Source organism: Helicoverpa zea, chromosome 8, assembly GCF_022581195.2.
Source record: "Helicoverpa zea isolate HzStark_Cry1AcR chromosome 8, ilHelZeax1.1, whole genome shotgun sequence".
Taxonomy (NCBI): domain Eukaryota; kingdom Metazoa; phylum Arthropoda; class Insecta; order Lepidoptera; family Noctuidae; genus Helicoverpa; species Helicoverpa zea.
In genome coordinates, this window is record NC_061459.1 from 1,399,378 (window position 1) to 1,651,274 (window position 251,897).

Consider the following 251,897-nt stretch of genomic DNA (forward strand, 5'->3'; position numbering starts at 1 on the left):
TTCTAGGAAGGTGAAACACAGCCTACTTTTATTAATATTTTACACAAAACTTTAGCCAAAACACACGGCGTAATTTTTTTCAGAAAACTAATCGGACAATTTAGTTTTGGCCTAGATTCAAATTAGCATCTTAAATTAATTTCAAGTCGTTAAATGGGCTTTGTTTTTGTGACAAATACGATTCATAGTAACGCCTCATGAAACAATAATCGTATTTTTATGGTATTAGCAAGCTTTTTTGTTGTGCACTTATTTACATAACATGTAATTGCTTAATTTCGATAAAATTATAGAATGGACTTACGTTCCTTTTTTTTAAATTACAGACCTTACCTAATGCACTAAGTGTGCATAACAAACAATATATTCCTCCTAAAAATGCAACTCTTTCAAAACATTTTCAAATTCCTAAACGATTTCCTCTGCAACTCAACGTGTAAGTTTTCCTCAAAGAATATCTGTTAAACTGTCTCCAAACAATCAAAATACCACGTCATCTGATTCCATAGAGCTTTGCTTCACCTCAAATTGTAGCCAAACTCAAATATTTGGACAAACATTCGCTATTGGACAATGCTAAGTAAGCGCTAAGAATTTTCGCTGCACGGGTTGGGCCACATTTGTAGCGAAGTTAGAAGAAAGCGAAGAAACTACGTAACAATTTTTAAGTTAGTTATATACGAAATAAGTTTATTTTACGAGATGAAAATATGACTGTTTTCCGGGAGCTAAAATTAGGTATACCTAAGCCATCGTGGTCCTGTGTTTGAAACTAGGATAGGCGATAACAACAGAGAACAAACTTAATTTGTACCCTAATTACTATGACGCGTCGGGCTGTTTAATGAAGTAAATAAAGCAGTACTTAGCATCTCATTTTTAAATTATACCATTTTTCCTACAACCTAGTATAGTTATAAATATGAAATTTAAAGACAAAAACTAATCAGAAAAAAACCTATGACATCACATGAACCCGTCCGCCATTTTAAAGTCCTTACACGAGATGTTCAAACAGACACTAGCTTCTCCCGAATCGCATAGAAGCGTTTGAGCGTGTGCCAACCTTTACTAAACTAAATCTGATTTAAGCCTTTGAACACTAACGAAATTTAAATATGGGTAGTTAGCTACCTGATTTGCTAAAGAGGATTTCGATAGATCATTGATTTATGCTAGCCGTGGACCAACTTTTTGGTAATCGGCAGAAAGGACGATGGGCGTTTTGGTACCCTGTCCAACAGTGTTGAATCTAGTACCACTGCGTAGGTCTTGGCAAGGCAAAAAATGTTTACTATGACGACTAGTCCGAAATCCTTGTCCATTTCCCGTGACATCGACTAATAGAATGTGTAATGTTCATAAATCATCAACGTAGATGTAGTTCTTAAATCGAACTGTATTTAATAAAAACTGGTAAAGTAACAAAAAACAGGAATTTGGCCTTCTTAAAATGTTTGCCTGCCCACTGCTTTAAAAAAAGACTGTGCAAACCTTTGCAGTTCACGCAGAACTAGGTTATGTATTTGATGAAAGTCTTTCAGTATTTACAATCAATTAAGGTTGAAAAGTTAGGAGACGATGTTAACATAGTACATATTACGACTTAATCTTGCTCCTCAAGAGTTGCTGAGATAATGATGAATTTCTTCTTAAAAAAAGATGAATAGAAATGTTTTGAACTTTTGTCAAATCAGATGACGATTGTGTTTCCGTAGTATGACTCCATAGACTATTACAACCTTTAGATTATAATAGAGTGTATCTCAAACAATGTAAGATGTCTATTAACTGAGTTTAAAATTATAACACTGACGACATAATATGCCTCTTAATGAATTTGCATATATGGATGACATACTTGTTTCTATGTCGATTCAATTTTTATCGTTACTCGGATCGGACAGCTAATTGAGGCAGGCCCCATAGTTTTCATTATTCTTCACGCAAATACCTTTCTAATGATATATCATACGTTACTGTTGGAGCGGGTACCAAATCCCATACAAAGTGCCCATTGTCCTTTTAGTCTTTGGGGAAAAGGGGACCCATTTTGTTTGTTTGTTTGAGGAGTGAATGTTACTAATGCTTTGTGCTTTGATTATGGAAGTCGCATGTGTCGAATATAATGAACTAGTTCGTAGGAAAAACTTCGCGCGATAAAAAGTAGGCTATAACCTAACTCGATAAGTGAGCGGACTTGCAATTCCAGATATTAGCTTTTCCAAGCAAATAAACACATCCTCTAGCTCTATAATATTAAGGTATAGAAATAAAATGTAAAACATGCAGAAAACATGCTGATTTTTCCTCCAGTCTCGATCCAAAAATACTGCGTCATCTGCAACAAAAAATCGTTGGGGATAAAAAGATACAGAATTTAATATAAGATAAAGACAATAAAATACTGTGAACTAAAAAAAAACAAATATCAGAAGTACAATATCAGAATGATATCGTTTAGAATAATCGAATTTGGCGAAAAAAGTTTGAGGTTCGACTGGGGTTCGAAAAAATATGTAAATACGGGACCCGATAACAGACAATGTCTGACCCCGAAATCTAAGGTCTGTACCGACATAGAAAACTTACTATATGCGATAGTTATACCAAAGAATTTATTAAGATATGTAGATAGGATTGTTTTCTTTTTGTTTTGGAGATGGCCTGACATGGATGAACAAGTTTTATTATAAAAACTTTCGCAAAACTTGAAATTTATGTGTCTAAGTTAGTATTACATTGACCTAGTGAAAAAATCTTTTCACATCTCGATAAAAACCGTCTCTTTGAACCTCTAACTAGATAACTCGAGAAAACTAAATTGAATTCTAAAACGTGATTTTTTGTCGACTGTAGGTACCTATAGAACATAAAAATTAGATCTTAGAAGAAATATTGGGCTATGTATTGAATTTAAGATACATTGGTGCGTACAATAAAAAAAATAAGCGATTGAATTTATTTGTTGGCCTTTTTATATAAAGTTTTCGGACCTCTTGAAGACTTAATTTGATTTTGTCCTATAGCGAAGAACAGCTTTAAAAAATCGTATAATCCCAAGCTGCAAGTAATTAAATCATTACCATTGCTGTTTTTTTACAATCAATATGAGGACTGTTATTGGTAACTATAGGGTTTCTCGGTGCGTGTTCTTCCTTAGTTGGGTGTGACCCAACAGTACCTAACTAAAAAAATCGCTGAAAATACGTATGCTCAACAAACTCACTCTAAGTTCTATGATGACCAGACACTTCACCCAATAATTATATATTACGTAGGACTAAAATATAAACAGCAAAATACCTGTTTACCAACATTCACCACTCAAGTCAAAAAGTTCAGAACATGTTTACATCTCAGAAAATGGGTGTAAAAAAACGTCATTCACTTGAAACATTTGGACACTAACGATGTTTTCGCCGAGACAATATTTATAGTGTGGGTCTAACGTGCAGTCCAATTCATTAATAGTGCCCTAGGGGTCTGAAGGACTATATCTCTTCACACCTTCAGAGTGAATGTCTTATTTACAGGGCCGCGGGGTGAAATTCTATTCCACATTGTCACAGTGTATGAATTTGCAGTTAGACAATTGCGTGAAATGTTTGGATCTTAGGTTAGATGTTAGAAATGTTTTCCAAATATGCTGCAATATTGTGATAAATTAGTTATACAGGGTTACTGGTAAGTAGACCGCATCCTTTCAGGAGGTGATAGTATAGGTCAATACGGACAAATTTGACCCTGGGATACACTGGGCAAAAGTTAACCCGTTTCAAGATAATCAAGTTTCAAGATCAGTCGTCTAGGTACACGTATAAATTTTCATTATTAGTCAAAAGTCTCGTTTTTGTGGATTTTTGTGTGTTTTTGGATAGAAGATGAATCATTACATAATAACAAACCATAAAACTGCACAAATCACAGAGGAAATTATAGCGAACAGCAATTACTTTTTTAGTAGATATTTTCTCAAAAATATTACTCTTCATTTTTTTGTGCAGAATACTTAAAAAACATCTACATTTATCTAGCTATCCAAACAGCCACAAAACACACAAAAATCTGCAAAAACAAGACTTTTAACTAGTAATAAAAATGTATACATGTACCTAGACGACTTGTAAAGAAAAGATCTTAAAATTCGATTATCTTGAAATGGGTTAACTTTTGCCCAGTGTATCCCAGGGTCAAATTTGTCCGTATTGACCTATACTATCACCTCCTGAAAGGATGCGGTCTACTTACCAGTAACCCTGTATACTTTATAGTTCAATGAATGTTAATTATAAGTTCTTTATATTTTAATTCCTGGGTTTATCACTTATTACGATTACGTCGCTGTCAAGGTATTAAAAAGAACCATACTGAACACGAAGTATTGATTTTGTACGTAGCTAAAATATAATCATTCAATATTATTTTCAGAATGCAGTCATATCAAATATTAACACCAATTTAATATATTCCCGTATCTACCAGTCACCTAGTGCTATAAGCTATAATAGGCTATACCACAGCCATACCCATAACTCATAAAAGCTAAACAAAAGACTGCCGAGGACTCTCGAGACCGAAATTGCAATGGAACGGCAATCAATTTATGACGTCACACACTAGGTACAAACTGCGATCAAATTCGTGACGTCACACATTATCACGCATTTTCCCACTTGTGCTTCGTTTCATCACTTGCTCAGAATCCACAGATTAAGCCTAATGTCTGATGTAGCCATCGATTTCAGCTCAGGCAATATTCGATGTAATTGAAATGAAAGCGAGATTTGGGAAGAAGGATTTTAAATTGTGTTTTGTGATGGATAAGGTTTAGAATTGTTTGACGGATTGTGGTAGTCAAGTCTTGTAACTTCTCTTTTGATACTTGGTTTGTTGTACATGCAAACGCCACATTGAAACGTAACGAAACCTTTGTTTGTTTCAAATTTACTTTACTCTTTGGTTTCAATTTAATTACCTACTCGTCTCGGGTTTTTTGGACAGGATTCTGGAAAACATTTTGTAATCGCCGTAAAACTTATGAACACCATCAAACATTAGAAAAATCATTCAAGTATACTAAGTAACTAAAAGTCAGACTAATAAGTTGATCGTAAAAATACTTAGTTCTACCTCACCGTCATCAAAAATGTTAATAAGTGAGAAAGGTGTGTGCACTCAATTTCATACTCTTGAAAGTGACACCAAGTTTAATTAATAACATTCATCAATCATTGCTTCATCATTACATTATGACAGTACCCCATAAACACTTTGGGGTCTGTTAACAGTCCAGATAAGAGGGTGACCCTCTATGTGGGTCCTAAACAACCCCAAAGTATGATTTAACTTGGACTTCAGAGATGTTTGCGTAACCCGGAACACAGATTACAAGAACTTTATTAAAACTGTAACACTTGGTGGGAAACAAGCCGAAACGAAATATTAACTGGGAGCAGGAAGTTTTGATATAAAGCATTTTTTTTTTCAATTAATTTCTTATATGAACATATATAAGTTGCAGTTTGCAAATAAGTTGAAATCAACACCTTTTCATAAGAAATTCTCTTTAAAAGCGAGATGAAGTCAGTATTTCTTATCTACCTTAAGAGGAGAAACTAAAAAAAGCTGAAGGTTATTCAAAATCAAAATTATTTAATGAAACACGGCTAAACATCGGCACTTTTTGAACGTCAAAAAATACACAAAGACAGCCCCCAAAACGCCTACCCTCCACCGCTTCTTATGTGTTATTGCTCAGAAAAAGAAGTGGTTACTCAATGTCAAAGGTTTTTATTTCATGAGACTTATTAAATAGCTAGGTGTATTTTACAGGTAAACGTAAACCAAATTTTTTCGTTGACCTACTGTATCCACTACACTGTGGCAAGTGTTGTAGCGAAGCCTATTTATCTGGATAACGTAGCAATGATACTGTATATTTACTTGAGCACATTTCAAGCCACATCGTCTTTAGTTGTTATAAAAATGTTACGTGAGAGTTATTTAGAAAATTGCTGTAGAAAAACTAGGAGGTTATTGAACTTAAACATAGATATATAACATGGTTTTTAAAATTGACGATTTGTCGATTGGTTATTGAAATGCAATAGTAAAAAAATGGTTAAAATTATCAAACTTAAAAATATTGAGATTACATATTTAAAAAACCGGCGAAGTGCGAGTCGGACTCGCGCATTAAGGGTTCCGTACGATTATTTATAAAACGGACAAAAAAATCACGTTTGTTGTATGGGAGCCCCCAAAAATATTTATTTAATTCTAGTTTTCATTTTTGTATTTGTTGTTATAGCGGCAACATAAATACATCATCTGTGAAAATTTCAGCTCTCTAACTATCACGGTTCATGAGATACTTCCTGGTGACAGACGGACGGACGGACAGAGAAGCGAAAACAATAGGGTCCCGTTTTACCCTTTGGGTAAGGAACCCTAAAAATGGCGGATATATATTGAAAAGCAAACTTAGGACGTCGGCGTAGCATCTATTAAGGTAAACTGGGTGTGGTAGCATGTCCTCTTCCTCATGTCCGAATCATTTTTTTCTTCCAGCCATCTTTTCTATCATCTCTCATATTCATGTCAAATCACCATGTTCTTAAGGATATTCTAGATAATTTAATAATACCTACACCCATCAGTTCCTGTTTAACCTATTGTTATAGAGATAAATCAAGATGCTCCCGCCATTACTTTCAAACCGTTTCATTACTAACTGAACTCCAAAGTGAATTTTAATGCATCTTCTCTGTTCAGAAAAACTGCCGACTTGTTGTTAGAAAAAGTTTTCCCTCCTTTTTGTTGCTGGCCTTACTTTGCAATCAGGAAGATGTATAGGAATATAATGTTCAATACTGTCATGGAAATATGTCGCAAAAGCCGTGTAGTCATATTATATAGCTAAAGATATACTGTATGTACTTACTTACTTTTATTCTTAGGGTCCGTTCCAACAGACCGGCTCGGAGAGCATCGGCGCGCATTTTTCTTTTCACACAGACCGGGACCGATCGGCTGCGCGAGCATTAAAGAGCATGCAATCGGAGCCAAACGTCAAGAAAAAGTACGCGATCGGAGCCGGTTGGTTCCTCTTATTATTTCACACCGAGCGCCTTCGAGCATTCTTAATGACAAAAGCAGTGCACATCCAAAAATAAACCTAACTACAAATATTAAGTACTTTTCAACGTGTTAAGAATTTGATCTTCTCTCCGAGCATGTCTGTCTGAACAGACCCTTATTCGTCACCCACTCTTGATAAGCACCCATCCCAACTTTCCTATAGACAACGAATAACTTCTTCAATTTAATGAAAATCAGAATTAGAAGTGAAACCACGGAATTAAGTTGTTTTGGTGGTTAAGTTACTGTTAGTTTTTCCGGGTCCCTGGAGCGGGGTTAGGGTGTGCGAGTAATGAAAGCAATGCTATGAGAGAAACAACTATGTTATTGATTACATACTTTACTCGCACATATTTAGATTTTAGCAAAAAGTGCTATGTCAACACCTGGGTAAAAAGCGCTGACTTATTTTTATACAGTCATTTTTGTAAATAAGGGTGCGTCCACATCTGGCGAATGCGCCGCGAATGCGCAGCACGCGAGCCGATCGCGAGCTGTCCGCGAGCTGCGCGCGTGCATTTTTGTTCGTGCGCCGCTTCTGCGCCGCCCGCGCGCAGCTCGCGCGCGACCTAAGCGCCGCACGCGAGCGGCGCGCAGGCGGCGCGCGACGTCTGCCATCTTCGATAGTACTGAGCCAATATACGGAACTGTAAGGGCGAGAACTGATTGCGCGCAGATCGCGCGCCGCTCGCGCGCTCTATACGAGCCTTGCGTGAGTTGCGCTAAAGAGGCGCACCGAACTATTGCAGTGACTGCACGCGCGCAGCTCGCGGACAGCTCGCGATCGGCTCGCGTGCTGCGCATTCGCGGCGCATTCGCCAGATGTGGACGCACCCTTACATTTAGGTTACCTTGAGATAGATAGATATTCAGTCAGAGCAATAATAATTTAATAAGAGTCCCATAATTAAATGTATCCACAAGTACTACAAACTACGGAAAAGCGACTTCAAACCATTTGGTAACATCAAAGTTTAACCCAATGATTGTTCAAACAGTTATTCGCCGCACACACATATACAACATAGCTTTAGCTGGATTGTTAACCTAATGTCTAGCTTGTTCCTTTATGATGTAAGTAATGGAGAAGTTGTAAGATGTATCGATCACCAGTTTATCACCTTCGGGTTTTAAGAAAGCCCAACACGATAGTTCATAGTAGAATTCTCAGTAATACAGCGTTCAATTGTTAATTATATGTCTAACTGGCTTTTCCCTGCAGTTCCACCCGCGTCCCGAACGAAATTTTCCCGCACTAGGAAGTAAAGTAGCGTGTCCTTTCTCAGGCTCAAGCCCTCTCTTGTGTTACTTACATCGGCTCAGTAGTTTTGGCCTGAAACCGCGACAAAGTTACATCGATACCTAATTTCGCATTTATAATACTTTTTAGAATTGATGAAGAAGCACTTTACAAGAATTAGCTAAGTTTGCATTTTGGATACCAGATACCTCATAGAATTTTGAGCTTGCGAAATTATGCTTCGTGTTACCACGGACGAGTAGTAGATAGTAGATACTAAGACGAGTGAAAAGTACATTTTTACAGCGCTTGGGGGTCATATAACGAGTTAACAAGTAACTCGATGCGATGCATCGCAGTCATTCCTTTAGATCAGTGGTTCTTAACCGGTGGTCCGCGGACCACTGGTGGTCCCTGGAGGCATTCCAAGTGGTCCGTTGTGCGACGTTGCTATACGTTATCTAACTTTATTTTTATCGACTTATCTATGCGAGCTTTAGGTTTTAAAAATAATTAAAATTTCGCGCTCGCTTCGCTCGCGTATTCAGAAACTGTATACCCTCATTTTTGCATTTATCAACAAACAAAAAATTAAGTACGTTTGGGCTAAATTTTACGTAATATTTGGTTTAAGTCCGATAAAAATGTCGCGCTCGCTTCGCTCGCGTATTTGGAAACTACATAGGCATGTTTTTCTTTCTTTGCATTTGAGTAGTATTGAACCAAAAATTCTGAAATTAGTGAAGAGAATGCAGTCACAAAAATCTCATTAAATTAAAATCTGTAACTTTTAGTTTTTTGCTAAATAATTAAGAAATCAGTGCTAATTATAAAGTACTCAGTAGCGGCTTTAGGGTAGGGCGCGGTTGGGCGACGGCCCAGGGCGCCGGACATAAGGGGCGCCGCAGGCGCCCCCTACCAATCCTTGATCAGAATTTTACTCCTATTTTTGTTTTAAATTTCATCAAAGATCGCAGCTTACAAGAACTGTATCCAAATGTATGGATAGCATCAGGGCCGCCTTAACCTATAGTGCAGGGTGTGCGAATAACCCGGGCGCCGCGGGCTCAGGGGCGCCGCGGTACGCTCCTGGACCAAGAAATTTCAATTAAATTAATGTATTGTCATACAATGCCGGGCGCGTAAGATACATTACTTTTATGTCCCAAAAATTTTCGCGCTCGTTTCGCTCGCGGTTTCTTTACTTTGCACTTACGTTTTTTTCACATACAGCTACTTTTAATTTAATGTCACAATACTCAAAAAAATTCGCGCTCCCTTCGCTCGCGGCTTCTTCACTTCACAGTCGCCTTTTATTATATATGTTTAGGACTTTTAGTGATCCAAATCTCAAAAAAGTTTTTTCGGGCTTGCTTCACTTTATAGTTGTTTTTATTTTTCAAAATTTTTTTGTCTACTCTAGCAAAAAGGTGGCGTCGTTTTTAAGTCCTTTTATTAATAAGAAAGTAAGTTTTAGTTTCTATTTATGGTACTACTTTAAGTCCCAAAATTTTAATTCATAGGCGCCAACACCAACAAAGAGTTATCTACGTTTGGGCTACATTTTAAGTAATTTTTGTTTTGAGTTAAAAAATTTCAAAAATTTCAAAAATTTTAAAAAATTTCGCGCTCGCTTCGCTCGCGCAATCAGAACCTGTGTTCCCTTGTTTTTGCATTCACCAACCAGCAATAACTTATGTACGATTGGGCTACATTTTAGGTAATTTTTGCTTTGACTTGTTAACTATAAAAATAAAATTCGCGCTTGCTTCGCTCGCGCAATCGGTAACTACATATGAATTGAATTGCAGTTGGGGGCGCCGTAGAAATTTCGCCCAGGGCGCTAGTAGAGTTAAAGCCGGCACTGAAAGTACTCTTGTATTCTTTGTCAAAGTACTCTCAATTTAGGTAAACCAATGAGGTGGTCCCCGGCAAGACAAACTTTTGGTAAAGTGGTCCCTCATGTCTAAAAGGTTAAGAACCACTGCTTTAGATATTACTTATTGATTAGGTATATTAGACTAAGACATGGCCGTGGTAGTTTATGTCTATGTTTTGCTATTTATAATATAGGTTAAAAATGATTTCTACATCTGGTGTACTAAAAAAAAAACATCCAAATTCGTTCGGTCTTTTGAGAGCTAAGGAGCCACAGACATACACAGCAGTCATACTTATAACACCCCTCTTTTTGCATAATAATTTTCACGTATACAATAACAGCAGATAATTCTGTCATTGGCTAGTATTTTGTGTTGACCTGGATTTAATGCATTCAAGTGTAATATCGTATTACATTGTTATGACGTGTATCTGATTACAATGATACTATTCGATATTTGATAGGTAATGTGACATGCTAATTAGTAATAATTGGCTGTTATATACTTAGGTACTTAAAGTCGACCTATGTATAGAAATAAACTATACAATAGCTCCAGTGGTTTCAGCTGTGTACACATTAATTCGCTACAAAAGCAGAACTTAAGTACTTTTTGAAAATAATAAACTTATGCATATGTAGTTACGATAGAATGTACCTAACTATGTAAAAAAATGAATAACGCATATATGCCACTTAAACATTTTACGTTTAAAGTTATTTCAATTTAACAGCCTCCGATAACGATATGCACAATTTTATGGCAACATTACGCTCGCTATGATCGATGTGTGGAGTATCGATATACTAAATCGATTTCCAACTCGATTTATTTAAACTGATTAGGTATTTATAGGATAGATATGATTTTTTTTGGTAGGCACCTTGGTGCTAATTGTAAGAAAGTCTGCCCCTTTGTAACCCAAGTTTCTTAAAGATTCATAATTCATCATTTGCCTAGCCTTTTCGAAATTATTTGGGGTCAGTTTTAGTCTAACTGGATGCAGCTGAGTACCTCTGTCTGAGTATCTGAACTCCTCATTCCACTTACCAGGGTGGGCAACCCGATACCCCTTGTTAAGACTCAAAGGTTAATAATAGGCTGTCAATATGAATAGCTACTAAGATTATCAACGAACATTATTCACGATATTTGTTTCTAATTTAAATAAGTGCCTGCGAACTTATCTGGAATTAATCAAACTCTGAGTTACGTTCATTCGAGATTAATTTCGTAACTTCACTACCAAAGATAATTATAATCGTTTAATCAGTTAAAACAAAAATGTTTTCATCATAATAAAAGATTCTGAAAAATTTGGAATTGGAATGAATATAGAGATGTTACCGTACCCACACCCAGCCGACCTTAAACAATTCGATTTCAATAACGCATTGTAATCGACTCAAACCACGACCGAACAGTCAATTTGCATGAATGAAATCGATTGGGAAGTCCTATCCGATTGATAGCAGGGTTAAAATGGCGCGAAAAAGAAACTGCTACTTACGCAGCGCACTACTGCACTTGCAATGTTGCTAGTTTATTATACTAAATTCCGAAGATTTGGGGAGTTTTAATCGACCAATAGAAGGAAATCCTTTGAATGTTTTCATTACAATTTATCGGTGCTTTCTATTTGTGGAATAAAACTGAAATATCCGTAAAATATTATTGCCTACGTAAGATATAAAATAACGGAAAAAACTTAAATAGGACAAATCATAAGAAGCTTACTATGATTACCTAATTTGAGAGATCGAAATACGACGCTCCCTACATCAAGCTGAAACGATAGACATCGAAAAACGCCTATTAAGAGTCCATCAAAAATAGCATCGTACGTAATTCACAATTTGTTTCAATCCGAAGAAAATGGTACGTCCATTTTAGGGATATTTCAAAATTCGTTGCGTTAACCCTCACCCGTCCGATCGTCGGACATTTAGACAGATCCCTGATTGGGTTCTCTGTATTTTCTGCTTTGTACAGACGGACAAAAGCGGCACGAAGAAAACTGGAACTGCCAGGTATCGGCGTGAAGCGTTTCAATGGAAATTGTGTTCCTATTCTCTCGGGAGTCGCGTACTAATTTCAATGGTTCGTTCCATGTCGTGCTTACATTTGCAGTTACGTTTGATATACATTAGACAGGGCATTCGTGGCAGTATTCTTATTTCAAAGTTTCTGTACAAAATAGGGTCGTGGAAACTGTCGATATTTTTGTAGAATTGCATTCTTTTGTCTGGGAAGGTGAATTTATTCTACGATAGAACACTAAGTAGGGATATTTTGGCTAAGGTTGGCTAATTTAAAAAAAAGGTAAATCGCCTACGTGAGCTGGTCTGTTAGTTTTTATAATATATTAAACAAATTAATCATAAGCCTGTTTTCTCATTCACAACAAGGCTCTAATTATACCTATTTTCTCAGCTGACCCAATTCTTCAACAAAACACAATAAATATTGTAACTTCCCTGTTAAAATAAAAAATCATTATTTTCTTTTGCATTGTGTCTTTCCATACCTTTATCTTTCTGTCATATCTCAAGAAACTCGTCATCCCTAACCATTTTTAAAGATTTGGTACTCCTATTGTCTTAAACAAAACAGTAGCATCTCCCATACATCACAATGGACCGTAACATTAAAGAAATGAAACTCGTTAATTAAAGGATAATGGAGTGGCCCTTAATTATTAATTAATTATCGGTACACGTCGTTTGCAGAGCTGGGACACAATGGCCCAGTCATTTGTGATGAGTGTTCATTGTTGTTCGTGAAAAGATTTCCGCGGCCGAAAGAGAGGGAAATGATTAATAGTACCCGATAATTGAACTATTCGAGTGGTATCGATTAGGAAGGATCGATTAGCGATTGTTTCCCCGCACTATGGGGACAATTGTAACGAACAATGGTCTTTTTATTCTTTTCTGTTGTAAATGTCGTGAACTTTGCGGACAATAGTTTTTTTGTGTTCGTTGTGTATGTCGTACCGATACTAATGAAATTGTCATTAAGAAATTTTCGGACTGTGAAACTGAGATATATGTGAATTTGTGTACTCACAACTTATTTAAGGGCACACTGTTAAAATGTACACATGATATAAACTAGACTAGTACATAGTGACTTCCTCATTATTCAAACATCAAAACCTATTTAACTTATAAATCTACACAATACATTTTCAAATAAACGAGGGAAATACCATTCCATTTCAGAGCATCCAAAATTCAAAATGGAAAACTTCCAAATTCAAATAGTATAATAAGCCAGCCAGCCATCATTATAACCGAGTTAGTCACATACGCCCGCCGAGTATTATCCTGGGCCGAAATATTTCACGGACCACCACACACGGTGATGTAAACCTCAAAACTTATTGAATAGGAAATCAGGGATCCAATAAAATGCTGTCAACCCCAACGTATGTGATGAGACAGGTGTTGTACTATCCTAATCTTTACTTTTCTGCTCGTATGACAAGGGTACGGGATTATTATACTTGTGTTAGTAGGTACTTGATAATGGTGGGCGGACTGTTTTGTTTTTGGTTAGGGACAGTCTTTGCTGTATTCCCAATGGATTTACCTACATAGTCTTTTTAATGTAATTCTCTCAATCCATTTTGTAAACGGTGGAATTTAATTATGATTTTTTGGTAGCTTATGGTGAACACACTCAATTAAGTTACATTATGTAGTTGTCTGTTCACCTGCCTAGGCATAAAAAATTATGTTAATCCAATAATCATTGACAGTCTATGAACTAAGTGTAGGTACCTAAAGCAGCGACCTTCATTATTTTAATTAAATGGTTTAATTACATTGGTATCATTCATAATCTTCATATTTTTAATCATAAGTAATATGACTAACCGTAAGGATACGTTATCAGATGATGAGAAATATTCATTTCATTAGATGTTCGTCATTCACTACAAGTTTGTTGAGTATATGTAATTTAATGTACTTTTTAATAACAATAAAAAATATCTGTCTAAAAAGCCCTCGGTTCACATAAGAAAAAACCAAACATCTCACAAATATCCCCATGTTTTAAAAACGAGTGTTGCAATATGAATAGTTTCTTCCAAAATATAAAAAGTAAATTACCAAACATTTTCAATTTTTGAGAATCAGTGTAATAAATTGAAAGTCAAAAATTTGAAATATATAACAAAAAATATGGTTATTATAACGAAAACTGTTTGATCTCTCAACACATGCATAGACAAAAATATTAGCAGATATTTTGGTCTTTAAAATAGCAACATCTAAAATGTCAAAGTCAGCTGCTATTACACCTGTCACACGCCCCATGTCACTGTCAAAAGCACGTTCAAATCGCTGATTTCGCTGAGTGGTCAGAGCTCAAGAATGTAGAACAACGAAAGTTAAAATGAATTGGTGTCCCGTTAGATCTCGTATTCGCGTCTCAGAAGTGTTTAGATACACAACACGTACTGTGCACTGCCTTTTATAATAACCAATAAACATGGACGACTATATCAACGTTATAGATTTCATATTTTTAAACTTGGCTTTCGCAGTCACATTTACCGGTGTTATCATTAATAATTTTGAGAAATATGTTCCTGCTTTTATTATAAAGGGTTATCGATATGGGAGCTTCGCCTACCAAGGCTCTGACGCCAATTTCCTGCAAGTTATTGAGATCCCAAAAGCGTATTATAGACATTTTTATTTATTTTCAACTCTATTCAGTGCTTCGATGTTGTCCTATATGATCGTAGTATACTTCTTTGGGGCAACCGTTAGTTTTCCTGTCCACTTCGTGTTGAAGGTGCTGCTACAGGAAAATGAGCCTTCTGGTGAGTTGACTTAAGATTTATAATTCAATGTGGTGTGAAAAACTAAATTACCAAATCTAGTACTAGTAAATCATTAGAGTAATAACTGTATAGATGGAAAACTACTTTAGTGCTTAGATTCCTTTCACTTGTAAATCATGTCAAGACCACTCAAAGTATATTAGTGTACAAACATTGCCTAGACGTCTAATCTAGTTTCAATCTGATCATTAGATCCCTACAGCATCATTAAAATGCAATTTACTTTATTTATATACAACTTCTTTTTCATTGTTGGTTTGCAACACTCCTATTCTTTTTGTATATTATAAACATGTCTTGTGTACAATATTTCATAAAATAATTTAGCAAATTATTTGCAGAAAATTACCCATAAATTTTAAATATACATTTGTTGGAACTTTGAATCCTTTTCAACAAGTGATTCCCTTGATTCATTGTGCTATTGTTGATAGAATCATTATTTCAAATTCATCATAACCACAACAAAGCTATTGAAAGAGTCCTTAAAACTATTGTGACATACTTATTAGTATGTATAGCTTATAGCTGCTGCTATTTGTATTCAATGTATTGGCTGTCTAGCCCCTTGGGTCATAAACCTTGCTGTTAAGAAACTATGCCAGTTACAACATTATTTTCAAAAGGATAATTTATATAAGTTACTGAATCAAATTCATAAACGATCTGCTGCCAGCACTTTTACCCATGTCCAGTGGTATCAAAAGTAGCCTACCCCAATAAAAGGGCTATCACTGATTTTTTTTAAATCAGACTGGTAGTTCCTGCAATTAGCATGTTCAAGCAAACAATTTAAACAGTTTTGTGGGGTTTAGGTTAATCTAGACCTACTTTCTTTGTAATCTATCCATATATATAAAAGCAAGTCGTGTTAGTTACACCACTTATAACTCAAGAACGGCTGAACCGATTTAGCTGAAAATTGGCAGAGAGGTAGTTTAGAGCCAGGAGAAGGACATAAGATAGTTTTTATTACAAAAAAAATACAATTTATTCCGGACATATAGCGCCATCTATTGTTCAAACCAAAAATCTGCCGGATGCCACTATTCCACGCGAACGAAGTCGCGGGCAAAAGCTAGTTAATAATAAATAAAGTAAACAAAGTCTTCAGCTTTCATGAATTTTCCTCATAGTCTTTCGGTCATTAATGCTAAGGCAACCTACCTCTCAAAATAATTCACCTTGAAGGCTAATCAACTTGCATTAGGTACTTATTTTTATGTACTTTTTTCTCATTCTTTTTCTCTAGTCATGTAATTATGGCTGCTAGAGTAACTAAAATTATTACAAGTAAACATTATGTCAGATCATCATTATCATTCCAAAATCTTCATGCTGCATTATATTGAAACTCTCATAACATTGAATCATACTCCATGTCCTAATTATAATTTGGGTTTGATTATACCTATGTCATCTTACACTAACATTCTTAAAAATCTAAATGTTATGTTATTTTTATTTTCAGTGTCCGTCACAGCAGCCCTATTAGCGTTGACACTGCTGACAATACAATGCATCAGGCGTTTATATGAAACTTACTACATGCAAGTGTTTGCCAAGTCCAGTAAGATGAACCTGAGTCACTACCTTGCGGGGATCATACATTACTTTGCTTGCATCATAGCTGTGGTTGGGCAAGCTCCGATGTTTTGTGGTAAGTAGCACTTTAACATAATCTAGATTTTGTATAGACCCAATAGAACTACAATAGATACAGATCTATGTCCCAATAATGTCTCCAAAGTACCCTATGCCAAATGTCATCTTAATCTGTATTGTCAATTTGGCTTGAAATCGTAACACAAACAAATTCTCTATTGAATTCATAAGAATTCATTAGGCACCTGTTAAAATATTTTATAACTAAAGATTAGACTAGTCTATCTGCAAGTTAAAATGCAGCTAAGTACTTTCTGAATGACCTTAAACCATTCTCTTCAGCTGAATATAAGAGTTCAGTAAATTGTGCATCACTGACGCCGCTAGAGATCTGAAAGTAATACGATGTCTTTCACCTTGGAATACCGACTTTTTTTGTGTAAGCTAGATAATCAGGCATCTTAAATTATTGCTGCACGATTCAGCAAAACCAGATGCATAAAAATAATACCCTATATATAGTTTCCATCCTCACTTGTTCTTAATTTATTCTAATACTTTTTTTTCTATTTTCAGGCAACCAATCTCGAGACACCATCAAATGGAACGACCTCCGTACTACGATCCTCTCTGTACCTTGCACAGTCATATTTCTTATGTCTTGGTATGAGCAGTTCAAAACGAACCAAATCTTCGCGAACTTGCGCAAAGACAAGAAATCTGGTGAAGTGGTGACTGAGGAACATAAGATACCTCATGGGAGAATGTTTGAATATGTTTCGAGCCCGCATAGAATGTGCGAGATCATTTTATATACGGTTCTGTTGTTGCTAGTCCCAACGAAGACTTTCTTCTGCATTTATTTGTGGGTTTTGGGTAACCAGGTGAGTTTAAAAGAGCGACTGTCTTCGTATCTTGTCCATTGTCTAATCACACTTAATCACAGATGCGCGATACCGATTCATCCATCCCAGAAAATCCTTAATTTTTAAATGAATTGTTTACTCCTAATTTATCAGTTCTTTTTTATGTTTTGCGTTTTGATATTATAGCTAATAAATCCTGTATGTTTTAATTTCAGATTCAAACTGCCATCCAAGCCCACGATTGGTACAAAAAGACATTCGACAAATACCCCGCAAACAGGCTCGCGGTTTTCCCGCGCTTATTGTAGTTTGCCGCGCGATATTAAATTAAGAAGACTGAGCATTTATTTTTTAAAATATTTATTGGAGTAGAATATAAGGGAAAAGAAACACAAATACAAAATCTTATTCCTCTGAAAGAAGTAATTGATCATGAAAGCAACATGGAGAATGTTGGCTTAATATATTTTATGGGTGCAAAAAGTAAGAGTAAAATGTATCTGATTAAGGTGATAATAATCATCGGCAAGGATGTTGAGCCCTGACCTTCACCTGCGCAGGAGTGATTTATTGGTTTATTGCCTTAAGTGAACAGTGCGCAAAGCGATCCCCACTCTTCCGCCGAGAGCTCATTATCCGTGCCGATAACTATACTGTGGCCTTATTAATTTTATTCTCGATTATTATTTGTAGGTAAAACTCAAAACAGGGATAATTAACTGTCTGAATTAGAACAGTTAATATTTTCGGCCATTTAGCCAGTGAGCCAGAGAGGCATATAAAATATTGTAGAATTTTAAGACAAATATATTTTTAGTTATCATTCATTTGGCATTTTTATTTTCCCCCTCTAATAACCAAAATAGTTTATTAAAGATGGAAAAACATAGTTACTTACATGACCTAATTTTTTAAATAACTGATCAGTATTATAATTAAAAACGATTTAATAAATAGAAACAAATTTATTGACCAATTGTAGAACGAATACGGACTCCCTATGTAAATACATACAATTGCACACACACTTCGACTTACATCGTCGATCTTACAAACTATTATTCGAACTTCTCACTTGAACAGGAAGCTGTAAAGAAAATAAACATTTAATTAGTACTATAAGCCTCTAATATTACGAATGCTGATTAAATGCATTTGAATCATATTGTTGTAAAATCTACATAAGACTTCTGATAATGAGGCAACATGCTTAAAAACTCAGTAAGTAGGTAGGTAATCATTGAGTTCATAAATATTTTTTCCCAATGACTTGTGCCGGGTACAGTCGGCAACAAAAGTCCATTAACACAATCAAAATTACAAAATACCTAAAAAATCCAATCTCCCATAAGTTATCCCTCTCAAAAACTGAGTTTTTGGGCACAATTTTCCAGTAATAAACAATAAATAAAGATTAATACAAACCTGTAAGGATAACCCTGTGTCTTAGCCCTGAAGACAGACAGAAGCAGAGAGAAGAAAACACAGACTAACACCAGTCCTACAATAGACTGGAAGCGTCTGCGCTTGCCGTCCGCTTGAGAGCGCACTATGTCTTGGTTCTTCACTCCGCCTGCCGCTTCAATCATTAGGATCATGCCTACAACTACTGCTGCATCTGTGGTTGATGGTTAAGGAAAATATTTCAGATAAATGTGTAATGTAAATCTTAGGCGGTCCATCCACTAGCTACTAGTTTGGTCGCCTCAGCAATGTGTTGTCCTAGGCGTGTTTCAATATTACCTAATTGAGTACCTTGCATGCTACGATACTGTTAATCCTCTTCAAAATAATAAGAATTGTTCGACAAAGCCGCTTTTAAACATTCAGCTACGCTAGAAGCGGAGATTTTAATTTTTTAATACACAACGCGGCATGCCATAGAAACAAACAGTCTGAAGTACATATATGGTTTAAACCGATTTTATTGCTAGGCATGCTTAAGTTCTTAATGAATGCCCCATAACAACTGCGTTTTTTTTTCAAGCCACATCTAAAAATCTCTGTACCTACCTTTTATTTCACCAATTTCAGACTAATCAATTTTCAACAACATAAATTTGTTTAATAAGAACTTTAGTGATACTCGTAAAATCAGCTCACTGCATTTGAAGACTTTTTTTAAAAAGGATACTCAAAATGGCCACAATATAGCTCTCCAACACAAATTGTCCATGTGATCCTCCATTAATGTACACCGGTCCATTCTTAGTCCTATGGAAGAACGGTGGGCCTCTGATATGGTTCCACATTTGTCCAGAAACCAGGGCAAAGCAGAAGAACACTGCACCAACAGCCCACATCTGTTTATTGTAGAGGAACTCAAGGTTGTTTCTACGGAGGTAGAGGAAGCCAGCCACTAGGATGAATAGCATTGCGAATGCTACTGCACCAGAGTAGTTGGGCGGACGGAATATCCTGATCTGAAAATATTAAACCTTTGTTAGTAGTTTTTTAAACATACATATCTTTTGATTGTCACATCGCAAATTCGAATTTATAGAGGACCCTTGGTAATTCAGCCAGCCCCTTGCAATCTTAGATAAAGTACTCGTGTAGGTACACATAATCAGATTGTAACTTTGAGCTATGCAATTTTATATGTACCTATTTGTCAAGTTACAAGTTCTCCTTTGTAAAAAATATATGTATATAGACTAACTTTCTTATTTTTAGCCATCTTCAATGAAGTTTTAAAATTTTATATACACTTTACAACTCTTATGTAACTGAGAAAAATATAGTACTTAACCCATAGACTGTGAAGAATTGACCTCATTTTAAACACTTGTAAAACTATAGCCTATCAATGTACAACTGGCATAACATTTATTGAAAATAGTTGTTAACATGCAACAGCGATAACAATGCAATTATTTCATAGCTTGATAGGTTGTTAATTTGAAAATACATACTTTGCTATTTAGTATGTTTGGCAATAAAGATCTATGCGGCTGTTAGCTCAACTTGCATTTCTAGGTAAGTGATTTGTTCATTATTATGGTGTTTCTGTTCTAATCGATTTATGAAGTTTTTCAAAAAGTGTAAAGAAGCTTCAAAAGTTAAGAATGTTTAAAGAGGAATTATTATCATCGCCATGCTGCTAGGCAATTGACTGCTATGCCAATAGATAGGTCCAGCTTTGAGTACTTTGATTATTTATTTTCCTTCTTTAAATTTTCCAGTACCTACTGAGGACTAGAAATCAAGAGTGAACTAAATACCATACCTGAACATCAGTCCTATCTTGGATCCATTTGGAAATAGCTTCAGCATGGATTCCAGACCTCTCGAAGTCCATGGAATCAGCTGGTTTTGGCTTGCCTTTGGCGGGGAAGTGCATTATAACAGGTGCTGTGTTTAAACGTAGCTGAAAAATATCAATATGGATCAATGAATTTGTGTACCTACCTATAAAGTATAGGAGAATTTAAAAAAGAAAATATAAAGTGGTGTAATTTACGTGAAACAGGTAAGTTTGGTAGCATTTTGTTTTCGAAAATTAAGGTATCAAAAAAAGTGAGGTATGAAGCTAAAATAAATTATAATATTTATTCTTGTGTATGAAACTTAATATGAAACCAGTACATAATTTTCTTGTTGTAATCATGTATAAAGTCTTATAAATTACTTTTCTTGTTAACAAATTGTTTTCCAGCAGATTAATACACAATATCATATAAATTCAGTGAAGAATTGACTTACCATTTGGAAGATATCAGAACCCTCATCAAAATCAACCATACCGAAGAACAGCTTATTATTGTAAGCCGGTGAGAACCTGAACGAGTTAGCTACAATCAGGTACTCATCGTACACATGCTGACAGATGGCACAGCGCCTCGACGGTGCCATCGCTGTGAACATGATGATGAAGGAGTAGTCTCTAGGCGGAGATTTCACATATTCCTTGAATTTGTTCAAGTTAAGAGAAATTATTGACTTTTTGGCTGTGAAGTCTGTTAACTGCTGGACTTTTTCTTCAAGCTGGAATAAAAATGTACGTAATTATATCTAATAGCTCATATTAAGTGTGTTTACAGTCTACTATTCTTTGTATATTGGTTGTGTTAAAAATATGATAGAATTTTTGTAATTGTCACTTGCAACATATACCTAAATGTTTCAACTTTATAATCAATAAGGAAATTTTACGTTTATAATATTATGGAACTAATAAGAGGATAAAGATAGACTACTTTTTCTACTGCCAAGGCTTGGCTTAGAATCTAAATAGGTTGTTATAATTATTGTAATATTATGGTTACAAAAAGCAGTAATTACTTAGATGGTTACCGAATGTTTAGAAACAATTTAGATGGCATTAATCGCCTCATTTACGCTAAAACTTAACTAGAAAATGCCGGTAGGCAGAATCGAAAAATGGTCATAGCTTACCCCCTTCGTACGGGTTTGAGCTTCTCCTTCATAGTAGGTTAAAATTATAGTTAGGAATAATAGGAGTTTAAACTTCATTTCTGTAACTTAATTACTATAATTCACCACAAACTCCTCCAATTTCAGGAATAGTGAAAAGGTGATTTGACATTTGCCACCTCAAAACAAACGTCAAATTTCAGAAACGAATGACGTGTACTCATAGATATAATATTACTAAACAAGATTGCGCACGCTCAAAATATATATTTACGAAAATGAACTCTATTCTAACGCAATAAGGTACTAAATTGGTTGCATAATACACAGAGGCAAATCCGAGCCGAGAGGGATAGTTCGAACGGAGGCTGTTTGTCTCTTTCTAACACCTTGCCAGCATAAAAAAATGTTGTGATCAAAAGTTTTGTCTTCCCAAAAACAATTGAATCACTTATATTTTTATCTTATTTTAACAATTGTAAGTCAACAAATTAATAACAATCGCATTAATTTATTCGTATTTATTATTAAAACATAAACAACATAAATTTTTATTTTGCTTTTTTTATTTTCTAGCGGTAACCCTGAACATTCTTGGCGCGTAATCAGCATTTAAAATTTTGTTTATTTTTTTTTTGTATTAAATCAATTTAAACTATTAAAATGGTGAAAAAGTGTTGCGTTTCTACTTGCAAAAGTGAATCCTATGGTGGTTGCAATATATCGTTCCACAGGTTAGCTAATAATAACATTTTCGTAAACCAAACAACTAGGGTGCCCATGAATTCTTGTAACGAGTCAAAATATGGGTGATGGATTTTAAAACTGTTGTACTATTGTTATAGCTTCCCAAAAAAAGAAGAAAGGCGACATAAATGGCTCAGCAGTCTATATATGAAGTAGAAATACAAAAAAAACAGTCTTCACTTCGAATCTTCCTGCTTTTATACTGCTAATTTCCGCTAATTATTAAAAGCCTTTATTAGTATCTTAAGGTCACAAACTGCGTAAGTTAAAACTTCAATACTAATCTGTGTTTAATAATCTTAGCAAATTCGGATTTGTCTCACATAGCTTAATCTCATAGTCACCCTATTAGAAAGGGACAGACAGCCTCCGTACTAACTGTTTCACTCGGCTCGTTTTTTGGGTTTATATGCGCAGTCCTGTTTACTAATATTATGTCTATGCGTGTACTCAACTCTGCGTTTATGAAGATTGTTTTGCTTTATTTTTTAAAGTGTTTGAGAAGTGGTCACTGACCTCTGAAGTGGTAGTCAAAAATCAATATTTTTATAAATACATACTAGCCGTTTTCCTCGTGTCCGTTACCCAGGCCAGATGTTGTCGACAATGGTCATTTGAACCTTAGGGTGCGTCCACATCTGGCGAATGCGCCGCGAATGCGCAGCACGCGAGCCGATCGCGAGCTGTCCGCGAGCTGCGCGCGTGCAGTCACTGCAATAGTTCGGTGCGCCTCTTTAGCGCAACTCACGCAAGGCTCGTATAGAGCGCGCGAGCGGCGCGCGATCTGCGCGCAATCAGTTCTCGCCCTTACAGTTCCGTATATTGGCTCAGTACTATCGAAGATGGCAGACGTCGCGCGCCGCCTGCGCGCCGCTCGCGTGCGGCGCTTAGGTCGCGCGCGAGCTGCGCGCGGGCGGCGCAGAAGCGGCGCACGAACAAAAATGCACGCGCGCAGCTCGCGATCGGCTCGCGTGCTGCGCATTCGCGGCGCATTCGCCAGATGTGGACGCACCCTTAAAGATAATTAGTTTTGCGGCTTTTGTAATTGTTGCGCACATTTATAAAGAAGACGGATCAAAATTGCCCCACGTCCTATAACAATGTGACGTATCTCAAAAAAAAGATAAAAATGTTAAAAAAAATATGCCATACTCTCCAATTCATTTTTTTTACACGTTCGTACGAAAAAAATGCTTTAAAAATTGTTCAGGCGCTGTTATGAAAACATCGTTCATGGGACTACTTTATTAAATTATTTTTTGTTTTGATAGGGTATACCTCACAGATGGTCCCATAATCATCAGGTCAGGATCTGATGATGGAAACCATAAGCTTGTAACTGCCTTCAAATATATATGAAGTTTCATAAGCATCCTGTAAGTATTTAACAAGTTATGATGATATTCAGTTTTTCACGAGCACGGTCTTGATGCGCGCGGTGTTATTTGGCCACAGGATTGGATATATGAACTGGGCCCCGATTCTCCTAAGTTAATAATGTCAAAATCGAATAGAAATCGAATCGCAATATGATCGTAATAGCAGTTTTAACCATATCGGCCATTCTGCTACTAATAAAAGACCAATCGTATTCGATTGTCATTTGATTGGTCTGCTATTTTGATGATTTTGGTCTATACGGTAGTTTGCTGTACAATCATTTTGCAATCGTAAATCATTTGCAGACAAAATGATTCATTATTGAATGACAGAAAAGGATAAAAACGTTTATTTCAAAGAAAAAATAGCGGAATGCCACATACGCTTCAATCGTAATCGAGTCGGGATCGGATCTCAGTCGAATCGAGTCGAACGTGAATCGTATGACGCTTAAGTAAAATTAGGAGAATCGGGGCCCTGAATGTTATCTCAATAATTAGTTATATAGATCAGGTGTATGTCAGTAAAATTTCAGCTCAGTACATTAGATAATTAATGAGATAATACGATTAAAGTCATTAGGAAGTGAATGACCGTGGTAACCCGACCAAGTTTAGGTGGTTACGAAAAAGCGAAAACTACTAACTATATTCCAAATTATCTGCTCCCTAAGTCAAATCACGTTTTTGGAGTATTTTTAGTTTGATAGGCATTTTGATAATATATCTGGTATTTTTTATATTTGATTGTTCTCATTATTAAAGTTTAATATTTTGACAATAATTTAATGTATTTTTTATTGAGCTATCCCGTTTCTCCTTCAATTTATTTTCAAAGAACAAACTGGTATTCCAAATATGCTTCACTTCCTCTACTGAATTTAATGACATGAGAAATTTTGCAAGTGAATAGTTGAATGATTAAACAAATTATTGGCATACATTTTACCATGCAATACCTTTAGAACGTCGTGATATTCGACTGCTTTGTAAACAGTGATCTATTCATGGTAAATTATCCTATAACTTTTTAATTACTAACGGAACATCATTGATATAGTTACCGGCACGGATATTGAGCTCTCGGCGGAAGAGTGGGGATCGCTTTGCGCACTGTACACATAAGGCAATAAACCAATAAATCGCTTCTGCGCAGGTGAAGGTCATGGCTCGATATCCGTGCCGATAACTTTACTTGGCAACATGTTGCAGACACAAGGTTTGTGTAAACGTGAAAATCTAGACCCTCAACTGCTTACTTTAAGAACTAAGACCTAATAAGTGTATTTTACGTTTATATTTTTATCTTTTGAACCCTACGACTTTTTCTAAATCTGTTTTTTAAACAAATTCAAAACAATGTATGTAAAAATCTACAGCTCTCTATGTAAGCGCTATAAATGAAAACTAGCTAGTGGCCAAACGTTCGCGTAGCGGAAAATTGAATTTCTCCGAAGTTTGTGCATGCACTGATTTCATTCATACATAAATAATTATACACAAATACACACTAATTTTTGGACACCTCTTTTTCTCTAAAGTCTATGGATTAAAAAAAGTTCCGCCAGGACAACGGTGGCCCAGCGGAATCAGTTTTTGGTCAATTTCTCCACAATGGCTGCATTATGTCTATGGGCTGCATACACAATTTTTTTTTTTACCATACACAATTATAGGACGTCATACACTAATTATCTGCATCATTAAAATCTTTAAATTCAACAACATTCCGCTGCGCGAACGCACACGCGATTTTGTTTCCTATTGATGCTGCGCTACTGCATCTAAACTACTGAAACTTAGCAGCAGGAATTGGGTTGGCGGAAGTACCGAGAAGCTTTCAGCAGTTGTTGGGGCCGGTCTCAGCAGATGTTGGTGCCGGTCTCAGCATATGCTGGGGACGGAAGGTTTCACCCGAATACATTATCATGTGTGTGGTAAGGACATGGACACCTATTTTGCCAGTACACAAAAAATGGGGCGCCAACTTAAAGTAAACCCCCGCCATCCTGACCCACCAGTGGCCTGTGGCATAGATCGCCGAAGGGAAAACCGTGTGCGTTCGCGCAGCGGAATGTTGTTGAATTTAAAGATTTTAATTATGCAGATAATTAGTGTAAGACGTCCTATAATTGTGTATGGTAAATAAAAATTTGTGTATGCAGCCATTGTGGAGAAATTCACCAAAAACAGATTCCGCTGGGCGAACGTTGGCGAACGTTGTCCTGGCGGAACTTTTTTTAATCCATAGACTTTAGAAGAAAAGAGATGTGTCCGAAAATTAGTGTGTATTTGTGTATAATTGATTATGTATGAATGAAATCAGTGCATGCATAAACTTCGGAGAAATTCAAGTTTCCGCTACGCGATCGTTTGGCCATTAGCTAGTTTTCATATAAAGCGCTTACATAGAGAGCTGTAGATTTTTACATACGTTGTTTTGAATTTGTTTATATTTGTTTAAAAAACAGATTTAGAAAAAGTCGTAGGGTTTAAAAGATAAAAATATAAACGTAAAATACACTTATTAGGTCTTAGTTCTTAAAGTATGCAGTTTGGGGTCTAGATTTTCACGTTTACACAAACCTTGTAAGTGTCTCCAACATGTTGCCAAGTATCAATGATGTTCCGTTAGTAATTAAAAAGTTATAGGATATTTTACCATGAATAGATCACTGTTTACAAAGCAGTCGAATATCACGACGTTCTAAAGGAATTGCATGGTAAAATGTATGCCAATAATTAGTTTAATCATTCAACTATTCACTTGCAAAATTTCATGTCATTAAATTCAGTAATTAAAGAAAGACAATTATAATACTGACGGAGCATCGAAAACCTACATAATCCGACCAAGTTAGGATAGCTACAAAAAAGCGGCCGTGCCATATGTCTAAAGCTTGGGTTTCCTAGGAAAGCGGTGCCGACATATAGCGGCCGTAATATTACGGGCGCAAATAGACGGTCGTCTTTACGGTGATGACATGTGGAAAGTTCCACGGCCGTTTTAACACACCGTCATAAACTTTTTTTTAGTTGTATTATACTTACTAACCTGTTTTATTTAATATTTCTCAAATTACACGACACCAATTTTGTTTTAATTGACTTTTTCTATAATTTTTACTTTTTATATTATTTATTGCTTCGTGGTTACGAACGAAATCTATTAAAATTTCGTCGTCCTCGCTGCTCCAAGAGTTGGAACTCATTTTTTACGTTGTTCCGAAAAAAAAAAACACAAATACGGATTAAAAAGGCTTCACCGCTTTCAATAAAACGTTCACCAAACAATCTGACACCGTCAAGTCGGCCGTCATGCAAATGGCGGCACCGCTTTTTGAAGTTACGGTGTACGTTACCGCTCTCTATGAAACCGCCCCATTTCGTTTACATAGACAACGTTCTAGTGACGTCATTCACCGTTGTATTACGGCCGCTATATGACGGCACCGCTTTCCTAGGAAACCAAAGCTTAAGAAACGTTCTTAACTTGGAAGGTTAGTATATTTATTAATATGGTACAGTTGCGTACACAAGCGTTAGGAAAAAATAAAACAATTGCATTTCTTGAATGAAAAATATTTTTTTAATAATAACGCCACTATCTACGACATTTTAGTTAAAATACGTAACGTTTATTAACGTTATTTTTAATCACGTAGTTAAGTAATTTATGTAAGTAATAATAATAAAAATATTTTTTTACACAGATATTTAAATAGAGAAGTACTTGTTAATTGAAGATTTATTTTTATCGTAGATAGTGGCATTTTGGTATTTATTTATTTTCAAGCATATAATTTACATTTTTAAATATTAAATATAAAAATAAAAAACATTTAAAAATATAAAAAATAGGTTGCCACCGATATCGGGCACAGGGTCCAAGGTACCGGTGGTTAGGGTCCCAGAGACAGAAACCTCCTCACAATACGTGCCGTATCAAGGAGTACTGCCTTCTGAATCAGTCCCTTGATCCAGCCGCCCAACGAGAGCCTCCTGAGGTGTTCGTCGAGGCTCTTGGCTATTAAACCATTGGCCGTAACGACAATCGGCACAACAACAGCCGTGTCGACACTCCACATGGCGACAACCTCGTGCGCTAAGTCGAGATACTTTATTTGTTTCTCTTTCTCAGCTTTCACAAGGTTCTCGTCATGCGGAACGGCGACATCGACTATCATCGCGCGGCGCGCTGATCGATCTATCACCACAATATCAGGCTTATTGGCTACAATAGTCCTGTCAGTGATGATAGATCGATCCCAGTACAACGTGATATGGTCCTTTTCGAGAACTGGGTCGGGCGCATACTTGTAGTACGGTACCTCAAGGTCTACAAGGTTGTATTGCAGAGCAAGCTGCTGGTGGATAATCTTGGCCACTTGGTTATGTCTGTGCAAATATTCACCATTAGCCAAACGAGAACAACCAGATATAATATGTCTGATAGACTCACCCGGATGGTGACATTCCCGACATATGTCAACCGTCCCGTCTTTCACGATATATCTCCGGTAGTTATTCGTAAGGATAACTTCGTCCATAATTGCACATACAAACCCTTCGGTTTCTCCAAACAAGTCACCGAAGCGTAGCCAAGATACGGACGCATTGAAGTCTACATCGGGGCCATGAAGAGCCCCGAAGAAGCGTCCGTGTAGCTGTTTGCTCTGCCATACCTCCTTGCGATCATGGGTAGTTAGTACCACAGGTCTGCGCCAGTTCTCATTTGCCAACGATAGCGGGGTGAGTCCTTTGTCCACTGCTACCATATCACGATGCATACCCACGTCGCTTTTGAGAAGATATTCTCTGAGACTGCACACCTCACGGTTGTGGAGCGTCTTTGCATTTAAAAAGCCTCGGCCTCCACATTTCCGTGGGATGTACAGTCTCATCACCGACGATCGTGGGTGATGCATTCGTTCTGCGGTCAGCAGTGTGCGGACTCTCCTATCCAAGGCATCCAATTCAGTTTGAGTCCATTTGAGTATGCCGAAGGAGTACATCAGGACTGGCATGACCCAACCATTATAGGCGCGAACCTTGTTGCCGCCTGATAAGGAACTTTTTAGGACCTTATTCAGGCGGCCAAAGAAACGCTCCCGTAATGACTGTTTCATGACAGCCACATTGATGCCTAACCCCTCCGCCATACCCAAGTATTTATATGTATCGTTTGCGGAGAGTGATCTCAGGTTTATGGAATCTGAGAGTTGTACTCCCTCAGATTCCACAATTCCCCCTCGCTTTACATGCATGACTGCACATTTGTCCACACCGAACTCCATCCTGATGCAACTACTGAAATTTTCAGTGATCTTCAGTAGCTTCATCAGCTGCAGTTCTGTAGTGGCAAACAGGTTCAGATCATCCATATAAAGCAAATGGGATATAACCTGACCCCCTCTCCGCAAAGGATAGCCCAGCCCCGAACCCTCTAGCAATGTGCTCAAAGGGTTCAAGGCCAGGCAAAACCAAAGTGGACTCAAACTGTCACCCTGGAATATTCCCCGCTCGATCTTAATAGGATCGCCGGTCCCTTCAATTTGTCTACATCCTGGATAGTGAAGAACCGTTCTCCATTGCTCCATACATGACGCAAGAAAGGCGCGTAGAGTTGTATTTATTTTATACAACTCCAGTACCCTCCTAAGCCATGCATGGGGGACCGAGTCGTAGGCCTTCTTATAGTCTATCCAACATGTCGACAAATTCTTTCGGGATCGTCGAACCTGTTGGCTGATGACCATATCAGTGAGGAGCAGCTCCTTAGTAGCACGGGACCCCTTCTTACATCCATTTTGAGAAACTGACATAATTGAATATTTTTCAATATGTTGGTTTATTTTTAATCTCAAAATAGATGTAAGAAGTTTATAGACCGTCGGTAAACAAGTGATCGGTCTATAATTTTTGGGTTCCGCGGTACTGCCTGATTTATGGAGCAGATGGGTAACTCCTGTTGTTAGAAACTGTGGGAGCGACCCGGCTTCTAAGGATGACTGAAACTGTGATGCTAAACAGGGGTGTGAACTTTGCAGCCACTTTAACCAGAAATTGTGCAGTCCATCCGGTCCTGGTGATTTCCAGTTTTGCATCGGACGAACTGCACAGGCTACGTCGGAGGAGGTAATATTGACCTCCTCCATTTCTGGTATTTGTTCACACTTCCGTTCAACATCACGTGTCCAGTCACCCTCCTCGTGAAATACGGGCGTCGACCAGAGGTTGCGCCAAAACGTGTTTGTGGCACCATCATCCGGCCGGCTCCCGTCCATCACGTATTGCTCAGGTCGCTCCCAAGTTCTATATACCCATCTTTGATCACTCTGGAACATACGATTCTGGGTGTAACGTTCTACCCGTCGTTTATACCTTCGAATACGGCTAGCCCATGCACAGACTTTTTGCTTCAGGAAGTCGATGCGCTCCGCGATACGCGGCATATATTCATGAGGACTGAGTCCAGTCCCCATGAATGCACGTCTCACAAAGCGCATCACCCGTGGTCGGGTATTACCCTCCCTGAAGCAATATAGTTTGCCGATGAGTACTCTGGCCCCCTCGATACGACGCTCAATCCTGCACTGCCAAGCTGGTACCGCTGATTTTGGTCGTGTAGCTCTGTTACTGTCAGGGAATTTGACATTAGCTACACGACATGCCGCAACAGCCGCGCAATACATAATTGAGTGTGTATCAAGGAGGTCTTCGCTGTTTTCAAAATATTTTTCCAACAGCGAATCCAGAGCACACACCAACGCCCTATTCTGTCTGTGCATAGGCAAGCGAGGTAGTCGCGGTCGGTTTTCGACGGGTGAGTACCTAAATTCCTGAATCGCATCCTCCAGAGCACTCCTCACACGTTCGTTGCACTGAGTACTTACCGTTACAACCCTATTGTCCTCATCCCGTTCAACGAGATTGGACCGCGGCGTGACTCCGCCTGAAGGTGGCGGTGGCACCGCGGCCTGTGACGAGGTGGTGACCATAGGGCTGCTCAGCATCTCTAAGCGCAGCCGATCAAGTGCGGCGTCGTCCAGTCTGTGATTGCGCTGGATAACCCGCACCTGATCCGACAGTCGTTGGGCCGATACGTTGACGGCTGGCTCAAGCACCTGGAACAGAGACAGCATCCTATCACGGTACGCAGTGAGGTTAGTTCCTCCCTCTGTGGACCCGTAGTATGCGCGCATGACGTTCTCATTCATTTTCTGAGTCCATCTCATGCGCTGCACACAACCACCGGTAGCGGGGACCCTGCTAGGGACCTGATGGTCCCCCGATCCCAAGCCCGTCGGTGGCCGGCGTCTCCCCTGCCGACGTACAGGTGGTGGCGACGTCGGCGGAGAGAAGTACTCGTCGCTCGAGCTCGACGCAGCTGCAGCCGCCGGTATCACTGGTGGTCCGGGGTCCGGCGGCGGCGAGGCGGAGCTGAGCGACGATCCCGGAGGTGGTAGTCGTGCGCGTAGGCGGGCCGCTCTCGTCAACATTATTAGTTTTCTCTCACATAGCCGATGCACATTGCTGATTTTTTAAAGAGTTTCTTGTCGTCTTTCTCGTTTCTCATTTTAGTCGTGTTACTAATTTCCTTTTTTTTTTGGGTATTTCAATACATTATGTATAAAATATACAGGGTTACTGGTAAGTAGACCGCATCCTTTCAGGAGCTGATAGTATAGGTCAATACGGACAAATTTGACCCTGGGATACACTGGGCAAAAGTTAACCCATTTCAAGATAATCGAATTTCAAGATCAGTCGTCTAGGTACATGTATAAATTTTCATTATTAGTCAAAAGTCTCGTTTTTGTGGATTTTTGTGTGTTTTTGGATAGAAGATGAATCACTTCATAATAACAAACCATAAAACTGTACAAATCACAGAGGAAATTATAGCGAACAGCAATTACTTTTTTAGTAGTTATTTTCTCAAAAATGTTACTCTTCATTTTTTTGTGCAGAATACTTAAAAAACATCTACATCTATCTGGCTATCCAAAAAGGCACAAAACACACAAAAATCCGCAGAAACGAGACTTTTAACTAATAATAAAAATGTATTCGTGTACCTAGACGACTTGTAAAGAAAAGATCTTGAAATTCGATTATCTCGAAACGGGTCAACTTTTGCCCAGTGTATCCCAGGGTCAAATTTGTCCGTATTGACCTATACTATCACCTCCTGAAAGGATGCGGTCTACTTACCAGTAACCCTGTATATGTAAATTATTAATTTTTATTGAAAAGATTTGGAGAGCAAAAAAATGTGACAGTGACGTTGACGTTGCATTATTATTAAAAAAATATTTTTCAATCAAGAAATACAATTGTTTTATTTTTTCCTAACGCTTGTGTACGCAACTATACCATATTAATAAATACTAACCTACCAAGTTAAGAACGTTGCTTAGACATATGGCACGGCCGCTTTTTTGTAGCTATCCGAACTTGGTCGGATTATGTAGGGTTTCGATGCTCCGTCAGTATTATAATTGTCTTTCTTTAATTACTGAATTTAATGACATGAAATTTTGCAAGTGAATAGTTGAATGATTAAACTAATTATTGGCATACATTTTACCATGCAATTCCTTTAGAACGTCGTGATATTCGACTGCTTTGTAAACAGTGATCTATTCATGGTAAAATATCCTATAACTTTTTAATTACTAACGGAACATCATTGATACTTGGCAACATGTTGGAGACACTTACAAGGTTTGTGTAAACGTGAAAATCTAGACCCCAAACTGCATACTTTAAGAACTAAGACCTAATAAGTGTATTTTACGTTTATATTTTTATTTTTTAAACCCTACGACTTTTTCTAAATCTGTTTTTTAAACAAATATAAACAAATTCAAGACAACGTATGTAAAAATCTACAGCTCTCTATGTAAGCGCTTTATATGAAAACTAGCTAATGGCCAAACGTTCGCGTAGCGGAAACTTGAATTTCTCCGAAGTTTATGCATGCACTGATTTCATTCATACATAGTCAATTATACACAAATACACACTAATTTTCGGACACATCTCTTTTCTTCTAAAGTCTATGGATTAAAAAAAGTTCCGCCAGGACAACGTTCGCCCAGCGGAATCTGTTTTTGGTGAATTTCTCCACAATGGCTGCATACACAAATTTTTATTTACCATACACAATTATAGGACGTCTTACACTAATTATCTGCATAATTAAAATCTTTAAATTCAACAACATTCCGCTGCGCGAACGCACACGGGAAAACCTTGTTTAACCCTAATCACGGGTTAGAATGGTTAGAATAGGGCTGGCGTTTACTGCACCAAAAATCTGCGTTTGATTTCCTGGATCCATTTTACCTTACTTTCATAGTTTACCGATTGTAATAGTTTAGATCATAAGTGTGGTGGTGGTAATGATAAAAATAATTGTGTAGGTATGTAAAACAAAGAATTAATCTACTCGTCATGTATGTCTTAAGTATAGTAGTGTATGAATTTAATTTCCTCTTTGATAACTACTATTTCATTAGCTTTGCTTACAAGCAAGAACATTATGTATCTAAGTTTCGTGACGGTCCCTCGTAATTCCCCCCCTCCCACCCCTTGTAATGACCACAATCAGAATCTGGAGGTACCATTTGAATTGACCCTTATGAAGTAGGTTATTAGGTCAATTTCACCCTTGGATACTTTGAAATCATAAGTAATAATTTAAAAATATTGTTTCTAAAATAGCTTTTCTGACACAGACTAGTTGGATTTGATAGCATCAGTGTTATTATTTTATTGATGTTTGGGAGTAATAATTTCAAAGTATCATTGTATTAATCCACTGGGACAAATACATTTCAAAACAAAAGAATGGACTAGAGTGAAACAATGGATTCATAATTTACATTAGTTGTTTTCAAAATATTTTATTAACACAATTCATTCAATAACACCAAAGATTATAACATTCTCTAACATGAAACCTAAAATAAAATACAATTTTACCTAAATGTATTTTACTTACCAATTTATAATCATTCAAACATCATTTCGACTATGAGGTATACAGAATAAATATATTTTGAAATACTTTTTTTTCACATTATAAGTCGTCAGAAATGTAATAATACTATTTTATATTATATATTTAATGTTATTATTAATTTGAATGCGATAATTGCTATATAATGTCATGAAAGCATCCGCCTTCCGAATACTTTATTTTTAATCGCTCGCATGAAGATCGAAAAGGAAAATAAAACACACAGTATAATCAAGTAGAAACAAAATAATATGGAATGTACAAACCATGTTTATTTACTGATTCCTGGCAATACAATGTTTGTGACTCGCTTTTGAATTTATCAACAGCCACTCGAAAAAGGATAACATTTACAGGCCCATTACAGTACGATAAGGATACATACATCCACTATAACACTGAAAGCTATATAGCATGGTACACAAGCCAGGTTTAACCTTAACATTCTCAGCGATAGACATCGGTACACAGTACCCTGGGGGTTTAAATGTTTCATAAATTATTAAGATAACTTGTTTGGACTTAAATTTCTACTCTAACTGTACATTAGTTTCGCCTTAACGCTAAAATAATCTAAAAGTGATATCGTCGGATGGTACGAAGATACGTTCGCGAGGGGTAGTAAACGCGCAAATAAACTTCTGATATGTCGATAGGTGAACTTAAATCATCTCCTGTCACCGAAAATCAAAATAAAAATGCGGTAATAAATTAAGAAATAAATTACGCCGTCATCGCGCGGTAGCGTTTAAATTGTAAAACCATGATTGGGATTCGAAAATAGTGATCGTTATATTTATAAAATTGAAATAGAAAAATTATTTATACAATTCGCGTCTCTGGGCGCGGTGCGGCCGCAGCATCTAGGCTGCACCGGGCCGGAGATATGCGAAAACATATAAATGATTAACGTTCAAGTAATCAACAAGTACTATACAAGATGGCTTGAGGTGCTCCGAGGCCCTATGCGGGTCGTTTCGCTACCGGCGACGACTTCCCTGTGCGCGACTGAGTGACTGAGCAGATTCTGTGGCATAGAAACTCGGAGCACGGGCGACGGGAGTAAGAGTGTGCTTAATGCGTTTACTGTTTCGTGTAAAGGTAGATGGCGACGATGAGACCGTATAGACCCAATACTTCAGCGAAAATGAGGATAAGGATCATTCCGACGAATAACCTGGGCTGTTGCGCGGTACCACGTACGCCTGCATCACCAACGATGCCTATGGCGAAGCCGGCCGCTAGACCAGAGAAACCTACGGCGAGACCAGCGCCAAGGTGGATGAACCCTCTGAAAACAAACAACAAGAAACTCATTAGAACTTATTCATATGCATAACCAAAATAGAATCGTAACCGAAACATGTTTCGATAGAGAAGTGTACAAAATAAATTCGCACATTAATTTATACCTATATCCTATTTCGATAAACACGTAGAACGCAACTATAATAAATCTGCCATGAACTACATTGCTACATATCAGCGGAGCGCTAAACCATTTAATTTCTACGAGTGACAAGTAATGTTACACAAAAAACTAGTCTCGAGGTCAATACCATGAAACGTGCTCGCACGAATTATATGTCGACGGTAATTATGAATTGAAAAATGTTATAAGTAATGTCACTGGTGTACACTCCCCCATGGGTGTAATTATACTCAATCAGTCCCAACAATGAGTGTGAACTACTTTTGAAAATGGAATACACTCTATTCAATAGAGGATTTATTCTGTATCTAAGTCATGTGAAAGATTTATGTAGGCAAGCTGAATATATTACTGGTGACGTCACTTTTGCGAAGTAGGTCAGTAAGTAATGAATAAATACATATTCCCGTCAGGAAGATTAAACTTCTCTGTTAGGAATCTGGAGCATGGAAAATGCCTTGTTGGCGAGTAGAAGCCTTATGTAAAAATCCCGTACATATTGTGCAATCTTCGTTTCAGTAATAGGATAAGTTTTGTCTTATCAATTTCATTGATTATGTCTTATCTCAACATTTTTGAATAAATACTTTCATAATGCGGGTTTTGAAATGAGATTTTTTTTAGAATTTCAAGAAAGTTATTATTCACGACTTTCTCTTTTCATGGGCGAAAAAGCCAATCAAGTTAATAACGCCTTTTTCATAGTCTGGCAATTCTTTGTGTTATTTTATACTTGCATTTACTTATTTACTCAACTGCACATATAGGGGATTCTCTTTGAATTAACATCTACTGAATACAGAATACAGCTGTGTAGCCAGTGTAGCTGGCAAATACCAGACAAGGATGCCATTCATTTTGCCCATTGAGGACATAATATTCTTAGGAAAATATTATACTGTCGGGAAGTAGATCCTGGCGTAAAGCCAAGATATGTAATACCAAAAAGTAGGCTACGCATATCGACCGATAAAAACTAGTCATAATACTTGGTTATGAAGGTCTTAAGAATAATGTTTGGTAATTTTTATCCTGATTTATAAGTAATCTTATAATTTTCGCGTCATTGAACCATGCCTGAGTATTTCTAATCATAAGAATAAACTTTTACATCAGTGAGAAACAGTATTCTCATCTGATTAAAATTTTAATACAAAATTGTATACAATTCCAATAGTCCTAGTGCTTATAAGAGAACAATAGTGAGCTATCAATAGCCTTACTTATGTAACCTTGTCTAGCTAGCAGGAAACCAGCGAAGCATTGATGCGTAATTGGGGCACTGACATAAAAAGTGAGTGTTCATAAAAACTTAAAGAATGAAGTTTTTTCAGTAGTGACTATACTGAGGACTGTTGAAATGGTTTTTACGTAGCTTCTTGATAAGGAGTGTGTAAACAAGATTACTGTTTTGAAGAGGTGATAATGTGGGTTGTACCATGCATTTGACATTACTTAAAACATTTTAATGTTATTTGATTTCATGGAATTACTGTGGCTTTTATGTAGAAACTTCTTTACTAAGAACTGTTCATTTGTTATGCTATTTAGCAGTATTCTAGTAGCAATTCGGTGAAAAGTGGCACATTATTGAAGCTACTAAGTACTTAACAAAATATTTAACTGATTATCACATATGAGGGTGTATTAGCATATATTTAAATGTGCTAATCACATGAAACTTGATATCCCAGAGATCATGAGGATAATAATCATAAGACATGCCTATTAGAAAACTAGATTCCGAATGTCTTAATCTTGACATTGCTAGCAGATGTTAGCAATAAATATTAAGTCTATAATGAATGATGCTAATGTCAAGCAAAACTTACTTGTAAAGGGTGTAGTTGTTGGAGGGGGCGTCCAACGAACCCGCAATCAGGACAGCCACTACCAGACCGTAGATGGCAATGATACCCGCCATGACGACGGGAATGATGGACTTCATGATGAGCTCGGGCCGCATCACTGACATGGCGGCGATACCGGTGCCTGACTTGGCAGTTCCATAGGCAGCTCCCAGCGCTGGAATCATATGAATTAACTTATTTAGTATGATAAAGAATAAGAAAGGTTGTATAGGTTTGTTCGATGTTATAAACACATTAGTGCCTTATCCAAGTAATACCTTAGCATAATGGATTGAAGGATCATTGTTGAGCATTGATGGGGAAGTCATGTGATTATCTCTTTAGCTATTGCCATCCTATTGGACTTTATGGTTGAAACAACACGGAGTGCCTACGCATTGTAGCAAATGCTCGTGCACTATAATATGACCTGCGCAGCTGGCTGATGACTTTATACGAAAACTGCTGTTGACCGGCAATCAGGTGGGATGCTATTACCTGTTTTAGATTTAGTTATACAAACTTCTAGCCGACTAATGTTACCATCCAATCATGAATGGGAAATAACATAGAAACCACTAGTTCTTAGTCTATTTGCAGGGTCATGTGCCAAGCCTTTTCCCCAAGAGTGTTAATATACAAATACTGCTATATTTGATGAGAGTGAATAGTATGTTTTCATTAGATAATGAGGCTTTAAAAGATTTGACATTTTTATATGCGGGTAGTATAAAATTTTTACTCAATGTTAAATGTTACAAGATACTATGCAATCATTGAGATAAAGCTAGAACTAAGTTTATTTACCCCTAAATTGGCATTGAACTAAGGGTTCTAGAAATAGTAGACTTGCCACACCTTTTTCATGGTAAAGCAAGACTTCTTTGCAAAGGGGTAGATAGAAGCAAGAAGAATCATGTGAATGGTTAATATTCTTTGTTGTATTCAGGCTATGAAATATAAATTCATTTTTCCTGTTACATTGCCTTTAAGGATGTTAAAAAGATGTGTCAATTTGATATCTGCAAGTAAAGTTTGGGGGTAGGTTTTAAACCCTGACCCAATAGCAGGATTCTAAACATTTAAAGTAGCTATTTGTGAATGAATTGAAGCTGTAGTGCAGCTAAAGCCTTTTTGGTATCAAAGCCTCAAGATGACATAACCTTAATCTCTATAACAGCATCATGTGATTCAAGTCATTCATGATTTTATAATGAATGAGGTTCTACTATTGTTATACAAATTCCCATTATTAATGAATTGCAAGGTTGATTGAATCCTTAGTACATAGTTATTATCAAAGATCTTATCCAGTATAATTAGTTTTGTATGAATAAGTCATGTGACTTAAAAGTTAGTCATTTAAGTTATGATAAAATAGATAGTGGAAGTTTCTGCATAATGAGGATCATTCTTGTGTAATAACTGTTATTAGTAGTAGTAGTAAGTAGTGGTACTAGTAGTAGTTTAACTTGAACAGCTGATTCATCACATGATCAAGTTGGTCATGTGATGATCAAACAAACCACAGATTTTCCATTCATATCCTTAAAGTGCTAGAATTTTCCAATACATTCGTGATACGCCTGTTTGGCTAGTAAAGTTACAGGTGACCACATGTCATACTATAAATTCTATGTTGAGTTTCATTCAAGTAACTGAATGCTAAATGTGGAATAGGGAATTCCTCATTACAGATTCCATACATATTTTATCAATCAGAACGGTATTTTCCCGTGAATAAACGATTTCCCTAAACATAGAAAACAATCACAAAAGGCAAATTACTAGGGAAGCAGGCCTCCAAAGTAGCTCATTACAAACTCTTTTGTTGCTGATTCGGCATTTGAACAGTGCTACCAACCGAAAGTACCACCCATCAATCACATGACAAATGATTCACATTTTTGATACCGAAAACAACGCCCTAAAAACCACCCCCATTTCCCGCAAAATACTGCTTTACCCGAATCATTATCAAATTGGCTCATTCCGTCATGCATATCTATATATTTATATAGGGACAACGTAAAGCACAAGGTGCGGCTACTACTATAATTAGTGGTCCTAAAATAACCAGATATGAACTGATTTGCTAAAGCAATATCATAAAATATTTACGACATGCATTCTTAACATTCAATCACTTGACTCATAAATCCTGCAACCCGTTTTGGGAGATCGATAATTATTCGAAGACAGCCATTTGTACGATAATGGATCACAAAATACATACCGCTAAAGATGATAGCAGACGCCGCCCCCATAACTCCAAAGAAGGGTCCGTAGATTGGATTTTCGGCCATTTTGTAGGTTTATTGAGGGAGTATTTACAGGTCCCAAAAACTGTGATGACTATCTGCACACACTCACTCCACGGAACTACTTTTGCACAGACAAATATGGCCCAAGCTTTGCAGACTCGATAGAATGGGTCATATGACGATTGATGTTCAAGGCAGTGCTCGATATGACCTAAGTTCTGATTGGTTTTGCTACGTAACTTCCGAAATGCGCGGCCAATCCTGAGCTAAAGATTTCGCTGCGTTATGACGTAGAACATTGATGTGGATCGCTGGCCAGCACGTTTGTAGTGCGCATGTACTGTTTAATTTTTTCAATACTTTTAAATTATAAAATTTCACACTTGGGGGATATAAATTTAATATTACATGCGGATAAATTCAAAAAATAATAATTATAATGGTTGAAACTGTTACTTTGGGTCACACAAAGTAAAAAATAGAAGTTAGAATAAATAATTAATTCTGTATTGATTAATTTATAATGTTGTCAGTTTTTTAAATCTTCTAAATAGTAGTTTAACAAAAACAGGAAAAACTAAATTAAAACTCATCTTTCTTGTAAACCCACAGCTAAGTATCTATACCAAGAAATGATAGAAAAAGTAAAAGTCCATAAATCGGTAAGGTACAGAGAGGCCATCTTGACAATATGTTTGATAGCAATTAGAAATAAGAAAAATTGGCAACTATATAACGGTCTCTCCATGAAATGCTATTTTTACTCAGTAACGGCCAGTTTCTTCATCAAAAGTTAAAGTTATGGCTAAAGTAATGTCTAAAGTAAAAGTAACGGTTAAATTCAATTTTTCTATTAGTTTTGCTGTCACTTTAGCCTTGAAAAAACGAATTTGACCGTTACTTTTACTTTAGACATTACTTTAACTTTAACTTTTGATGAAGAAACTGGCCGTAAGTCGTTATGGACAAATTATAAGCTGCATAAACAGTTACTGATACATTTTGCCGTATAGATAGACTAAAAGCGTAGGTACCTATTTTGGTATATGTAACATATATTCAGTCTTGATGGGCAATGTATCAACAAACACTTTTTGTGCGATTAGAATTTCTAAATGGCCCAGTGTGCATTACATTTGCCCTAAGTTCACTGCAATCTTTAAGCCATTTAATATTAGATTTAGTACCCCTATCATCTTTAAAAAAGCCTCTATGGACACGGAGGTTTGTCATTTTCTGCAAATAATGCCCTGCCCTGTGATCTATGCACTCTCTTGTGCGCATTATGAGCAAGTAGAAAATGATTAAAGAGTTGGTGATTTATACAGCCGTGCATCAGAGAGCAAAAGCGAAAAGGACCATGCCCATCTGTGCCCCAGTAACGCCCAGAGAAAGTATATTACAAGATAGCCCTATTAAATAAAAACTAGAATTATGATGATAATTTGAAGTCTTAAAAAGCACCGGTTAAAAAATAAGACATTCTTGTTGATATTGCAGTACATGACATCGTTTCAATCATGCTTTATTTATTACGGTCTGGAATCTCGTCCTTTGGCCCATGTATATATTCATTTAATGTATACAATATATTCAAACGACTAACATGTTTATCTAATAACATACAATTAAATCATGAATTCATGATGATCATGAAGTTCCTAGTGAAAAACTAATAGCAATGCTGTCCATAAACGATAAAATGTATAAAAACCCAGTGGGAAGTTATCATGTTTAATGTCCAATATCTTTTGAATCGGTGCTTTATATAATATTAAATCTAAATATCTTACAAATATGGCTATAAAGCTATCGTATGACATAAAACTGGAATTTGGGCATTGCATTGCGTTGCTGACTTTTGACTCCATACTAATATGGGCATGATCCTTTCTGCCCTGCGCCTGATCTTTATCCGGTTGTTCCACATTGCCGTACCCTTGAGCTATGAGACTGAACCTGCGTTTGCGCAAATGTTTGTGAACTATAACGTGCCCTTCGTTGGCCTACGCGGAATATAGCTTATCTTCTTAGAAGGGAACTACCGCCAAGGCCGAAAACCAGCTAGGAGGGCATTTTTATTATTTTAACATCTTAAAATTATATATTACCTTAAAATTGAATAAAGTTTGTTGAGAATTAATATGCAATCATCTGCTGTACTTAGTACATTTGCAACATAAAGTATTCTTAGAAATTCAACTAAAATCATAAGAGATGATTATAAATTTTTAAATGCTTTTAGTTTCGCGCAAAATTTAATTGTGGTGGAAGAAACAGCGTTTTAAACATGAGGTATCATTTCGCTGTCACAAAAGCAGAGCGGACGGAAAATGAAAGACAAGTTTGGATACACGTCCAAAGGTTGTGAGTGTCTACGTTTTGAAATAACGCCGTTAAACATGAAAGCTTTGAAATGTATCCGAATGGACACGTAAACTTGAAATATCACGTGATTTGATTTATGTTGTCTTTTGTTAGCCTGTACGACTTCGTATAGAGCTATCTTGCTCTGATGCTAATGAACTAAACATTTTTAGAAATATGTTTTCAAAGTTTTGACAGTTCCTTTTATTATTGTTGTGCTGTCAAATTTCTGCCAAAGTCAGATTTCCTCACGTTGCGCGCTGCCCATGCTTTTTCAAAGTTTGGGTCGAAGTAACAAATATTTTGAATTAAAAGTGATACAAATAGTGATAATAGCTTCTATGAGAAAAAATTGAACATTGTTATTGCATTCTTAAATTCTTCACAATGAAGTTTCATTACAAGGTATAAAGAAAAAATAAATACTAAAGTTTATTTTGTTGCGGTGTTTATTTATAACAATTAAACAAAAACACTCTATTATTTTCAATAAAACGTACTGTGATCTATCAAATTATGTTGTTGGGTGTATATATTGGACTCGGTAATAAGCAGCCTTAAAAATAACATGTAATGTTTTGATACATAACCTTTTTATTTCAGTTTCAAAATTTACTGGGAACCGTATACCGGAGAGGAGATATTTTGTTCACGGCTGATGGAAACTGCGTCATAAGTCCCGTAGGAAATAAGATAACAGTCTATAACTTAAAACAGTAAGTCTAAATGATACATTAATTATTTCATTATAAATAGTACAATACTCCACAGATTTTGATGTAACTTGGCACACTTGTAGATTATGTCTTGTAGTTCTACTTAAGAACAGTTACTTATGTAAAATCAATGTGCTAAATATTTATGTACATATCTTAGGTTTTGAAGCCAAGTCAGGCTTAAGCCATGTCTTTAGAAAAATACTCTCAAATCTAATCTTTTATTTTTCCAGAAACAAAAGCAACACATTATCATTTGAAAGCTACTATAATTACACAGCTATAGATGTGTCCCCCAATGGATCTACATTGTTGGCAGTTAATGAAAGTATGTATCATAGTACACATGCTTATTGTTGAGTATTTTCAGATTATTCTCAATCCGATCAAGTCACCTCAGATGCACAAATTCGTGAAATTAAAGAATAAACAGACGATACCAGCATGTGAGACACAAATTTTAGTCTTAAAGTCAAATTAACATCCTCATCATTTCTGAAGACAATAAAACTTAGATATATAAAAATATTTATTCAGTATTGATTCATGTACTCTGATTGTAATAGAATAGAGTCTGATGGTAAGTAAAGAATTATCATCAGACTCTATGAGTTATACAGGCTCACCTCAAATAATATTGGTATAAGGACAAGAGGATAAATGGTGAGTCTTACAGATATAACTTACATTATATTATAACATTCAAAATCAATTCTTTCAGAGGGTGAAGCCCAGATGATCAGCTTACTCACTTGTACAGTAATACACCGGTATAAGTTTAAACAGCAAGTCAACTCGGTCAAGTTCAGTCCTGATGGAAAATATTTTGCAGCTTGCTGTGATGATATAGGTAATTACTGGTTTCACTCTCGGATTTTAATTATTGGTCTTCCAATAAAAATAAATCACATAGGAGAAAGAGAAGAAACGGCATGGTAGAGCAATACATAGTTTCCATAAGAATTACAATAAAAATGCAGTCAGGGGTAAAATTTTAGGGTTGGAATTCAGATATTTCATTTTACTGTGCCAATATAAATAAATAATTTTCATAACTATTTTCGTCATAAACAACAATAATTTTCCATTCCAGTATTCATAATGACAGCACCATGCACATTCACGGGAGAATTCCGTTCATTCGTTATGAAGCGTGTCTTCAAGAAGTCGAGGGACGAAGTCACTTGTCTCGACTGGTCTCCATGCTCCAAACTCCTGGCCGTGGGCTCCAAAGACACAACAACTAAGATTTATACTGTTGATTACTTAGACAACTTAAGCATGTACTCTTTAAGTGGTCATACGGATAAAGTAGTTGGGGTTTTCTTTGAAAGGAAGAGTTTGGATTTAATAACTGTCAGTAGGAACGGGCAAGTTTGTTTGTGGGAAGCCAGTATTGATATGGATGATCTAGTGGTCTCCGATGTTCAGATTTCTCATCGTAAGAAACGTAAGATGGCTAAGGATGAGGAGAGTGAGGACGAGATTGATGAGAAAGCTGTTGTGGAAAAGGATAAGGAATATGTAAGTATTTTTAACATGCATTAAATATTAGGAGTAGTACAAAAAAGAGCAAGCTGTCCCGATAGATCTACTGTAATCTATGTCAAAATCAAAATGACGATTTAAAAAAATACTTTTGTGCGATAGTGCCAATTAATAATAATTCAACACAGGAAATAATTTACTTTTTACTTGCCTTTGTTTGTCCGAAATCAGATTTGACATAATTAAGTCTCATTCTCAAATGAATTTCAGGAAAGCGAAGAAGAGGAAGATCCCACAGAAAAAGAGATTAAAACAGAAGATATTAAGAAACTCTTATACAAGAAGTTAGGCCGATATTACATAGGAGATGACATAAGGATGGCTCATCATAAGGTTAAACTGACTGCTGCTCAGTATCATAGGGAGACCAAGATGTTGGTAACAGGTATGTATTATATATATAATTTTTTTTACATCATCTGCCTATTGGAGTTTTAAATGTAGTGACTACTTATTTGACCTTCTCACTCTGGTTACACAAGCAAGTTAATACCACTTTGTAAGACTGGTTGTCAAACAGACTTCCCAGCTTCTGATTACCTGTAATAAATACCAGATATATTCAAATGACAGCCCAACAATTTAACGTGCTCTCCGAAACCTTAACAAACTCGTCATGAAATGATGGTCATCAATAATACACAGATTGACCACGCCAAACTTTGCTTGACCTTACAATCGATCGACTCTTGCGACTGATAGTTATTTACATCATCCTCATTGAGCATCATATTTACTTTCTTGCAACCTAAAAAACAAATCTACCTTATATTCTAACATTAACACTGAAATGTCAATATTCCAGGTTTCTCCACGGGTATATTCTTCCTCCACGAGATGCCGGACGTGAATCTGATACATACGCTCAGTATATCAGAACACAGGATCAGCAGTATAGCAATATCATCCCCTGGTGATTGGATAGCTTTCGGATGCCCTAATATCGGGCAGCTGCTGGTTTGGGAGTGGCAGAGTAAGTATTTTATACTTTTTAATACTAATATTTACTTTTTAAGTACTTTTCAAAACTGAAACGATAAGCCTAAAAAAATAACATACAAGGAAATCCTTTACAGTAATGTGAAATAATTAATTATTGCATATTCAAATTGCTGTTTCTCACGCGTCCAGGTACACTTCTTCCCGCGTGTGGGTAAAATGTATGGCTAGTCCAGCTTTTCAACAGTTTTTTTATAAATTGGCCCAATAGATGGTTGTTCTCTCCTATCGCACATTAAGTATCAATCTAAACTCAACTCTAAACCCTTTACCACCATATTCCATTTCCCCAAACAGCCTCAATTCAACCCTAAAACCTACACCTTAAAACAAATTTCCAGGTGAACAATACGTAATGAAGCAGCAAGGCCACTCCCTCGACATGACCTGCCTCTCCTACTCCCCGGACGGACTGTACATAGTCACCGGAGGGTACGATGGGAAAGTCAAAGTGTGGAACACGACCAATGGTTTCTGTTTTGTGACGTTCAGTGAACATAAGTCTACTGTCACCAGTATAACGTTCAGTGCTAATAAGAAGTTCTTTGTGTCTGCTAGTCTGGATGGGACGGTTAGGTGCTATGATTTGACTAGGTAAGTGATTTTGGTTACTTAATATTTTTATTGAAAAAAAAATCATTTATAAAAACTTTATAAACATAAAAACTTTGAAAATTGTTGGAAGTCCATTTCGAGGGGTTAGATACGATTAGAAATTAATTTGTGTTTCCATCATTTATTATATAAAAATCACCCATAAAATCTCGTTTCAAAGTATGCACAACAAAATTACTGCAATACTCTAACGATATTGCCAACCTTACTACCCCACAAATCAAACACAAATTACATATCGTATCTTTGACTACCTCACCAAGAACATAAGTACCATTCCTACCTTAAAGCCCTATAGATAAGGTCTAAATTCAAAAATACCGCATTTCCCCATTACATTCACATGTTTTCCTATATGCAACCTTACGTCTCTAACAATAAGGTTGAATTCCCCAGGTACCGTAACTTCCGCACGCTAACATCCCCGAGCCTGGTGCAGTTCAGCTGCGTAGCCCTGGATGCTAGTAGCGAGCTGTGTGCGGCGGGCGGACAGGATGTCTTCGAGATATTCCTGTGGTCCATCAAGTTTGGCAAGTTATTAGATGTGAGTATTATATGTATTGTTGCATTTAAAAAAATATTTATTTATGGAAAGATTGAATTGCGACAGTTTAGCGATGCTTTTTTCAGAATTTTTATATGTAACAAAAATACATAAAAATAAAAGGGTCAGCCTCCTGCGGTATTGGTTTAACAAAAAAAAGTCTCAATCAAAATTTGCTTAGGTGTTAGAAATAGAATTATACACCCCTTCTTACCAAAACAAATATGTATGAAATAGTGCAGGGCGGGAGTTTTTTAATTCAAAGAGTGCTTACCATCTCTTTTTAGTCAAGTGAGTTTTTTTGAAAATAAAGTACATAGTTTATTATTCCCCACATGACCCGAAACACCAACCAAATTCCACCAAAAACCCCTACAATTCTATCTTCCCACTTCCAGGTACTAGGCGGTCACGAAGCCCCAGTATCCAGCATTACCTTCAGCCCCACATTAGCCAGTTCCCGCCTAGTATCAGCTAGTTGGGACAAAACCATCAGGATATGGAACTGCATAGAGACCAGCGCTGACTGCGAGACTGTACAACTGACGTCTGACGCCCTGCAAGTTGTGTTCAGACCTGATGGGGAAGAGGTAACATATATTAAGATAAATGAATAATTCACCTATGTTTTGTGCATGCTTATGTACAAAACGTAATGTTATGCAGTATAAAGAATTAAGGCTTTACCCTACAACATAAGTATGACAGTTTTCTTTAAATAACTGTTTACTATGAATCTTTTCAATTTTCCACAAACAATATAAACGTCTGTTTTTTTAACAATTTTGTTTATTTTGAAAATTTCAAGTCAAAATTATTAAACAGTTGTTTTAAGAACACCTTTTGATTTTAGTGATTTTGAGCCTTAACTGTAATCAGACATATTAAAACGAAATAATTATTATTATTCGAGAAATCATTCCACTTTTAACACATATTTTTGTCTTTACCCATCAGATTGCAGTATCAACGTTAGACGGCAATATAACATTCTTCAACACGAAGACCGGCGACCAGACGGGCAGCATCGAAGGCAGGAACGACCTCGGCTCCGGGAGAGCGGAAACCGATCTTATTACTCCTGAGAAAATGATTAAGACTAAGTAAGGGATAGGTTCTTTATTATCTTCGTATAAAACTTAGTAGGTACAAAGCTTAGTAAATTAAAGTATGTGAACAAATGTTGTACCTACGTACCTGAAACATCCTCATGAATCGGTAGTCCTTTCAAGAAAATAAAAATAATGTATGAAGAAAGGGTTTGTTAACTTGAATGTGGACCGATTGAAACCACTGACCGATTTGAAAAATTATTTTAGTGTTAGATAACCTTTGTTCTGAGGAAGGCTATATACCACTTTTTATCCGGGTGGGGACATTAGTTATGTACCTGGAGACACGGGTAAATCCGCAGGAGAAAGCTATCTAAATAAAAGAACAGCAGGATTTGATTTAAAAAAATTTTATGTAAACCAGTCTCTTTTTTAATAAAACTCCTTTATTTCCAGAGCATTCACAACAATATGCTACTCAGCGGATGGCACGTGCATATTAGGAGGCGGTAACTCCAAACACGTGTGTTTATACAGTGTTAGAGAAGCTATACTTATCAAGAAGTTCGTTATCACGCAGAATAGATCGCTCGATGCTGTTAATGTGAGTTTCGACCTTATTGTATTGTATTTAAGTGTTAAAATTGTGAAAAGTCGAATATTTCTGTACTTTTAGACAGACTGATCCAGGTTTTTACCCCAGGTATTCTACTTATGTAGTCCGACGATCAGATAAGAATGTGAATAATAATGAAAAAATAGAGAGCAAATCTATGATATTAGACAAGAATAATGCGATCAGTTTTTTTTATATAAAATATCGATGACGTCATTATAAGCGTTTATTTTTATTTCATCCATCATATTAAATAGAAGGTGACCAGAGTACATTTAACGTGACGATTTCCATACCATTGCATTTCTACCAAACAGCGCTAAAAATCTTTGTTAAGTTTCTATTATTTTCACTTATTTTTCATAACTTCTTGTATCTGTTACCAGGACTTCATAAACCGTCGTCTGATGACGGAGTTCGGCAACATGGCGCTGATCGAGGAGAGAGGGGACTTGGAGGGAGGCGACGTCAGCGTGAGGCTGCCCGGGGTCAAGGCGGGGGATATGGCCGACAGGAAGGTTAAACCTGAGGTATGGAATATTTAATAAGCAATCAACTATTAATTTATTTTATCATCATCCTCCTGCCCTTATCCCAATTTTATTTGGGGTCGGATTACCTATTTTACTTACACCTTTCTGGACGCTTTTGTTCTTCCTTATAAAAACTTGATAATACAGTAAGTATGGTATTTCTAGTACGTTTTTTCCGACTTTCGCCATAACTTTTTGCTATTATGAATTAAAAATATAGTTTTTCAAAATAGTGTCAGTAGCAGTTAATATAATTTAAATGTTTTTTTTTTTTATCAATAAAACATGATTCTGTTTAATTTATTTAAACTATTTCATTATTAATAAAGGTCCGAGTCCACTGCGTGCGGTTTTCACCGACGGGTGACAGTTTTGCTGTCGCTGCTACAGAAGGTCTGCTCATATACAGTCAGAATGCTGGCATCGATGGCACATTCAGGTATTTAATCTATACTTAAACACTAATATTTTAAAGATCAAGCAAGATAAGTTTTCTTTGTTTGCGCCTTAAAAAAATTAAAACCAAGAAAATTACAGTCAACATTTATTTTACTGTTTGGAAGCTACACTATCCCCCCGGGGAAAACAGGATGTATTTTATTCCGGTCGCTAAAAACAGTCAGCTAATAATATTAAAATATTATATTAGTGAATATTAAAAAAGGTCCCAGGTCAGGCAAGTACCAATGCAACTTTTCTAAGTTTGTATGTACTTTCTAAGTATATCTTAGACACCATTGACTGTGTTTCGGATGGCACGTTAAACTGTAGGTCCCGGCTGTCATTGAACATCCTTGACAGTCGTTACGGGTAGTCAGAAGCCAGTAAGTCTGACACCAGTCTAACCAAGGGGTATCGGGTTGCCCGGGTTACTGGGTTGAGGAGGTCAGATAGGCAGTCGCTTCTTGTAAAGCACTGGTACTCAGCTGAATCCGGTTAGACTGGAAGCTGACCCCAACATGATTGGGAAAAGGCTCGGAGGATGAGTGAATATTAAAAAAGAAGAGTATGGAAATAAAAAACATGCTGCTCTGATCCCAAATAAATGATGATGATTAAAATTTATTTAATCTAATACAATACTTTCTTCCTCAGGCCATATCGTCTAGAAGCCGGTTCAACCCCCTACGCAGTGAAACAGCAACTGTCGCAGGCGGCGTGGGGCTCCGCGCTCGTCATCGCGCTACAACTCAACGAGCATACCGTCATACAACAGTGCTTGGAAGCTGTGCCTGCTAATGATAGTGAGTAATGTTGAAAGTACATCTAACCCACAAACAGACATGTGTTGCTGGGGAGTTTGTTGCGCCACTTCTTCTTCCCGGCAAAAACACATAGGAAGTGGTAAAAAGGGGGCGTTTTGGGGGTGCTGTCATTTTTGTAATTTTGACGTTAAAAAGTTCTAATCTTATTAGGTTGCTTTAATAAGACTTTGACTTTGACATCTGCCTATCCTTTTCTCTACTATATGATGGCGATAGTTTTTAGGGCTATATGGAAAGACTGCCAATCTAATGGCCACGACCCAATTATCTTGGCAAACTGATATCCCTTGCAAAAATTGGTTGTCAGACTTGCTGGTTTCTGACTACCCGTAACATGTTCAATGACAACCGTGACCAACAATTTAACTTACCTTTCGAAGAAACTTCCATCCATGTAGCGACCGGGCCAAGCATTTTGACCCGATTCCCGATCCATGTGGGTTTTACTTAGCCACTTACAATGAATTAAACAATGTCATAAATTAATTGTTTTTTTCCCACAGTAAACTTAACAGTAGCGAATCTCGACGATGACTACGCAGATCGTCTCCTAAGTTCCATAGCCCGACTGCTGGAAGATAGTCGGCATCTAGAACACTTGTTACTATGGGTAAAAGCCATCGTTTCCGTGAAGAAACGCAAGTTCCCGCCCAGTGTGTTACTGGCTTTAGAAAAGGTTCTGACTGTGAAGTACTCGCAGATTAGTAAGATGTAAGTAGATTTTTTATTATATGTTCAATTTATTTTTAAGTAGGTATAAGGGATTATAATCGTTACATACAAAATTAATTGGATGAGACGAAGTGTATCGTTAATTACTACGCTACCTACTCGTTCTATCGTACAAAACTCTCATCAAAATGGCTGCTTTACATATATAGAGCAAATAGCCTTCAATCGCGGTTCCACCCGCGTCTCGAATGCATTTCTTCTTCCCCTGAAAAGTGGTATTCTGATAGGCATGTTTCTTGCTAAGTTTCATTAAAACTCATCCCATAATTTTTGCCTGAAAGAGGAACAAACTTTGTATGTATGTACAACATACAATTTTTGGCGTTTATAAAACATCATTAGGATGAACTACTTTAACGCCAGCTATTGACTTTTAGCGACGTAAAAACCTAAAAACCAGTTACTGACAATCTTTCTGAAAACAAATGAAAGACAAATAGTCACTTAAGTCGGTTAAAAAAGTAAACAAAACATTATTAATAATCATTTACAACCCACAAAAGGGATGTTCAAACAACACTAATTATTGGTTAAAATAACAGGGTTAAATTAATTAATTATGCTACCAAAACCGAGGTGTGACAAAATGTGGTTGTAAATCACGTTTCGTGTGACCGCGAGTTATTTTAAACCTCATTTATAGTGTCATTACGGTTTTGTTAATTAAGTCGTGGTGAGTTTACATTGCCTATGTCCAGCAGTGGACTGCGATAGGCTGATGATGATGATGATGATGATGAGTTTACATTTTGTATTTACCAATTGAATCGATTCTACAGTATTTGTTGTTGATGTCATTTCCGGATTTTTTGGAGTTTACGTACCCGGATAGAAAAGATTCATCATCCTTCCTTGAATCTAAGCAATCCTGCAAGTGACAGAAGCACGTACTTAATTTAGCATTAGCATTTAGTATAGTATCAATAAATAAGTTCTTAAGACAACAAAATAGTTTGAGATGTTTTATCCATACTTGCAGTGTAAATATATGTACATGTAAGTTCTTTGTATGTCTATGTATGAGTCGGCGACTCGGCCACTACCTACTGAGCGTTCCCGAACTTACGCATGCAATATTCATTTATTTACACTCACAAAAGTATGGCTCAACCGCTTTCTTGAGATAAAACATCTACATATAGGTACTCATTTCGCTAAAGACACATATTAAAAGATTTTTTTGCCCACCTTTCTTTACATAACTTAACACATGTGCGATCACATTGTAAGACCAATAAATCATTCGTGAGCAATCGTGACGGTTTCCAGGTCAAGAGTACGATAGCGCACGATAACGTCTCAAGGTTACTGCTAAATATTTGGTAGCCGACTATGATGTTGATGCTGCGGAAATGATTTTTCCTATGGGCATGTAAAGTTAAAAAAGTCTAAAGTTAAATCTTTAGTTGATTGGCTTGAAAAGTTCCTTTAAAAGACGTCATCTTTGTTAATTGGATAACGTATGTAAAAATAATGTGTACCTTACATTATATGGTCATTGAAATTCAATCGATATCAGAGATGAGATGAGCTACGAATACTTACCATCATCTGCCATTTGCCTACCCTTTCTCCAACTACGTTGGGGTCGGCTTCCAGCCTTACGAGATGCAGCTGAGTAACAGTGTTTTACATAGAGCGATTGCCTATCTGACCTCCACTCTGCATAAACTATTACCAAAAATACAAATGACCATTTTGTAGAAATACAATTATGAATTTTCCGATATATCTCTCGAGACTCACACACAACCCACAGCCAATTTTATACTTTTATTCTAGACTAGCTGTTGCCCGCAACTTCGTCTGCGTGGGCAATATAGAATCGTCAAAATACTACTTATCCCGTAGGTGCATTCTTTCACGTGACAGTATAATTAGGATTAGCACTTAGCAGTCGCATAGATTCATTGATCAAGGTTGTGTTGTGGATGTGACCATTTATCTAAACAAAAGAAGTAAAGTTTGTGACGTTGTTCAGCCAATTTGGAAAATTATTACGTATATGGTGCGTAAGTAATTTTCACAGGAAACAGCTATAATCAAATAAATATATTTCTACATGCTTTGAGTCTGACAAAGCTGTCATTTGTACATTTTCTGCAGCTGCTGCGACTAATCAGAAGCCAGAAAGTCTGTCAGTCTTACCATGGATATCGTCTTGTGTAGTTGACTGGATTAAAGATAGGTAGATAGGTAGTCGCTCCAAGCAAAATATTGGTACTCAAACAGATTCGGTGACTGGAAGCCAACACCAACATAGTTGGGGAATAGCTGGATGGATGATAAAATGAGTCATCATCATCAGCAGGCGCATAGGGTAGGATAGTTTCACTTACTCATGGTAAGGCTGACCACACATTAGGCGTGCGCGATCTTCGGGCGTGTGAGTAGCGCGGACGTCGCGAGCGCGCTGCGTGAACGTCGCGTTTTGCTGCCCTGCGGCATGTGTGAAGAGTGCAAGCGACGCGCTCGCGGCGAGCACGCGGCGCTCGAGTTGCGTTCTTACCCCTTCGCCTGCTATCCCCGCCGCCCGCTAAACGCCTTAGCAGTTAAACGTCAAGGAGAGCGGCGCGTGCGCGCCGCGAGCGCGCTGCAAATGCCGCAGGGCAGCAAAACGCGACGCTCACGCAACGCGCTCGCGACACACGCGCGGCGCCCGCGCTACTCACACGCCCGAGGATCGCGCACGCCTAATGTGGGGGAGGCCTAAGCCGGGACTCCACCGAAATGTTTGCATTAGTTCACGAATAGGCAAAATGTACGTATCTGTGAGAGTCCACTTCATGTGTTCGTACTTGAAACCTGTAGTTTTGCCAAGATTTTCAGAATGTACGCTCGCAATTTGTCATTTCTTGGTAGAGCCAGCAAATCAAAAGAAACATAAGTGTTGTATACTGTGCGTCACTACCGCACACCGGGAAAATTTCGCTCTAGCGGAGGACGTTTATATACCATATTTTGTGTCACACGTAAACAGCACGACAGTAATTATCCACCCAAACACTTTTAAAGATCTGATGAACGAACAAATCAGACCTGACTTGGTCACCTGGGGCCAATCAGAGCTCTATGAAGCGATAATACGCTTTGGCTACTACTGTTATTGTGGTTTCTGAAAATTTATTCACCTCATTCAACGATGAATGTAATTCTGATGGTACTATTAAGAACACTTGCTTAGCGCAGAAGCTGACGTTGGCAGGTCAACTCTTTTGACTTCTCGAATAGGATACCATTGGTTTTTGTGCAATGCACACCTGCAATGCATTCTGGATTAGGATAGGATATAGGTGGATAGGATTTGCAACAGAGAACAATTCTGTCTTTGTGATTAAATGACATCAAACGTAGTTTTATATAAAAGGTGTTTTTTAGGGTTTTTAGACTTGGCTCGGGTCTTACTGAGACTGTTCGTAATCGTGAACAGTGTATTTGCGATCAGAAGTTGAAAGTAAGCATGTCTCTGGTATGCGGCGCGTAATTTGTACGTTTTCAGACGCATAAAGCATTTTACGTGTGTATGGTATTAAATAGAGAGAGCTCCCATTTCTTATCTGCACTTTGTATCTGGGCTTGTTTTTAAAGCTACAGAATCCTACATTACCTTCCTCACGCTTAGCAGCGCTTGCGAGAGATAGATCCTCATTTCTTCTAGGATTAAGTTTACATATTTTGCACCAGAAAAAATAATTGAGGTCTACTTAATACTACTCACTCAAAGTAATTTGTTTTAAGGCCACCACATTAGTGGAAGATAAGCTAAACTATGTTTATGAAAAAATCCTGATATGAACTCCATCTGTAACTTTAAATGATAATTAATTGTTCCACTAAAGTCATCATTTTTGACATAATGTTCAAAAAATAATTTAGATGGCACCGTTTTAAATTTGGCTGAGAACTATTAATTTTCTTTTCATCAAGGTAATAATTATAGTTGGATTTTGATGTGGCACGGCAAACTGACAAACACTATTGAAATGTCTATCGAAAAATTACACTACGTGTTAAAATATGGTGAAATACGGAAAATACACAACTCCATCTGTTGAAATAATAGTCCTCTATAAAGAATGTATGGTGATATTGTCATTTACCACCTCGCTCCTTTGACAAATTTGATGTATTTTATTTACCACAGATTTAGCACAGATGGAGCTACTTTAACCTTGGCTAAACAAAATTTTCATTTTTTTTTTTTCTTCCGAAGTTACTTATAAAGGTGTGATTTTCTGTGTAAAGATTAATAATAGGCCGATCAACTAATATAAGTACAACATTCAAATGTACAGTTTTGACAAATAGATTGCGTGTCGTAGTATTTTACATCTTGAATTCACAAAATTAATCATATCTTTTGATAGAGTGAATCGATTTCGATGAAACAAAAACTAAGTAATACCCCAAGTTACGTAGAATTTTTGTATATAAGCATTGTCTGCATTTAATTCGTAGATTTTACGTGAATCCCGAACAAACAAACAGATAAACAGACAAACAGACAAACAGACAAACAGACAAACAGACAAAAATGACAAAAATGATGGAAATGGGTTCTGTTAGTTATCCTTTAACATGCTGGCTATTTTTTTTGTCAATTTCTTCAATGTACAAAAATTACTTTTCTACAGATTTATTATATGTATAGAAAAGAAATCCAAAGGATTGCCCAAGTCATTCACCTTTCAAAAAACCGATCTCCATGCAATATAACATGTCGTTGCACAGCTGTTTCGTCAAAGAAAGACAATTTCTAGTTGTAATACGAAAGTTCCCGTGGGACGTCAAACAATGGGATTTAATACTGGGGTCTTTGCCGACCGTCTGTATTTACCCTTATGTAAGGCTACTTTAGAAAGCTAAGCCTGGGTGCATACTGAATACAAAAGATAGGCAAGCTAGTGGACAATCCTTAGCTTGATTGTATGAACGGTTGTGATATTGAATGAAACGGATTTTTTAATAGTTTTTTCAATATTATGCTTGATAAGTTTTTTCTCAGTATGTAGTTTTATGTTGAAGATATGATAATACAATTTAAGAATTAATAACTCCTAAATTATCAACATACTTTTACACATAAATAATCTTTCCTTAATCGATTTATCATAAATCAGATTGATAAATGTCTAGTCTAGATTGAAAGCTTACCTACCTAGGTTTTGCAAATACTAAAATTTACGAGGTGTCATAACATAACGTGAATATTTTTCTCTGTCTGCGTCAGATAAAAAAATATTAGATTTTTTACCATTGGAAAATATTGAAAGGTTTTTATTAAAGGGCTTTAAAGTGTTCAATAATATCAATTTTGTTTAAGTCATGCATATTTTCAAAATAGCTTCACTAACGGTATTACTCGCTTCCCAAAGAAACTACGTCAATATTCATCCAGCGGTTCGTATAATTAAATGAAATATGCGAATCTTTTAAGAACTTTGTCAAATTCTTCCGTTGTTACCAACTTATTATATCGGCCAAAAATCGCGTGTAGCATAATCGTGTGTAACCAATTCGCACGTGATATAAATCAGCTGATTTCTTACCTCGCGTGAACTATCAAAACTCAACAGATTTTTATATTTTTACTCTACAGTGCATTTTTTATTAATTACATTTTTAAAGTAGTATGAAAGAAGTGTCATCCGTTTTTCGCATGCAAATCCGGATTTAAAATTAAACCTAGGATTAAAAGACTTAATAATGTCGCTAGCATCCACTGTGAATCTCGTTTATAAGTAGTCTTAGTAAGAGCTGTCTGAGAACGTCAAAATGGAAAAAAATATATCTGAATGGAGAAGTGGCTTAAATTAATAATTCATTCTAGAGTTTTAAAAGTGGCGTTTTATTATTTATCACTTTTATTTATACTGCACTAAATGAAAACCTGCCTAATTTCTACATGATAACTATAGTTCGGCCATTCAGAGAATGCGTTCCTGACACGTCGCGATTGAACTGACGACGTAACTTTGCAATGGCGTTGCAGTTACGATAAAAATATTTTTGCTGGTTGTTTACCGTTTTAACAATTGAGGAGCATTAAAACAACATTATTATATCAATAATCAATGAATGTTATTACGTCGTCAGTTCAATCGCGACGTGTCAGGAACGCATTCTCTGAATGGCCGAACTATAGTCGGTTCGAAACATGAAACTTTTAGAAGTATCAATAAGACAGAAGGAAGTAGAGGTTTTGATTTCGCAGAATACCAACTCTTATGATAAAAGCCCTAATTATTTTGTCCAAATTATGCGGTCATATCTTAGACAAAAAATATATTTATGTATGTAGTTCTGAAAGTCGTGTTCCTAAAGACAAAAATAAAAAATCTGATACACTGATAAGCACATCAGCTGTTTATCATTTGTACGTAAGTACTAAATCTAAGTACCTACATAATACTCATGTAGACACCGTATCTTGCAATCAGTCATCTGGACCTACCTTTGTTGATAAGAACGTTTTGTAGTTGGTTACTTAAAATTCTCGTCATTTTACACTTTGAGAAAAAACTAATAGGTACACATCCAATTGTAACTATGCCATCGAGTTTCTTGCCCGTTTTTCTACAAGGGCAACTAATTATATTTTTTTGGAATGGGCAATTATAATCAACTTTATTTACTTTTTTTATTCCTTGCTATTTATAAAGCAAATTCTGAAAAGTCGCAATGACAGGACGGTATTGACTAATCTGAACCCCTCACTCAAGTCCATTTTTAACAAATCCAATTCTTTCAAACCTCCAGCTATTTATAGGAAGCCATCACCTATACATATTATTCTATTCAATAGTACATTATTGAAAAGAATAATAAATTGCTGCATTCCTGTCCGTGCATTCAGTAGAATAGAAGGTTTCCATTTATTTCGTACGATTTATGTCATTATAAATCATGAATGAATAGAGTGCAGTTTTGCTATTTCCAGTCTTTGTATGTTCTTAGATATTCTCTGTTCAGATCTGGTTTTTGTGAATTGTTTTCCAAGATCACATATTTAAAGAGTCGATAGCTTTTCTTACATTTTTATGTTTTTTCTGCAAATGAACTTATTCGAAATCGTTCCATATAATAAAAAAACCATTTGGGTTCACGCAATATTCAGGTGCTCAAAATAAGACAAAAATTTTAGACGAAAATTTTTCCGATAGGTCCCTTCAAGGGTCTCGTTAAAAAATAACACCAGTTTTGTAAAAAAGATATTTTCTTTATTTTAGGTGGTTTTTCTAACCTTGATTACATTTAACTATACTAGGTCCTAATTGCAATTCGCACGACCGTATTCTCACGCAACTAGCACAGATTACGTCATCCTACTAATATTATAAACGTGAAAGTTTGTATGTATGGATGTTTGTTACTCTTTCACGCAAAAACTACTGAATTTTAATGAAACTTTACAATAATATAGCTTATACATCAGAATAACACATAGGCTACAATTTGTAAACATATTGTTCGAAATACTAAACCTACGCAGACGAAGTCGCGGGCACCAGCTAGTGTTTAATATTTTCGCGTCCTCTAATAAAAACGTTGAACAATTTAATGCTCATGACAATGACACTGGCATAGTAAGGTCATGGGTTTGAACTCATGCTCACTCACTCATAGAATTGAGTGTACTGAGTGTAAGTTTTATATGCTCTAAAATGGAAAAAATGCGACAATAATAGCATAATCATAGAACCAGAAAGTCAAGGTTCTTAAGTCAAGGTAGATATCTAACAAAAATTTGGATACATAACAAGATCTTAGTAGATTAGGAGACCAAAATATCAGTTGTTTTTCACCCACTCTACTTGTTACATCCTATTTCTTCGTAATGCATTGTTCATACCAGTTTATAGTTCAGAGGTAAGAAACAGAATTCAACAGCGAAGTCTAAAGGTGCCTACACCGATTTATAGTTAATATCATAAACTGGTGTATGGATGGATGAATACATGGATGTTTGTTTCTCTTTTGCGCAATAACTGCTTGATGGACTTTAAAGAGTCTTTGCAGTAATATACCTTATACACCAGTCTTTTTATTCACGTGTTGTGGAAGGTAGTTCAAAATATAATTAATGCTATTTTCTTTGCCAACAGTTGCGACTTCAACAAGTACACAATCCGTTGTATCAAGACAGTCGGCAGTATGGCGCCTAAGATGGAAGTCGATGAAGCAATGGACAGCGACAACGAGTCCAGCGGGCGGGGGACGGGGGATTCAGACTCTGATTGATAGAGAATAAATTGTTTAGTTTTTATATTATCGCGTTTTATTTTAAAGCTTTTTAGGTATGACACTGCTTCTAATAAATCAATCCCCTAAAGGGCACTGATTTTCACTTAGGTCCTCCTTAAACTTACCTGTAAATAACTATGATACCATTTTCGAGATGGGGCAATATCATTATAGAACTAGAAATTTAAGGTTTTGTAGTTAAGTTAGTTGTAGTTGCTACTTCAACAAATACACAATCCGTTGTATCAAGACAGTCGGCAGTATGGCGCCTAAGATGGAAGTCGATGAAGCAATGGATAGTGATAATGAATCAAGCGGGAGGGGGACGGGGGATTCAGACTCTGATTAATGACGAATAAATTGTTTAGTTTTTATATTATCGTGTTTTTATTTTAAAGCTAATTATTTTTTAATTGATTCATGTAAGTATTATTAATCAATCGGCCCCTGAATTTCATTTAGGTGCTCCGTATGTCTATTTGTATTTTCCTGTAAATATTACACCGATTCTGAGTTATAATGGTGATTTCAAAATCATTTCACACATCTTTCGGTAGGTTGTAGGAAAAGTTAATGCATACTCGTAAAAAAAACCAACGTTAAGCTCTTAAGGCTTCTCATTCTACATCCTTGCAATGGGCGTAGCCAGCTTTGGGCTCAGGGTGGGGCAGCAGTCAACCTATCCCCGGGGGAGGGCGGGGGGCCTCCGATTTTTTGTATCTTGAGCCGTTAATCTCTTTATTTGAGAGGTTTATATTTTCAGGTACAGAAAATAAACAATCACACACAGGACAAAAGCCAAAAGTAAGGGCATGTAGTTTCTGAATACGCGAGCGAAGCGAGCGCGAAATTTTTATCGGACTCAAACCAAATATTACGTAAAATTTAGCCCAAACGTACTTAACTTTTTGTTTGTTGAGAAATGCAAAAATAAGGACATAGTTTTTGAATACGCGAGCGAAGCGAGCGCGAAATTTTTATCGGACTTAAACCAAATATTACGTAAAGTTTAGCCCAAACGTACTTAACTTTTTGTTTGTTGGCAAATGTAAAAATAAGGGCATATAGTTTCTGAATACGCGAGCGAAGCGAGCGCGAAATTTTTATTGGACTTAAACCAAAAACTACGTAAAATGTCGCCCAAATATACATTTTCATGAATGGGGAGACTAGGTACGACACACCCAATTTACGTCCATACGAAAACCCCCTCGCTCGAGTTAGTAAAAAAAACATTGTTTAATCAGACACCATAGAGGTCAGAGCCAGGGCCCAGGGTGGAGCAAGTGCCCCAGCTTGCCCCAGTGTGGCTACGCCCATGATCCTTGCTTTATTAAGAACGTACTTAATCCTAAAAATAAATATTACACACACGATTAAAAAAAATCTTGACCTTTACGCCTAAGATGCCTGAATCTTCTCAGAAATACCTTTTTATGCAATCCTACTTTCTTATCTACATACCAAGTTTACACCCAAACGGAACACTCCTCTCCAAAAACTCATAAAACGACAACAAAGACAAAACTGTCCAATCTTAAAGATTGCAATAAAACAAAATGTTCCATCAATTTCCTTTATTAACCTGAGTAACACTGGGCCCTAATATAAAGCTGACGGAGTTACTATTGCGTGGCCACGAGAGAAGCGCGTTGGCTCTCGCGACAGCTACCGCTGAAGCAATCACGGCGATTATAGCTATTGTTAAAAGGAACCATTTGGCTACTTCGACGTAGCTTAGGAGTTTGTGAGCGTCCCGGAGTTCTTGCTGTATTGATTCGGGGATTGTTGCGCCCTGAAAGAAATGGGCGGTGTTAGAAAATTGATGATTTGATTTGTTAATATTAGTAATAGGTACCAGCTGCTACCAGCGATTTCACCCATCGCTTCTGCGAAAGTTTACCCACGCCACGTCCCCAGAGAAAAAGCCTTTTACGACGTAAGGGCTATTTCACAGGAAGCTACTTTTTATCTGGTTGGGAGTGTAGTTTCCACGGGTCGCGGGTGAAACTGCTGGTGGAAAATAGTAGGTAGGTGTTGATTAAAGTATTCCAAAAACCTAAATAACTGACGTGTGTCTGACGCATATCAGAGATAATAATGACACTGAATGTTTAAATTACACAATATTGTGTTACGTAGTTATATAAACACCACAGTACCTACGTAATAGTATCTGGTACCTATAGCAGTTCGGTAATTTTCACACCTTATGAATCTAATTATCAGTATAGAAGATCGGTTAAGTCTATATTTTACGACCAGTTGGGATGGTGAAGCTCCTCCCATTGCATGGGACTTTAGTCCTACGTAATAACATTTTTGGGAAAATAATCGTGACCTCATTTTATGACGATTTTAATACACAACTGAATCCTCAAAATTGAAAACGTTCATTTATTTCCCGCTTATTTTTGATCGAACACGCTTAGCTAACAAAACATGAGAAATGAAATCCTATTTAGAATAAACCGAAGCCGGGTTTCCCAAATGCACCCGACTCCTGTTTTATAAATGGAAGCAATATTTTACTTTAAAAACATCTGCTATCCGTCTGATTTCAAAGAATGGGATGCTTTCGATCTTGGCAATACGCCACGATCTGGGGCAAATCATTTATGTTAATGAAAAGTTCGTTTGTTTGAACGTGTTAAACTCTAGAACTATCTCTAGAAGTCCGATTTGAATGATTCTTTTTACCTTTGATAGTTTGAGTACTTTCGACTAAACTTGAGCTACGCCTTTTCGGAATCGAATGAAAGTAAAATGCATGAGGGCCATTCGATCTAAGTTTCGAAAGAAACCGGTGGGCTTAACCATAGTAGGTAATTCCAGACTAATATATAAAAATTGCGCGAATACTGTTAGTATGTTTTATGTAAAGCATATGGTTTAGATAAGATTAAAATAAACCAGAGATAAATCTGATTATTTATGACAACAGACAACAGATAACAGTTCTCTGTGAATGAATATAGGTAACTTTCCATGGTTATATTTTTTATGTAAAGTCCACACTATGTACCTATATATTTCTGGTATTAGTTAAAGAGTTAGGTATGTCTTGAACTAAAGATCGGTCGAAAACATATCTCTAACTGGCTTCCTGATCTTGGAATTTCAAATTGGAAAACCCAGGAGTGTTTTGCCTCACCAGATAATTTAACTCTAGATACTCCAGACCTAATGATGATAAAGTACCAATTAAGGATGTAGGTCTGTACCTACTGTAACGAAAACTGTTTTATATGATTTTCCAAAAACCCTCTTTCGTACAGTTCGTAAACATGTTATAAAACAACTTACCTCTTCAAGCCACAGCATAGGGAACAAGCCAGTGGGTACGCTCTTCAACTGAGGTATGGTGTCTATCTGACGCAGTTCTATGTTGAACTGCAGTCGCTTTACTCCACTTAGAACAACTCCGGTCACCTAGAAGGAAGGGAAAACTGGTTCATGTGCGATTTTAATACAAATCATCTTAAATCTTGCTCTGTTTGTACCTTGTATATCGCAATTGTGTAAATTACCAAAAACCTCTGTCGCCTGTTGCTTTTACACAATCTTTATTGTAATTTTAGAAAAAAATATAAAACCATCTGACTGAGCTTTTTTACTACTTTTTATGAAAGACTGATTAAAAATGATGAGTAGTAAACATTTGTTCTCCAGAACTGAGGCACTAATTTTAGAGGCGTAGGGGCTGCTTAGAACACTACCAACGCCATCTACCGATACACGACCAAACCCCACTAACCCCCGAACAATTATTCAATTTTACGGTTATTTTAAACTCACAGGATCCATATAAACGTAAGTATTATGCTTCTCCTTGTCAGGCTGGACTCCTGACTGGAAGTAGTCCAGCAGTTCTTCGGAGCCGAGGTAGAAGTGAGGTAGTGAGGCGATGGCGGGAGCTCCTTGACACGGCATGAGGTTCAGCAGACCCATGAGGAGGCAGCCGTCGTGGTTTGCACTCCAGTTCCTAGAAAGATGGAATCAATAATATGAAACGATCCTCGATACATTGCTCATTCATTTGCAGTAATATGATTTTGACTTAAAAAAACGGTGTTTCCTCTTAAGGTATCTAGCAGTTGGAAAATACAACACATATTTTGCTTGTTGGTTTTTACCATAAATGTTGCAAAACGAATGAACCAATTTTTATAATTATTTTACAGTCTGGAAAATAGACTTTCCGTCTAGACGTCGACGATTCCCCTAGTGACATAGGCATATTTGGTCCGGTTACGGGAAGAATTTATTCCAGAAGCAAGGGGGAAGTTACCAGAGGCGATGGTGAAACCGCTGGAAAGATATAGGTAATGGTGCAGATACTTACTTTTTACAAAAACACCTATTATTAGGATTAGCGCTTTTCGCTGCAAACGCAGACTCAGAGATCTCATAGTAATACGTGCTAATGTTGAACAACTCCCGTTTGTCCACCAGATCGGCGTAAACGGACCTGTAAAGTTAAAGATATGGTTATGTCGCGCAAACTATTTGAGGTTCGCTAATTGTGTGCAATTATTTTTGAATTGGAAGGAACGGTTTGGGTGAGGGTTATGTTTTTCTGTTGTGAAGTTCCCAAAAGATTGGTTGCCTTCTGTTCGAAAAACTTGAACAAGTCGCTTAGATTTTTCATCGTCAAGCCAAACAACTAAGAATCGACGACTATTCCGGTCCATTTAAAAGAAGTGACATCAAAATCACGATATCTTTCCAAGATACTTCTTTGATTTCAACCGTAGGTATCTATAAATCATTTTGAAGATTCATAAAGGATCGGAAGTCCTAAACAATTCATCTACATACTGTCTCAATAGTAGGTAGGTAATCTAATACGACTATTGTAATATTGGGGTCCTTTGATATAGACAGCTAAAAGAGAAAGGTTTCCACTTATATTCACATAATAATAATATGTTTTGTACAAAAGGATCCTTCGTGAACTCTGTGGAAATATGGCGACCCGCAGAAACCGGATATCCTCATTTCTAGTTACAGCGTACTTATACAGACCTACAATAATATACCGACGAGGTCTTGTTAGGAAAAGCTGAGCATTGTTACTTAGAGCTTTCTGTATTACCCTAGGGTGCTGTGTAATTCGGGATTTTAGTACAGAGATTGGTGCACAAAGAAGTAGACGATTATTTTAAATTGAAGTAGAAAAACTTGCCATTTAATGACAAGAAATATCATAACATATGCGCTATTTCCTTTGAGATAGAGCAATTTTATATGTGGAAACGAAATGGCTTCGGCAAATTCCTTACACCTTTCATAAAAAAAAACAATGCTAAAATAAACTTTAAGGTTATGGGAAGCCATATTAGCAAGCCACGTTTTTCTATTTACCTGCATATATCAGGCTCAAAAGTATAAATTTTCTTGGGCACATTGTTCTCATTGATCGGAGGGAATATAGAGGAGTCGGAGCCGTTGATCTGCCCGCAGTACTTGTCTCCCCACATGGGCATGTTCTCCTGACCCTTGTAGGAGACGATGTTACCGAGCTCGTAGACGTTGTCTCTGCCGCGAATCATCTCGTAGGGACCGCTTTCTGATCGGTTCATCTGGAATTTGGTGAGAAAAGGGTTTAATTATGGGGTATTGCCATTTGTGGAAAAGTAATAAGTGTCTAAAATCGTTAAGCGAAAAAAATATCGTGACCTACAAAATCCTATTAAAGATCAACTAGCTTTATGATACACAAGAGCCTGTAAAAGTCTGTTAATATTTTTACATTTCTGAAAAAAAATTGGTCTTTAAGATCCAGTTTCTGGAAAACTTTTATTAATTAGACAATATAAACGTGATATATGTACATACATGAGAAAACATGGAGAAATAAAATCCATTTGATCCTTCAGCTTGTCGCATAGTCGGAGGCATCTCTGACCTAATTTTCCCACAAACAAGTCCTGTAAAGAAATGGCAAGTTTCAATAATGTATAGAAAACTAAAAAGATTTTCAGGCTTGAGGTCTACCTTTTTCAATAGCGCGTTCGATTTGAAAAGCTTTCGACGTTAGCTAAGGTACCTACCTACATATTGTTTTGTGTAACCCAATTGGCCAAGACGCTTTTCACAGGTTTCTTTGGACATTCTCAATTGAAATGTTAATTTGGACCTCAAAAAGTATCTTTTGAATTCAGTTTGTTCTATACATTTTTGAGACAAAACTACTTTCTTAACATTTTATCTAGATATGAAAAGTTTTGAAGATCTTGATATTCTGAATCTGATTCTATTCGCAGACGTTTGTATGATAAGAACTTCGGTTAGAAACGATACTGAATCCGAATCAGCTTACTTTACCTATAAATAGTGTCTCTATCGAAGAGAAAGCTCTTGCAAAGGAAACTACTAGCTTTTGATAAAAACGTCGTAAGCATCTGTCAGAGTCATTGTGAGTCTATTGGCGAGATTTCACAAAAATGCTACAAAAAAAATGACAGCAAGAGTCCACTGCTTATAAGTACTTCTTCGAGCACAAAGATTTTTAGAAATGTTCGCATAGTTACAAGTACCTCTACCAAGAGGTACATCTATTTGGGAATGCCGCACACCAGTGGAGTCATACCATAAAACTTGCAGATCAGATGATTCCTTCAAACCCCAGCAAAAACCATTTCAGGGATCTTATCCTTACCTAAAGCAGAATTATCACCATCACAGCTGAGGTAGATGCCGTCGAAGAACAGGTCCCTCACTTTGACCCTCAGGAAGGCGTCGTCCAGGCTCGGGAACAGCTGCTCCAACGCTTTGTTCACTATCGCCACTAAACTGGGCATCATGTCGTGGACTGTTAATAAGGCTGCCTGAAAGAGGAAAAAGCTAATAAGTTTTTGAACTAAGTACATGGTATCAAAAAGTTTATTAGATTTTAAGTTCATATAAGTTTGTCCTTTTGATTTCTAGCTTTCTCTAACGGAGAGACAAAACACGATTGGTAACGAGCACTAATAAAATAAAATAAAATTGTTGCTTCGAGTCTTCACACATTTAACATATTGTGTTATTTTTCGTTAATGAACATTTTTTTTGCTTGGTTTGTTATCTATTGGACAGCAATTTTTATTTAGTAATATAAACTATTAAGTAATCTGTGATAGTAGGTAGGTACCTCCCTATCTTCCCCAAGGGACAGAAGAAGTATAAGTAACATAACGTACATATTGGCAGTTAAAGTTTATCTTACAAAGTAGAGAGTGAGCTAATAGCCTCTGGGCATAAATACAGACTCCAGACAGACTGCTATTAAGAAGTTTGAATAAAACTCCCTTTGCTCAAATCGCAGAGTACTTTTAGTCACGTGTGTGTGTCTTTTAAACAAGCAGGTATTATAAACCAAAGAAGTTTTTTTGAGGACAACAAAACTTCAATTCACACGTGCAAAGAACAAGTTTTGTCTTCATACATTTTTATTTCTTTGTTTTTGATCTGCAGTGCCCTGCCATGCGTATCGACGACCTAAGATTAATTTGACCTTATGAATAAAATTAGGTAATAAAACTCAACGAACTTGTCATGTTTTTGAAGTTGATCGAATATAGGTACTATTCATTTCGCTCTCATTATATTAGTTTAGCTGAACATATTTAGGACAGATATTTCTAAAGGACTTGTCGTGGAGAGGGACTTTCACCCCTAGAAAGAAAATCCGGGTCATTGTCCTTCCCTTTCTTTAAGAAACTACCCACGAAATAGGGGCTTCTCAAACAATCAGTTATTTGATACCCTTGTAATAACAAGGTAGTTTCAGTGAAGCGTAGTAAGTAACAGATTTTAATGGACCAAAATAAATATTTTTTTGGCTTTATATGTGAAGTAGGTAAGCTATACCATCACATAAGGTTTTTCTTTGACTATGAAGATGAGTAAACTAAGAGATATAATGGTTGAACAGAGCATTCTTTTGAACAAAATGTTCTTGTATATTACCTATTTGTTGTACCTAGTTAACTGACTGACGTTCAAATGTTTTGTTAAATAATTTTGTACCTTTGGTTTCTTGCTTGACTTATTTTTTACATCACGATAATTGATGCATTAGCTGACTATATTAAAAAGTTTTGCATGCGCGGCAGCTATAAATTAGCGCAAAGTTATATTGTATAGCCTATTGTTCATTGTTTAAGAATTGCAATGTGTTACGAAATTAGTCTACACTTCAATATTTACGAGAAAACTGGAAAAAAGCATCAAGTTATTAATTATAAAATACTAGTGTAAATTATTGTGTGGTTAAAGTTACTTTAAGTTTAGAGCCTAAAAATATTACGAAGCAAGAAGTTTCAATAATGGAATGCTCGCTGTTTTTAAGAAGGCCAAACTTTTTGCTCTCTTTTGTTTTTATTAAAAAGAAGTTATAGTTTATGAATCTCCGTGAGTTGCTAATTTTGTAAATTGCCTGCAATATTAAAAGATAGGCACGTTACTTGTGATATAATATCAAATATCGAGTTATGGAAAAAGAAGACAATTTGCTCAGATTGGAGACGATGATAAGTATTCAAGACGAAATCATTCCACAAAGGTCTTGTTTTGCCGCCCGCACGGATAAAATATTACCCTATTAATGACGTACAGTTACCGCCACGGATATTGGGCTCTCGGAGGAAGAGTGGGGATCGCTTTGCGCACCCGTACGCATAAGGCAATAGCAGTAAATCGCTTCTGCGCAGGTGAAGGTCATGGCTCGATATCCGTGCCGATAACTATAGATCCTTACCAAGTAAGAGAAGTGTACAACAGTAAGTTCATCATCTTCCGTCAGGCTTCCTGAAGCTTCGGGGTCAAACTCGAAGTGTTTCTTCAGCATGTACTTAATTGTGTCGTTGGGTCCGTAACCTAGGATTGTTTTTTCTCGGTACTGCCTGAAAAGATGGGAGAAAAATTGTATTATTGGTAAGTTATTTTGTAAGTAAAAGGAAATAGAGAAGGTCTTATTACAACAGTGGAAGACGATGACGATGAAAAGTAAAAAGTAGACCTAGGATGATAGGTATCGCCGGTGATTGGTCTAATATTGTAGAATAATAGTGGGAAAAATATCGATTTGAAATTTTGAAGATGAAGTCATCCTTAAATCGAATTAGGCTAGTATTTGAACACCTGGCATCATCATCATTATTAGTATACCTAAATATAATCCTGCTATCGTGTTTCTTGCCTGCGTAGATAATTTTCCTTGAGGAGTAGGTAAACTATAGTCGTATTCAAGCTGATCTTGAATCAGCTTGAATACGACTATAGTTTACACCAAGATTCTCTCACCATTAGGTGCAAAGTTAAGATATCCTTGTAAGGCATATTCTAAATGGATATTCTTGAAAATATGGCCGTTAACATTTTGTTTTTTTTTTAATGGATTAGTTTGCAAACATCTTCTTCAAAAGGTTGAGCCTTTTCAAGTATTTTCAAGGGTAGGTATTATGTTGTGGTATTAAATTTAAGTAGAATGTTCATTGAAATTGCCTACAATGAACATAAAAACGATTCAAATAAAGGTCAGGCGGTGTTTTGTAATCTTTTAACATAGAGAATTAGATAAAAATTATTTGTCAATATTATGGATTGCTTTGCGTGTCAATTTCTTTGCAAAACTTTGTGTCATGGTGAATAAGCAAATATTCTTTACTAGCTGTTGCCCGCAACTTCGTCTGCGTGGGCAATATAGAATAGTCAAAATACTACTTATCCCGTAGGCGCATTCTTTCACGTGACAGTATAAGTAGGATTAGCACTTAGCAGTCGCATAGATTCATTGATCAAGGTTGTGTTGTGGATGTGACCATTTATCTAAACAAAAGAAGTAAAGTTTGTGACGTTGTGAATATCACTGGATCTAGTCAGCCAATTTGGAAAATTATTACGTATGGTGCGTAAGTAATTTTCACAGGAAACAGCTATAATCTATGTATATATGCTTTGAGTCTGACAAAGCTGTCATTTGTACATTTTCTGCAGCTGCTGCGACTAATCAGAAGCCAGAAAGTCTTGTGTAGTTGACTGGATTGAAGATAGGTAGATAGGTAGTCGCTCCAAGCAAAATATTGGTACTCAAACAGATTCGGTGACTGGAAGCCAACACCAACATAGTTGGGGAATAGCTGGATGGATGATAAAAGGAGTCATCATCATCAGCAGGCGCATAGGGTAGGATAGTTTCACTACTGGGGAGAAACACTTGTATGACGGGGATTTTCTGTGCACTTACCTACTCACTATGGTGAGGCTGACCCCACATTAGGCGTGCGTGATCCTCAGGCGTGTGAGTAGCGCGGGCGTCGCGAGCGCGCTGCGTGAACGTCGCGTTTTGCTGCCCTGCTGCATGTGTAAAGAGTGCAAGCGACGCGCTCGCGGCGAGTACGCGGCGCTCGAGTTGCGTTCTTACCCCTTCGCCCGCTATCCCCGCCGCCCGCTAAACGCCTTAGCAGTTAAACGTCAAGGAGAGCGGCGCGTGCGCGCCGCGAGCGCGCTGCAAATGCCGCAGGGCAGCAAAACGCGACGCTCACGCAGCGCGCTCGCGACGCACGCGCGGCGCCCGCGCTACTCACACGCCCAAGGATCGCGCACGCCTAATGTGGTGGCCTAAGCCGGGACTCCACCGAAATGTTTGCATTAGTTCACGAATGGGCAAAATATACGTATCTGTGAGAGTCCACTTCATGTGTTCGTACTTGAAACCTGCAATTTTGCCAAGATTCTCAAAATGTACGCTCGCAATTTGCCATTTCTTGGTGGAGCCAGCAAATTAAAAGAAACATAAGTGTTGTATACTGTGCGTCACTACCGCACACCGGGAAAATTTCGCTCTTGCGGAGGACGTTTATATACCATATTTTGTGTCACACGTAAACAGGACGACAGTAAGTATCCACCGAAACACTTTCAAAGATCTGATGAACAAACAAATCAGACCTGACTTGGTCACCTGGGGCCAATCAGAGCTCTATGAAGCGATCATACGCTTTGGCTCCTACTGTTATTGTGGTTTCTGAAAATTTAATCACCTCATTCAACGATGAATGTAATTCTGATGGTACTATTAAGAACACTTGCTTAGCGCAGAAGCTGACGTTGGCAGGTCAAGTCTTTTGACTTCTCGAATAGGATACCATTCGTTTTTGTGCAATGCACACCTGCTATGCATTCTGGATTAAGATAGGATATAGGTGGATAGGATTTGCAACAGAGAACAATTCTGTCTTTGTGATTAAATGACAACAAACGTAGTTTTATATAAAAGGTGTTTTTTTAGACTTGGCTCGGGTCTTACCGAGACTGTTCGTAATCGTGAACAGTGTATTTGCGATCAGAAGTTGAAAGTAAGCATGTCTCTGGTATGCGGCGCGTAATTTGTACGTTTTCAGACGCATAAAGCATTTTACGTGTGTATGGTATTAAATCGAGAAAGCTCCCATTTCTTATCTGCACTTTGTATCTGGGCTTGTTTTTAAAGCTACAAAATCCTACATTACCTACCTCACGCTTAGCAGCGCTTGCGAGAGATAGATCCTCATTTCTTCTAGGTTAATCCTAGAAGAAGTTTACATATTTTGCATCAAAAAAAATAATTGAGGTCTACTTAATACTACTCACTCAAAGTAATTTGTTTTAAGGCCACCACATTAGTGGAAGATAAGCTTAACTATGTTTATGAAAAAATCCTGATATGAACTCCATCTGTAACTTTAAATGATAATTAATTGTTCTGCTAAAGTCATCATTTTTGACATAATGTTCAAAAAATAATTGAGATGGCACCGTTATAAATTTGGCTGAGAACTATTATTAATTTTATTACTAATTTTCCTTCATCAAAGTAATAATTATAGTTGGATTTTGATGTGGCACGGCAAACTGACTAACACTATTAAAATGTCTATCGAAAAATTACACTACGTGTATATGGTGAATTACGGAAAATACACAACTCCATCTGTTGAAATAATAATCCTCTATAAAGAATGTATTGTATATATGTATTGTCATTTACCACCTCTCTCCTCGCTGTATTTTATTTACCACAGATGGAGCTACTTTAACCTTGGCTAAACAAAATTTTCTTTTTTTTTTCTTCCGTAGTTACTTATAAAGGTGGTATTTTCTGTGTAAAGATTAATAATAGGCCGATCAACTAATATAAGTACAACATTCAAATGTACAGTTTTGACAAATAGATTGCGTGTCGTAATATTTTACATCTTGAATTCACAAAATTAATCATATCTTTTGATAGAGTGAATCGATTTCGATGAAACAAAAACTAAGTAATACCCCAAGATACGTAGAATTTTTCTATATAAGCATTGTCTGCATTTAATTCGTAGATTTTACGTGAATCCCGAACGAACAAACAGACAAACAGACAAACAGACAAAAATGACAAAAATGATGGAAATGGGTTCTGTTAGTTATCTTTTAACATGCTGGCTATTTTTTTTGTAAATTTCTTCAATGTACAAAAATTACTTTTCTACAGATTTATTATATGTATAGATAACTTAACCTGTCTGTTGTTTTGGTAAACAAATGACGTGAAAGTAGTATTTCTACTATAATTAAAGATAATTGTGAGATAAAATCTCAACATTACAATAAGAAAACATATAATTTACTTCTTTATAACAATCAGGTGGAGAAAGTTTCGTTCAAATTTTTCTTCATTTCATTTTTCAGTAGAAAACAAAAAATAGAGTTTCTTTCTACGATGTAATAAATTATGATTCATGTGTATCTAAACAACGAAATCGCGTCACAAAGAATTCTAAGACAGAAATCTGACCTAAAATAACTGTAGAAAACCAAATCAATATTTATCAATAGTCGCAAAGGGCACCTCTATAATAGTGCATTTAAAAGAACATTAAGTACTTTTTTTATAAAAATAGGAATGCATTAGTATAAAAGATGTGAATTAACTATTTTGCAGGCAAGTTTTGGAACGTTTTGTGATTTTGAGCTAAATGTTTTATGAATCACAAATAGAAAGGCTAGAAAAAATGAACTTAGTTATAGACTTATAAAAGCTTTAGGTACACGTCTAATCTTAATCTATAGCTACTCATTAGGAATATCCTTGTCTAAAGACTTGCAAATAAACTTCTCCCTCTACCATATTCTTGAAATTAATAAAAGGAAATAAATGAGGTATACATATATTTTTTGCATAAGGTGCAATGTGTGATCTGCCTGAAAAGGCCGCAAGTTCCAATGGACTCTTAAATCTTTTTACACTAAACAAGCTCTTACTTATAAACATAAGGTCCAATCTCCTTAAGTATAGGCTTCTCCCCTCTGTTCACCTCCTCCACGTTGGTCACGTTGAACACATAGACTTTGAAGTCCAACGGTATGGGTAGCTTCACCCATCTGTCGAACATCTTCGAATCGTTCGATAACTGAACATTCTGGAAGAAAAACATATAGAAAGTTAATATATTTTATGTAAAATAATACGTTTTTTAAAGTTAACTTTCTTTACCAAATCTATTCTAGATGTTATAAGGCTAATCTCAAGAACCAATAGTGCGATTTGAAAAATTCTTTCAGTATTAAACAGTAGGTTTGAAGCGGGCTTGAAGCTGGCTATATGCTACTTTTTATTAGAGTACGCGGCGTAATTATTACGACGTATCGCGGTGGAAGCTAGAATTAAATAAAAATAAATAAAAACCTCTTGGAAAACACTTAAAAGCATGAAAAAAATGTGCAGTTAGCCCCAATAGTTAAAGGGATGTATGAGCAAGCTTTGGATATGTGTGCAGTATATTCTCGTGTAACCAGAGTATGTCTTATTTTATACTAGCTGTTGCCCGCAACTTCGTCTGCGTAGGCAATATAGAATAGTCAAAATACTACTTATCCCGTAGGTGCATTCTTTCACGTGACAGTATAATTAGTAATATCTCTGGATCTAGTCAGCCAATTTGGAAAATTATTACGTATGGTGCGTAAGTAATTTTCACAGGAAACAGTTATAATCTATGTCTATATGCTTTGAGTTTGACAAAGCTGTCATTTGTACATTTTCTGCAGCTGCTGCGACTAATCAGAAGCCAGAAAGTCTGTCAGTTTCACCATGGATATCGTCTTGTGTAGTGAGACTGGATTGAAGATAGGTAGATAGGTAGTCGCTCCAAGCAAAATATTGGTACTCAAACAGATTCGGTGACTGGAAGGCAACACCAACATAGTTGGGGAATAGCTGGATGGATGATAAAATGAGTCATCATCATCAGCAGGCGCATAGGGTAGGATAGTTTCACTACTGCGGAGAAACACTTTTATGACGGGAATTTTCTGTGCACTTACTCACTATGGTAAGGCTGACCCCACATTAGGCGTGCGCGATCCTCGGGCGTGTGAGTAGCGCGGGCGTCGCGAGCACGCTGCATGAACGTCGCGTTTTGCTGCCCTGCGGCATGTGTGAAGAGTGCAAGCGACGCGCTCGCGGCGAGCACGCGGCGCTCGAGTTGCGTTCTTACCCCTTCGCCCGCTATCCCCGCCGCCCGCTAAACGCCTTAGCAGTTAAACGCTGTAGGTAAATGCCGCAGGGCAGCAAAACGCGACGCTCACGCAGCGCGCTCGCGACGCACGCGCGGCGCCCGCGCTACTCACACGCCCGAGGATCGCGCACGCCTAATGTGGGGGAGGCCTAAGCCGGGACTCCACCGCAATGTTTGCATTAGTTCACGAATAGGCAAAATGTACGTATCTGTGAGAGTCCACTTCATGTGTTCGTACTTGAAACCTGCAGTTTTGGCAAGATTTTCAAAATGTACGCTTGCAATTTGTCATTTCTTGGTGGAGCCAGCAAATCGAAAGAAACATAAGTGTTGTATACTGTGCGTCACTACCGCACACCGGGAAAATTTCGCTCTTGCGGAGGACGTTTATATACCATATTTTGTGTCACACAGGACGACAGTAAGTATCCACCGCAACACTTTCAAAGATCTGATGAACGAACAAATCAGACCTGACTTGGTCACCTGGGGCCAATCAGAGCTCTATGAAGCGATCATATGCTTTGGCTCCTACTGTTATTGTGGTTTCTGAAAATTTATTCACCTCATTCAACGATGAATGTAATTCTGATGGTACTATTAAGAACACTTGCTTAGCGCAGAAGCTGACGTTGGCAGGTCGACTCTTTTGACTTATCGAATAGGATACCATTGGTTTTTGTGCAATGCACACCTGCAATGCATGCTGGATTAGGATAGGATACAGGTGGATAGGATTTGCAACAGAAAACAATTCTGTCTTTGTGATTGAATGACATCAAACGTAGTTTTATATAAAAGGTGTTTTTTTAGACTTGGCTCGGGTCCTACTGAGACTGTTCGTAATCGTGACCAGTGTATTTGCGATCAGAAGTTGAAAGTAAGCATGTCTCTGGTATGCGACGCGTAATTTGTACGTTTTCAGACGCATAAAGCATTTTACGTGAGTATGGTATTAAATCGAGAAAGCTCCCATTTCTTATCTGCACTTTGTATCTGGGCTTGTTCTTAAAGCTACAGAATCCTACATAAACCTACCTACCTCACGCTTAGCAGGGCTTGCGAGAGACAGATCCTCATTTCTTCTAGGATTAAGTTTACATATTTTGCATCAGAAAAAATAATTAAGGTCTACTTAATACTACTCACTCAAAGTAATTTGTTTTAGGTGATCTTCACACTGCCCCGCATCACGCTGCATCTTGCGTGTCGACGCACTTACGCGCGTTCCTGCGGGAGTGCAGATCTGCATCATCGTGCGGGTTTTTCACGCACTCACGCGCGTAGGTGCGTTTTGTAAATTCACGCACAGCGAGTTCCATTTTCAAATATACACGTCACGCCCATTCAAAATCACGCGCGGCATTGCGGGATTCAGTGTGCCATACCTTGCGTCTCGCCCCGCACCTACGCGCGGGGGTGCGTGTTTCTCCGCATGTATGTGCGTGATCCGCATGAACGCGCGTGGATGCATTTTCAGTGTGTTGGACTATGCGTGTTTTCCATACAAACGGAGATATTTCCATACAACGGAAAAAAACGCATCCACGCACTACGCTGCATCATGCGGGGCAGTGTGATAATCGCCTTAAGGCCACCACATTAGTGGAAGATAAGCTAAACTATGTTTATGAAAAAATCCTGATATGAACTCCATCTGGAACTTTAAATGATAATTAATTGTTATACTAAAGTCGTCATTTTTGACATAATGTTCAAAAAATAATTTAGATGGCACCGTTTTAAATTTGGCTGAGAACTATTAATTTTCCTTTCATCAAGGTAATAATTATAATTGGATTTTAATGTGGCACGGCAAACTGACAAACACTATTGAAATGTCTATCAAAAAATTACACTACGTATTAAAATATGGTGAATTACGGAAAATACACAACTCCATCTGTTGAAATAATAATCCTCTATAAAAAATGTATGGTAATTTATTGTCATTTACCACCTCGCTCCTTTGACAAATTTTATGTATTTTATTTAACACAGATTACCACAGATGGAGCTACTTTAACCTTGGCTAAACAAAATTTTCATATTTTTTTTTCTTCCGAAGTTACTTATAAAGATGTGATTTTCTGTGTAAAGATTAATAATAGGCCGATCAACTAATATAAGTACAACATTCAAATGTACAGTTTTGACAAACAGATTGCGTGTCGTAATATTTTACATCTTGAATTCACAAAATTAATCATATCTTTTGATAGAGTGAATCGATTTCGATGAAACAAAAACTAAGTAATACCCCAAGTTACGTAGAATTTTTGTATATAAGCATTGTCTGCATTGAATTCGCAGATTTTACGTGAATCCCGAACGAACAAACAGATAAACAGATAAACAGACAAACAGACAAACAGACAAAAATGACAAAAATGATGGAAATGGGTTCTGTTAGTTATCCTTTAACATGCTGGCTATTTTTTTTGTCAATTTCTTCAATGTACAAAAATTACTTTTCTACAGATTTATTATATGTATAGATATAGATGTATACCTATGCATAAATATCCATCCTGTATTGAAAATTAAAAATATCGTTTTGCGAAGTCTATATAGCTTTAGGTGTTGTACTTCGATTTAAAGGGCAAGGTCGTATCCTCTTAAGAAACTTGATCGGTGATCTTGACTATGCATGATAAGATCAGTAGGTATCTATCTAAGTATTGTTCTAGAATACCAGCTATAAAATGCCTGCGTAATAAGAAGTAGTGGAGTACCTATTGCGGCATATCGATTGCAATGTAGGTATATCTTTGATGCCGATTCTGTGTTGCAATTATAGCAGACACGATTTTCATCACCAACTAGCGTATACCAAAGTCATGTTAGATAAAACAACATATAAGTAACTTAAGTGTCCTTTTGAATAGACTTTGTTCACCTTATTTAGCATTAAATAATACAAGAAAAGCTATAAAAAACTGAAGGTCTAATAGTGCAATGATATCTAAATAAACTTCATTGAATAAAGTCAATAAAAGTTGGCAGCAATAAAATCATTGTCAAGAAAAGGATCGATGTATTGAACGTCTTACAAAACAAACATAAAACGACGACAATTTGTTAATTAAATCATAATATAAACGCAGATGAATAAGCAGTGTATGTTGTTAAACTTTATGCTTCCAAACACAACAAAAGTATTTTTGTCAACCATTGAATTTATTTTGATTGCTAAGTGTCAAAATATTTACATAAAATTAGTACTTTTGTCGATAGACATGCCATTTTCCGTTACGGTTCAATGAACTTAATATGTCTTCATGAAGTTGAGAAGCTATAAGTAAATTATTGAATATGCATAATTTTCTTAAACAATGACTTAGTTAAAACTGTTAATTGATTAACAATTAACAAAGACAATATTTATTTTTGACAATCTACTGCTAAAAGGTCGTTGAGTCAGGTTATTTGCCTTTGTTAATAGATCACACAGTATTTATTATTATTTATTTGTGTTATATAGATAAAAACTGTTTTTTTTTTTTACGTTTTGTAACAAAAAGGTACCTTCAGTTGACCTCTTAATATAAAGTTCGGTAACATTCGACATTTGTTTTAGATTGGACTATTATTATGAATATATTGAGATACATATGTCATGTATATGTAGAAAAGCCTTTAATGTTATGAAGTCTAAAGGAAACTTTAAATATTTCTTTTAACATGGCATATATTTTTACTTGCGACTGCGTATATAATACCATTCCGAGCATATTTTCCTATATGTCGCTTGATCCCGTTAGAAAACTTCCCACCGCCTACGTAGAGCATTTACTATAAGTACTCTATTGATTCCCTAAGACTTTGCAGAAGTAAAGTTAGTATTTATTATGCTCCATCAATCTTCTCTATTGAAAACTAGCTATCGCCCGCGACTTCGTCTACGTGGGCGATATGGAACTGCTATAAAATACTATACGAAAATACTATAGGTATGCATGCATTAGGTACCTTAGTATAACAGAATAATTTTTCAACAACCGGGGAGCTAGCGGATTACTTACAGCCTTATTGAGAATCTCTACTTAATATTATAGAGCTGAAAATTTGTTTATTTGTTTGAACGCGCTAATCTCAGGAATTATTGGTCCGATTTGAAAAACATAATTTTGGGTTAGAAAGCCCGTTTATCGAGGAAAGCTACAGGATACTTTTTATCCGGGTTCTTGCAGAGGTTCCCACGGGATGCGCGTGAAACCGCTGGTAGAAGCTAGTGATATTATATATCAGTCACTATATCATGTTAAACTAGATCTTATGGCAGTTATTGAACTTGTTCAAAAAATAAATAGAGCAAAAACCTCTAGGTTATGTAGGGCATAAAGCCTGGCAAGTTATCAAGGGAATATCGAACAGTTGTGTTTAATAAGTACTTGCCAAGTCTGCTGTATAAACTTGGCATGATTCTGCAATTCAGTTATTGCCACGCTTATTGCTTTTTCAGGCACTTTAAGAAGCAGTTCGTACTGAAAGGATTAAAATAGTGATTGCATTTTTCATAATATATTTAATACAGAATAATACATTTTACGTAGGAAAGTATGTTCAATCGTGGACGGTAATGGTTGACCCACTTTCAAACCTCCACAATTTAATTTTAAAATTTTAGACATCATCATCATCCTCCGAGCCTTTTTCCCGACTATGTTGGGGTCGGCTTTCAATCTAACAAATCTCAAATGATTTCCACTTATTAGTTGCAAGATATAACTAGGATATAACTCTAAGAGAAACCATAATCAGCTGTATACTTCATATACTTGACACCAATTGACCAAATCGCCGATTTGACTACTGAAAATGGTTCTGTTATCGTACCATACTTACAGTAAAAGAATTGAAGAAGATAAATGTTCATGATCCAGCGGACCACTTATTACATTACCACTATTTATTCCAAGTATACATAACACAAGTAATCATAATAAAACGGCCATTTATGTAATGTCAATCATAATAATATTGATAGATTGTCGTAATATACCTATGTATGTATTGGGCGACAACTATAATTTAATGATTCGTAGTACAATTTGCCATGTTTAATTTATATGTTGTGTTATTGGAAAAGTCCTATGAAGGCCATGAATTTATGATTATAGTACTTGAAAAATAAATCGGATGTGGCTTCGATAAATTCTTGTAACCAAATCAGTGTAAGTTTAAGGTTATCTATTATTTATGAAACTGGCTTTTCCCCGAGGGTTTCCTAATACATAATACACATTTTCTACCAAATTACACTGATGCAGTTGTTTCATTGAAATCGATTATTTTATGAGTATTTGAACATGACATTAGGTATAAATAAGTCTGGATTTTGCATAATAGTGGTATAACATAAAGGCTTATTGAAGAGATTAAATAAAATGGATGGCAATAATATTGTATTTTAATTCATTAATAGTAAGAGGGAGGTTTTAATAGAAAAGGTAGCTAGTTAGCAACGTACCTAGCTTACTTACGTACTTAAGTTGTCTTTAAAAGAGATTTATTACGCAGTGTAACTTAACAATGGATAATATTTATGTTCGTGTTCTTTGTTATTATTGTGGGTGAGATTTTATAATAAACTAGCTGTTCATCCCTATTCCAAGAGATCTGCTTTTCACAATAAAAATAATAAATATAAAAAGTAAAAAGATAAAAAGTAGCCTGCATATGTTCTCAGGTTCTAGACTGTGTAGCAGACAAATATAAGACAGAAAAGATAGACAGACAAAGTTATTATACGGAGTTCTTGATTTAGCCAATATCGTGAAGTTTTTTTAGATGAATCTGATAGTAACCCAAGAAATAATTTTATTTAAGCAGGCACTCAACCATTTTTATGAGTTCCTCTCTTGTGATTCCATGGCATTATGAAATCAATTTCACGACCGTACTTATATACATGTGAAAAACAATTGAATAGGTATACTTTACTTACGTATTTGATTTCGTATTTCTAAAGCCATACCTATATACAGTATGGCGATGATCAAGCCAAAAAAATGTATGGTAATTAATCTTGCTTTCTTTTTCAGACAGCTGGCCTTTTCCTTGTTTAATGAATTTAATTAAAGTCTCTGACTAAGCCTATAAATAAAGGCACATTCACTAATGAAAGCCTCTTTATAAGTAGCATTACTAGCATTAATATACAAAAATCCTTGTTTATCAGTAGTTACTAGATTATAAAAAAAAATAAAAAAAATCGTTTATTTTCAGACAAAAACAGTCCATGAATTAGATTACAAAATTAATAACATTCTTATTTAATAAGTAATTATAATGGCCAACTTTATTAGGTCCTGCATATCATTTGACTTACACCTACTAATATTACAAATTCGAAGAGTTTATTTGTTTTATTTGATTGTTTGGACGCGAAAATCATTGCAGTGTTAGATAGCATGGAAACTAGTTAAATATACGATATTGATGTCATGATAATGTGACAATGCATACAGCAACGATAAGAAAATGTGCCATTACTCATTTTCAGAATAACAATAGACCGTTAGCTGTCAACCGAAGGGTCGTGGGTTCAAACATGTCTATTGACAAGACTGCTTGGAACAACGGTTAATGTTGTTCAAAATAATTGTTTAATCCTTTACTTGGCTATCATTTTCAGAAGTAAAAAATATGGGAAATTGTTTACGTTAGATTTGTGACATATTGGAGTTTATTTACCTTCATTGTTTAATTTTGATGAGTTTGACATATATACTTGTTTTTTTTGTTTAACTGTTGTTCATTTTGTTCAAACAATATTCGGTACAGGTAGTTTGACTAATTTATTTTAGTAAAACTTAATAACACCCAGATCTAAACTTTATGAAAACTTTATGAAGAGTGGCAAACATTTTATGAAAGTAATACTTTTTCATTTATTAAACGTAACATACCCGAACATTACATTGAAACACTTAGTTCTAATCGAAATGTAAATGACAGACGTAAAGAACTGTTACGTATTATTTTTATACGAATATATCGTAATTGATTTTACGCCTAATAATTGACAGCCCTTTTAGGCAAATTCTGCTAACAAATATCCTTCAGGCGCTTGCGTATGTGCGGATAACATAATTGAAAGTATGCTAGCTAATAAAAGTAAGCTGACAGTTCTTTGTAATCAGAGTAACAGTGCGGGTCTCTGAATACACTGCAGACCAAAGAGTTGGCTGACAGTTGACGGCCGATAGTAGGTTTTTTTGGGAAATCTTGATTTCAATCAAACCTTCTAAATACTTGTTCTTTGAAATGTGCTTACTACATCATCATTCATCTTCATACTGATTAAGGAGCCCAAACAAAATAGTCATAATTTGATTTACGATAAACTAGGCAAGGACATGAGAACAAGAAGTGAATGAAATAGCGGGAAACAGCCAGTTAAAGCTAAGTACTCATCTAATAAAAACCTTTACAATGAGGAAAATACTTCTAGGCGAGTGATACACATTTATGGACATGCACTGTATTGACCGTTGAGTGGCGTTTACACTGTTCATAACAAAAATTCTTGTTGTTATTGCAACATTTCTTATTGTTTAGTTTACCTAACTAAAGGTGAGGAGGACCGACATAAGAAAATGAGAGCATATTTAATGGTAGTTCAATAACTATTAAGTAATCTGTGGTGGTTCATTGTGAAAATCAGTGTTAAGAGTAAATGGTTTGACACACCTCGTAGGCAAGTCTACTGGCTTAGAGGAATTAGGTGCAATAAGGTCAGAAAAAGTATTAGGTACCTATAGTGATTTTCCGTGCAATCTTTGCACTATCATACGATTTTGAACAAGAAAAAGTAAATAAATGAAAATGCGGCAAATATCCCATCTTTAGACTCATTTTTCTTTTTTACTTTTGACGCACTGCCATATAGGTCAACTTACAATACTTTTTCCTTTTCTATGTACCATCCTTTACGTCAAGATCGCTAGTCGGAGGATTCCACTTGTTCAAGGATATCTACTAGCTCCATAATAAATGATGGGTATATATTTATGTACTTCATTTCTTTAGTTAATCGAGCATGCAATAAAACTACTTTGTATACTTAAATTGTAAACTGATTTACAGATTTTTAAATTATTATATTGGCGCCCAATGTGAAATGCTACTTTGGCGTCAAGATTTTATTATCTTTTGTTGTTTTTGTGGTTAGAACTGATCCCGTGGATCATATATTTATGGGATCAGTTCTCGCCAAACTCAGAACATCGCTCGAGAAGTTGCTTAGAACTACAGTTTACCAGGGGGTGGCCAAGATACGTGCGCGTGAAGAACGGTGTATATCCGCGTAATTGGGTTAGTGGATATGCTTGAGAGCGGAATTGATTGGAAGTAAATTGTCGAGTCTGACCAGAACTGTACGAAATAGTGCAAAAGACAGATGAAATTAATAGTATGTAGGTACTGTCTCACTACTTATTGCTCTGGATTATCGGTTACTTGTTATAATCCAAAGAAAAAAATGTTGTTTACGCTTTTTATCAGGTCACTCATTTCCAATGCAAATATCAACTAGTAAGTAGTGTATAATGTATTCAAGTTCATTATTTATATAAGATCACGTCACTGGGATTTTACTTGGTCTACAAGCGTCATTTTATATTAAAACTAGTTATATCCCTCCTTACCTATGTATGTAGGTATCATAAACGCAACAGTAGCTCTGTCTTTTTGTCCATGCTTTCACGCTAAAACTACCAAAGCGATTTAAATCAAATTAGTATGTACAATATGATATATGTATGATACAAATGAAAGTGGGTGAAGGAAAACATCTTGAGGAAACCTGGACTATGTAGTCTGAAATCACCAACCCGCCAACTTGCTCAAAGTGTGGTGATTAATGCTCAACCCTTCTCCATGTGAGAGGAGGCCTGTGCCCAGCAGTGGGACGATAAAAAGGCTGTAACAGTATGAACACGGATAGTTTAGTTCCTGGGAAAGTACATAGGCTATTTTTATCTTAGTAAGTAAAGTTTTAAGTTATAAATAAGTGAGAACTCCGGGAACCAGCTGGATGGTTATAAAAACTCTTTATTGGACTTTGAACGATGAACTTTGGTTTGTTTGGGATAAAAAAGTTGGTTTTTCCTTCATTATAAGATTTCTATGAAATCTATTTACCGAGTAGCTCTTAGCAGGTTTGTTTCTTAGAATTTGTTTGGTCGAACCGGTGTTTTGCTGTTATTTTATATTGCTTCCACAATTGATAATTTTGATATCTTAGTAAGCATTATCACATCACCATAATAATAAATGTGAGAGTAACTCCGTCTGCCTATTGAGTTTTCACGCCAAAACGAATAAACCGATTTAAATGAAGTTTGGTACGTAGATAGACTAAAGCCTGAAGTGGCATATTGGCTAGTTTTTGTTTGGGTGGAATGTAAGTGGTACTATAGTTTTTGTCATAATAAATTAAACTGTCTTAAAATCTGATTATCATTGTTATTTGAGTCAAAGTTCCGCATTTGTAATTGTAAACATAGTATAAATAAAGTTTTAATTTAATGAGGGTTGTTATAATTCATTATTGTCTTTAAAATATAAATTAGCATTTTTATTGCCGATTAATATTTACTTAAACCAAAAGTGGTTATTCTTGAGTAGATAAGTTTCTTCTCACGCATCTTAAGCTATGACAATTAAATTCACAATCATCATCATCATCATCATCATCAGCCTATCGCAGTCCACTGCTGGACATAGGCCTCTCCAAGTGCACGCCACTGAGATCGATTTTCGGCTTCTCGCATCCAGCTCCTGCCAGCCGTCTTGCGCAAGTCATCACTCCACCGTGCCTGAGGACGTCCTACACTACGTTTGCCGAGGCGCGGTCTCCACTCTAGAACTCGTTTACCCCAACGGTTATCGGTTCTTCGGCTAATATGGCCAGCCCACTGCCACTTCAGCTTGCTGATTCGGTGGGCTATGTCGATGACCTTGGTTCTCTGACGGATTACCTCATTTCTGATGCGATCCCTCAGAGAAATGCCGAGCATAGCCCTTTCCATAGCCCGCTGAGCGACTTTAAACTTGTGGACCAGCCGTACCGTCAGTGTCCACGTTTCGGCTCCGTAAGTCATGACAGGTAGGACGCACTGATTGAAGACTTTTGTCTTTAGGCACTGTGGGATCGACGATGTTAGGACTCGACGCAGCTTCCCAAATGCAGCCCAACCCAACTGAATTCTCCTATTCACCTCGTCCTCAAAGTTGTTTCTACCTAACTGCAATGTCTGCCCGAGGTATACATATTTCCGAACAACTTCGAGAACGGCGCCGTGTATCGCAATCGGTTCCGGTAGAACATGTTCATTGAACATGACCTTGGTTTTGTCCAAGTTCATCCGTAGGCCGATGCGTAGAGAAGATTCAGCCAGGTCGTTCAGCATCTGTTGTAGGTCCTGCAGCGTTTCCGCCATGATGACGATATCGTCAGCAAATCGCAAGTGAGAGATGTGTTCGCCATTGATGTTGATGCCTCGTCCTTTCCAGTTCAGCGTCTTGAACATATCCTCCATTGCATTAGTGAACAGTTTCGGGGAAATAACATCCCCTTGTCTCACTCCTCGATGCAACGGTATGGGCCTTGTTTGCTGATTCTGTACTTGGACGGACATTGTAGCGGCTTCGTAGAGACATCTCATCACTTGGATGTATCGCCAATCTACTTGACAACGCTGCAGGGACTCCAGAACAGACCAGATTTCAACCGAGTCAAAGGCCTTCTCATAGTCCACAAATGCTAGACACAGGGGCTGATTATACTCTTCGGTCTTCTGTATAATCTGCCGCACTGTGTGGATGTGGTCTATGGTGCCGTATCCGCTCCGAAACCCGGCCTGCTCCGGTGGTTGGAATTCGTCGAGTCTTGGCGCAAGTCGGATCGTGATCACTCTTGAGAACAGCTTATAGACGTGGCTTAGGAGGGAAATGGGTCGATAGTTCTTCAGCTGGGTTTTGTCTCCCTTTTTGAAGAACAGGACGACAACACTCCTACTCCACGCCTCTGGAGTTCTCCCTTCAAACAGGACGGCATTAAAAAGCTTCTGGAGCTCCCCCAGTACGGGCTTTCCTCCTGCTTTTAAAAGCTCTGTTGTAATGCCATCCTCGCCAGGGGCTTTTCCATTTTTGAGCTGTCTCAGAGCGATCTCGATTTCGCCACTGCTGACTTCTGGCAGGTCTTCGGTGAAATGGCGTGTTAATGTGGCTCTAGAATCCTCATTCACAATCAATTGGGAGTTATTTAATATTTTACCTTTAATTAGTTATACTCTTTGCATAATCATGGGAACCTAGGAAGTGATTAAAAAGTTTTTTTTAGCCTGAATTCTATTCATAAATATTGATACTGAACGGCAAATGTCTGCTTAGAAAATATTTTTAAACTTGTCTAATTTGTCATGTATGAAGATTCATATTTTTTCCACTTTTCATTCATTTTTCATTCAAGCTTCCCTTTAGGTATGTAAAACAATTCTATGGCATCGAGTATTAAAACCTTACTGTTAGTGGACAAACTGGCAAAATTCGATTTTCCATCACCTTTGAAATTTTTAAAGTTATTTTACTGCAATTTAATGTACATTTCTTAGTAACGTCAGTAGTCCATTTTCAACGGAGATATCCAAATGATTCTAAAATTGTCTAAACTTCGACCATAAACTAGGTGTACTTACACTATAAGGTATTAAAGGCTTTTCTTTGGTTGCTGTAAGTTGCAATATTTTGTAAGTTCACAATGCAAGTTAAAACTGGGCATTATTTCGTACAATCCCGAATTCAAGTAAGGTTTTGTACAATTCTACACTTTTATGTGTAATATAATAATACATAAACTGGCAACTGTTTATACTATACTATTGTTTTATTATGAACTGTTTATTTTACAACTCTATTCACCACGAAACTGTTCAATTGAAATACTGTTAAAATATGTAACATATATGTATTGTTATTATGCAATTTCATACGACTAGTCGTTTTCCCCGGTTCTACCCGCGATCCGTGGGAAATTATGCTCGTGCCACGATAAAATATAGCCTATGTGTCTTGGGAATAGCGTAGCTTTTTAAAAGTGAAAGAATTTTTCAAATCGGTTCAGTAGTTTTGGAGCCTTTAGGGTACAAACAAAAAAAATCCTCTTCTATACTAATATTATAAAGCTGACGAGTTTGTTTGTTTGTTTGAACGCGCTAATCTCAGGAACTACTGGTCCGATTTGAACAATTCTTTCGGTGTTAGATAGCCCATTTATCGAGGAAGGCTATAGGCTACTTTTTATCGGGTTCGTGCAGAGGTTCCCACGGGATGCGGGTGAAACCGCTGGCAGAAGCTAGTTACTGCCAGCGGTTAATTGATAAAAGGATAAGGATATAGAAATTTTACCCATATATACGAGTACCTAGCTGGTATAAAAATTATATAAATTATAATTAAATATTGTTCTAGTAGCTGTTCTTAAAAGGTTATAATCAGTTATAATAGTACAACAAGATGTTTAGACGATTATTTCGTTGAAATGGTTGTGAAATTGTTAATGTTTCAATGAATGATAAGGATTTTCAGTCAGCCTTTAGGCGCCCAGAAGCTTGTTGTAAAAGGAATCTTAAAAGTAAATGCATTAGAGTAATTTTTGATTAGCACAAAATTGAAGCGAAAGCATATTGAAGATCTACTTACATATTATTCCTTCTCGATTAAGATGCTTATTTATAGAAATATTCCAGTAAACCAAAACCCAAAACAACACACCACACCAAAATAAATAGATATGTATACAACTCACTTTCTGTATTTGTTTATTAACAACTTTCTGAAAACCCCAGGAAGCCAGTACAATGGCGATCACCAGAAATATCATGGACACACCGAAGAATATTTTCGAGTGTTTCCCCAACATTTTTACACTTATTTTTAACACTTTTTACACTTTTCTGTTAAATTTGTTTATCGGCGCGACATAAGTCCGTCTGTGTCAACACTCGAACTATAATTGTATAGGAATTATTGTTTGCACGCAGTTTTTCCTCATGACCAGTTTTTTTTTTTTATAATATTTTTTATTAGAGTGTAGGGATCAGGTTTTTGATTTTACACGGGGTGACATTAAAGTGATTTAGGTCATTGATTAGGTTTTAGGTAAGTAAGGTTTTAATGCGATTTTTTGTTAGTGTTTGAATTTTGTATCGATTAATTTTTGGTTTGTTTTTAGTTTATTGCAACAGGTTGTTTCTAAGAAACATTATTTGATTGTAAGGTAAATATTAATGATAATGTTAAACTAAAATGGGTGTACAATAGTCCCGTTTTTCTTTACCGATAAAGCACGTATTGCTATTTTAACATAACTTTGCGTACTGATAAAATATTACTTTTTATGTGGTACCTATAGTTATTTTTCATATGGTTTGTACAGTAATAAAGTAACAACACTATAAATTATTTTTCTGAAATATTACCTATAGCGAATTTTATCCAGACGTGTTTTGAAAATGTTTTATTTAAAGAATTAATAATTTAGTTCAGAAAATCCCCATCCAATAAAAATAATAAAGACCAAAATTAAAGGTTAATTTAGTCTCTGAATCTTGACAATAAATAAGAAAGTATAAACACGTGGCTCTGCATCTCTAAATTGAAAAAACCTACATGAATAATAAATATGTTTATATTAATCTAATCTCTTCTTCTAATTATACTAATAATAATCTCTTATCTAACTTACTCAACTTTACTTTGCAATAAGGAAATGTTGTAAACTTATGATTATTTACGATTTTAACAGCAGTTTAATTAAAAAAAGATGTACATGACAGTAATTAAAAAATCAAAGGCTAGAATTAAATAAGACATCCTATAAAATGACATACAAAGCTATTTTTATTATCACAATAGTTTATCTCAGTTGTAGTTAAAAAAATTGTCACTTATTCTGCTTCAGTAATGGTTCTGGCAGTATGTTCTAATGTTCTAGGGCCCAAGTTCACCGACAACAGAAAGTTCAGTTTTTCTGAAAAGAACAGTTTACTTTGAAAATTAACGTGAAAAATATTAGTTAACAGTTTAATAAGAAAACTGACATTTACGTCGTATGTGAACTTGGGTCACGTGTCTTTTTATGCTTTTTTTCCTTTCATGGAGAAACAAATTATGTAAAACGATTTAGGTTTTACTTTGAACTTTTTTATTACAATAATAGTTTTCAGTTTTATCTTGTTTTAACTTAATAGAGTATAGACAATAAAAATAAATATTATATTTATTAGTGTATTTTTCCAAAGATTAGGTGTCATGCACGTGTGTCAGTGTTATTGAAGTAACACACGCTAATTCAATGATAATGGAAAAAAATCATTTGCTAGATAATTTGAAAACTGGTTACAATTAAAATTTTTGGAAACAAGATTATTCTTATGACAACTAGTTTTTATGACTATTGTTTGTTTTTTTTATTTATAACAGGTTTACAAGTTTAATGTCCATTGAAGTGATTATATTTTTTTATTAACACATTGTATGATAATTTAATTATTGTGAAAAATGCGTAAATTATTCGTTGATATGTTTGCATTACTTAATACGTATTAATTAAAAATGTAAACATATTAAGAGTATTATGCTTCCTTATTACAATAATTATTTTTTTATATGAAAAATAAAATAAAAAAAAAAACTTAATTCCTTTTGGATTTTGATTTTTTCTATGTTAAATATTAAAATTTGAAATACTTCTATCTCATCACAAAACACAGCACATGTCCAATAGAAACACGATTTACAAATAAAAGACGTTTGGACCACACAATATCGTACGAACACTGAATTACCTACACACGCCAGTCACGCCATTGTCACACGTAATTGCAAACACACACATGCAAACATTATTAGTGTTGTACTTGTAATGGATATTGTTCGAATAATTCCCACTCATTTGGGATATTTTACCGAATAATTGACCGTTTTTTTATCGTGGTATTTTGTTTAAGCGCTTCCCCGTTGGTGACATTCAAACATATGATGCTATGTTTAATGAGTCCTATTTGCTGATTGCTGAATATTTTAATGTAATATTAAAATACATATTTTAAAGTTAATTGATATGTATCATTTTCAAAAGTTTGGTGCGCTTCAAAGAGATTTAATATACCTTTAATGTAATGCACACCGCATTGATGTAAATTACAGCTGAATAAATTGACTACGGTAATGTATATTATGGAACAATTTGGCTCATGACAGGCAATATATAATGCTTGTCGATATGGCTAGAGAAATATGTTACCTAGCTATTTGTGAGATGACGGCAGATAGAAGAGTATGAATGGAGAAAATATGCTGTGTCGACACCAAGTATAATTTAAATAAGGCTGATGATGAGCAATATGTATATTTATACAAACTCAAATTAATAGATTATATTACCTTCACTAAAAACTTAGCGTAGACAGTTTTGCTGACAGCAAAATAACATTAATCTTTTTTGATAAAATAAATAAAATTTTCATCATAAAAAATATATTTTTCATTTCTAAACTAAAAATATCAAGCCAAAGCTATACGATAATCTAATTATCCCCGAGGGAAAATGTTGTCATTTAGATAAAAAAAGTATCGTGACCGATCGTATTTTAGATAAATAGGAGTTGAAATGTCATGTTCACGATAAAATTAATAAAGCGCATTTTCCTCAATTAGATTAAAGTCATCGATTGTCGGAGGTCAGGTGTATTCCCTTGCGTCATTAGGCATTTAAAGTTGTACTTTTCTATTACGAAATTCAGTAAGTACTAATTTATTTTTCCAATAAAATATAAGTTGTCACTATATGACGTGAGTAAAATCGCGGAGAAGAGCTTGTAACATTAAATTAAGAAAATTCTTTTTTGAACATAGGTACTAAATAGGTACATACGTTTATTGTTTTGAAAAATGAACTCTCGATATCACGCCAATCCGAAATCTAAAATGCTATATCGCTTTGCAGTGTCTGAAAAAGAAATGGAGTACCTACATCCACTATTGACGAGTTCTTTCTTTGTGCATTTTCCTGCAATCGCGACGGTAAAACTCTCGAAAGCTCAATTTAAGGTTAGTTTAGACAAGGGATTTCGTCTTGAGACTACTTCTGGCTCACGACAGAGAAATCTTTAAACCTTTTAGGGTACTTTAGAGTCCATTGTGTGCATTATGTGTTGTGGGTATATGATGCAGTTTCAAGTGTAAAAGGTTTCGAATTTCGACGACTTCGCCGTTGATGAAGAGTGGATAATTTTGACAACCAAAATTCACACATGAAGAATGTGTTGAAGAAAATAACTTGATTATTATTTTTAGACTTTTCAAAGGAATAACATGTAAGAAATTATCTAAGTTACGGATAAGTGTTCGAGTAAATATGACCGTGATAGTATTTATTTTTATATGAGTTTATAGTGTTTAGTAGATTTTCCTTTGGTAACAACCATGTATGTAGTTTCTAATATCAGTTCCATATGTATCTTTGATCCCCTCTTACAACCAATCTTTACCTACACCATCTGCAAAAAGCAGGGTTTAAATTGTTGGTGCTTATTTTGATAACATCAAAAAACACAAACTGAAAGTTTTCGTATTTTGTGCTGATATATATCTGGTTTACAAATTTTCATATTTTTTATCAATATGAATGTTTTGTATTCGTTACAATAATTAACTTCGATATGATCTAACGTTAGATAACTTATTATTGCAAAAGATATTACAAGTTCTATGAACACTTTTCATGTTCCACAGTACTTTACTGATAACATGTCAATAACAAAACTTTTTCTATTAGATTATATATTACTAGACTTTCTGAAACCTAATAAATAGGTTAATTCTATAGACAAGTTTTCGCCAACGGTTTCACCCGCATCCCATGGGAACTAGTTCGCGCACCTGGATCTAAAATAGGCTACAGCTATACAATGGACTATCCCGCACTGAAACAATTTTTTATATCGCAGTATAGTTACCGGCACGTATGATGATGATGATGATGTCCTCCTAGCCGATTATCGGCTACGGCGGCTGTTCTCATGTAAGGAGATTAGCCAACTACGCAGGACATATTATAGTGCACGAGCATTTGCGCAGACACAGGTGCACTCCCTATTCCTTCACTCTCATAGTCCGATGGGACGGCAACCCGACACGACCGGAGAGAGATCAGGCGCAGGACCGACATTTACGTGCTCTCCGATGCACGGGTGTATCAATCACCAGCTTCCAGGCTCCGGGCTGCTTTGTGAAAGTCTTCTAAAACCCACAAAGCGATTTCGGCCCGACTCGGGAATCGAACCCGAGACCTCGTGCTCAGCAGCCGCACTTGCGACAGCTAGACCAACGAGGCAGTTCCGGCACGTATATTGAGCTCTCGGCGGAAGATTTTTTGATTTGGGGATCGCTTTGCGCACTGTACACATAAGGCAATAAACCAATAAATCGCTTCTGCGCAGGTGAAGGTCAGGGCTCAATATCCGTGCCGATAACTATACCTGAGTTTAGCGCGCTCAAACAAAGAAATAAACTTAGCTTTATAATATTAGTAAAGATTATCTCATACTACTTATAAACAAAGCTTTTATTACTAAGTATTGACAGATTACGGGTAGCTTCGCATTTCTTCTACATTATAACTAGATTAATTCTGAGAATATAGTCTCGAGACGAAAAATAAAATACTTTTTATATAAACATTGATAATATTGTCATCAAAGTAATCAGTGCTAGGAAAATGACAAAATTGTCCAATCAGGCACGGATCAAATGACAACGAAATTACTTCCTGTCGAATATTATATTTTGTATAAAAAACAAAGTATTTAAATGTGTATAAAATTATAAAGAGGCTAGTGGCTTAGTATGAACGACTGGGGTCGATTGATCATAAGGTATAGTTATCGGCACGAATGCTGAGCTCTGACCTACATCTGCGCAGAAGTGATTTATTAGCAAAGAACCAATCCCAAGTGACGGCTATGACGCGATGCACTGCGGGCCAATCACCGCTTTAGCCCGGCCCCGCGCTTCACTTCATACCACAAAAGGGACCCAATAAATTGTTACAATAAACTGTTGCGCAGGTGAAGGTCAGAGCTCAAGATTCGTGCCGATAACAATAAAGCAACGGTTGGTGCAGTCGGTCTGTAGATGGGTGATCGTCTTGATTACGTTTTACTCTGTGTTTCAGTAGGTGGAGCCAGTTCTCATTTGGCAGTTGATTGGACTTCTTACCAAGGGACATCGGGTTGCCCGGATAACTGGATTGAGAAGATCAGATTGGCAGTCTAGGCTAGGCAGATGAAAATAATATTTTTTTCTTAGGAATTAATTAAATTCGGAACGGTAATGACAGCATTTCCTTGCATGTTTGAGAAAAAATAGTTTTATCTATGTATACTAATATTATAAAGAGGAAAACTTTGTTTATTTGTTTGTAACAGATAAACTCAAAAACCACTGGACCGATTTTAAATATTCTTTCACCATTAGAAAGCTATATTATCTGCGAGTAACATATCCTATATTTTATCCTGGTGCGGGCAGTAGCTCCCACGGGACGCGGGTGAAACCGCGGGAAAACGGCTAGTTCGAAATAAAGTAAGTGCGAAAAGGTAGTAGGTATATGTATGTTTATTGTTTAGGTACATATTTTTTTCCATATAGCGTGTCATATCCCATGCAGTTTATTCTAATCGATAGTTAAACGCGCAGTAGTAAGTAATTAAAATACCCCGTTTTATGGTTCCAACGATATTTCTGCCGTAATTTAAATGCTAAAACTGATAGTATCGCTAATAAATTAGCAAAATACTGTATTTATATATAGTTGCACTAGTTATTTTAATGGTTTTACTCGAAAGAAAATAAGTTAATGCATTTGGATGTAACCTGTCAGTTGGACTTTTGTGTCTCGTGTTGAATATTAAGAAAAAATGTTTTCAGATTAAGCTTAGATGACAGGAGCGATTTATCATGTAAGGTCATTTATTGTTATTTGAATGTAGAGAACAGTAATTTTGGATAAAAATAAAGAAAATGTAAATGTATATTTTTTCAAAATACCTAGGTACTTTGAACTTTGTACTCAGTTTTCACGACAAAACTACAGAATCGAATAAGATGAAGGTAGACCGATAGTCTAGAACCTCAAAAAGAACATAGGCTACTTTTTATCCGGACGCAGGGAAGTAGTTGTCCCAGGGCGCAGGTGTAACCGCGGGGAAATATTAGTATAAACAGAAAATATTATTTTTCATAAATATCGTGAGTCTAATAATTGATATTATCTACCTTGTCTCCATTATTGTTTTCCACATTAAACTAACCTACTATAATAACCATTTCAATCAGATTAGAACCTTAAAATGATTGGTAGGTTATATCCAGTTATATCTGTCCTAACTGAAATGTCAAGGTTGCAATCATAGTTTTAAAAGGACTCTTTGGTAAGTTTTATTATTTTTTGGTCCTAGGGGATGGATTTAGTTTTCGAACGTGACCCAAAGGACCAGATTTATTTGAAATTTGAAGAATTTTCTAGAAGGTTATAAAAGGGTATTGATGTGGATAATATGATGGTTTCTTTTTATTATGTAAGGCCCTATTATTTTTGATATTGAGCCGATTTTAAGTCTGAAGGCTGATCGGATCAATTTTAATGAGTTCTTTAGGTAGCCAGATTCTTTAAAGTCTTTTTCTACTTTTTTTTAAAGTAGCTTGGGGCAATCTAAGTTACGGCATATAAAAATAAAATGAATTTTGTGTGTTTTCATTTACTTAATTAAATAGATACTCAATTAGAATAAATTAGGTAACAATTATAGGAACTTCAATACCACAAGATTATTAAGTTTAACTGCTTGACCGTTAGCACTTTAATTAAAACTAAGTACCTCTATCTCAACTAAGTACCCACGGAGGAAAGAAAGATGAGTGGAGGTGCCATGTAGGTAGGGTAGGTCAGGCGTCTCCTTCTAGGTCAAGTACCAAAACGTACCACCAACCAAGTACTAAAGTATACTAACGAGGGGTTCGGGTTTCTAGAGACATCTGTCAACGAGTTTTCGTGTTACAAAAAATGGTTTGTTTCAAAGAAAGCGTGCAAAGGCGGAGTCAGTAACGTTCCTCGTTCCTTGAACACCCGCATTTTGGCGACGCTATTTTCTTAGGAGATCCGTTATGGCATCTTGTCCGCTTGTCATTTTGTTCTCCATGTAACTACCCAATAATAGATGCTAATTGAATAAATTATCGTGACGTCACAATCATTATGCAAACGACAGTAGATTACATAACGATTAAGGAAAAATACATGGTGTGCTTGAAGGTTAATGGTACAGGATGGTCATTGTCAAGACAGAGGTAAACTGTCCTATTGAGATGCATGTTATTATTCTTAACTAAGGTAAATATGTACAGATCAAATAAGGTAATAACGGATATATTATGTTAAACTGTAAATCATTTTGCAAGTAAAAGTTGTTTGCATTTCAAAAAACGTAAAGCTTTTGACAGGTGAACTCGTTTGATAAAAGCAGGCTACTTTTCAGGAAGGCGTAAAAGTATAAAAAATCTTATGTAATAAAATTATGTTCTGCGCAGCTAGCTGTTCTCCTAAGATAGAAAAGCAACCGTTACCGATACTTGGACCTCAGTATTCTTATTAATTGATAATCGTATTTTATAGGTACAATTTATAACTAAAATCAATTCACACCTACAACCTTTATAATTTCCTAGTATCATTTAACAACTTATGTCATTATAGAAGTTTTATGTTCATATAGAATTACACAATTGACATAGAAGACGCCGACCATATTACAGTTTATGGCTTATTGCTACTGCATATAATATTGTACACAGAAGGACCAGTTTAGCAAGACCTATCACCACGAGCGACTCGAAGCACCGGACAGGTCATCTTATATCGTAATGTTGTGCACATGACGACCAGTTAGGCAAGACCTCTTACCTTGAGTGCCTTGAAGGACCTGACAGGTCATCTTATGTTGGTTAAATATAGAGATTGATGGCTTGTCCTTACGCTCGTATTGAATGTAACAGCTGCCGTGGTATAATTTAGTGTTTGGTTTCCTTAGGATTGAAGGGGTCTTAGCAGCAATTTGTTGAAATAATCTTGGGGTATTTCTATCGGACTATATTTTATTGCCACATTTTTGGATATCCATGACAATTTCTAGAGAGTTGTTACAAACAACAGTGCGCAAAATTTCTAATAAACCTAAACGAATAAATCATACATCTGTGTATTTTGCGTTACATACGATCGTAAAAGCATCGGTAGATGATTAATATTATAGTAAAAACAATAAACAAATATGTGGGTTATTAATATTCCGATTATTAGAATACACATAAAACAGATAAAAATCGCGTATAAAATGAGGCGGGAAGAGTAGATTTTCATATTATGGAAAATATTTCAAAGCTTAACGATGTTCTATTTAAAAATAATTATTTTGGCGATTTTAGTATATTTTAATTTGGGTGAGTGGTGTTATGTACTGTCATAAGGGTAATTGTTTTCTTCATAAAAGAATCTGGAAAAACTCTAGAATTTAACGTGAATGTATCTTTATATGTACGTGTAGTTGTTTCAAATGGTTTCTCCCGCTTTCCGTGGAATCTATAACCTCTACTTAAATATTTTCAACTGTAGTTTCGGAGCGTTTTGTCTTATTATTGAAAGTTTTTGTTCCAGTATCTCCATTCGACTTCAACTTTCCAAGTCTTCCAGTATCCGAAGAGTTTCAGCTTGATTCAGTTCCCTACGATGACAGGATCGTTGGGGGTCACGAAGCAAATATAGAAGACTTTCCTCATCAAGTGGTGTTCACTGTGAAGAACTCCTATCTTTGTGGGGGGTTCATCGTCAGCGAGAACTATATCCTGACAGCAGCCCAATGTGTGATGAGGTAAGAATCATTTAAAAATGTTTTAGGACCTCTCTAGAAAATTTGATGAAAATTTGTATGAATTTCACCTTAATTATGTACCTATGCAATAAAGCTGGTGTTACCCTAGTTTCCAGGTCTTTTTGTCCAAGCTTACTTTCGGAATGCATCGAGACACCAAATAAAATGTTAAGTTTCGAGTATTGGAGGTTTTAACATATATATATATGACAAATATCGTTTTCGTGACCATACCCTTAAGTTAGGGGCGTTCGAAATCGTCAAAGTAACGTTCCAAGATATACCTGCAATAAAAAACCGTTTAACCTTTTAGAGTACACCCAAGAGACGTGGTCCTTCGAGCAGGCAGTACTAATAGGAAGAATGGTACCATCATTCCCATAGCTGAACTCATTCCACACCCTGAGTATGACGACCCAGCAATTGACAAGGACGTAGCCTTGATGAGGACTGTTAATCCTATAAAGTATACTGATACTATACAACCAGTGAAGTTACCGGAATTGAATAGAACTATGGTCAGTGATACTATGGTTCAGGTTAGCGGATGGGGCAGAACAGAGGTACGCAAAATTATAAAAATCTTTAAGTTTATTTCAAATTTCTAAAAAAAGAAAGAAAAACTGTGTCTGTTTAGTCTGGCTTATGGAAAGTGGATTAATAAATAAAAAAAAATGTTACTAGTAAATTGTGTGTGATAGTAAAATTAGATATTAAACGACAGCAATTTTGAGAAAAATTTGCAATTTTGAAAAAATTATGGCTTGCTAACACTTTAAGTGACCGAATTTTTATTTTGGTTAAAAGTAAGCATAGCCATTCAACGTGACAATGCGGCCAGCTTCTTAGGTACACTCCCGGTGGCCAGAGACGAGGAGGAGTTTTTATATGCAAATTTTTTGTTATTATTGTTACCGTAAATAATTTCAGTTAAGATTGTAAGGATTATACAATGTGTATTATAATAATGTAGGATACAAAAGCACGAACTTAATATCTCAATTTCTTGGGTTTTTATTTCAGGGAGGAAACAGTTCAGTTCCTGAGAATCTGATGGCCGTGGAGATCTATGTGGTGGCCCGTTATAAATGCCAGTTGGTGTACAATGATCTGCTGACTGACAATGAGTGGTGCGCAGGGAATTTCTTCTTCGGTCGCCAAGGAATTTGTTGGGTACAATCTTGATAGTTGTGTCTACTTTGTAATTAAGCGAGTAGCTTGGATGATAAGAAATTTGCGGGAAACCGATGTTTAAATCTTAATAATTATTAAGACAAGTGTTTACATGTATGACATTATGTTCTTCGAGTAGCCCAGATATTAGGCAGTCACTATACGTAAAGCATTGAAGAAAGCAGATGAAGAAATTATTTTGAAAAAACCAGTCCTACAAGTTAGGCTTGCTCATTGTCTAGAACATATTGTTGTATGGGAGCCCCTTCAAATATTTATTTTATTTTTGACAATTCAAAATTCAACTCTCTAACTGTCACGGGTCTTGAGATACAACCTGGTGACAGACGTATAGCGAAGTCTGAGTAATAGGGTAGAGCGACGTCTAAAAATGAACTATGAAGCACAATTGTTAGCTTATTAAGTGTATGTGCCAAAAATTCGTCAGCTGTTCTAGAATCCATCTCATAGTCTCATAGTCACATCTATTCATAGTCTCAACCAACATTGCTTTAATATATTGTTTATTACACAGGGTGATTCAGGCGGTGCGGCAATACAAGACGGCCTGGCTGTGGGCATCGTGTCGTACGCGCGTGGCTGTGCCCGACCGCTCTCACCGAGTGTGTTCACCGATGTCGCTGCACCACCTATAAGAGAATTTATTGAACAACATTCTGGCTTGTGAGAATAATAAATTGGGCAAAAATATGTTTTTAGTTCATTTATAATTGCCAACTTTTCACCCGCGTCCCATGGGAGAAATTGGAGTTCCTGAGAATAGCGCGATCGAGCAGAAGATATATACTCTTTTGTAGCATGGGGGAAAATATTTTATCCTTCTTTACGCAATATTATATTCAGTAACAATGAGTTATAAACTGACAACTAACATTATTGTTATCCATATTATATTGTTATTCATAGTTATCTATGAATCTATTGAATATAAAGGAACATAAATTATTATCTATATACACCGTGACTTTTTAGTCGTCATACAAAGGTGGTCCACTCAATCTATCCGACATAAAATACCACTAGATACGATTATTAATTTTATAGCCTTACTTAATTAAGATAATAGGTGCAAAGAAAAATACTGAAAAAATTGTTTACGTATCAAACGGTCGAAAGTAGGTACCTTCCCAACGCGCCGCGCTCCATTGATATAAGATTCGGGCAGCGCTCACAACAGGGTGTTCTTATAATCTACGTCATGCATTATAATAATGAATTAATTTTTATTTTTAAATTATTCAAATCTCATAAATATTTTTTTTATATATGAACGTTTACTAGTCATTGGATACATGAAGTGGGCTGCCGATGTAAGATGACTAAAGAGTCACGGTGTATATAAAAATGAAACCCGCTTTCCGTTGTCACGACATAACATGAAAACGATTTGGCTGAAAATTAGAGGGAGTTATTTTAGACCCGGGAGAAGGTTTTTGTTACCATCCGGCTACGGGACGCGGGTGAAACCGCGGGCGAAAGCTAGTTATTAATAAATCAGAACAGTTCATTAAATACCTATCAGTTAAGGTATTTAATATATTATGTAGATGTTTAATTGGAACACAAAACTGGTTTTATACATCTAGGTGCAAAGTCCCTCAAATCAAAGTCCAAGTCAAAGTCCGGTACCCCAATTGAAAGTCAGTAGCTGGTCACATGTTTAGAATGACGTCATTGACAAGGAAAAGTGTATAAGTTTGCAATTTCTCCCTCCCGGATTTGGGATGCGTAGTCATGGTCGTGAATTACTTGTAAACTTAGAAGTAAGGTTGGGCGCACAACTGCGGGCTGCGGGCAAAAGGAATAAATGTTTGGGAGTTTTTATTTGTTTTATTACTACAAAATATCGATGTAATTGGATCTTTTATAATCGCACTGTAAGACCATCATTTTTTATTTAATATTTTTATTTATTAAAAAAAAAACTCAAAAATCATTTTGTGGAATGTTCTTTAGAATTTAAAATTTGTTAATTTATAGGTTCTGTCAATGTAGGCAGTTTATTCTATGCATAAATGTATAAAAATCGGGGTACCTAATAAAGTATATTTATCTATCTACCTATTTGTATAAATGGAAAAGAGTAATCACATATGTACGGGAAGTTTCAAGTGCATGACAGCACATATATACGTTAGTAAAAGCCTCGAAAGGGTCATCGGTTGTTATTATAGGAAAAATAACTATTATGTGGGTGATTTATATGCCTTTCATTAAAATGAGCAGATAATAATCCCATATAAAATGAGTACTGAAGCATATGTTCGCATATTCTGAAAACAATTGAAAGTAGAACAATGTTTACTTTGAAAATTATTTTAGCCGTGCCTTTGTTTTTGTTTCATTATGGTAAGTAAAAGTTTTGTATGATTTTTATATGAACATTATTTGTGTCGTAAGAAGTATATTATTTTCGATTCTGGTATATGATTTTTTTTTTTCAATTTCATAACTTATTTTTAGTATCACCATTGGGATTGAAGTTCCCAACTCTTCCAGTAGTTGAAGACCTAATGAACGTTCAAACAAACTATGACAACAGGATTATTGGTGGACACGAGGCAAATATAGTAGACTATCCACACCAAGTATCCTTTATTGTGAACCAGTCCTACTTTTGTGGGGGGTTCATCGTCAGCGAGAACTATATCCTGACAGCAGGCCATTGTGCGCAGAAGTAAGAATCATTTGAAAATCATTTTCTTCTTCTTCTTTAATGTAGTTTATGGAAGGTTAAGGAAGTTTATAGACAAGAGAAGATAATGGTAAGAAGTATATATAGGGAAGTACATAAGGGGAGTACATAAGGGAAGCACATAAGAAAGTAAATAAGGGAAGTACATAAGGAAGGACATAAGGGGAGTACATAAGGAAGTACATAAGAAAGTACATAAGGAAGTTTATAGACAAGAGAAGATAGAGGATTATATTATAGGAATACATAAGGTTGCTCCTTCCATTTACGTTTATCGAGTGCCAATTCCTGTACCTACATCCTTATACGTCAGAACTTTCACCTTCTCTTTTATTTGCTCGATATAGATATCCTAGCCTCGGATGACCTATTCCCTCTTTCCTTTGCCCTTCCCATCCACAGTGTTTTTGATAAAAATATTATTATAATAAAGTACGAGAAAAAAGTATACTTACCACTTTATCTTAATTTTTTTACCCTTTAGCGTAGAACCAAGCACAGTGGTCCTCCGAGCGGGCAGTACTAACAGGAAGAATGGCACCATCATACCTATAGCTGAAGTTATTCCACACCCGGAGTACGATGACCCTGCATTTGACAAGGATGTAGCCGTGATGAGGACTGTGGATCCGATAGAGATGTCTGATACTATGAAACCGATTTCACTGCCGCCAAAAGGTAGAAATTTGACTGCTGGCAGTATGGTTTCAGTCAGTGGATGGGGTAAGACAAGGGTAAGTTAACTTTTAATAAGAAATTGTTCCAAATAATTCCCATTCTACCAAATTCCACAGTGACATGTTGATCCATCTATTCCAAAGAACAATGATAAATTAACTTGTTTTTCTATTTGGTGTAATTGTATAATCAGTTGACCTTCACACACTTAGATTTTCACTATCCTCTTGCTATTCCTCCAGAATAATTTGGCGGGTATGAAGTTAGGTCGTTGGCTGCGCTTTGGCAATTCTTTCGCTTAGACATTTTGGACGTGGCCTGGTGCAAATATTTCCAACTTTTGGACTTCCATTACAGAATATAGCGATTTCTATTCCGGAGAATCTGAGGGCCGTTGATATTCCAGTGATAGCACACCAGAAATGCGAACAGGCGTACAGTGATGTGCTTACTGACAACGAGTGGTGCGGAGGCAACTACTATCTAGGAGGCAAAGGAACCTGTCAGGTGCGTTTAGCTGCTGTAAAACATTATTTAGTATATTGTTCTATCCACCAAGTAGAAGTCTTTGATTAACGAAATTCTGTTGGTTGTTTAAAAACTTGTCCACTTGACTGACTGTTTTGCTTTGACTGAGTCTGTGCTGACTCTCGGCGCCTAGTTTTGACAATGGACAGTAATTCAATAGTATCTTGTTTTCATGTGCAACTCACTTCGTTCAAAATCTTCAAATACATTTAAAATCTTCTTAGTTGGTCTTCAAGATGTATAATTAAATTGCGGGCAGACATGCTAAGACGAGTACAAATGTGAGATAATAAAAGAGTTTAACATCCCCAGACGTAAAAACTGTATTTTTGTTTTTTATTGTTTTTTTTTTTTCTGTTAACAGGGTGACTCCGGTGGCGCGGCTATACAAGACGGTATGGCTGTGGGCATCGTATCGTATGGTCGCTTATGTGGCCAGCCAATGGCACCAAGCGTCTTTGCCGATATCGCCGCACCACCTATAAGGGATTTTATCGCAAATCAAACTGGATTATGAGCAAAGTATGACAGGAAAATTTGCAAAAATAGTTTTTAAGTGTAATTATGATAAAATGTTTCTGTATTATTTTAACTTATTTTAGATTAAGAACTATTCGAGTGTCTAACCGCTTAATGCAGTTGTCAGCGATTTTAAAATGAATATAGCTTATTATTGAAGTAAAAAATACCAAAAAAATATGCCATAAATAAACTTCATTATTAAAAAGAATGCGATGAAAGGTTTTGGTTTGTTTTTTGTTTTGAATGGGAATTTTCCGCAGATCTACTAATTAAAATTCAATTGAATGATGAACTGAACCTCCAATAAAAACAAAAAAGCAATACTCTCGTCACTCTTTTACAGCAAATTTTAAAAGTAATTTGATTCATTTTTATTTTTCTATGGAACTCCGTATACGGACACATTTTCAGCAAACTGTGTCAAATGAATAAATAGTGTTACCTAAAAATGTTACTAAACCATATTGTCGTAAAAGCACTTAAGTTAAAAGTTCAAAGGAAAAAAGTTCACCCGAACAATAATGCGATTTGTCGCTAGTGTGTGCTGAGCGTTAGGTACATTCTGTATGCAAGGCACGCCATTCGTGGATCGGCAGTTGTTTAAATTATTTATTAGTGTAACGGTAACTACTTGTCTTGAGCGTGACTCACTGGCGACTAATTTGTCGCACTTTAGCATGTGTTTAAATACAGTGTGGTTAGTCTACAGAGAGTATTTGAGAACTATCTGGAGTATTTTCCATTGATTATGTTTATAAGCAATACTAAGAACATTGGCCCTACTTGAAAATTGAAAAACAAGATATGGATTTGTAAATACAGAGTATGGTTTGGTAATCAATTACATAATTACTATATACTACCATTTTATTTCTTTCAACCCAGACAAGTTTTACAATAGTTACAAAATATTCTAACAGCTAACACATTTTTGCAAAAAAATACACATTTTTTTTTTGATAAGCAAGGCATGCCTCCGCTCCGGTTACACATTGTAAGAATTTATTATATAAGCTAATTATTATTCTAAATGCGACAAATCGCACGCGACTAGTTGCAAGTGTATTCCCGGACTAAGCAGCTAGTACATTAGGCAGAGCACATACGTTTACCAAAGCCCCGAAGGTTATCACTATCTAGTGTTATGACAGAAAAATCCAATTAAACTATATGTGGGTGATTTGTATACTGTACTAATGAATAGATAAAATTGTCATATAAAACGTGTAGTGAACAGTGAGCCCTTATTTTGTGTAAAATTTACGAAGCACTAACAATGTTACGTTTGCAAATAATTTTGGTGTTAACGCTGAATGTTTTTAATTCGGGTAAGTGGATTTTTTAATTTTATTTTTAAATTTTAATCGACACTGATCTAGTTTATTTATAAGATAAGTTAGTAAGTTTAATATATATACTTTTAAAGATCTTTTTATCAAATAGAACTTTTAACCGTTAGTCTGCTTGAATTCTGACCGATCCAATTAACTTTTAATTTGATTTGTTTAGCAAAGTTTAATGTAGACGCAAAAGAGATAAAATGTAAGTATTGAATTACCGAAAACTGTATGGACAATTAATAAACGTTTATACCAAAACATATTACACCACTTTTGGTATTTGGACTAAAAATTAATCAACGAATTCTTGGTTAGAAGTAATACTTCATATATCTAAGTCTTATAATGCCAGTAGAACGATAAGTTTTCCAATAAGACCTAAGTTGCTACTGAAGTTGCTTTTATTCTGGTTCCAAAAAGTTTTTTGATCAGTTCTTATCCATATGGGACCAGATTCCAAGTTATGGAGATAAAATAGTCGAAATAGTTTCGACCTTTGTCATGAGATTGAAGTCCTTTAGAGTATGTGGTCAAATATTGTTGTAATATTTGTCAAGATAACGGCACCAAACATAGTTCAACCGTATGCTCTATGAACTAAACGGTCGACAACAACTGCATAAATTAATGAACGAATCTCGTCTTGATTAAAACCCGTTAAAATTTTAATAACCATCGAATTGTACTTAACATTTCTGCACCAAAATGGCAGATGGAAAACTCTGACAATAGGCTTAAGAAAATCTTTTAACCAAGCATTTTAATCGTGTTACTGGGGAGTTGGTTGCCTTTTTTTGTGAATGAAAGCTGAAAGCCGCTTATACAAAGTTATTCTCAAAATGTTGGGTGATGTTTTTTTTATTCGCTGACATAAAACAATCACAGATTTGATTTGTTTTGATGGATTTGATTCACTGTATTGTGGTGTTAAAATGTCACGTTTGTTCGTCGTGAAGTGAGAGGTACCGTGTCCACGTCTAAGTTTAAAAGTTTATGTTTAGTCCCATGTACCAAAAATCAGCCAAAAGAACCAGTTTTGAGGGTGTAGTTTTTAGAGTTCGTTAAAAAGTCGTCAGTCTATAAATTGCCTGAACTAGATAGAACCTATGCTTCAGGCTTCCTATCTTTATAACTTTTCTGTTTTCTTCCAGTATCACCATTTGACTTCGACTTCCCAAATCTGCCGACAGTAGAAGACCTCCTATATGGTCCGGAGCCTTTCGACAATAGGATCGTAGGAGGAAAGAATGCAAGCATTGAAGACCATCCGTACCAAGTGTCGTTTATTGTGAACAACTCCTACTTTTGTGGCGGGTTCATCGTTAGTGAGAATTATATAATCACAGCAGGCCATTGTGCTCAGAAGTAAGAATATGCTTAATATATTTTGAATTCATTAATAGTATAATAAGCTGCCTCTAAAATGTTATAGAGATATTGCAATTTAGCTGTTCTCCTTCCACTAGACAGCCTACTTATGTAGAAAGACTGGCTGCTACTATTTTTTATCCGATTGCGCAGAGTCGTTCCTACAGGCCACGACAATATGTGGTTTCAACCATTCTGATGGAAGTTCGTTTAAAATGTACTTATGTACATAAAAAAAAGATATAAATACCTAGTCACGTGCAAAAATTATGTACTGTGTTGACTATAATTTATGTTTCTGCATAATTACGATTTGATATTTATCCATACACAAGTGTTATTATTGATGAAACTCTAATTAAATACCTACATTGATAGAAATCTGTTCATTGTAAGTTGTTTCACCATCAAAAGCATCAATTAAATTCATGTTTTCTTTGGAATCCCTTTAATCATAATCGTTTTATAGGTATCGACCACAAAAAGTCATTAAATCTGTAATATTAACACTTTGTATCCAAATATCCATACATATTTTATAGTACATAGCTTATTGCCAATTATTAATCATCAATTATCAGTAAAATAGTGTTTATTTTCACCAAGATACTCAAATATCCAAATTGTGATGATTACCTATAAATCAACAATTGCTAATTAAGTTCTTGAATTGAAATTGACTGTTGTATCTTTTGTTTTTCAATACTTTCCATTATTTTATTATGGACACGACCATTACGCCTGTTCATCTATAGATAGATTATATTGTCCTGTAGGTACAGTAGTATATTTCGGTAGTTAAGTTAAAGAGAGGGTCCAGTGATTATCTTCATAAATTGAAATCACGTATCTAATTTGCAGTGTAGACCCAAGCACAGTGGTGCTCCGAGCTGGCAGCACATATAGGAAGAATGGTACCATCATACCCATAGCTGAAGTTATACCACACCCAGAGTATGACAACCCGAGGTTTGACAAGGATGTAGCTGTGATGAAGACTGTTAACCCCATAGAGTTTACCGACACCATACAGCCGGTGAAATTGCCGAAGAAAGGGAGAAAGTTGAAAGATAATTCTAAGATTATGGTCAGTGGATGGGGCAGGACAGAGGTAAGATATTTTTGGAATAAAGCTGTTAATGGTGGGGCGGGCGGTAGGAAAGACATGGTGAAAATCTTAAGACTAAAAATATGTGTATATTTGTGTGTATTTATTCGGTATATAACGCAAGTAAAACAGGTAAAATGCCTTATTTATACTTCAACAAACTAAACTCGCTTTGAATGGAACACATGGAAGCGGTAAGATAATGCATGCATAAACACGCGTCCTGTTATTAGGAGTGTTAAAGCTTTATCGACTCCATAAGGTCAAACTTTTATAAGCTTCGTTGTTTTGCGTTTATTTTGCAACTGTTTTAAAAAATCCTAAGAAATAATCGTTTGGTCATTATTGAAGCAAACAGTAGAACCTACCTCATTTTCATGATTATTTTACAAATGTCTTTACTATATTGTGGAAGTATCGTATTTAATTACATATCAAGTTAGTCCCCACTTTTGATCAAGTCCCCATTAAAGGAAGTGATAACCGGAGGTGTGTTAACTTTGAAAATTCTCTTTCAGCAAGGAGCGAGTTCTATCCCAGAGAGTCTGATGGATGTGGAGATACCCGTGGTGCCGTACTGGCAATGTTTCGCAGTGTACTTCACTGTGCTCACCAGGAACATGTGGTGCGGAGGTAACTTCGTTTTGGGGGGCCAAGGGACTTGTCAGGTACAATCAATTAGAAACCTATTAGTTTTTAGTACTAAAACATAAAAAATAATAATTGAGAACCTCTACTGTTTTTGTGGAGTCGGTTAAAAAAGTCGCAATAAAGTTACACATTTTTCGGAGCCTTTTGTTAAATATAATTTTGCCATGAGACATCTCTGCGGCTATTGGATATTTAGTAAAAACATGGCTTAGAAACGAGGGAAGATGGGAGTTCCATGTTCTAACATCAGCCTACGGTGATAACCTTTTGAATGAACTGGTTTTTGAAGTAAGCATTTTATGTTCCAAGCACGTTCCAGTGAAGTTCAGGTGCACCATTCATTTTGTCTTTTCTGTTATACAGGGTGACTCCGGCGGTGCAGCGGTCCAAGACGGGCAAGCTATCGGCATCGTGTCGTTCGGCCGTGGTTGTGGTCAGCAGTTCTCACCGAGCGTGTTCGCTGATATCGCTGCACCCCCTATAAGGGATTTTATCACAAAACATACTGGATTGTGAGAATTGGCTTGACATCCAAAAAATAAGTTGAGAAATACATAGGTCTTAAGTTTATTTATGTCAATAGATATTTTCGAATATAATAAATAGAGGTAGTATCAATTTTCTCCTTGTTATTAATTTAATTAACATATAATTTAAGCCCCTTTGACGACTACTTATTAGTACAATGACTGCGGAATCCAGAGGCCAAATGTCGACAACCTTGTAAGCTAAATGAAGGTATTTGTTTATATTCCTTATCAGTTTTCATGACTAGATACCAATTTAATATTGTTTTGTCATACCTAGTTTAATATATTTAAGTTATTTCGTTCGATAAGTTAACCATACTTAAATAGGAAAATATGTATTCGACCCTAACCTAGATGAGAGAATGTGCAGATGTAAACGTATGTACCCGTATAGTGCTAAGGTAGTTTTCATTGATGCAAATGCATAAATAATATTTAAGGAAATATTTTTTCCTGCCTCTGCAGATGAACCAAGGTTGTTTCCGAAGGCAGATTGCTAATAAGGACATGTTTGAAAAAATATTTCCTATTAGCAAACTTCCTACACCTTTAGATAGCCCAGTTATCGAGGAAGGCTAAAGGGTAGGTCCTTTTTATCCGGGTACGCGAAGTTATTTGTTCAAGTTTTAAGTTATAAATATTTAGAATGACCGCTTAAATGTTTTGGATAAAATGATCAATAATTACCATATGGACAAGGCAAGTTCAGTTTTGTGATCTTTAGGGATGATTTATATTAGGCCGGGCCGTGTCCGGGGCGTGCCGTGTACGTGGCTCGTACGGGGCACGGATGTGAAACGTTACATACAATTTGTATGAAGCAGTTTATATTACACAGTGCATGATCCGTGGCCCGTTCGGGCCACAAACGACGCTTGTATTTAGAATTTCGTAAAAGCCCGGACACGGCCCGGCCTAATATAAATCATGCCTTACTCAGAATTGCAGATTCCTCTACTGCCTTGAAGAAGATAATACATGTACCATGAACCTTATATTATGTAACATACATAGAGTAGTTCCTCATCATCAAATCAGTTCTAATCATACATTAAGCAGGATGTTTCGGCTTCTCAAGGTAAACTAACTGCAGGTCATGATGACATGAAACATTAATAATTGCTAGATCAATTGTATAGTTTCAATAGTATTGGGGATCCGTATTCCTTCGTCTATTGTTTTTGCTGAAAATCATTGGACTTTGAATTAAGAATGGATTTGAGTTTAAGTATTTGTTTTTGTTGATTGCTGGTGTGGGATGATAGTCAATTGTTTTAAATTGATAGGTAATTGAACAGGATTTTACGTTGAGAACATTAGATTGGTTTCGGCAAAGGCGTTGGATGAATTTGTCTCTAGTAAAACTTGAAAGTTCTGGTATATTTTAATAGAAAAAAAAAACGATTTTTGCTAGATTCGAGCTGGTAACTTTATCTAGATTGTAGTATAGTAGTAAGTATTTTGTACAGAGTGAAGTAGAAAATTCTCGTCACGCTTCGATGAAACTTTGTCATACTAATTTTCCGTATGTTAAATGTCCTCACAATTTATAGTTACATAATTGCAGCTTATTATCGCAATTATTACTATGGTCCAGTGAACTTCGACCAGCCACGTATAATTAGCTAAGGCCTTGATAAAAATAGACGGAGATCATACGTAAAACACGTGGAAACATAATTATGAGATAAGTCGGATATCTTTTATTGTATGCAATTTTAGTTAAGGCGGGAAAAAATAAGATTGTGAACGCCCACTTCTTGGAAACGTGCAACTAAGTAGTACCTTCTTGATGTTGCATAAGATCATGCATAGACGTAAAGTTAGAAAAATAATTCCATGTTTGTGCTCATGTTAAAAAAATAGGAATGTTCGTAAGATTCTTCAAACGAAAGCTTCAAATAATCTTCATATTATGCCTTGCGCCAGTTATGCTTGTAGGAACTACACGTCGTGTCTAGTTGTAGTTTAGTTTGCGTATTCGTTGAGTAACTATACGTACTAAGGGTACATGATTATTTACCAATTGCAGCATAATCCCAAAACCAAAATAAAACTCCAAAAAAGTCAAAGCATCTTATAATAAAAATATATTTACATCTTCGAAAAATTTAAATTAAAAAATAAATTAGTTTAAAAAAATCACATTGTATTGACGATCGCCAGTATAGCGTACGTCACTCCCGAACACATTGCTATGATGGAGAAGAATCCTATGATGACGTTCTTCCATACGACGAAGGAACAAGGCACTATATCCCTATTCCATCGGAATACTGTTTCAACTATAGCTGGGAGGAGAAGACCCATGACGGACAAACAGACAGCTCCTACTAACTCCATGAAGAGTTCTAGTTTTGGTACTGCGGCTGCGATGCCAACTGAAACAAAAGATGATCGTTTAGAATTTCATAAAAAGAACAGAGGTTTTTTAAAAAAGAGGATTCGTCTGTTGTCGGTTTTTCGCATTTTTAGTTGCGGGTTTCTTGAACAATCCCTTTGTAACTTGAAGTTTTTATAAAAAACTAGCTTTTGCCCGCGGCTTCGCTCCCGTCAACTGACTTCTCTACTTTACCCAATTTTTTTTCTTCATAAGAACCTTCTCCTGACAATAACAAACACAACAAAAAAAGAATTAGCCAAATTGGTCCAGGCGTTGTTGAGTTATGCGCTTACCAACACATTTTGCGATTCATTTTTATATTATAGATACAAGATTCTCATAAAAAATGAAATAAAACTTTCAGGTTATTTTTCAATATTTAAATTATCTCTTTCATAGCTTCTTCGTTTTCATTCCGCGCTTAGCTTTACTTATTCTACTCACTATATTTTACATTTATATTTTCCTTAGAAATTAGGAATTAGAATTTCCTGAATAAAGAAATATGGGCGATTTCTGCAGTTAAGAACGATTATAGTTCTAAGTATTAGAGTTTACTTCTACCTAACTTCTGCATTAAGCCTGACGTTGGGGGCGTTAGTTTAATATGAGGCGTCGATTTATGTGGTCCATTTATTACCCCCGCAGTTAATGAGTTCTGAACATTATTTATGTTTTCTTGCATAAAGTGATTGCTTTTATGACTATAAAGAAATCATAGGGATAGCCAATAGCGAAGGTCATTTACTCTTGTAACTGTTTAAAAAATATTTTTAACGGCTTGTATATACCTACTATGTATGTAACTATGAACCAACACAATTTTTAAATGTAAAAAAAGCCTTAAAAATTTGCCATGAAAGCTTTTCTTTTTTAAAATGTCATTCATTTCCCAGCAATGAGATATGAAAGTGACGAAAATCACAGCCAGATTTTTTCAAAAGGATATTTCGAACACGAGCTTCAGTGTTTATAAACAGTATCATAATTTACGTTTGGCCTTTTAAACAGATTATGAGCACTGAGTTTGCTTCATAATTTCTTCTTAAGGTTGTCAGGATTTACTGGACTTGTTGTGTCTGCTTGCTTTAAAATATAACAGACTAACCGTTTTCCCGTGGATTCACCCGCGTCTCGTAGGAACTACTGCCCGTACCAGGATAAAATATAGCCCATGGTACTCAGGAACATTGTAAATATCTATCAGTGAAAGAATTTTGGAAATTCGACTAGCGATTCCAAATATTACACCCTACATACAAACTTACAAATTTTACCTCTTTATAATATTAGTACAGATATAATTAATTCTCAAAGTCTTACCTAATAACAAACAGCCGACAAATCTGACACCAGCCAGTCCCCACCGGCGCCCACTCAGTGGTATTCTGTGCTCCACCCTCCTCCAGATGACGTCAATTGGTACATAGTAGACTAGGGTGAAGGACAGTAGTAACACGCAGCCTACCAGCAGCTTCGCTGTTTGTGCTAGACTGAAATAGAAGGAGGTCGGTTTAGGAGAGTATTTTGTTTAGGTGACTACAGGAGTCTAACTGAACTTCAAAAACGAATATCTGCCGATGATCAAGGGTGACATCTTGATGAAATCCAGACCCAAATTGTTCTTAACTGGTAATTAATGGGCTTTGAAGGAAAATGGGGATATTACCACTATTTTTGTGTAAGAGATCATCAAATTATATCTGAATTAATTTGATCAGAATTTCTGTGGCTTTTGAAAAACAATGACATAATAGTAGGTGATCAATAAAAGCTTTTACTTTTTGTATTGAACAATCATAATATGACAGGGGACAGTGGTACTATTGAAAAATCTGAAGTCTCGAAACTTGTACTGCAAACTTACACTTCTTCCTGTGGCAAGTTAAGCGTCAAGCTGCCTCTAACTTCATCACCGAACCTCAGATACCCAACGAACCCCACAAAGGCGTACATGACGGCTATAACAGTGAACGCCGCGTTCAGAACTCCTGGACAGCCGAGAAAGTCTTGCGGCTTCCTCATCTCGTTTTCAATGGGCATCACCACGCCGATGCCTTCCATTGCGAAGAGACTCGTGCTGGAAGATAGAAGGAATATTGTTTGATTATGGATGATAGTAGTAAAAGTAAGAAGAACGCTTGCGACGGTGGTAAACGTAAAATTGTTTTGGTATACCTATGAAGTTTATTTAAAAATTAATTATGACGGTCTTAATAAAATGTCTAGTAGTTTTTGTTACAGCCTTTTTATCGACCCACTGCTGGGCTGCGGCCTCCTCTCACGCGGAGATGGATTAATCACCATACTTGCTCAATGCGGGTTGGTGATTTCAGACTATATAGTCCAGGTTTCCACAAGATGTTTATGGCATAAAAATAAAGTGCAGATTAATTTGGTACGACAAGGACAACATATTTTATACAATTTATGATTTGGAAAAATAATAAACGAAAAATGCCTTTATCTCTTTTAAAGTCATCAACTTTTATTAAATCATGTTCTCAGCTTTCATCGAATATAAATCATATCTAAAAGTTCTACACTAAAATGCAATAACGTTTTCATGAAAAAATGATTGCCCATTTTTGCCCGAGGTTTATTTTCTGACGCCTCTTTAAAAATAGTTTTTGTATGCATATTTCTATTTTATTTATTGGCCAATTACGATGATATTGCTCAGATTTTTATTAACCGTCAAGAAATATTTTCTGAGGCAATTTCGAACCTTCATTTAAAATGAAGAGTAGTGTAATTAAGATGGAGACAATATTTAATGATCGTTTTCAAAAAATTCAAATAGAAAAGTTCCTTTAATATTCCAAATATTCTGAAGGGGAAGTTCATTCAAGGCATCTTTCCTCGTAAAATTAATATTTAAGGCAGTGCTTGAGGTAAACTCGTTTCGGAAACTATCGAACAAGCGTCTAGACTCTGAATCCCGGTAAACTTGTCTAGACCGGTAAGCTACACGTGTTTTACAAATTCTGTAGCTCTTACTATTGGAAGGTTTTAAAAATATTAACCTCATTCTTGGACCCTTCTTATGTTAAAGTTTAAGATTGTCTTTGATAGGAATTTGTCACCGTCAAAGCCTAAATATCCAATAAGCTTGTATTTTGGAACTCTAGGTATTAGTATTTGGAAACTATTCATTTATTAATGAATTTTCAAGTGACACTCAATTTTTTTTTTGGAATCTGCCATAAAAAAATGTTGATAATAGCTTGTACAATTCGAAACTAAAACTAAAAGAGTATAGAAGACGCAACATGATGCGCTGAACCTAAATAAAACTAGGATAAGAGTAGGAGGTTGTCGATGATGATAAAGTCTAAAAGCGAAAACACCATGAGAACTCATAGTAACACCAGATTTCACACCTCACAGAACATTTCGTAAGCCATTTCAAATTGCTTATTTGATTATGTGGTGACAATATGCTGAAGATATTCCTCGGGTATTGTCTTTTTCAAAGTAGCTCGTTTTAAGCAAATATGCACCAAGTTTTTAGACGACAACTTTTGAGACTGCAATTTGCGGTTACCCACATCATTTAACACGTTCCTTTTCAAAATATGCTTTTAAAGTTTTCTATATAAAGTTGGTTGAAAAAAAAATATGTTCAGCAAATAAAAAAACAATTTCACGCAGATCATTATATATTGGTCGTAGAGCATTTTGTAGTCAATCCCGAAGTTAATGTATATCAAAGTCTATCACACCGCGTTCTATGAATTTTCTATCCAATAAAAGCGAAAACTACCAATATTGAAATATTTGCAGTTTCTTCACGATTCATACAAAACATACCAGTGGAACTTTCGCATTCGATATTAGGAATCGTCGCCTAGTCTGAAAAGGTTATTGCTCCTTATAATCTTTATTAGAATATCAATTGACTATGTATATCGGGTGTGTCGTTCATAATCACATTAAATGAAATGCGTTTATATACTGGTTAATATATTTCGATTAACAGAAATAAAAAAGAAATATACGTAAAAATAAAAAAAAAGATTTTTTCAAACATAGTTAATAGAATAAAAATGTGCGAAAATTAGAACACCATATAAAAGTCAGTCATTACAAACAACTGAAATTCTCTCTTGAAAACTGACAGCTATCAACTGAGCAAAACATTCGATACTCTTAACTTTATCTCTGCTTTACACATGATGTTGTAAATTATAAAAACGAAAAATGGCTCCTGTGTTTAAACCACTGAATGGATTAGGTTATTTTTTTTACAATTCGCCATAGAATATCATAAAGTATATGTGATAGGATTTAATGTGATTATGAACGACACACTCTGTATAGTCTACCAAGCCTTTCGCGTACTTTCACCCCCGTCCCAAACAAACTTCTTCATGAACTTAAAGAAAAAGTATACCCAATATCCTTTGAAAGTTCATTCAAATCAGTTCAAAAGTTTTACTGTGAAATATTAACGGACAAATTCATATTTGCATTTATACATTAGAATGAAAATGATGAGGAGCTTGAGACTAATTAACAGACGCATGAGTCGATCGATTATAGGGTTAAGTACCCATGTCATAACGAGTTTATTTGTGATTTAGAAGGCACGTTAAATTGTGGGTCCCAGCTGCCGTTTGAACATCTTACAACCAGTCTTAACGAGGTGTATTGGGTTGCTTAGAGTTATCTAGGCGACACAACATACCTCATTGGGTTGATAAGGCCAGATAGACAATCGCTTCATGTAAAACACTTCAGCTTTTCAAGTGAAGACTAGAATATTCCTCAAATATTGACTGTTGTCGATTAACTGTCATCCTAAACTTCTTGCGAAAAATATCTCCGTGGGAAATATAATTATTTACGAGGCTGATAGACGGGCGTCGCAGATGGATGAAATAGCGAATCATTTGTTTCTACACCGCGTCTCGAGGGCTCGGCAGGATAGATTGACTTGCGTCGAGATGAAAATAATGGAAGCCGTTTTAGATATAACGTGTAAGAAGGATCCGTATCTTATTTCAACATTGTTTGCTAAAGCTTTGACGTATGATGTAAGTGGAAATTAAACTTTAGTTTAGTTTGCTGGTTCAGTAATGTAGTGCTTTATGGTTTTAGTTTCAATTTCCGGGTCAGGATTTTATAAGGTTTGCTGAAATAAAATACTATATTGTAATAGAGGTATGATAACTAATATTCGGCCCGAAATTATGCTCAGCATTTTAGCATATTACGACACATTTATTTGGGGAAATTGACAGCAGATTTTTAAACTCCTATTTTTAATGTCATCCTCACTGCTACCCTAGTCTTACACCAATTTTTCATGTCGCTCGCTCATTTCAATAATTAAAAAAAACTCACCTTATAAAAGTAGGAATACCACTGATGGACGTAGCCAGCTTCCTCTCAGAGACCTTCGGATGATCCTTCAAGCAGTAGTAAAGGCAGATACAGATAGACCCCAGCCACACGAAGTTGGCGAGTGCTGAGAATGGTACCAGGTACTTCAGCTTGGTGATCTGAGTTAGTGGTAGGAGTACCACTAGGGAAAGCGCGCAGTAGACTGTGACTGACCAATCGGGACCGCCGTAGACCATTGACACCTGGAAGAGTAGGATGTTTATTTTAGAATTTGTTTTGTTTCTATTTAATTAGTGGGTCATATTTTCTTTATGTATTATAGTGGTCATTAAATGGAAGTTTGTCAATATTAAGTTGTCCCTCTAGCGACTATCTGTATCTCGCGGTTTCACCCACGTTCCAACGGAACTTTTGACCTGGATATAATATAACCTATGTCACCCGACAATATATCTATAGCGTCAAAACAGTGAACGATTTTTTTTAATCGGTTGAAGCTTTTGGAATACTAACAAATGAAAAATGATTTTCTCTTTATAACATTAAGTTTAGATAACTATACATATACCTGTATACGTAGGTAATATTATACTCACTTGTCTAAATGACTCGGCTATAACCACAACATACACACAGCACGCGCCCATATGCGTTACCGCAAGTGCCCAATCTGCCAGCTCCCTGAAAAAATAATAATTTTCCTTTACTAATAGTATGTTTGAAATGTCATATCCATAGCTGTGGATGGGAAGACGGCGTTAGATTTCCTACGAAGTTTATTTATGGGGTTTCGTACCCAAAGGGTAAAATGGGACCCTAAGTAAGACTTATCTTCCTTCTATCCATCTGGCTGTCATCACTTAAATTGATCTAAACTAAAAGCAGTAAAGAACTTACTGAATCTCGGGATGGGAGAATTTTTGCAAGACAATCTTTGACAGACAACAAAAAACATAACATTAAGTATTATCTTGTCCTTATATCCTCTGACCCTTTATTTCCCTTCACAGATTATACTAATAGCACCAACAGGAAACAAAAGGGATGAGTTTTTTCATTTAGACTATTCAGAATTCAATATCCAACAAATTGAAACGGCCTGTATAAAAAGTTGTTCCGGGGCCGCGTATTTTGTACAATGAAATTTGTTTGTTAGGATTTCGGAATGTAATGTTTAACGTTTGTCTGGAAGCATTTATCTGCTATTTAAATGGATTTTTTGTATTTGCTTGATGACTTTTTTATTGCTTAAAATATAAAATAGTGAGCAATGAACAAGGAGCATGTAATTTCTCATTGTCTCAAACATACTAAACATTTGCCTGGGGGATTTTGTGTTAATGTTAAATGCTAATGAAATTGACGCTTTCTACAAAAAGATACAGCTTATATCTTCCTTATTAATTAATACGGAGTAAAATTAATCCAAGCTTAGACCGATGAAAATGTGTACTATTCCTTTCTTATTCGTTGGTGCAACTTTAATCCGTGTTCATTAGTAAGGGAGTACCTGTAGGTAAAATAACTTAAGTAAATAATTAAGCTCACCTGATAAAAGGAGCAACTTTTCTCACAGGTTTGGGTCCATGTTGAAACACCAGGTCGCATGTATCCGCGTACCCTAGTGCCGGTTTTCTTACTTCTACGCATAATTTTTGTGATGTTTTTACCTGGAAGAAGATAATGGAACAGTTAATGAGGTTTTAAGATTAGGTGGTCACTCACACATGATGATAATTGGCTTTGGCTTCTAGGAAGGTGTTGCAGGTAAGGAATAGGATCCTTGTAAAACACTGGTATTCGGCTACATCCGGTTAGACTGGAAGCCGCCTCCAATATAGTTGGGAAAAGGCTCGGAGGATGATGATGGGGCAAATCATACTTGTCGGTGTTACTAATGTGTGTCTGGATGTCTTGCATAAACGCATAAACAAGCGATGCTTACCAATTACGGTTGTAATTGGGAAGATTTTTAGTGAATCTTTAAAATAGAGATTTCAGAAGACCTACTACAAAACTTTCTTATTAAACCCTTTGTAATAAGAATAATAATATTGTGTCATTTCAAAACCTGAGTTTGAGTAAGTTAATAATAAGCTTTTTTATTCATGTCAATTTTTTTTATGTTCATGTCATTTTTAATGAACATACATCTTAGTGTGTCATTACTGTCTTTAGAAAAAAATGAAACCCTAATTAGGTTACATTTGTAGTAAATGATGTCTGAGTTGAGGTTACTTTGAATGGCTCCTAATTAGTAAACACTAACAATTTGACATATTTTTTGCCAATAACCTTATTAGACGAATTCCATTGAGTTGAGATCAGAACATCTGTTAATATACACAAAACTATATAAATAAATGAAGTAATAGTGTCTGTTTGTATATAAGAATAAATATTTTTTGCGGTTACCAATGGAATCCCACAGGGAATAAATTAATTTAACTATAATCATTAAAAGAGAACTATGAAAAACTATTCAAACAGATACAAAAACGGCAAATCGGTCCAGGCATCTGTGAGTAATCGGTGAAAATATTATGCATAAAATAAAAAATATTTTTTATTATTTAGAATTGAGAAACTCCTTCTTTTTGGGAAGTCGGTAAAAAAAGGTAACATAAATACAAACTTATCTATTTGCAACATTGGACAAATAGACATGTTAAGCAACGCTCGGCCCTTAAAGTAATTGTGAAAGGCAAGTCTAAGATTTGTTTGTACTATTTGTTATTACACAAGCCCTTTCCTTTTACTCAGAAGTTGTGAGAGAGGTCATGGGGCCTAAATTATTCTTACATAAGTTTGTCGAAACTTTATGGTGTTCCATTTGGGTTGTAGATACTTTGGCCAACCTTGTAAGTTTGATGGAGTTCTGTTGAGTAGATTTTATATTGATAAAGTACTCTGTAGTATGTGAGATTTTAAATAATATCTGTTCAGAAGAAAAACAAAAAACATTTTTTTATTAGTTATAAATTACAAAAAAGTGTGAAAGGTGAACATAAGGATACTTTGGAATTTGTGATTCAGCCGGAACCTCACATTACAGAGCATACTTTTATTGATTATGAAAAAGACGGTTTACTTATCTGTAAGCAAAGTTACATTAAAAAAAAAAAACAAAGAAAACTCCATCACTATGACATAAAGCATTGCAACAATTACTTTTCAATCGTTCAAAATCAATTCTAGATACATTATAATTCATTATTTATGAAATAACAGCAATCATTAGAAAGTGTCATGGGACTTACCAAAAACACCATAGAATGGTGTAATAGTTACCACAGAACGCCACATTACGTAACTAATGGTTTACGTCACGGGTTAAGTCATAATACTGTGTTTACGACTACGGTTTACTATCAACTATGGTGAGATTGCATGGTGACCCAAACTGTGCGGGTGTCATAAAGCACCCTTTAATTTAGACTGCTGTGATGGGAGCATCATTTAATGTCAGTCTTGAGTTCCCCTTAAATCAAGGCCGGAGCTATATAGCAGTTCCGGGGCTGCGGGTTGTTCGAAAGAGATACCGCAGCCGTGGTACATAAAAGGCCTATGACGGAACACGACGGTTTTTAGTCAGTAAGAGTCTGACACTCCCTCACCGCTGCTAACCCACAGCGGGAGGGGTCATTTGATGATTTTTGACGTCGTTAAAAAAAAAGCTATATAGCAGTTATCATAAAGTCGGCCATTGAAGACCATGAAACATTATTTTTACTGAGACGAATTCTTTATAATTAGAAATCTTATACTCATTTAAATATCATGCATATGGCCGATATGTCGAACACTGTCCAAGCTACTGGTGGGAAAGTTCACAATACCCGTCTTTTGAAGGAGCCATCTTCTGAATTAGTCCCTCGACCTAGGCACCTAATGAGGGCCTCGAAAGATGATATATTTATACCTACATTGTATTTGACTTTAGATTGATGCTCTATTTCAATTCGTTAAATCCAAAATCTCAAAACATTTCACTTAACTTTTGCTCTTATAATTTCGCATAATAAATTACCAAGGTCTGTGACTCTATTTACTCGTTACAGCTAATTACAATAACAAATAACGTCTAAAGCCGACTAAATAAGTCTGTCTAACACAGCTGTGCAATACCACAAGCAAAAAGGTTTTAAAACCAAAGCTGTAATTAGCATTGAACTAAAAACTTCGCTTTGAAGATAACCAATTTGTTTCTACATACATTCATGAAAATGTATATATACTGAAAGGTTGCTCAAGGTCGTCTGAAAAATGTGTGAAATTCAGGGTTGACAATTCTATAGAAACACCAGACTTTCAGTAATAAAAATCGGACATATTTACTACCTTAACGTCCAGAAATAAATTAAGTTTCAAGTGTAATTTTATTCAAGGACATTTTTCTACAGTCCAATACTTCCATTTTATATTCGAACAATTTACATAAAGCATAAACTTTGTGCGGACAAAAATGTTTAAAAATACGAGGGAAATTGTTGACAGCCCTGAAAATGTAATTGTACCGTGTATCTCTTTATCTGGCGTACTTTGTTTGACATACTTTTATGTTTTTGACGACAGAAACGTGCCGTTGGATAATAAAGAGTTTATCTCCTTTTACAATACAAATAAGAACGTGAATATTTGTTTGCGAGTTGTCCAAATAACGTTATCCTGTTGTTAATTGTTTTTTAAGTTTTTCACGTTATGAATGATTGATAAAAACCTTGCCTTTGGAGTACATCATCATTATCAGAACAGTCTTGAAGTTCGTGACATTAGTTTCAGTATTACCATAAAACACGCAAAAACTAATTCACATTCACTATCATTATTACTTCAATTACTATTTAGTTTGTAAACACTCTGTCTCAGCTAAGTCATATTCGATATTTTTTGCTTCCAGAGTTTTCTCAGAGCCTCAAAGAATAAAAATCAATATTCACATTACGTAAACTAAACGAATAATTTCTTGTTAAAAATAGTTTTAGATATGGGAAAACTTACCAAAACATGTATAACATGACAGCAAATGAGGCCGATGATTAGAGTACCAACGCTGCCTACAGCCAGACCTGCATTCTTGAATGCTAGAGGCATCGCCAGCACGCCTGATCCGAGGGATGCTTTGAGCAGATGAGCTAGGGCGCCAAAACTCCTGGAAAATGCAATTAGAGTTGATTAGTATTTAAAATTAGACACCTATTTTCCAAATTACTGGGAAACTCAGTACTAAATTTTGGGAAAAACTTATGTAAGACGTGTTATGTTATTAACACGTCTTACATAAGTTTATGCTTAATGTAAATTGTTCGAATATAAAATGGAAGTATTGGACTGTAGAAATATGTCCCTGAATAAAATTACACTTGAAACTTAATTTATTTCTGGACGTTAAGGCAGTAAATATGTCCGATTTTTATTACTGAAAGTCTGGTGTTTCTATAGAATTGTCAACAGCTGTCCCAGCTAGAAGCTTAAAACCTAAAAGTAAAATGCTACATTATGTTACGTTTGTTATGTATTTATTCAGCTTTGGTTCGCCAAGAGAGGCTGTACAATTGCATCTACGTATAAAGAATCGGTGGGATAGCGCAGGTGAGAGCACCCAAGTACTTATAGTTGATCACATCAATTGCAATAAATACATCATTGTTACAACTTCTAATATAGAGTTTTAATAATGTTTATATTATGTAACAATATACTTACAACAAACTGAAAAAAAAACTATGTACTAAGTCGTTAGTATATTGAACATAATTCAAAAACATGCCGCATCACCCATTCTTCAAATTACCGCATCCAAGCCATCTTTTCGCATCATCACCACCACATAATTTCAAAGGAAGTTAGATAATAAACCATTAATCCCACGGTCCACTTCACTTATCAGCGTAAAATAACTAAATGTTTCAAGTCATTAACATTCACGATGGCTTTCCTAATGAAACAATAGTTTTGTGACCCCCATAATCTTGGGAAACTGGTTTAACACTTCAACAGTTTGGACCTCTGCCTTATGTACGAATATAGCTTCCTTAATTACTCTAGAGTACCCACACTGCAAACTTTTAGTCGGCCGATGGTTTGTTTGGGCTGATGAATCAGTATGAAGTTGAATGGTAGTACGCACATTTCAAAGATCACGTATTTAACCGGTATCAGATCGACTGAGAACTTTGATCGGAATCAAGAAATTCTTTAAAAAAAAATTGCCAACCATCGAGTGAACTGTCGGACGATTGTTGCGTAGAGTGCGGATACCTCTTAGAGTTTTTGTGGTTCATATTCGACATTGCTAATATATTTGCTCAGCTATTTATGGTTGGTATACATAGACAAAATGGTTAAGATAATTAAATAATGTCCATTTAAAAGTTTCCCCCAAGTATCTAACTTGACTAGCTGCTTATCAAGTCTTTTCAACTTGCAAGACTTTTCAAAATTGCAATTTAAACGGTTTTGGGTGCGACTCCCACACGATGCAATTTGTCTCGAATGTCAGACCTACAAGATTTTAGTTTTCTGTGGAAGCATCTCCAAACATTCCTCGAAATAATATTTTTATATTAAATGGAAATATCAAGAAATTACTTGCTAAATTAATACTTAAAACTTTTAAATGATTAGATAAACAAGATAAATGATACTCACGATGTATTTGAAGCGATGGGTCTATGTTGTGAAGGTATGTAAGGCTCCAAGTCCTCTTTAGATCCATTGTAAGCTAGCTCGATTCTAAAACAATAAACAAACAAATAAATAGTAAGGTAGGACAAGGATACACATTAAAATAAACGTTCGCCTGGCATTAAGATTATCTTTATAACGGCAATTTACTTAAATACTTAAATAGTATATAAAGGTTAAAATAATTAAATGTATCAAATCAGAAATTAACAAAAAAAACTATTTAAAATACGATGTGTAGAAGTCGGAATAATATTATAAGAGTGTTCAAGGTCAAATAACACATGGCATAGAAATTGAAATTGTACTGTAATGATTCAATACGCCGATGTGTATTGTACTTGTGAATGTTTATAAACACACACACACACACAACGCAAACCATTACATAAGGCATAGTTTTCACAACAATCGTAAACTGAAAAGGGCAATAAGAGCAAAGCAAATAAAATTTTTGGATCCAGAGTAATTCATCTTCATACTGTTGAAAAGCTTTAGTAAATTGATGTAGATATTTCTCGCTTAGAATATCCATCACAAGAGATTGAGATATTAATATCGGAGGTGGTAATAAAATATAATCTTAATTAAAGGAACCGAAACACTTGACCTTTTGGACGAGGTCAAAGGTCAACAATTTGAAAATAACTGGATTGTTAACCTTTCAAGGTAACTGAACCCTATTACACAGAAAAAATAATTATGTAATCAACACTTTTATGACAAACACATGATCCTGAAAAATTAAAACGCTGAAAAAAAAGCTTGCGATGTCAACGACATCTATGAAGGCTGGAAAACAAGGCTACATACACAACACAAAAGGTCAATTAAAATAACAACACAACAATACAAGTACCAACTACTGGAAACAACATCCAGTATGTTGGCCAAACCAACCAATATTGGACCAAACTGCCAACGCAGAGTTAAATTCTTACCCAAGCCCGCAAAAAGCGGTGATTTGTTCACAAACATCACCAAACATTTTCAATGCACGACCATATCGGGTTGACATATCTGAACGTTCTCGTCAACTCAGCGTTCTCCTCTCGATTATAACCCGCACAATATATTAGGTAGTTAATGTATTGACAGGAATCATATTGTCTCGCTTAACCCCAATGTTCAGGCGTCAAGAGTAGTTGATGAAATACTTATTTGCCATTGCATCATGCAATCGAAGGCGTTATTCATTGATTCTATTATGTCTTTGTATGGTGCTTTCTTATTAATGGTTTGTTATGGTGTTTTAATACGTACTTTCTTGCATAACATTGTAGAAAGAAATATAAATGGGTTTGGTATTTACATCGATATATTTACATAATATTTACAAGATAAATTGAGACAATAAAAATATACATTTTCTTCCTACCAAAGAGAAAAAACCGACTGCCGACTGGTTTGACAAGTCTTCATTTTTACGAACGTAGCTGCCAAACCAGCCGGCCAGTACCAATAAGTGGCGAAAGAGATAGGTCACCACATCACCCCCCCCCAGAGACCTTCAAGGGCGATAATAAGCTGGGAAGTGGACGCGACGTCCTGACCGCGTCGTTCTGATGACGCCATCGTCAGCCGAAGGTAAGCCTCGGTTATCCGCGTCAGGTGAGTAGTGATGAGTGTTATTGTCGAGTGGTGACTGTGGTGAGTTATGTGCGATAGTGTTGTGTGGTGAGTGTGCTGTGGTGTCAGGGTCACGCAGTATGAAGGCCGGCTTGATGCGGTCTATCGATACTGTGACCTGTTTACCGTTCACCAGTAGTTTGAACACCTTGTCACCTCGTTCGAGCACCTTGTGAGGTCCAGAGTATGCCGGTTTCAGACCACCACCAGCAGTGCAGTCCCTAAGGAACACGTGCGTGGCTGTAGCCAGCTCCTTGAAGACAAATGTCTTGAAGCGGCTGTTGTGTCTGACTGCTGGTGCTGGCTGCAAACTCCGGACAATACTCCGAAGCCTAGAAAGGTAATCGGTCATGTCGACCGTTTCCTCGACCCGCGGGTCGAAGAACTCGCCTGGAAGGCGCAGTGGCTGGCCGAACACTAACTCGGCAGCGGAAGCCTGTACGTCTTCCTTGAAGGCACTGCGCACTCCTAACAGCACAAGTGGAAGAGATTCCACCCAACTGCTGCCTGCGTGGCAGGTGATTGCAGCCTTCAGTTGACGGTGGAATCGCTCCACCAGTCCGTTGCAGGCTGGATGGTAGGCAGTGGTCCTACGATGCTGAAAGCCAGCAATGCCGGATAGGCACTTAAAGAGGGCCGATTCGAACTGCCTACCTCTATCGGTAACGATATCCGATGAGCAGCCGAATCGGGCAATCCATCCACCCAGTAAGGCCTTTGCCACGGTTTCTGCAGTGATGTCTGCCAGGGGTATTGCCTCAGGCCATCGCGTAAAGCGATCGACGGCGGTGAGACAATACCGGAAACCTTGACACAGCGGCAAAGGTCCTATGAGGTCAATGTGGATGAAGGCAAATCTCGCCTGGGGCAACTTAAAGGTCTGCAGTGGTGCAGAGACGTGCCGTGTGGTTTTAGAGCGCTGGCAAGCCAGACAACTCTGAGCCCAGTTACGACAGTCCTTCCTAACCCCAGGCCACACATAGCGGGCTGCAATCAGCCTGGCAGACGCCTTAGTACCAGGGTGACTCAAGGAGTGCAGGCTGAGAAAAATTGACCTGCGCAGCTCCTTGGGTACAAAAGGTCTAGGCGTGCCGCTGCTGAGGTCGCAGTACAGCTGCTGTTGTGAACCTGGGACGCTAACCAACTGCAGACGCAGTGAGTTGTCCCCGGCGAGCAGCTGCTGCAGCTCCTGGTCATCTTCTTGTGCTGCAGCGATCCTCTCGACGGGCACAGGTTGAGTAATCTCCTCAACCCGCGAAAGGGTATCCGCCACGACATTATCCTTCCCGGAGATGTGCCTGATGTCAGTAGTGAACTGAGCAATCAGGTCCAGGTGACGGAACTGTCGTGGGGAACAGTTTTCTTTACGAGAGGTGAAGGCGAATGTGAGAGGTTTGTGGTCCGTGTAGATCACGAAGTCACGAGCCTCCAGCATATGCCTGAAGTACTTCACGCTCTCGTAAATAGCGAGCAGTTCACGGTCGTAAGGAGAGTACTTAACCTGCGCGTCGCTCAGCTTCCTGGAAAAGAATGCCAGAGGCTCCCATGCTCCTCCGGTACGCTGCTGTAGAACTGCACCTATAGCCTTGTCAGACGCATCCGTGACCAGCGCCATCTTGGCGGTGCAGTCAGGATGCGCCAACAGTGCTGCTCGACACAGACTGTCCTTGCAGCCCTGGAACGCCTCACGTTGGTCCGCTGTGAAATTTGATTATGTCTTCGACGACGTCGGCGTATTTCGGGTCGAGGTGACCCGTGACGTAGAAGTATTTCGTCTCGTCGGTTTTGATGTTCGCCAGCGCGAATTGCGCGTCCATCTGCGCGAACCAAAGCGCCGGCTTCTCAGGGTAAAACGGTGGAACTCGCACGCCCACGCGGCATGCCTCCGCAGCGTCGATGCCGACTTTGCTAGTCTCAGCACCGTCAACGTCGGCTTTGCTGATCGACATTGTTGTCGTGCTCAGACGGGGTCACCAAATGTAGGAAGAAATATAAATGGGTTTGGTATTTACATCGATATATTTACATAATATTTACAAGATAAATTGAGACAATAAAAATATACATTTTCTTCCTACCAAAGAGAAAAAACCGACTGCCGACTGGTTTGACAAGTCTTCATTTTTACGAACGTAGCTGCCAAACCAGCCGGCCAGTACCAATAAGTGGCGAAAGAGATAGGTCACCACAACATTATTCTGTAGGTATAGTGATTTCTTTTGGATTTCCTGACTTCTAGACTAGAGCTGTATTGCATTTTGATCATCAGGCCATTCTAAATCCAAGTGCTAAGCAAATACCTTTCTTTTTTAGAAAAAGCACGAGCATAAATGATATGGTTTACTTCAAATTGTAGATTTAACAAAATTGGCAAAAAAACCTTGAAAAATATCAAAAGTATTATCAAAACAAATGATGTTGGCCTCAAAAGCTTTGAATATAATTCAAGACAAACCTATCCTAGCTGAAATCCTAACGCATCAAATATATTGGATCGTACATTTCAATTTCAACGGATCGAGTTGCGTTTGATATTAAATTTCAAATAGCTTTGCAGTCACGTTTTTATTTTTGTTTACTTTACTGAATCAGATCAGAAATTGCAATCTGTTTTTTATTAAACTGTTGAAATGGTGTTTTGGAAATGTTGCCTATTTATTTGAAAAATCTGCCTGCAGACAGAGGTATTTTATAGTATATTTTTCTGCTTAAATCTGTTTTCCAATCTCTACTCTCAATGTGGTGCTTCGTTAGTATCAGTTTTCTTAGTGGGCAATTACAGCCAAATGCAACAAAAATGTGCAACATCATCATCATCAGTCTTAAAATCTAAACTATGTATACTATACATTAAGGTAATATGTCACTGTCTATAAAAGTTTTAAAGTTATGCAAACAATTTCTATCAATTTGCGTTAAGAGTTCAGAAACTAGTTTGATTGCATCAAACTCGTTATAATTTTTGTAATTAATATTCTTTACATAGTTTACAATGGAAAATAGATTCACGTGGATATCTAAGGTTAATATTATGTTAAATTCTGCGTAAAAATGTCGATATGATGGCTGAGTAATTATGCAGGAATTAGAATTATGCATCGTTGATGGTAATGTCATGTCTGTTCATAAATAATTGTGCGATTGACTTAAAAGGGTAACTAGTACTTATTTAGTACAATAACTATTACATTTTTGATCTTGCAACTAATTATAGAAGGTGACGTAATGCGCAGTCTTATCGCTAAGAGCGATCTCTTCCAGACAACCTTAGGACGGATATTTTTGGATAAGCGATGTAGTTCCCTAAGAACACTGCAGAAATTACGGAAAATACATAGTTTATATAGTATTTTACAGCGATACAAGTTTACTAGTTACAGAAGTACAACAATGTCCCACAAAACTCTGTAAACCAGACGAACGAACAGACAGACAATCAAAATAAGCCCGTCAGCTGTACACTGGCGTGCAAATTAAACGAGTCAACTGAGTTCAATCTGTTTCGCTGACATAAGTTGACCCTGGTCTAGTAACCTTCTATGTTTTATTGCATCCTTGCTTTTGCTCTTAATGCGAAAGTTATTTGGGTGTCTGTATTTTTGATTTGGTAATATGGAACTGATTAAAAAGTGAATGAAGGTGGTTTGAATCTTTGATAAGGTCATGCTATACTTAATTTAGGATCCGGTGTAAAGTACCTTAAGTGTAACTGTGGGACATAGTAACGAGTGTAGAGGAAAAGGACGTCCAAAGAAACGATGCATGAATAAAATTGGGTCAAATACTATTTGGTTGGAAACAATGTTAGGTAGGTGAGGCAGAGTTGACAGAAGATGACATGCTGTACCGACCCCAATCAAAATTGGTATAAGATCATAGAAGTATGATGATCAATGTACTATCAGTGAATGAGGGTGTGACTAGAGACTAGAAAACGCGTCTCCTTTTAAAAGATAATTTATCAGCCAGTAAACAATACAGTAAATAACATTAGAAATATCAGTTTGGACGGACTCTGTACGAAGACGAGACGACAACGATGTGTTAAATCTATTGTTAACACAAAACAATGGATAATAATATTTGTCCACGTGTATAAAAATCTCACAGAGTTATTTTATTGCATAAGAAAATAAAATTCAAAATCATTGCAGTTTGTTTTTAAGAGTAGTAAAATAACAGGATACTATAAATTTTATTAGTTTAAAGAGTCTATCGAAGTTCAACACTTAAAGATTTTTCTATATTCCTGAATATTTTCAGGAATATAGATAGGATTCTACTGAGCTGCATCAAGCTAGACTGGAAGCTGACCCCAACATAGTTGTGAATAGCTAGGCTACCTACTTTACTACTTTTGTTTAGTTAATAAATCGTCTTACTTGTATATCTGTTAGTAGATAAATTTTGAGGCTTCTTTAGACAATCATACAGGTATAAAACAATTTTGAATGGTTTCATGACCATTTGTGACAGGGCCGTATGACATTTCTGTCTGAAAGAAGTCTACACCATAGATAGACGAAAGGTCTAGATCATCGGTCTAGATCAAAGAGTAATTATAATGAAAGGAGAGAAGAGAAGAAAGAGGTCGATAATATTTCAGATTTTAATTACATGTAGCACCCTGTTATGTTCTTGTAGATTCGAATTAATAATATGGTTTCAAAGGTCAATTACATTTATCTACCTATTAAATATTTAATTAAATTATCATAAGTTTACACAAAATGAGATACCATACTTCAATTCATCCATTCTAATATAATTTGAAAAACTAGCGCTTCGTGCTTGCAAGTTTTTCAAAAATCGACAAATCAATTAGGTACGGTTCGATCCAGGAATCGAACACGAGACCACGGGCACAACGGTACTAGATCGACAACGATGCAGTCAAAACAAAACTATATGCCTTATTCCTAGAATATCTAATTAACTATTAAATGTATGGAAATTGAGTTCATTGACCTCTATAATATAGGTAGATAAAAATTAATTAATTTGCATACCAATTAATATTACGCTTATTTATTATTTTTAATAGCCTTAAAAACGTGATCAGTGATAAAGTCACTTACTTTGAACTGTAGTTGTCCGAAAGACTGTGAATAGATGGAGCTGAAGGTATGGTTTTCTCCATTGTGCCGGTGGAAATTGAGCCGTATGTCGTAATGTTGAAGGTTCAATTTCTGTTGTAGTTGTAAGTTGTCGAATGTTGGTCATCCATCCATTGCCAAGGGTTACCTGTAAAAAATAAAAAAAAAATATTATAAGAATTATTTTTTTAGGGAAGTATGTAAAAGAGGTTGATTTGTATGCTCTTGAACAATGCAAGGTCCCAAGTATTTTGTAGTGCTATGGAAAAAAAATTCTATCAGTGAATTGAAACGGTATTCTTGTTGATGAAACATTCATCTATACTAATATTATAAAGAGGAAAACTTTGTTTGTTTGTTTGTTTGGTTGAAATGAATAGGCTCAAAAACTACTGGACCGTTTTTAAAAATTCTTTCACCATTCGAAAGCTACATTATCCACGAGTAACAAATCCCGGTAAGGGCAGTAGTTACCACGGGACGCGGGTGAAACCGCGGGAAAACGGCTAGTTGGTAAGATAAAGGTATTTGTTTGAAGTAATTCACATACAGAGAACAAATAAAAGAAAGTTGTCAAAATATGTAAATATTTGACTACTGATATCTTCAAGTGAGATGATGAAATAGCTACCGAAAACGTGAATATACTTCCAAAATTACGTAGATGTTATCAGCAATTTAGATAAAAAATATATCTTTGTGGTAATATTAATTAGTTAAATAATGACTTTACATGAATTGATGTGAACATGAAACATAATCTCAAGCCTGAAAATTATATTTCGATGCAGTTTTCAGAGGTTAGGACTAATAATTAACTTATTGACCTGTTAATCAATACTGAAAGGAAGCTAGCAGACTATGTCAATCTACCGTCGTTTATCGGCTGTGTCCATTTTTAACCGACTTCAAAAAAAAGGATGTTCTCTGTGAGACTGTCTCTGTATGTTTGTGCGCGATTATCTTACGTTTGGATGAACCGGTGTTATTGTAGTAGCAAAGGATTTTCGTGGTCCATTTACACTCACGACGTGATGTGATGTAATTCACATATATCTATCTACATTATACTTGTAGGTATTTCTTTCCGTCGTTCCCTTTTCACAATCAAATTTCAATGCTTTCAGCAAAAACTTTTCAGGTCATGAAAAGTTGGCAGAGTCGCTCGGAAAAATGGAAATTCTGCCAAAAATGGAAATTACTTTCTTATTCCTAGACATTTTGTAACAAAGTTTATTGTAGTTAGGCGTGGGCATTGTCTGTCAAGTCAGGTAAAAATCTGAATGGTAAAGAAAACCTGAAACTTTTTAAAACTTTCAAAGTAAATCAGCCTGAATGGAAATACGGATACCTATTCTTATTGTACTACTGGACAATGAAAATAGGGTTCCGTACTCAATGTTAGAAACGGGACCCTATTACTAAGATTTCGCTATCTTACCGTCTGCCTGTTTGTCTCATAAAACGTGATAAGTAAACATTTGACATTTTCACAACACATACTGAAAACTAGAATAAATAGGTATCTTCCTAAATATTTTATGGGGCTTTATAACAAACGTGATGGCGGGGAACCCTTTGTATGGTTACCGGAGTTCGCTACAGTTATTTAAAAGTACTCTTCACTAACACACTGAAATGACACATAGACCACAGTACTATAATACCTACTATTGATGACGGTAACTTATTGTGAACTATACAATACATGAATGACTTTGTAACTTTATTGGTAATCCCGTAATGATTCAAATCTGAGACGAGTGCATGATGTGATTTAAATCTAAATCAAATAATGCATTTTAATCGTGTATTGTGTATGGTTTTGGTAAATCAAGCAGTATTGAATATTATTATTGTTGTAATGATTTACTTACAAAATAACATTATTAATACTTGGTAGGTGTTGACCCATATAAGATTTGGATAGCTTGGCCTCTGTTAAAAAACTATGTAGGCCCTATGAGTATTTTCAGAACAATTTAACTAACACTGCGGTTTATATACGACATTGACCCATAAACAGAATATTATGAGATCAATCAGTTTGCTAGTTAATTAAATTTTACCTTGAAACTTTCAATTTGGCTGTTGAGATAACTGGATTTATAAGCTTTTATTTAAGTTCGTGATAACTACATATAATGGCGATCAGATTGTGCTCCACGGCGGCTGTTTTCATAAAGCTCATGTTATAGTGCACAAGCGTTTGCGCAGACACAGGTGCACTCTCTATTCCTTCACTCTCATAGCTGATGGGACGGCAGCCCGACACCACCGGAGAGAGATCGGGCGCAGGACCGACATTAACACACTCTGCGATACACGAGTGTGTCCTAATATTTTTTTTCATTTAACTGAGTTTTCAGTCTGAATGGTATAAAAGCTTTCAATATTATTAGATCACTGTGTAAAATACAAAACATAATTAAATAGATCATCCGTATTACAACCGGAATTCATTAAAACAATGGAAATAATTTAAATTTCAATCGTGTTAATGTGTTCATTCAATGATTATTATGTGCTTAGCTTAATTGAATAGGCAGTCATGTGTGGTTCGCTACATTAGAGTAAATTGTTTTGTGTTATGTATGACAGAATCTGTTTACCGTGATATAATATGCCATAAAAATTTTTATGGCAGGCCTATGTTGATGCCAGGACTGTGGGATTGTTCGAAAGAGTTAAAGCGGCCCTGGTACGTAAAGGGCTGAAGAAGGAACATAATGGATTTTAGCCAATAAGAGTCTGACGCTCCCTCACGCTGCTAACCCACAGTGGGAGGGGTCATTTGATGATTTCACATTAAAAAGGTCTAGGTATGTTGATCATACTATTAAAGATCATATTATCTTACGCTAGCTTATCCGTGTTTCGGAACTATTTCGCGTATTGCTTCAAAAATATAGTCCTGGCATAGCCTGTGGCCTTTGGCAATAAATAACCTTTCTGACACTAAAGAATTTTTCACATCGGGCTTGTAGTTCCTTCAGAGATTAGTTCGTTCAAAAAGTTGCCATTGTTCATCCAACAGTAAAATCATGTTATACGTAGAAAAAAAACTAAATGATGATCATTTTCCGGCGCTTTAACAAAATTTTGCGCCTGCCAAAATGACTTTGTTTAAGAAACAAAATGATTTATTTACTAGAATAGATGTATATAAGCACTTCATAACAATGTATCTATGCGAGAAAGTACTTAATATAGCCAATTCAATGTTAATGAGATATCGTGTTTATGGTACAATGAGGCACGTGTGGCAATTAATTCAAATATTAATTAAATGTAAACAGAATGATCATTATTGAGTTGTAAATAAACATGTTCACATTATTCATATCGAGATCACAAATCATGTTATTTTGCCGGTTAAAAAGTAGCCGTACATTACTTTGATTTATAAGCAAAAGCGTTTGTGTCTGCAGAAGTCACAAACATAACAACACACTTATGTACATATGTAGATACAATTTCACCTTTATAATATTAGTGTATGTAGTGTAGTCATCTTATTACCGCTCAATGACAGTGACTTTCAGAATTTCTGCTTACAGACACGTGTCCTGTCAAATAATGGAATTGCTCACCAAAACTTCATAGGTAAAATACAGTTTTACTCATATAAATATATCCTGGTTCAGATGGTCGATCCGACCACTTACTTTAGATATCTTCGCTATCTTAGAAACTCAACAAAATTCATCTCACAACCAACTTTACCGCGTATTACTATTACTATTTTATCCCGTCACTTTAACACTCGCGCGTACATCAAGCAAACTATATACATGTATACAAACGTCCGATTTCAGAACCTTCTCTTTTGGAAGTCGGTGCAAAAACAATTAAAACTAACCTCCAATTGTGCCAGTATTTACACAGCGTTATCATAAAGATGCGCTTATCACTAACGTGTACGCCACTTCATTGCTAAGACACGAGTACCTTCGACTAGTAATCAACGTCCTATGAACACTGAGACAAATATACAGCAGGTTTTGAAGAGGAAAAATCTCTTTGATTGTAAGGCTCCGAAACTACTGAACTAATTTGAAAATTTTTTTCACTTTTGGGAAGCTGTAGTACACCCGGGTGACGAAGGATATATTTTTTTATCCAGCTATAGGCAGTAGTTTCCACAGGACGCGGGTGAAAGCACGGGAAACGGCTAGTTTAAAAAAAATAAATAAAGACTAAGTAGGTACTACTATATAATAAAGACTACTGGCAGATTTTTGACTAACAAAGCCAGTTTCTAAACAGATTTCAAAAATGTTTGATCTTTTTTGCAAGGCCTAAGCATTCTTGAACAGAAAGAAAATAATAATTATGTAAATTGATTCTACACCTAAAAAAGTTATTTAGACTTCAATTTTTTCGTGCCCGTATTTTTAATCGGCCACCCGGCCGTTGACGCCTCTCTCTCTGATACAAAAAATAATAGATGGTTAGACACACAAACTGGAAAGGCTAGGTTTGAGAATTCGCCGATGCCTGTCAAAATCAGAAGGAAGAGGAAGTGACAAATTCCACTTTTACTTTTACGTAACAATCCTTATGATAATTAATCGTTCACGACTTAACATATTATATTATTTTTGTTCTATTTTTGGTGTAGGCTGATATGATAAGGAGGTACCGCTGCTCAATCCCGGATACTCATAAATGAGGCCCTGGTATGTTCCCCTCTTTGAGGAGTGGCTCGGGAGGAGTCACGGCGCCCTCACGTACCGCATGACGCAGGTCCTCACCGGACACGGTTGTTTCGGGAGGTACCTGCACCGCATCAGTCGTGAGGAGGCGCCCGGGTGTCACCATTGCGCGGACAGCCCCGAGGACACGGTGGACCACACAGTCCAGATGTGCCCCGCATGGGAGGGGCACCGCCGGGTCCTCGTCGAGGCTTTGGGCGGCGGCGACCTCTCGCGTCCGGCCCTGGTTCAGGCCATGGTCCGGGGCGAGAGGGAATGGGATGCCGTCGCCTCCTTCTGCGAAGCGGTCATGCTCGAGAAGGAGGAGGCGGAACGCCAGAGAGTTCGCACCTCTCATCCCGGCCGCCGCGCTGGACCAGGTAGACACCATGGGCGCCGGGTGTCGCGAGATGACTCCCGGCCACCGTAGGCGTGGGTCTGTGGGCGGTGAGTTCGGGTAGCTCATCGTCCCTCTGTCTACTTAGACGACAGACCCGTGTCGACGGCGCGCGTGTGTTCCACGCGCTCCTCGAAGAGATGTCAGCAACCCCAGTGGGGCCCAACAGGGCCAAGGCCTGCCGGGGCTGCGGGTTGTTCGAAAGAGATACCGCGGCCCTGGTACATAAAAGGCCTATGACGGAACACGACGGTTTTTAGTCAGTAAGAGTCTGACACTCCCTCACCGCTGCTAACCCACAGCGGGAGGGGTCATTTGATGATTTTTGAGGTCGGAAAAAAAAAAAAAAAAGGCCCTGGTATGTACATTTAACATATGCGCAGGAGTATTCCCGCAGAAGCGGTAATAAATTAACGGTACAAGAGCAAGCATACGAGCGAAATACGAATTCGACCAATTACTTGTTGGACCTTCGGCCAAATTTTTTAAAATACGCTATAATTATACAAAAAGAAGAAAACGGAAATCATTTATAATTATTAAATGAGTCCAAGTGACAGATCAGTTATATATATCATAGATAAGACGTTAATGGAGATTGAAAATTACTATTGTATATTAATTACTTCATTATGTAATTATACATGTATAGGTACTAGTTCGATCTAGCAACAGCGATTGTCCATGAGTATATAATATTATTACATATTATTACACCTTATTGAATTCTGGATCTTAGCCGAAATCGTTAACCACTTTTAGAAGTTTTATAACAATTACGCGTGCGGAAAAAATAATTACTAAGAATATAGTTGACTAATTTTGATTATCTTATTGGCCTTTTTAGTTGAAATTATTAGCAATTTTAAATTCGTCGCCTATACTGATATGGTTTACAGTAACAATTTTATGATTTATCAAGTAAATCTACAAAAGGTAAATTAATTCTAGTTTCAATCAATAAATATTAATTAGGATTTCTTATATTAATATCACAATATTAATTCTAGTTTAAAGTATTAAATATTAATTAGGAACTGACCTGCTGGCTCCCATTAAAAAGTATGACGTCACAGAATCTTTCGAAACACCTTCATGAATTCTGAGATAGCTTTATTCTAAAAGAATATGAACAAATTAGAAGCAAATTGTTAAACTTTCTTTATGTGTTTGCTTCCTTTACGAAGACTAGTTAAATCTTTCTCAGAAACTACTCCATCTATTGATGATAACTTAATAAAAGTCCTTACAGTTGTTTTACACAAACAAACAGACAAACGTGGCTCAAAACTTAGTATTTAAATCATTTCGGTATCTTTCACTATACTGATTGCCGTTTACTTCTAAAATGAGTTCACCCAACCAAAGGATTTAGCTTTTAAATCTATCAACCAAACCATTTTTTCTTTAAAATATCTTTTTCAAAACCAGTGACGTATTTTGAGATTTCCCGTGGTATCCCCCATAAAAACGTGGTTTTGATATTAAGTTAGGTCAATCCATGCTCTCATGTGGAAATACCTAAACTAATGAAGCACATAATATTACTTCCACAGAATTGAAATAATTAAATTGTATAAAAACTACTACACAGTGTTCATGAGTCATTGGAGTCATCAATGTAGTTTTTTCTATAGTTTTATGAGAGGAATATCAATATTATTATCTGGTTAAGTGTTTTTTTATACCAATCTTGTCTGTCACTCATGATTACCTTTATTCAATATCACTGCCCGTAATTTTTGTTGATTTTATACTGGTTTCTACATGACATGTATGTCTCTATGTTTGCCGTGAAAGTTTTTCATAATTCCTAGTATTAAATTCAATAAAAGGTTGTTTTTTTTTAAAATTCTTATCGCGTAACCAGATACTAGAAACTTATAGTTGTAGTTTCTAGTATAGTTGTAAACTGAGGTCAATCACGGCTGAATTCACAATAATTTATTCATTTTGATTTGCGAACAATATTCGTTTTAAAATCTTGTGAAAAACCAGTGTTCTTGACTCAATTTTTTTAACAATAACTAAGCGACAATTTCGTTTCTTATTTAGTTTCTGAAAAGAACATTGTGTAGTCATTACTATTCACAGGGAAGCAGACAAGTTATTGGATTTTTCTATATTAAACAATGTTTTATTTTCAAGAAATTGACTAGAATGTTGAATATTATATTTTAGAGGTTTTTTCATACTTCTAATTTGATGGACGCTTTGTATTGTTCAGGTTTAGTCAAATATTTCGTTCACAGTATATTTTTTTCTGAAATTCTAGTCACAATTTTGACTATGCTTATGACTATGCTATTTTTTGTTGTTGAATACCTTAATAGTCAAGTATTCAGGTATTCACGTCAATTTCAAACAGATTTTTTTCTTTATTTGATACTTTTTTGTTTACGAGAAAGTTACAACCTACATAACTCATGTTCTAACCAAAAAACAAAAGAAACCTACATATTCCAGTATCTAACACTTAAAACTCGACCAATAAAAAGAAAATGAGGTGTAAATAAACGGATCTTTATTTTCCTCCAAAGCTGATAACTTCTAGGACTTAACGTCATAAGACCTAGTCTAGGGCAGTAAAAACAAAAGAACTACAAACATTTACTATTGAACTTCTCACACGTAACAATACGTAACTCTTGTCTGGATAATTTGACAGGTAACTTGTTTCTTAGGATGGCGTTACATTGAAGGCTGATTTTTCAATCCGCATATAATATTTGTTTGACGTTTTGACAGCTTTTGTATAGGAAATATGTCAAATATGCTATATTTATTGAAAAAACAACCCTTAGTTATCAAATATTATATTTTAGCTTCCTCCAGTGTCCCGGTGGAGTTACAGTGGAAATTGTTTTACTCGATAAATGGTTTATCTAAAACTGAAGGATTTTTTAAAATCTGAGACAAACTCTTCAGTTTTATAATACTCGTATTAGTATAGATTGTATTATAGGTCCATAAGATAATTTTACGACTTCAACAAATGTGTTGAAAAAAAATGTTTGCAAGCAATATATTTTGAAACCTACATATTTTATAAGTGTAGTACCACCCTTATATTTTTTTGCAAATAGGTAGTACCTACTAGTGGTTCGTGCTTCATTACATGACTTGTGTAATACAGTTCAGATAGCTTTTCTTTTTGCCAATTTTATGGCTTTTCTAAGCACTTCTTTTATTTACACGCGTAAATAAACCAAATCATTTATCTTTTTTCTCGTTACCAAAAAAGCGTTCTTACACTTTAAGCCATTAAAAATGAGTCACGTTTTTGAAAAGGCCTACCTTTTTTTTCGTTGCATTATATGATATCATGTTTCTTATAACTTAAGGGCAAATAGTCGTGGTGGCCTAGTGGGTAAAGAATCAACCTCTCGAGTATGAGGGCGCGGGTTCGATTCCAGGTCAGGCAAGTACCAATGCATCTTTTCTAAGTTTGTATGTACTTTCTAAGTATATCTTAGACACCAATGGCTGATAAAAAAGGTGAAGGAAAACATCTTGAGGAAACCTGGACTATAGTCTGAAATCACCAACCCGCATTGAGCAAGCGTGGTGATTAATGCTCAATCCTTCTCCGTGTGAGAGGAGGCCTGTGCCCAGCAGTGGGACGATAAAAAGGCTGTAACAGTAAGGGCAAAAAAGAACCTAAGTAAATTCCTCATGGTGTGATGACGGTTATCATTTAGTTTATATAATGGAGATCATTAGTAAGTGACAATAAACCGGATTTATTTTTTGTTACATTAAAGTGTTACCCTTAATTTCGATGTAAACACTAAGTACACCATTTTTTTATTATAGTTTTTCTGCAATAACGTGACTTGCCAAAGCCTGAGATATTTTTTTTTTTGGTAAGGGTTGTGTGCGTCAGACGACATAAAATGTTTGGTCTTATTACGTCACGACTGATGAAATGAGATGTCTGAGAAATCCCCATAGGATTAAAAAAAAATGTATTCACAAGTGAAACAAGGCCCTTTAGGCCTTCTTTCAAATTGCAACTTATTTTTAGAATGTAGTTGTTGTTTTTGAATTATTCTATTATAAAAAAATATTACGCGGCCCTATTTCTTGCTAGAATTTAATTTGGAATAATAATTTTTAAGCTTCAATTTCAATTAATTGAAAAATAATACCACAGAAAAATAGGTTTTTAAAGTCTTCTTTAAATATTATAGTTTAATTTAAAAAAAAAAACTGAATTTTAAGTTCAAACTAATTGTATTGGTCTGCAGTATAATCACGTACAGTCAACTTCAGGTCAGTGGTAATAGTTTTGTAGGAAAATCGTGCTTATTACTATTGAGTTAAGGTGCATGACAGTTACCACTAATGTGCAGTTTACTGTACCTTTTTCAACATAACTGAGGTAATATAATATGCTGAATCACGCGGAAATAATGACGATGATAGATTTTCAGTATTTTCCTCATTACGCATCAATTAGTGGTTTTATGGTCTCACGAATTGTATTTCCAATATGTATTTGGTTGGTGGAAATGTACGGTTTTCTTTATTACTTAGTCATTTTTATGTTTGTTCAAGTCACACTTCAATTGTAACTATTTAATTAATAAGTTATGTTATATGGAAAATATGACAACGAAATATCAACCTAACCCATAACCTATTTGTAGAATGTTTTTTTATTATTATTCAATAACTCAATACGTTTGAAAAAGTCGTGGTGGCCTAGTGGGTAAAGGACCAACCTCTCAAGTATGAGGGCGCGGGTTCGATCCCAGGTCAGGCAAGTACCAATGCAACTTTTCTAAGTTTGTATGTACTTTCTAAGTATATCTTAGACACCATTGACTGTGTTTCGGATGGCACGTTAAACTGTAGGTCCCGGCTGTCAGTGAACATCCTTGGCAGTCGTTACGGGTAGTCAGAAGCCAGTAAGTCTGACACCAGTCTAACCAAGGGGTATCGGGTTGCCCGGGTTACTGGGTTGAGGAGGTCAGATAGGCAGTCGCTTCTTGTAAAGCACTGGTACTCAGCTGAATCCGGTTAGACTGGAAGCCGACCCCAACATGATTGGGAAAAGGCTCGGAGGATGATGAACTCAATACGTTTGAACTTATACTTTTTGATGTATTTTGTGATTTCACTCGTACTTACTATAAAATGATAAAAAAACTAAATAAATATTTCAAACAACCTGTATCTATAGAAGCTACTATCTACATTATTATATGTCATTGTCTCTTAAAATCGTTCGAGATTACCATCAGCACACGTCGTCCATACGTAACTGATAACCGCATACCTACCGCAGTTAAAACTGACGAGATGACGTGTTAAAACCATTACTATGTGAATTTTGGATTATATGTACAAATATATAAAGAGAGTAAAGCTAAGCGTCCACTTGTCGGTATCGTACGCAACGGACGCAACGCACGCAACGGATCGTAGTATTATTTATATAGAAACTCAAACACAGATGTGCGATGCGTACGATGCGGACAGGTGGACGCACTTGTTTGAGTTTCTATATAAATAATACTACGATCCGTTGCGTGCGATAAGTCCGTTGCGTACGATACCGACAAGTAGACGCTTAGCTTTAGAGTATCGGCACACTGACGACTAAACAGTCGCCCGACAGTTGGTGGAAAAAATCGTGAATTCAATCGAAGTTTTTAGTCGATCTGATGTCGGTCAAATACTTAAATGTTGTTATGTGCCCTAGCAAGTTACTGGCCGACTAATAGTTTGCAGTGTGCCCTAAACTGACGTGTTAAACCTATGCGATGTGAACTTAGATTAGATGAACAAATATAAAGATATACAGATAATTTTCATATCCCGTCTTTAATGATAAAATATTTTTCACTGTCATTCTTTATGATATTTTGCTGCTACAGTTTGCTGTATGAGAACAGTTTTGGGGAATGCCGATTTGATGTTCCAAAGTTGGCTGCAGCCTGCCGGGGATCAGTTGAAAGAGTTACCGCGGCCCTGGTACATAAGGGCTTAAGAAGGAACATGATGGGATTTAGTCACTAAGAGTCAGACACTCCCTCACGCTGCACTCACAACGGGAGTGGACGTTTGATGATTTGCCATCAAAAAATAATTATCGGTTATTAAATGTAAATGTTTGTTTGATGTACCTACTCATGAAATTCTTATTTTAAATCAGTATTCAAACTCAATCAGCCATTTTGGTTGTACATAACATATCATTTTCAACTCATAATAATATGTTTATTTCTCGCACCTATCATTATATCGTCATTTGTTTGCGTCAAACTTGTAACAGTAAGAATGAAGGTACTTTATCTCATGGTATCTAATCTACAAAGGATCATGTTAATATCAAAGATGATCTTCTTCGGATTATTGTAATCTCCACGTTTTCGTACAATGGAGACGAAACGTGATTGATAAGATATTAAGACTGTAATCATGGGATAAATAAGTTTCTATCTTATTCGTGGGGGGTTCTTGCCTTATTGATTAAGCAATTTAAGGGTTAGATAACCTGTTGCACTTTTTTTTCCCTCACTCTCATAATCTGACGAGAAGGCAATCCGACACGATCGGAGAAAGGTGAAAAATACGATGTCAATAAAGACAAGCTAAAAAATAAACATAATACTGTGTTGAAAGAAAAAAGTTAAACAGGCTTTTAACAGAAAAACGACAAGATTTTTTTTAAGCAAACACGTGTCAAACGTCTTTTCAATTTTTTATAATAACAGAGCTCAAAATTTAATAAAAACTTGTATGAAAAAAAATTGAAACAAGTTTTTCATTTGGTACCTATTTATATCATTCGTTTTATAATATAGCTCCAGCATCTATAACACAGCTACATTCACAAAACATTTCAGCACCCAAAACTGTTACTTTATTACCATCTATTCGGTAACAAACATTTGGTCTGAAATGCTAACTTGATCTCACTAGAAGGCAATCATTCCAAACACCGACGAACATGTAAAATTCTGCAATCCCAGAGTAATCGCAAATAACCTTCAATTTGGTGGAGAAAGCTGAAATATCTGACTTGCCTTTAATTACACTGGCGGTCCTCTAATTGGGAACCTCACCTTTATTTGTGGTAGGAATTGGTTTACCATCATGGCCTTGTCCTCTTCCTTAATTAACTAAGGACTGGTTTAACTTTAAAAAAATTCTTCGAGTGAAATATAAAATTCATAATTTAATAAATAGTTAGTCTTTGTTTGTTATTTGATGGATATTATATAACGTTATTTTTCATGATGCATGTAAACTTGGTTAAGGAGATGAGATTTCTTTTAATTTGTACCTATGTGCCTACTCTAATGGAATTTTAGGGCTAGAATAAAAGTGCTAGAATTAATGTTCAAAGCTTTTATACTAAATCTTCCGTACATTACCAATTGATGAAGGCGTATCGAATCACTACTTTTGCAAACCAAATCGATTACGCTACAACCACATTGGATTCAAACGCTGGGTTTTTCCCGAACACTCATACAGTACACTCGTAAAGTCATCAGAATCATCATAATCGAAAGACACGGTGCATCGCGGTCGTGGATTATATCGGTGGCCACTACTATGTGTCAATCATTAGTCATGATTTATGCTATGTTCTTATAGGTAAAGTAAGAAGACTTCATACTTTGCAAATGGTGTTTTATTAAACATATTTAATGGGAAAAAAGTTACCAATTGCTTTTCTTGTATGAATTTTAGCAAAAATATCGAAAAAAATGGATGTATCTACGGAAATTATGAATCAAAAAGTAAAATAGAAAATTTGTCCTCTACATAGTTTTCTACAAACAAAATAGAAATAATTTTAGCATGGATAGGAAAATAAAAGACTACAGATGTTAGATGCTTAGTTACGGAATCGCCGTTGCTAATCAGGCTTATACCGTGGACCAACATGGATTGTTTTCGCATTTTTTTGTTGATAAGCCTCACTATTTGCTGTACACAAGTAAGTATGCAACATAAAATACCCAGGTTTATTTATTACAGCCCGAAGAAAAATAAAAAAATACTACTTAGTAAGTAGTTTTTTACAGGTTTTTGAACAAATCTTGATAATTTTATAATACTGATTTACCTGGAAAATGAACCCTAGACTAATTATGCCCAGCGAGCGATAAACAGGTGAAAGAGAATTAATCAGAATTAATAACTTTTTAGCCATTAAATACGATTAATAAAAGTGATTAAACTATTTTACTATTAATCTTAGTACATAGCTAACTGATGTTTATCAAAATAACGTCTGATGCAGTTTTCAGAAATGTATTTATAAAGTTAAATTGTTTTTAAAGTGATTTTTAAGTGCTTAAATTTTCTTAACTTTGATAATAATTGAGTTTTTGTTCGGATGAAAACCACTGAACCTCAAACCCTTTGTGACAAACAATGTTTTATAATAATCGGGTGAATAAAATAATAAATTGATTTTATTTAAAAGAGACGGTACTCGCATCCTGAGTGGACTTCTTTTCGCCCCTGGGTAAAACGCCCTACAACTATTACCGGGGTCCCAACTACATACTTACTAAACTACAACTAGTACTGCAGAAATATTTTATTTATTAAACTTTTCGCACACATTTTACAAAAAATTAAAACAATGTCCACAGGCGGACTTAACGCCTTTTACCGCTTTCACCGAGAAGAGCTCGCAAAAACATTCATTTTGTGCATGTATCGAAGTTACAAAAAACATGAATGCAATAATACATAAGTCATAATAATTTTGTAAACAGGTGCTGAAAAAGACAAATGAAGATAGGTACATTGTCAATTTCAATTGTCACTTCGAGGTAGAAACGGTACATGTAAATAAAACTCGGGGAAAACCTCAATATAAGCTTTTGTTATCGGTCATCGAACCTTGTTTTCATTGAACATCGAATCTTATTTCCCATTTCTTTATAATCTGACGAGAATTTAATAAGAGCTATTTTCCAATTGATTAAATATGATAAATATATGTTTTTGGGCTTACAACTGCAAAAATTTATATGAAAATGGTGCATGTCAGTGATTTTAGATTTTATCTTCAGATGAAAATCGAATTCGATGCGCTTAGGGGCGCTAGTTGATTTCAGTTGATTTCAATATTGAAGGCACGTGATTTGCAAAGTTATTTAATACCTAAAAATTATCCTTATACCAAGAATAACATTTGTCTTATCACTTGATAGTTTACCCACGAGACTTGTAATTGAAATTCTTAATCACTCGATTTTAAGTGTTATTGGAAATGGCTGCGCAAATAAAGAGATATTCAGTAAATAAATATTGATTTTGTTTTTATGTGTGATAGTTTTATGTGCGAGCTAAAATATCTTGTTTGTATGAAGATCTAGTGATAGGTAATTCTTGAGTTTCTTACGAGAGAGTGAGTTGCACCCTTTTCATCATAAAGAATGACAACTGCTGACTGTAATTCTGGCGGTTTCATGCAGTCGCTGCAAGTGCAATTTTATTGGCATCTAGCTGTCAAAATGAACCTTAACGATAACCGAACTATTTTCAGTTGTACTATCGCCAATCGACCAATGTGCGGCAATCTTATTGCTGGTTTTTTTCTTAGAGTTATGGTTAACAGTACAACTCATCCTTATTGAATTTATTTATTGCGTTCTCGTACTTTTGTTACTTTGACAATAATGAAACCTTCAATTAATAGCATACTTCAGTCCATTGTAAACGAAAATTGGATTGACTCGCTGAAATCCGTACGTAGTCAGGCTTAACGTTTATTATTGAACCGATAATCCGATGTTCCGTTTTTCTACGGATCATTTAACGTAGCAAGGTCAGAGTTAAGGTCATGATGACTCATTTGAAGGTCAAGGTCGTTTATGCAATGGTCGTCATGCGTGAATGAGAGGGTCCTGATTTGTTGTTGCCTTTATTTATTACGTTTCTGCATAACTCTGTCTGTCTGTCTTTCACACCAAAACTGTGTTTTTCTTGGCACCTCTTTATCCGAGTGCAGGAAATAGTTCCGTTAGGGAGTGAGTTAAATTACTGGTGGAAACAAGTTTGAAATGAAAACTTTCAGGATAGGTCTAATGGTAGTTGGCAAACTTTCCCAAACTTACCACTATACTTAGTAAGTAACTGCCTACCTAAGTAATAATTTATGATCTGTATTTTAGATAATAATAAATGATTCGACCGTCCTTTTAAGCCATCCATAGTTTATCAGTTAGGTTTTGAAAATTTGAATAGCGCTGTATTTTCAATGCCACAAAAAATGTTTAAATTATTCTAGACTAGCTTTTGCCCGCAACTTCGTTCGCGTGGAATAGTGATTACCAGCAGATTTTTGATTTGACCAATAGATGGCGCTATATGTCCGGAATATTTTTTTTTTTTTTTGTAATAAAAACTATCCTATGTCCTTTCTCAAGTTTCAAACTATGTCTGTACCAAATTTCACACAAATCGGTTCAGTAGTTTAGGCGTGAAGAAAAGACAGACAGACAGACAGAGTTACTTTCGCATTTATAATATTAGTTTGGATGAGTTCTTTTGAAAGGTTTTCCACTTTCCATTAGTCAACTAGAATTTTTGACATTTAATTTTAATAGAGGCGTTTGTGAGTAGGCCGAATTCTTATTTAGAATCTACCTTTGCAAATTCATGTCAATGGCAAGAAATCATATTGCAATATTTAAAAATAGAATTCTTCATTTATTTTCAAATCTAGTTTTCGATCTGAAAACCAAATTATATTTTAACAATTTAAAGCTAAAATAAAATTCAAGACATTCAATGTTTTTTTTGGTCAGTTACAGATAATTAAGTACCCAGGTATATACCTACATATACGTAAATAATTTGTAGATACATATATTTTGATAATAATAATAGTTGAATATTAAATGGCCATAAGTGCCTAAGCACCTAAGTTTAATCAATCGCCCTTTTGTAAGGAAACAATCTATACTAATATTATAAAGCTGAAGAGTTTGTTTGTTTGTTTGAACGCGATAATCTCAGGAACTACTGGTCCGATTTGAAAAATTCTTTCAGTGCTAGATAGCCCATTTATCGAGGAAGGTTATAGGCTACTTTTTATCCGGGTTCGTGCAGAGGTTTCCACGGGATGCGGGTGAAACCGCTGGCAGAAACTAGTAATATATAAAGATAAAATCCTAATACAAAAAGTTCGGCAGTATTTAAAACATCGATGGGCAAAAAAGGTAACTTTTCAGTATCAATACGGCACCAACTAATTTATAAAAACAGTGAGACAAAGTTCCAACGAAAATGTCAATGACCTTCAAGACTTTTCTTCAAGGTAACATTATAAATAAATTATACAAAAAAAAAACTTCCCAATTTATAAATTGTTATGTATTAACGATTTCGGAAGTCTTGTTGTTGATAACTTGTTTTTACTCAATTTGGTTGGTTTTATTGTACACCTCCTTCCGAATTGTTATGCAAATTAAATTATCATGATATATTCATTGAAGGTTGTATTTTGTCTTTAGTGCCTTTTTTCTGCACTCATATTATAAACTGGCTTCGGCATGCGATTTTGTCCGCCTTTTTTTTAACGACATCAAAAATCATCAAATGAAGGGGTCATTTAACCCACTGTGGGTTAGCAGGCGGTGAGGGACCAGTGGGAACTACTCCGCGCACCAGGATACAAAGTAGCCTGTAGCCTTCCGAGCTAAATGAGCAGAAGCTATAGTCTAATAACCAGTCGCTCTGAGGGATCCCATCTGCTTACTGAACTGTTGAGATCTACGGTTATGATAATACTAGCTTCCGCCCGCGGCTTCGCCCGCGTAGAGTTCGGTTATATTGCGTTTCCAAGAGAATTCTTCAAAAGTCCGGGATAAAAACTATCCTATGTTGTTTCTCAAGGTCAACTCTATCTCTGTACCAAATTCTATTAAAATCAGTTCAGTAGTTTAGACTTGAAAGCGTTACAGACAGACAGAGTTACTTTCGTATTTATAATATTAGAAGGGATTGATTCATGTAAAGTACTGGTAGGTACTGGAAGTTTATTTCGAAATAGGCTATGAAGAACTAGGCTTTAGGTATGGTCATAGGCAAACAGGCATGTGCTAGAACCAAAGGGGCACAAAATATAAATGCTCTGCTTTCCTTCCTTATGTAATTGTCTCCTTCCTACGTCAGAGTGACACTGTATTCCTTATTTCCTTATGAATCAGAAATGAAAGTCCTGAGGGGATAAACCCAGGTTAAATTTCTTTTAACATACGCCACTACCTTTAATATGACAGTCATTTTAAACGCGCTTTAATAAGAGTATCCTTAAGTGACAAACTTAGTATTACACCAGCTAAGTCCTAAGGATTTCCCCAGCGGGGCCCAGCAGGGCCAAGGCCTGCCGGGGCTGCGGGTTGTTCGAAAGAGATACCGCGGCCCTGGTACATAAAAGGCCTATGACGGAACACGACGGTTTTTAGTCAGTAAGAGTCTGACACTCCCTCACCGCTGCTAACCCACAGCGGGAGGGGTCATTTGATGATTTTTGACGTCGGAAAAAAAAAAGTCCTAAGGATTTGGGTTTGTTTATTTCTTCGCATAGCCGGTCTAAATTATAGTTCCGTATTCAATTATTGCACTTTAAAGTTCTCAACTTTCTTTAGAAATTGTTATTAATTATTTCCTCACTTTTTTATTACCTAGTACCTATTTGCAGACACTAGAGCAATCAAAATATATCAATCGACTTTTAGCTTTCTAGAGTACATTAAAATATTTCCTTATGAATCATAAAAGAAAGTTCTAAAAAGAATTGACAAAATTTAAATAGGTGTGCGTCATTATTTTCAAAAACTCTCAACGTACACGCACTAAAATGCGGTTAACCTTATCATCCTACTTTGTATGTATTTCGCATTCGATACCGATGTCACGAACCTTAAAAAACCTAAAGCAAAAACCTTGGAGCATCACTTAAGGAAAAATGTTTTCTTATAAGCGTGGAAAAACAAAAGATGGATGTGTAAGAAATGGGGTCAAATGCGTAGGAAGCAGTGGGAGGTCAATTTGACGCGTTTTTACCGTAGTATATAAGGAGGTTTATATAAGGAAGAATTAACGGCAAATTAAAGTCCTACTATTACTACAGACGCGACATTTTTTTAGTATATAGTGTATGAATGTTTGTTCCTCTTTCACGCAAAAACTACTACATGAATTATTCATGAAAGTGAACTGTAATATACAATATCGAAATAAGATATAGGCTAAACTGTATCCGAGTGCATGGAGTAGTTTCCTTGGGAAGCGAGTAGGTACAAAGCGTTTTAAAATATTTTCATTCTTTCCTTTATAATAATTAGGGCGAAGACACGAGACAGTAGTAGTTGTGTAAGACTTACACTTTATCCATATACTTGGAACTTCGTAATATAATAGAGGTTCTTAATTAATCTAATTTCTCCGTAATGCTTATTGAGAAGTGTTAATAAGTGATAGTTTCCTTGAATATAATATTAATTTGGCGAAATCTTATTACCTAATTTCAGGTAATTCCCATTACAGGTAAACATTTTATTTACTTACACAGTTACAAAACAACCTAAAATATGACCACATGCTATTGTTTAATGTTTGCACATGTGTCAAGATTAAAAGAAATATAAACAACTAGAAATAAATAAACATATCAAATGAAAAGATAAATACTATAGTAATAGCTCAGGGAATCCCTTGCAATACAAACATTCTTACTTAATATTTTAAATACGAAAGTAACGAGGTATGTTTATTTGTCTGTCATACTTTCACCACGAAACTACTAATCCGATACCAATATTTTATTTTATTTTATTTTTTATTTTTTACAATAAGCACACCAACAGAATAGTCACCCACAAAAATACAATGTACACACGATTACAAGGAATGGCATTTCAGCAACTACGCTAATAACAGGTATGCATGACGTTTAACAAATTAAATATCAGAGACTAAAGGAAACAAAGAAAAAAAAAAAACTATAAGGACATTAAAAAAACAAAAAATATACAACAAAAACTAAAACTAACTTACACTCTCAGTTTTAATAAAAACTAGTGGAAAACCCGGCTTCGCTCGGGTGAAATTTGACTCATAATACACGTCTATTGCAAAATGTAGGTAGAAATTTCTGTAGTCATCGGGTCTCAAGGAATATTAAAGGAATAAGCAAGGCATAGATTCGTATAGCTTCGTTCGTTATCCTAACTTAATATTATAAATGTGAAAGTAACTCTGTCTGTCTGTCTGTCTGTCTGTCTTTTCTTCACGCCTAAACTACTGAACCGATTTGTGTGAAATTTGGTACAGACATAGTTTGGAACTTGAGAAAGGACAAAGGATAGTTTTTATTTCAAAAAAAATATATAAAAATAAAAAATAAAATTTATTACGGACATATAGCGCCATCTATTGGTCAAACCAAAAATATGCCGGAAGTCACTATATCATGCGAACGAAGTCGCGGGCAAAAGCTAGTGTTTAATAAATATAATAAATAAAAACTGCAAAAGTTTTTACACAAATTATTTTTATTTCAAATTAACATTCAAAATAAACTAACACAAATTAACAAAACATATAATTTTTAAGGTTTACTCTGTGTAAACCTCTTTGTTTTAAGCACTCAGTCTTTTTCTTTACTTTGACAGGTAGATAAGTACTTACTAATTTTAAAAATAAAATATGAAATTGTGGTTCTTTATCCAAATTGGCTAAATCAAGAATAATATTAGGAAGTATGTAAATTGTAATTTTACAATGAGTACTTATCCGAGAATTTGGCAAAGGTACTTATAAAAAAATATTCTCTATTATACATCAGAGGTTGATTATCACAAAATTTCTCTATATATAACATTTTTCGATAAATATTTATCACCTTTGAAGCCTTGTTCAGTGGTATTGATAATTTGAATTTTTACATCATCGAATCTTCGAACTCGAAATAATTGCCGAGGAAGTTTAAAATCAATTGCTTCATTCAAACATCTTTCCCATTCTTGATCGTCAAAAAGGAGCCCTCTTGCTTGAGCAGCTTCTCGAAATGAGTTGTAAATAATATTTTCATAAGTTCTAACATTCAACTCTTCGTTATCGACCTTAAAGGAGAAAATATATTAGATAAATATTCAAATAATAATAACTATTGTGAATGTATGTAGGTATATCCTCACATCTCTATCTGGTAATAAGTATTATTTTTCATTTTACAGCCACAGCAGGCCCGCCGTAAGCGGGCGTGCAGCGCGTGCACAGCACGCGGGCGGCACGTCCTAGGGGGCGGCAAATCTAGCGAGTTATCACGTAATATTTAAAAAATACAATATCTTTTTACTAATGATTTGATTTCAATATTTCCGAACTCAGCAATAGCGCTAAGAATATTACTTATACTGCCGGTTTCAGTTAGGTACATCTGTTGAAAGGACATTTTCAAAATTAAAGATTCTTAAAAACGATTTAAGATCAACCAGTGGCGTAGCGTGGGGCAAATGCTATTTAGGGGGCGGCAAAATTAAACCAATAAAATTTCGGAAAAAGCCGCCCTAGTTTTGGTCGTCTCCTATCAATTTTGACTGTTTCACCCTTTGCATCCCCAAAAAAGTTTGCGCTCGCTGCGCTCGCGGCTCCATGTCAGATATCGCATTTTATCTTTGTTTAATTGTTGAGGCATTCAATTCCGAATAAACATTTTTCGCGCACGTCTGTTATGGCTTTTTATGATATGTTTACTTCATGAAAACTCTAAGGAAAAAATCGCGCTCGCTTCGCTCGCGGCTTTTGCACTTCACTTCTGTGCATATCTTACTTTTTGACTTTGCTTTGTTAATTTACAGTGATTTTTATTTGTTTTGTGTCCTTTAAAAATAAAAATTTCGCGCTCGCTCCGCTCGCGCTTCCTTACATATGGAATGTGTCTTATAATTTTTCAACGGGAAACCCACCAAATAACGTATTTTACTGACTTTAAACATTGTTATAGATATTTAAGTGCGTTAGTTTAAGTTAATCACAATCTTTCAATACATAGAGGTCACTTGGGTAATGATTGCACTGCATTGATGCCCTAAGCAATTGCTTAGTTTGCTTATGGGCTAACCCAGGACTGCTTAGGGCTTAGGTTACTCTGAACATTTCAAGTAAATAAAAAGTTATGTGTAATGTATGTTATGTATTGCAATAGTTATTTATCCAAAAGTAGGTGGGTTTTCTGCAATCAGAGCGGTGCATGTACATATTTTTTTCTGTTGGACAAGTAAGATGGATATGAATGGGCGGGGGGTCCGGACCCCCTGGATCCGCCCCCCCCCCCCCTTATATATTTTTTGACAAAACGTATGTAGTCGTAGGGCGGCATAATCAGTTTTGCACGCGGGCGAACAAACAGCTAGCGGCGGGCCTGAGCCACAGCACTCGCAATAATTGAAATTATCTGCAAAAATATATTATACAATTAATAATGTCTATTGTATAATAAGAGCCAGCCAAGTTCAAGTAGAACTTGCGCATGAAGGGGTTCATTTCATTATCGAGAAAAACGGTGAAAAAATCGTGTCTGTTTCTGTATGTGTTCATGACACCTCAACACAGGCTATGCGTGTGGTCATTTATTATTATTTGTCGAATTATAGAGAAAAAATATTGAGCCGCTTACCGAGTATAATGTTGTCGCATTCCACACATCGACTGCACATTTGCTTTTGTTTGCCATCTCTTGCAAATATTTTGCCATTACAAAAATTGCATGTTACTGGAAGTAAATAAGTACTTATTTTATTTTTAAATGCAGAAGGCTCACAATCCACACTTTAAGAAGAAAACAAAACAAAATTCACTTAAAAACACAACCTGCCTACATACCTACTAAAATACTACACACCATCTTTACGAAGAGCCTTTCGCTCCATCCACTTTCCACAATTGTGACAATGTTTACCAAATGCACGGAGATTCGGCTGTTAACAAAATGATATAGGTATCATCAAACAAAAGACTAAACGAAGACAGAGACACGACCAACGAAACATTTTATGAAATACTTACGATTTTCGGCATGATGTGTGTAATCCAAACAAAGTAAATGACAATGACATTTGAACAACTAAATGACATTTGAACTAAAACTTCGGCTTTGAGGTTATGGTTATTATTCTTCTTTCTATGGTTTTTATCGCAATCGGCCAATCTTATGCTACGTTCACACGCGCGCCGCGCAACCCGGCGGGCTGCCTGGCGGGCTGCGCGGCGTGCAGCCCGTCGCGGGCAGGCGGACATTCAAGCTGTTCACACGCGCGCCGTCGTGTCAGTCAGTGCAAGAATGGCGAGCAGCGAGGATCTCGGTGTTGTTGCTGTCATAGCCTTTGGCTTAACTTATTTTTATTGGAAAAATAATCAAAATGATGAACGACGTTAACCATTCCGCCATGTTGTTATCTTCGATCGTAGCGACTTTCTTAGAACGTTTAATCGTCACGAAAGCGCAGGAGAGAATGACTGCCCGCGCGCGTGTAAACAGTCGCCGGGCGCCCGCACATTCATCCTTTGAACTTTGCCAAAAAACCGACACTCGACCGATTCGCGGCGTTCACGGGCACGGGCGCGTTCACGGGCTCGGGCGTACCGTTTACACGCTCGTGAACGTGACTGTGCCCGTTGAATGTCGATTTGAACGCGCGCGTGTGAACGTACCATTAGGTTTAAAGAAAAAACACATAACAAAAAGTATATCATAAAAAAGTGTCAAAAACAATATTTTCGCGAAACGTCAACGACTGACGAAAAGTATTTTTTGATAAGATTCACTAAACGTTGGCGATGCGTATCTAAGCAACGTTTATTAACTACCCAAGATGGCGACTGTGGTTTGCTGGGTTTGCTTGTCAGTGCAATTGAAATTTAACGAAATTCTCCATAATCCGAATTTTGCGGATATATGTTGTCGACTCAAAATTAATATTTTTTTATGTTTTGTTATTCATATAAGGTTTCGATCGAGTCTACCGTACCCTTTGACGAAATTATTAATATAGATGGTGCGTCTATATGAAGCGTAACTCATACGGAAAATATCAATGGGGAAATCTGTTAAATTGGACCTTTCGTTATATAGCCTTGCCATACGGGTTAGAGGACTGTTGAAAGTGGAAATTAACGTGGATTTAGGTAATTCAAAAATACGACACTGACGTTTACTACGAAGGCTATATCTAAAGTTAAAATAGTTTACCAGATTAGCATCTATGATACCATTATATGATAATCTTATGCAGCACTAATAAGTCAGAACAGTTACGTCTTTCAATCAAGCTGATCATTTTAAAATGACTTAACCTATCATTATAATCAGGTATGGCTTTTCTAATTCCATTTTTCATACATAAATACCTGACAAGCCGGGCTTGAACAGATTCCAAATTATTGATGTGAATTGAAAAATAGGGAGACCAAATTGTGGAACAATATTCTAGGGAGCTCCTTACCAATGCGTTGTACAATAAAATAATGCTGCCCGAATTACGGAACGGTTTCGACAACCGAATAATGAAACCAAGCATTCTTTTAGCCTTATCCACAATATTTTCAATGTGATTACGGAAAGATAATGTTGTATCAAAAAGTACTCCCAAGTCACGTATCACCGACACTCTAGTTAGAACTGAGCCGTCAATATGATAATCAAATTTAATATAATTAACTTTATTAGTGAAAGTAATAGTCTGGCATTTTTTTACATTAAGCGTCATACGGTTATTTAAACACCATTGCTGAAGAACGTCAAGATCTCTCTGGAGCTTTGCACAATCACTTTGGTGCGATATTCTAGAGTATATTTTTAAATCATCCGCGTAGGCTAAACAATTACAATTTATCAACTCTAAAAGATCATTGATAAATACCAAAAAAAGCAAAGGACCCAATTTAGAGCCCTGTGGAACACCAGAACAAGGAGAAAAGGGTACAGACTCATAGCCAGCCAAGGCTACTATTAGAGAACGGTTAATTAAATAACTCTCAAACCACCGTAACAGAGACCCATGTATACCGGCATAATTTAACTTAATAGACAGAATTGAGTGATCAACGCGATCGAAGGCTTTTGCAAAATCTGTATAAACAGAATCAACCTGGCCTCTAGATTCGAGGGTATCGGTAATAAAAGTGCTATAAATGAGTAGGTTAGACATTGTAGAACGGTTAGACATAAATCCATGCTGTTTCGAACTAATTAAATGACGAAGGTGAGAATAAACTACGTTGTATATGAGACCCTCAAAGATCTTTGCAAATTGAGATATGATAGAGATTGGTCTATAGTTAGATACATCATTCATACTACCCGATTTATAAATGGGGATGATGTGTGATATTTTCCATAAATCAGGAAATATGCCTTCCTTAATAGATTTGTTATATATAATCTGCAGAGGGACAACAAGACCATCAATGCAGAGACGAATAAAAATTGGAGGAAGACCATCCGGTCCAGCCCCTTTGTTGAGATCTAACTTTTTGATGCTATCTCTAACATCATTTTCAGTGATGACGATAGAAGAGATGCTGTAATTAGAAGAAAAATAACCTGAAGACATTGCAGGGGACTGTTGATTCATACTGTACACAGATGCAAAATAGTCAGCAAAGAGATCAACCACACCAGTACCACCCACACCAACACGATCACCCCACAAAACTTTGTCAGGGATACCTCTATATGTTTTTTTTGACTTAGTGTAACGCCAAAAAGCTTTTACATTAGTTTTTATTTCACTCTCAATTCTCTCTATGTAATCCTTAAAACACTTATCCATAGCTCTCTCAGCATGCATCCGTAAGATAACAAAAGTGTCGTAGTCCCGAGGATTTTTGTATCGTTTGAACCGAGTTCTGTATTTATGTTTTTCTTTTAGTAGTTTGATCAAGGAAGCGGAGAACCAGACGGGATAGCAACTTTTCTTAGGTTTACCTTTCGGAGTGTATTTGTCTATAATTCCCCATAGTGTATTATAGAATTTCATAACAAATTCATTGCAACTTAAATGACAACAATCCTCCCAATTTATTTGACGAAGATCACGAACGCACGATTCAAAATCGGTTTTATAAAAAATATATCTAGTCTGTAAAATATTATTACATCTTAAATTTACAATCGAAATCCTAGTAAAGGCTAATTCAAGTGGTGGATGATGTACATCAGGTTTACTTAAGGGTGGCGCGGAAGAAACAGAAATACTGGTGTTCTCATCAGCCAAGATAAGATCTAGAATATTATCATTCACATTGCTGACTTTATTCATTTGAACAAAGCCGGTTATATTAAGAAAATCTCTCATCGCTAACGACTTAGGATCATTTACTCCTAGAAAGGGATCATCAGAGTGAGCCCATTTCACGCTGGGAAGATTAAAATCGCCGATAATTAAAGTGGTATCATCAGTATGTCGTAAGCAGATTTCTTCAGCCCTAGTCAAAAACTCAATAAAGGTATGGCAAGGTATATAAAACGGTAAATAAACAACACATATATTCAAACAGACGCTGCCAGTACCAATACATAACCACATGTCTTCAACAGATGTTTGCCAATCCACTCTATTAACAAAATTAAACTTATTGTTAATTGCTATCAAAATCCCACCACCATATTTCTTACAATACACATCTTTAAACAGAGCACTACGATCTCGACGTACTACAGTATATCTTTGATCAAAGTATTCAGATGAACAGAAAGAATCATCTAACCATGTTTCTGTTAGACATATAACATCATAGTTGTAGCTTAAAATAGACAATAGAATGTCATGCGATTTAGTTTTCATTCCTCTGACATTCTGATAATAAATCGAGATACTGTCCATAAATTAAGAAAATAAATAAGTTAAACATGTCTATATAGATACTGAAAACAATAAAAACAATAATAACAATAACTAAACGCACGCTGTCACGCAACATCAATCATCTCCCATTATATGTATAAAATATTAAATATAACTAAACTGGACGATTTTGGATAACATTTCATGGTTAATTATAAAGAAAAATCTATCATTTGTAAAAATAAACTACTAAATTTAACTACTAAAATGAAGAATTATGAAAAAAAGGGCCCGAAAAAAAATGTGTCAAAATGTGACAACTGTCAACAACAACAATAACAATATTATGAACAAATAAAATGGAAATTAATGGGAAGAGATGATCACACGAGCAGCGTCTAGACGGAATGTACGCCCACCACCCCCGGAATCGTCGCTCAGCTCCGCCTCGCCGCCGCCGGACCCCGGACCACCAGTGATACCGGCGGCTGCAGCTGCGTCGAGCTCGAGCGACGAGTACTTCTCTCCGCCAACGTCGCCACCACCTGTGCGTCGGCAGGGGAGACGCCGGCCACCGACGGGCTTGGGATCGGGGGACCAACAGGTCCCTAGCAGGGTCCCCGCTACCGGTGGTTGTGTGCAGCGCATGAGATGGACTCAGAAAATGAACGAGAACGTCATGCGCGCATACTACGGGTCCACAGAGGGAGGAACTAACCTCACTGCGTACCGTGATAGGATGCTGTCTCTGTTTCAGGTACTAGAGCCAGCCGTCAACGTCTCTGCCCAACGACTGTCGGATCAGGTGCGGGTTATCCAGCGCAATCACAGACTGGACGACGCCGCACTTGATCGGCTGCGCTTAGAGATGCTGGGCAGCCCTATGGTCACCACCTCGTCACAGGCCGCGGTACCACCGCCACCTCCAGGCGAAATCACGCCGCGGTCCGATCTTGTTGAACGGGATGAGGATGATAGGGTTGAAACGGTAAGTACCCAGTGCAATGAACAGGTGAGGAGTGCTCTGGAGGATGCGATTCTGGAGTTTAGATACTCACCCGTCGAAAGCCGACCACGACTACCACGCTTGCCTATGCACAGACAAAATAGGGCGCTGGTGTGTGCTCTGGATTCGCTGTTGGAAAAATATTTTGAAAACAGCGAAGACCTCCTTGATACACACTCAATTATGTATTGCGCGGCTGTTGCTGCATGTCGTGTGGCTAATGTCAGATTCCCTGACAAGGACAGAGCCACACGACCAAAGTTAGCGGTACCAGCCTGGCAATGCAGGATTGAGCGTCGTATCGAGGGGGCCAGAGTACTCATTGGCAAACTATATTGCTTCAGGGAGGGTAATACCCGACCACGGGTGATGCGCTTTGTGAGGCGTGCATTTGTGGGGACTGGACTCAGTCCTCATGAATATATGTCACGTGTCACAGAGCGCATCGACTTCCTGAGGCAAAAAGTCTGTGCATGGGCGAGCCGTATTCGAAGGTATAAACGACGGGTAGAACGTTACACCCAGAATCGTATGTTCCAGAGTGACCAAAGGTGGGTATATAGAACTTGGGAGCAACCTGAGCAATGCGTGATGGACGGGAGCCGACCGGATGATGATGCCACAAACATGTTTTGGCGCAACCTCTGGTCGACGCCCGTCTGTCACGAGGAGGGTGACTGGACACGTGATGTTGAGCGAGAGTGTGAAAAAATACCAGAAATGGAAGAGGTTAATATTACCTCCTCCGACGTAGCCTATGCAGTCCGTCCGATGCAGAATTGGAAATCACCAGGGCCGGACGGACTGCACAATTTCTGGTTAAAGTGGCTGCAAAGTTCGCACCCCTGTTTAGCATCACAGTTTCAGTCATCCTTAGAAGCCGGGTCGCTCCCACAGTTTCTAACAACAGGGATTACCCACCTGCTCCATAAATCAGGTAGTACCGCGGAACCCAAAAATTATAGACCGATCACTTGTTTACCGACGGTCTATAAACTTCTTACATCTATTTTGAGATTAAAAATAAATCAACATATTGAAAAATATTCAATTATGTCAACTTCTCAAAATGGATGTAAGAAGGGGTCCCGTGCTACTAAGGAGCTGCTCCTCACTGATATGGTCATCAGCCAACAGGTTCGGCGATCCCGAAAGAATTTGTCGACATGTTGGATAGACTATAAGAAGGCCTACGACTCGGTCCCCCATACATGGCTTAAGAGGGTATTGGAGTTGTATAAAATAAACTCAACTCTACGCGCCTTTCTTGCGTCATGTATGGAGCAATGGAGAACGGTTCTTCACTATCCAGGATGTCGAGAAATTGAAGGGACCGGCGATCCTATTAAGATCGAGCGGGGAATTTTCCAGGGTGACAGTTTGAGTCCACTTTGGTTTTGCCTGGCCTTGAACCCTCTGAGCACATTGCTAGAGGGCTCGGGGTTGGGCTATCCTTTGCGGAGAGGGGGTCAGGTTATATCCCATTTGCTTTACATGGACGATCTGAAACTGTTTGCCACCACAGAATTGCAGCTGATGAAGCTACTGAAGGTCACTGAAACTTTCAGTAGTTGCATCAGGATGGAATTTGGTGTGGACAAATGTGCAGTCATGCATGTAAAGCGAGGGGGAATTGTGGAATCTGAGGGAGTACAACTCTCAGATTCTATAAACCTGAGATCACTCTCCGCAAACGATACATATAAATACTTGGGTATGGCGGAGGGGTTAGGCATCAATGTGGCTGTCATGAAACAGTCATTACGGGAGCGTTTCTTTGGCCGCCTGAATAAGGTCCTGAAAAGTTCCTTATCGGGAGGCAACAAGGTTCGCGCCTTTAATGGTTGGGTCATGCCAGTCCTGATGTACTCTTTCGGCATACTCAAATGGACTCAAACTGAATTGGACGCCCTGGATAGGAAAGTCCGCACACTGCTGACCGCAGAACGAATGCATCACCCACGATCGTCAGTGATGAGACTGTACATCCCACGGAAATGTGGAGGCCGAGGCTTTTTAAATGCAAAGACGCTCCACAACCGCGAGGTGTGCAGTCTCAGAGAATATTTTCTCAAAAGCGACGTGGGTATGCACCGTGATATGGTGGCAGTGGACAGAGGACTCACCCCGCTGTCGTTGGCAAATGAGAACTGGCGCAAACCTGTCGTACTAACTACCCACGATCGCAGGGAGGTATGGCAGAGCAAACAGCTACACGGACGCTTCTTCGGGGCTTTTCATGGCCCCGATGTAGACTTCAAAGCGTCCGTATCTTGGCTACGCTTCGGTGACTTGTTTGGAGAAACCGAAGGGTTTGTATGTGCAATTATGGACGAAGTTATCCTTACGAATAACTACCGGAGATATATCGTGAAAGACGGGACGGTTGACATATGTCGGGCATGTCACCATCCGGGTGAGTCTATCAGACATATTATATCTGGTTGTTCTCGTTTGGCTAATGGTGAATATTTGCACAGACATAACCAAGTGGCCAAGATCATCCACCAGCAGCTTGCTCTGCAATACAACCTTGTAGACCTTGAGGTACCGTACTACAAGTATGCGCCCGACCCAGTTCTCGAAAAGGACCATATCACGTTGTACTGGGATCGATCTATCATCACTGACAGGACTATTGTAGCCAATAAGCCTGATATTGTGGTGATAGATCGATTAGCGCGCCGCGCGATGATAGTCGATGTCGCCGTTCCGCATGACGAGAACCTTGTGAAAGCTGAGAAAGAGAAACAAATAAAGTATCTCGACTTAGCGCACGAGGTTGTCGCCATGTGGAGTGTCGACACGGCTGTTGTTGTGCCGATTGTCGTTACGGCCAATGGTTTAATAGGCAAGAGCCTCGACGAACACCTCAGGAGGCTCTCGTTGGGCGGCTGGATCAAGGGACTGATTCAGAAGGCAGTACTCCTTGATACGGCACGTATTGTGAGGAGGTTTCTGTCTCTGGGACCCTAACCACCGGTACCTTGGACCCTGTGCCCGATATCGGTGGCAACCTATTTTTTATATTTTTAAATGTTTTTTATTTTTATAGTTAATATTTAAAAATGTAAATTATATGTTCTAAATAAATAAATGACTATCTAAAAAACAATAATAAATATTAAACAATTTTCTCTAAAGACTGCTTATCCTTAATTATAATAGTACCCGAATTTTCATTCTTACTTACAAAAATTTTGCCATAGCGAACCCAAACAAACTTATAGGACTTTTCTTTAGCCCTAAGACGTGCAGCAGCATGTAAGGACTTATAAGTCGGAGAAAGGTGCTCAGATACATAAACTGGTTCTCTGTTTCCGCCATAACCCAAAAGACTTGTGTTTAATTTATTATCCGAGTGAGATTTGTTGAACCTAGTTATTGCAGAAAAGAGTTCGTCACGACATCTAGGGCTACGCAGCTTCACTATCACAGAGCGCGGGCGAGACTTATCTTTATTCATACTGGCCACTCGGACGCACTTCACAATATCGCAGTCTTTTAGCGCATACGATACAACACCAGCCAATTGTGTGACGATAGTTGATAATACTTCATTCTTATTTTCAGGTAAACCGTTAATTTCTAGATTCGCCTCCCGCATACTTTGGTCAAGGCTGTTAAATTGCGTTAATAGTTGAGTCACGGTCTTTTGCATATCAGAGTTCTGTGAACGCAATTCAGTATTAGCACGTTGCACAGCCATAAGCTCAGCTTTCAAGTCGTTAACCTGGGAAATGTCGAAAGACGCAGATAACTTAAGCTCATCAATCTGTTTCCTCAACTCGTCCATTTCTAGTCTAAGATCTTTAAAAAAATCCTTTAACTCGTTACGCAGCGTTTTTCTAATTTCCTCGCGTATGGTGCGTCGTATATCATTACTTCTATTATCTTCGCCTTCTGAGCTATCTTCAAGTACCTCGGATAACGATGGACAAGATTCATCATGTTGGGATAAACAGCTCGGACAGTTCCACTTGGAACGAGCAGCTTTACTGAGCTTTTTAAACGCGCTAACACTAAGTTTCCCACATAGATGATGGTAAATCTTATCACAATTTTTACACGTAATTTTATCTATTTGTTTAACTGGTAATCCACAAGTATCACAGTTAGACATTCTCTAAATGCACGTTCAATCACAAATTAAATCCAAAAAGATGTATGGTGAGTTACTGGATTCGAACTCACGACGCCAAGTGTACACTAGGTACTCGCTAACGCTCCGAGCCAACCAGACTTGACGTAAACTCTCGAAATTTAAGATGTGTTGAAGTGATGACACAAAGTAAAAAACACTTGACGGTAGCTTGAGATAATTTGTTCTCAAACTACTTGAACAATATAAATAAGTTTTGTTAGATCACCACCACAGAACTGTTTTGTTTTCACGATTAACACATATAAAATCACTTTAATACTTCGGAAAATAATGTCAATGCGTACTTTAGGGTTTAGATAATATGCTTACAGATAGCACACAGTCCAAGACTTATTTTAGACTATTATTTTATAATTTTAACAAGAGAGCAGAATTAACGTGACCGGACTATTTGACGTCTCGATGACAGATGATGATGATGATGATGATATGGTATTTGGTACATAGATAGTCCAGAACCTGAGAAAGACGCTACTTTTTACCCGGGTGCGGGAAATTGTTACCACGTGACACAGGTGAAACCGCGGGCAACACCTAGTACTACAAATATTTCACTCACAATTACATCAACATTAGATAGATACCAAGTTTTGTGATGCAGTTAATAACAGATCAAATATTTGGTTGCCACTTTTTCCTTACATTGACATTGTAATATAAAACCTTGTACTACTTAGTAAGGGCGGCAGAGTAATGTAATTCAACGTGCAAAACGTATTTGATTGGCTTCGAGTATGTCATTAAGTATTTTAATTGACTGAAGTGTAGTTAATATAAATGTAATTATCGTGTTATAAAGAGAATCTAGTTTTATGGGTCGGTAGCTTTTACCTTCGAAAAGGCATAATGCAGGACTTGATTGGTCTGCAGAACAGACAAAAGAAATTGTTTGAATATTTTTGAAAACATCTTCCTTAAGAGATTATGTAGCCACTAGTAAAGAATCCATGTTATATTGTTATCCTAGGACATCACATCACCCTTTTTTTATCGTCCCACTGCTGGGCACAAGCCTCCTCTCCCACAAACAAGTATTGAGCATTGAACGTAAGAAAAATAATCGTCTACCATCCAAAAAAGCTAGAAAGTAATTATTCTTCACGCGTCTCCAATACAGGAACACATTTCTCAAATAGGTACCATTTGTTTTTGTTTCTTTCTCCACGTTCCTTGTAATTGCTTGTTACCACGGAGGATGGAAAGATTACGGACATACCATAAGGAAGGTAGGTCAGGTGCCTTCTTGTAGGTCAAACAACATACAACAATTATTATTAAGACTAACGAAACTTTCGAATTCCTTGTCAAATTAAAACAAATGTGTTAAAGATTGGTGTTAATTGATTATTGATTTTAATTTGAAAATAATGAGCGGATTCCATATACCACAGGTATGTAAGGGCGAAGATAGAAACGTTCCTCGTCTTCTTAGGAGATTTTGCGTTATGCCATCTTCGGTAGTCATTTTGTTCTCCATGGCTTGTTACTAATACTAAACTGAAAGTAGGTGACTATTCATACTTAGTATTACTAGCAAAAGTCATGTTAAGGCCCATTAATTAATACACATTTTATGTTGACTTCTTGAAATGGTCGCGTCAACGTTATCAGAGATGTTGGTATTTATCGATTAAAGTAGCTCGAGTGTTGATCGATAACGATTGATATCGATAAAGTAGGTAAGTACTTAGAGATACTGAGGTATATCCCTTATTGTACTCAAGCCTTGAATGAGACGATGACAGTAGATTGTAGATTAAAACATATTCCCTAGATCTTTTACGACACGATTAAGATAGCGCTCGTCACGCTGGGTCATCATTATGTCAATCAGTTTGACAGTTGAAATTATCATATAGAACTGTTTAAACGACGCCCAAAAAGTCGAGTCTTGAGATTACGAATACACTTAAAAGCAGTTGTTTAATAAGAGTTTAATGAAATAGAAGACACATCAGACTAATTACCTATAACTTTTAAGGTACGTTTTGGAATCGAGTTACCAACCACAACTGCTGACAGCTTTACGTTTCCAAAACGTTTCTCTAACTAAAGTTGATATTTGCAGTATGCCTACCTCAACAAAAGTTTTTGCTAAATAAACGAATACTTCGTTTTGAAGCTAATTAAGCAACAAGATACTGAACTCGGTTCGCTAAACAAAATAAACTAAAACCACCAAAATTTGGAAATACAGTAGAACACAGTTTAATTTTCCGTTGAGGCTTGAAGAGCCGGTCAAGTATGAGCTGGTGTTGCACATGACGGGTTCCGTACTATTTATGTATAAAAATCACATCTTTTGTATGGGGCCCTCTAAAATATTTCTTTTTCTCGCTCTCTCTCTCTATATCTACATCATCTGTAAAAATTCTAACTCTAGCTATCACGGTTGTTGAGATATAGTCTGGTGACAGATGGACAGCGAGGTATCAGTAATAGGGTCTCGTTTTATTCTGAGAGTACGGAACCCTGGAAAGGATGTGTGTAAAAACTACAATTTACTGTTATTAATTCGAGCCCCAACAGTCCAGGCCTTGGCTTGTCAGAATCAGACACTCAGCTCATTTATTAATTCCATTAATTTCTTACAGTTTTCCTTTTAATTGGTTATTTTTATATGTTGATACAAGTGCGATATCACTAGCAATAATAAAATTAATGTTGGTGGCTTTTGTTTAATTTCCTACATGGTAACATTCTACAAGGAAGCATACTTAAAAAAACATCCTCGTAGGAAACGCGGTTAATAGTTGTAGAAAGGACTAGCACATAAAAACTAAAATAAAATAGATATAATATTTTATTGCTCTATCTCATAATAATTTTAGATTATATTAATTGCCTCGTTAAACTATAATTAAACGCCCTCGTTTACCTCTTAGATTTATTGACTAGTTTTTTTTTTATTATTATATCTACAGCAATATCCCTACGAATCCCTACTAATATTATAAATTTTAAAGTAACTCTGTTTGTCTGTTACGCTTTCACGTCTAAACCACTGAACTGATTTTAATAAAATTTGGTACAGAGATATAGTTGACCTTGAGAAAGAACATAGTTTTTATCCCGGACTTTTGAAAAATTCTCTTGGAAACGCGATAAACTGAACTCCACGCGGGCGAAGCCGCGGGCGGAAGCTAGTTTTGATATAAGTAGGACAAATCCTTATTGGTAATTTATAACCTTGAAATGTCTACTATAATCCTAACAAAAACATGCGACCTTGTTAGTTTTTGTTCATTTTTTATGCGAACGCGACAAATCATAATTATGTACCTATACTGTTATGTTAATAACCAATTTGCATAACGATATGTAAATATTAAGAGGAGTATTGAGTTTTCACGGAATTGTTAAGAATACACTAGTGTGTTAATGGGTGAAACTTCTGCCATTGGTATCGGCCAATGGGAACCAAGTGGGAACTACTTCGCTCACCTGGATAAAAAGTAGCTTATAGCCTGCCTCGATAAATGGGTTATGTAACACTGTAAGATTTTTTTAAATCGGCTTAGTACTTCCTAAGATTATCGGGTTCAAGCAAACAAACAAACTCTTCAGCTTAATAATGAAGATAAGAATTCCTAGATTATCATATTAATGATAATATCTTAGCATCTGCTGAGATGCAAGTTCCCAACAAAATAATTATATCAAAGAACATTCACAGTACCGGCTTTATTATTTCAAAATGTATACAAATGTTTCGTAACAAGGGTGTAGAACGAAATAGTAGTTTTAACCTTCAACATTCCTTACATTTTGTGTTTAATGTGCTGTTAAGGAAACTAGACTTGATGAACTGGTTCTCAACTGCATTTACGGAAGGATATTTTTAAAGGATCTTTTCATGGGCATCCAGATATAGAGATATAGAAAAGATACTATAGTTTTTATGCCGCGGTTGTATCTACTACGTAAGAATGTTACATTATGTATTCCTAGATCTTTCGCATGAGGTTAAGATAAATATGTAATGGTAGATTAGTGGTGTAAATAAATAAATAAATAATAATAAAATCTATACTGGTTATTATAAAGCTGAAGAAAATTAATTTATTTTTTTGAATGCCCTAATGTCAGAAGCTACTAGTGCAATTTGAAATATTATATATTTCAGTGTTAGATACTTTATTTTTCGGTAAAGGCTCTACCTGTACGGACCGAAAAATCGCAGGTGGAAACTTGTTTTCTTGATAAAAAGATGCCTTGAACATGCGTGAAGAAAAAGCTCATTGTTTCTCTGTACGAGAAGAGGCCTATGTCCTGCAGAGGTACAAGAAAAAGGCAGATGATGACGATGACACACAACAATTCTGTTTATCATAAGGGTCACTACAGACGTCATTATTCTCTTCTCTGACGAAGATTGTTCACGGTCTGTGGTCAAAACCCATAAATCACACAATACATGTATTTATCTGCCGTGATATTAATCACGTTTGTATAGAATTAGCTTATTATAGATTCTTCTCGTGTAAGGTTTGGTACCTAATGGTTTATGATGTGGTTTGGTAATAGTTTAAGATGTTTACTGAGTCTTAAATGCAAGTAAATTGTATTTAATATTAATGAGTCATTTTGCTAGTCAGTGATTGCGTCAAAGTGCCGCTTTAATATAGCTGGTAAATATATTTCTTTACTGCCTGTCCCACTGCTGGGCAATGGCCTCCCCCATAGCCTTCTATCTATCAAATTACGATGAATTACGAATTTTCTAAAAAAAAAGAAATAAAATAATGATATCATGATTATTTATAATTACATATACCACACAAGTACCCACCCACAAGTAATTTATAATACGTGTTCTTTTGTACCAGAACCATGTTCCATGCTTTATATTTCATTATTTATTCCACATGTTCTTGTATTATGAAGACAAGTGTCATATTTCAGCGTAATATGTTCAAAACAAAAGCGTAAAATATAATAAAGAATTGTTAGTATTCATTGAAATGGAGACGTGAGAAAAATATACGTATTTGGTATAAAATTCCATTCCTAAAAAGAAAATAGTTCCTTCAGAGTGTGCGAGTATACTGCAAACTTTAAGTCGGCCGACAGTTTGTTCGGGCTCTTTAAACAGGTATTTAGCCGGTATCAGACCGACTGAATAGTTTGATAGAAAAAACGCTTTTCTGAAAAAAAAATTGGTTGTTTATAAAGTAGGTTTACGATCGAGATGTTTACGTGATAACGTCTTATTGGTGATATAAGTTTTTGGGAAGTAAGGAATTAATGAAGATAACAATTTTTTCAAATTTTAAATTACATCTATCGTTTTATTCACAGTTTTGATGATAAATTTCGGGTGTAAAAATCTCCATTCGTTTGTATGCCGCTAGAGTGAGAGAGACGGAAGATCGGTCCACTCACTCGAACGCTATGCCGGCCTCCGCTCGTGAGGATTCCGCGTGACAAGTTTCACGGAATGACTGGCAGCTCTTGAGATGAGACGGGAGATCGGTCCGTCTCTCTCTCGTTATACCTGCGATCGCGCTTGTGAGGTTTTGGTGTGACACAAGTTTCTGAACATGTCACCCGACTAAAACGATTTTAAAGACGTTATCACGTCAAAAAAAAAACGTCGGCGAAGTGTGAGTCGAACGACGACGAAGGGTTCCGTACCATTTTTATAAAAAGGACAAAAGAATCACGTCTGCTGTATGGGTTTATTTAATTCTAGTTTTCAGTATTTATTGTTATAGCGGCAACGAGAATACATCATCTGTGAAAATTTCAGCTCTCTAACTATCACGTTTCATGAGATACAGCCTAGTAACGGACGGACGGACGGACAGAGGAGCGAAAACAATAGGGACCCATTTTACCCTTTTTGTACGGAACCCCTAAAAAAGCAACCATCGGGTCAACTGTCGGCCGACTGTTTAGTTGCTTGCAGTGTGCTCTTAATTAATAAATGGTAAGCTAAAATATTAATAAGTTATTTCATAAACCCCATAGACCAAGCCTATATTACTATTATTCCGCTGGCACCTGACGTCAGTTACTATGAAAAGAATTTCCTAAGAAAACCTAATAACTGCCAACACGAGGGTTGAACCCAAATCTACGGTCGATCTGTCAAGATTATACAATGTAACCCTATAAGGTATTTACTGTAACCCGCGGTTTCACCCATGTCTCGTGGAAAATTCTTTCCATACCCGGATAAAATATAGCGTGTCACTCGGGAATAGTGTAGCCTCCGAACAGTGAAATATTTTGTCGTATCGGTTATGAAGTTTCGGAGCCTTTTGTGTACAAACAAAACAAATATAACGTTTCTTCTTTATAATATGTGTATTATAGATTATAGATATGTCTGGTTCTTAGATCCCTTTTTTAAGTTTAGGTGAGTATTTAAAAGATTTGCGATAGGTTTTTTTGGAAAGCCTGTAAACAAACTATTGTTTAGTAAAATCCATTTTTTTTGTGTCCTTCAGTTATTTATTCTGAATTATACAATTTCTCAGAATTTGTTATGAATAATGTAATTTAATGTAATCATAACACAACCTGAAACGTAAAAGGTTATTCAAGTTTTGTTAACTAAATAAACCGTGGGGTTTTGTATATTTAGCCTACGCGCACACTGCAGCCTAAACAGTAGGCCGATTTTTGGCCCGATTGTTAGCATGAAATAAATAAAAGAAAATCTGGATTCCAATCAAAGTTTTCAGTTGGTTTGATACCAGCTAAATACATGTTCGTTGTTACGTGTGTACTTTCATTCATCTTCATACTGATTTATGAGCTCAAACAAACTATCGGCCGACTTAAAGTTAGTAGTGTGCGCGCACTTACTCATGTTTATTACTGAACCAATTGCAATAATTACCGGTTTGTTACGCCGTGACATTTTCAATGGCCTTGAACAGCGGAGCATTGTACGCGATCGTATAGCTTGCAGTGAGACCTTATCTTTACGGTAGCGTTCTTTTGTTTTTGATGCTTGAATAGGTAACAATAAAGTTCATTAATCCCACTTATCCTATCCTACTTATATCCTACTTATAAATGTGAAAGTTTGTGAGAATGTATGGATGTATGTTTGTTATTCAATCACGCAAGAACGGCTGAAACGATTTGATTATAATTTGGTATGTAGATAGGTGATACCCTGGATTAACACATAGGCTACTTTTTATCAACACACCACGCGGGCGAAGCCGCTGGTGGAAGCTAGTTAGAAAATAACTGAACACTAATGGCCTTACTACAAAAACTTTAACGCCTGGTTTACAGTTGTCTAAAAATTTTGTGGCTGCAAAATGAACCATATGTCAACGTCATAATTTGAAATTTTTTTAGACAAGGCTTAAACTGACGTTTAAAAGTTTTTGTGGTAAGACGGTAAATTGTTTCTAAGATAACTGGTGAGTTGGTACTAAGAGCTGATATGGGGCAAAGAGAGAGATTACTGTTTAGGTATGCTTACTGTAGTAAGAGCTAATGAGATAATAATAGTACTCGTTATTCAGGGAAATGGTAGAACAATTTTGATGAATTTTACTGTGCTGATAGATAGAAATCTAGAGAAGGAATATTACGGAATATTTTAAATCTGGATACACACATCAATAACTACGCAAAATGTTAACGTTTTTGTTAGAAAAACAAGTCTATATAAAATACACAGACAGCTACAATTATAAAAATATCTAATAATAGGTAAAATGTGAATAGAAAATTGAACAAAAAAACAACATGTAAAGTTGCAGGCTATCAAAACCTGAACCTGGGCGATATTTTTCTTACATGTGAATACCCCTGAAAACCTTTCTAATGATATGTCATTTATTTCAGTCGAGTGAACCAAACCCCCATACATCTTGCACGTTCTCTCCTCACCCACGTCTGTTTTCAAAAATGGGCTTGAACCTGTCAACCCTTTACCAGTTCCGGGTAAAAAACCTTGATTTAATAAGGAAAAACCCTTCATCCCTTAATAATATTAATTCTTATTGGGATTATCCTTAATCGTCTTGAGACTGAAGATTTTCTCAAGAAAAAAACGTGTTTTTTTTTTGTTAGACTAAGGAAAGTAGGCGAAAAGACATTTTTCAGTTATTCCAAAACGTGACTTTGGTGTTATGAGTAAGATTTGTGAAAAAATCTTTTCAATTTTGGCTTTTTATTGGTTTTGCTTCGGTATACCAATAATAGTTTTGGATTTATTTAAATCAGGTGTGTAAGAAATCTTTCGAGTACAAGTTGAAATAGGTCCTGAAGATACTACTACTACTAGATCTCGTCTCAGGCCATTTGAATACACTGTAGTGCCGTGAATTTGGATTACATTTCACTTTTTTTTCACAAGTATAGTATTTAAAAATAAAGCTACCCAGGTGTGTAAAACTAAGAAGATAGTCATATCAATAAATTGGTTAGAATTTCAAATCATTAAATTCAGTTTAACAGTGTTGTAAACACAGTGACAATTCTATAGAGTACGATCTATTTTATTTGTGCCAGCTGACTGAAACCCAGTTGTTTCAATATTCGCAATCGACACGGCCAGAGTCAATGTTCAGATACGACAGTTTAATTAACTTGTACGTTTACCGTTTTAACGCTGGGTCGGTTTTTTTGCAACAGTGTTTTTTTACTTTGTGATTTTAAAATAGGTTTTTTTGATTAAAATATCCATCTAATATAATATTAGGGGTTAAAGTATGAAATTGCCGTTTTATTCTAGTAGGTTTTGAATTGCCATAGAGTCTTCATGGTTTGAGGTTTTTGAATGAAACTTTTTTCACGTGGTTTCTGTGATGTTCTTCTTTTAAAAAATGTGAAACATTTGATTATCGATGTTCAATTGTTTTTTGTTATTCAACTTAAACAAGAAAGATGGATACTGCGAAAATTTGAGTAATTTTTGAATATGAGTTCCGACGCGGAAGTAAACGGCAGACACAGCCCGCAATATCAATGCTGCATTTGAAGAGGTGTCTGCTAATGAACGCACCGTGCGATTTTGGATTAAACGCTTTCATGGTGGAAACTTCGACTTGAAGAACGAGCCTCGAGGAAGACCGCCTGACAGGTGATTAACGAGGAGTTAAGAGAGACGGTGAAAGCCGATCCTAGTCAAACTACCCAAACACCCAGACGAACACCGAATAATGTTGAAAACTTAGCAGTAAAACAGCCACGACTTATGAATCGACCTTCACCGTTATTGCTCCATGACAACGCGAGACCTCATATAGCAAGAGAAACCGTTTTAACTCTTCAGGAACTGCAGTTGGAAACTATTCGTCTTCCTCCATATTCGCCAGATCTTGCTCTAACGGACTACCAGTTTTTTTTGTGATTTGGACAATTATCTGCGTGGCAAGAAGTTTTCTTCCCAGGAGGCAGAACAAAATTCTTTCACACAGTTTGTGCAGTCTAGATCCTCAGAGTTCTATCGCAAAGGCATAAATGACCTTCCTATTAGATAGCCGCAATGTATAGATAATAATGGCAACTATTTTGATTAAATAAGTTTGTTAAATTTTATAAAAAAACTACAATTTAGATTTTCAGTGCAAATCGGCAATTTCATACTTTAACCCCTATTATTATAAAAGGAAACATTTCTTTGTTTGTACCCTGAAGTCTTCGAAAATAGTGAAACGATTCGAATAATTATTTCACTGTTTTAAAGCTACGCTCTTCCCATGTAACATAGGCTATATTTTATCTCGGGAAGTAGTGTAGTAAAACGGCTATTTTTCATTAATGTCATAACTTATTTATAATGTAAATAGCGTTATTCAAAATTCATGAGCCTCCGTTTTATATGAACTTTTAAATTAAATAAATACGAGATCTAGTTCTTTTTATAATTAAAGCACATGTGAATAGATTTGTGTAGAATATTATGTATTCATTATTATACTTAATTGTGCTCAATGATAACTTTGACGTAGTTTTCTATCTGTTACACTTGCTTGCATTTAAAAAAGTTCACATTTTTTTATGTTAAGATCTTAACTGTACCTATTAATCACACCTTGATATACTTTAGTATTTCACATTCAGTTTTTTAAGATTTAACTATATTAATCACAACTGTACGTATTTCAGTACTTCACATTCAAGAGTTTTTTATTGAGATATCATACTTGATCAATTAACCTCGCCTCATTGTTTATGACATACGAGATTTGATATGACTTAACTGTATACAATCGATTATTATAACTGTTAATCGATTTGATTCATCACGATACTCAATAAGCAAACTACGTTGAAATACAACATTGTTTTAACATTAATATTACCGTTAATTATTAGCAAAATAAAAATAGAGGAATGATGAAAATTAATTAATTGAATAAGTAGATCGCTTTTTTATTGTTGTAAGATAAAAGAAGTTTTATTTAAATGTCTAATATTCGCGTAAGTGTCAGAAAACAATTGTTGTAAAATGTTTAAAGGCATAAATATAATGCGTAATACATCAATATCATATGTCTCCTTTTTTGGTGCTAGTCTAAAAAAACGAAAACGACAAAAATACTTACACACAAAAATAAAAATTCACAATTTTAAAAACACTTCACACAAAAAAACTGTCACTTTCTCACTAAGAAAAAAAAAGTAATAAAATATTTTTTTTATTTTATATTATTTTTATAGCGCGAGTATTATTAGACGCGCGCGCGCATCGTGTGTTTATAAATTATACGGCGCGAGTAGCGACTTGCAAGGCTTTTTGAAAGGGAATGCGCGAGCGACGGAAGTTATTTGTTTACATGAACTCATAGAAGGGATTTGTTATGATTTTTTTTACCGTTCACGTAGGTAAGGTACCTAGTTTTGTTTGGGTTTAGGTCATTGGTGACGTACCTATGATTGCATAAATGGAGAAATGGATTCGATTTTTAAATATCAGATGTTTGTGTTATATTTTTGGAAGTGCTTTTATAAATAAGATTTGATAAAAAAATTAATAAATAACGATGGTAATTTTAAATGTCCGTAAGTGTAATATTTTGTTAGGAATATTTTTTTAGAAGACACCTAGGTATTATTTTAAAGTAAAACTTTCCATTTTCTCATTTTTGTAAGGTTTTGGACTAATACAACTTTAAATATTTTCTTACTTTCGATTTCGTGAACACACATTGCTTGCCATAATATTTTCCCTTCATTTAGCGTCATGTTGTAGACGTGCTAAATGGGGGAATTTTAGAGAAATCCGAATTTATGAACAGAACATTTTGGATAACTTTTTTAAATTTTTAGTTGTGCATAATATGACTCAGACGGAATTCTCTCAAATAAATCAGTCACCTACTTATCTACAAGTAAGTTTGGAAATTTTCTGCAAATAATTATTACTGAATTTCATCTGAGGTCCCTTACCACCAAAAAATTTACGAACCAACTTTAATAACCATACCTAAGCATTTAAAGTGATTTATATTAAGATAGCCAATACATTAGAAAAAATATTAAATGATACATAAGATAAATACTCACTATCTCACATCATTAACTACCTCATTCAAAACAGTTTACAATTTCTCAATGACGCAATTAAAAACAAACTAGCGCGTTCTCTCATTTTGTTTATATACTTCAGTATGAGGCAAGGCAATGCGTGCGCGCAGCCATTTCGCCATACAATTGAATTGCAAACAAATCTCACTGAGACAGGTTGAATGCTTTAGTTATTGTAAACATAGGAAGTATATTTCGTTATTATAAAAGTACTCGGTAGCACCTGCAGTTTGTCTGGATTTTGAGGGATCTTGTATTCGAAGTTGCACCCGGATAAAATAATCCATAACCGTCTCCAGAGTATGACGGCTAACAAATAGGAATGTTAGTATAACGATTGACAGAGAGGAATGGAAGCAAATATATGTGCCGACCCCAAATAAAAATAGGGAACAGGGCATGCAGAAGAAGTCTTCAGAGTATTTTCTCTCTCTCAATTTCTTCAGTGGGAGTTCAGAAAATCTTACTATGAGGCCGTATGTTTTTTGTCCAGGTACGCGAAGTTGTTCCCATGAGATGTAGGTGGGTCCAATAGCAGAAGCTACTAATTTACCTATACATATAAAACAAATATATATTGCTTGTATTGACTTAAATCGTGCAACCCGCCCTAAGATTCACAATGAATTATTTTATATAATTAAATTATATTATCAGTGCAACACCATTCCCACGATTCACGGAAACAAACAGAAGTACACTATACACATGTGTATTCAGTATAATTGTTCAGAAACTCAATTATTTCCTTAATTAGAGTTTATGGTACTGCATTGATGATTAACGCGTCAGCGTCACGTTTTAATTAATGAAATCCCTACTGATTTTGTATTGCGGATGCTAGTTTGTATTATTAGGTACTCTTTTGGGCAAAAGTACTGAACTCAATGAGATGATTTTATGGTGGCAGAATACCAGAGTGGGGCTTAACAATAAGTTCTTAGAATAGAATAAAAGAATAGAATAGAATAGAATAATAGTTTATTTGCAACGGAATGTAGGTACAATATAAATACAGATGTTACAAAAATGCAATTGGCGATCCTTGTACATTCTACCTTAACTCAGGCATGCAAAAATAGAATCATTGATTAATTACAATAGGTTAACTACGTTAGTACATTAGGTTAATTACAATATTAAGATTGGATATTATGAAAGGTCTATTTTATCATTTATAAAGTCAGAGATGGAATAATAACATTTATTTAATAAGTAGGAAGTTAACTTTTTTTTAAAGATTGACATGGGTTCATTTTTAATGCTATCTGGTATTTTGTTAAATATAATTGGGCACATACCTAAAACACTTTTCTTATACAAAGCTGTCTTATGCTCATTAACACACAAGTTGTTGGTATATTGCCTTCTTAGTGGCCTTTTCCTATTTTCCTATTTTCTATTTTAACGACAATAAATACGGGAAACATTTGGTACTTTGTGAAACCGTCCGTCGGTACTTTTGTAAAAACTAAGTTTTATTTACTTGTATTTAACGAGTTTATTTGTCCGGGTAACTGGGGTGAACAGCTAAGATAGGCAGTTACTGCTTATAAGATACTGGTACTTAGCTGCATCCCGTTATATTGGAGGTCGACCCCTACGTAGTAGGGAAAAGGCTGGACAGATGATGACCTGACGAGTTTATTTAATACGGAAGATCCAAATTACCCAGCATGACTAATAAGCAAGGTGAACTGTTTAAGAAAATCCAATTCAATTAGTAATTGTTTGATTAGTGATTGACGTCATATAACATAACATCGCGGCTGTTTTACCTGAATGGGTAAACTATGAATGGTTTACCTTTGCTTGAATTTTATTTATGACACGAGCTGTTTCTCGTGGTTTCAGCCGCGAAAGTATAATAAGAGTAATACTTCAGCTCTGATAACATTAAGTTTTTTTAAATACTGTTACAACGACAAACGGGGAAACCTAATAAAATGAACTACATAAACAGTCACCCATCCACAGAAAAACATCCAACCATGTTACGGGAACCTCCTAAAACAGGAGAAATAAATGAACAAATAATTCAAAGAACTAACAAAGGATTGTAAGTATTTTACTTCTACACAGAAGTAGTAAAGGTAATTTTCTCTTTAAAATGATGGCTGTAGCATTGACACTAATCTCTTGGCACAATGATTATCTCTTCACAGGTTGATGGGTAGGCATTGTACTCAATTCTTGGGCCCAAGTACACCGACAACATAAACCACAGTTTTCTTAAAACCACTGTTTACTTGTGTGTGACATTTTGCGTTCAATTTTAAACAGTTGTTTTGAGATAAACGGACGTTTATATCGTCAGTGAACGGCGTGAAGGGCAACTTCACACCGTTCACTGATGATTGTCAAAAATGTTTAAATTATTTCAAATCCTATGGAAGAAAGAGATCCTGCTTATAATATAAAGGGTGTTTATATGTGTGTGCGTGTGTTTGCTAGGCACGTTTACTGAAGAAGGGATATATTATAGTTTGTAATACATTATAGTGCGATGTACCTATGTGTTTTTTATGAATATGTGTTTCGTCTTCAGTCCATAAAGTGAAAGCAAGATCAAAAGTCAGTCCTTCATATTTAAGGCGACGAATTGGTAAACAATAATTTCATAAACGGCACGCGCATCTAAGGCGCCAAAAGGGGACGGAGCGTCTGAGCGGGGCGAGGATTACAATAGGCGCGCTAGCTTATAACTAAAAGTCGTAAGCGACAAAATGGTTTTGTAATTTTATTATTCAGAAATGATAATTTGATAAAAATTCCTTCTACAATTTTAAAGAGTATGTATATACTCAACTACTAAAAAAGTTAAGAGGCTTAAATCGGTCCCGTTTGCCCATAATATGTGAATCTCTTTTTAAGAAGAGGTATGTTTGATATATTTTTCTCTGTTATAAAAGTTACCTAACTATGTTTTGAAATCTAACAAAATAAGGTTTATATGATGAACTTTCAGGTAACCAAGTTGTATTTTGATCCGTTTTGTATTTACTGAGAAAAATTGAGATCCTTGGCGCCAAAGTTTCCAATTCGTCCTCTTAAATAGTTGCCCTCTCAAAAATATATTATGCAAAACATTTCCTAGTATATAATTGGAGTAGAATTAATCAGGTGTATTATATCTGGTATTACTGCATTGCAATCTGTATTCGTTCCTTTCAATGTTTGGCCTTGTGTTTGTATGCTAGTCATCGAGTCACTGAGATGACTTACTTGCTGGAACTAAAAAGTGTTTGTTAATGGATGAAAACGTAATAAATAATCACGAAAATTTTACGGCTATGTCTACCATTAAATATAACAGTCATGCATCACAATAGTTAAGAGATGCCTCTAAATAGATGTTAAAATAATCGGGCTTAAAAACTACAGCCTCTACATGCTCATGTCTTCTTCTCGTTCTTAAACTGTTCGTTTTGATACCTAATTATATTTTATTATTTCTATAGTTTAAAAGATCGAAATTAGGTGATACTTTTTAATGTTTCTCGAGCTGAGCCCACAATCTATATGGATGGCGGACTATACATCTACCGTTGCATTTAATTACAATATACTATAGTTACGTAGGCTAATATATACCAAAACCGTGGCACATTATTTACAGTACACTATCTATTATTACATCGACCTGCTATCTATGTTTTGAAATACCTATCTGCATGTCGATTCTATAAAATATCACAACTCACTTCGACATCACTCTCACTTCGACTTCGATCTAAAGGTAGAATTCCGTGGACGCGACAATAGTCAACCTATGAAAATGTATGGCACCGTTGTCGAGGCCCGTGACAGTCGCGCGCGGCCGACGAATTTCGTAAGCTGCTCGCGGCATTGTCAAAAATTTAATTCTGGTTTTACTAAAATTCTATAGATGTTATTAAGCGCTAGACCATGTTGAGAAGCGTACGGCCGCGAGCGGCTCACGAAATTCGTCGTCCGCGCGCGACTGTCGCAGCCCTCGGCAGCGGTGCCATACATTTTCATAGGTTGACTTTTGTCGCGCGCGGCTGCGACAATCGCGACCCACGGAATTCTACCTTAAAGTTTCGTGATTGACATTGTCAAACTACACTAGCGCTACACTATCGAGCGTGTTGACAAGTTGAACTAAATCAAAGTCAAGATCTGTCAAAATCTGTCTATCTATAGGGGAGGTAGGGGAGAGATGGGCAGTTGGGAGACATGATCAAATCAGAATAAAAGGGGGGTCCTTTTATTCTGATTTCTGATCATAGTTTTGTTTTTTTTTTATTGGGTAGTTTACGTTACCGACTGGTAACGGTGTTCATCCATAGACTATCTGTCATTTCTGTGAGTTGTCAAGAACAAACACTCGTAAAAGTACTTAAATATTTTGTTGCGGTTTCGGATCGTTATAAAGAGAAAACTAATGAAAGGTATGTGTATTTTCTATTATTAATTATTGATTGTCAAAATCTCCAGTTACAATTATAGTAAGTCGATGCAATCCACACCTATTATACCTTTAGAAGAGAGTACTACAGCAATAGTTAATGGGCCCCACGTTTTTATTTTAGTCTAATATGACCGGGACCACCTACGTAGGTTGACAGGTAAGTAACTATTTTTTATTTTCTAGTTTTCAGTGCACATAAGATAAAACCGTTTAACTTAAAAGTTTTTTTACCGATTTTTTTTTCATAAACTAAGTCAAAAGTGTCCAATGCTCCCTATGGTAGGGAGGCTTGGACATACCATGTAATATATAATTTGTAAATTTTTGCTCTTCTTCGTCAGTGAAAATTTGTGAGGTTATAAATCTGCGCGAAAAATCCTTTATAGAATCTTGTTTCAGGTACCGTTGCCAACTTGATCTAGAGACTATTATATTTAAAATAGTGTTTAAATAAAGTTCTAAGTGTTTTAAAGTGATTAAGTGCCTACCTTTAACGATGGCTAGAATGTTTTTGCTTAAATCTTTATTAGAAGAAGCTCATGCTTTAGATAATTTAGAAAAGCGTCAACAATCTGCTAGAATTCGTAGTTTATCTTTATTAACTCGCGATGATGACTATGTGAGCATATATAGATTGTCAAAGGAGCTAATTGACCAACTGGAGTCTGATTTACTGCCCCTGATAAAGCCCACAAAACGTCGAGGCAAAGGACTTACAACTCGTGTAAAAGTAAGTATTGACACAGTTTATAGTTGAAAAATTGTAATCAAGCACACAATAATAAGAAAAACACTTAGTTCTTAATAAGGAGTATTCCCTTTATGTGGTTTCCCCGCCAGCTGATATGTTTTCAAAAGACTCTGTACTTCAGTTATAATATTGGTATTCTCTTAAGCATGAAAATAACCAAATTGGTCTCAATTTTGTTTTCACTAAATCCAGATAAAGTAGGTATTACATTTTTTATTGATTTATTGTTTCACAGATACTATGTTACTTTATCATTCTTGGCTAGTGGCGGTTACCAGAAGGTTATTAAAGAGGGCATCAGAACTTATTTATCGCAACCGTCTGCATCTCGTTGCATAAATGAAGTAGTGGAAGCTCTGAACAATCCGGCCGTAGTAAAAAAATATATAAGGTTTCCTCAAAATCAGCAAAAAAGGCAAATTGGCGCTGTCAGTATTTTTTTTCGTAGGGTAAGCATAGATTATATTCACAGCACGAATTTAGAGATTTCTGTTTATTTTATACTTAAAAGCTGCCTCAAATTCCTTACAATAACAAATTATAACTAAAACATCATATTTAGCTAAAATTCTGTGTCAAAACTGATAAAATTAACTGATAAATTTTTAGGAAAGCTCTTTCATTATATCTAGCCGAATATAAGAAATGGCAATAAAAGTTGATAATGATCTGTAAAATCTGATTTTTTATGCAATAAATTGTGAAAAAGTGCCCATCCCTCCCCTACCTCCCCTAAAGTATGAAATGACATTACGAATCGAAGTGAAATGCGAGTTGTTGATCGAGTTTTATAGAATCCCAGTACTGGGCCCTAAACGTGACTGTACGAGTTAGCTATAAACTGTCTAGGTCTTGATAATATTGTATCTATATACGTATCTACATAGGACACTAGCACAATAAACTAGTATTTCAGCTTTGTATTAAGGATTACTTAAAAGGTATAAAGGATTTATTTTTAGGTTTTCATTTAACTCGCTGATTTCGGTATTTGTGGTAACTTAATGTTCATTGGCTAACTTCAGAGATGTAATGTTAGTTGGCGCAAACTATGTATCTACTTTGTCTTAGAGACAAAAACTCGGAAATGCAATTTTTGCTCAATTTTTTATAGCACCATGAGGAAGGAAGCGTCTCAAAGAACTTCCTATTCCTTTCTCCTGAAAAGTTAAGTTTTTACACTTACGAGGTTATCGCCCAAAGACACTAGTGTATCGTAAAAACTACGAGCACTGTAATTTGTTAATCAACTAAATGTATTGAGGCTAAGACCTGCAATTATTTAATCTAGACTAATACCTTTAATTGCTCTTTGAGCTAAAACGTTTATTGTCGTACTTACAATGGCTTTACGTTTTATCTTCATTTGCTGTAAGTGTAATGGGTACCTTTATTTATTTATTTAAAAAGTACTGCCACATCACAAACATTTAACATTTGATAACTTAAAATACTTTTTTAGTTTATGGCCTGATGCATGTGACAATAATGGCGTACATAACATTCGCAATTCATCGGCTCAAAGATAGAATACAATAATAAACCTTAACTTCTTCTTATTTATAATCCCTTAGAACGTGTTGTGTTCTTTCTAATCACAATCTGGATTTTAAGTTTTTGATGCAGATTTGCCAGTCTAACCAGATGTGCCTTAGTACTAATATTTTACATGAGCCGTCCATCCAGTTCCCTAGGTAACCAATCTGATAAATGACAGGCAACGTTCTGGAACTCATTATGACATACATGATCACCCACCCACGAAGCGACTGCACCAAGTGATACTTAACCTCATGATCAATTGACTCTTGACTCAGTTACTTAGCCAAACATTTTTCACAAGAATTTCACAAAAAAAATGTTTAAATAGATTTGCATAGAAAAACTTATGTCGAAACAAACTCTAGTGAGGTAAGGTGAATGACCTGAAATTGCTGTTAAGATTAAGCAACAAATTGTGGTATAGAGAATAATAGAACCCGCGAAACAGTTTTGGCCTTACTACAAAAACTTAAACCCCTGTTTTACACTTGTCTAAAAAAATTTTGGCTGCAAAATGAACCGTATGTCAACGTCATAATTTGACATTTTTTTAGACAAGGCATAAACTGACGTTTAAGGGCCTTACTACAAAAACTTTAAACCCTGTTTTACACTTGTCTAATAAAATTTTGGCTGCAAAATGAACCATATGTCAACGTCATAATTTGACATTTTTTTAGACAAGGCATAAACTGACGTTTAAAAGTTTTTGTGGTAAGACGGTAAAAGTTTTTGTGGTAAGACGGTTTATGTTTTAGTGATGTGAAATTTGTTAGGAGAAGGTAATATATTGGTATATTATATACCAATATATAACTTATTAGCTTATTAGCTTTGTGAAATTGCAATTTTCATAGTACCTCCTCGCATTTTGCAGGTAGGTACACTTAGAGGCAAAAGAATGTGGGTCATGTGACTTACAACTAAAAGTTATTTTTTTCAAATTCTTCATCAGTTTTGGCCTTGTTGGTGAAACTGAGTAAATAAATTGTATTTATTGCTAAGATATAAAGTTATCTTAATTTATAAATCGCGCTGGCAGAGGAAGTTATAAACAAAATAATCACGCGATTTCAATCGAATTTATGTACGATATTTTTTTATTTCATTCAAGTGTAAATATTCGGATCTTTGTCCCAGTTAAATTCCAATTAGATTAATGTATGTTACACAATACCACTTCACCAAATAGTTCGAATCCGCCATCTTTGACACTAATTCGTTATTCATCAGTTACAAAACATGTAACTACATTCTCTTACGTAAAGTCAAATTACATATTCTGAGATTATTATATACATTTGTATGAAGCCGTGTATGTTATGCAATGTCTAGACATGCATTGATGTTCTGTGATGTAGCATACATTATTATTTGCAGGTGCTTCAATTGAAATAAAATTTTTCAGGTATGTTTTCTTTGTATTTTATTTTTAAGAGGCAGGCTGCAAACTTAGTCAGCTGATGGTTAAATCGATCTCTCAAATCAATATTTAAATGAATGCTAGTGTGCACATTACATGGATTTATGGTATGCTATATAAGACATAACATTGCGCATCGGGCTAACTCTCGGCCGACAGTTTCGTTTTTAGTCTGCGGGAGCTATTAAAAAGACAAGTTACCGATATCCGCTTAGTTGTCGTAGCAAATACAAATAAAACCGGCCAAGTGCGAGTCGGACTCGCGCAGCGAGGGTTCCGTACAAATCCTGTATAGACAAAAAGTGAGTTTCGCGCCAACCGTTAAGTTTAGAACAATCTTAGTTATGGTAACTTCGTGAGAGTCAAAATAGTTAATATTTTTTATTTTATAATATAACTAAAATAGTAGGCCAGTACCTTGTAAAAGTTATTTTATCAAAGTTATTTATATACAACATTTTATAGTCATCATTCAGAAATTTGATTGAAAATAACTAATTATGTCTTAAAGGTCATTGGGCATATCTGACCCGCTTTGTAAAAAGTGGCGGACATGAATCAAAGTAGTTTTAAATCGTGGAGAATGGTATGACGTTTCTTTGAATATAATATTTTATTAAAATTCCATGGAGACGAATGTCCAGGATCGTTTGAAAAATATAAAAGACAAGCAGTTTCAGAGGATTGTACAGGTTGCAATGCTAGTTTTTATTGTTAAAGAATTTTCATAAAGAAGGAAGATGCCAATTCGGATGACCAGGATCTGATGAGGATCTGGAAACCCTGAGAAATCGAGGGCAACTCTTGAATATTGTAGGCACGCATCGAGTCATAACCAGACATGTGAGTGTATTTTTGAGGGTACTGGTAAACAGTGAAGGTTTGGAGCTGATTTGATTATGGAGACTACAAAGAGTCGAGGGAACTCCTGAACGGTATGTTGCAACTACCACGTGTTTGGGTTTATTTTATTCGTATTGGCGAAGACTTTCCACATAGATAGGTTTGACTGCCATTATGGGATCGATAGCAAAGATCAGATATAGTTATGGGAACTCCTTTACAATTTATAACGTAACCTTGTGTTGGAGCTTATTTTATTTTAGGCGACGAGAATTCACTACTAACTTGGGTTAAAGCAGCCATTGCAGGAATGGGATCTTTTATTTTTGAGGGATTAATGACCTAACGAGCCCCAGTTTCAGGTTTTTTTCGAAACCGCCTGACGACTTGTAGCTGTCGAATTGTAACAACGACCTCTAGAGAGTAGGATTCGGGGCTGCTGGCTTTACGTTTCTAGAGCCTTGACAAAAGTATTCTGTCCCTTTCTTTGTTTTATAAAGTCGGTTTTATTTTGTAGCATTTTACAAACAAATCCAACTTCAAACATATAAAAAAGCAACAAGAAAACAAAAGCAAGAAAGAAATTAAAAAGATGTTAGGTGCATCGGTCTAGAAGTCGGTGTCTAGAGGATGCATCTATATTTATTTAACCACCGAGATCTAGACCGATGCATATAAACAGTTTTCTTGTTGTTTTTAGAAGTTGTTTTTTTTTTGTAAAAAGTTTTTATTTTTAACTTTTGTGAAAATTTCTCGTCAATACGAATAATATAAACACGACGTAACTAAAAACATACCGTTAAGGAGTTCTCTCGACTTTCTCACGTCTCCATCATCAGGTAAGCTCTAAACCTTCACTGTTTGATAGTATCACCAGACATACATCTGAGAATCAAGTTTAAATCCTATACATGCCTACAATTTCTGATAGTTGCCCTCGATTTCTCAGGATTTCCATCATCAGATCCTGACCTGATGACAATGGAAATAAACGGCGAGTATACTCTTTCACTACAAAGAAATGATTTCTCAAATCCGTCACACGTGGTCGTTTAAATTCCCCATTGAAATGAGGAAAATATTTGATGTTTACACCTGATTTTCTCTAGATTCCCATGGTTCACATTGATGCGATTAATGCCATAGTAAATCAGAGCCTTTATCATTATACTGTGCTATATTTCGTTCGTATCCGCCATGGGTATGGTTTCCATACTAAGGTGCCCAATGACCTTTATATATTTAAGAAGTGTTTGATATGAATTTCACTTTTTATCAAAACTTTAATATCTCTACGCGTTCATGTGAAAAAGGGTAAGTAGTAAGTTTATAATTATTAAAAAAATATTTTATGTCATGTAAGCAAAAATAATATTATTTTAATATTTTATGTAACTTCAAATTTATCATTTTCGTAATTTTTCCTTTATCTGTACTATATAACGTTGCTTCGTGCCGAATTTCAAGATTCTGAGTTCACGGGAAGTACCTTGTAGGTTTTGATTCCCTAGCGTGTGACGGAAATTCGTCTAAGGTGTCGGTAAAACTGCTGTATCTTTTGATCGCGTTAACTTAGAAGTTTGATTTTTTCATTGCTTAAAGGGACAATAGACCTAGGTATTTGGTATAAATTTCAATTTGGTACCTTTATTCGTTCGTGAGAAATAAGGTAGTAAGTTTCATTTTATTAAAATATTTTTATTATATTATATAACAAAAAAAATGAGATTTTCGCAATTTTTCCTATATTTGCATTATATGACAATGCTTCATGCCAAATTTCAAGATTCTGAGTTTACGGGAAGTACCCTGTAGGTTTTGATTCCTTTGCGAGTATCGAAAATTTGTTGAAAATATCGACATAATCGGTTGTATCTTTTGATTGGCTTGGCTTAGAAGTTTGATATTTTCACAGCTTAAAGGGACAATAGACCCGAGTATTTCATGTGAATTTCAGCTTGATTCGTTCACGCGTTCTTAAGATAAAGGGTCTTGACAGACAGACAGACAGACAGACAGACAGACGGACAACAAAGTGATCCTATAAGGGTTCCGTTTTTTCCTTTCGAGGTACGGAACCCTAAAAATAATATATGTTCCAGATTTTTATTTGCTTCTTAACTATGGTTTTGGTTGAAGACCAACCACACACTTGTACAGGCGACCTCAATTTTTAGATCCATTTTTTTTTACTTTTTATCTAAGGACCAACTGTTTGACAGATCTTAAGAGCATCGACTTGAAACTTTGGCCTTTTGAGGTGAGTCGGCCATTTCAACGACGTGGAAGAATTAAGAAAACGACCAAAAAGCTTTCATAGTATTTTATTAACTTGGTTTAGTTATACTTAAGAACTAGTGTTAAAATTAATGATATCACATTTCAATTTCACAATCATATAAACTAATTTTATGTTATATTAAAATTACATGTTTATTGTACTCGAAGTTATCTTATTCGTTACATTTCCAGGACGGATTAATTGGACGAAAGTTTTTTAAGGCTCATTTATTTATTTACCTCATGTAGCTAATTTTCATTGGTGAATTTTATAGAAGCACTATATTAGTTATTTAATGGTTTGAAAGGATTTTGTTCTAATGTTGTTCAAGTATATTTTGTTCTTTCGATAAAATGTATTTGTTTCAGAACATTGAATCTTCAAAAGTTTAAATTGTTATTTAGAAATGACATGCAGTCCTCATCTATTGAGCAATCCATATAAACACCAGCTTAAACTATTCTTAGTTTTCAGAGTTAATGCAAATAAGGCGTAACAGGGAATATTAAATACGTATAAGAAGATTAGTTTCTCTTAACTTTAGTCATAAAATTAAAACATGGCATTTATTCTATTGTAAGATTATTGGTAACACATTCATGAACGAAAAGTTCTTATAAGAAGCAGACGGAGAAAAAATAATTATTCAAAAGAACTTTTTAAGAGGACGAATTGGAATTTTTGGCGCCAAGGATCTCAATTTTTCTCAGTAAATACAAAACGGATCAAAATACAACTTGGTTACCTGAAAGTTCATGATATAAACCTTATTTTGTTAGACGTCAAAACATGATTAGGTAACTTTTATAACAGAGAAAAATATATCAAACATACCTCTTTTTAAAAAGAGATTCACATATTATGGGCAAACGGAACCGATTTAAGCCTCTTAACTTTTTTAGTAGTTGAGTATATACATACTCTTTAAAATTGTAGAAGGAATTTTTATCAAATTATCATTTCTAAATAATAAAATTACAAAACCATTTTGTCGCTTACGACTTTTAGTTATAAGCTAGCGCGCGTATTGTTATCCTCGCCCCGCTCAGACGCTCCGACCCCTTTTTAACCCCCGACGCAAAAACGACGGGGTGTTATAAGTTTGACGTGTCTGTGTGTGTGTGTGTGTGTGTGTGTGTGTGTATGTGGCATCGTAGCTCCCAAACGGATGATCCGATTGTAATGCGGTTTTTTTGTTTAAAAGGAGTGTCATTCGGGAGTGTTCTTAGCTATGTTTGGTGGAAATCGGTTCAGGTCTTCAAGGTCATCAGCTCGTTTGTTAGGTGTGAGAAGAATGTTACACGCTCAGTTTACTTGCAAGCATGTGTGGGATCTGAAATTTGAAACACTAATGTCTTCTGGAACCACCGAGCTGGTCTGCTGTTAGGGCACGAAGGTAGGAGACGTAACCCTGAACTGCCTTTTAGTAAACCCATCGAGTTTGGGCTCGTTGAATTTGTCTTGACTAGTTCTCTTCAATTGACGAGAACCTGATACTGGAAATGGGATGTGGCGGATGAAACCCTGGAATGCCGGAATGAAACGGATAAACCGATTTATATCTTCGCTGAAAATCTAGAATGACCAAAGGTTTATGTTTCCTCAATCTATGCAATTCTCCCAGAGCCAGTATGTTATGAGGATTGTTAAACAGCATCCTTTGTCCGAGATCGCATAGAGCGACCCCATCTTAAAATAAAAGAAATTAACTGAAAGAAGAAAAAATTAAGGAGCTCCTTCAAAAAGCATGAAATAAAATTAAATTATAAATTTGAAAAAACCCCCGACCCAAAAAAAGTACGCAATTAGTATGACAAAAGGTTAAAAACGCTAAACCCTATAAAAAGCAAAAAATAACTTTTAATACTACGTAAGTACCAACTAAAGCATGTCAGACTAAATTAAATTTTGACGTGTCGGGGGACCGCTTTTTACCTTCAAAAATACTTACATAAATCAAATGATACCTAGACAGAGTGTCTTTGGTTAGCACGTGTGCCTAGAATTTTCAGCTGTTTTAAGTGTTTTGGTGAACTTTTGTGACTTAGTTTTGTGTTTGTGTGTTGTCTTTTTGTTTGTTACCAGTGGTGTGTTGTTATTTCGGTAACTAACCAGTTTTTTGCAAGCATAATGGATCAAAATAAACCCCCCGATCCCGATCCTCCCGACATCTCTGCATATGCTCCACTTTCCCCCAACTATCCGCTTTCCCAACTCGCTGATGTTGCTTGCAGCATCGCGGACTCCCAGACCCTATCAACCTCGAATACCAGGAAACGCTCCGGAGATGATGCCAACATTGGCGTGTCAACCCCGCCATCAAAACAACAAAGAAACCTAGTTGGCCGCAGCAGGTACTCTGCTACTGATAAGGCACCTTTTATCGTTCATGTCTCTCGATTGGAGCCCCAGCCTAACGCCGGTACCTCTCTACACCCTGTTACTTTCGGAATATTCCTACAAAAACATAACATTACCAATGTTGTCCGTGATGGTGTTAAAAAAGTTGGTAGGAACCGTGTGTCTGTAGAGTTTAAATCCCCTCAGGATGCAAACTCATTTATTATCAACAGCATTTTACATAAGAACTGCTATGTTGCCTCTATCCCCACTTTTAATATAACTAGGATGGGTGTTGTGACTGGTGTTCCCACAGATTTAAATGAAGAGGAAGCCCAAAAATACTTGCAGGTCCCTTCAGGTTGTGGTGAAATCCTGAAAGTTCGTCGCATAAGCAGGAAAGTAGTTATTGATGGAGTGACTGTATTCAAGGCAACAGAGACATGTGTACTTACCTTTGATGGCCAAGTATTACCTCAAAGAGTATTTTGTTGTTACACCTCCCTTCCGGTTCAGCAATATGTTTATCCCACCATCCAGTGCCGTAAGTGCTGCAGGTTTGGTCATGTGGAACTAGTGTGTCGGTCCAAGCCTCGCTGCAGTAAGTGCGGCCATGATCACCCTGGTGATGGTTGCAGCACTTCTGAGGCGGAGGCATTCTGTGTGCTCTGCTCGGGGAATCATTTTGCAAATAGCAAATCATGCCCCGAGTTGGGTAGACAGAAGGCCATTAAGACGGTTATGGCTGAGAAGTCCCTTTCATATGCTGAAGCTAGCAAATCTGTCCCACTTACTTCTCGCAATTATGCTAATGCTGCAAAAGCTATTCCCGTCCCCACTCAGTCATACCGCAAAACTGTTTTCCTTAAGCCAAAGACCCATGCCCCTCTATCTCCCTCTTATGATAAAGCTGCCCATCAGCAGATTATTAACTCCCCTGCACCTTCACAGCCTGATGGCTGCGCTCTGAATAACCCATTCATTGATAGTAATGTTTCCTCAATAATAGATATACTTATTAAACTTCTTTCTACAATTCTATCCACCAATAATACCCAATTACCGTCCAACGTTGCCTACCAACTAACTAACCTTTTATCAAATATTAGAAATGGCGCCTCGCCAAGTATTCCTTCAATGGAATGTGAGGAGCGTGTGGCATAAAAAGCACGACCTCATATTCCTCCTCAATAAATTCAAGCCTCTGGCTTGCTCTGTAGCTGAGACTTGGCTCACCCCGAGTCTCAGTTTTAATATACCACTATTTAATATTCTCAGATGTGACAGATCTGATGGCTATGGAGGGTCGGCTCTCCTTGTTAATAATCGTGTCCCCCTCTCCACCTTGACTCTTCCGGTTCTGGATGGTGATATGAATATAGTTGCGTGTAGAATTGAGGGTATCACTGTTTTATCCGTGTATATTTCCCATCCTCAGCGTAGGTTTTTAACCACCATTAGGGACATTTTGAATAACATAGTGGGACCTGTGCTCGTCATGGGTGACTTCAACTGTCACCACTTTAGATGGGGTTCCAATCGTTGTGATTCGTTTGGGGAAGGTTTAGTAGAAATCTTGGATGATTTTGACCTTTGCATCTTAAATGATGGTAGCCCTACTCGTAGATCCCTTCCAGGACAGCAAAAGAGTTGTGTAGACCTCACATTCTGTTCAGTAGAGTTGGCGGCATCAATTCATTGGGAATGTACTACTCTGACGCATGGTAGCGACCATTACCCCATTGTTGTAACTTTAATTAATAAAACCTTTTTAGAGAAAACGTCTCCTCCACTATTGAAGTACAACTTGTCCAAACCTGATTGGTCGAGGTTTGCATCTTTACTGGAGGAGAAAATTAGTATGCTTCCAAATTTAACTTCAAGTTTTCAAGATTCTTCTGGTCACTGCCATGCTAAGAGCTGCTACGATGGCTTTATCTCGGCCATTACCTCAAGCGCAGACTCTACCTTTCCGTTGCGCAACTGTGCCAGAAATAAAATCCCGTCACCCCCGTGGTGGGATCAAGAATGCACATCGGTTATTAAAGAAAGAAAAGAGGCCGAAAAACAGTACAATGATGCGATGAATAGCGACAATCTTATACGGTACAGACGAGTGTTAGCTCAATCTCGGCGGCTTCTTCGCAAGAAGAAACGCCGCGGTTGGGTTAAGTTTTGCACTTCTCTATCCCCTTCCACTCCCATTTCAGCAGTTTGGAAGAGCATTAATCGTTTCAGGCGAGGCTGCTCCCCATCTATCTCTTCCCCTATCTCGAGAGAAACTGCTGAATCCTTTTTTGACAAAATAGCTCCAGCCTATGTTCCTTCTTCCTCAGAACTTCTGCTCCCGCCTGTAAATATTGTGGATGATCCTATGAATGAACCATTTTCGTTAGAGGAACTTGATACGGTATTACGTCATGTTAGGGATTCCGCCCCAGGCATAGACGGCATACCGTACTCATTTGCAGTTCATTTTGGTTTTGAAGCAAAAAAATATTTTTTAGGAATAATAAATTATTGCTATCAATTTGGTTGGGTTCCTGAACAGTGGAAAGCTCAGATAGTAATTCCCCTTTTGAAGCCCGGCAAGACTGCTGATGATCCGAATGGCCTTAGACCAATTGCTTTGTCCTCAGTGTTGGCCAAGATATTGGAACATTTAATTAAAAATAGACTTGAGTGGTTGGTGGAGTCTAGGGATCTACTGCCGAGTAGTCAGTTTGGCTTTAGAAAGGGGCTTAGCACCATGGACAGTGTGGCAATTTTGGTTACTGATATCCGTACAGCCTTTTCCAAAAATGAATCCGCTGTAGCCACTTTCCTTGACATCTCTTCCGCATACGACAGCGTCCTTCTTCCAGTTCTCAGGCAAAAATTGCAACAGCTGAGGATTCCGGGTAAGATGGTACAATGTATATGCGCACTCCTCATGTCTCGCTCTTTGATGCTCAGAGTGCAGGGGGAGGTATTTGAGGTGAGACAGACGTGGAAGGGCCTTCCCCAAGGCTCAGTTCTAAGCCCCCTACTATACAACCTGTATACAGCAGACATTGGCTCCTGCCTTAATGCTGACTGCCACCTTTTACAATACGCTGACGATCTAGTGTTGTATGTAGTTAATCCATCTATTACGGACGCTGCCTCATCTCTCTGTCTCTCCCTGGACTCTCTGCACACATGGCTTTTGGACCATGGTCTCTCGTTATCCGCCCCAAAAAGCTCGGTAGTGATTTTTTCCCGAAAACGACTGATCCCTCAGGTCTCAGTTAACATTCAAGGACAAGATATTCCCATAGGTAACAAATCAAAATTTTTAGGCGTTTTCTTAGACTCAAAATTATCCGGGATTCACCACTTTAATTATTTGATCAAAAGATGCGAAAGAGCAATCTCCATCCTAAAAGCTCTCGCTGGTGTCTGGTGGGGGGCCCATCCCTTCACTATGAAACTGGTCTACAATGCCTTAGTCCGCAGTATCCTGGACTATGGGTCACACTTGGTGATTCCAAGCAACAAAGGTGCCTTGGCCGGTTTAGATAGGATTCAGTCTCAATGCCTTCGAATCATCTCAGGTTGCATGAAGTCGTCGCCTATTAACGCCTTGCAGGTCGAATGCGCTGAACCTCCTTTAGCCCTGAGACGTCAGTACCTCGCTTCCCGTTTCCTATCCAGGGTTATTCCCAAGTCATCTCACCCCCTCATCCCAAAACTCAGAGAGCTTGACACTCTTTGTCACAGCTCCAAATATTGGGAACACAAAGAAATCCCCCTATTCCTAAAAGCATATCGGTTTTTTCAAAATTAAGAATCCCCCATTGCTCCACATCCCAGACTTCCTTTATTTAATTACCCTTATGAAGTACTTTGCTTCACCCCTAAAATATTCTATAACATTGGCATATCCAAAAACTCCCCATCTGCAAATTCGGCCTTTAATGCGGTTTTGGGTGAACGATGGATTGGGTTTCAAAAGTTCTTCACGGATGCTTCCAAATCAAATGGTGGCTGTACTGGAGCCGCGGTTTACTATCAGAACTCTAAAATAATTTTGAAATTCAGATGTCCGAAGGAGTCTTCAGTATTTACAGGCGAGTGTGTGGCACTATTGGAAGCTTGTCGTTTTATAGAGTCCCATGAGATTAGCTGTGGAGTTATCTTTACTGACTCCCTTAGCTGTCTCCAAGCCATATCCCAGAATCCCTTTAGAACTAAACTCCATTGTCCTATTGTCCTGGATATTAAAAAGTCCCTTTTCTCCTGCACTAGGCAAGAGAAAGAAGTACACTTAGTCTGGATCCCTAGCCACTGCGGTATAGCGGGCAATGAATGTGCCGATGCATTGGCCAAAGATGCGTGTTCATCTGAGTCCGCTGATCTTGCACACTTCTCCCTTCAAGGGCATGACCTGCTAAACCTCCCTAAATTGAGTCTTGAGACCTCGTGGCAGGAATGGTGGAACATCTCAGGCAAAAGGAAGGGTAGCTCTTATTTCGCCATTCAACCGGTTGTAAAACCAAAACCGTGGTTTTCAAATTTCAAAAGATACCCTAAACGGGTAATTTCAGTCATGTGCAGAATTCGGTTAGGTCACTGCTGTACACCGGTCTTTCTGCGCAAAATTCGGGTGCAGGATTCATCCCTCTGCGAGTGTGGACTGGATGAAGGTACCCTGGACCATATATTTTTTGACTGTCCTATCAACTCATCCTTTGATTTATATGGTCGTCTCCAAAAACTTAAAATTCCTCTCCCGACTAACTTCCGTTCCCTCCTATCCCACTCCTGTCCAGAACTGCTCCAGATGCTGTTGATGTTCATTAATCAAAACAATATTAAATTATAAATTGTGGCCTATATTTAGGCCACAGTTTGTATGGTTGTGGTATATATTATATGTTATGTGTTACTAACATTTTGTTGTTGTTTTTATATATGTAAATATATTTCTGTTTGTTTCAGTGCCGTCCTACTAACACATTAAGTTACACAAGATCGGCCACAGCACCATCTTAAATCAATATATATATATTTTTAAATTTATTTTAATTAAAAGCACTTCTTGCTTCTCATCCCACTTGTCATTGGCAGAATCGTCGAAATTGACATCGACACGGATTGCCATATACAAAAATAGAATAGAATAGAAATGATACCTACCTAATTACAACATTCGTATAAAACAAAATTATATACACAGTTATAAGTAGTATATACTTAATTAATTCTAACGTTAGGCTAATAAATTAGAGCGGTCCCCCGACACGACAAAATTTAGTTTAGTCTGACATGCTTTAGTTGGTACTTACGTAGTGTTAAAAGTTATTTTTTGCTTTTTATAGGGTTTAGCGTTTTTAACCTTTTGTCATACTAATTGCGTACTTTTTTTGGGTCGGGGGTTTTTTTAAATTTATAATGGCGCCTTAGATGTGCGTGCCGCTTATGGAATTATTGTTGACCAATTCGTCGCCTTAAGAAGATTAATATCTCTAACGAACTCGCTATGAATAACGAAAGTTTTAATAAAACAAAAGAAGTTGATTTAAATATACTTAGAAAAGCAATAAATCAGGATTATTTACAAAAAGTTGAAATCGTTTCAACTTATTGGAAACTCTGCACGTTCATTTTTCAGAGTTTTTTTTTCTCCAGTTTTTGTTTTCATAGCTGATTTCTTCATAACTGAATCAATTTTTTTATTCCAAGTGTAAAGAGCAGAATTACTAAAATGGTCAATAAATAAAAGTTTTTCTTATTATTCGACCCCCTTATGTGCTTAAATTAATACAAAAAATATTGTCGTTGAAAGATTAAACTTAAATCTACAAACATTAACTTTACTTATGTACTACTTAAACTTAATTGGCAATTTATAACAATCATGTATTTGTAGTTGTAGTCTCTCATTAAACGTTATGGGTACAAATTGTTCTCTGAACTTAATTTAATTAATTCAATTTATTTTCGAAAAATACACTCGAGGTGCCAGAAACTGCGTTCTACAACTTTATGATAATTTTATTCTGGTGAATACAAATCTATTTTCCAAGACTAAAGTGATAAAATGACAATTTGGGTGCATGGCAGAGTACAGCCAAGTTCAAAACAGAAAACGGCTATGATCCACCTGTGTTTATATCGTCACTACATTATGTCAATACTTAACACTAACACGTGGAGAGTTAATTGTATTATTCCACTTATTATAATTTACAAGAGAGCCCGTCTGAGGTAATCGATAAAATATGTAGAAATGAAGATAATCGAAGAATAATATTTAAATTACTTAGAATAACGTTATTGTAAACGTAAGAAAGTAATAAAACTAAATGGTAAAAACATAGCCAAGGAATAGAAAAAATATTTCTGGGCATAATAACGGCTTTCAGACAGGCTTTCGACATCTAAAAACGTCTTGTAATTAACAATCACAACCTAATTAGCGAGTTTATAGTCCTTGAGACTATTTATCTTAACAATCTTACAAAGTAGTTTTATCTATGTCTGAAATGTCAACTACTATTTAATTACAATTATTAATTATTTAATTAATTATTTAAAAAATAATTACAATTATTCTTCATGGATAAAGTCGAATTTTTAAATACCTTTACCATCATTTGCTGTTACAGCATTGACAGCAGTTTGACGTAAGATTTCTTCTGTCTTTTAATCTTAAAGGTATTTACAAAATTCATTAAAATATTTTCACCTTATCAATAACAAACTAAACTACTATCATACGCTCAAAGTGTCATTCATTGAAACACTCGTGACGTTTGCAACGATCTCCAAAACTGGAGTCTCATAGAACTTATCAACCATACTCCTGATGGATGTATAGGATCCTGCAAAGAGGGCCACGAGAGATATCATGGCGATGAAGATGTTCTTCCAAAGGATCCACTTGAAGGGTCCAAGTCCTCTGTCCCATTTGTGCACGGTGTCGATGATGGCTGGAGTCAGGAGGCCGAGTGTTGAGAGAAAGATGGCACCGCTGAGGTTGATGAATAGCTCCAGGTCTGGGAAGGCCGCTGCGAGGGCAACTGTTGGACAAAGAAATATTTTAGACTTGCTATTCCTCATAGTAACACTGGCTTCCTGAGGGAAGTAATTCCTGAAGCTTGATAAAAAGAATTAGCCTATATTATATATCTTTAAGAATATTCTGTGCACCAAATACATACAAACAAGGAAGTGATTTAATATGTTTGGATAGTTAGTAAGGTTTTTTGTAAATGCAATAGACGACCAGGCAATAAGAATAAAAGAAATAAAAGGTTATTGTAACCAGTTCTCTTCTTTTAAATATTATTCTGTTACTCAAAGAAGTTGAAGAACTTTTCGAAACTTGAAAATATTGAGAAGCGTTAAAGTAAAGGAAGTTAAGTTTTTCTTTGCAAGACAATTCTACCGTGAAAACGCGTTCTGAAGTCTTTTGGAATATAAAAATATGGCTTTGATGGACTCGCACTGAATAATAAAATTGTTGCAAATCCATTCATAACAGTAAAATGAAAACTTTTCCTATTGTCAATTAGGATTATTCTCGAGCAGATAATAACAATGTAGATCCTATTATAGTATTGAAATTGTTTAAGTGACGCTTATGATAAACATTCTGCAATTAATTTTATATGCATTTTAAGAATTAGGTATTTTTATTTATGTTATCATTAGCCCCAAACTAGGCAAAGCCTGTATCTTGGGCGCTAATTTAGAATGGTTTACAAATAATAATAAAAAATCTGCCCCCATATATGTTCACCCATTCAAAGCTAAGACTCATAAGCAAGAAGAATGGTAGTAGACAAAAAGTCCTACCTGATCCAACAACAGCAGTGGTCCTAATAGCAATCTGCGTGATGTTGTGATACCTCACGGAGACCTTGTTGTGCAGCTGTCTCCAGATCATTTCCATCGGCACGTAGAACTGCAGGCTGTACGTGAACAGGATCGCTAACGCCATCAGGATCTTGGCGCTTTGAGCGAGACTGCGGAAAATAAAACATAGTTTAGATTGAAATATGTAGTGGTGTTTTGTTTTATTGTGTGTTCTTTATTGATTAAATATTGTTTTCTTCTTTTTTTGGGAGAATATCTTTGGGAGAAAAAAATCTAATGTCTCTATGACATTAGATTTTTTTAAAATTAATGTTATGGTTCCTTTCTTTTTGGATCTTAAATGGAAATAAACCCTTCTGAGTTAAATATTATTCATTCACACCCTGACTATGCTATGTATGTATGGCACACTAATCTTGCATTATCGTTAGTCATGTCCAGAAAATAAAGTATTTAGGGAGAGTAAGTTTAAAGGTAAATACTCACACTTCATCCTGTGGCAGATTTAAAGTCACACTTCCCCTAACATCATCTCCATACTTCATGTATCCGAAGAATCCAACGATGCCATACAGAGATATGACGATGGTCATAGCCACATTCAGGACTCCAGGACAGCCGAGGAACTGGTGGGGTTTGGCCATCTCGTTCTCAACCGGCATCACCACGCCGATGCCTTCCATTGCGAAGATCACAGTACTGAGGAGAGATGTAGTAATTGAAAGTTTTGTTCTTGAATTTACGAGGATTTTTTAAAAGACTATGCCATAGAGTATGATAGACACTATGATGCATAACAAAAGTGCATTTTTTGGATGCCTATTCTTAAATCTTTTGCATAGATAGGGCAGTTATCTTTTGATTTTCAGAAAGACCGAAAGGTTTTGTTCATAATTATAGATTCAGAGTAAACATAAATAATTAAGTTATACAGAAATTATGATTATAGAGAAAGAATGTTATGTCCAATAGTACAATGTAACAGGTATAAAATTCTTCCTAGATTATTTGATTTCATTACAACCACTCAAACTATACCATTTATGACGTCAATGAATATTCAATCGCTGCCTCTAATTTATCCAAAGCGTGAATGCGTATTTGATCCATAAATCGCATGATTAAATTAACCCCTATCAAATAAAATCAAACAGCGATTTGAATGTCCACTCGTTAATTATAGGGATAGCAAAAACGATATTTTAGACTGTTGTAATTAAAAGTTACGTTGGTGATACGGATTCTATTTCGAAGAGTAGGCGCACACTGCAGACTTTTTAGTCGACCGACAATTTCATCGGGCGCTGATAAGTTCTTAGAATAAATGAACACTGCTCTAAAAAAAGTGTGTCTGCAAAACAAACCTTATTTCAACGTCACAATCTGATTTTTTCTTCCGACAGACGTTCAACAGACGTTTAAAAGTTTTTGTAGTACGACGGTATATTTTTTTACTAGAGATCAACTATCGGCCGACTATTTAGTGTTCAGTGTGCGGGTAGGCTAATAGTTTTTAGTACTATTGGATCGGGGTGGTCGTTAGTTTTAATTGTTGAAGAGTTCCAAATGGTTACTTTGATTACAACGTGGGTATGGTTTGAATTTCAAGTGGGGGCTATGTTAGAAGCTGTATCTAGGAATAGTTTCGTTAAAAGATAAGTTTTTAGGAACATTGGTCATTGAGTATGTGACCTAAGCCTTGTTAGATATCAATTCATTTTTAATCCGTATAAAATAATGAACAAAGGAATTATTACATAACACCTTTGAATTTAAATATTTATAGAGATTACGTGCTCTCCGATGCACGGTTGTATCAATCACCAACTTCCAGATTTCTTCCTACAACAGAATCGAATCTGAGACCTCATGCACAGCAGCTTCACTATGCGACAACTAGACCAATAACGCAGGAACAAAGCTCTATGTCAATACCACATATAAATGTCATACAATAATAATAGACTTTTTACCTGATAAACAAAGGCCATTGCGTCACACTGGCGACCACAACCCTCCCCTCAGGTTTAGGCAGGTCACTGAAGATATAATACATGGTGATGGCGAAGCAGATGACCAGGAACACATTGGCTATAGCCGAGAAGGGGACCAGCCACTTGAGGTTCCGAATCTGGCAGATTAGAACTAAAGGCACCAGGGTCAGTGCGCAGTATGCTTCTACTGATAACTTGTATTCTGGGATGTATTCGTCGAGGACCTGGGAAAATAAGAATTATTGAGGAGAATGCGATGATAGTACCTATAAACTGTTTCAATAGAAATGTTATAATATAAAAACCATTTAATTTAAGAGCTGTCGGAGGTAAACAAAAGTATCAAACATCACTTAGTCGTACTCCAGTCGGAACTTCAGGAACTTCAGGTATAAAGACAATGTTTATGTTAAGATAGATTTTTATTTTTATTGACTGCTCAGTGTAACTGAGCATTTTGGGGTACTTGTTTGTTATGGTCTTAAGGCTTTTAAATAAACACAGAAGTGCTTGCTGTTTTTCATATCACACTGGTGTGCAATATATTCTGATCACTAGATGCCTGATGAATTTATGTTAGCAATACACAATACTAGTACAGATAAAAGTTAAAGTAGAAGTTTCTGTAATACAATGATTGACTGTATCACGGAATGTTTAAATAAACCTATCTGTTAAGTGTAAGAAAGTACAACAAAAAACAATTAGACTTTCAAAAAGCACAAAGCGACTGCCTTTGTGACGGCAAATAATGGTAAATCCGAACTTGACAAAACTTACTAAACAGAGTTTAAGTAACATTTAGTAAGAAAATTAATTTTATTATAATCTTAATTAATTTGGCTTTTATTTAATTAATTTTGCCGCCGAATCAAGAAACTTTTCTAATTTATTACAAAGGAAAGTTTTGTTAAATGTTCGTGTATCTAAGGACCAAAATCAAAGGGAAAAATGAGCAAACATTATTATAACATTTAGAACAATGATTATTTAGGACTGACTGAAAGCAAACAAGCCTTAATTTGCCCTTTTAACCAGGATCTTCTTCTTTTATCACGAAGAAAAATCAAAAAATGTTCCTATTGGGACTGTCTGGGTAAAAACCATGTAAATATCGAGTGAAAATATTATTTATTTATTTTTTGGTAAAAAGCTGTTAATATTAGATAGCTTATATTTATTTTAGTCTTACCTCTTTGAAATTTTCTGCTATAAATACAATGTACACGCAGAGTGCTGCCAAATAAGTACATGTCATCGCGTAGTCAACAAAAGTTCTGAAAAAAATAGACAAACACTTTTTTTCTGACAAATGTTATACAGGGAACCACCCAGGCTTTAGGAAAGGTTATGGGCAAAGAGGAGTATAGTGGAGTTTTTAGGGAGAGGACACAAAGGATAAGTGAGTATATTCGGGTAGTATACAAGCTGTTGATTTTCATCTATGCAATATTTCAGGAGGTTGACATAAAATACGTAAATAATCGATTGGAATTACAGTAGACGGGAAATAGTTCATATGCTTTGTGTTTGCGTTTGTGTGAGAACGCAGCATGGTTTTAAGACCAGTAACACACGCACCGAGTTTAAATACGGGTAGGACATTGACGGAATCCCAAAAAAAAATTGCGTACCAATTTTTTTGGGTTAAGAATCATGAGCATAATAATTACGTCCTGGAATATTGCACGGATGCAAATGAACAGCTTTTATAAAAGAGTACATAGGTTTTAGGTTAGCTGCCAAGCTAGTTAGCTGTAGTAAAGCTAGGATTCGTAGTCCTCAAGTCATTTAAAAAGCTGGCCTTACCTTGCAAAATTAGCCCAAGGTCTTAGTCTTTTAGGTCCAAATTCGAATGCAGCACCGCACGTCTCCGCGAACCCCATGGATGGCTTCTTGGCATCTACGCATACTTCTTGAGACGTTTTGACCTGTGAAGAAAATGATATCAGTTTCATTGTTTTTGTCACTAGATGTCACTAGTTGGACTGATAAAGTTAGATTTGCGAAGTTTTCTTTCGTCTACTGTATCGATTCTTAGAAGTTTGATCTTATGTTTTGCTGATAAAAAATAGATCTGTAGTGACAATGTCAGAAAACAGTAATATTTTAACCTCTTTTTCGGCAATATCAAAATTATACATCGTGATTACCACAATATACCTTGATGCCTATGTTTGTATTTGATCATATTTATACGTGGACTGGGCCCATAGATAAACATATCACATTCAAGTTTTCGTACATAGGTGTCAGTTACTTACATATGTAAAAACGTGCTTACTTCAGGAAAACGTGACACAATAGTTAACATTTTATGCACTACACTAAACCCTTATTTGGCTCATCATAATACTCTAGCGGCATTTCAAAACAAAAGCAAGCAAGATGAACTTTATAAGGAAACTCAAGTACCTACGACATTGTATGTAAGTAGGTACTTGGCAACCAGTCAGTAGAAGTTAACATATCGTGATAATATCATAATATCTGGTAAGCAGTTTAAATCTTTATACAGACGAGTCGAAGTAAATATAGTCGGCACGCGAGCTCAAATATAATAGGTATATGGAGCTGGTAGTAATTAGGTAGCAACTCTTTAAATGTATTTCGAGGGGATCTATGAGGAGTGACATCGATTCTGACGGTCACCTGTACTAGGTATACCAACCAAAATATGAACTAGTGAATGGAAACGCCTATCTATATAAAAATTAAGATGGAAATTCAAATGCCACATTTGACCTCATTAATCATCATCAATACATATAAATTGCTCCTTATTTACCTACTTATAAAGTGGTCCTTCTTTCAATGAATTCGATTGCTTTCTAATCACTGTCCATTAAATAAAATACCTCGAAAACTCGATCGGAGAGCGTTGGAAATGCTCTTTCATTAAAAGCTTTAGTGAGTAAAAGTTTCTTCAGAATCTTTTCAGAAAAAATCTTCCCCATTTTCGAATTAGATTCAATGTGAAAGTCCCTTTTCAATTTAAGAAGGTTCGATTTAATGGGTCCAAAACAAAGTGGGGTAAAAATGCTGAAGGTAGGGACAACGGTAGATTTAGAAGCGTTTATTCAATTTAACTGTGCACAAAAATAGGTCCATCTTGAACAAAGACAAATAATAATATTTTATATGGAAGCTAGGTTGTCCCGTCAAGTCGTAGTGGCCTAGTGGGTAAAGAACCAACCTCTCGAGTATGTGGGTGTGGGTTCGATTCCAGGTCAGGCAAGTACCAATGAAACTCTTCAAAGTTTGTATGTACTTTCTAAGTATATCTTGGACACTGATGGATGATAAAAAGGTGAAGGAAAACATCTTGAGGAAACCTGGACTATAGTCTGAAATCACCAACCCGCATTGGGCTAGCGTGGTGATTAATGCTCAATCCTTCTCCGTGTGCGAGGAGGCCTGTGCCCAGCAGTGGGACGATAATAAGGCTGCAACAGTAACAGTAGGTTGTCCCGAAATAGATTTACCATAACACAATGTAAATGACTTCGGAAACATTAGGGATTTAGACTTGGTAATTCACGACCCAGATTTGGTTGTACCCAACAAACTATGGATAGCGAATTGATGGATATTTGGTCTAATCCGTTGATCTGAATATCAGAAAATAGATATTTCTAGGATGCGGAGTAACGGCAATTCTCGTTCCCATCTTCATTGCTTTCTTTTTTTTCTTTTTTTTTCTGGTCTGTTTCTGAGTACTTTCGTCCGCTGTTTATATATTAAGTTTAAAGATAAACCGCAGACGAAAGTACTCATAAAATAACTATCAATAGTGAGAACTTCTGAACTTCAAACTCCAGTGTAATAGCATGTTCTTAAAGACTGGAAACCCCTTTATTAGTCAGCCATAAGCTAGATTAATATGTAATTTCCATTTGTTGATGTTTCTATTTGCGTTAATGCTCCTCTTTTGTATTCCTTTCATCATCAACGCCAAGGTTATAAAACAACACAGGTATATTCCATGTGTTCATGCAATATTTCCCCATTATAAATACAAAACATGGTGAATGGGGGAATTACGGAGGTCGAGGCTTTTGTAATTTTTGATGTCCGATTTGTTGATCCCGACATAATTTGAATAAATGACCGTGTAAGCTTACCCTTTATGTTGTGTTTATGGTTGAGTATGAATGCCCCATAAGCAGGCAATACAATAATACGGCATGTATGACCTCATAAAAATTTTTATATGAAAAAAACCCTACTAGCACTGAAAAAAATCCTACGTCCGAATTTCATTTTGTCTATTTGTAAATTTTCATCTCAGTTAGCCTAGCTAGTTAAGCAGAAAACATAACAGACATTTTACATTCATACCTAAAGGTGTTTCTTTACAAACGTTTAGTAAACAAAGCGAGTAGCAACAAAGAAAAACGGTCACGCAGCATTGATTAATAGATGTAATCTTTTAGCCCGTGAGTTGCTAAGTTGCAGCCTTGGCCTTCAAGCTGGCTTCCTAATGTCGTAAGCAGACGAGACTGGCAACATGTACTTATTTTGTTTAAATAATACTTAGAAGTACTGAGTAGGTATAGGATGAGTGTTGCTAAAAGATGATAAACGCATAATAATTGTCAGAAAAATTGAATAAGATAGATAAGTAATTTGGAATGCTTGGGTTTTACTTGTCTTAATTTTTTTGTTTTAAGGGGTGCAAATATAAAAAATAATGGTTTCATATTAATAATGGTATTAACATGAAGTATGTTTGGTTAAAAGCTCTCATGTAGTGTTTCTTTGTGTAATTGTGTATGGGCATTTTTATCCAGGTGAAGTTAAAGGTGCAGACTAAAGCTAGTTTTGTACTAATATCGATGCTGAGATGAGAAAACTATGTTGAAAGCTTTCATAAAGGAGCTTGAAACTCAAACAGAAGCTTACAGTTTTCTTGGAATCATATCATCTCATTGAGTTTCAGAAGTTATTCTCAGTAAAACAGGTGATATGAAACTTTTACAATATTACTTTATGATTAAAATATGAACTTAAAACATATTGCAATTACTAGTATATTAATATTTAAAAATTCGCGTTACTCTCAGTAATCAATATTAATCTTCATACATTTTTCGCTCGAACGAAAACTTATTTTACGTTATGTCAATATTTTTATGGATTCAAGTATTCATTCGGGTTCCAAAAATATCTTATTTGAATACGTTGTAAATGAACGCGGAAGTCCTAATAGAATCAAACGAATGGACTGACTTGGGTTTACTATTAAAAGACCGTGACATTTGGACAGTAAGTAAATACTTTTTATTCACAACCTTTGACAATCAAGGGGCTCTTGTTTGATGTTATTTCAAATGTGTACCTACTCTTATATTTTTAACTCGTGCCTTTACATGAGCATTTTTTATATTTCGCCCACTGGAGGCCTTTTTTGGAATGCAATTTTATATAGAATTGAGTTTTCTGTGCTTTGCGCCAATTTTTTTATAAGGCGTTGGTCCTGCCTCACTTTTTTTGAACAATACCTAATTTAAATGATGGAAAGTACACAGTGCTACGGTTAGTTGAAACTGAGAATCATATTATACAGATTTGGTATAATAACCATACACAGAAAAACTTGTCTAGTATAAAATAGTAAATTCCAGTAAAAGACATACCTAGGTTTATATAATAAATGTTCTTGAATACCTATTTACTATGAACGTCAATAGAAATAACTAGAAGTAATCTTACCAAAACATAAACGCAATGTGTACAAATGAATCCGACGACTAATGTGCCGATGGCTCCGGCTGCTAATCCCGCATTCTTGAAGGCGGCCGGCATCGCCAGTATACCAGACCCTAGCGACGACTTCAGCAGATGTACTAGAGAGCCTATTGTTCTGGAAGAATGAGAAAAATATGTGTGAGAATAATATGTAAATATGCTGTGAGATTATTCAGAAACTGGAATATGTACAGGCTCTAGAAGAAGCGAAAAGATATTCTGCCAGGTTTTTGTTACTCTATTCATTCTCTCTCAGCCGGTTGGGGCGGCAATCCGACACGATCAGAGAGAACCGACATTGATATGCTAGATGTACAGGTGTATCAATCACCAAATTCCAGAAACCCTTAATTCGATTTCTGTTTGACCCAGGAATCGAACCCGAGAACTCTTGCAGGTACAACAGTCGCACTTCTTAAGAACTAGACCGCTGAAGTAGCTGTTCATTAAATAAGCCGACACGTAGACAGGAAATGTAGAATTGATAGCCAAAACTGCCACAATTACTTAGGACTTAGACTAAGCGATCCAATAAAGTTCCTTATATAAAATAATTATATACTTACGAATTAGGGTGTTCCACTTTTCTGTGTTCGAATGGATTGTAGGCTTTTTCATTGATTACTTCTTTTGAGCCTAAGCTTAGCGTTGACTGAAAGCCTGGATTCGAAGCGAGATTTGCCCTGTAAAAAATGATTAACAGTCTTAGATAGGACTACAAAAATAACTATGAAAAAAAGTGATTAAATATCTAAATAAGTGACTTTGCAAAAATTTTAATAGCATCTAGGTAGAAAATTTTGTTCATAATGTTTATAGATGACATAATTTGTTTCAGCATTTCCATAAGGAGAGTGAATAAAAGTAACTTAATAGGAAATTCATCAAAATTAGGTCCATCGATTTATCTCGTACCAACAGAAATATAAAGTTGTTCATAATAGGACTCATGATGTTCTCATGTAAAGACATATGTAATAGTGCACAAGCATTTGCGCAGACACAGGTGCACTCAATATTCCTTGTTTTACTAGGTGCAATTAGCACTCCTTTGAAACAACCTTCACTCGTTTATATGAAAGTCAAAACAGGGGTCAAAGTACCTAACAGACTCTACGTCAACTAAAAGGTAGAAGTGCTAATTGTACTAAACTAAGCGTAGTTGAGCACTAGGTACTCTAGTGCCAATTAGCAAAATGGGTTAAGAAAATGGGGCACAACGTGTGTTTTGCTGTCAGGGTGGGCAATTTTATAGTGTTCTGTAAAACGTTGTTATGGAAATACTATCAAAAGTATGTTTGTCTATCTGTAGTACTTTCATAGCAAATTACTGAACCGATTGAAATAAAATTTGGTATGCAGAGATTGAAAAAGATCATAGGATTCTTTTTATCTGGATCTTTATGTGGATGGAACCGAGAAAAGCAGCCAGTCCAATATAGTTTAAACTCTAATCCGCCTTTAATATATTCCGATAGTGCCTTTACAGGCTCGATTGTATATACATATGTGAATCGTTGCTGCAAGCTGTCCACTTCGGTAATAGATGTGCGGTGGTGATTCACATATCATATGTATTTAGGTTAGTACGTAGAATAGGAATACTAACATAGGATAAGGAACATTGTTACTAACACTTTTTGAGTCTTGTTGCTTGAAAAATAAAGATTTATTATTTATTATTATTATTTAAAGTGGTACCTAAATCGTAATGAAAATCAAAGAATTTTTATACTTACGTGGAATTAAAATTCTCGAGGACAATACTGCCTTTTTTCTCATCGTTCCCCATGATGCCGAGTTTCTGTAATAAGAAAAACAATGATATTTAAAAGATAGAAAATGTAATTCCTTTCTTACTGGATGGTCAGGTCAATTGACTCTTAATAACAAGGGACTGTCATGAAGATATTTTCTTTTATTTAAGTACATTTTAACACAGACACGATTAAGGACATAGCGCACCCTTAGAATGAAAGTGACTTAATTCAAAATTCCTGTAATACTCGTTTTTACAATAAACTGACCTTAAAAAGCATAATCTATAACCCTGTAAATAAAAAGAGACCTATTTCTAACTATAACAGAGACTACGCTTATTTCGGTCTCTTTCACTCGTTCCGCTATTCGTTTACGCATATTGTGTGAAAGAGCCAGAACTAGTATTACGTCAGATGCGCTTGCGAGTGAACATGTAAAACATCGGCGAATCTCAAAAAGTGTCCGTTTATTGCGAATACTGCCACGGTAAGTTACACAATATTTTTTGCCATAAAGTGACATTTTGATTAATACGTCTTTATAAAACAAAATATGTAGGTAGTATTCAGTGACCTTTTAAGGATTAGGTCTATTTAGTAAAAAATAATTATAAAAGACAAACGACACTTATAATAATAGGTCTGTCTATGACTAAAGGCATATTCATTATTTTTGTTATTCTTAATATTGAACCTGTTTATTACTAAAATTAAAAAGTTTAAGTTGTAACTTTTTTGGAATATGCCCCTATAATATTAAAGTTGTGTGGTATGTTAAGATATTTAGGTACACAGAGCCACACATCAGTGTATTCAGATCTGTGAATTTCTACAATTTATTGATCGATGCTCACCTTAAACTTTTCCAACACGTTATGATAAGATTTTATTAACCTGATGTGGCTTTTTTCCTACACCGTTTTACCGCACTCCAACCCGTATGCATCCGACAGGACACCCGCCCACTTAACATAATTGTATTGGTTTTTATACCAATACTTTAGCATCCTAATGATATCGCTTGGGAAGTTCTTGATATTTTCTCCATTTTCACCACAATTTTCTCCATAGGCAGTCGTAAGATACGAGGTCGAAAGCCTTGGAGAGGTCCAGAAAACATGCATATACAGGTGTTTTCCTACTTGTATAGTATTGAACAGTCTGTTTGAGGCATAGTATAGCTGTTTCCGTGGATAAGATTGGCTTAAAACCAAACTGGGCATCGTTAAGTATTAAGTACTTATCCAGCTGCTGGTCAATCAGACTTTCAACACCTTTGCAATGATGGTAGCCAGGGATATAGGCCTGTAGTTGCTCTTTTCACTCGCATCTCCAGTTTTATTCTTAACAATAGGCACAACAATAGTTTTAAGTAAATCCGCTGGAAGATACGAGTGACTCAGGCACAAGCTAAAAATAATTGCTAGCACTCGCGGTAAGTGCTTACCAGCATGCAGCAAATGCTCTATACTTAGGCTGTCATGACCCAGCGACTTGCCTCTCTTTAAGTTGCGTATGACAGTAGCTACCTCCCTGGCCGTAAACCTAATAGGCATGTCTTCAGACCCCCCCACCACCTCAAGCCCACCAGACGACGTACCCAGGGGAGACCCAACCCTAAAGGTTCTACTAAATAGGTTGGCGATATCACCAGGATCAATAAGGCCATCAATACTCACAGGCAGACCCGACCTTTGATTCAACCTGTTCGTGGCTTTCCAAAAACTACCAAAATTCTTTGCGTCATGATGACTTGCAATAATGTCCATTTTTATTTGGTCCTTATTATTTTGGCACCATTTCAATTTACTTTTAAAAACCTTTCTACTTTCCAGCATTTTTTCATATAAATCACCATTTTTCGGTCTACCAAACAACGTCCAGGTTTGAAAATCCGAGCCTGTCTGTGTGCGTCCTTCACATGCTTATTCCAGCCCGTTATGTAACTCTTTTTGCGCTGTAATCCGTTCTTACAGTTACTTGCGATTGCACCTTCATAGAGTATAGCACAATTTCCGCATAAATATTGTCTAAAATAGTTTCATGTTTTATTTATTTTTATTTTATTTTATTTATTAAGGCAAACCAACAACATATACACAAAAACAAGTATAGTTACAAAATTTCTTACGTAAGTATTTAGGTATGCACTCCATTTACAATAAGTTACAGAGTTATACTTATTTATACCATTACTGCAGTCAAAACTATGGAAAATGTTCCTTAATTCTACATCTAGTTTTACTACATTCAGTAAATTCTAAGGGAAAGTTTACATTTTTCAAGAGATCATTACAATAATTGCTATATAACTCAGTCTGCTGCAAAGCTCTGTCACCCCATGTTACTTTGTTACATTTAGGAAGTGCAGGTGCAACTTTTGGCCTTAATAACTTAAGATCACACTTTATAATTAGAGGCAAATGGTCCGACCAAGACACGTCATAGAGCACACTAGCGTCTCTAACAGTGTTCCACGCCGCGTCTGTCACTACGCAGTGGTCTAACCAACTAGTAGAACCATCTCAACTAGCACACTAGTGGAAATAGCAGCCTATTTGGCAACTGTTAGCTGTACAGTAGTGCTTTAGGGGTTCCGAAAGTATCTTTAAGTTCTATTATTGCTTCCGTAGCTGCTCATAGCTGCTCATAGCTGTAAATACCACTAAAGGCAGCAGAAACTGAACCAAATGTCACTCTGGGTTTTACAAGAGATCATTCTACAACCCATTTGCAGCCTACATCTTTAAAAGAGAGTTCAAACAATTATGTTAAAGGTTAAAGCTGCTAAAAAGTTTCTATTGCCGCTGATGTACGCGTTAGAACTGCATAAAGACGCTAATTGTAGACTTTTTAACGGAACTGTTAAAAAGATATATTTATCACTTTTCTGCCACTAAAGGTTTCATTGCAGAAGTGATTTGTTATTTTGTGCAGACTTAAGTAGGAATTTGATCCTCTGTTCTACTTATAGCCAACACAAGGCTCCACAATAGAAGCAGGAGGTTAATAGACATTGCCTGCTCATTTGGATACATTCTGTTATTTTATTCACAAACACAAGCAAAGGTCCCGTAGATTTTGTTTTCTCAATTACTGATAACGAATCAGTTACTTGAATAAATATTATTAAGACTGAAATAAATAAATACATTCAGATTTTTATAACATTGCATTTTAATTTAATACCCTATGTCCAAATAACTTTCAGTATGACAGTGTCTTATTATTTATTGTGTCTACGGAATTATTACCAATATGTGTCATAAACAGACTTAATTCTTAAAAAAACATAGAATGGAAAACATAATTTTGAAATAAAGTGACTTAATTTGAAACTACTTTATATTTTATGTTAAAATATATATAAAAAAATACTATAAACATAAATTTGCATTGTCATTGTGATCTCAAAAGGCTAATCCACAAATCTGGTAAAAATCAATAGTAAGCCATTAAAAACGGAAGAGATATATTAAGATGTATTAAGTAATATAATTTTTTGATGACGATTTTGCTCATTTCCCACAAATTGCATTTTTTGGATTCGGTCACTTTCATTCTAAGGGTGCGATAGGTACATATTCAAGTATGCTGATAGGGTCTGGAAGTTGCAGATTTGGAGTCGAATTGATTGCAGACATTTACTTTTATTCTTTCAAATACCGACACCAGAACACGCGGCTTCATCATCCTCATCCTCCTCCGAGCCTTTTCCCAATCATGTTGGGGTCGGCTTCCAGTCTAACCGGATTCAGCTGAGTACCAGTGCTTTACAAGAATCGACTGCCTATCTGACCTCCTCAACCCAGTTACCCGGGCAACCCGATACCCCTTGGCTAGACTGGTGTCAGACTTACTGGCTTCTGACTACCCGTAACGACTGCCAAGGATGTTTAATGACAGCCGGGACTTACAGTTTAACGTGCCATCCGAAACACAGTCAATGGTGTCTAAGATATACTTAGAAAGTACGTACAAACTTAGAAAAGTTGCATTGGTACTTGCCTGACCTGGGATCGAACCCGCGCCCTCATACTTGAGAGGTTGGTCTTTTACCCACTAGGTCACCACGTCTTACTTACACAACACGCGGCTTATGGAGCACAAAAACCCAAATTATTCACACTTTCCGTTAATCCCATTACCTAATCTCTTATGTCTTTTATCTTCACGTAATACAGAAAAAAAAAACATAATAAAGTCTTAATAATCGTTACGCACGTAATTTTCTTTTCATCAGCTGTCCGTTGTACAATGAAACCAGTATAAATTGATCCGTGAACAAAATAGCAACTAAGTTAAGTCAGCTAAGTTAAAGCAACACGGAACCGTCGATCAAAAGGTTAAGCAATGCTTATCGTGGTCTGTTCTTGGATGGGTGAATATCTTGTTATAACGAGTTTTTCCGTATGTCAAAAGGTAAATTGGTGGGTACCGGCTGTCATTTGAAAAACCATACATTGGCAGACATTACGGGTAATCAGAAGCCATAAAGTTTACCAACCAGTCTTACCACAGGTCGCTCAGGTAACTGGGTTTAAAAAGTCAGATAGGCAGTCGCTCTGTGTAAAATGATACTCAGCTGCAAGCCGATCAACGTAGTAGGGAAATGGCTAGGCAGATAATGAGTTCTGTTGATGATTGGCCATTTTGTGCCACCGTGGATGGGTCAAGTTATAATGGTTGGTTAAGAGATAATAATCGTTGATAATCGCTCGAACCGTACTTTTGGCGTTCGCAATCGGTGTCAAGTAAAACGAAGTGGGACGAAGTGAATGCTCCATTGATGTTTTTTGACTAGATGTGTTTAAGTAATTTTATTTCTTCATAGTATTTAAAATGGTTTCACTTCTGTAGGAAGATAAATAATAAGTAGTTTTTACGAGAAATGGCAAGAAATATTCACACATTCAACTTTACACATTTATGTAATCTAGTGTTCCTGAATCTCCTCTAATGAGCGTTTCTACCTGACTAAAGAACTCTTAAAAGATTGCTCGGGCATCAAAATAAAAAATGAAGTAAAAACTAATGAAAAGAAACAACAAAGTACTTCTAGGTAGGTACGAGAATTACTCTTTCTATATTATTTTGGCTTCAATAATTTCCTCTGGCACGTCGTACCGAATAAACACTCTTTGTGATTAGCACTAACAAGGCGTAACTTAATTCTCTCTTAGTGAAAAATCTTTTTAATATTCTCATAGATACTCTACATTAACACATAGCACCCAATTACACTGAAGTGCAAAAAATATGACTCACTCCTCACATTTAACTGCCAATACGGATTAGATCACGAACAAATTTGTTATGAGTCACAACTCTGTACTAACAAAATTATAAACCTATACAATAGACCATATTTGCTGTAACCGCGGTTTTTTTTTCCTAAAAACGATCCATTTTTCTATGATTCATATCATCAGATATATTCAGCAGTTACTCAGTAAAAGCCAAACAGAATCACAGGTAAAGTGACTTTCACGTTCATAACATTAGTACGTATCTTAAGCTCTATCCAGCCAGGCGAAATCACAAAAGTATACGTCGGCGGTATGATAAACGAGTTCAAGTTTTTTCGTCAGCAAACATTTGGAAACGAGCCCCCATTATGTTTTTTAAGCAAAACTGGACAGCCGGTAATTGGAAATCGGAATTTTGAACGATGAAAATTAAAATTGCGAAAATTAACTGGGCCCATTTTTTTTGGCTTGTCGTGTTGTGGTGGCATGATGATTGTTGATGTTCTTGTAAGATAAGCTACTTTGTATCAGTTTATTGCCCCCTATAATACATCATGTATGTTCGGGATCTTCTTAGGTTTAATTTAGTGTATATCGCAACTGGCTGTCTTCCTGCGATTTCACCCGCGTCCCGGATGAAATATAGCCTACGTTACTCGGGAATGGTACTCAACAGTGAAATAATGTTCAAATCAGTTTAATAGTTTCGGAGTCTTTCCTCCTTATTAAATTAGTACCTACACTTTGCAGTGAAAATATTTATCGCATTACGTAAGGCCTTAATATAAATACGGATCCAGATGAAGGCTTTACATGAGTAATGCTTCGGTATTCAATATACATAGTTCTGTGGTCTGTTGAGTCATTGAGAAAACAAGGTAATTGCTTTTGGCCTCTGAATTACAGTGTTGCAGTGACAGGTAACATTGACACCTACGAAATGATTCATAAAAATAAATGATTTGACTTTGAAGAGGAAAATATAGGCATATCTACATATGCAAAATCAATATCTATATTCATAATTATAAAGCTGGTGACATTGTTTGTTTGTTTGTTTAAACGGCCTAAAAATATAAAAAAATCTTGTCCGATTTGAAAAATTATTTCGATTTTAGATAGTCCACTTATCAACAAGGGTAATAAAGCCAAAGTCTCATTTATTTCATTTAGGCCTTTACAAGCACTTATGAATGTCAAAAATTATAAATAAGGTTGATTCTAGTTGCCCATTCCAAAAGTAGCTTCCTATAGAGAAGAACGGGCAAGAAACTCCATGTTCTAAAGTACTATTTATCGCGGGTGAAACCACACCAAAGCAACGATAGACTATAGAAGATAGTAGACGAGCAATGTTTGAAAATTCAGGCTGAAGATATAACTTTAGCAAAAGATTAACATTTATTTACATTTGATATTAACGTAGTTTTACAAACCAAGTTCTCATGACACAGATGCAGCTCATAGTACATGAATTAGCATATAAATATATATACTGGCATTGAACAAAGCCTCTATGCAGACATGTAGACAGACATGAAAGGAATTACAATGATAATTCGGGTATTATATATTTTTTGCTACAACAGATATTTTTAATTTTTAAGAGTCATTAGGAATTAAGTTAGACAGATGTAAATGAGATATTTTGGTATAAAAATAGCGTCTTTCAGGGTTCGGTAGTCACATAGTTAATCTCTCGTAGCTCCCGCTGTCTATCTGTTCGTTTTTTACCAGTTTGTGTCTTCTAAACTAGAAAGTTGTAATTTTCAAAAATAATGTATTTTGTTGGTGTTTTAAAAGAAAAATCTGGAAACTCTAATAAAATAAAATATTTCAGCCTCCTTTTATAACAAAAATATTTTTTGGGGTTTTGAAATAATGGTACGGAACCTTTCGTGCACGGTCCAACCAAAACTGAATAGTTATAAAAAAAAGATTGTATTCTAAAATGATAATAAAAGATTACATAAAGGCACGGGTTATGCAGATTTTGTAACCGAATTAGCATTAACATGTTATTTATGTAGATTGCCCTCTTGACTGACTTACAAGTAATCGATCAAGGTTAGGCTTAGATAGATAAGTTGTTTTGTGAATAACGGTAGATTTCTGTAACCTATCTATTGAATAGGGATTGAATTTTGGCATTAGTGCTACATAATTTATGTCACAATCTTTAATTGAAAAAACAACGGTTAGATACGTTAAAGGAACCCGTAGTTAAAGTTCTCTGGAAAAGATATTCATTAGCACTATTTAATGAGTCAAATATTTTATACTTTACTAGAAGCGTCATCAAAAAATTCACGACCAAACAGAAGTCAATGACGTATGTATATACCTGGAAATTATATAAATCAAACTAAAACATTGTTGAAAAAAGATAAAGACAAATCAAATCAAATCAAAAAGTATATTTACTTAGATGTAAAAAACCTGTTAAAACACTTTTGTTTTTTTTTGGTGATTTTCCACTCGTAGATCAAACATTTATACTCTGAGTCATGTGTTTTTTTTTATTCTCAGGTACGGATATCCGCAGAGTAAAAAAAAAATTAATCTCTTTATCAAAACACTACAATTCTGCAGCGATTTTCTCCTAGCTTAATTGATTTGGATATTTACAAAATATGTCTCACATCACATATGAACAAATATTTCACGAGGAAATAGATTTTTTGCCAGGTATACACACTAATTATGGCTCCTGAATATACCTAGTAACAGTCCCGGAATGTAAAGTCTGAAATCAACCCGCATTGAGCAAACGTGGTTATTAAGGCTCAATACTTTTTCATATGAGAGGAGGCCTGTGCCCAGCAGTGGAACGATAAAAAGGCTGTAACAGACTAGTAACAGTTGCAAGAAATAAAGCTGAATTTCAGTTATTGACTAGAACCGAACGTTTGCATTCTGCTCGTAACAGATTAACATATACCACGTTTACGGCGCTTCTAATGGCTTCTGAATTTTATATCTTTCGATATTGATGTTAAAAACATTACAATATGTCGTTCGCGGTTCTGAAACGAGTATACCTATATAACATAAATGCTCTGATTTTCATTGTTCCAATGGGAACGTCCATGCACAATGGGTCATAGTCATAGATTTATTTATATCTTTCTTTCATTATTTCAGGATATCCTGAGACCGTAACCGATTGTAACTACACTGTATTTATTAAATTAAACAGCAGAAGTTTTCTCAAGAAAAATATAATAAACGACAGATCATGACTTCAGTTTCTATGGAGGTTTTGAGAAACTCGAATACATACGTACCTCATCTGAAAGAAGGAAAAGTCCTACCTGATGGATAATTACTGCAGCTCACCATTACTCGTTATTGCAGCTCACCATATTTAGTCAGTTAAAAAATAATGCCGTTAAAATTATAACTAACTGAAACCGTGAAAATCATCGTCAACAATAATTTCTCAGCTGAATTTCAAACACCCGTAGATATAACTCATCACATGTCATCACTACCTATCCATCACACCATGAACGCGATAAAAACATCAAGTTTTGTATGTTAAGGTCGACAAAATACATCAGTCCGTCGCTTTTCTTAATACATACGATGTAAGTGCCTAAGAGTATCTGCAGCCTGCAGACTTTTCACTCGGCCGACAGTTTGTTCGGACGCTTGATAATTGCGGAGATGTATAACAAAGACCAGGTCGACGACTACGACTAAAAACTTTGATTGTGTGCACGATCTACATACATGTATTTGTTACTTTTCGTTGTAATTTTACAACTCAATCGGTCTCACTCGGTCTCTATCCAAACCAAATGTGTTTGGAGTGTTCAGTTAGATGGTTTATGTGAAGTCTGCACATAATCGGTCGAGCTTTTCTTCATTTGTTTAATTTTTTTACAAAATTGTGGACTTTATACATAGCGCAGCACCTACCGCGGGCCACAAATTTTCTTATAAAATATTTAAAATATTTTTTCCATATATCGAGGCAACTATCGGCCGACTGTCAAGTCTGAAAGGCTCTACAGCCTCAGTCCTACGCGTTGTGGAAAGGGCACCTCACCAGGTCAAGGGCTGCTGGCAACCTGTTGATGTTGCAAGCATTTATTTGCATGATACTCGTATTTGTAAAGATAGTTTGAGATTATTTTTTAAGGCACGGCTATTTTTGGATCTTTTGAAGTGGTGTGAGTCAGTTTTGGTTCATTTTTGGATCTGTATACGCTATTTATTTTGTCAACCGTGGGTACATATACAGTTATGTAACGCATCATGTAATTTATTTATGTAAGTTGGAATTAAAGGTTCTTTTTTATGCAGGGTGACCCTTGACATATGGCTCTGTATGGAATGGAATGTGGTCGTATGGTCATTCGCAAATTGATTTCAGAATGTCAGTCAAATTACAATTAAAAATGATGGTATAGCAATTCCCTACAATTTTGCATCATCATCATCATCATCATCATCATCTCAGCCATAGGACGTCCACTGCTGAACATTTTGCATAATCTATGTGAAAGTTGGAAAATGATCTCAGATTACATATCAGGAGGTATTTTTCGTTTTTACAATAAGTTTCAACGGACGGAGGTGATTCGTCTGATAGATGCTATCTAGTATAAACAGAAGTAGATGAAGCAGTATACTTTGACGAAACATAGTGATGTAATTTCTCCCCTTTTCGTATCAGGCTAATGTCTCATTGTTTACCCATTTAGTCAAGTAATAGCATTTTTATTAATATCTGCGTCATGAAAGAACTTAACATTGTTTTCAAATGATTGATCACTAATATTTTCGTAGAATTCCTGTCCTAAAAAATAAACAACCTTGATACATTGTAGTCTGTTAGAAATATTAATTTTATTGAAGTAAAATATATTCTTTGTTATCATTGTAAAAACTTGTGAAGCATAAAGAGAAAAGCTTCATTTGTATTGAAATAGGAAAAATATTGTGGTCAGTCTATAAATACACAATAAAAATACAATTCTACAGTGACTGGAAAAAATGAAAATTATTTCATTGTTAGATAGCCTATGTTATCAGGATGAGAGTGAAACTACTGGTGGAACCAGTCGCAGAATATATGTACACACTTATACACACCTTTGAAATGGGAGCGATTCGGACTTCAACAAAGGATTATTAAATAAATTCCATTCAGAATGTAATTATTGCACTTAAATCACATAAGAGGCAATAAAAATTAACATATATAAAGTATAAAGAATTAAGTATTAACTTGAACATGCCTTTGTGCATATTGCAATTATAGTCCTGATTTTAATGATAATTTAATTGACGGTAGCGATGCAGCAAGAGTACACTTCAAACTTTTAGTCGGCCGATTGTTTGGGCTCATAAATAAGTATGAAGATGAATGGTGGTACGCGCTTTACAGATATATGGTCATTTACAGTCTTACTTATAAACGTCAATTAAATATAAGTAATACTTAAGGGCTGTTTAAGAAAATTCTTACTTATAAACGTTGCTTAAGGTGTCTTAACTAACATTTAATCACTACTTAAGACTTTAAGTAGTGATTAGTTAAAATGTTGCTTAGAAGATGATTAGAGATTTTATAAGTAAGGGGCTTAGTCGGCAAGTTAAGGCTTTGATTAGAATCAAGTTTTACTTAAAACAAAAAAATAAAACCGATTTTCAAAAACACTAAAAAGCCAAAAAAAGCTTTTGATTTTTTTGTAAAAAGTTTTTTATTTTCAGCTTTTCAGTGATAACATAGTTTTCACTATCCGCATAACTGGAAAGTTCCCATCAATACGAATAATATGCGCCCAAAGACGAGGGAGTTACAATATTCCGTTGTCGAGTTTCCTCGACCTCCTCCATCATTAGGTCAGCTCCAAAACTCCACTGTGGAATAAATAGTGTTACCATTAAAAAAATGTTGCCGGCCATCGGGTCAACTTTACTATCGACCGACTGTCGTCTGCTTAGTCTGCAGTGTGTAGGATGGCAACGATGCAGTAATTGTATGCCTACTTACAAATAATAGCAATATTGAAATGAATTCCGATTGCCTCAGTTGCACAAATATGCGAGTTTTGTAACGGTTGATTGAACGTTGATTTAGCTAATACATTGAGCGTCTTTGGGGATCAGTAGGCGGTAATTATGTGATGTTATGTTAACACTGATATGTCAAATGGAAGCTTAGTATCAAATATGATGTGTATACGGGCGATAGAGACTTATTCTGCAGTAGCTTTCGTCAACTGTTTCACTCGTGCCTCGGGGAAACTTCTTCTTGTACGAGGATAAAGCATAGCCCATGTTCAGTGCATATATTTTACCGTTATAAAAGTGAAAAAATATTAAAATCAATTCAATAGTTTCAGAGTTTAATTGATGCAAAGAAACAATCGATCAAATCTTTCCTCTAAATAGATATTTGCATAGACTAGCTTCCATTAACCGTCTCACCCGTGTCTCGTGGGGACTTCGCGCACCTGAATAAAACGTAGCCTACATCCTTCCTTGATAAATGAACCATCAAACAAGAACGAGTTTTTCAAATCGGACCTACTATACGGCTTTGATTCCTGAGTTCACTGCATTCATGCAAACAAACAAACTCTTCCCCTTTATAATATAGAGTATAGATACAGTTTATAGTTTTGTAGGTATATAGGTAAGCCTGTTTATCAGCCTACTAACGGTGATCATGATCAATAACATTGATATTGACGCAGATTCCTACATTGATGGAATACCGAGAATTCAATGCGGAATCAACAGAGTCGCTTATTTAATTAAACGCTATTTATCGACGCTTCTAAGAGATGTTTATAGATGATTTATGTTTATTAGCTGTCTTTATTTCATTAGTATAAAGTTGCTTGAAAATAAAGATATTACTCGGAAATAATGTTTTTATTTACTGACTAGCCGTTTTTCTACTACCGCCCGTACCGGTATAAAATATAGCCTTTGTTACATAGGATGAGTGTAGCTTGCCAACTGTGAAATATTTTTGGAGTCGGTTCAGTAGTTTTGGAGTATAAAAGTTACAAACAAAAGGTACAAACAAACAAAATTAGTTTACTCTTTATTATATTAGTACCATATTTTACCTTATTACCTGTAGCGAAGACATTTACGTACGGTTTTTATCAGGTGTTACAAAACGATTCGAACATAAATTGATGCAGGTTGACAATACGTCGAAGTAAACCAGTTTTGAAACCTTCACAAATATAAAGCTAGCAGTGTATAATCATTGTATTGTGTAGGTCATGGTAATATGAATTATTAAGGTGATAAATTTTTTATAAATAAATAATAAAGTTTCACAAACAAAGAGTTTATGTAATATAACGGACGCTAGTAAAATATTACATATAGGTATTATGATTTGTCGCTTGTTAATTAATGTAAAAATTTACATATTTTGTTCAAAAATATTACAGAAAATAATTAAAATGATTCGCATATTTCAACACAAATAATTCGATATTTCGCGACCAAATTGTATGACGCCACCCATTCACGTTCAGTCATTCATGAATTACAAATTAACAAGGAAGTCATTCACTAAATAAGAGATAAAGTAAAGAATAAATTAAAGAAATAATTGAACAAGAAATAACTAATCTTAATTTAACTGTTAATAGCGTAAATAAAACCGTGGGAAATAAACATTACTTGAAGAAAACGCTTTGTTTCTTTATAGTCGTGTGCATGCGCAAGTAAGCTTATAAATGTTTATGTTCGTAAGTTATTATTTACTTAACAAGGTAACAATTTAATTATATTATTACATATTTTGAAAATAAGCTTCTCGTTTTGTTTAAATATCTCAAACAATTAAATAATGGTCTCTGTAGGTTTACATTAAAAGAGTTTGGTAGAAAGATAGGGCTTGTACTAGCTTTAGTTCTTTGTTTGTAGGAAGAAAGAAAGATAGCGGAGATGTCATGAGGAAGGTAGGTCAGGCGTCTTCTTGTAGTTGAATATACCGGAAGGCGTGAATGAGGCATTCGTGTTTCTTGTTAAATCAAAACTAATCTGTCAATAATCTTAATTTGAGAATAATGAAGGCGTGTAAGGTCGGATCTAGAAACGTTCCGTGTCCATGGAACACCCGCATAATTTTTTGTAGATTTTCTGCTGTGACATGTCAGTTAGTTATTTTGTTCTCCACGTTCTAAACGCACTACCCTTTATCATGAAGAACCAAGATCACGATACTAAGACGAAAAAACGCTTAATTAACAAGAATAAACAACCACAAGCAAACTCAGGGAAAATAAACTATCTCAATAATTAAGTTATTACTTATAAGGTCGAATGAAGTAGCACCATCGTGATTAAGTTACATTCTGCCACGATCACACTTTCTGCCATTAAATACCAGTTTTTCCTTGACTTTCCCAAACCTACTTTCTTGCAATTATGTGTTTATATGTTTACTTGTTAATTGCATTTAATACTTGAAAAAACCGTAATAATATTGAGTGGAATGTTAATACAAAAATATTAAGTGCGATCTTTAATTTGTTGTGCGTATATATGCTAAGTCGTCACCTGCCTAGTGTTTCCCAACCATGTCTTTATTCCAATTTTAATTGGAGTTGGCGCAAGATGCCTTCTTCTTCCACATAGCTCGGTCTTTTTTTTAACGACGTCAAAAATCATCAAATCATTGCGCCTCCCACTGGGTTAGCAGCGGTGAGGGAGTGTCAGACTCTTACTGACTAAAAACCGACGTGTTCCGTCGTAGGTCTTGTATGTACCAGGACCGCGGTAACTCTTTCGAACAATCTCTCACATATCTCTGTCTGACAACATCTCTCAGTACACCTTCTTTGGTCTTTTCATTCCTCAATATTCATGCCCAAGGCCTATGAAGCTTTAAATTATAAAATAATATATAACAGTAAGTTATACGCAGTTACCTTACCGTTTAAAAGCCATAATGTGCATATAACTGCTAGTTTCCTTCAATTGCATGTCATTATGTAACGCAGGACCGTATATAAAGGTTATTTAGCTAGGTAGGTATGTTCCAAGGATCTTGTTCATGGTCTGATGATGGTGTTTTGTTTGTGTGTATTTAAATGGTATGACCTACATAATTTTACATTGAGGGAAATTCTTTATGTCATATCTTTAATTATACCCGGCCGTCTATCACCCGATAGTTGGCCAACAGATTAATTTGTAGGTAATCCCTACTAGGCTACCTATAATATCATATACCTATCTCCGAACTTATTAAGAGCCCTATCAAACTGTCGGTAGCAACCACGGGAGGTCTAAAATATAATCCAATCTAGGTTTTTCTTTAGCATTACACAAACTGAGAACATTTCATCATAATGTCACCAGTATTGACTGAGAGAAATCGTAAATATTTATTTGCCAATAAATGAAGGTTTCTTCAAAAATTTCCATGTAAATATGACATTGTTGATATTCGATACGTTTACTTCCTCTTCCTGAAATAATGAACACAAGGTATTTTGTTCCGCCAAAATTGTCTGGTTTCAAATAATGGGAAAAGTGACCCATTCTTTTAATGTGTCATATGAAGAAAGGACATTCTTTGGAATTCAAAAATGACGAAAAAGAAAAAAAGAAAAAGAAAAATGTCATAGTTACTGAATAGCGCTTTTAAAGACGAAAACAAATGAATACCGGACCACAAACGCACCACACCCGGTCCGAAATAAACCTCTCGATATAAAGCTGCCCACGTCCGATAAATCGGTGACCGATTTTTGTAGGAGTAAAATAAAACGCACTGATAACAATACTTGTAGAGCAACATACATATCTCACTCAACGTCGGTCGAAAAATCCTAGTCGGCCTACAAAAAATTGGTCCGATTATCTGTTCTACATAAAGTATGACGTGGGCGTTCAGCTTAAAAGGTTTAGGTACATTGTTGAAATTCGGTGTATGTAGACGTTTTTATTCAATACAATTTTGTATTTATTAGCTCACTCTGTTTTTGTGGGTTATAGAAACATCAAATGTTTATGTACGAGATGTAAGAAAAACTTTTGGTAATACAAAACAATATTATTTCAATTGGATGAGAAGCAAATAACGAGATAAAGTTGTTTGCATATCATCCAAGTGTTTTTAATTAGCACGATGCCTTTTTTAACCGACTTCCAAAATAGGAGGTGGTTATCAATTCATCTCACTCAAGGTAACTAACTTACTAGGTCATTAATCACTGTTGCAGGTTGCAAAAATAATACTCCAAAACCTGATTTATCCTTCAGAAACCTTATGTAGAGAGGTCGTATTTTGAAAATTTAGTGTTTTAAAATGTTCACATTGCGTCAAAAATTTCGCTAACAATGCGTAGGCGTCGGTATGTCAACACTTCTATCTTAATGTCAAAATTTGCATTATTTTTATTAATGTTTGCCTAGAAAATAAATAACAGCATTGTAACTGATTGCAATAAGTACCTGATTTGCATAAAAAGGTGAAGAGAAAATATTTGATATCTCACGGGCACACTTTTGTCTGCTGACTCTATGTTTAAAAAATTTGAGATAACATAGACCTAGATACTTTGGCAAAGTTCTCGCCAAATAATTTTGCCGGTATGAAGTTGGCTATTTAATTCACAGATCCTGCAGGTAAATCAGTATTTTGCTCGTACATGATTGGCGTAAAGTAGTTAGTAGCCAATTTCAGAGCGGCAAAGCTATTTGAATTGTTGCATTTAATCGTTCCAATAATGTATTTTTTCCGTAATACTAAATATAATGTTAGGTAAATAATTTATTTATTTATCTATCCTAACAAAATCTTAAAGCATACTTAATAGTAAGTATTTCCAAGAGACACAATCAGTACTAATATTGAACTACCAATACCTAGAATATCAGTTGAACAGCAATCACATTTGTGGCGAACGTGGTTGAGACTGGGCTATAACAGTAGATAACAAAGCCTAGTAATGTCACAGTATTAAACGAGTATGTACATCTCGTGTACGTGGCTGAATCCGGAATATATTAGTGTGTATCTGAGGTACTGTCCAATGAATATGTAGGTAAAATCAGCTTAATGCTTTATGGAGTCCAAACTCCAAAGATCTCATTAAAGAAGTCTAGGTAGACTGGTCTAAGTTCATATGTCGTGTACGGTTTAAAAATAAAATACCGGTAGTAAATATGCAAACCGATTTTATCGTTTATGACGGCTATTCTCTCTCAGGAAAGTTGCGGAGAACATATAGGTACTTACATTATAAAAATACCATCCGGCTGCCAAAAAAAAAAGTAATACGAAAGAGCCTACAGTTTGTCAGATGATGATCGAACGGTTATAGGAAGCTAAGAACCGGGGCACATATTATGACGGAACGTACGCCTGAACGCAAAATTTTCAAAAGACATTAGGCTGATTAGTGATTACTTATCAAGATATAGCGTATATATGGGGGTTCGGAGAGTCTTTTTTAATTATGGGTACGATAATAAAGAAAAAGTCGTGGTGGCCTAGTGGGCAAAGAACCAACCTCTCGAGTATGAGGGCGCGGGTTCGATTCCAGGTCAGGCAAGCACCAATGCAACTTTTCTAAGTTTGTATGTACTTTCTAAGTATATCTTAGACACCAATGACTGTGTTTCGGATGGCACGTTAAACTGTAGGTCCCGGCAGTCATTGAACATCCATGGCAGTTGTTACTGGTAGTCAGAAGCCAGTAAGTCTGACACCAGTCTAACCAAGGGGTATCGGGTTGACCGGGTAACTGGGTTGAGGAGATCAGATAGGCAGTCGCTTCTTGTAAAGCACTGGTACTCAGCTGAGTCCGGTTAGACTGGAAGCCGACCCCAACATAGTTGGGAAAAAGGCTCGGAGGATGTACGATAATAGATAGGAAAAAAATCTCAAATTGTGCGCTGGCCATTAGTGTAATTAATGTAGTTTATTTAATGTAACTTATTGTTGATTTACAATTAATATCCTACTCTTGGCATTGTCCGATGTATCCTAGTTCTCACAAGAAAACATAGCAACATTGTATCTTCTAACAATAAGCTCAATCAATAGCTGTTATAATTCCCTATAGATTTCCCATTACAATGTATCACGCATATAAAGCATGATATAAACTGCGCGTTTTATACAATGATGTAATTATAACAAGTCACATTTTACTGGATACCTACGTCATCTGCTGTGAGACTAAGTAATATTATTACCACATTAAAGTAAAGTTAATGGCAGTCATTTTAAAATCATTCAGTGAAATATTCAAACACACTGATACTTAATTCAGTTTAAAATTCCTTCCACAATTTTAAAGAGTATGTATGTACTCAACTACTAAAAAAGTTAAGAGGCTTAAATCGGTCCCGTTTGCCCATAATATGTGAATCTCTTTTTAAAAAGAGGTATGTTCGATATATTTTTCTCTGTTATAAAAGTTACCTAATCATGTTTTGAAGTCTAACAAAATAAGGTTTATATCATGAACTTTCAGGTAACCAAGTTGTATTTTGATCCGTTTTGTATTTACTGAGAAAAATTGAGATCCTTGGCGCCAAAATTTCCAATTCGTCCTCTTAATAAAAATCTACGGAATGTATCTAAGTAAAGCCAAATGCTTTCAGAAATTATAAACCCCAAAATGATCAATAAAGCCTTGATCGTATTACTTACTCATTATAACAAAGTTTTAATGAGTATTTCAAGATGAGAAAAAACAACTGTGAGAAACAAGGGCAAATCTAAGTAAAACACGAGAGCACTTTTAATCATCAGCAGACACAAATACATAATAGCTTCAATTTTGATAAAAAACATAATTACTTTGACATCATGAAATCATTTTTTGTCAACGTTTCGTGCTAAACCCAACGATCTTTTACGAGCCTTATCATGATTGATATCTTTAAAGATAAAGATATAATAACGATCATTGCGGTACGCTCTAAAACCGACTATATGTTTGGCATCGATAAACAAGTGAAGGTCGTAAAAAGTTTAATGGAGTAGAAAAGATGAGAATACTGAGTAGGCTGTCTATTGTTTTTCTGAAATAAAGAGAAGATACTAAAAAACTTAAATAAAAAAAGTATATTTTTATGGTAAAACAATCATCGGTTATTAAACAATATATGCTCATCTATACTAATATTATAAAGAGGAAAACTTTGTTTGTTTGTTTGGTTGTAATGGATAAACTCAAAAACTATTAGACCGATTGTAAATATTCTTTCACCATTAGAAAGCTATATTATCTGCGAGTAACATAGGCTAAATTTTATCCCGGTGCGGGAAGTAGCTCCCACAGGACGCGGGTAAAACCACGGGAAAACGGCTAGTCTTCATAATAAAGGAGCTATTTCTCAGGCTATCGACCGCATCCCGTGGGAACTACTTGTCATACTCGGATAAAGTATAGCTTATCACCTTGAATACCTTAAGTGTTAAGTGAAATAATTTATTAAATCGATTCAAAGTTCCGGAGCCCTTATGTTCCAAAAAAATCCTTTTTACAATATCAGCATCCATTAGTTAGTTTTATGTGGTTTTCATCGTCATCGTAATAAATAATTATAAAAAATGTAAAAACATCAACACGTGTTTGAGTATGGATAGGGGATGTACCATTACCTCATAACGTACGATTCTACTTAATTCATTTATTTGTATAAATTAGTCATGACTGTGTATAGTCATTTTCAAACACAACTGGTCAAATATTGTAAAGATATGTAATGTAAAACAATTACTTGAAATTACTTACATAGGTATCACTGAAACCCCAATAGTTTTGTTGTGATACTGATAAAGATTTCAATGATATTATTCTAGAGAGATTTTTGCATTGAAGGAATTTATACAAACCATGTAAAAAGATACACAGTTCCTTAAAAAATAAACTATAAATAAAAAAATGTCATCCTTTGTCCTTCCCCAAGTTTTTTCAATCCATCTCAATTTCTTCAAAGTCAAGTGAAAGCTTGACAAACAAACAGATAAACTGGCTTTCCATTTTATATCTTTTAGTAAGGATACACAGAATCCCTGAACATGTTTCAGTAACGATTTCCCTTCAAGCCGGTATTTTATGACGTCATAAAATATTGAACGATCGAATGAAGTGACTGTACGATGCACACTGCAACTTTTAGTCGGCCGATACTTTGTTTGGGCGCACAAATCAGTATGAAGAGGAATGGTAGTACGCACATTACCAAGATCAGGTATTTACCCGGTATCAGATCGACTGAAAACTTGGATTGGAATTGAGATTTTCTTTTAAATATATTTTTTGCTAATTATCGGGTCGACGTCAGGCCGACTATTTAGATAAATAGATATTCTTTATTTAGATACACCAATTTTACATTTTTGATCTTAATCTAGTTTAAGTAGGTGACATAATGGGCGGTCTTATCGCTAAGAGCGATCTCTTCCAGACAACCTTAGGATGGATTGAGACGACTATTTAGTCTGCAATGTGCGGGTACTATAAAAGCTTCTTATATATTTAATGTCCAGAATATAAAATGGCGTACGCGTTGGGAACAAGAAATTACTAGAGTTATAAAATTTTAATTATGGAATATTCAATTAAATGACTTAAGGATACGGATATGGTGTATAACGGTTTTGTTTGTTTTATTGAAATGAAACGTGTTATTTTTAGCACAAGGGACAGATGGTAAGGAAAAAATACAAAAACTTTTTTGGGTTTTTACAAGATGTAATCCCATGCTGTCATGTTTTGGGCCACTATAATGCCGTTAAGTTTTCAACCTGTACGTAATTTTTACGATCTCATAATTATTTGAGTCGTGAGCCCAGTAATTTATGTCAGCATCCATATATTACCTGTTTTTATGAAAACTAATTATTATCTTTATCATCTGTTACATTAATAAAAATAAAATATTTAAGAAAAGGATGAACTTATGAAAGCTACATTTTAGGTGCCCAGAGAGCGTATTTTTGGATCCGGTTTGTCAAAAAACAAGGTTAAGTACATACACTTTAATTTACAGTATTAAGTAATGCGATACCACAAGATATACAATAATATTTACTTTGCAGTAGTTAAATAATTTATGTTGTTTTGAAGCCAATAACTAACTGTCATCGTCATGACTAACTTCTATTCATATTCTATTCTATTCATCCTACTAATATTATAAACGCGAAAGTTTGTATGTATGGATGTATGGATGTTTGTTACTCTTTCACGCAAAAACTACTGAATGGATTTTAATGAAACTTTACAATAATATAGCTTATACATCAGAATAACACATAGGCTACAATTTGTAAACATATTGTTCGAAATACTAAACCTGCGCAGACGAAGTCGCGGGCACCAGCTAGTACCCAATAAATTTTAATTTATTGTATTCTAGCATTATAACATTTTTCTCAAAAACACCAGGGTTTTTTTGGCTTCAAGATCATATTTTTTCAAAGTCGGGTAAAGAAATTATCAAAACTACTTGGCTAGGTAAGAGGAAGTGTCATTTGATATAGATAGTTCAACTCAGATTTGCGCGCGGCCCTATGTGTGCGTCGGCTTGTAAATATACAACTTTCATTCGTGTGACAGTGACGTCGTCCGAGCATGACGTGTTCTTATCACTTTTTCTTATGGGTACAGTCGTTTACGAAAATACTAGTTATTCGCGGAGAAATTATTAAGGAGTCAGATAAAGCGTTTCAAAAAATAAAACGACATTCAAAGCTTTTTATTATTAAATATAGTTTTCCATTATTTTTTCATACATCTTTTCAAATTGAGATTGACAGTATCTAAGAATTGAATCCTCCTTAAGTACATATTTTCTAGCTCGGGGTACGTGGACAATAAATAAAAGTGTGGACTAAGAATGTAAAAAGAGGTATAATCTAGTATAATAATGTAAACAAAATGTGTGGGGAATTTTAAAAAGTTATATTGCTTCGCATAATGTCGACCAAAATAACAAAATAATGAAACTCATAAAAGAACGTTTAAGTCAAATTGATGAAGGGATGTGGCGTAATACTTGTCGACATGTAGAAAAGAAAAAAGAAGAATACTATAGACATTTTGACATTGGTGTCAGAATTTATAATTCTCCTTGGAGAGTAGCGAATCCGAAAATTCATCATTTGATTTTTCAAATAGCGATTCATAGTCATTATAAATAAATAAACATTAAATTACGTAATAACTGTTTTTCTTTAAACCCCCGTACACAACCCCTAAATAACTGTATTGTACCCGACTGTACCTCTTGCTCCACACAAAGTTACTGTATATGTACAAGGGTTACCCACACATAAGGCCGCGCGCACAACTGAGTTGAACTTACTATAAGTTCATAGCGTTTTAGAAATCTTCTCATAATGGGCCTTCATTCGCATAAAGCATCCCATATTTTTTTATAAAAAAAAAAGTTTTCGTTTCAAATTCACACACTCGGAAATTCCTTTTGCGTCGAAAAATCGATTGGTTTGGAAGATTTTGAATAGGTGACTGGGGAATTCACACTGCTTTCAGTTCTCTTACCAGATTAGTAAAAGAGCGACAAGAGCTTTATTTCTTATTCAAATTAGCTTAATTAATAAGTTTAAAACAAAATATATTATTGCATTACTCTTTCGTCCAGTAAACATAATAATGACCATAATTTTGCGTGAAACCATCCCAAAAGAGTTGGCAACCAGATATTTTCTTAGCGTTTAAGCACCGAACACCAGTATCCTTGGCGTCTGAAAGTGACACATGGACGAGGGTTAATAAATAGCTCCTGGTTTTCACTGAGCCCTTACTCTAATACTATGACAAATTATAGTCCCTTTTCACGTATGAAAAACTAGATTTCGCCAGCAGTTCCAGTCGCGTCCATTCGTCCATTTCTTGATAGATAGACTACATGACCTCTAAAAGTTGCAAATCGTATCACAAGTTCCTGAGATTAGAACGTTTAAGCAGACAAACTCTTCTGTTTTATAATATTAGTATATACCAGAGGCCGATTGAGAAGAGTGTCGCACTCTTACTGATTTTTCTTAAAGCACCTATTACGTTTAAGGGTCGCCAAACCCTACGCAGCAATGACCATTATTACCGCATGGGGACTGTTCCAACCATAAACAGCAACTTATACGACAAGGACCAGCCAAATTGGTCCTACAATAATATTACGCAACAACATAACGATACTTGAGGACAATGACCTCAAATACCATTAGCCTATGTGCACACTGAAGACTAAATAGTCGGCAGACTGTTTGACCCGATGGTTGGAAAATCGTGAATTCAATCAAAGTATTTAGTCTGTCTGATAACAGACAAACACCTGATCGCTGCTACGTGTGTACTTTCATTCATCTTCATACTGATTTATAAGCCCAAACCGACTATCGGCCGACTAAAAATTTGTAGTGTGGTACTCTAAAGTTAGGTATGAAACAGTAATCGTTTTACGTCCTGTAAGGACTTGTAAACACTATTTCGCTCTAGGAATCCTAGATTGCGTTCCTAAGTTATGAAACATGTTGAAACATTCACATGTTAAATATTCGTGTAATTACTTCACTAATCAACGTTCAGAATCTAGTTGTGCTAGAAACTGTAGGTAATTAAGCTGGGAATTAGCTTGGTTAATTTTGCTGGCTTTTTCATAATAGTGGGTTTTACTACCTATCTAGATACATATCAAATAAGGAGCTTGTATATTCACATGTACCAAATCAGTATCTAAGGACTTCTAAGTTTCTTGTAATTAGCTCATCAGAATCAGTGAACATTACCAACTTGTTTGGTTTAAAGGTACCTAATCGTTCCAATATCCAATCATTGTTATGAGCACACTTCACATTTCCTTCCTGATTAAGAGCCTTTTATGATACTATCGGCATGGGATAATTTTACATACAAATATTTTATTTAATTACTTCTTAGTTCATTCCTTACTATTGAAATGCTGTGGGTGATTGTGAAACTAATACGGCGTAATAATAGCCGAATGAAAGGCACCCAAATTAAATAGCTAGCCTTGCGACTTTTGTCTTCAAAACAATACCATTAACGATTAAAGCAATAAGGAAATTGTTTTACCTTTACCCTTTACAATTTATCTACCCTTATTGTTTAGACAAACATTATTTACTTAAGTTATTTGCTTTATAAATAGCTATGTTATCTACTTTATAAGCTAGACGAGCTTTCACTAAAACTGGAGTCCAATCTTTGACTAATGAGTTATTAGATACTGGGTAATTTTGGCACGTGCAACTTTGATACTTGCGTTTGTCAGTGGACTTTATTTATTTATTGCAAAAATGTATACAGTTACAGAAATACATCCTTATCCTAGGTATACATTACCCTGTTAGGGCGCAGCAAATTAACTTAAAACTATCTCAACACAACATATATATACTGTTTAATTCTTCTTACATCTAAAAGGACAATAATTATAGTTATTTATTTACATTACAATTGTGACTTAATAATTAAATACATACATAAATATGTATATATATATATTACATTTGTGTATAATAAGTTAACATTGTTATTAATTTCTTAATTATTATATCGACTATTTATTGCACAGTGTCTATAGGAACAATATAATACTGTTTCGTTGTTTTATTAATTATAGTTATTTATCACTTTAAGTCTCTATCTTCTAGGTATTCCTGTACACTATAGTAGCATTTTTTAAAACAGTAATAACTTAAGTCTAGCTTTGAATATACCTAAGGTTTCGGTGGAACGGATACTTTCAGGTAACTTATTATAAATTTGAATGCTTCGGTATTCTGGGCTATTTTTAAACATTTGTAATCTAGGTATAGGTAAAATTAATTTATTTTTGCGTCGCTCGTTTTTTTCGAAGTTGAACATTTTTATATTTTTCTTAACAAAAATGGCTATTTCTAATATATTTATTGATGGCAATGTTAGTATTTTATTGTTTATAAAGTGGGGTTTACAGCTATCTGTTGGTTTTATGTGAAATATTATTCGGATAAGTTTCTTCTGGGCTATAAATAGATCTTTGGCATCTACACTGTGCCACTTATTATGTACAACTTATTATGTGCAAAAAGGCGGGAAGGTGGTATATACCTCTAATAATGATATGCCCAAGTCCAATTTCATCCACAGCGGCTGTTCTCATATAAGGAGATCAGCCAAATGTGCAGGGCATATTATAGTGCACTAGCATTAACGCAGACACTAGTGCAATTTCCGACGTTTGGGCCCCAAACTGGAGAAGGCAGGTGCTGCATTCAAGCGGCTCCTGCCCAACCTGGGCGGCCCAAACGCCCCCTGCCGCAGACTCTACGCGGGGGTCATGCGGTCCATGGCCCTTTACGGGGCCCCGGTATGGGCACGTTCGGTACGGCCGCGGGCTTTACACTACCTGAACGTGCCCCAAAGGGTGATAGCCATTAGGCTAATCCGGGGGTACCGCACGATTTCCCGCGAAGCAGCTGGCCTACTTGCTGGACTGCCACCGTGGGATCTGGAGGCGAGGGTCTTCTTGCGCCTGTACGACTGGCGCGAGGAGGCTCAGCGCCGGGGAGAAACCCCGTTGCCGCGGCAAGTTGTCGCGCAGCGGGCGGAGCTCCGGCGCGATCTCATGGTGGCCTGGAGGGAGCGACTGTCGCAACCCAGTGCAGGGCACGCCACCATCGTGGCGGTAAGTCCCCTCTTTGAGGAGTGGCTCGGGAGGAGTCACGGCGCCCTCACGTACCGCATGACGCAGGTCCTCACCGGACACGGTTGTTTCGGGAGGTACCTGCACCGCATCGGTCGTGAGGAGGCGCCCGGGTGTCACCATTGTGCGGACAGCCCCGAGGACACGGTGGACCACACAGTCCAGGTGTGCCCCGCATGGGAGGGGCACCGCCGGGTCCTCGTCGAGGCTTTGGGCGGCGGCGACCTCTCGCGTCCGGCCCTGGTTCAGGCCATGGTCCGGGGCGAGAGGGAATGGGATGCCGTCGCCTCCTTCTGCGAAGCGGTCATGCTCGAGAAGGAGGAGGCGGAACGCCAGAGAGTTCGCACCTCTCATCCCGGCCGCCGCGCTGGACCAGGTAGACACCATGGGCGCCGGGTGTCGCGAGATGACTCCCGGCCACCGTAGGCGTGGGTCTGTGGGCGGTGAGTTCGGGTGGCTCATCGTCCCTCTGTCTTTCTAGACGACAGACCCGTGTCGACGGCGCGCGTTGTTCCACGCGCTCCTCAAAGAGATGTCAGCAACCCCAGCGGGGCCCAGCAGGGCCAAGGCCTGCCGGGGCTGCGGGTTGTTCGAAAGAGATACCGCGGCCCTGGTACATAAAAGGCCTATGACGGAACACGACGATTTTAGTCAGTAAGAGTCTGACACTCCCTCACCGCTGCTAACCCACAGCGGGAGGGGTCATTTGATGATTTTACGTCGATAAAAAAAAAAGACACTAGTGCAATCACTACTCCTTCGCTCGCACGATGGGACGGTAATCCGATACGACCGGAGAGAGTTCAGGCGCAGGACCGACATTAACGTGCTCTCCGATGCACGGGTGAATCAATCACCAACTTACAAAATAAGTAAGGATACATTACAAAGGTACTTGAAACATATCAATCTAAATGTAAACGGTATATAAATGTCGATGAACTCTAAACAAACGATGATCGTACATTCACTGTTCTAGATTAATAAGTATTATGAATGATGATGCTTTGTGTATGTAATACACAGTTGAATGTACTGAGAAATATTTACACTAACATTAGAGGTAAAGTTTCTATGTATGTTTACGAAGGAGGAAATCTTAGAAATTACTACATAGTTTTGTGTAATAGCTTTGACAGACAGATGATCACATTATCTTTAAATTTATGTACCTACATGTTTGTAGGTTTTGATTACTCAATAAGAAATAAATGTTGAAGAAAAAAAGTAGATTGTAAATTAGGAAGGGACGGCCGGCTAATGGTTTGAAGGTATCAAACCATTAGCCATTAGGTATCAGGAGCAAAAGGGAGGGCAATGGATGATTGTCACTCATTGGGGTAGGTTTATATTTAGCAGAGGAAAATGGCCTTAAAGTTTATGGCGAGTGGGGAAAATGTATTTCGTAGACTACAAATGATATAATGTACTGTTAAGGATAATCAATAATGTGAATGAATCAATAGAATTGAAAAGTAATTTCACTTAAAGTCAAATCTTTCAATGAGATAGAAAATGTTTTACGACCATACAGCACAATTACACCAAAACTAGAGTATGATGAAATAACTATTGCCAAATCTGAAAGTGCAATTTTTAAAATAATGTGACCCAATGACAGTTATCGGTTTTGTTCCGAGGGCATAATTTTGTGTTCATGTATCATGTAGGTGTATAATTTGTTTCGTTGTTAGGTAGCTAATTTAAAACCATAGATTTCGTTTACAGTTAACAAATTGGCAATGATTGTGTTATGATCTAGTTTAAGAGTTCATATAATTTAAGTACCTTTGCCTTTAGATCAGTTTCATAAAAGGTAACTGTGCCTTCCTTAAAGTACCTGTTAAAAAAAACAAGTACTTTTTAATTGAAATAAAGTTAGCAAGTTAGTAAAGGTAACAATAGACAACAAATTCATCATCATCATCCTCCGAGCCTTTTTCCCAACTATGTTGGGATCGGCTTCCAGTCTAACCGGATGTAGCTGGGTGCTCAACCAGTGCTCAATAAGGAGCGACTGCCCCAATAAATAACAAATTATACGTATTTAAATCGTTATTTACATTACTTAGCTTGGTTATTGGCAAAATAAACCACAAGAAAACAAAAGTAACAACATGGTATTAACAACCCATATTTCCGAGCATACATAAAGATACCACTTCCTTAAACACCCGGTTATCAGAAATCAGAAATCAGAAATTTTATTTGCTAGAAACACGGTATGGTATTACAAGATGTTACAGTAGGTATGTGTTTCACATGTCTCACCGTTTAACCGGCATGCAAATATTATTATGACCATTATCATAATGTGGAATTACAATTTTAAAAAAATCTAAAATAATATTGAATATTAAAACAAGTCAACAACAATAAATACAATATTACAACAAAGTCTCTAGGCATATCTGACAAACCAAATTATATGTACCTATATAAATAAATGAGAATTAACAAAAAAAAATCATCATCTATATCATCACACCACCCTACTCATCATCAGAACACGCCATCCCAATCAGCTGTTACAATCAGTTACGAAGCAGGTTGTATAACAGAACCGGAACACATGCATATATAACGGACCCTTGTCACGTGCCGACCCGGATATCAGCCGTGATAAGAGCACCTGCATACTGTAGACTAAACAGTCGGCCGACGATAGGAATAAAATGGGTTGGTTGGCCCGATGGATGAAAAAAAATATCGTGAATTCAATCAATGTTATTAGACTCAAGCTCACTGAATACATAATCGTCCGTTTTTTTTTAAACCACTGTTTACTTACAAAATGTTACGTGAAAAATTGTAGTAAACATCATCATCTCCCGAGCCTTTTCCCAACTATGTTGGGGTCGGCTTCTAGTCTAACCGGATTCAGCTGGGTACCAGTATTTTACGAGAAGTGACTGCCTATCTACAAAAACTGTAGTAAAAAAACTGATACTTATGTTGTCGATGAACTTGGGCCTTTGTCGGTCCGATAACTTCCGAATACCTGACAGTTGTTATGTCGTACTAACATTAACATATCAAGCGCCCGATAATATTGTCGGCCGACTAAAAAGTCTGCATGTGTGTGGATACTCTAAGTCTGCATCAGTATTCACGATGCATATAACCATAATATAACGGTGACATCGGCTTTATTAAAAGTAATATAGCAAAGGCGCCGGTTAGGTGACGAAGAAGGAGCGTAATTTTGTCAGTTGCGCGTATTTTCGGCAGTGTAATTATTGTTGACTTTCTGACACGGTTTCGTTGGGTTAAGGCGACGAATTGGTAAACAATAATTCCATAACCGGCACGCGCACCTCAGGCGCCAAAAGGGGTCGGAGCGTCTGAGCGGGGCGAGGATAACAATACGCGCGCTAGCTTATAACTAAAAGTCGTAAGCGACAAAATGGTTTTGTAATTTTATTATTTAGAAATGATAATTTGATAAAAAATCCTTCCACAATTTTAAAGATTATGCATATGCTCAACTACTAAAAAAGTTAAGAGGCTTAAATCGGTCCCGTTTGCCCATAATATGTGAATCTCTTTTTAAAAAGAGGTATGTTTGATATATTTTTCTCTGTTATAAAAGTTACCTAACCGTATTTTGAAGTCTAACAAAATAAGGTTTTTATCATGAACTTTCAGGTGACCAAGTTGTATTTTGATCAGTTTTGTATTTACTGAGAAAAATTGAGATCCTTGGCGCCAAAAATTCCAATTCGTCCTCTTAATGGTGAACGCATATGTGTCAGAATCGACCGCGGCTGAAAAAAATAATTCTTTATATGGAATCGTCTCAAGCTTTGGACACGAGCACGCTGAACTGGACGAATCGTCTGAATGTGGAGGAATCACAGATATAACAATTTGGTAGAATTCTTAAGTTAACTTTTGCGTTTGGCTGTATAGTGCCTTTTATACGTCTCGATGCCGCGCAGTGCCTCACGCTAGTAGATTCAAGCCTTTAAAATGGATGATTACCATTTTTGTAAAAAATATAAATAACATTGACTATATAACATGTCGCTCATTTTAGTTTCTGTTATTACGTAATTCCTAAATAAGATTATCGACTGTCTAGGAATAATCTTTCAAGATTTTTAGTCTGAAACGTATTGACACATTAAATCCATTACAATCGAAAACACTCCATAACAATATACTGACTGACATTCACTTCACTAACCAATATTGTTGTACACACGGAATAATGAAAGAGGAGCGGAGATGCCATAATGCATGTAGGTCAGGCGCCTTCTTCTAGGTCAAATTCGTACGGCGGGCATGACCAAAACGATAAGTTACGAGTGAACCAACGAGGCGTTGAGGCATGTGTTAAGGATTGTTGGTTAAACGGTCGGGTCCAAAAAAGCCGTATAAGATCCAAAACAGTGACGTTCCTCGTCTCCCGTTCACCCGTATTTTGGCTCGCTACTTTCTTTGGCAATTTTCCGTTATGGTACCTCCGCTAGTAATATTGTTCTCCATGGCTTTACAAGTATTTTATCTTTAACGTTTTTTCATTTACAAAGTGTATCAACATTATGATTGATGGATCTAAACAGAAATAACCACTTATGATAAACAAAACTCGTTCATTTTTACAAAACCGCCTCAAGCATCAAACATGTGAAAAAATGTTTTCAAAGTTAATTAGAAAATACTGGAAATTTCCTCTACGTAAACAACGAGAATTCTTTTTGGAGTCTAACCCCCTTTCTTATAAAAATCTCTAATCACCTTCTGAGCAACATTTTAACTAATCACTACTTAAAGCCCTAAGTAGTGATTAAATGTTAGTTAAGACATGCTTAAGCAAAGTTTATAAGTAAGAATTTTCTTAAACAGCCCTTAAGTATTACTTATTATTTAATTCACGTTTATAAGTAAGGCTGTAAGTAGATAGATAGATGAATAGATTATGCTTTATTGTACACCAAGAAAATTAACAACACAGGACATCACAATACACAAAGAAGAGTACAAATGGCGGTCTTATCGCTAGTCAGCGATTTCTTCCAGACAACCTTTGGATGGAGTTTATCTGGAGAATACCTTGAAAATGGGTAGTTTAGGGTGTACATATAATTGATAAATACTAAAGATATAGAAAATAAATAGTCAATAAATGATAAGTAATATAAAAAATACATGTAATAATAGTAGAAAAATGAAGATAAAAGAATAACAATGCAGGGACAGTAGTCAATGAGCCAAGTAGTGATCCTTCACCATTTTTTTGAACACTGCAATCGACTGAAGTATGTTACAAAGAGTATTCAAAGAAGAAAATTGGTATACGATGTAGTACCGTTACATACAAATAGGTTTTGTCAATGTCCTAAGATTTTTTCTTCTTTCAAAAGTCGTAGTGAAGTTAGAATCAGAAATAAGTAACAATTTTATTATCTGAGGGCACGGCAGTGCCCCAGCCAAGACTCGAGCAAAGCGGGCACGGCCGTACCATCTTTTCTCGGAGCGTTTCGCGGCTATTTCAGCCCCCTGTATCTTCCATGTGAACAAAGCTAGGAGTTTAGGTTTTCGATGACCAAGAGTAAGTATTAGAACAAGCTCAGTCTCAAAATTACAAGACATTTGAATAAATAGTTTACGAGTTATGAGCGATCAAAGTTACACCATTTTGTCACTGACTCACTGACCGATCATCAAAAGTCTAAGGTACTTCTAGCAAACTTAGAACCTTCAAATTTGGCACCAAGATAGGTTATTAGCTACATATAAAGGGAAAATTATAAAAACCTTAAAACTTAATAAAAAAATAGGAAACAAATTTATATTTGCGGTTTTTCAAGAACATTGTGTATGAATTTTGACTGCATTGATAACTTTGTTATTTATTTATGTACAAAATGTTACTATTTGTTTTATTGTTACGTAGTGTGGTATATTGTTATTATGTATTAAATATACATACATATGAATAAAAAAGCTAGGTTAAAATGAAATGAATAATGATAAAATCTTTCATATTAATGCAGTGCGATAAATACTCCATGCTCGCTCGATAGATGGCGTTGTCCTGGTCTAAATCGCGCTATGGTTTCGTTACATAACTTAGTATAAGTAGTACTTAAAAAAAACTAATAATTTCATGTGATTGCGCCATCTACCTCTGAAATAAATCTCTTTTATTCTTAAAGATATTCGATTCAAAAATTCGTCAATTTCGAAATTTTTTACTTTATTTAAAAAAAAATGTTGTTTACGTGCTACTTTAGAGGTGTACATATTTAGTTTGTTATATATTTAGTTAGTTGCATGTAAGTTAATTTAATTTGTTATATACTTAGAGAAGAAAGATACCTACAAAAAATAAATTAGATCCCACCAAAAACATTAAATGTAAAAAAGCCAATCCTCTACGCAATTCCTCCACCGTAAAAAGTTTTGAGATCGCATAGAAGCCAAGTCCTGTTCAACTTTATTTGTAATAATAAATCAATATTTTGTGACTATATCAGTAGTTTTGTTCACATTACAATAATATTGTCTTGGCCATGAGCACAAGTTAAAAGTCGCTCCTCGTAATAATGTGTAAATACCATTGGATTGATAAATTCTATATGGACATGATTTTACGATTGGACTGATTATGGACTGATTGGAATTTGAGATCACCATGGACTAAACATGCGCCATAGTACATGTGCAGTTCATTGATGTTGGATGATTACTGACTGTCGGTCATTTAGTAACAATTGAATAAATTAAAAGTATTTAATTCTGTGATATTAAACTTCATGTTTGACTTTCACCTCTCCAAGATATGCTGTATTATATTTGTAGTTTATTGTGCTCATGGCCAAGTCAATATTATTGTAAAGTGAACGAAACTATTGATAGAGTCACAAAATATTGATTTATTATTACAAATAAAGTTGAACAGGACTTGGCTTCTATGCGATCTCAAAACTTTTTACGGTGGAGGAATTGCGTAGAGGATTGGCTTTTTTTACATTTAATGTTTTTGGTGGGATCTTGTTTTTCTTTAATACCTGTAGACATTATTTTCCGTAACTGGGCCATAAAACAGGTCTTTTTCTTTTCGTTAATAATTATCATTTTGTGTTACTGAATTAGGTTATCATAATATACCTAGACGCATAACACAGTAATTTTTTGTAAAATATATGCATATTCGTACTTGTGTGAGACAGGTTCTTTTAACAACCAGCACTCATATTTTCGGTCCGTGTACCCAATAATTTCAAAGCTACACACATACTATATTTCAAAATCCATGTATTTCACAACTTATAAGTCTAAGCTAATCCATCACAGATAGGGTTGCCAGGTCTTCAGACGCAAAAGCCGGACAGACCTGTGAGTTTGTCCTGACATTTGGGTAAAAAATCCGGACATCTTGTTTTTTTTGTCCATTTTTTTATAAAAAATGTAAAACTATTTTTTTTTGTCCTAACATTCGGTTGAAAAATCCGGACGCCTCACATTTTTGAAAAATTTTGGTGTTACTTAAACATTTTGGCGACAGCGGTCGGCTGTTCTCGGGTCAACTCGGCTAGCCGAGCGCGCGGCCGCCGGTCGCCGCGCCCCGCGTCGCGCCGATACTCGTTCGGCGTGATTCGATCTCGATCCGCGCGAGAATTTCGAAATTGAAAAGTCCTACCTAAATCCTAACAGGCCGGATGCCGCTTATTTTGGCTGAACAAGCAATCAAAAATCCTACGTATGTCCTGCTTTATCCTAACACCTGGCAACCCTAATCACAGGTATTATTCAAAGTACATGTAAGCTTTGCACAGATTTCTAACATTCCTATGTTATCGGGCATTACGGACTATTACAAACACTTGACTGTATCTATTATGTACCAATAGATTTGTCCTCGTTTCGCAATTTCTCACAAATCTGATGTTAAGATAATGAATGCCGATTATAAAGGCTGAAGAGTTTGTTTGTTTGCTTAAACGCACTAATCAGGTGCAATTTGATACATTATTTTACAGTGGGAGAACTATTGCTGATAACCGAACCATTTTCAGTTGTCAAAATGCCGGTTTGACCAATGGGAGGCAATTTCGCGGCTGGTTTTGGTTTGGTTATCGTTATAGTTAAATGGTGTAACTCACCATTAGTGTTAGATGGATTTATTGAGGAAGGATATATTGTACGTTTTTTTCCGGGTACCTACTCGAAGTAGTAAATAGTAAGTAGTTCCATGGGATGTCAATAAATGATTTTTTCTTTCTTTCTGGTCTAATCTTACTCAGTTGGGTATTGGTACTTATTTAAAAATCATTTTTTTAGTGTTATTTACTTATATCACTTCGTAGGTTCCTACCTACACGTACCAGACAGATTTATAATTAAATCCGTCGGTATTATGTCCTGCATCTGGTTTTGTTTACTATAAAAAAATACAAGTCGAGCCTACAACCAAAACCGGAATATTATTGTATGACGTAACTCACTTGACCGTGATATTATATGCCTACAAACATGCTTACATAAATATCTAGATAATTAATTCTTTTAGGATACGTCATTCAATAAATCATCTTACTTATATTATAAATGTGAAAGTTTGTGAGAATGTATGGATGTATGTTTGTTATTCAATCACGCAAAAACGGCTGGACCGATTTGATTTAAATTCGGTATGTAGATAGGTGATACCCTGGATTAACACATAGGCTACTTTTTATCAACACACCACGCGGGCGAAGCCGCTGGCGGAAGCTAGTACTTTATAAATTGTTAAGTAAAATAAATACTCTGGCTCTAGACCATCTGGAGCCCTTTACAAAGGCTTCATAAGAAACTAAGACGGGTTTTAGCCAGTAAAAGTCTGATACACACAAAATTCTAATGATTTACAACCTACCAAAAAAGATGACCTACCACCAGTAGAAATCATTGATCAGCAAGCATCGATGATTTCGCAACTACCAACAAAAAATGTCCTAACGAATTATGTACCCACTTACAAGTCGGCGATATTAAAACAAATATTGCTCAAAATTCACTTCTGTACAAATAGAGAACAAGAAAAACTAAAAATACATAACAAGCTTCTTGGGGCTATAAAAATCTGCAGTCTGCAATATAAGAAAAAAATGCATCTACAAAGATGAAATTGATCCTGATTGATTTACATGTCAAAGAAAAAACAAACAAATTGGTATCTTTATTCCCTTAGAGAACATGCCACCAACACACACACAAACACATAACTTAAATATGTATATGTGGGTACCTACTTATGTTTCTTCAGAAGTCAAAATACGACAGCCAAATACAAACTTATACGTAGCACTTCCATACTTCGAAAACAAAAACTCATAGGTAAGTACCTCTTTAAACCACAACAACAAAACAAATGACGATGATCATTAATAAATAAAAACTCACTAACAAGGATAAATCTTATAACTGCGGTCAATGACCTCAAGTAAACGCATCCATTATATGACGTCACAACAATTGGGATATTTTCCTATGACGTCATCAGCCACAGCAATCTAGACCACAAGTACAGTCGCGACGAAAGAGAAATCGTGAGATAGCTGGTTAGGCAATGCACCTCGGTAATTGTTCGTGTCGACATAGCTCACTTGTGTGCCTGACTGTACGTCGTTATGATTTTATCTGAACGAGATAGTGGATTTTAATTGATGAAACAATTTTGTTGCAGGTATTGTTTTTAGTTTGGTAGTCAAATGCTTGAGAAAATGATCTAATTTTACTGAGATGAATATTATTCATTTTATCTGTTTCTTTTGTAAGTATAGCCTATTATTCACATAATTTCAATAAAACTTTTTCATAAAAAATATTTGACGCAGACCGGCTGCAGTATCTATCCGCAAAACACAAAGGCTTATTGTTACTTAAATTGATGAAGATTATCATGAAAAAAAAAACATCATAATCATCTATTGTAGTACCGGATCTGTATGTTAGTGAATGAAATGACATCAATTTCAAGGTTTAATGAAGACTTGCATACCAATTAAAAAAACTAAAAATCCTTGCATGACCTTACTATCCCAGACCATAGCACTTAGCACGAACCCGCTCAATGCCAACACGAGTAGGACTTCTGACGTCATGAAGATGACTCCTTAGATCATATGACCAATCAGAAGCGCCTTGAGCACTAATGTTTATGTGGAACCGACTGAAATGATATACCTAAAACCTTATCCTAAGAGTGAAGCATGATTATCTCCAAACGTGAGATTATTGGACATAAAGATATCAACAATACATATAGGCAAACCAGAGAACCTCCTTTTTTGAAGTCGGTTAAAAAGGCTACCAATTTACGTATAGGGAAGAGGCAACGCAATAAATAGTGATAGCTCACTCATGCATTTTCGATCATATCGTTACGGACGAATACAACAAAATTGACAAACATAAACTTGACTCATGTGTGACGTACTTCACACATTGGGAGACGGGAGGAAGCTACAGTAATGACGTCTCCAGTGAGTAAAATTCTCTAAAGGTGAATCGTTCACTTAAACGTTTTTAACGGGTTTTGTCAATGTAAGATGCGTTAAGATCTACGTGGGAATTAGGATTTTCCCTAAGTATGACGTCAATTGAACTGGTTGTTCGGGATTCACAGGGTACAAGAAGTTGTTTTATCCCTGACTTGGTTGGTATAGGAATGTCTATAGGCTGTTTTTTACAGTCAGCAACATTAATATTATAAAGGTTGTCTCATTTATTTATGTTAAAAGATTTATTATTTTCCCAATCAATACTAATAACCAAGGTGCTTGGCAGTAATTGGGCTCGATTAAGTAGTAATCAGTGAAGGTAGTTAATTGATGTTATTCGTATCTTTCCACGTTATTATCGTGAATGTTACCTGAATATTGAACAGCATAATATAATGCCTATATTTACTTTAAGAGCTGGGAGAAGTCTAAATATCCTTTTTCTTTTTTAATGGGAAATTAACAGATGATCTGTGTGGTCTCTCCCGCAGAAACTTTTATAATCTTTCACTGATTAAAACCCACCTTTGTTCTTCTTCAATCCTTTTGTGTACCTCTTTCGAACAATCCAGTAGCAGTCTTAATTTAACTGGGGCAAGCATGCAATCCATCAACCCTTTTCTAAAGAAATTCACAATAGATTTTTCTTAGCATTTTCTCATAAGCAAAACCCGGTTTCTAGGTTGATTAAGTAGACATAAGGTTTTGTGAATAAATCAGTAAGTAAGAGTCTGATTCCGAAGTAGATAAAGTTTTGCGAATGAATCTTAATAATTGATATTGTATTTTTCTTAAGACATGGTACGTAGGTAAGTATACGAATGTTTTTTCTTGCTCAGCTTTGTTTTATTCTATTCTATAATCGCTAAATTAATATTCAATTTATTTGATCCTCATAATATCTTTGCACATTCATCATCTTCAATTGAAATGCTTACCTACGTTTTTTTGACGTTTCTTACTTCGAAGGTTTTTGTCAGTAAAAAAGTTTTATTTCATAGGTACAAAAACTGAGATAAAATTAAATACACACGTAGAAATCATCATTCAAAAAGTGACTGAACCCTACTCAAGAAATTGTTCAGAATTGATCATTTTGTTCGAACGTGCAATACATGCGGATTAATTGAAAACAATTGAAAGAGAAATAAATCAAAAGAATGTCGAATCAATAATGTAGCAAATTGGGGTTGTTAAACTTTCGTATTTGGTAGAACGTTGTTACAATGTAGGTATGACTATGCTCTAATAATATTTGTTAAGACTGAAAAAAATATAAGAAAATGACACAATATACTGTACCTAAAACTTTCTCCAAATCTGACAAATACTATGCTGAAAACCGCATCAAAATCGCACAGCTCAACGTGAGATGATACATATAGGTCAAACTGATAACCTTCTTTTTAGTGATAGAATTTGAAATAGCTTTTGACAAAATAATATGTAGCTTTCATCACCCTTTACGAAATTCTTAGCGTAAATATTGTTATTCATAGTAGCTCGCTGTTCAAATCACCAAATATACCGAATCACCAGTTTTAGCGAACAAGGATTCATTTTACAAGTTATACCTAAAAACTATTTAGTACCAATTAGTGCAGTCTAGACAGCTAATTAATAAAAGATTGAACAATCAAATTTAATAGGGAACTCCACGTGATGTGGTTTTCTTCGAGTTCGCAAAAAATGGGACTTTTTTAACAAACGCGTGCCGCAGAAACTTGTTTTTGATTGTATCGTTTGAAACCTTAGAGCATATAACCTACAAGAATTGCCGATGCCTTGCCTTTTCCTCTCTTAAAGGTACGAGAACACCGATCATACTTGTACGTACGACAGTATAACAACCTACCCCAATCTATAAAATTTCTTCAATAAATTTCCAACTTTATCACAATAAAGGAATGTTTCATTGGTTAAATTTGACGGATTTAGGTAGGTTGACCTGCTGGAGTCCGGGCGTGAAGTTTATATATGTTTTTGTCAATTTTCGTGTGTATGTATGTAAAGGGTGATCAAAACTGCATAAGTGATCTACTTATATTTATTGCCTTGCCACTGCGCAGACTTTTTCGTATGCCTACAGATTTTTGTTCATGGCGTGTCCTGTTAATTAAATGATCTAAGTTTGAACCGGATTTTGTTACATTTTGCGTGTAAGTCGTTCGCGTATTCATATTCGGGTTTGTTTTTGTTGATATAACGCATTGTATTCAGATGAAAAGGTTCGTAGATTAGTGACAAGCCACGACTTTGCTCACGGATAGTAGGTCCTAACCGACTTCAAAAAAGGAGGTTCTCCGTTTTTCGATATAATACTAAGCTAACGGGTACTTCTACAGGGTTATTTCTATTAGTGAATTGAGAACTTCCTACAGAACAGTCGGATTCTGCATATTGTTTTGATGCCTTTAGGTATATTGTAAAAGTAAGTTTGGTATGAATGAAAATTTATGAGAAAAATAATATAAACAGTCCGTGAGAAACTGGGTTGAAGCTACTTTATACAAAAGCAAAATAAAACACAAAAATAAAACTTTTGGAGCATTAAATACAAATAATTGCGTTCTGTAATTGCGAGGTACCATAAAACCGAGATAGGTTTAAGTAAGTCAGATAATAAACAAGTTTCAGAGAAGGTTAACAAGTCTTCAGGTTTAATATCGAAGTAAACGCCTATACGAGCTCATTAACTTCATACTAAGATACTTAAAAGAAAAAGCAAACTGTCTTTTGAAGAAATTATTGTAGGTATCTCCATTACCGATGTAAATTATCGAAATAAACAAAATGACGAGTTCGTGATAATTTTATGAACTTAATGGGTGTAATTAAGTACCTTTTTTAAAATAGGTAAAAACCTTTTAAAAATATTTTAATTTGTAGATATTAAAAGAAAACTAATTTTTGTTGAGGCTATTCAGTATAATGTTTATTTATTTATTTATTTATTTATTTATTTATGTATGTGTTTATTGATGTTTTCGAAACAAATAAGATTGACAAGATGCGATACCGCGAATACAATATCTTTGCTAATGCACTTAACTTATTTCCTCAAAATTATCTGTCTGCGCCAAAAACTGTCTCACAAATAACACAAACAAGTACTTCAACACATAAAACCCTTTTATATTCGATCCTAAACAAATATACCTAAATTATATCGATAATTAATAAAAAAAAACAGAATCACCTTGAACCTAAAAAAACTGCACAAATTATTCACCGCACGCAATTTTTACGCAAAACACGAATACCGTCAGAATAAAAAATAAGTAAACAAAACCTTAATTTGGTTTAAATTGTACGAACATTTTTTTTTTTAATCATTCAAAAAAAGAATGTTTAAATTGATATACAAAACAATGGCCCATCTCGAAATAAACAAAATAAACAATTGACAAACATTACCAAAAAATCTTACAAAACAAAAAAGGGCATTATAAAAAAAATAACTGCATACCTCAGGTCAATGACTGTCAAAAAAGAAATCCCTTCACTGTCCTTTCCACATACATCACTTTCGTCACGATTATTTGTGCGAAACCGTCAACACTCGACAATCGCGTACTACCCGCACGATGTCCAAACCAGCACTGCAGTTGTGATTGCGTTGCGAAATGCTCAGACGCAGAATTACAACACCACTTTACATTGAACTTTAAGACCAACCTACTTTTCCCTTCCCTTTACTTAAACACACGCATCCAAGGCGGTGAGGGAGGTCACGTTAAGCTGGTGGTTTTTATAGTCAATGATTTGGCTCATTATAAGGACGGTCGAAAGGCTTTACCAGGGTTCAGTGACTCTCAAAGTTGTAGTACTCGGGAAATCCGAATGCAGTAAGGATTGCCAGGTCAGGGCTACATGCGGATTTGAAGGGAAAATTTAGTAACCATGTACGTTGTTAGAATTATTTACTGAGTAGACCTTTAAATTATTCGTTGAGTTAAGCAGCTGCGCCTATGAAGTAAAATTATTCGTTGAACTAAGCAGCTATGAACTACAAAAATACGAGCTCAAAGTAAAGTTGGTATTTTCTGTGTCCATCTTAGATAGCACTTACTGGCTATAATATACGACTAGGAAGGTTTCTTAAATAACGTTGACTTAAATAAATTGCATTTCCACAAATAAAAATAATAAGATGATATTATTTGTCAGCCATAATATCACGCCGGTTTGAATTAGGCATATTTTTCTAATAAACAGTTTTTTGTATCTAATTCGTCAATAGTTTTTATTTCAATAAACACAATACTTATATGTACTGCCTCACAAGCAAATTTAATTCGCTATTATACATATTTTTTTGCGAAAATTGATACGCCTCTGACGTTATTACAACACAAAAGTAGGCTTTTGTAACGATAGACGAACTCTTTGCTTTGTATCATGTTTCATTAGTGCGTATAAAAACATGTTATTATATTACACAGGCTAAAATTCGGGTCTAGATATTAAAGTTGCTGTTGTATTATTATATTTCTGTTATGAATAAAAAGTTAGAAAAGGTTACATGTATGATTTGGTAGGCATTATCTCAGGAATCGTAATTTTTCTATGTAATAAATAGAATGAGTCTGTGCAACTAGAAATTTTTATTTCCTTAGGCTTTGTGTCGCAACCGCACAAAATGGATACATTTGCGTTTTGCGTCTAAAAGTAACTTGCATCTAAAGTAAAAGTAACACTAAGAACATAAACAATTGCAACAAGAATTACAACTAACTATAATTTAATTTAGATGGACAACATTGCAAGAAACATTAGGCAACTGATTTCTACCAAATGGCACAACTACCTCGAACATTGTGCAAACTGTCAATCCGGCAAAGCCCTAACACTTCCTACTATTTTGCGCTTGCGACAACGAGGAAATCTCACCATGGCGAATGAGAGCAGACCTTTGTAAAGAGAAAGGATTAAAACACCATCATCAGTATTGTGTCTCCACCAGACCACGAGACTTTGGAGTCACAGACGTTGGAAGACAAACGTGGGGCCGAAGCCCATTTAAGACAACTTTAATGCTACGTTCAAACCAAACTGACTGTCCGCTGTCGAATGTCAGCGTCTATGCAAATTACGTATAACGTATCGTCGCGTCGGTTAGACGTGAACGAAACGCTCACATTCGGCGTCTGACAATCAGTTTGGTTTGAACGCAATCTAGTGAAATGGTGACACAAAACCGATTTTCTCTGTGTATAGATATGTGCCTAGACAATCTCCGGTTCTGTGTATTGAATTATGTCTATCATCATTATTATAGTTGTGATGATCTAGTGGTTGAAGCACTTGTCTCTCAAGTACCTACGAAGTCGCATCTACAAAGGACAAAGGCCTATTCTCACAAAAAGAATACCTGATTGTATAATGTCGGACTTTAGTCATCATCATCATCGTCCTATTCCTACACCTTTGTCTAATGCCATCTTAGAAGCTGCTTTATTTTCAACCATAACGTTGACTTTGCTACTACCATCCAGATCAAATGAAGTTCTAGGTATATATCGGGTGTGTCGTTCATAATCACATTAAATGAAATGCGTTAATATATTGGTTAACATATGTCCATTAACACAAAGAAAAAAGAAAAATACGTAAAAATAAAAAAATGAATTTTTCAAACAAAGTAAATAGAATAAAAATGTGCGAAAATTAGAACACCATATAAAAGTCAGTCATTACAAACAACTGTATTTCTCCCTTGAAAACTGACAGCTGTCAACTGATCAAAACATTCGATACTCCTAACTTTATCTCTGCTTTACACATGATGTAATAAATTATAAAAACGAAAAATGACTCCTGTGGCTAAACCACTGAATGGATTAGGTTATTTTTTTTACAATCCGCCATAGAATATCATAAAGTATATGCGATAGAATTTAATGTGATTGTGAACGACACACCCGATATAGCATCATTATCTGCCTAGTCTTTTCCCAACTATGTTAGGTTCAGTTTCCAGTCTAACAGGATGCAGCTAAATACCAGTGTTTTACAAGGAGCTACCGTCTATCTGACCTCCTCAACCCAGTGAACCGGGCAGGACTGGTGGTCGGACTTGATGGCTTCTGACTATCCATAACGACAACAAAAGATGTTCACTGACAGAGGGGACCTACAGTTTATCGTGCCCTCCGAAACACAGTCATTGGTGTTCATCCTTGGTATTCTAGATATACTACAGGTATACTTATGTACATAACAATAGGTATAATTTAATTACATAAGCAAAAAAATTTATGAAATATTCCTTCATTAGCAACAATTTACTTACACAGGAATATTTTACATTAATATTTTATTTTAACAGATTAGGCATTGTTTGCTTTTCTTACGTCAATTAGCCGAAACACCTTTTATTCATGGAATATTATTTATTCAGTTGCTATCGTGAATTATGTCTACAACGTGACAGCGATATTCAATATGTTAAATACTTGATAACAATTTTTGTACCTATTTACTTTGCTCAAATCCAGTGGCCTTTTTTTGTCAAATGAAGTAGCTAGATGCCTACGCATACCACGTTCGGGTAAACGACAGGTAGTAATGTGTAACTTGCACCCACTAAAAATTCAACCGTCATTTCTAACCCCTAGTCATTCCTTGCCGAAAGAGTCACGAGAACTGCATAATTTACTTACCCTGATTAACCCTCTGCAGCTGATGTAGTAGTCCCACAGACACCGCAAAATACAAAACCAAGTTTTTTACCGTCATTTTTCAAATTCGTGCGCCAGCTCTTCGAGTACCTTCCTATAAAGGGCTCGCGCGTCGGTCAGTGTGCGGGAAGCGGTCACTGTGAGCTTACTTTAGCGTGGAGGAAGGAAAGTGTCCACGGGACTACCACGTCAGCGTCAAGGTAAGTTTCCACGAGACTACCACCTCAATCAAATTGTTATATCTTCATAGTGTCTCCTAAACTACCACGTCAGTAAACTAGTTTAAGTGATTCATTATTTCGTGTTATTTTCCAATTTTCATAAAATATTACATTAATACTTTAATTACTAATCAATTAACTTGAATACCAAGCTAACTAGTTTTAAGTACCTAACAAGTTTTTAGATGGACATCTCAAGGAACAACTCTAAACCGGGGACTTCTGCTCGTAAAAGAACATCGGCTGGAACTCTCCAGAGTCATGAAGGGGAAATATTGAACTAACTGTAACAGGAAAGTTACGATGCCTTGAGTGTTAGGTAGAGGTAGAGTAGAGGTAGAGGTATTGATGATAAAGATAGAGATCCAAGTTTCGAGCCTGAAACCGAACGCGATGAAGATGACGCCATTTCACGTGAAGGAGAGTTTTAGGCATGGATGGGGGGTCCCTCCATCTCCGGTAGTTCGATTTGTTCCACTGAGTGACAAAAAATTTTGTTCTATTTTTCCAACTTTAATAAAAAGACAAACTAAGTATCGTTGTTGTGATTGTTCGAATCCAATTTGCCTTCAGTTCTCTAAGTCACTGTGTGATAATTGCCAAAAAAGGTGTGACTTTGAATCACTCTAGTTTATAATTTGACCAACTAATGTATGTCATTTTTTCAACACTTATTCATATTATTGTGAACTTTTAAAATATGTAATGTAAAATTTGAAAAAGTTGATTTTGTTACTTTTTTTAGTTAATAAATGATTAAGTAGAATTTTTCAGACTGATTTGACATAAGTAAATGAAAGTTGTTTAATTTTGAAAGTACATTTTGTTTTTTTTTATTCCAAGTTAATTTAACATTTAAAATAGGCTATAAATCCAATAAATGTCAATAAGTTAGCCGTATAGTTTAATTTTACAAAAATATTTGCAGTTGAAGTGGTGTCTCGTGTACTACCACCTCAGTTGAATTGTAAAAATTTGACCACGTCAGTTGCAGAGGGTTAAATAAGGTAAAGTGTTTCTACCGTTGATTTGGGTCTTTAGCAGTTTGAAGCATCGAACTATAAATATACAACTTCAAAATTGGCTGCTAGATATTGAATAGCCGTCAAAGTATGAAACAAAACACTGCCGTCCATTCTCGTACGTCACTTGATTGGCTTTAAAAGGTCAAAAGTTGTCTGACAAAAATTGTATACTTTTATGTAATTAATTTTTCTATGTTCCTAGGTTATGGAAGTTCCTAGGTAATCCCAACTTTCCTTTAATCTGAAGCAGGAAACAGAATATAAAGTTAAGAATTATTTTTACTTTCAAATTTATTGGTAAATTAAGTTTCCTCTGTAAAATGAAAGTAACATGGCAGGCATTAGGCATAACATATAAAGTACTAGCTCATGCCAGCGGTTTCACCCGCATCCCATGGGAACCTCGGCAGAAGCCCGATAAAAAGTAGCCTATAGCCTTCCTCGAATGGGCTATCTAATACCGAAAGAATTTTTCAAATCGGAATAGTAGTTCCTGAGATTAGCGCGTTCAAACAAACAAACAATTATTTTGTTCTCCTTGATTACACATAAATAAGGTAAATATCTAGATAGTCTTAGTGTTTCTTATATTAGGTATACATAATATTGCCCCAAGGTTCGGATGCCTTTTTTTCTCAACAGAATCCTCTCTTTTACTTTTCTGTACGCGATTCACTTTCAACCTAATTTTAAGGCATATACCTTAAAATAAATATAACAAAGTTATTTCAACATTTATTAAGTTATTAGAATTCCAATAAATTCAATAACTCCGCTGTAATACAAGAAAAGTAAAATAATATTTATGTCAACATTTTAAGATCCATTTCAGACAACAACATTAAGGTTTAATATTTAGACTGAAGTATCTAGACATGAAACGAGTCGGCCTTTGTAAACCGATCGAGCGGAAAATCTGTCGCAAATATTTGGACTAAATATTATTATTTTCATTTTCTTATACTTACGGCCGGTTCACACATGTCTCCGTTTTACTGTCCCGTTTTATCGTGTACGTTTTTTTTCGTCGATGGCGTATGTAGTTGTATACAGAATACTGTGCCATGTGTGAAGTCACTCATACAACTACATACGCCATCGACGAAAAAAAAACGTACACGATAAAACGGAACAGTAAAACGGAGACATGTGTGAACCGGCCGTTACTTGTAAAAATGTCAGACGTTTGACTTAGTTACTATGTTTCTTTAAACAAATAAAATACGTTAATATATTTTTCTAAATACGAATATATCGCATCTGAAAATACTCGGGGATCCAGTGTGTAGTGTGATGTGCGCCTAAAATATACTGTCAGTTAGGAGTAACGAAAAGTCCCGAGTAAGGGAATCTTTTAAGTCGATCATAGATAATGAAAATTTCTTACATATGGTATGGAAATGGTACATATTAGATGCAGTTTCGAAGTTTGTTTTTCTCCAATCAGCGAAATTCCTTTCAAAGTTGAAGGTACCTGAACTTACTCATTTTGAACTTCGTTGCAAACTTTTGAAGTGCTTCTAAAGGGGTGGAAGTTCAACTTTTCACCCCGAGGTGATTAATGTATGAGTGGGGGCTGTTTTTAACATAATAAATTGATCTTTTGTGCTGGGTGGTTGTGACTTTTTAGACTTTTGTCCATTTTTATTGCCTTGATATCATTTTTGTTTCGACATCCATTACCTAATAATTACTAGAGTAATCAAATGAAAATTAAATAGGTATTAGGACGTCTGTTTGACACCTCAGCCCATAGGCCCATAGAGTAGGCACCTTACCTGCGAACAGCCGGATATTTTATGTTTTAATCCTTTAAATGGATGACATAATATTATTGAGCAAATGATCATTATTCATTATCATAGATTTTCTCACTAATTTCTTATTGTACTATTGTATTGAACGGTTCTTAAGCAAAGGTCATTTGTTTTTTTTTTCTTATATTATTCTCTGATCTCGTTATTATGATAATTTACGTAAACAAACAGAAGTTACTGCTAATCGTTTGTGTCGGTTCACGACCGTGAAATTTTAGGGTTGTGTATCTAAATGAATAATCGTGAAAGGCAGGTCGTGATTTGAGTGGATTGAGTAATTCACGAACTGTGATACCGGGTTTACATTCTCGCCTCGCGCCTCGCCTCGCGCCTTGCCTCGTACCTCGTCTAGCAGCTCCCGAGGTAGCGAGTGCCTGTTTACACTCTCGTGGGTTTGCGTTGAACCAGCAACGCTCGCATCCCTTTGACTCGTGCCCAAAAAACCGCCTCCGAGGCGAGCGCCCAGGCCCGCCATAAGCGGGCGTGCAAGGCGTGCACCGCACGCGGGCGGCACGTCCTAGGGGGCGGCAAATCGAGCGACTTATAACGTAATATTTAAAAAATAGAATATCTTTTTACCAATGATTTAATTTGCAAATGCCCCGGGCGGCATGATTTAGGGGGCGGCAAAATTAAACCATAATTACGTAATAAAATTAGATGAGTAGATTAGCAATAAAAGTTCAGAAAAAGCCGCCCTCGCTTTAGTCACGTCCTGTCAATTATGACGGGTTCACCCTTTGCATCCCTAAAAAAATTCGCGCTCGCTGCGCTCGCGGCTCCATATCAGAGATCACAAATTGTTTTTGCTTAATTGTTGAGGCATTCTATTCCGAAAAAACATTTTTCGCGCACGTCTTTTATGGCTTTTTGTTCACTTTGGCTTTTTATGACATGTTTGTTTACTTACTTCATGAAAACTCTAAGGAAAAAATCGCATTCGCTTCGCTCGCGGCTTCGTATTCATTCGCACTTCATTTCTGTGCATATCTTACTATTTGACTTTGCTTTGTTAATTTACACTGGTTTTTATTTGTTTTGTGCACCTTAGACTGAAAAATTTCGCGCTCGCTTCGCTCGCGCTTTCTTACATATGAATTGTGTCTTATGCGTTGACTTTTTCAACGGGAAACCCACCAAAAACCATAAATAACATATTTTACTAAATTTAAACCATGTTATAGATATTTATTTCGTTAGTTTGAGTTACCCATAATCTGTTCACTTTGATATACATATGTTGGTACCTATTAATCACAATTATTCAATACATAGGGGCCACTTGGGTAATGATTGCATAAGGGCGCTACAAAAGCTCCTTTACGGACATTGGCTAGAGCAGTGGTTCTTAACCGGTGGTCCGCGGACCACTGGTGGTCCCTGGAGGCATTCCAAGTGGTCCGCGAATCTTAGCTTCGCGACGTTGCTATACGTTATCTAACTTTATTTTTATTGACTTATAATTGCGAGTTGGGGTTTTTGCATGCACGTATATCGGCTGTGTCGTACCTAGTCCCCCCATTCATGAAAATGTATGTTTGGGCTACATTTTACGTAATTTTGGTTTTGAGTCTTAAATAAAAAATAATTAAAATGTCTCGCTCGCTTCGCTCGCGTATTCAGAAACTATATTATGGCCCTTATTTAAGCATTTGTCAACAAACAAAACCTTAAGTACGTTTGGGCAAAATTTTACATATTTTTTGTTTTAAGTCCGATAAAAATTTCGAGCTCGCTTCGCTCGCGTATTCAAAAACGATATGCCCTTATTTTTGCATCTGTCAACAAACAAAAAGTTAAGTACGTTTGGGCTAAATTTTACGTAATATTTGGTTTAAGTCCGATAAAAGTTTCGCGCTCGCTTCGCTCGCGCATTTCGAAACTACATAGGCACGTTTTTCTTTATTTGCATTTGCTTACCTACACAACTGCCGACATGCGTTTAGCAGAGTGCTAATTTAGATAAACCGATGAGGTGGTCCCCGGCAAGACAAACTTTAGTTAAAGTGGTCCCTCATGACTAATAGGTTAAGAACCACTGGACTAGTTCATGGTTTGCAAAAGTAATTGGAGCCAAAGGTGTCTTTGGCTCCAATTACTTTTGCAAACCATGAACTATAAAATTTGCGCGCTCGCTCCGCTCGCGCTTATTTACGATCGCTTCTCTCTTCTTCCATCGCACCGGCAGCGCACTACACAGAAAAGCTAAGTGTTTGTAATGATTATGTGGCTTAGTTTTACACTTCAGTAAACAAATATAATTATTGTACCTAATTAAAATATATATTTTATAATCATAACGAATTTTTCTTTTTTTGACAAAACCCAGTATAATATGTAGTCGTAGGGCGGCATAATCAGTTTTGCACGCGGGCGAACTAACAGCTAGCGGCGGGCCTGCGAGCGCCGAGAGTGGCGAGGCGAGCTGCGAGGCGAGGCGCGAGGAAGCGTTTACACTCTCGCCACTCGCGCGAGAGTGTAAACCGGCTACGAGGATGTTTTTGTTTCTGTTTAATGTTTCCATATTTTTTGTTGATGATGAAAACCATAAATTCATTTGTCAAAAAGACTATTTAACGACCAGACGTACAGTGTGACATATTTTAAATATTCACCTAAACTGACCCAAATTTCAAAGAAAAATTTGGTTCTTATTCCCCTATTAAAACTTTTGATCCGCATGAGCTGTAGTCCAGTCCTGTTATCCTAGTACTCTAAGTACAAAACCTATAGAAACTTTTTCTCTTAATGCAGTTTTAATCCACCGTACGTCGAACGTACAAAGTTTCCAATACTTTTAATTTATTCTAGAAGCTACGGGTCCCTCTATTTGTTTTCTATTTCATACATAATCGGTTTTTAAACAGTAATGAGAGTTGACATTTAAATTGTTATGGCTTACACGTGGTTGTTCTCAGTCTAGTTTTTCTAGATAAAGTTTACCTATTAGTTATTAATTATAACACTTATTATTGTGTTACACAGTGATTGAAGTAAAATAATATTGAATTATGTATCTTTTGTGGCGCAGTCATTATTGCACTTGCCACTGTTGTTATTTTAGCTGCATAATTCAATCAATTGAACCGATGGTGGATCATTTGAAATTTTTTGGAACTAGACTGGACACAAACAGACAGATTTTTGCTAGACCATTTATCTCCGCGACTGTACGTGCCTATTTTTCAATCAAAGCGGCTAAATTCGTGCCTCTTGAGCATTAAAGGTTCCATATTTGGGTAAAATAATTAATAAAAACTGCACTTAACTTAATGTCTACAATTACTCCGTAAGAATGTCCATAAGGTACATACCTTTGAAAGATTACAAAATCTGTTGCATAACAATTTAATTTACCTGAACTGGTTAAAAAGAAAGTTTATTGCGTAGAAAGTGTCAAGCAATTCAGTGTTTCTCTTTTATTATACCGTCTCAAGGGTTTTGCATCTTAAAATAATTCTTGGGAAGTCTAAGTAATTGTCCAACGCTTTGCCAACAACGTTGGTTTCTTACAGGATTATTAACGGTTTATTTACATGGAGCGACTGCCTATCTGACCTCCTCAACCCAGTTACCAGGGCATCCCAATACCTATTGCTCACAGCGGTTATCAGACTTCCTAGCTTCTGACTACCAATGACGACTGCCAAAGATATTCAAACGACACAGCCGGATTAATCGTGCATTCAGAAACACACGGAGCGACTCGATCGTTTTGCCAAGATAGTTATTGGTTACCCCTCCAAAGACCGATGTTATGATCAATCGACAGTACTGTACGCCTATTACTTGCCCAGAACAACTTTATTAATTAGTAATAAAATAAACCAGAAGCTCTAACCGAAAGTACATAAACACTAGACTAATCTAAATGTTTGCTAACCGTAGCCACTGCGTCTGGTGCGCAGTGCGTGAACTGTGCCGTCATTGTGACGAGCCGGCACCGTGACGGCCCTGACACGGTTTTGTATTAATTTTGTTGTGTATACCTGTATTGTCAACGTTGTTTTGTAAATGATGATGGATGATGGTGTGAAGAGGTAATGTTTAGTCTGGTAGGTCGCATTTGGTAATCGCAGGTACCTATAGCTGGATCGGTTGTCAAGGTGTATTGGGTTGTCCGGGTAACTGGGTTGAGAGGTCAGATAAGCAGTTGCTCCTTGTTAAGCACTGGTACTCAGCCGCATCCGGATATACTGGAAGCTGCCCCCAAAGGGTCGGGAGATGATGCTGGATCGGTTCAAGAAAATCATCACCACAGATAGAGATATACTGTATCTGATCATATAAATAATTAAAGTAGGTGTCATTATGGGCACTCTTATCGATAAGATCGATTTTTCACAGAAGACAGGTTAGAAGTAGCTTCATCATAGCGGCATTTATCATATTTGTTTTATCTTAATACTAGCTTTTGCCCGCGGCTTCGCTCCCGTCAACTGACTTCTCTACTTACCCTATTTTTTTTTTTAATAAGAACCTTCTCCTGACAATAACAAACACAACAAAAAAAGAATTAGCCAAATTGGTCCAGGCGTTGTTGAGTTATGCGCTTACCAACACATTTTGCGATTCATTTTTATATTATAGATAGATTTTTATCACAGTTCTCTATTAACACGTTGTATGTCCGAGCGCCGATATACGAGACACAATTGACATACGACAGACAAGATATTATACTTCGGCCGTTCAGAGAATGCGTTCCTGACACCTATCAGTTAGTCACGACTAGTGATGGGCACAACATAACACTGAGTTCGTTACCGTTCCTTCAAAATGAACCGCCGCATTATTTTAAGATTATTTTCGTTTTAAATTGGCGGAATCATTTGTTTTATATTTTAGTTATTTAAGTGGAAACCAAAAAAAGGTAATATTCATATAATAAAATTGTTTTATTTATTCTTTGTTACAAGTACATTGAATTGAATGTGCGAACAGAATATTAATCAGACTCCGATTTGCTTGAGGAGGTGGTGTCTTCATCATCATCTTCGCCTACATGTATAATTATATTATTATCAATAACAGAATCAATCCTGATATCTCGGTCTAACAAAAGCCGGGTAATCAAATAAAAACAGATCGAAAACACTTGAAAAACGTGGTCTATGCGCACGAAACGACAACGGACGACTGTTTTAGCGTCACAAAATGGCGGCCCATAACGCCATTTGGGGTTACCATTTTTAATCTAAGTATAAAAATGCGGTTTGGTCATAGTTTTATTTTTATATTTCATAAACGTTATAATTAAGTCTTATAGTCCATTATTTTCCAATTCTTAAAAAGAAAATCAAAACGTATTATTTTATATTATAACTGTATAAGAACAGATTACGATACTTGCCTGTTATTTTTAGCACAGCACTACAAAATATAAACCGCTGACATAACCTTGTAATAGCGCAGTATAGATTTAGAAAAATATTGTTTACCAAGTTATTTGACACTCAGTTTGGCACAAAATTATAACATTCATTGATTATTGATATAATAATGTTGTTTTAATGCTCCTCAATTGTTAAAACGGTAAACAACCAGCAAAAATATTTTTATCGTAACTGCAACGCCATTGCAAAGTTACATCGTCAGTTCAATCGCGACGTGTCAGGAACGCATTCTCTGAATGGCCGAACTATAAATGGCGTTTTAATGTGTCAAAATTCCAAAAGTAGTTCAATGGATGAAAATGATAATAATTTGTTTGTAAATCATATGAATTTAAAACAGATTTATGTGATGTTAATTGACATATTTTGTGTATGATATTTGTTTTCAATTTAAAATTAATTATTTGTTTATAAGCCGTGTCAATGTCGATCAAATTTTCAATTAATTTTACTTTTAATTGACTTAAAATCGTCAGTGCAGTATTTGCGATTATATTATGTCAATAACACTTCTTTAATTACTTATGAATCAAAGTTAAATTATTGCAATTTCG

General features: G+C 36.1%; 11 protein-coding genes across 14 annotated transcripts; 5 read left to right on the forward strand and 6 right to left on the reverse strand.

Moving 5' to 3' along the window:
* The first annotated feature begins 14,589 nt into the window (after window positions 1–14,589).
* LOC124632427 (polyprenol reductase) lies at window positions 14,590–18,422 on the forward strand. Its single transcript, XM_047167266.1, has 4 exons — window positions 14,590–15,103; window positions 16,596–16,784; window positions 17,306–17,613; window positions 17,811–18,422. The coding sequence occupies exons 1-4, from the start codon at window positions 14,767–14,769 to the stop codon at window positions 17,901–17,903; spliced, it is 927 nt and encodes a 308-aa protein (XP_047023222.1). The 5' UTR covers window positions 14,590–14,766; the 3' UTR covers window positions 17,904–18,422.
* Window positions 18,423–18,540: 118 nt separating this feature from the next.
* Window positions 18,541–22,175, reverse strand: LOC124632426 (tumor suppressor candidate 3). Its single transcript, XM_047167265.1, has 6 exons — window positions 21,994–22,175; window positions 21,301–21,582; window positions 20,825–20,965; window positions 19,730–20,018; window positions 19,021–19,213; window positions 18,541–18,682 (listed from the first exon to the last, which is right to left on the reverse strand). The coding sequence occupies exons 1-6, from the start codon at window positions 22,069–22,071 to the stop codon at window positions 18,667–18,669; spliced, it is 999 nt and encodes a 332-aa protein (XP_047023221.1). The 5' UTR covers window positions 22,072–22,175; the 3' UTR covers window positions 18,541–18,666.
* Window positions 22,176–34,356: 12,181 nt separating this feature from the next.
* On the reverse strand, window positions 34,357–39,877 carry LOC124632245 (V-type proton ATPase 16 kDa proteolipid subunit c). Its single transcript, XM_047167004.1, has 3 exons — window positions 39,647–39,877; window positions 37,393–37,585; window positions 34,357–35,419 (listed from the first exon to the last, which is right to left on the reverse strand). Exons 1-3 carry the CDS (start codon window positions 39,714–39,716, stop codon window positions 35,212–35,214), a joined length of 471 nt encoding a protein of 156 aa, XP_047022960.1. The 5' UTR covers window positions 39,717–39,877; the 3' UTR covers window positions 34,357–35,211.
* Window positions 39,878–42,269: 2,392 nt separating this feature from the next.
* LOC124632708 (periodic tryptophan protein 2 homolog) lies at window positions 42,270–58,927 on the forward strand. The gene is made up of 17 exons (XM_047167656.1): window positions 42,270–42,446; window positions 42,645–42,757; window positions 42,991–43,085; window positions 43,479–43,607; window positions 43,851–44,281; window positions 44,516–44,690; window positions 45,111–45,278; window positions 45,646–45,898; window positions 46,316–46,463; window positions 46,862–47,053; window positions 47,421–47,566; window positions 47,972–48,119; window positions 48,518–48,661; window positions 48,994–49,103; window positions 49,760–49,908; window positions 50,433–50,640; window positions 58,767–58,927. Exons 1-17 carry the CDS (start codon window positions 42,429–42,431, stop codon window positions 58,900–58,902), a joined length of 2,763 nt encoding a protein of 920 aa, XP_047023612.1. The 5' UTR covers window positions 42,270–42,428; the 3' UTR covers window positions 58,903–58,927.
* A 1,540-nt stretch (window positions 58,928–60,467) lies between these two features.
* On the reverse strand, window positions 60,468–88,286 carry LOC124632776 (sensory neuron membrane protein 2). Its single transcript, XM_047167737.1, has 11 exons — window positions 88,194–88,286; window positions 86,251–86,451; window positions 72,178–72,335; window positions 67,652–67,796; window positions 65,570–65,738; window positions 64,747–64,838; window positions 64,273–64,490; window positions 63,251–63,376; window positions 62,704–62,890; window positions 62,212–62,337; window positions 60,468–60,700 (listed from the first exon to the last, which is right to left on the reverse strand). Exons 2-11 carry the CDS (start codon window positions 86,362–86,364, stop codon window positions 60,473–60,475), a joined length of 1,563 nt encoding a protein of 520 aa, XP_047023693.1. The 5' UTR covers window positions 86,365–86,451; window positions 88,194–88,286; the 3' UTR covers window positions 60,468–60,472.
* A 6,665-nt stretch (window positions 88,287–94,951) lies between these two features.
* Window positions 94,952–97,307, forward strand: LOC124632513 (trypsin-3-like). The gene is made up of 5 exons (XM_047167372.1): window positions 94,952–95,003; window positions 95,218–95,431; window positions 95,745–95,994; window positions 96,455–96,604; window positions 97,140–97,307. Exons 1-5 carry the CDS (start codon window positions 94,952–94,954, stop codon window positions 97,290–97,292), a joined length of 819 nt encoding a protein of 272 aa, XP_047023328.1. The 3' UTR covers window positions 97,293–97,307.
* A 1,787-nt stretch (window positions 97,308–99,094) lies between these two features.
* On the forward strand, window positions 99,095–101,187 carry LOC124632653 (trypsin-1-like). The gene is made up of 4 exons (XM_047167559.1): window positions 99,095–99,302; window positions 99,805–100,054; window positions 100,356–100,505; window positions 100,891–101,187. Exons 1-4 carry the CDS (start codon window positions 99,139–99,141, stop codon window positions 101,041–101,043), a joined length of 717 nt encoding a protein of 238 aa, XP_047023515.1. The 5' UTR covers window positions 99,095–99,138; the 3' UTR covers window positions 101,044–101,187.
* A 951-nt stretch (window positions 101,188–102,138) lies between these two features.
* On the forward strand, window positions 102,139–106,133 carry LOC124632483 (trypsin-1-like). Its single transcript, XM_047167331.1, has 5 exons — window positions 102,139–102,376; window positions 103,540–103,753; window positions 104,618–104,867; window positions 105,383–105,532; window positions 105,879–106,133. The coding sequence occupies exons 1-5, from the start codon at window positions 102,325–102,327 to the stop codon at window positions 106,029–106,031; spliced, it is 819 nt and encodes a 272-aa protein (XP_047023287.1). The 5' UTR covers window positions 102,139–102,324; the 3' UTR covers window positions 106,032–106,133.
* A 1,975-nt stretch (window positions 106,134–108,108) lies between these two features.
* Window positions 108,109–168,832, reverse strand: LOC124632584 (proton-coupled amino acid transporter-like protein CG1139). 4 transcript variants are annotated; one of them, XM_047167470.1, is made up of 10 exons: window positions 168,818–168,832; window positions 127,172–127,337; window positions 120,429–120,512; window positions 118,779–118,929; window positions 115,326–115,447; window positions 114,374–114,458; window positions 113,778–114,019; window positions 110,296–110,508; window positions 109,752–109,921; window positions 108,109–108,426 (listed from the first exon to the last, which is right to left on the reverse strand). In XM_047167470.1, exons 2-10 carry the CDS (start codon window positions 127,231–127,233, stop codon window positions 108,188–108,190), a joined length of 1,368 nt encoding a protein of 455 aa, XP_047023426.1. In that variant the 5' UTR covers window positions 127,234–127,337; window positions 168,818–168,832; the 3' UTR covers window positions 108,109–108,187. The 4 variants fall into 4 exon arrangements, with proteins under 4 accessions (XP_047023426.1, XP_047023428.1, XP_047023429.1 ...); XM_047167472.1 differs by lacking the exon at window positions 168,818–168,832 and adding an exon at window positions 131,052–131,169; XM_047167473.1 differs by lacking the exon at window positions 168,818–168,832 and adding an exon at window positions 130,858–131,016.
* On the reverse strand, window positions 157,251–158,249 carry LOC124632599. The gene has a single exon (XM_047167494.1). It carries the CDS (start codon window positions 158,247–158,249, stop codon window positions 157,251–157,253), a length of 999 nt encoding a protein of 332 aa, XP_047023450.1.
* A 20,142-nt stretch (window positions 168,833–188,974) lies between the features above and the next one.
* Window positions 188,975–239,820, reverse strand: LOC124632500 (proton-coupled amino acid transporter-like protein pathetic). Its single transcript, XM_047167358.1, has 10 exons — window positions 239,671–239,820; window positions 200,744–200,808; window positions 199,571–199,687; window positions 198,969–199,119; window positions 195,063–195,184; window positions 194,446–194,530; window positions 193,233–193,477; window positions 191,746–191,958; window positions 191,239–191,408; window positions 188,975–190,460 (listed from the first exon to the last, which is right to left on the reverse strand). The coding sequence occupies exons 2-10, from the start codon at window positions 200,794–200,796 to the stop codon at window positions 190,153–190,155; spliced, it is 1,464 nt and encodes a 487-aa protein (XP_047023314.1). The 5' UTR covers window positions 200,797–200,808; window positions 239,671–239,820; the 3' UTR covers window positions 188,975–190,152.
* Between the last annotated feature and the right edge of the window lie 12,077 nt (window positions 239,821–251,897).

What these genes read in the sequence shown, in the direction of transcription:
- LOC124632427 (XM_047167266.1), top strand. Translation starts at nt 14,767, where the DNA reads ATGGACGACTATATCAACGTTATAGATTTCATATTTTTAAACTTGGCT. An exon ending in ACAGGAAAATGAGCCTTCTG is followed by an intron (nt 15,104 to 16,595) that starts GTGAGTTGACTT and finishes TTTTATTTTCAG; the next exon opens with TGTCCGTCACAGCAGCCCTA. An exon ending in TGTGGGTTTTGGGTAACCAG is followed by an intron (nt 17,614 to 17,810) that starts GTGAGTTTAAAA and finishes TTTTAATTTCAG; the next exon opens with ATTCAAACTGCCATCCAAGC.
- LOC124632426 (XM_047167265.1), bottom strand. Translation starts at nt 22,071, where the DNA reads ATGAAGTTTAAACTCCTATTATTCCTAACTATAATTTTAACCTACTAT. An exon ending in AAGATAGGACTGATGTTCAG is followed by an intron (nt 20,019 to 20,824) that starts GTATGGTATTTA and finishes TAATATTTTCAG; the next exon opens with ATCAGGATATTCCGTCCGCC. An exon ending in CTATATTGTGGCCATTTTGA is followed by an intron (nt 19,214 to 19,729) that starts GTATCCTTTTTA and finishes CATCAACCACAG; the next exon opens with ATGCAGCAGTAGTTGTAGGC.
- LOC124632245 (XM_047167004.1), bottom strand. Translation starts at nt 39,716, where the DNA reads ATGGCCGAAAATCCAATCTACGGACCCTTCTTTGGAGTTATGGGGGCG. An exon ending in GTCTGCTATCATCTTTAGCG is followed by an intron (nt 37,586 to 39,646) that starts GTATGTATTTTG and finishes ATATGATTCCAG; the next exon opens with CGCTGGGAGCTGCCTATGGA. An exon ending in AACAACTACACCCTTTACAA is followed by an intron (nt 35,420 to 37,392) that starts GTAAGTTTTGCT and finishes GTTTGTTTTCAG; the next exon opens with AGGGTTCATCCACCTTGGCG.
- LOC124632708 (XM_047167656.1), top strand. An exon ending in GACCAAGATGTTGGTAACAG is followed by an intron (nt 44,691 to 45,110) that starts GTATGTATTATA and finishes TCAATATTCCAG; the next exon opens with GTTTCTCCACGGGTATATTC. An exon ending in TACTCGCAGATTAGTAAGAT is followed by an intron (nt 50,641 to 58,766) that starts GTAAGTAGATTT and finishes CTTTGCCAACAG; the next exon opens with TTGCGACTTCAACAAGTACA.
- LOC124632776 (XM_047167737.1), bottom strand. Translation starts at nt 86,364, where the DNA reads ATGTTGGGGAAACACTCGAAAATATTCTTCGGTGTGTCCATGATATTT. An exon ending in TTTGAGCCTGATATATGCAG is followed by an intron (nt 63,377 to 64,272) that starts GTAAATAGAAAA and finishes TTAACTTTACAG; the next exon opens with GTCCGTTTACGCCGATCTGG. An exon ending in AATAGGTGTTTTTGTAAAAA is followed by an intron (nt 62,891 to 63,250) that starts GTAAGTATCTGC and finishes CCATCTTTCTAG; the next exon opens with GAACTGGAGTGCAAACCACG.
- LOC124632513 (XM_047167372.1), top strand. Translation starts at nt 94,952, where the DNA reads ATGTTCTATTTAAAAATAATTATTTTGGCGATTTTAGTATATTTTAAT. An exon ending in TTTAGTATATTTTAATTTGG is followed by an intron (nt 95,004 to 95,217) that starts GTGAGTGGTGTT and finishes TTTTTGTTCCAG; the next exon opens with TATCTCCATTCGACTTCAAC. An exon ending in GTCGCCAAGGAATTTGTTGG is followed by an intron (nt 96,605 to 97,139) that starts GTACAATCTTGA and finishes TTTATTACACAG; the next exon opens with GGTGATTCAGGCGGTGCGGC.
- LOC124632653 (XM_047167559.1), top strand. Translation starts at nt 99,139, where the DNA reads ATGAACGTTCAAACAAACTATGACAACAGGATTATTGGTGGACACGAG. An exon ending in GCAGGCCATTGTGCGCAGAA is followed by an intron (nt 99,303 to 99,804) that starts GTAAGAATCATT and finishes TTTACCCTTTAG; the next exon opens with CGTAGAACCAAGCACAGTGG. An exon ending in GTGGATGGGGTAAGACAAGG is followed by an intron (nt 100,055 to 100,355) that starts GTAAGTTAACTT and finishes CTTCCATTACAG; the next exon opens with AATATAGCGATTTCTATTCC.
- LOC124632483 (XM_047167331.1), top strand. Translation starts at nt 102,325, where the DNA reads ATGTTACGTTTGCAAATAATTTTGGTGTTAACGCTGAATGTTTTTAAT. An exon ending in GCTGAATGTTTTTAATTCGG is followed by an intron (nt 102,377 to 103,539) that starts GTAAGTGGATTT and finishes GTTTTCTTCCAG; the next exon opens with TATCACCATTTGACTTCGAC. An exon ending in GCAGGCCATTGTGCTCAGAA is followed by an intron (nt 103,754 to 104,617) that starts GTAAGAATATGC and finishes TCTAATTTGCAG; the next exon opens with TGTAGACCCAAGCACAGTGG.
- LOC124632584 (XM_047167470.1), bottom strand. Translation starts at nt 127,233, where the DNA reads ATGGAGAAAACCATACCTTCAGCTCCATCTATTCACAGTCTTTCGGAC. An exon ending in TCGGACAACTACAGTTCAAA is followed by an intron (nt 120,513 to 127,171) that starts GTAAGTGACTTT and finishes TTATTGTTTTAG; the next exon opens with AATCGAGCTAGCTTACAATG. An exon ending in GTCATGTTATACATGTTTTG is followed by an intron (nt 115,448 to 118,778) that starts GTAAGTTTTCCC and finishes ATCTTCTTCCAG; the next exon opens with GTAAAAACATCACAAAAATT.
- LOC124632599 (XM_047167494.1), bottom strand. Translation starts at nt 158,249, where the DNA reads ATGTCTAACTGTGATACTTGTGGATTACCAGTTAAACAAATAGATAAA.
- LOC124632500 (XM_047167358.1), bottom strand. Translation starts at nt 200,796, where the DNA reads ATGGGGAACGATGAGAAAAAAGGCAGTATTGTCCTCGAGAATTTTAAT. An exon ending in CACATTGCGTTTATGTTTTG is followed by an intron (nt 195,185 to 198,968) that starts GTAAGATTACTT and finishes TTTTCTTCACAG; the next exon opens with GTCAAAACGTCTCAAGAAGT. An exon ending in TAGCAGAAAATTTCAAAGAG is followed by an intron (nt 193,478 to 194,445) that starts GTAAGACTAAAA and finishes TTATTTTCCCAG; the next exon opens with GTCCTCGACGAATACATCCC.